At 44.6% G+C, this 288,358-nt stretch overlaps 2 protein-coding genes and 1 non-coding gene across 11 annotated transcripts; 1 reads left to right on the plus strand and 2 right to left on the minus strand.

Moving 5' to 3' along the window:
- Positions 1-61,641: 61,641 nt before the first annotated feature.
- On the plus strand, positions 61,642-61,848 carry LOC123456197. The gene has a single exon (XR_006634399.1). It is a non-coding gene; the product is annotated as a small nucleolar RNA U3 (small nucleolar RNA).
- Positions 61,849-74,348: 12,500 nt separating this feature from the next.
- Positions 74,349-137,397, minus strand: Mab21l3 (mab-21 like 3). 8 transcript variants are annotated; one of them, XM_045138517.1, is made up of 8 exons: positions 137,268-137,376; positions 135,763-135,947; positions 105,325-105,573; positions 88,086-88,226; positions 85,130-85,421; positions 80,387-80,565; positions 79,563-79,757; positions 74,349-76,276 (listed from the first exon to the last, which is right to left on the minus strand). In XM_045138517.1, the coding sequence occupies exons 3-8, from the start codon at positions 105,571-105,573 to the stop codon at positions 76,043-76,045; spliced, it is 1,290 nt and encodes a 429-aa protein (XP_044994452.1). In that variant the 5' UTR covers positions 135,763-135,947; positions 137,268-137,376; the 3' UTR covers positions 74,349-76,042. The 8 variants fall into 8 exon arrangements, with proteins under 8 accessions (XP_044994452.1, XP_044994451.1, XP_044994456.1 ...); XM_045138516.1 differs by having other exon boundaries at positions 135,763-135,967; XM_045138521.1 differs by lacking the exon at positions 135,763-135,947 and adding an exon at positions 122,018-122,077 and having other exon boundaries at positions 137,268-137,352.
- A 9,641-nt stretch (positions 137,398-147,038) lies between these two features.
- Slc22a15 (solute carrier family 22 member 15) lies at positions 147,039-228,398 on the minus strand. Of its 2 annotated transcripts, XM_004667525.2 has the most exons (12): positions 228,299-228,398; positions 213,692-213,907; positions 197,865-197,997; positions 197,051-197,215; positions 190,417-190,546; positions 182,718-182,933; positions 177,788-177,928; positions 174,988-175,073; positions 162,255-162,375; positions 151,917-151,989; positions 148,984-149,172; positions 147,039-148,677 (listed from the first exon to the last, which is right to left on the minus strand). In XM_004667525.2, the coding sequence occupies exons 1-12, from the start codon at positions 228,383-228,385 to the stop codon at positions 148,591-148,593; spliced, it is 1,644 nt and encodes a 547-aa protein (XP_004667582.1). In that variant the 5' UTR covers positions 228,386-228,398; the 3' UTR covers positions 147,039-148,590. The 2 variants fall into 2 exon arrangements, with proteins under 2 accessions (XP_004667582.1, XP_044994360.1); XM_045138425.1 differs by lacking the exons at positions 147,039-148,677; positions 151,917-151,989 and having other exon boundaries at positions 148,990-149,172.
- Between the last annotated feature and the right edge of the window lie 59,960 nt (positions 228,399-288,358).

The raw sequence follows: 288,358 nt of genomic DNA on the forward strand, positions 1-288,358 counted from the left end.
CTTTCAGCAAGGGAGAACATTCCAGAGGAACGAGGGTACTGCTGGCTCAGAAGGAGGGCCTGCATGTTTCCTAAGGCTTATGTTTTTGCTGCAGGGTCAGCCCTAAGCTTTGCTTTCTGAGGTGAGATCAGGGGAGGCAAGGAGAGATGGGTGCTGGTACCAGGCTACAGCAACATAGCAATTGGCTGTCTTTAGTAATAGGAGGGTGACACAGTCACCTTCTCATTGCTGAGACAAAACACCCAATCAGAAACAGTTTATGGGAAGAAAGGGTTTATTTCAGTTTTGAGTTTTGAGGAAGTTTATTATAACAGAGAAGGCATAGCAGAGCAGGCAGCAGCGTATCGCATTAACCGGAGGAAGAAACAAGAGTGAACTGGTTCTGAACACCCAGTGGTTGGACTAATAAACCCGAAGGTCCGCCCTCAGTGTCACACCTTCTCCAGCAAGGCTCCACTTCCCAACGGCTCCACCAGTTGGGATAAACTATGAGGCCTATTAACAAACATGAGACTATGGGAACATTTTACTTTCAAGCTACCACAGAGGGCTTTACAGACTGGGTCTGGAGTACCATTGGGAGAAAGTGGGAGTCATCTATTTCACAGTACCACATGACCTCCAGAAACAAGGTGCCCTGCTAGCTTTGGGGCTTCTCTATGGGCATATGGACATCTGTCCCTTAGTCTGATTAACTAGACTCCATTTTTCTTTTTCAGCCCTGGCTGGTATTTTCTTTCTTTTGCTATTTTTGTGGATTCTGTATATGTGGTGGAGTAAACATCTCCCCTCGTTGTCCTCAGGAGGAGACTGCAGAGGAAGTGCCCAGATGAATGTCACAGGTCTGAGGATGGTCCTTCTAACCTTAGTGCCAACACATTTATTCAGAAGTACTCTTGGTCTATGGCCGCCCTTCCCACATTCCTCCGTCATCATGTCTGAGCTCCACATTGATTTATGCGCTTTCTGCTGGATAGCTGTCTGGCCTGTCTTGGGCCTGCACTTAACTCTTCTGGGATCAAAATTCCAACCATGATCATTTTGTCCTGCCTGAGAGTCACTGTACAGGGGCTTGCAGCCCCCTCTACCCAGTCATTCACACCAGTCCCCAGGCATCTTCAACAAAGACCCAACTGGTTACCTTGGCTTGTTCTCTCCCTCCAGACTCCTCATCTTGCTCTCCCCTAAGTGACATCATTCAATTGCTTCTCTAAGCCCAGAGCGAAGTATGAATGACTGCACAACCACAGGCCTTTTGCTCATTGGGGCCTCTCTTCCCAGTCGTGTTTTCTTTCTAGTACACCTTCATTGGACCTGCATGATTCAGCCATACAGAGCCACCAGCCCCTCCCAGAACTGGCTACTCTCACTTATGATAACTTTGCACAGGTGTTTTCTGGGATGCCAGAAATACTTATGCTAAGAATATGCCAAGCACAGTGGCACATACCCTTAATCCCAGTACTTGGGAGGATTTCTGTGAGTTCGAGGCCACCCTGAGACTACACAGTAAATTCTAGGTCAGCCCAAGCTAGAGTAAGACCCTACCTACAAACAAAAGAAATAGTTACCTCTTACTGGTCACATGCCTTGGGTCAGTCTCTCCTGTGATGAATATTCACGGGCCTTCGTTACAGTCCTGCCAAAGGAGCTACTGCTGCCTCTGCTTTCCTGACTAAGAAGGTGGGGCTTGAAGTGGGTGTGAAGTCCACCCGTAGTCCCAGCTACTAAGGAGGCTGCAGCAGGAGGAGCTTGTGAACCCAGGCCATCATGGTCAGCAAACAGTGCCCTGTTGGAAAAAGGAAAAGCAACTGGGATATGAGGTTCACAACTTCCGTGAGCTGATAACTCACAGAGCTATGCTAGGAATCCAGGAGTCCAATGAGATGAATTTTACTATGTCCCCTTTTGTCTATCTAGTAAACTCAGCAGCCACATTCCTTCATCTTTCAACCTTGCCTAACCCTTTTTGTGTAAGCAGTTGGTTAATTAAACCTTTCTTGCTTGCTCCTGTAGCGTATATATCATTGTATTTTGTCAGCCACCTCTCAGCTATACTGGACAGGCAGGTGGTCCCATGGCCCATGGGATAACCTCCCGTAGCCTATGAGTGACTTCTGCCTGCCAGCACAGGCTGCGGCTGAGTGAATGTCAAAAGGACAGCTAACCCCAAAGGGCTAGTGCTCAGGAATGTAACTGATGCATGACTCTCTGTCTAAATTGAGACTGCCTGGAAGGAAGGCTATGTCAGCCTGGAAGTACTCAACTCAGATCTGCCCCATGCCCAGAGACCTGCTTCAGATGATGTGGTGAACTGACAGCCTCTAGCTGCTACCCTTTGGATCCACCATGATTTTGCAGCTCGCATCCACCCTCAGCCAATATATACAGTAGGCTTACTAAAACCGGGCCTGTTCCTGCCCCATGTGGGCTCCTCTAGAAGATGAACGTTGCTAGAGGAGCTGCTGGCTGAGCTGAGCCCCTCTGGACCCTACTGCCCTCTCCCACAGGGACCACACTGCGCTGTGGCTGAAAACTCTCTAGCCCCTCCTACCTCTTTCTCCTTTATCTTTTGTGAACCCCAACCTACCCCTTACATTCCAGAATCTGTTTAAGTGTTTGCATCTTGGAGGAGATAAATTTATGTAAAGCCAGAAAGCATCTGTGTATACCTGATTCTCAGCCCTGGGACTGAAACCACACTACTGCCAATAACTGCATGAAGTCTTTCAGTCCATGGCTGATTTCTCCCCATTCTATCTGTCTACCTCTTCCAGAACATTCCTCCTCAACAAGATCTGGTTCTCGAGTCAGACATAGTGGCACATGCTTTAATTCCAGCAGAGGTAGGAGGATCGCCAGGAGTTTGAGGCCACCCTGAGATTCCATAGTGAATTCCAGGTCAGCCTGGGCTACAGTGAGACCCTACCTTGAAAAAGAGAGAGAGAGAGAGAGAAATTTAAAAAATATCTGGTTCTCATGATCTCCCTTTCTGCAGACACAGTAATAGAAGATAGTGCTTTACTAATCAAATAATCAAAAGAGGGAGTTTGGTTGGCAGGGTGCTTGTCTAACACAGGGCCCTAGGTTTGATTGACCCCAGCACTGCATAAAATTGGGCATGGTGCATAACTGTAATCCCAAATCTCTGTAGGTAAGAGCAAGAGGATCAAAAGTTCAAGGTCATCTTTGGATACATAGTGAGTTTGAGGCTAGCCTGGGGTACATGAAACCCTGTCTCAACATATCTATATTAATGTGTACATGAAATGATCAAAAGAAGATATGGTGCCTCTTCAAAAACGTGGCAGTGGATCATGGTGGCAGTAATGATATGGGTGTGATCATTTCATATGTTATTAGAACTTTAAAGGAAAAATTCAAGATGGCCTGCTTATTTTTGACTGCTGAGTAGTAGAAATGGATCAGAAAATGGTTTTAGGAAATGGGGGCTTGCATAGATTGTTACTAGAAAATTTTCAGTGCCAGGACTGGGATACCTTCCAGTGAGTTGCTGGTCAGGGAGGCCCCTGACACCCCACAACATTATAGGCCATTGCTGAGGCTCTTGGTTTCCCACCAGGAATAGACAATAAAACTCTATTGCTGAAGACTCCACATGCTTGGGCTGCAAGGTCACTGAGAAATCTTGCTGGAGCTGAGCTGAAAACCTCCTCCATGTAGACCAGCTGACAGAAAGCTGGACAAAGCTTTGCTGCATGCAATCAATGGAAGAGAGAGAAATCACCAGTGGATATACTCAACAGTGGACACTGCAAGCCTTAAGTTTGGCCGGCCAGGATAAATGAGCCAATGTGTGTAGTAGTGGAATGTCTGTTATGGGGGAAACCAATCACTCTCTAATTGGATGGGAGGCCCACTCCACAGGAAGGAATACAGGCCTGATACTGAAATATCTATGACAGGGGAAGTCATGAGCCCTAGGGGTGTAATGCCTGCTAGTGTCTGACTAAATACATATGCTGTGCTCACCAAACTGCCTAGTAAGTACTTATTTAATATTTATACTCATATATTAATGTTATTCTCACTTTTGGTCAGAGAAGCTTCTATTTTCAGAGGGCAATGACCTCTGGGATGACTCAAAAGGCACCATAGTGCTGAGTAGAAGTGACAGAGGAGAGCTCATCACTGAAACATCTCTATTACACCTTCCAAGGCTCAGGGTCCATTGAGGGAAGAGGTGGCAGAAAGAATGTAAGAGTCAAAGGAAGGTAGAACTCCTTACAATGTGCTCCTCTAGACACAAAATGGCTTTGATATCCATGACCTCACAGTGCCTGACACTACCTACACAAGACCATCATAATAGGAGGAAAAGATGATGACATCACATAAAAGAGAGACTGATTGAGATGGGGACAGGATATGATGGAGAGTGGAGTTGTGAAGGGGAGCATGGGGGGAGGAAATGTCATGGTGTATTGCCTATAATTATGGAAGTTGTCAATATCAGAATAAATAAATAAGAAAATGAGGGCTTGGCTGTGGTGACAGTGCCACTGGTCCTCCCACCTGGCATGTCTCTCTTGGAGGTTGAAGGCTGGGCTTGCCCCTCTGCTGCATCTGCTAGTCCTCTCCCTGTTCTCCCCTCGAGAGGCCTGGGCCTTCCTACGGGCTCTGAAGCAACAGTGCCTCCAGTCCCTGCTCTTCCTTGCAGCACTTAACATCACCGTGGTTGTCCACTTCCAGCGGGTGCATCAGCATTGCCATGGTGCTTAACTCCAAGGAGAAGTGTGTTAGTCTCTTTTCTTGTTGCTGTCACAAAATACCTGACAAAAATAATTTAAGCAATGGTTTATTTCAGCTCCTGGTTTGAGGGTACAGTCCATCACAGTGGTGAAGGCATGGCAGCAGAAGTGTGAGGTGGCTGGAAACATTGACTCTGCAGCGAGGAGGCAGAGAAAGAGGAATGCTTATGCTCTTCTTGCTTTCCCCAGCTTTCAGCTCCATTGGATGGTGCAACCCACATTCAAGATGATCTTTCCCCACACAGTTAAATCTCTTTGGAGGCACAGACATGCCCAGAGGTTTGTCTCCTAGGCAATTATAATCTAGCCAAGTTGACAATGAAAATTAAGCACCACAAATATCATCACACAATCATCTCTGAGGCCAGTGGCCCCTATGCTGTACAGCACCGATTCCCAGATGGTCCTCTTCCCCAAAGCGCTCCTGGGAAAATCTTCCTTCTCTCATAGATGCTACAGCTTGACACCAACTCCAAACACTTCCAATGGGTTCAGATACATTCTGCCTTCCCTGGCAAATTTCCTTGTAAAAGACTCTTCATGTAGTGATTTTGGCACAAGCATCCAGGAAAGGGTTATAATAAGCGTCTTTCTGAAGCCTTAAATATAGTCTTTGGTTCTGAAAATACCATAATGACAGACTTGTATCCTCAGTACTAGGATATTTTGTGGGCACTGGAGCTCAGAAATGTCCTAGGCATGTAAGCAAGCTTTATTCTTATGTGTGTCTGGGATCCAGGAGGAAAATGAGGGGCTTGAGGGCCAAACCCCATAGCACTCTCCTGAAGAGAGAGAAGCATTTCCACAGAGGCATTTCGGGGATGAGAATACGCCTTTGTGGACCCCTTGGTGCACATGGGGTTACAGAGCCTCTCTGGGTGCAATGCCGGGATAGCACTGGAATAAGTTCATGACCTGTAGCAGAGGCAGAGGTGGGGCCAGAACAGATGGGAAGAAGCCTCCTGTATACACCATGGACTGTGGTTAGAAATGCTTATGGCTGTTTCTGAAAATGGACAGTACTGGGTTCAAATGATGTGAAGGGGCTGCCTCATTAAAGCCATGAAAGAGAAACCACTGAACTTCCAGTATACATCACCCTTCCACACCTCTCTCTTCTTCCTCTCCAGAAGGGTTTGGTGGTATGATTCAGGTGTCCCCCATAAACTTAGGTGTTCTGAATGCTAGGTTCCTAGATGATGGAGATTTGGGATTTAAAGTCTCCTGAAGGCAGTGTAATGTTGGGGGCATGCTTATTGGTATTATAGTCAGTTTCCCCTTGTCAGTATTTGGCACACTCCTGTTGCTATTGTCCACCTTATGTTGGCCAGGGGGTGATGTCCACCCTCTGCTCATGCCATCATTTTCCCCTGCCATCATGGAGCTTCCCCTTGAGCTTGTAAGCCAAAATAAACCTCTTTTTCCCACGAGCTACTCTTAGTTGGGTGATTTCTACCAGCAATGTGAACCTGACTGCAACGCTAAAGTGGTACCAGGAGTGGGATTGCTGCTAGCCATCTGACTGTGTGGCTTTGGCCTTTTGGAGCTGATTTTCAAGAAGAATGTGGAGGGATTTGAAACCTTGGCATAAGAGATGCCTAGTAGTGCTATAAGTACAGCTTGATGGATTTGATGGTCAGAGTTGAAAGACCTTAATGCAGTAAGAACTATGGACTGTGAGGTTTAGCTTTGGTCTGGTGAGAAAGAGCTTTGCTTGGACTGGGCTAGCAGTTTGTGTGAGAAGCTTGCTGTTATGTCCATGTCCTGAGAAGTTGTGCAGGGTTGCTTTGCATAGAAATGAACTGGTGTGAGTAGAGGGATACGGCACAGAGAAAATGAAATCTTTGGGTGAACTGCTGCTTGATCAGCTGCAATTTAGAGATTACAACCTTTGAGATTGGCCAGCTGACCTGCACTGGGGCAACAGGAATAATGTAGACTCTTTTGAAGGGTCTAAGTGCTCAAGGAATGTCCTGTTTTTCAAAGTTTGCTTTATTCCCACCCCCCTGGATTAACAAATTGGAACCTACCTGGTATTGTGGAGTATAAGAAATGGAGGAAATAAGCTGGATGTGGTGGCACCCACCTTTAATCCCAGCACTCAGCACTCGGGGAGCAGAATTAGGAGAATCACCGTGAGTTCGAGGCCACCCTGAGACTCCATAGTGAATCCCAGGTCAGCCTGGGCTAGAGTGAGATCTTACCTTGTAAAACAAAAAAATAAAGAAAGAAAGAAAGAAAGAAAAAATACAAGAAATAGAGGGTCATTGAGTTTTGCAACATGGTCTTGTGTTTTGGAAATGGCTATGGGCAGTGTGAAGCAGGTTTGCTGAATGACTGCATGGAGACCTGATGGAGCCATCAGGATGAACCATGGGCTTCTGTGGAGACCCAATGGAGATGCCAGGATCACGAGATGGCTGCTAGTGCTACCTCGTACCCCCGTAAAGCCAGGTGCACAAAGTGGCACGTGCATCTGGAGTTCATTTGCAGCAGCCGCAGGCTCTGGGATGCCCATTCTCTCTGTCTGTTTCTCTTCTCTGTCTCTCTACTTGCAAATAAATAAATTAATTAATCAAAAAATATTTTTTACAACTTCCTATTTTTGTTAAGCAACCAACCATCTGTTGAAAGAACTTCAGTTTTCAGTGTCTTGAAAAATTACATTTAGTCTGTAAAGCAGGTTTATTTACATTGAGTTCTTTAAGGCCTGCATGAGATTGTATTTTCCTAGGGCCTTCAGAACAATGCTGGACTGCTTGTGAGCTGTTTTTTCTTTTAGGGATTTTCAATGGGACTCTGTGAATCTGACTATCTGAGGGGATTGCTGTTATATTGATACTGCCCTCTACAGTGGGCTGAGGTGAGATGAATTCCAGTTTCCAGAGCACCCCCTTATCCCACAGGGCATCACTGCTTAGGCCTGAATTCTGGAAGATTGCTGCAGACTTCCCCAGAGGTGTGACCAGGAAGAGGCAAGCCTGAAAATCCCTGCCAGGAGTACTCTTCAGCAGTGGTCATTTAAAGTGCCCTAGGGCGGGGTGGCTGCTAGGACTTGGAAAATTCCTGACTAGAAGCAAAGAGAAGATGAGGGTAGGCTTGATCACTTAGCAACTGAATCTCAGCGGTTGTCCTAATCTTCCCAGGCTGCAACAAGGGAGAACCGGCCTCTTGTGTCTGTAGAGTATGGGTTCCAGGACCCTCCTTGGATACCACGATCCTCAGTTCTTTATGTCACACAGCAAGTTGCTTCCATGGCACCCATGGAGGTCCTGTATAAATTAATTCATTTTAAATTACTTGTGATGCCTAATGGAATAGAAGTGCTGTGTAACTAGCTATAAGGTATTGTTTATGGAGTCATAATAAAATATCTCTGTGTGTTCAGGACAGATGGGAATCTGTTCACAAATAATCTTGACCTGCAGTTAGTTGAACCCACTGACGTGGAAACTGTAGATATGGAGGGCTTGCTCTGCCAGAGACCGAGGAGCTTAAACACCAAGCATTTACTTCTAACCAGTATGGAATCTGGGAAGTTCAAGAAAAAGGTGGAGGCTAATTTACTTCCTGGTGAGGGCTCTTTTCCTGGCTTGCAGACAGCGGCCTTGTGTCTGCGACCTTGCTGGCAGAAAGGGAGGAAGCCAATTCTGTCTCCTGTGGTGAGGCATCCCATCCTGCTGCATCAGGGCTACATCATTTTGGCCCCATTCAGCTTTAGTTAACTCCTCCCAGGCCCTGTCACCAAGTATGTCGTGTTTGGATCAGGGATCAACACTGGATGTTTGGAGGGATACAGTGCGGTCCACAGTAGTAGTCCCATAGCAAGACACTAGAAGATGGCACCCTTCCAAGGGTTGGCTGCCATCCATTCAAAGCCCCAGAACTTGCCCACTGGCCTGCCCACACCCAGGTCCCCTTCCCTGTCTCAGAAATTGCTATACTCCTGTCACACAAAGTTGCTATAATCCTGTCACACCAGCCAAGGTTAGGACAGACACTCTTAATGCACAGTGCTAAAGCACATTCTGTCAGAGCTCTCTAGGTGGCATCTGTCTGGTCATCTCACCAGCAATTATCGGGGATGTCCAATCTGTCGACAGTGCAGCCTGATGTCATCTACAAATGTATTGGGCTGCATGCATAGCTGTATTGGGATGAATGTGAGACTGCAGGTTGGACATGTCTGATAGATGATGCTACTTGTTTCTGTCCCCTCTCTTGGCTATTAGTCATGTCCTCGGATGGGGAGAGCCTCAAGGAGAAGAAAGAGAAAGCAGAGAGTGACACACGTTCTCTGTTAGTTAGCAGAAGGCAGAACCACCTGGGAGAGAACGCAGCTGTCTCACAAAGCCCTGCTGGACTTGTTCACACCCGTCACAGGTTAACCGTGTCAGAGCTGGGTGAGGGCGCTGCGTCCCAGCCAGTGATGCAAAAATGCTTGTCATATGTAAAAGCTCAGTTCATCTACTCAATCAAGACATCTATTCAGGCAAAAGGCACAGGGTTTGCTTAACAGTGCAAATAGTTCTGGCAAAAGCTACTGTCAAGTCTCTAAGCCTCTTTGTTCCTCCTTTTGGCCTTGGAAGGTTCCAGGGTCTCACCCCCACACACCTTCCTCACCCTGCACCTCTGCACTGTGGTTATGCCTTTTGTCTTACAGAAGGGAACGGCAACAAACGCCCGGTGAAAGCTCAAGGACACTCTTCTATGTCACTGTCCAGCCACACCACTTAGGCAGCTCCCACTTAAGACTATTCTTCTAGCCATGAGTCACCATTGTCATCTTGCCTGGGTGCCTCCTGAAAGGAAACAAGGGAAGGGAGAGGAAAGGAAGGGCACCAGGCAGCTTGGGCGGTACCTTGTAAAGCAAGGGACACTGGGCACGGCAGTGAGAAGACAGCCCTACTGCTCTGGGCAGGGGCAGGAAGGATGCCTCCGTGGGTTGGAGGGAACTGGGAACTGGATGGCATCATTAGCACAAGTCCAACAGGTGTCGCTTTGAAATGTAGACTCTTGCTCTTAGCATCATGGACAGATTATCCAGCTCCTTGGGCCTTAGTTTCCTCATCTAGACACTGGCTGGGAAAATGGAGTGCTTCTCTCTTTCTCTCATCTCTTCCTTTTCTCCTTTCATCTTATCTTAGTCACTTTTCTTGTTGCTGTGATCAAATGCCTGAAGAGAAGCAACCTGTGGAAGTTTGAGGGTAGTACACCCTCCCTCATGGTGGGGAAGGAAGGCGTGGTGGCAGGAACAGGAGGCAACTATCCGTGTTACATCAACCGTCAGGAAGCAGAGACAGATGAGTGTTTAGCTTACTTTCTCCTTTTTATTTAATTCAGACCCAATCCAGGGAGTGGTGCCACCCACATTCTGGTATATTTTTTCCTCCTCAGTTAAACCTCTGTGGAAACATCTCCTACATACCATGGTGTCATTCCATGGTGATTCTAAACCCAGTCAGGTTGACAAGATTAACCATCGCCCTCCTGCTAAGGGGAGAGCAAAGGTCCCTATACAAGCATGAGTCCCAGACTAGACAGAGTGCCACCATCCCCCTGCCACGTACACAGAGGGCAACATCACCAGGCAGAAGGCCTGGCCACAAGAGAGCACACACACCTCTACTGAGGGACTAAGCATTCTCATCTGTTCCCTTCCATTACAGCACTGCACTTGTAATGAGTTATTAGTCAATTCTCACATCTCAGACTCATGGCCAGAATTTAAATCCCCATTTAAATGCAACGCTCCTCACGATTCAGATCCATAATCATCATTCACTATTCATTATATTCAGAAGCAGCTACCAGACACCATCTATGGACTTCAGCTGAAGGCCGAGAGGGGCTGCTAGGGGTGTCTCCAAAGTCTAAAGGGTACTTATAGTCAGGGTGGGGGGGCATGAGTCTTTTCCTCACATATCCCAGCACATTTGTTTTAGGAAGGTGACATTTGAGCAGCAGGACTTTTAGGTCCAGTGAAAGGAATTGGTATTTTGTCGCTAGCCAGTATGAAGCTCACAGAACCAATTAGTCAAAAGTGAATTGAATGTGACCATAGAAAACATGCATAAAAGTTCCAGGCAAATTCATGTTTGGCTGGCCTCTGTGTGGGGTGCACCATGACCCTCTGAGATTGCCACAAGGAAGGTCACTTCAGGGCCCCCCAAAGAGAAATTGATGCCCACAGGCTCTGGGTTCTGGCTATGGAGAATCATGTGGCAGGGGTGTGCCCTTGTTTGATTCACACCCCTGTGATTTTCCATTACTTGTAAGCAGAGCTGCCGGGGAGAGAAAGTGAGTGTTGCATTCCTAGAGTAAAGGACTTTTCAGCAAGGAGGTGACCTCCCAGGTAGCTGGGTTTTTCCTGCCTAAAACCCAAAAGTCTGCATCCTCTTAAGACAGCAGTACTCTCCCCTTACTTGCATGAGACCTTGCTCTCTCGCAAGACAGCAGCACTCTCCCAAGAAGCTCACCATGGAAGGCAGCCACTAGGCTCTGCACTAATGGCAGCTTCTGCCTTGAGTAGCTCCGTGGATTAGCAGCTAGATCAGGAAGCAATATAGCGACTGTGCTGGAAATGCAGTGCTGAGTGGTCTGTCGTGTGTGTGTGTGTGTGTGTGTGTGTGTGTGTGTGTGTGTGTGTGTGGCGGGGGGGAAGGAGGGGTTGCTGGGGATTGAACTCAGGGCCTTGGACATGCTAGGCAAGCACTCTGCCACTCAGTGACATGCCTAGCCACTGTGATGTATCTCTTTAAGGCAAAGAAGTTCATACATTCAAGGACTGAACATTTACTCTTTATGCAATCAAATGTTTGAGCATCAAATCTGAGTCATGGGCTTATAATATGAGAATGGATACGCCTTTTGGGAGTTTCATCCAATGGAGATAATAGATAAGCAACTCCAGCCCTGACATTGATATGAGAGTAGGGCAATGAGGTGAGCTACTCCAGAGAATGCCAGGGCCAGAGGCTCAGGAACTCACCAAGGTGGACCAGCAGAGATGGAGAGAGAGTCTTACCAGAACACAAAGCCAGGACAAGTTTGGAAGAAAGGGGTGGCTCCTGAGTTTCAGGGGGCAGAGGCCAGGGAACATGAGGCCCAAACAGAAGCGGTCGTAGGTAGCATCTGAGCACCTTCCGCTGACCAGCGGCGGACAGCATTGTGAGGAGGGGAGGGGGCGGCTCAAGAGAGTGGCGGCTCTGTCTAGGAGGGAAAGATGGAGGCCATCTGTGCACCACGGGGAAAACTTAATAGCAGAGACTTGATGCCACTCACCCAGGAAAAATAGCTTGTGGGGGAAGTTTTGGAAAACAAAATGACAAGTGGAATAAGCATGGCGAGGATGCCGAGCTCAGCTTAGGTGTGGTGTGCTCCATTTTCTCCTCCCTGCCCTCCTCCTTCTCCTCCTCAACCCAAAAGCATCCACGTGGACCACTCACCTCGCTCCCTCACATCGTCACACGCTATTTGCCAGAATCCTCATTGGAGTGGGTGTCTTGTCCCTTGCAATTTATCTGAGGTCTCCTCTAGAGAAGGAAGTCTGTCTTAAATGTTTCTGTGGTAACCCAAGATACTTCTCATCCATAATTCTCTCATTTTAATAGAACCAATCAAGTTCCATAGTGTTATTGTTATTCTTTGGGGTAAGGAATACAAGTATGCAGCTTAATGACTTTTTGCAATACGTACACACTCATCAAGCCACCACTCCAATGCATGGACTATTCCCAACACAATTCAAGGCTCTCCCATCGTCCTGCCCAGTCAATACTCCCCTCACACAATGACATTCTAGCCTCCACCACCGAATCGCCTTGCTCTTGGCCTTCTTACAAGGTGGGATCATAGGGTACATACCTATGTTTGTGTATTTGAATCTAATCTCTTTTTTCTCACAATAATGTTGTTGTATATAGTAGTTAGTTAAGTTCTTTTTCCAGTGCTGTGAAGTTTTCAATAAATAAACATGCTGGTATTCCTGCCTGTTGATAGATACTAGGATTTTCCCAGTCTGGGGCTATGACAGACAGTGCTCACAGGAATCCCTTGCCGGATACACTGGAGGGCACAGCACTCATATATATAATGTGTGTGTGTATACATATGAAAATGTTATTGTGGGGTCATGGGGTACATATTTGTTCAATTTTAGTAAGTCTGCCAAAAGTGTGCAAATGTACAAGCGTGCAGGGTATGAGAGTTCCAACTTTATGAGACCTTTCAATAAAATGCAATCTAGGAAAAATACTGAAAACACCAAAGAGAACAACTGCTTTCAAGAGCCCTCAGTATTTCAGAAGAGTCTATTAATCTGATATCAATTGCTCGGGGAAGAACACATCCCTCCTCTCTACTGGTTTATTTTGTATAACCCCTTTTGTTGAGCTAATTTTGGTTAAGCTTTTTTAATAGCAATTATTTAATTTATTTATTATTATTTGAGAGAGAGCATGCCAAGAGCTCCTGCAAACAAACTTCATGGGTCAAATTGTGTATCTGGCTTTTAAATGGATACTGAGGAATTGAACCCAGGCTATCAGGCTTTGTAAGCAAGCACCTTTAACCAAAGGGCCATCTCTCTAGCCCAAGATTAAGTTCTTGAACATTAAATATAAGCACACCTCTTTAAAAAAATAATTCTGAGCCAGGCATGGTGGCGCACGCCTTTAATCCCAACACTTTGGAGGAAGAGGTAGGAGGATCACCGTGAGTTCGAGGCCACCCTGAGACTCCATAGTGAATTCCAGGGCAGCCTGGGCTAGAATGAGACCCTACCTCAAAAAAAAAAAAAAAAATCTGAAACTGCATGTCTTTAATCCTAGTACTTGGGAGGCAGAGGTAGGTGGATAACCATGAGTTCAAGGCCACCCTAAGACTATATAGTGAGTTCCAGGTCAGCCTGAACTAGAATGAAGCCCTATCTTGAAAAAAAATAATAATAATTCTGAAAGTTAAAATTGCTATGTGTTTTCAAAGGCTCTGTCACTGGCACTCATATTCACAAGGTGTAAAGTCATGTGTGTGCCTTGTATGTCTTAGGAGATAACATCAGCCCCCGTGTTCACTCACCTGCTCCCTCCACAAGCAGACAGTAGACGGCCACTCTGAGTTAGGCACGTAGAAGGTAAGAGGATGTAAGAACTCATCAGATATGGCTTCTGCCCACAGTGAACTTAGTCTAGAAGACTTGATTGCACATAAGTGCACGGCTAAGAGAAAGTTTAAAATTCCCATTCTTCACTGAACTTTTACCAGGCATGGCAGAACCAAGTTAAACGACCATTAGCAAAAGGAGCTGTCCTGGGTTGGGAGATGGCTTGACAGACTTACAAAGCCTGCTGACCAAGGTTCAACTCCCAGTAACCATGTTAAGCCAAATGTACCAAGAGGCACATGTGTATGGAGAGTGTTTGCAGTGGCAAGGGGCCCTGGTGAGCCCTTACTTACTTTCTGTCTTTCTCTCTCTGTCTCAAATAAGTACATAAATAAAAATATTTGGGAAAAGGAGTTATCCCTTGAAAGGACCAGCTATTTTCTGTCTGGGCAGAGACAGCAGGTCATACAAGGGCAGATTTAAAAGGAAATATTATATTTATTTATTTGAGAGAAAAAGAGAGAGGGAGAAAGAGAGAGAATGGGTGTACCTGGGCCTCCAGCCACTGCTAGGTGCATAAGCTTATGTGGATATTGAATAATCAAACATGGGTCCTTAGACTTTGCAGGCAAGTGCCTTAACTGCTAAGCTGTCACTCCAGATCCACAATGGCAGATTTTTATTCTAAAAATCCTCATGTATTCCTTCTGTGTACCCTGACCATTACCTAGAGGGCAAGATAAGTGACAGAAATTTTCTGGGCTTGACAAATCTGTTCTTTCAAATATCTCCAGAGAGAAATTAGACCAAAATAGCTTAAAGTCAAAGAAGTTCTTGAAAACAAGAAGGCCTAGGTCAGGTCTTGTTTATAATGTTTCTGATGATATAATCTTAGCACATGGTCAAGGATGATATTGGCTACAAAGAAAACACCAAAGACTTCCCAGGGAACCCACTGAGCTGGTCAGGTGAATGTCACCCTTAGCTGAGCATAACTCAGGAGGGAGTAGCCATCTTACAAATTTTCCTATTGTCCAGTTTGCCCCACAAGTATGAAAAAGTTAGGCATGTGGCTGATGAGGCATGAGTAAGGCAAAGTAGATTTATTGAAAAAGATGAAAAGGACTCAAAGTGTGAGGGCGAGCATGCTTAGGATTTTGACTGGCATCCAAAGAAGGAAAAGACAGGGAAAAAAGGAAATATTACATATTTTTTGAGTTAGAAGTCAGAAAAGCAGGAAGGCTCAGTGAGGATCTGGGAGCCACTGCACTGTGGGAGAGCCTCTGAGGGCATAGTGCGCTGTCTCATTGAGACCATAACCATTCCCCCCACCCCTTGAGCATACTTAGCGAGGGGTGGTCCTTGTCCAGGTGAATGATTGACAGGCTCCACCCAGGGCCAGAGGACTTTCTTCCTCTGGTCAAGAGAAAGTAGCTCTTCTCTTTCTAATGTTACCCAGGAAACAGCAAGCCAGGTCTATCCCTCAATGAGCTTCAAGTCTAATGTCTGCCTATCTGCAACAGAGCAGGACATGGACATGCAAAAGCTGAGTTCCCAGTCACATGCTAAGCCGTGCATGGTCATACCTTAGCTGTAAGCAGATAGTGTTGATGATTACAGAAGTTTCCATCGCAGTTTCCTTCCAAATTCCCTTACTATTTAGGCCATGCGAGTGCCTATGGCATTCCTACATGAAAACCCTCGTGGGAAATGGACTGCCTTGTGTAATTTGCCTCTAGGTTCACCTGCTCTTACTTCCCTTCCTGGGAGTGGGTCACAGCACATTACTCTGCGGGAGTGAAACAAGCTGAGCTATGTGGAAAAGAATGGTCGAGAAGCACATGCTGACAACTGTGGGTCGTGCTTGCCTGGGCCTGGCACTCACGGGTTGGAAAGAGGAGTCAGTGGCTCTGGGCTTCGTAAAGTTGTGTCGTATCTCCTGACCGATGAAGATGGGGCTATTGCCCTCTGTGATGAGAGTACCATATCCTCCTGGGAGAACCATGTTCTCCCTTCTCTGGAACTTAGGTTCTCGTGATATCTTTCCCTCTCTTGAGAAAGGTGGCAAAGCAAATGAATGTTTGAGATGCTGTCTGCATTGAAATGTCTTTATCCTCATATATGCTTGATAGTTTGGATAGGTATAGAAGTCCAGGTTGGAGCATTTCCTTCAGCACTGGGACTATAGTGTCCTAGTTTTCTTTGTCTGTAGTGATGTTGTTGAGAAGCCCAAAGCTATTCTCACTTCCTGATCCTTTTTAGGTGACCCCTCATTCTCAGAAAGAATCCCATCCTTTTGGAAATTTCCAGTGAAGTGCTTTAATGCGGATCTATTTTCATTGGTTATTCTGAGCATTTGATGTATTACTCAAAGCTGGAAACATTTGTCTTTCACCTCTGGAAACATTTCCAGAATCATTTTGCTTATGGGTCTGTCTCTTTAAGTTTCTGTCTTCTCTCTATGAACTCCTATTATTTAGACATTTGCTTTCTTAGATTAATGTTCTAGTTTTTTTTTTAATTTTTTTTGTTCATTTTTTATTTATTTATTTGAGAGTGACAGACACAGAGAGAAAGACAGATAGAGGGAGAGAGAGAGAATGGGCGCGCCAGGGTTTCCAGCCTCTGCAAACGAACTCCAGACGCGTGCGCCCCCTTGTGCATCTGGCTAACCTGGGACCTGGGGAACCAAGCCTCGAACCGGGATCCTTAGGCTTCACAGGCAAGCGCTTAACCGCCAAGCCATCTCCCCAGCCCTAATGTTCTAGTTTTACTTTATTTTTCTGTTCAACTTTCTAGCTCTCTGACTTTTTACGATATTTTCTGGGAGGCTCCTTAATGAGTTTTCCTATTTCTGTTGTCATGCTGTTAATTTCCAAAAATTCCTTTTGGCCTGTGAAGATTCCTGTTTTGTTTGGTCATGTTTTCTTTCCTTGGATGCAGTACATTTTGTTACCTAGTATGGGTGTAATGTATGTATACCCTGTGTTTTCTCATCACCCCATGCTTTTGTTTAGTTGTTGTCTTGCTGTTGTAGTCATGTTTGTATTGCTGGCAGAAAACACCCAACCAAGAGCAGCTTGTGTAAAGAAAAAAAAAAAAGCATGCACAAGCGTGTGCACACGAGAAAGAGAGAGAGAGACAGAGAGTGAGAAAGAATGTGAATTTTGGCTTAAAGACTCAAAGGGAAGTTCCATGGTAGCAGGGGAAAATGATGGCATGAGCAGAGGATGGGCATCACCTCCCGGCCAACATCAGGTAGACAACAGCAACAGGAGATTATGCCAAACACTGGCAAGGGGAAGCTGACTATACACCAATAAGCCCACCCCCAGAAATACACTGCTCCAGGAGGGTCCAGTTCCAAAATTGCCATCAACTAGGGACCTAGAATTCAGAACACCCAAGTGTATGGGGGACACCTGAATTAAACTGCCACACTTGGGGTTTATCACCCATGATTATCAATTCTCCTCAGGTGTTGGGTGATATTGAGATTTCTGATCATATTTAAGGCTACAACAGTTTTTTTGGGTTTTGTCTTTTTTTTTTTTTTTTTTTTGCTTTGACTGGGAGGTCTAACATGGATTGAAAACTCTGGGCAAATGAGTCGAGCCGTGGACTTAGTATACAACATAAGCTTGTGAGATGACTTCCTGTGTCAGGGTGCTTAGGTCTGCTCCTCATAGGTTATTACCTCAGCAATCTGCCTACTTCACAGAGTGCCCATTGCAGAGCAAGTTCTCAGTGCGTGTTAGCTATTATTGTGTTAAAATGCATATAGACGGGGCTGGGGAGATGGCTCACAGGTAAAGGTGTTTGCTTGCAAAGCCTGCTGGCCCAGGTTTTAAAATTAATTTTTATTTTATAATAATTATAATGGGTTATTCTCTTTTATCCCCTTGCTCCTCCTCCTATTAACCTGGAGACCCTCCTCAGTGGGGTTATGATATTCACTGTGGGGTCATGAAGGCCTCAGTCGGGCCCTGTGGGGTAATAAGGCACTGTGCCTCAGTGTATTCGTACCCACTCTGTGGCCCTTACGATCTTCCTGCCCTCTCTTCTGCAATGTTCCCTGAGCCATAGCAGTCCTGTTGGCAGTCTGATCTAGTGTTGAGTTTGGCCCAGGTTTAATCCCCCAGCACACATATAAAGCCAGATGCACAAAGTGGTGAATACAACTGGAATTTCTTTGCAGTGGCAAGGGGACCTGGAGTATCCATCCACCTGTCTCTCTCTCTCGCGCGCACACACACACATTTAAATAATTCACATTTTTTAATGCACACAAAGGTATCATCATTCCCATGATGGTAGGTTTTATGCTTCAAGGTAGGTGAGCAAACAGGTTGAAGGATGATGGTGTCAGCACAGGGAAGGGTGGGAAGGCAGCTGCTTGAGAAAGCATCAGTGGGTAAGAGATGCCAAGACTCTTAACAGCTTCCAGAGCCTCCTCGCTAATCCGCTGTCAGAGGGCTCCATCTCTGCACTCCTAATGGAATGGGTTTTGGCACACTTGAGGGTAAATTTGTTAATTGGCAACATGACTCCTCTGGTTGCCTTCCACGTTCTGGGTGATGGCACCAGAGGATCAACTGTGCCAGGGAAGAGAAGGAATATTCCATTAATCTGGTTATGGGTTATTAAGCCACTTTCTCTTGCTGTCACATGCAGATGTGAATGACACTGCTGTCCTCCTACCCAGCCCCTCTGTCTCTTCTCTTTCTGTAAGCTAGGGACACAGTGAAATGAGCACAGTGTTGCTAATCCTAGTGGGTCCTGCCCTGTGCGGCTCTTGGTAATGGGCGGGGTGCCTTTTTTCTTCCTCCCCTGGTCCAGTCCACAGCCACCCAGAAGTCCCTTCAGAAACAGGTGACATGGTGCTTGGTGGAGCCTCCGAGGAGCTGCTGGAGCCTCTGTCAGGGGCTCAGCAATGCAGGCCACTGACTTCCGCTGCTCAGCATCTTTGTCTCTGCTCCCCTTGGGCATCTGCCTCTCTCAATTCAATTCTAATCACTTCATTGGCACAGAAATCTGGAGAAAGCAACGCCAAGGTCAATAATCAAGTTCCTGCCACTGAGGATGGTTTGTGTTTCAATGGTCTCAGCAGATGCAAACTAGATGGGACCACGCTGGGTTTTGCCTTCATATCATCTCTGATATGCCCAGTCATGCAGCCTCACTGTGCTCTGTGGCTTCTTGCTTTATTCCTGCTTGTTTGGGGGACTTTTCTCACCATTGTTTTAATTATGAAGAGTCAAGTAAACAAGTATGTATTGAGCATGTCCTATAATATAGGCATTGTGATGGAGGGTCTTGAAAACCCACATTCAAACAAACAAACATCTAGAGTATAAAAAAACTAGGGCAGACTAGTGAAGAAGTGTTCAGATGTGGTTAACCATCCATTCAAGGAACTAATCATGGAATTCCTGTAAATTGGAGGGAAAAGCCAATTGAGTGGCTAAGTATAAGGTTTCATGGCTTCCACCCTTTATGCCACTTTGGGCAAACTGCCTTGTGCCATGTCTCCTTACCTACAGGAAAGAGAGTGAGAGAACAGCACCTGCCCTCCAGGGTTACTGTGGGGATCACGTGGGATGAACAGAAAGAACTTGGGAAAGTCCTGGCATTGCGTAGGTGCCCAACCAACAGCAACGCAGTCGGCGCTGTGCGCTACGCGCCCTGACAGTTTTCTTGTCCAAGTTCCCATGGAGGAAACGAAGGTCAGAGTCTGACTCCCCACTGTCCTGTTGAGAGGTATTTGCTATGCTTAGTGAAGAGCATGAATTTTAATTCTGGAAACTCAAGTAAACTTTTGGCAAATGGCACTACCCCAGCCCACCACACCCGGGTCTCAGAACTGCAGGGCGTTGGTTCCAAGCCCTGGGTTTCCTGGGTTCTGGCTACCACATGTTGTCAGCTTCTGGTTGACCGAAGCTCCTTCGGTTTGGATGGTGTGTGGATGGTCAAAGAGTCCACATCTGGAACCAAACAGACGAGGGTCAAATCCTGGACCTTCAGCTTTTATGTGAGGTGCGACCTCAGACCAACCCCTCACCTCTCAGACTTCCGGCACCCGTGTGGACACAACGTGCAGAGGGCCACCGCCACTGACTGCGCCTTCATCACAGCACCCACGTCACACAGAGCCCGGCTGCTGTCCACCACGGGCTGCCATTTGAGCCTCAGAGAATTAATATTTTTGTGATAGTTTTTCTGTTCTTTTTAATCCATGAACTCATTTCATCTTCAAAACATACCTAAAAAAATAAATAGCCAGGTGTGGTGGCACATGCCTTTAGTCCCAACACTCGGGAGGCAGAGATAGCAGGATCGCCGTGAGTTCAAGACCACCCTGAGACTAATAGTAAATTCCAGGTCAGCCTTGGCTAGAGTGAGACATTACCTCAAAAATCAAAATAAACAAATCAAAAATAAAACGAAGAATGCTTCAACACTCACTGACTACCAGAAGGAAGAAGCTAGTGAGGGGCAGCCACAGGACCCAAGCCCAGATAGGCTTTGTAGCTCAGAAATCACATTTATATCCTCAGGAACTGAACCCAAAATGTCACAACTGAAAGGGGAAAAAAGAAAGATGGATAACTGGGAAACCAAGTAGAAGTGAGTAGAAGTGACATGTTTTTGAGTTGGACACATGAAATCCAAATTCCACCAGAGAAGCAGGGGTGAAAGCAAGGACGTTGTCTACAGCCCTCAAGAGCCAAACCGACAAATCCAAAAGCTCCATGCGCAGAATATAGCCAGCAGGTGGATGACTGGAAGTCCCTCCTAAGTGGAAGGCAGCGGGAACAGGTGGGGCATTGAACATGTTCCCCTTATCCCAGATGTAGGCCAGAAAAAGAAAAAAAAAATGTTGGGGAAGAGTTGAGCAGAGGGCCATTCTGTGAATTTCAGATCAGAAAAAGTAAGGACAGGAAAAAGCGTGAGGTGGAGGGTGAGAGACGGATCGTGGGTAGAAAGCTGGAGTTGCCAGTCCAGCCTAGAAAGGTGGGAGGGACTGAGGGTGGACGCATGGGAGGGACCAGGGGTAAAATGGCTGCCACCGGGCCAGCAGGAGGGCACTGAGGAGGGACAAGAGAGGGGACAGGTAGGGGAGGGAGCATCTAGAAGACTCTGTCTCAGCCCTGCTGGTTTGTCTTGACGTCGCTTACTAGGAGTAGTGTTGCTGGCAAGCTGAAGGCTGGATTCTCTTGTCAACCAAGTTTTAAATACTTACACAAGGCTCACTCAGTGAGACTCAGGAAGATTCTTTCTTGTGGAGAATAGAAACTTCTACTGTTTGAATCTTTTTAAATTTTTTTTTGTTTATTTTTATGTTTTTGAGAGCAACAGAAAGAGAAAGAGGGAGATAGAGAGAGAGAATGGGTGCTCCAGGGCCTCCAGCCCCTGCAAACTCCAGATGTGTGCACCCCCTTGTGCATCTGGCTAACATGGGTCCTGGGGAATCGAGCCTCGAACGGGGGTCCTTGGGCTTCACAAGCAAGTGCTTCACCACTAAGCCATCTTTCCAGCCCTACTGTTTAAATCTTTAAAACCCCTTTAAGCATGGTTTTATGGGATGGACTATCTTGAATTCAAGTAATTAAATTCAATTTGGAGGTAAGAACCATCACGCTGCTTGGATTTATTGGCAATTAGATTTCTGAGCCAACATTCATAAAGTACTATATAATTCATAGCTATCATATATCATCCATTTAGTTCTTGAAATAAATCTACTAGCTCCATTTTACAGAAGTAAATAAAATCCAGGCCTTCAAAAGATTCAAATAAGATCATATATTTAGCAAGTGGCCATCAGATTCCCTGGTTTTGCTATTTTGTTTTATGTACTTTTTCATATAAAATCTCATGTTTTTGTACCCTTTATGCTACTAATCACATGTATCATGAGGTTAAAACTAGTAGCCCACAAATGACTATCAGTTACCAGTAAAACTCCCAAAATTACATGTGGAATTTGAATGAAAGTATATGTGTGTGATCTTTTTGTGAGGATGAAACCCATAGTTTGAGGAGATTCATAAAAAGTTTTTCATGATAGTTCAGAAATTAAACACCGCTGATAAAAGGAAGAGCAGTCACCCACCTCCTGCACATACTGGCTCTTGTAGGGTGGGCTGTGTTGAATTCAAACAAGTAAATTCAACTGGGAGATAAGAACCATCATGCTGTTTGCATTTGTTGGCAATTAGACATACTAAAATTGAATTGTTCTCATAAGTATAACAAAGTCCCAACTAAGCCCTCTGAATTTTTTGATACTAAGCTTCATGAAGCACTCGGAGAAATGGAGTCTTCACTTTTATCAGAATGGATGGCTCTGTGTGGACAGACTTAGCTCTCTTGCCCTCACTCTTCTATATCTTTATAGAAAATGATCTTCCAGCCTTTTGGGCTTCCCACCGCAAGCTTCAGTGTTTTTCTCTGTGTTCATTCCTCAGTGAGCCCATGGACTCTTGAATTTGGCCCTGTTCCCAACTCTAGCACATCAATCTTCATAATCCAGCCAATCACGGTAATTTTACTCTCCTTGCTAGGCAGAGACTTAAGAAGAAACAGATAACTCAATTCTGAATAATGAAATTGAATGGTAACTCTTTTTTGGGGTGCTTCTGGAAAAGATGTTTTTTTAGCTCTTAAAAGCATTACATGGACCATAGAGGTCTCTTTTCTGGCTTTGAACATGTTTGCTCAAGATGTGATTATCAGAGGTCTGGCAGCCATCTTGTGGTTTTGAGAGAAAACGGCTGGCATGTTGAAGATGGTTGGGCAGAAGTACAGAAAAGCCCATGTCTCTTTCTGAGGCTTTCAGTAGTGAAAAGTTAACTCTGCAGTCTCACTCTTTCTAATCATGTTAGCTGGCATGCATTATGTTATGCTGAAGCTATTTGAATAGGGTTGACAGTTGGCAAGGATGTGCTAATTAGCATGAGCTCGAGTCATGGAAATGCCTTCTGTGCAGGTCTGGAAGCAAGATGGCGTGACCACCTGTGAGATGAGCCCGCCTTTAGAGAACAAGGACCACTGAGGCTGGGTGGATGACAGGAACGGAGGGATTCAGTCCATCTCTCAGCCTGTCGTTTTAGAGAGGACTTTCGGGATAATTAATTAGATGCTCATAAAGGGTAAAGCTCTGATCAATGAATGCATGTGGTTATGCAGACATGCTTTACTTTTTTTTTTTTGTTTTATAATCTAAATTCCTTCAAACAAAACAAAAAGCTAACAACAACAGAAACCTTGAACCAGAGCTGGGGCGTGGTGGTGCACGCCTTTAATCCCAGCACTGGGAGACAGAGGTAAGACGATTGCCATGAGTTCAAGACCACTGTGAGACTACATAGGGAATTCCAGATCATCCTGGGCCTACCTCAAAAAACAAAAACAAACAAACAAAAAACCTTGAACCAATATTAGGTTGCATGTCTATAAAGTCCCACTTTGAGAAATAGAGGCAGGAAGATTGTGAATTCAAAGCTAGCCTAGAATACATGAAACCATGTCTCAAAACAGCAACAGACTCACAATTTTAAAAAACCTACAGTCAAATGTTTCATCCACCCAGTGTTTCCGTAATAGAGATGGTATATTATGTCACACTGACAGTTTTACATGGTTGTGTGTCTGTAGCCCCTGCCTTAAGTATGCATGTGTTCTGAATGTTTGTTAATTCAGAATATTGTTACTCTGTACTAGTCTCTTCTCTATGATTATTATTGTCATTTTAAAATATTTTATGTTTATCTCTGCATGCATGTGTGAGTGAGTGTGTGTGTACATGCATGCATGCACCAGGGTATCTTGCCACTGCAAACTCCAGATATATGCACCACTTTTTGTATCCAGCTTTGCATGGGTGCTGGGGAATGAACCCAGGCCAACTTGCTTTGCAAGCAAACACCCTTAACCATTAAGCATCTCTCCAGCCTTCCATTATTTTAATACAGACCTTCCCACAGTTGTTGTTTATATAAAATTATACACATAAGTCAAATTTGACATGCACAGGCCCTGTGATATAAAAAGCCAGATAAAATATACTTTTTGCTCAGCATCATGTGTACAATCATTACCTTTTAGAAAACAACCGCACCAGTTTTGTAAAATGTCATATCATGCATACTTATGGACTTGTAAGACATGACTGCTTCTCCCTTCCTTTCAAAGGTTGAATAAATTCACTTTGGCTGGACAAAACTTCTGGGTTAATTCTAAATCAGAAAAAAAAATAATGAAAAGTAAAGTATACATTCAGTGTTCCAAGAAAATAGATTTATATATTTTAAATTTCTGAGTAAATACCTGACAGAGACCAGCACTGGGGGACCTAGGACATCATTTGTCATTGCATCACTGCCAATGGTTCCAACCATGGGCTGGCAGTGATCTGGACCTTTGCCTGTTCGTGACTGATCTAAACTTACCAGTAACCTTGAACATTTTATGGGAGAACACCAAAACAGAGATGTTCAGTGGGTAACCATCATCCCAGGATTTGAATTCACGAAGGGTCTGGACATTTACTATGCCATGCTGACCTCTGAACAATGGGGATTTCCTTGGTGGATGAACCTGTTTATTCCCTGGCTCCCTCCATGCCTGACACTCGCCAGTTACAGAGAAACAACAGAACTCATTTTTATTATTTAGCAGCAAGGCTTCACTGCGTACCCCAGGCCCAGAACCCACTATACAGCTTGAGCTAGCCTAAAACTCACAGCAGTCCTCCTGCCTCAGTCTCCCAAGTGATAGGATTACTGGCACCTCCACACAGAGAGAGAGAGAGATTGATTTTCCTTATTACTGCCCATCCACCAATATTGGAGCCATACGTGATTATTTATTATGTACCTAACACTGTGCTAGGTTTGGCAGGAGACATTTTCCTGACCTGAAGAAGGAAGAACTTGCTAGATGACCTTGCCAAGCAATTTTTCACAGAACTAAGGAATCATGGGAAATTCCCAGACTCTCTCGTGTGTGTGTGTGTGTGTGTGTGTGTGTGTGTGTGTGTACGTTCAAAAGGACTGGATCTCTGAGGATACTTCAAACTCCAGAGTTCTCTGGTTCCCTGTGAATAGTTATTAATTAAGATCTTTCTTTTTTTAATGTTTTTGTTAATTTTTATTTATTTATTTGAGAGCAACAGACATAGAGATAAAGAGGCAGAGAGAGAAAGAGAGAATGGGCGCACCAGGGCCTCCAGCCACTGCAAATGAACTCCAGACACATGAGCCCCCTTGTGCATATGGCTAACGTGGGTCCTGGGGCACCGAGCCTCGAACTGGGGTCCTTAGGCTTCACGGGCAAGCGCTTAACTGCTAAGCCATCTCTCCAGCCCAGTTGAGATCTTTCTGTCACTGTCAGTGTTCTTGGCAGCAGCTTGCGAAGATCCAAATTGTCCCAGAAGCTTAGCTGGTAAACACTCAATTTGAGGTGCAATCAAGAGTGTGGCATGTGAAATTTGACTCATGGTGAGGTAGTGTCACAAGCTTAAGAAACAAGGACAAGGGTTGTGGATGTCACCCCACTATTACAGCACTTGCCACCACACATAAGACCCTGGTATACTCAACTGCCAGCAGCAAAGAGGTTTTTCTTTGTAAGTGTTTATATATCTTACACACAAAAGGATTGGCCTAGAGAAACTCAAGCAAAATCCCATGAGGTGCTGGTACTCGGTGGTTCGTTCCTCCCTCCTTGCCCTTTATTACAGGGCCGGGGCTCCTTATCACACCTCCCTCACTTTCTGGGCTCTACCTTAACATTGGCCCATGAGGTGCACTGGCTTCCTCTGTGCAGAAGGAAGGCAAGAAGTGAGCCTCACCGTTCTCTCCGGGCGGTGGCCGGCGTTCTAAAGCATCCAGCATGCCACCACCACCTTCCCTCGGTGGCACCTGGGCTCACGGTGGCCCTCTCCGGAGCCGGGTCACAGCACGACTCTGCTGGAAGGACCCCGGTGGCTGCAGTGGGGAACCGAAAGTCAGCGCCGGGTCCTGGCCGCTCATGACTCTCTTCCAACCGTCTTGTCAGCGCCTGATGCCCTTTGCTCTGTCTCTGACTTTTTCCCTCCTACATGTTGCCTGATTGTGCACCGATAAAAGAAAACATTAAAACGAAACGCTCTGCTTCCTCCTCTCTGCTAAAGCCCCGCCTTGGATTTTGAGCAACTTCCTGACTGTGAAGCTTCATTCTGCATCAGACGACTGGAAACTCCACGAAAGCGGAGGGTGTGTACATATTGTATTTTTAGTGCTGGTTCCTGGTGAGTACTTATGAGATATGTAGGAATGACAAATCCCCTATTCTAGCCTTCCCTAAATGGTGGGTTGAATGATGATAGTTGGAGGAAAAAAGAAGGCCAAGAGAAAGACAGTCGGGGCTCTCTTTAGAGACCACTGCCCTGAGGAGGCATTGTAGAGGAGTCCAGCGACGCTCCTGGGCATCTCAGAAGTACCAACCCCAACACGTTCTTTCCAGTCTCACAGCAAAGAGCTCTTAGGCTGCCAGAGAGACGGAGCATGCTAGGACAGAGCCCTCCTGGGGATCAGGAACACTGGGGATGCCAGAATCCCTGAGTGATGAACGCTCGGCTTCCTTTTGCCTTTCTCCTGTGTGGTCAGGAAGTAAGTCATCATATCTGACCAGGGGCATGACTCTTAGAGAAGGTAAGTCACTTGCTCAAAGCCACAAACCTATAAGAGATCACAGGACTTTCCATCCAGTATTGTCTTTCCATATACTACACAAAACCTGGGGTTAAGACATTTTTGTGAGTAAAATATTTATGTTGTTGTTTTGAAACAGGATCTCACTCTAACCAAGACTGACTTGAAACTTACTCTGTAGCCCAGGCTAGCCTTGAACTCATGGCTATCCTCCTACTAGAGTGCTGGGATTAAAGGGATGGGCCACCACACCCGGCTGGGAGAAAGATTTCACAGTTTGCTGAGATTTCTTTCAATAAATGGGATCCAGACAGGAGAGATGGTCAGTGGTTCAGAGCACTCTCTGTGCGAGCCTGAGGGCCTGGAAGACTGTTCAGGGTCAGCCTCCGGGACTCACATAAACGGATGGCATAGCTATGCCCATCTGCAGCCCCAGTCTTGTAGGGGAGCAGAGACCCAGGAACTACCACAACTAGCAAAACAATGGCAAGCTCGAAGATCAGAAAACGACTCCAGTGCAAGTAAGACTGGACAGAAGAGCCATGGAGCTGGACACTTGACATTCTGCTGTGACCACAAGCAAGAGCACCCTGCCACAAGGGTGCCACACATGCAAATAGTGGCATATACACATGCATACACCACACACACACACACACACACACACACACACACTACATACATACCGACATCACATAATATCATTTACATAAACACAAACACACAAGCAAAAGTAAAAACATAATATTACATATTCTATTCAGCAAATACTTCTCCATGTGTTAGTATGTGTGTATGAGCGCATGCATGTGTGTTTGCTCACATATGGGTGCATTGTGTGTGCAAGTGCATGTGCACATATGTGAGCATGTGTGTGGAGGCCACAGGTTGATATCTGGTATCTTTCCTTTTTCTTCTTTTTTTTATTGTTTCTTTCATGGTAGGGTCTCACTCTAGCCCAGGCTGACCTGGCACTCACTCTGTAGTCCCAGGCTGGCCTTAAATTCATGGTGATCCCCTACCTCTGCCTCGTGAGTGCTGGGATCAAGTGTGTGCCATCACTCTCAGCCAGCGTCTTCCTTGATTACTCTGCACCTTCCAGATTTGCTGAAGCAAACCCTGCAGGTCTTCTTACCACTTCCAGCCTCACTGTCTCATCCTAGTCCTGAACACACTTTATTGTTCCTGCCTGTTAATCTTCATTCTGCAACAGACGACTGGAAACTCCATGAGTAAGACCCTACCTCGAAAGTATTTATTTCTTTATTTGAGAAAGAGGCAGACAGAGAGAATGGGCATGATGGGCTTCTAGCCACTGCAAAGGAACACCAGATGTTTGCATCTGGCTTTATATGGGCATTAGGGAACTGAACCTGGGTCCTTTGGCTTTGCAGGTCAATGCCTTCACCACTGAGCCATCTCTCCAATCCAAAAATATGTACTTTTATGATGGTTTTTTGTTTGTTTGTTTTGTTTTTTGAGGTAGGGGCTCATTGTAGCCCAGGCTGACCTGGAATTCACTGTGTAGTTTCAGGGTAGTCTCGAACTCATGGTGATCTTCCTATCTTTGCCTCCCAAGTGCTGAGATTAAAGGCATGAGCCACCATGCCTGGCTATGATGTATTTTTTGTTTGCTTTCAGCATATTTTTTGTTTTGTTTTGTTTTGATGTAGGATCTTGCTCTAGTCAGGATTGACCTGGAATTCACTATGTAGTCTCAGGCTGGCCTTGAACTCATGGCGATTCTCTTACCTCTGCCTCCCAAGTGCTGGGATTAAAGGCGTGCACCACCACACCTGGCTCAGCATATCTTTAACACTTTCCACTTCAGTATATATAGCTCTTCATTCTTTTTAACCATAGAATTTTATTTGCTAGGCAAGTTTCATTTTATGGCTTTGGGGGTTGGTATTTTATTTGGAAAAACATTCCTTCTAGAATTATTTATTCATTAATTTAACATACATTTCTAAAGTAATTTTATACACTATTTTTATACATTTTTATACATCTATATATGTTCCATACATTGGTGTAAACTAAACTTTCTTGTGTTTTGTTAATTCCATGTTGTGGTGTGTTTAATTTCTATTTTCAACTTCACTGGGTCAGGAAGGACTGATGGAGCTGGGAAGACCTTTGCCCAAAGTGGGGGGCCCTTTCGGTGTTGCCTGGCTGCCCTTTCTGCTCCCTGGTGCTGTGTCTGCCCTGCTGCTGCCATTCTTCCCAGACATTGCAACCCAGCTTCACCAGCCTTCCATGTGAACAGGAGTCCTCCCGGCTTTCAGCAGGAGTAGGGCAGCTGAGGCGCCCAGCCTTGTGGACTGAGCAGCTGCCCGGTTCTCTGACTCTCCAGCCATTATTGGATTGCACAGCCCATGTCCCGTAAGCCAATCTAATCAACCTCCTGCCAAATGCATATTCATTTTACCTGTTCTGTTTCTTCAGAGAACCTTAACCATCTAGGCCTTTAAGTCATTAGGTATTTATTTCAGAGTGTTACATAAAATAAGGAACTAATTTATTCTTCTTGCCAAAGGAGAGAAAATTTTCTCACTACTATACATTGACTGTTCATCCTTTTCTTATTGACTAAAGCTAAGTCCAGCATATATGAATTCCCATAGCTAACAGATGATTTCCATACATAAATGTTTCTGAGTCTCTTTTTAGCTACACTGTTGCTGGGCCCTCACTACTCTGTTTTAATTACCATAAATTTGTAATATATTTGATATCTGGCAGCATAAGGTTTTTTTGACTACCCATGTCCAATAGGTAAATTTTAAGATCAATCAAAATTGATCACACACTTCTGTTGTCATTTTGATTGGGATTATATGGGATATCGATTAAAGTAGGTGAAGCCTATTTTCTCTTTACAGTATTAAGCATTTCCATAAAAAAAGTCTTGGTCATTCATTTAGGGCAAGGTTTTTCTTCACTTTAGTCAAGGAAAGTATAGTTTTTACATAGACCTCTTACATGTATCCTGTTAAATATATGCTGGTATGGGGCTGGGAATATAGCTCAGTGGTAGATGAAAATGCCTTCTGTGTTTGCAATTGATCTTCACACTTGGTCCCCGATGGGGGGGCTTTGGGGGGTGGAGCCTTGCAGGAGGAAATGCGTCAGTGAGGTCACCTTGTGGTGAGGCCAGCCATGCTTGTCACACCCTCTACATCCTCCTGCTGATGCGACAATGTGACGTGAGCTGTCTGCTTCTGCCGTGCTTTTCCCACCATGGAGGAACTTTTACCTCAAAGCTTTAAGCTGAAGTAAACCTTTTCCTTCCAGAAACTGCTTCTGGTTGGGTGTTTTGCCCCAACAAGGAGAAGGTAAGTAGCTACAGTTTGATGGCCAGCACCACAACGGGTACTCAGGGTTATTAATACCACCTACTACATAAAAGCAGATTGTGTTATACTTACTAACTGGACATCGATGGTGGTATAGAAAAGCTGTTTTGTTTAGTGAAAATTTTTAAAACTTTGTGCCAGGGCCTAAGCTCAAGTCCTCATGCATGCTAGCTAGATAAGTGCTTTACCACTGAGCTATATACTTAACCTTTTAAAATTAATTAATTTTTGTTTTGTTTTGTTTTTAATTTTTTTTTCATTTTTATTTATTTGAGAGAGAGAGAAAGAGGGAGAGAGAGAGAGAGAATGGGCGCACCAGGGCTTCCAGCCACTGTAAACGAACTCCAGATGCGTGCACCCCCTTGTGCATCTGGCTAATGTGGGCCTTGAACCAGGGTCCTTAGGCTTCACAGGCAAGTGCTTAACCGCTACGCCATCTCTCCAGCCCAATTCTTGTTTTGTTTTTGATTTCAAGGTAGGGTCTCACTGTAGCCCAGGGTGACCTAAAATTCACTATGTAGTCTCTGGCTGGCCTCAATCTCACTGTGATCCTCCTACCTCTGCCTCCCAAGTGCTGGGATAAAAGGCACCTGGCAAAAATTATTATTGTTGTTAGTTTTACAGAGTCTTACTCTGTAGCCCATATTGAATTTGAACCCGTGGCAATCTTCCTGCCTCTTCCTCAGTGCTGAGCTTACAAGTGTGAGCCACCATGTCTGGCAGGTTCTATTACTTTTTGCAACTGTTTTTCTTGGAGTGTCCAGGAAGATGAGTGTAACATAAGACACTGTTTTATGCTAGCTCTTTGCCAGGCATCTGAGCATCTTATACACATAAACTTATTTCATGGTCACAGCCACTGTTGGAGGCAGTCACTTCTTGTCGTCCCTATTTTTCAGCAGAAATGTTAAGTGACTTGGCAAAAGTAGAGCTGTAAAAGTCTGCATCTGCAACTGCCTCTCCTCAGCCTGATCTAGAAAGAATAGATTTGCTTCTAAGTCTATAATATTCTTGCTTCATTATTTTCCTATCTTTTCTTTTCTTCATGTTACATTGGCCAAACTCTAAGAATATGGTTGACAAAAGCTGGGCGTGGTGGCACATGCCTTTAATCCCAGTACTTGGGAGGAGGAGGTAAGAGGATTGCCTGAGTTCAAGGCCACCCTGAGACTCCACAGTGAATTCCAGGCCAGCCTGGACTAGAGTGAGATCCTACCTCAAAAAAACAAAAAATAAATAAGAATATGGTTGACAAGAACTGCAGAGCTAGGAGTAGGTAAATTAGGCACATACCTTAGGTACAAAACTCAGGGAAGCATCTGAAAGTAGTCAGGACAAAGACTATTAAAGTCCAATCAGAGTTAGAGAACTCACTAGTGCTAAAATCTGCCTTTATTTGGAATTTGTGTTATTTTTGTTCTTTAAGCATTTTTTGCACTAAATTTGATGTTTAAAAATGCTTTGGTTGGGCTGGGAAGATGGCTTAACAGTTAAGGTGCTTGCCTGCAAAGCCAAAGGACCCAGGTTCAATTCCTCAGGACCCACGTGAAACAGATACACAAGGTGATGCATGCATCTGGAGTTTGCAGTGGCTAGAGGGCCTGGTGTGCCCATAGTCTTTCTCTCTCTCTCTCTCTTTCAAATAATAATTGAAAATAAACTATCAAAAATATTTTTAATGATTTGACATACTAATGATTTCAAGGGGATTGTTGGCTTTTAAATTTTTAATTGGCACAATTCATGTGCATGTAGTGGTACTCAAAATTTCCAGCATATTCTTAACTATGGGCATGTGCTGCCTCACATTCCTAGTCTACACTCTGAGAAAAATAGTGCTTTTCCCTACTCTGGTGGGAAGGCTTCTTCTATTGCCTTTATTGCTATAATATTTGTTGTATACATGAGTGTGTGTGTGTGTGTGTGTGTGTGTGTGTGTGTGACACATCTTCCATAATTTAAGGACCATCCTTTGATTGCTATATTACCAAGAACTTTGATTAGGAATGGATAGCCACTGAAACTGAACAAGTACTTCTTTTAGTGCCCAGTAAGATATGGTATTGAATTTCATAGGTAACAATAAGTTTTATTGTTTTATAAGTCTAAATAAATAATAAGTAGCTTTAGGATCTCATGCATAGGAATAGTGAGCTGCCACTTCAGGTATTCTCTGTGTGCCTCAGGTCAACCCACAGTCTTGTGCATGCCAGACATGGGTCTACCACTGTGCTGCATAGCCTTAGTTTTTAGAGACAGGGTCTCACTTTGTAGCCTAGGCTGCTCTGGAACCTGTGACCCTCCTGTCTTAGCTTCCCACGTGCTGGGATTCCAGGTGTTTACCACCATGCCTTGTTACTGTGGTTTTAGTTTCTCCTCCTTCATCTTACCTTACTCTAAAAGGAAGCACATTTTGAGCACCGCACTGCTAACGTCATAGCTAGCAGATTTCCTCCCCTGGCACACACCCACTTCCCAGCGGTTCTCACTGTTTCCTGCCGCCGTTGGAGAAGAAGGAGTGGCCAGGACTGGCCATCCAATAACTGGGACACCTCGTGAGATCTTTCCACATCCTTTGTGGGAAATCATAGAAGGCCCCACATATGACAGGATTCTATAAGGGCTACTTCCTTCTGCCCAGTCTCCTGGGATCTGAATGGCTGCTCAGGAAGACAGTGTCGATGCTGGGGAGCAGGGAAAAGCAGCCACTCCTTCTCTTTCTTCTCATTGCTCCCCTGCGAGCTCCACTGAGGAAAATGACGTCCTGACTGACTCAGCAGGGCTGTTCAGCTCTTCTCTTCCTTTCCAGGAGGACTTGCCCACTGTTGGCTGCTGGGTATGAGGTCTGCTGGGGAAAGAAAGCCCTGTGGGGGAGGGGGGAACAGAAGCTGAGGTGCACAGCGAGATCCCAGCAGATGCAGCCCAGGATACAGGAGCACTCAGTAAACACGTGGTGGTCAATAGAATACACTATTCTGTCCTACAGAGAGCTGTAGAGGACCAAGCAGAGGAAAAGGAATGTGAGAAGTGATCATGGGGCCAATGAAAGTGTCTTAAGTGCAGGGAAAGGACAGCATTGCATTACAATTGCCCAGAAGTCACAGCAGGTACAAAACGGTTAAGTGTAAATAAAGAGAGGAAAATGTCATAGCAATAACTAAAAAGTCCTTTGGAGCATTACAGGAAGTTCACAGAGGTGGTCTGGGGCTGGGGCAGCGCTCCCATCCGAGGCCCCTCTGTCCCGTTTATGGAGTGTTGGATGTTCTCTTTGAGTCACAAAAAGATCGCTGTGTCTACATCCACAACAGGGGCAACTTCTGGATCACTTCCAGACCAAAGTCTTGAGAGTTCATCACTGCTTCAGTCAGTTTCATCCTTTATGCCCTAGGAAGGGCCTCTCCTTTATATGAAGGTCCTAAGGGTGACTGAAAAGATTGGGGTTCTGATGAAGGAGTATGGATGGGCATTGGCCAAATGATGGATAGAGTCTGTTACTAAAATTACATGTTAAAATGACACCAATAGAACAAAGTGCACCATTTACAAGGTCCAGGGCAAATTAAGAATGCAGAACCCCTGGTTCAAAAATGTTTAAGATGGGCTGGAGAGATGGCTTAGCAGTTATGCGCTTGTCTGTGAAGCCTAAGGACCCTGGTTCGAGGCTCAATTCTCCAGGACCCACGTTAGCCAGATGCACAAGGGGGTGCATGCGTCTCGAGTTCGTTTACAGTGGCTGGAGGCCCTGGCACACCCATTCTCTCTCTCTGCCAATTCCTCTTCCTAGCTCTGTCTGTTGCTGTCAAATAAATAAATAAAAATAAAAACAACAAAAAAAATTTTAAAAATGTTTAAGATGCCAGGCATGGTGGTGCACGCCTCTAATCCCAGCACTCAGGAGGCAGAGATAGGAGGATCGTGGTAAGTTTGAAGCCACCCTGAGAATACAGAGTGAATTCCAGGTTAGCCTGGGTTCTAGTGCAAGACCCTACCTCAAAAAAAAAAAAAAAAAAAAAGCTTAAGAAGCCAAGTGTGGTGGTGCATGTCTTTAATTCCAGCACTTGGGAGACAGAGGAAGGAGAATCACTGTGAGTTCAAGGCCAGCCTGGGACTAAAGAGTGAGTTCCAAATCAGCCTGGGCAATAGCAGTAAGCCATTTAACCTCTGAATTCAGGGCCTAGTGTGACTAGAGGTGCCATGCCCCCAGAGTGGGTAGCTGGGGACCACTGGTTGATCCAGGTAAAATGGGAAGGACACAAAGAGAGGAAAACAGGGCTGGAGAGATGGTTTAGCAGTTAAGATGTTTGCCTGTGAAACCTAAGGACCCAGGTTTGATGCCCCAGTACCCATATAAGCCAGATGCACAAGGTGACACATGTGTCTGGAGTTCGTTTGCAGTGGCTGGATGCCCTGGAGTGCCTGTTCTCTCTCTCTCTCTCTCTCTCTCTGTCTGCCTCTTTCTCATAAATAAATAAATGAAAGGATGAGAAGTGAATGTGAACGAGGAAGAGAGAAGACACCGTCTGCCTCTGGAGAAATAGCCAGGAGAAAGCTGACAAGGGAGGAAAATAGAAGGAAGTGTGTGGATAGCATATACATCCAGCATTCTCAGCTCTGCCCTGGGCAGCTGGTGTTGGAGCTTAGGGTTGGGGTGACTTTCTGTGAGGCAGGAGAGAGAAGGGCTGGAGCCTAAGCCCCCTGTGGAAGCCCAGCCCCTTGCAGTGGACAGGGCTGGGAGTGGTGGTGGAGGAGTCAACTGGGCTCCATTCCCAGCTCTGCTCAGTACTTGCCAAGCTCAGCCTCTATGCCTCAGCTATCTCACCTGTCAACTCAGGCTCTCGGGGTTCATTTGAGGGTGACTTGGGGAAGACTCCATTGTTTCCTTTGGAGTGAACATCCCCTCCTAGCCATGCCTCCACCACCGTTGGCCCTAGCCCTTCAGTACTCAATTTGAGGGTGGCCCTACTGTCCTTATGAGTGGTGGAGTGGGTGATCGGGTGATTCAGGAAGATAAAGGAAGAGGCCTGCATCTGTTTATATAAACCTCCACTCCCTCCCCGCTCCCACCTTAGCCAACATCCAAGTGTGCTGTGCCCCGGGGCGATGTACACAGTGACATCATCCCGTTGGTGCCAGGAGACATAAATTCCACTTCCCAGAAGATGCAGCAGACAGTGGCTTCTGGGCAGACAGTGACTGCAGCAATAAATCCTGCAGACAGGCTCGAACAGAGAGTTACCCAGCTGCGGCTGTGCAGCCAGGGTGTGAATCCCCAGAGAGGACCTCATGCTGCAGATGAGAAGACAGATGCACCTGCGCAAAAAGGCTTTCCAACCCCGCTTAAAGGTACTGGCAGCAACAATCTAAATACTAAATAAAAGCCATATTTAGCCAAGGGAAAGAACTGTGGAAATGAGGCAAAAGCCACTATCCAGAAAAAAAATCCCATTCTGCCTCTCTGGAAGTCTCAGAGGGGCAAGGGACAGAAGGTACTTCAGAACAAGTGGGGAAAAGAGAGGAAATGGGGCGAGAGAGGAGGAGGAGGAGAAGATGGGTGGCATCTCTACCGTCAGGCAAACACACTTAGGGGACACAAGTTTACTCAAACTGAAGTAACTCATCCACAAATTCTGGAACTCTGAAGTTCGGCCAGCCAGGGTTCACCTGGGTGACAAGCTTAAAACTGTTCCCCAGTTATCACTGGTCAACACACTGCAGGAGAAAAGGAAATCTGGGACACTGGAAGCCAGTTCACACCCTCTCCCGCTGCAGGTGACTTCTCAGGGGCAGATGCTGCCTGCAGGGCAGAACCTACTCTTCTCCTTGCCTCGCAGGACCGTGGGCTCCCCAGCACTCTAGAGTCTGCTGTCTAGAGTTGAGGCCAGCATCCAGCGACAAACTCCTGGTTGGCTGTATCACTGCGAGCCACTGCAGAGGGCACACTTACCTAGAGAAGACAGTAGGCCTCCCAATGCCATGCCACCCAACTTCCTGTGCCCCCTCCCTCCTTCTTTTGCAATTTTTGCATAGGGTGGGATGTCAGGCTGGGCATGGCTGTCATTGTTTCCTTGTCCCCACATGCGAGGAAATAGCAGTTCAAGAGGTTGGTTGATGTCCCCGGGGTCGAGTAGCCTGGTGCGAAGCTCCAGCTCTCCTCACGTTTCTGTGCTGCAGGAGCAGTGCCCTCTTCCAGGTGGGTGAAGGACTTCACCTGGTCTGGTATGAAATGTTCTTACCTACTCACAGTGGGTTTGGAGACTTTCTTTTTTTAAAAAAAATTATATTTTATTTATTTATTTAGGAGAGAGAGAATGAGCACACCAGGCCTCCAGCCCAGGCAAACAAACTCCAGATACATGCACCACCTTGTGCATCTAGTTTTTGGGGTCCTGGGGAATTGAGCCTGGGTCCTTTGGCTTTGCAGGCCAGTGCCTTAAATGCTAATCCATCTCTCCAGCCAGGGGTTTGGAGACTTTGACACTAAATTCTATTCTAGACTTTTTTGGTTGAGGAGCTAGCTCCGTTGGTGGAGTGCTTGAAATGCTGGGTGCATGAAGTGTGGGGTTCAATCCCCAGCACTGCATAAGATTGTATATGGCAGCGCAGGCTTGTGATTCCACTCCTCAGAAGGTGGAGGCAGGAGGATCAGAAGTTGAAGGTCATCCTCGGCTACACAGTAGGTTCAAAGCCAGCCTTAGCTATATGAAACCCTGTCTCCAGAAAAAACAAAACAAAACAAAAAAAACGAATTGCTGCTGTTTCTGCCACCCACCTGGAATGAAGGAGCATCCTTTCTGGTGTGGTGTGGGGCCGGCCTCTCCCCAGCCCAGAGCTGGGTCAGAGCTGAAGATGAGAAGACAACTTGGTCTAAGGTGTTTTTTTGTTTTGTTTTGTTTTGTTTTGTTTTGTTTTGTTTTGTTTTGTTTTGTTTTGTTTTGTTTTTGGTAGGGTTTAATTCTAGCCCAGGCTGACCTGGAATTCACAATGGAGTCTCAGGGTGGTCTGGAACTCATGGCGATGCTGCTACCTCTGCCTCCCGAGTGCTGGGATTAAAGGTGTGCGCCACCACGCCCAGCTTGGTTTAAAGTCTTTTGCAGTGTTTTGCAGCTCCAACCAGAAATCCAGCTGTCACACACCAGACCGAGTGAGAGTCCTCTCTGAGAGTCCTCAGGGGTTCAAGGCCAAGCATCTTGGGAGCCACAGCATCAGAGGATCATCTTGAGGACACAGCCATCTTTTCTTTATCTTTACGACACTGAAAACTGTCTTACTGAATAAATAAACACTATTTTTGTTGGAGGGGGGTTCAAGGTTGGGTCTCACTCTAGCCTGGGCTGCCCTGGAATTCACTATGTAGTCTCAGGGTGGCAGCGAACTCGTGGTGATCCTCCTACCTCTGCCTCCCAAGTGTTGGGATTAAAGGCGTGCACCACCACGCCCAGCCAAACACATTTTTAATAAAAATCCCTGGATCTGATCCTGACTTTGTCACTTAAAGGCTATGTGAGCACAAGCAATCCCAGAAAGCTCTCCCAAATATAATTTCCTGTCCCTTATGTGGCTGTGGGGAATAATTGAACTCAGGGTAAAAGAACCCGATAAATTAAAATGCTCTAAAAACATAAGAGGAAGCGTTGCTGAAGGGAGGTAAGTTCTGGTCACTTGTCTGTCCTTACCGCGTCACAGTGTGTAGTCGTTTCCCACCCTGGTCTACAAGCATGGAGGACCTGGTAGGTAGAGGAGGCCGCAGAGAAATCAGCTTCAAGTTGCTGACCAGCTATCTGCTCCTCTCTCATACTGAGAAGCAGCAACATTCCTAAAAGAGCATCTGCAGTTACCATGGCAACCTGGCGACTGCTCACCTCACCTTCTAGTGTCCAGAATAATAACCCTGTTGGGCAGCGTGTGTGTGTGTGTGTGTGTGTGTGTGTGTGTGTGTGTGTACCCGCGCGTGTGCAAGTCCCATAGGGGAGGGGTGAGAGTGAGTCAGCGATTTAGGTACTGGGGTGTCACACACCCTGATGGTTATTAAGAGACCAGGAAGTTGCAGGAGGAAGACCTTTGTTTACTCCCCACCTCCAAGCCCCAGGAAATGGCCATCTTTGGAGCTTCAGACAGGGATCCTGAGCTACAGCCTGGACTCTTTGGACTGCTGCCTGTTTTTGTGCAGCCCATGAGCTAAGAATGATTTCATATGTTCAACTGGTTGAAAGTCAAAGGAAGAAAATCTATGACAACCAATTAAACATCTGTGCCCCTCACATGGTGTGTTATGAGCACAGCCCGCCCACTTCCCAGCAGCAACGTCCTGTGAATGGGGCTGTTTGCACCACCAAGCTACAAATATTTGCTCTTGGGCCCTTTGCAGGAGAGTTGGCCCACTTTAGGTCCCTGCCTTCCGGAAAGGCTCTGCCCAGCTTGGGTCGGGACACGAGGACTACGTGCCACCTATGTCTCAGTAGGCCCTGCAGGAGAAAGGCTCAGGGCTGAGCACTAGCCAGCATGCTCCTAGAGGGGACAAACCCTGCGCTCACTGCCAGCCCCGAGGGCCCTGGCCCCTGGTCTGCACCGAGATCACAGTAGGAGGTAGCGTGGGGCTCTGTCGGGGTGCGCGCCCCCCCCTTCCCCAGGAGGCCCAGTTCTACTGCAGAGTTCGCTCACCCACTGCGGCAGTTCTAGTGGACGACAGTGTCTGCAGTGAGTGGATGTGCTTGACTCTCACATCCAGGTCCCTCCCCCGCCAACTTGTTCCATCTGGCCCTTTGCGAACAGTTGTGGGGAGACCTAACTGTGCTGGGCCGAAGCCCCTCAGGCAGCATTTCCAATAGTCTGTGAGTCCCCTGCCCTCTGTTTCCCCTGTTCCTCGGGTGGATTGTGTTATTGTTTCTCTGTTACTCTTACTGCAGATAGTGCATGCCGTCTGGTCTCTCCTCGTACCACTCTCCTGCCTCCCCTGTACTTGAGTCTTCCTTCTCTGATGTCTTCATGAGGCCTTTCCCGATGCCACAGAGGCAGAGCTAGTGGTCAGCATCGCACACTCTTCAGCACCAGGGTCTGTGGGCCTGGTGCAGAACTGGAGGGTTTCTCAGCTAAATGGGACCTGGTCAGGCTGAAGATCATGGTTTTACAGGCTCAGGGGCCTGGCTTCCTTCGATGCCCAGTGCAAGCACAGCACTTAAGCAGTGGGCTCAGTGAGCTGTGTGAGATATTGGAGAGGGCTAATGGAGCTTTGAAATTCATAGCTACAGAAATAGACTTGATGCTGAATGGGCAGGGGCCTGCCATGGTCCAGGGAAAGGATGCAAAGGCGCCAATCTGCAAGAGGAAGGGTGCTCGCATGATGTCCCGCTGTGGGGAAATGAACTCTGGGGTGGGGGTGGGGGGCCCAGAAGGACTCCATAGAGAGAGTGAAAGGTGTATCCAGGCCTCCTGAAGCAAGATTATGAGAACTATGACAGATTGGGTCATAAAGGAGGTTCTGCTGGCTCTGGAGGGGACACTCGGGCAAGATGAATGTTATGTCCTTAGGGAGGCTTGAAATGAACTGTAGAATTTACACACAGGTGAAAGGCTTAGTGGGGTGGAGGAGCGTGGCTCTGGGTTGGATGGCCTGCCCTTCCTTTCTGTTCCCAGGTTTTGTGGGGTGGGGCTGGCCTGCTGTGGCTGCTGAACCAGTGAGCCACACTCACCAGTGCTGGCTCCAGCAGCCCCTCTGTCTAGATGGCCCAGGGTACAGCTGGGGACTTGAAGTATGTATACAGGGACAGCTGACTTGGCAAGAGAGCACCCTATAGGAGTCGTAATGCACTGTGGCCTGTGCCATCCGTATATGTCACTTCTGGTATAAACTGAAGTCCCCAGGAAAAAAAAAATACATCTTACCCCGGTGTTAAAGAGTTTACATGTGCCGAAGAGCTTGCTTACTGGTTAAGGCACTTTCCTGAAAAGGTAAAGGTCCCAAGTTCAATTCCCCAGGACCCATGTAACCAGATGCACAAAGTGGCACTTGCATCTGGAGTTCATTTGCAGCAGCTGAAGGCCCTGGCATGCCCATTCTCTCTTTCCCTCTTCTTCTTCTTCTCTCTCTCTCTCAAATAAATAATTTTTTTTTAAAAAAAAGAGTTTAGGGCTGGAGAGACGGCTTAGCGGTTAAGCGCTTGCCTGTGAAGCCTAAGGACCCCGGTTCGAGGCTCGGTTCCCCAGGTCCCACGTTAGCCAGATGCACAAGGGGGCGCACGCGTCTGGAGTTCGTTTGCAGAGGCTGGAAGCCCTGGCGCGCCCATTCTCTCTCTCTCCCTCTATCTGTCTTTCTCTCTGTGTCTGTCGCTCTCAAATAAATAAATAAAAAATTTAAAAAAAAAAAGAGTTTATATGGCCAAATGACTGAACTTTATGATTGTGGAGAGTTAAAATGTTGCAGACCCAAGTCAAATTATCTTGGGCTATTTTTTATTTCAGTCCCTTTGAAAGCCATCCATTGCCCACCCCTGGGTCTGACTGAACATCTTTGTCACTATGAAAACCTTTAAAATTGTTCTTAGGAGACTCTTTGTTTCCACCAATCCAAAAGCTAGGGATGTATCAGATAGCATTTGCATTTCCAAGTGTTGCTACATCCACCTGTCATTAATGTCTTGATTCCCTCACTTTCTTTTGTTGTATTACTAATAAAATCTCATGAATCCACTTCCACAGTAGAATATGTCTTTCAGGAAAACCAGAATTCATATTTTGTTCAAGAATAAGTGATGTTTGATTCTCTTCGAGGTTCTGTTTTTGCATTGACCCTGGGATGGTGTACCCAAGCCAAACATGTATAATTTGAGCCAAAATATAAGTGCACTATTGGAAATTATACCTGCAAGATGCTTTGTAATGTTAGAAGCTATTTTTAAGGCCATGATTTACACTTAGTTCTTATAACAGCCATGGGCCACAGCTGTCATTTTACAGACCAGGATGAAGAGCCAGAGGGAATGGTCCTGTAATGGGGTGCTTGGGGTCCAGAAATGGCCTTGAATACTAATTCTAATCAAAGAATTTAATAATAATAATAATAAAAGACTGACCAGCACTTGGGAAGCAGAGGTAGGAGGATTGCTGTGAATTTGAGGCTAGCCTGAGACTATAAAGTGAAGTCCAGGTCGAGTGAACCCCTACTTCGAAAAACCAAAAATAAAAATAAGTAAATAAATAAAAAGACTGAAAAGGCTAATTATTAAACTGTTATGCTTACTAAGGGAAAGACACCCATGGGGTTAGAGATCCCATGTGGGAGGCCTGGGAAAACTATGGAAAAAAGAGAGAGAGAAGAAAGTTCAAAGAGCTCCTGCCATGTGGGGAGCTGGAGTGGCTAAGGAGCCCATGTGGAGAGGAAGGGCTACAGGACCTTCCTCTCCGTTCAGTCCAGCCAAGGGAAAATCTCACCCACAGCTGGAAGCTTCCAAGTGGTCAGAAAGCCTGTGCTCCCCTTGCAAAGATATTTATGACTTTATAGTGGTGGGCTGTCTTCTGGCTCAGGTGGACCAGAGGGACGGCTGGTTGGTTAGGGCTAGGGGCTGTCTCAGGAAGATGCCAACCCTGACACCAAGTTCCAGGGGCTGAACTTGACCACAACCACAACGTTTAAATCCTCTGAAAGACCTCCCTCCCTGGGGGAGTCTTGATTGTGGATAAACTTAGATTAGGGAACTAGGCAAGAGATAAAAAGTCAGATTATCTTTGATTTCTACCAAGTGCAGACTTTTCTGCCTTTTCTAGTTTCAGCTATCCAGTCACCCTAACTGTACCCCTTCTCAGTCCAAGGCTATTTCCCTCCCTGGTAAGGTGGCTGTTTCAGTGTTTCTAAGTCTGCTGAAGTGGAGACTGGCTTTTCCTTGGGTTCTTTTTCTTGTTTCTTTTATTTTTTTTTAAGAGACAGGGCTTCACTCTATAGCCCAGGCTGGCCTCGAGCTTGGTCCTCCTGCCTCAGCCTCTTGAGTGCTAAGACAGTCATCTGCCACCACACTCAGCCTCTTGCGTTCACTTTGAAGAGAGCAGAACCCTTCACTAGCCCCTTCCCTGTGGACTTGACCCTGGCCGCATTAGGTAGGAAAGGGTTGATGTCCTTATTGGACCAATGGATGGACAGGGGAATGAAGCAACAGCTGGCTTAGGCTGGAGGCCTTGACTGGGCACTGTTCAAATTCATGGTTCTGATTCTAAGATGCTCTTAATGTTGCTTTGATATGCTTAAGTATATTATATTTTTAAAAATTTTTATTGACATGTTATATTTTCTTAGATTAGCAACTCTCGGACTTAACAGAGTCCCCTAGAAGACATTAAAGGACAAAGTTTACACTGTAAAAATCCTACCTGACATATTTCACTTCTCCTTGCCTCACACAGACGACATGCCCAATTAAAAGAGTGAGGTCATCTGGACTAGGGTCATTTTGAAGGTTGTGTCTAGTCACAGCACAACCACCTGTACTTTGACAAGGAAGCCTGTTATTCTACCCGGACGAGCCTCTCTTCTATTGGCACTTTTGTGACTTTCTTCTCTCATGACAGCCAAAATCTTTACTCATCCCCAGACAATGTTCTTGTGTTAAAAATAGAAAACACAGCAACCTGTGAAAATGGCCAGCCTTTCCGTGAGGAACTGTCTTGCTTGGAGCCTGGCCAGGGAGGCTTTGAATACATGCCTGCAATACTGAGAGGCCAGAAGGCCCCTGTGCAGATGAGGGTTTCCCTTCTGAGGAAAATGGAAGAGGGGAAGACTGGCAAAGGGTGGCAGAGGTGCCAAACTGGAAAGGAGCCCTCCTCTACCCTCTACCAGAGGGATTAAGTTGGGGTAACTGGATAAGGGGTTAAGGTAAGGAGTCTTGGGCGTTGAAGGAGTAGCAGGGAAGTGTTCTTCGACAGAGGACCCTTTGCTCTTATGGAAGGTTGGCTTTTTTTCCTAATTATTTTTGTGAGCTAAAGGTTCCTTTCTGACCTAAATGGTTAAGAAGTTCAGTACTAAATAATCTTTCTTTAGATTTCAGAACTCAGAGCTTCTGGGGACCTTTGTAATAGCCCACCTCAGACCATGGCCCTAAGCATCAAGGAATACTAAGTGTATAATCTCTGTGAGGTTTAACTTGCAGAAAAGGAATCTGCAGGGCGGGGGAGAGAATTATAAAAACTACCCCATGGTATTTAATGTTAATAAAAAATAAACATAAAAATAAAACACTTTACTTGACCAAAAAAAAAGAAAAAAAAAAGGAATCTGCATCTTTTAAGAAAATACAGGAAGTATTCAATGGGAGAAAGAGAAATCTCCAGTGAAGATACTCAGCAGTGGACACTGCAAGCCTTACATTTTGCCAGCCAGGCCAAATAAGCCAAAGGGTGCAATAGAGGCATGACTGTTATAGTGGAAACCAACTGCCCTCTAACGGGACAGGAGGCCCGCTCCATGGGAGGGAAAGCAGAGGTACTCATGAGCCTGAGGGGTGTAATGTCTGCTGCTATCTGGCTAAATGTATAAACTGTGCTTATCAAACTGCCCAGTAAGCACTTCTCTTAATGTTCATACCCATATATTAATGCTACTCTCACTTTTGGTAGAGAATCTTCTCTTTTCAGATGGCAATGACCTTGGGATGACTCAGAAGGCATCTTGGTGCTGGAAAGAAGTGACAGGAGTGCTCAGTACTGCAATATCTCTATCACACCTTCCAAGGCTCAGGGTCCATTGTGGAAGAGGTGGTGGAAAGAATATAAGAGCCAAAAGAAAGGATAGGACTCTTTTACAATGTGCTCCCCCCAGACACAAAATGGCCTGGATATCCATAACCTCACAGTGCCTGACACTACCTACACAAGACCATCATAATAGGAGGAAAAGATCATGACATCAAAATAAAAGAGAGACTGATTGAGATAGGGAGGGGATATCATGGAGAGTGGAGTTTCAAAGGGGAAAGTGGGGGAAGGAAGGGTATTAACATGGGATTTTTTTTATAATCATGGATGTTGTTAATAAAAAAAATTTGAAAAGAAAAAAAAAAGAAAAGAAAAAAATACAGGAAGTAGCCCCAAGAGGTCCAGGAAGGTCACAATGTTCTGGCCATGGAAGGAGGGAGATATGCCCTGTGATGAAGCCTTCTTCCTATTGCCTCACTGTACCTCTGTGGGCTTTTTTCCCCCTCTCTATTAAAGCCGTTTGAACGTCTGACTCCCCCTAGACTGATAATGTTCCCTCCATCGTCCACAATGCTGGCCTTTGACACAATCCTATTCCTTCCATCACCTCTCATCTCTTGAATACTGGTTTTCAAGCAGTGAGCAGCCCACACCAAAGTCCAGAAACAGAAGAGATTAGGAAGATGCCTTATCTTACCATGGCTGGTCATGGTGATATAACTGGTATAAGGAGCTTGGTCACTTTAAAGGAAACCACAGCAGAAATTGAATTCCACATCCACTAGATAACACCTTAGTGGACTTCACTGTTGTCAAGTGGAAGCAAACTCCCCATAGGTAAGGCATGAAGAGCTAGTTTGGGGCCATGTCCTTTGAGCAGCCGCAGAGCCGTGTGAAGAAGATAATCAACACCTGAGTCCAGGCAGTAGCTTCATCCTAGCTGGACAGAGCCAAGGCTGTGAAGACGGCCCAGAGCCACCAGGGAGGCATGAGATGAAGACATTTAAAGCAGCAGACTCTGCACACAGTGGAGCAGTCAGAGTTTATTTCCCTTTGCAGTGCTTTAGGCTAGGTATTTCAACATTTTCAATAGATATAGAGCTTGTTCATTATTGGCAAAAGGCTAAAAATCCCACAAATTTGCATTTTGTTATCTAGCTGCTATTAAGGCAAATTCACAATGTTGCTATTAAAGTGATTAAAGAGTCTGTGTGTTATGTATTCCTTAGTCACTGCCCCCAAACAACTCAATCTTCATGGCAGAAGCTGAGGATCTTAGTAAGTCTCTAGTGCTGGTGAGGAAGAACTAACCTCACCCAGGGCAGAGCTTCTCATACTGCTGTACCTGCACCATCTGGACCACCTATCGGGTATGCGTCTGGGAGTAGACTGCCACACTTCCTGGGTAACAAGCTCTCACTGGACGTCAGCCCTGTGGTACCTGATTTCAGTTACCAGCTTGAGTGGATTGATAAAGATCCAGGGCATCAGTGAGAAGCACCTTGGGTTGTTTCCAGAGAGGATTGCCAGAAGGGGTGAAGCCTTTCCTGACTGTGGGTGGTACCATCCCATCAGCTGGGGTCTTGGGCTGAATAAAAAGGGCAAAAGGAAAAAGCCAGCTGAGCCTAGCACCTCCATCTTTCTACTTCCTGATTCTCCCAGTTGTGAATGTTCACCACCACAGGTACAAGCCTCTCTTCTCGCCATGATGGTCACTATCCATACTGCACTGGGTGCCTCAGTAGACCTTTTCTCCCTTATGTTACTTTCTGTTGGGCATTTCATCATAGCAACAAGAAAAGAAATGACTATCACATCCAGGGACTTCACTGGGAATAGCAGGGCTTTGAACTATACTCTCTGCACCCCAGGATATGTATAGGGTGACAGATACAAACCTGAGCTTTGTTGTCTGGGAAAGGATGAGGGCTTATTTCTGTATCATTTACCCTCAGTGATTGAGTTCCCCAAGAGCCCCAGGGTGCAGGTTGTTTTGATTATCTTCCCAGCATCTGCACCCAACCCATGGTGGTCTACTGAGGTGCCTTGTAATTGACTTGCTCACTTGAATGGAATTAGCTTTCTGTTCTCTCCCAGCTGTTCTCAACATTGATTGCATGTTGGAATTTCCATGGATGCTTTTAAAATATCCCAATACCCTGGGTACTTAGAGTGACCAGTGGATTCTCTGATTAGGATTCAGTTCCTGGTCCTTTTGTTTGTAACTGATTTTAATGGGCTACAACAGTTGTTCTCAAATGGTAAAATGCATCAGAATCTGCCCCTGGAGGGCTTATCAAGCCATGGCTTACTGGAACCCACCCCTAGGTTCTTAAAACCCCAAATTCTGTTGTCATTGCCTTGAGGCAGTGACTCCTGATCATGAACTCCTGATCTTGCTGCCACTACCTCTCAAGTGCTGGGATTAAAGGTGTGAGCCACCACACCCAGCGGGGTTTTGTGACTTCCAATTCCTTAAGATGCTTGGGGGTGCCTCAAGATCATTCCCTAGCCAGGGCACATGTGGTACCCTGGCAGCCAAGAGTATTGCGGTAGATAGCATTTCCAAGCAAAGACTGCCTACACATATAGCATTTTCAATATTGTACTTGGAAGTCTGGGTTCTACAGATTTAAATTCTTGCCAGTTGGACTCTTAATAAATTTAGGGTCTAAGGATTTAGACTCTTCCTGATGGGACCCAAAATGGAGTCTATAGATTAAGAGCCATACCTGACCACAGAGAGCTCCTACCCATGAAAAGGCAGGAGGAGGTAAAAACCCTGGAATTCCAGAGGAAATTTTTTAGTGGAGACTGGCAATGCGGGCTTTATGTGTACTTGTCCTTGATCTTGGAGCCCTTAATTCCATGTTAGAACCATGTTGCTGGAGAGACTGTGGGGAGGTCCCAAATCTACGTGGAAAGAGAGGGGGCTCATAGCATCCAGTCTCATAGCTTTTTCTGTGAAGGTACCAGTATTGTGAGTAAAGTCATGATGGACCTGCCAGATGAGCCTCAGTGTCCAGTGACCCCAGACAAAGCCACCCTTGAACAAGAAAGTCACCCAGCTGATCCCTGCCCTAACTCCTGATTGTCAAAATCAGAATTCATATAAGATGAGCTGCTTAATCCACGAACTGTGGGGCACCTTGTGTGCAGTAGTAGATAACCAGATCCTTGTTAATATCACTACTCTTGTATGTGAATTTCATATAGTTTAACATGCAAATATTTGATTGATACTAGAGGAAGTGGATGCAAAGATAATATGGACTTGAGAAGATATGTGACATTTTGTGCTTTTGCTACTAACTTTGATTCCTCACATCAGTTAAATGTCGTGTGAATACATTTCCACAGCAAAATATACAATGACTAAAAACAAGAGTCTCCTTGTGAAATTGTGCTGAGGCCTATGATTTAGCATCAAATTCAAGGTTGGGACTTGTCAAGAAAATGCAGGAGGAGCCAGTCTGCTGGGAGGAAGGCTGGAGATGAGGCCTTTGTCTTCTCACCAGCACAGGGTGGCTGTTCCCTGAGGTGGATCTTCTAGTTTGGGAGAGATTTGCATTTTGAAAAAATGGATTTTATTTCCTCCTCTCTCCAACTAATTTAAATCTCCCTCAGCCCAAGGGACATTTTTAGTGTGGTATAATAGGGACACTTGCAGAATCACAGCCTCTTTTTCTGAATGTTTCTTATGTAAATGCTGCATCAGAGAAATTTCCCTCTGCATTATACTTTAATTCTGCTTTGAAAATGTGCAAAATAGAAACAGAAAAAGACACCTTGAAAATACATCGAGTTTCATCTATTTTCCATTTTTACCTTAGGCTCCCACTTTCAAAAAGACAACTTTATTCTTCAAGTTTAGCATATTTCTAATTCATCCTGTGTTGAACTGGAAAAGCAAAATAAAAATGATTCCTGTGCATTTAGGGGTTACCCAAACGTGTCATCAAGAAAGGCAGGGCACTTGATAACTGTATTACAATCCTAAGAAAGCAACTGTGACATGGCCTCCTGTGGGGGAGGGGTAGGTCATGGGACATTTTAAGGGGTCCCATCTGGAGCCTCTGTGTCTCTCCTCCACCCACAGTGCTTCTGGGGAAGGTGGTGGGGTGGATCCAGCGCTCTCTTTTAAGGCTATCTTCTTCCTTTTCTCCCTTGGCAAACGTGCTCAGTGTCTGTGCCCCTTGCGCCTCTGGGAAGGCAGCCACAGGGTTCCTCAGGCTGCTGGCCAGCTAGTCTAGCCCAATTGGTGAGCTCCAGGTTCAGTGAGAGACCTTGTCTCAAAAATAAATACTATATAAATAAAGTGGAGAATTATTGAGGAAGACAACCCAATGTCAACCTCTGGACTACACACATGCACACTCACACACACACACACACGGGGGGGGGGTGGGGGATAGAGTTAGGGTAACTGGGCCCCTGAAGGGAAAGCGCAAGAAAGGTTGCACTTGCAAAACCCAAAGATTATTTCCCTTATCTCTTACCTAGTTCCCTAGACCTGTTTCTCCACAGCCAGGACCCTTAACCACCCTCCTGGGAGGGAGGTCTTTCATAGGATTTAAACATTGTGGTTGCTCAAGTTCAGTCCCTGACCTCTTCCAGAGACAGTCCCTAACCCTAACCAACCAGCTGGCCCTCTGGTTCACCTGACAGCTCAACCCCATAAGGTCATAAATACCTTTGCAGGGGGAAGGTAGACAGAAGCTCTCTCTGATCATTTGGGAACTTTCAGCTGTGGGTAAGCTTTTTCCCTCTGCTGGGCCTGGGTTGGCTTGGCCCAGGCCCAGGCCCAGAGAGGAGGGTCCCCTAGCCCTTACTCTCCATGTGGGTCCTTTATCCCCTTCAGCTCCCCACATGGCAGGAACTCCTTGAACTTTCTTTTCTCTTTGTTTTCATGCTTCTTTCCAGGCCCTCCATGTGGGATCTGTAGCCACGTGGGTGCCTTTCCTTGGTTCTGTACTTCTCTCAATAAATATAATTTAATAATTATCCTTCTCAGTCTTCTTTTCTTTATTCAATTCCAGACACAAAATGGTCTGTGTCACAATGTCACAGTGCCTGACATTACCTACAGAAGACCATCATAATAAGAAAAGATCATGACATCAAAATAAAAGAGAGACTGATTGAGATGGGGAGGGAATATGATGGAGAGTGGTTTCACAGGGGAAAGTGGGGGTAGGGAGGGAATTACCGTGGGATATTGTTTATAATTACAGAAGTTGTCAATAAAAAAAAAATTAGAAGCAAACCTAGGGTTTGGGGTGCAAGGACTTTCCTGGACCCTTAGCATCCCATTACACACACACACACAAACATCCACTTTTCAAAGGCCAGGGTAGAGCACTTCAAGCTGTTATCAGTCACTGCAACCTGTTTCTGATCCTTCTTACCGAACATGTGAGGGAAAATGAATGTCCGAGGAAGGGTTAGGATGAGGTGAGGGTGGTGGGGGGACGAAGAGGGTAAAGAGAAAATTCAGAGTTAAGAATTCGCTGGGCTGGAGAGATGGCTTAGCGGTTAAGGCATTTGCCTAAAAAGCCAAAGGATCCTGGTTCGATTCTCCAGGTCCCATGTAAGCCAGATGCACAAGATGCATCTGGAGTTTGTTTACAGTGGCTGAAGGCCTTGGAGTGCCCATTCTCTCCCTCTCTCTTTCTCTCTGCCTCTTTCTCTGTATCAAATAAATGAAATATATTTTTTTAAAAAAAGAATTCTCCAAAGAACAGGATCCTGAGGGCTTGTATGTAGTAAGGAGGGGCGGCTTGGTCTACAGGATAATTCAAACTCAGTTCCAGGGTCAAACCCAGCTCTTGCTGCGGGCAGTGTAACACTCCACGGTCAGGAGCAGCCTGAGCGGGGTTTTATCTGTGGCCCGCCTAAGCTGTAGTTATTATATCCTTTGTCTAACCTCAGTTTCTCCGGCTGCACTCTGCCTTGGGGCAAGCTGTGGCCATAGTGACAGCCTCTTAAATTAATTATGAGAGAATGCATCTTTTCCCTCCTCAATTTCCAAACCAGGAGCAGAGGCGAGAATACAACAACGACTCACTGTAGCTGGGGATGGCTGGCCTCAACCACAGCTCCCGGAAGGAAGCAGTGAAAACATGTCACCCTTTCAATTGACAGCCGGGAGAAAATGCGCAGGCGCGGGCGTGGGCGCTGGTCTTCCAGGAGGCCGGCAGGGGGCGACGCCGAGCCAGCCCGCCGCCCTGCGCATGCGCACCTCTGCCTGCTCGCCGCCCGCGCGCCCCGCCCCGCGCAAGCTGTCAGATCTGACGCTGCCTCTACTGATGCCCCAGAGAGACGAAGGGGGAGTCACCTCCTGGGGTGGGCGTTATCCCCGCTTTTGTGGATGACTTGATCCTCCAGCCTCCGGCTCCCGCGCCCACAGTGTTCTCGACACTCTGGCCCCCCAGCACCCCTCCTCCGACAGCCACGTGCTGCGGCACGTCCGCCTGCTGCTGCGCCCGCTCCCCAGGGCTCCCGCGCCCACGCCCGCCCCCTGGCTCCGTGGTGCCCTGGCGAAGTGGGCTGCAGGGTGGGACAAGCCCGGGTGCCCAGGTGGACGTGGGGAGTCTTGCACGAGGCTGTAGGTCCTTCAGGCCAGGCAGACACAGGCCTCATCCCTGGGCAGGCGGGCCCTGCGATCCGAAGCCTTTGACATTTTCTTCTCCAAGCCTCTCTATAGGTCACACTGCTCCAGGAGAGAAAAGAATCGTGATCCGAATTGTTGTTGAGAAAATGTTTACTTAAAATCTTATTAAGATCTATTCTTAGAGCCTATGTCTGCTGGCCTTATCAACAGACAAATTCTAGAGGGGTCTCTGCTCTGCTGACCTTTACGGAAAAACTTCAGAGACAACAGGCAGGGCTAGTGAGGTTGTCCTGGAAAGTGGGTTGGCATCATGCTTGTGCCCTCAGTTGCCTTGACATAGAGGCAGCCCCAGGAGGAATCTTCCAGGCATTACTAAGACCAGGACTCTGAGTCCTTTCCAGCAAAGACATCCTTCGTACTCAACCGGTAGCTCAAGTGGTGAAGTGGCAGTTTTAATTCTTGCCTTCCCCCCCTCCCACTTTTTTTTTTTTTTTTTTTTTTTTTTTTTTTTTGGTTTTTGGAGGTAGGGTTTCACTCTAGTCCAGACTGACCTGGATTCACTATGGAGTCTCATGGTGGCCTCGAACTCACAACGATCCTCCTACCTCTGCCTCTCGAGTGCTGGGATTAAAGGCATGTGTCACCCTACCCGGCTGCCTTCCCGTTTATAGATTAACAAAGCAAGGGACATGGACTTCAGCAGTATGTCCATGTTCATAGAGTTTCTGATTGGTTTCCTCACCACAACAGAAGCCCCCCCTAGACACCCTGCTGAGCCCTCCTTGCCAAGAGTAGCCTGAAGGTAGCCACTGGCAAAGGAAGAGCTGGGCTTAGGGCGCTGAAGCCTAGTGCACTATGAGCAGCTAGCTCCATGCAGTGACATGGCTTCAGGCCTCAAAGGACGGTATGGAACATTCTCTCCCTGCCTTGCTGGAGAGCATCACCAGCATTGGCCTCTGGGAGTGCCTTCCTTTCTTCTCCTGATAGCCCAAGACAGTGTGTCCCTCTCCAGCGTACAGACAGTCACAGGGTCAGTGGCCCCACAGTGCACAATAGTGCAAGGCAGGGTGGGGTGAGACCCCCCCCCAACCACCCTCATGCCCCAGAGAAGCCACTGGAGGCATCCCATTGAACCAGTTTCCACCCCCCCCCCAGCATCCTGAGGAGGCTGCATGAGCAAAGGGAGAAGGTTGGGGAGGGAGGCTGGAGGCAGAAGATGTGAGGTGGGGTGAGGTAAGCCATAGCCTGCCAGGGCTCTGGGCACTGCCCTTTAATGTGCCCAAGAACTACCTCCCAGTGCGAACACACTCAGACTTATGCACCACACTGTGTATCTGATTTTATGTAGGTGCTGGTGTAACAGGGTGCTAAGGGTCCAGGAAAGTCCTTGAACCCCGAACCCTAGGTTCGTTTCTAAATTTTATTTTATTTATTTATTTTTGTTTCTAAATTTAATCAAATAATTGACTAAAAAAGAAAACTGAGAAGGATAATTATTAACTTGTTATATTTATTGAGGGAAGTAGAGCCAAAGAAGGGCACCCACAAGGCTAGAGATCCCACGTGGAGGGCCTGGGAAGAAAGTGTGGAAATAAAATAGAAAAGAAAGTTCAAGGAGCTCTTGTCATGTGGGGAGCTGGAGGGGACAAAGAACTAATGTGGAGACTCAGGGCTAGGGGTCCTCCACAGCTGGAAGTCCCCAAGTGATCAGAGAGTGAGAGCCTGTCTTCCCCTTGCAAAAGTATTTATAACCTTAGGGTGGTGGGCTGTCTTTTGGGCCAGTTGGTTGGTTGGTTAGGGCTAGGGGTTATTTCAGAAAGAGATTAGCTCTGGCACCAAGTTCTGGGGACTGAACTTGACCAACCACAATGTTTAAATCCTATGAAAGACTTTCCTCCCAGGAGGGGTTCTGACTGTTGAAAAAACAGTTCTATAGAACTAAGCAAAAGACCATCTTTGATTTCTAGCAAGTGCAAATTTTCCTGCTGTTTTTACCTTCAGGTGTCCCATCACCCTAACTCTACCCCCCCACACACACACCCAGGGGAATTAAACCTGGCAGCCAGGGTTTGCAAGCAAGTGCTTTTAACTGCTGAGCCATCTCCTCGGCCCCTTTCCCTCTTTTTTTTTTTTTTTTTTGGTGACAATACTTTAATATTTTGTTATATTGTTTTTAGAATAACAGTCATACAAAAGCAATACTAAGGAGCTAAAATGACAATACAAATGATTATTTAAGTACCTTTAAAATTCTATATCTTCTACACTTTTTTCTTTTCTCAGTAGTTATCATTTTCCAGTTACAGAACTCAAGTGTGCAGTTATTTCATTCTTGAAGTTACTCTAAAAGTAATATTTGCAGTGGGTTTGCCTCCACTAGGTCTGTTAATGGTTGTATACAAGAAGCTAGTAAAATTTCTCATAGGTCACTAAAATAGGGAGGGTAAAAAAAGGACTTCTTTAGATCTGCAAATGGTGGAAACAAGTGAGATCAAGCACGATAGTGTGCTGGTGGCGTGAACTGGACGTTCTGCAGCCCCTAACTGCTGCTTTTTCGGTGTGGTTCTAGGTGCAGAGCAAACTGTACTTGGGGTACTTGGCATGCCAAGCAGGACCGCTGTGGAGTCCATCTCAGTGCTCATGTGAGAGGAGGAGACCCTGCAGAGCTTCAGGTCACCGCCGGTCAGGGAACCAGATGGCCTGGGTTGCTGTGTGACCCTGATCCATTACTTAACCTTTCCTGGCCTCACTTTCCTTAGGTATGAATGAGAGCAATCTTCCACCCGCACCCTGGGGCCATCATAGGGACGGATTGGGGAACCCAAGCAAAGTGCTTACACATGTGCAGTGCCCCAAGGGAGAGGGAGGCTAGGGGGGAGGGCACCTGGCCCTCAGGAGCCTGGAGCCCAGGACACAGGAAAGTGGGGCGGGGAGCAGGAAGCTGACCCAGAAGGAACGCAGACCTGAGTTTGGCCTGTCAGCACTGATACTCTGGCGAGAAGACACGTACAAGCGCAATTCCTGTAACCACGTGTCCTCACAGGGCGCCGTGTTCTCTGCCAGAAAGCCACAGCCCGCAGGAACATTTTCTCATCACTATATAATAATACCAAAGCTAATGTCCTCCCTCTCAAAGAAGCCCAGGGCACTTAGAAATTGCATACTCAGTGCCCAGCTTGCACAGGCTCTGGGCTGGAGCTGAGGCTGCCAGCAGCCCATGCCAGGATGCTACTGCAGTGGGAAAGCAGACGCCAAGCCAAGGGTGGCACCGGGAGCTGCCACGCTTGGCCAAAGTTCTGCATCTTCGGAGCTCCTGGGACCTATCCATAGATTTGCCTTAAGGACACCATCAGCTTGCAGGGTCTCTAAGAAGGAGGGACCATCTCTGTCATTACACTAGTAAGGGGAGAGATGCAGAGGGGCTCTACAGGCCTGATCTCCAAATCAGCGCTTGCTCCCATCTTCTTTGCAGCTGCCCTGGGAGTCTGAGGGAGTTGTATGTGGTGGGGCAGAGTGAAGAGTAGGAAGGAACCCTTTTCCATCCAGCGTGAGTCTTTGCTGCATGGCGGATGCCTTCCTGTGCAGCATAGACCTATTGATGGATCTACAGGCCTCTACAGAGACCCACCGATGGATCTAGAGGCCTCTGCAGACACACACCAATGGATCTAGAGGCCTCCAGAAAATTTCATGGTTGGTCATCTCTGATGAGATCACTGAGGTAAAGAAAACCTATCCCTGACCAAGTGTGAATCTGATGAGAAGACTCAAAGCTTCACTCTACTGTTGAGTCATAGTTGGTATTTTCCTTTAAGGTAAAGAGGGAAGGCTCCCAAATGCTATTATTCCAGAGTCCTGCTAGGCTGAGCTCAAATGCCTGTATACCTTTACTGTCTCCATGGCCCAAGTGCTCTGGCCTCTGGGAAGCCCATGGTCATACTTTTCTTGTGGGTTTCCACAAGGTCCAGTCTCATCCAGATAGCACAAGGAAGACCCCTGAACTCCCAGTGCCGAGTGCAGAGGCAGGCACGTGATGAGTGCTCCCAGCTTCCCAATGCCATCCGGTCCTATTGCTTGGATGCCGACAGCAGCAGGGGCTGCCTGCTCTGAGGGAATTGCAGGCTGGCACAGTTCCCAGGCTTCCTGTATGTGATGGCATCCAATGTTGTCAACGACCCTGTGAGGCAGGGACTCTTAACCATGTGGTGTGAAAGGAAGTTGAGGCCAAGAGTCACACAGCAGCTAAGTGGTGGGCCAGTGTCTGACCTGGATGAAAGCCTAGCATGAGTCAGCCTTGGGCTGGGACCTCTTCTCCTCCCCAGCTTCCTTTCCTCATACTGTTTACAGCTCCCTCTTCCCTCCTCTACTTGTTCTGTCTCACTCCTCATCCCCTTCCCCCACCTTCACTTCAGGCTAAAACCTCCTCGGGAGTGATCTTCTGATCTATCTGCTCTGAGTCACTTAGGCTGAGCACCATCTTTGATGTTAGAGCGCTGTCTTTTCTCCCACATATGACTCTGGTCACTAGGCCAGCAGTTATAGTGGCACCATCAATGTGGTCTGAAAATCAGTTGGGACTTGGTCATTGTTTGCTGCATGTGAACTTTTCCTGAGATGAGCCAGGAAGGAAGTATCTTGGCTATGCAGAGCCCATGTTGACTTTCTCCTTCTTCTCTTCTGCCTCTTCTACCTGATCCTCCACAAAGTGACAATCACTCTTAGCTCAAGAATCATACAAATCCCAAGCTGGAGAGATGGCTTAGTGGTTAAGGCCTTTGCCTTCAAAGCCAGAGGATCCCAGTTCAATTATCCAGGACTCACACAGATCCATGCATCTGGAGTTCACTTGTAGTGGCTGGATAACCTGGTGCACCCATTCTCTCCTCTCTCTCTCTGCCTCTTTCTCTCTCTCAAATAAATGAACAAGTAAAATATATATTTTTTAAAAAGAATCGTACAAATCCCCATTTCTGTCTGCACTGTCCTTGGGTAAACAATAATAAAATATTGTTTTCTAATTTAACCAAACTACTTCAGTGTTGAGGGCCATACAGTCACCTCAAAAACTGAGGGGGGCAGAGGCAGTCAGACATCTTGCAGTTGTCATAATCACTAGGAGAGGGGTCTCACAGGACTTAGTGCTCACAAGGATGTGGGCTTTCTGTGAGATAGACATTAAGGATCCACTTCCTTCTCAGATCAAATTGTCCAAGCAGCAAGGATAAGGAGAAAGGAAGTATGGCTGTATGAACTAAGGATCCTCTTGGATTCCTTATGGGACCCTGGAGCAGAGCCACATGGACCTCTTCCTGACTCCTGTCTACAGTGTGGCTGACGTGAGACAGACGTGGCACCTCAAGAGCAGGGCTGGCTCTGAAGATCCAGGGAGGAAAACATGGATCATCTGAGGGTTTTGAACTGAGATAGAAATTCCTAAAAGCAAATCAATAATGGTCCTTGGCAGGCCAGAGCCATATGAAGGGCCTGTCCCGGTGAGTGCATACTTGACCTTGGATCAGGAACACACCCAAGCAAGAATGGTGTGATGGAAAGGCAAGTGTAGTGTGTCTCGGTTCACTTGAGCTGCTATAGCATAATACTTTAGACTGGGTAATAGTAAATTACAGGGAATTGTTGCTTACAACTCAGACTGGAAGTTGAAGGTCAAGGGACCTATAGAGTGGATCTCTTCTGAGGGTCCATCCCGCATCAATGGTGTCTGGTTTCTGTGCCCTCACATGGCAGGGGGGACACGACAGCTTTCCTCCCACACTTGACACTAATGTCATCTAGGAGGGTGGAGCCCTCATGATTTCACCACTTGGTCAAAGATCTCAGTGTGGGGAGGCGGTCAGCATTCAGATGACAGCAGTGTTCCAGCGAGTAACTGAGAGGGGCTCTGCAGGTAGCTCACTCTGTGCCCCTTCTCAGTTCAGTCCTGTCACGTATACCATTTATTCTCAAGGAGTCACATAAATAACCTGGTATTTTTACATACTCCCATCATAAAAACTAACTGGATAAGGTGGATAGATGATAAATAGATGATAGATGATAGGTCTCACTATGTAACACGAGCTGGTTTGGTTTCTATGATTTTGTGTATGCTCTATAGCTTTTCTTGCTGTTGATTTGTAGTTTAATCCCATTGTGATTAGATAGAGTGTAAGGAATTATTTCAATTTTTCTGTATTTTTTAAGATTTGATTTGTGTCCCAATATATGGTCAGTTTTAGAGAATGCTCCATGTGCTGCTGAAAAGAATGTGTATGCTGTACCATTTGAATGGAATGTTCTGTAGATATCTGTTAGGTCCATTTGTTGTATGGGCTCATTTAAGACAGATGAATCTATATTTATTTTTTTGCCAGAATGACCTGTCAATTGATAAGAATGGGGTATTGAAGTCATCCAATACAATTGTGTTTGGTGTTATCTGTGACCTTAAGTCTAATACTGTTTGATGAAATTTGACGTCTCCATGTTAGTTGCATATATGTTTAATATTGTAGTGTCCTCCCGTTGGAGCATTCCTTTAATCAATATAAAGTGACCTTCTTTGTCTTTCCTAACTTAATCTGGTTTGAAGTCTATGCTGTCAGATATTAGGATAGCAACACCTGCTTGTTCAAGCCTATTTGCTTGAAATTTTCCATCCTTTCACTATCTTTATCTTTTATGAAAAGGTGAGTTTCTGTTTTATGTTTATTTTTTTAATTTTTTGGATTTTTTTTTTTTCAAAGTAGGGTCTTGCTCTAGCCTAGGCTGACCTGGAAGTTATTATATAGTCTCAGGGTAGCCTTGAACTCATGGTGATCTTCCTACCTCTGCCTCCCAAGTGCTGGGATTAAAGGCATGCACTACCACGCTCTGCTTGGGTCCTGTTTTTTAACCCAGTCTGCAAGCCTGTGTCTTTTGGTTGGGGCATTGAAGCCTTTGATATTAAGCGTTATTATTAAAAGATGTGCATTTATTCTTGCCATTCTTTTGTTTTCATTCTTTGTTTTGGCGTTCTTCCTGTTTTTCCTTTATGCTCTTATATTAACTATTATTTGAGTATAGTTTATTTTTTTCCTGCATCCTGTGGGTATGCTTTTCTTTCACTTCAGCATGAAGGATTCCCTTCAAGTATTTTCTGCAGGGCTGGTTTGGTTGTCATGTATTCCTTTAGCCTGTTTTTGTTGTGGAATGTTCTTATTTCTCCATCAATTTGGGGTGGATGAGTTCTGTGGTGGTTCCTGGCACTTGCAGGTGGGGGATGGGAGGCTAAGCAAGATGTCTGGAGTTGTACAGAGCTATGCAGCTGGTCCCATTTGTGTTCTCCTTCAGCAGCTCTCAGCTGGTCCCTGCTGTCTTCCCTTTCAGGTTTCTTGACATTGTGGGGAGGCTGGTGAGTGGAATAACACCCCCTGGGCTTCTGCTCCTGCCACTGGGTGTCCGGGTTGGGGCCGCCAGCACCTCCGCAGGATTCTGGCTGGTTTTCTGTTTGCTGGAAGATCCAAGTCTCTCCTGCTTCTCTACTGTGGTTAATAGTTCTTTATACACCTTCACTTTTTGGTAGAAGAGTGTATTTTGCTATTTTTCTGCTTATTTCCCTCCGTAGGCTTTGATGTGGCTACTATGCCGCCACCTTACCTGGAAGTGCCCTCAGGCTGGTTTGGAACTCACCATGATGGCCCAGGCAGGCTACAAACTTAACAATGATACCCCTGCCTCAGCCTCCCAAGTACTGACACAGCGATCACGCACCACCACAGTCAGCTAAAACACAATCAAACATTAATTGAAACCCTTGCCCAAGTGTTTTCAGGAACTTTCCGTGTAGAAAAACAAAAGAATATGCCTGTAACTAACGCAGGGTTTGAGCACTCTTCTGTATGGCTTCGACTGCAGTTCCCTGAGCCAGAAAGGCTTTGGAATTAAGCAGGGAGACTGTGTCTGAAACAGTATCAACTCCTAACTGGCAGGTCAGTTCCTTACTCTCAGGGTTTATTTCCCCTTTGTAGTCCCAGAGTGATCACCTCCTTTCCTTTTCTGGGGATGATTTTGGTCATCTGAGAGAACAAAGCATGTTAGAGACCACTCTGGACTAAATCACACCATAAGACACAAAACAACTCAGAATATCTGTTTTTACATAAATCTGAATCTGGTTTGTCATAAACATTCCATCTGGTTTAGGATTATTCCTTTTTAGAACATGCTAGTTATTTTGCATGAGAAAACAGGTTATATTGATCTTTCGTTTGGGGCCTGACGCTAACTTAGTAGGGTGAATTTGGTTTCTCAGCATCATTTGGAAGTTGGATGCTTGGAATTCACAAAGCACTGAGGTGACGTACTTAGCAGTCCACAGCCACACTATCATCTCCATCATCACCCCAGGTTGTTGAAGGCCTTTTTCTGGGGAGATGTAAACACACATTCATCCCAGATAATGCACCAAAGGCAGAGTCTACCCAAGCCTAGCCTGGTGAACCGGTGCGCTGATTGGGATTATTTACAGGAGCACAGGAGAGGGGTTATTGGTATGAGCAGGACTGAAGAGTTGCTTATCCTGAAAATCCCACCCCAACATGGCAAGGGCACATGAAAGCTGCATCTCTGAAGCTCCTGACTTGTAGGCAACTCCAAGGTAGAGTCAGTCCCCTCAACCCTAGCAGTTATTTACTGCTTTTATGTGACCCAGGAAGAAAAACACCAGCCCAGAGAGAAGGCTTGTGAATCTGTAACTTTTCTGTGAGTCTAGCAGCCCTCCCCTCTTTCCCTCAAGGAAGAGGTGTTTCTATCCTGAAGAAACAATTACGCAACCTTGGTGCTGCTAGGATTGCTGCCATTGTCATGGGGTGGCAACCTGTGAGGTTATTAATCTTATTTTATTTTATTTATTTGAGAGAGAGGGAGAAAAAGGCAGTTAGAGGGAATGGGCGTGCCAGGACCTTTATCCACTGCAAACAAACTCCAGTCACATGTACAAACTTGTGCATCTGGCTTACCGGGATCCTGGGAAATTGAACCTGGGTCCTTTGACTTCGCAGGCACATGCCTTAACTGCTAAGCCATCCCTTCAGCTCTGAGGTAGGTATTATTACTTCTGTTTTCCAGGTGGAGAAACTGAGTCTAGAGCCCAACAAAATTCAAGGAGAAGCCATTTTTCCTTAAAATAAAAAGCAAACTTTCTAGTTAATTGTATGTAGTCATTCTATTTTTTGTTCATTTTTATTTATTTATTTGAGAGAGAGAGAGAGAGAGAGAGAGAGAGAGAGAGAATGGGCTTGCCAGGGCCTCCAGCCACTGCAAATGAACTCCAGACACGTGCGCCCCCTTGTTCATCTGGCTAACGTGGGTCCTGGGGAATCGAGCCAGTGTCCTTAGGCTTCACAGGCAAGCACTTAACTGCTAAGCCATCTCTCCAACCCATATGTAGTCATTTTAATCTTTGATAGGAGACTTTTTAAAAAGTGATTTAAATCACTTATTTATTTGGTTTTGAGACCAGGTTTTAGGTAGGCTAAGGTGACCTAAAGCTCATGGTGCTCCTGCCTTCACATCCCGAGTGCTGAGATGAAAGATGTGTGCCACTATGCCTGACTTAGCAGATTTAAATTTAAAAAAAAAAAAAAAAGATTTTGTTTGAGCAGCGGCATTGTCTGGGAACACCGCCCCAGAGACGATTGCCAATGTGTTCCTTTTCTCCATTTACTGTTGCAACAAAGAAAGGATGTTTTCACCTTAAAAAAAAAAAAAAAGATTTCCTTCATGTAATGAGGAGGTGGCTCAGTGGTTAATGGTGTTTGCGTACAAAGCCTACCATCATGGGTTTGATTCCCTAGTGTCTACATAAAGCCAGATGCACAATGTGATGCATGTGTCTGGAGTTCATTGGCTGTGGCAAGAGGCCCTGGCATGCCCATTCTCTCTCTTCCCTCCTTTTTCTCATAAACAACAACAAAAAACTTGTAAAGCATTTCCTTCTTATTAAATCATGGTCCTTTGGGGAAAAAATCAAAACAATTGCAAAAAAAAAAAAAAAAACAACTTTCAAAGGTGTTGTTTTTAAAACCTGTTCTTTGAAAGTGCCAAAAGCAGATTCTACACATCAGTTTTTGAAGAAAAGTGAGGAAAGAGGTAGAGTCTGCCTGAAAATTTTAAGAAGGACAAAAGGACTTGGTCATGACAGTTGGCTTGTTGAGTCTCATGGCCCAGAACTGGTCCAGGCTGGGTGGCCTCACCTGTCTTGAAGGGTCAGTTACTTTTACCTCCCACTTCCGCATGAGCCCCCAGAGCCCTCTAGCAAGCAGAGGTACATCCATCCTCTCCCACTGTCTGCCACTGCCCTTTCCTTGGCCTCAATGATGCCACTTCTCTGGCTCCTGTAGGCCACTAGGATTTGAAGTTCGTGTGTTGAAAGTCAGTCCCCAGTACAGAAATAGAAAGAAGTGGTGGAATCTTGAGAGCTGGGCCTAATGGAAGGCTATTAGTGTGTTACTGGTATCCCTCTTGGAAGTGATTAATGCAATTCCCTGGGCAACCTGGTTAGCTTTGTAGTGCTCATAGAAGCAAGAACAAGACTGGTCATGGAATCTCTGTGGCTTTCTGTTTTACCATGTGACTCCTCCTCTCAGGGATGCTCCCACTACCATTTCAAAGGGTCCTCAACAGAGGCCACCTGATCTTGGATGTTCACCTCCACAACTGCTTCTTTCTTAAATAAACTTCTTTTTAAAAGAACCCATTTTCAAGTAGTTACAGTAACAGAAAAATGCGCTAATACAAAGGCCAAAATTCTAAAGGTAATTTGATTTTCTCTCTTCACGTGGCTGTCTCCATGTCCTACAACCACTGTGTTAGAGCTATCCTGCACCACAGACTTCTCCATATTTTTCAGCTTTTAGGTGTAATGATTATAAAACAAACGTGGGAAGAATCTCAAAGCACTTGGAAATTAAACAAAACACTTTTTTTTTTCTTGGATTTTTTGAGGTAGGGTCTTGTTGGAGCCCAGGCTGACCTGGAATTCACTATGCAGTCTCAGGATGGCTTCAAACTCACAGTGATCCTCCTACCTCAGTCTCTCTGGGATTAGAGGTATGTGCCTCCATGCCCAGCAAAACACTTTTCAATTCCTTGTGAGAGAATAAGGTAGAAGGAAATGAAAAGATAGCTTGAACTGAATGTAAATAAGAATATAACATCAATTTCTATCGGGCATTCCAAAAGCAGTGCTTCTTGGGAAATTCATAAAAACAAATGCTTATCATAAAAGAAAAGTGTCAAGCTAAGCTCCCATCTTCTAAAGCTAGAGCAAGAAAAGAAAGGTCAACCGAGAGCAAGTAGCAGGAAAAAATAAAGCAGGAATCAGAGAAATGAAAAATAGGAAAGCAGTGGGGAAAATCAATGTGGCCAAAAAATGGTTGTCTGGAAGACTATTCCTCTTGGGGATCATTTCTACAGTTTGTCAGTAGATGAATTTTTCTGAACATGAAGAGTGCTGGGGACCAGGAAGAGACACAGGGTCCTCTGCCGAATGTGAAGCTGGACCTCACCCTGGAGTGGCGTTGGTGCAACCGCCACTGGGGATCATTCTTCTCTTCTGTGGGAGAGCAAGAAGGGCAGAATGGAGACTGGGTTGTTGCCATTAAATATAAATAGATGGGGCGGTTGGGAAGATGAGTCAGCAGTTAAAAGGTTCTTGCTTGCTTGCAAAGCCTGCCAGCCCAGATTCAATTCTCAAGCCACCCATGTAAACTAGATTCAAACAGTGGTGCAAGTGTCTGGTGTTCTTCTGCAGCTGCAACAGACCCTGGAATATCATACACGCATTCATTCACACACAAACAGATATATGCAAACAAACAATACCTTTTAAACTTTTTATTGATAATTTCCATAAATATAGACCATACAGAGATGTCTCACTTAGTGCCGAGCACTCCATTGTCCCTTCTTCTCAGCACTATGGTGAGTTTTGAGTCACCCCAGTGGACATTACCACCCAAAAGAGAAGCTTCTCTAACCAAAAATGAGAGTAGCATTAATATATGGGCAAAACATACATATATAGAGAGGGCAGTTTGGTGGGCATAATACATCCAGTTAGCCAAACAGTAGTAGTTTCCTCCTAGGGCTTATGACCTCCCCAGAGGCTTCTGATTAGGTTTTCAGACAAAGCAGGAATTCCTCCAATGGAGTAAGCCTCAAGTCCAATCAGAGAGCAGTTGGTTTCCCCCATAACAGACATGCCACCATTGCATGAGTTGGTACATTTGGCTTGACTGTCCAGCCTTAAAGCTTGCAAGATCCACTACTGATTAACACCATTGATGACTTTTCTGCTACAACAGGAAAATCAATATATTTTCTAAAGATGGCCATCCCGAGCAGGGCCTATACCCAGCTCCCGGCAGACACACGAGGGACTAGTGCACTCGTGAGAGGATGCGGGCCCTGGGGAAGTTGCACTGATCCGCGGGACTCGATTCTTCCCTCGTGGGCACTGCGTGGGAGAACATGATGGCAAAAGGATGGTACAAGTAGGTCAATGGAAGACCTTGAACCCAAGAGCTTTTGCAGTCTACCATGTTCCTGCCTGTTTAGGCTCTTGTCACTGAGCAACAACAAACAGAATCCATCTTTCTTGTTTGCCACTGAGTTCCCAGTGCCTGGAAGAGAGTCTGGACATCATCGCTGGTGCTCACTACATGCTTATGGCTGAGCACATAAATAAGAAATGGGTCCTTCATTGGGTGCCTCCAAGAAGAAGTGATTTCCTTTGTCTGTTTGTTTGTTTTTGAGGTGGCAACAGTTCAGTTCAGTTAGTACCGGGAAAACCATTTGAGCCTTTGTTAAAGGAGAAGCCCGAAAGAGCTGTGGACTACTGGCTGGACCTGATGTTCTCACTTCCTCTGCATCACGGTGGGGGAGAAAGGCAAGATAGGACTGGCGGCTGGGTGTGCTGCTGCGGGTGATGGTACAGGGAGCCTAGGTCAGAGAAGACAGGGGCTTCTGCTGGGCACAGGTAGGGAGGCCATGAATAAGAAGGCACTTCACAGACTATTTGGGTGTTAGGATCATGGAGGCTGAAGGATTGGGAGATCTCAAAGAAGCCACTGAACTCAGGCCAGGTGCCTGGGAAGAGGAAGTTACAGAGGCCTGGCTGCAAAAGGGAGGCAGAGGGAGGGTCCGTGTATTTGCTCTGTCATAGTTTGGGTGTCCCGTGAGATGTGTGGTGAAAATGTGGGCCAGTTGCCAGAATATCAAATATAGGGTGGTCCAGCTAGCCCTCCTGGGTCCCTGAGCCATGTAAGTGGTCCTGGGAGCCCAGTGGGAGCCATTTAAGGAGGCTTGAGGTACTCCCTGTCTCTGGCAGAAGAGGATCTGAGGTCGGGTGGCTCACTGACGTTCATGCAGCCAGTGTGTCCTCCCTGATCTGTACAGGTCACTGAACTTATTGCAATTTTACTGTTTTCACTACATTGCTGTTTTAACAGAAATGCTCCTGAGTGCCTCTCTCCATGTGCAAGGTTGTCTTAGGAATTGTATTAAGCAAATCCAGATCCTTTTCTGGGGTATGTGGATTTTGTCACTGTCTTGGGGGTATTTTGTGTGCTTGGTTCTCCTGGGTATAGACCTCCATGAGAGCCCCAGCTATACAAGATTAACTTTTCTAGTCTTTGGATCATATGCTCCTGTTCAAGAAATGGGAGAGGATGGGAAAAAAAAAAAAAAAAAAAACCCAAGCCTTGCCAGGCGTGGTGGCGCACCTTTAATCCCAGCACTTGGGAGGCAGAGGTAGGAGGATTGCCATGAGTTCAAGGCCATACTGAGACTACAGAGTGATTTCCAGGTCAGCCTGAGCTAGAGTGAGACCCTACCTCGAAAAAGAAAAAAAAAAAAAAAAAAAAAAGAAAGAAAGAAAAGAAAAAGAAAAAATCCAAGCCTTTTGACCAATTCCCTTCTTCCTGGCCTGAGGGACATAGTTCCAAATGCAAGCTATGGGACTTTTAAGAAAAGCAAACAAAACCCCAACCACACAGGGAAGGTCATGCGGCCTTCGGAGAAAGTGAATGAATGATTAACTTTTGTGAAAGTGAGTTTTGAGGATTTTTATAGAGTTCAAAGGTACCAACAGAAAAATTTAGCCCAGAGCAAATCCTAAGAGGTCTTTTCCCTTCCATCTGTTACCTCACCTCATGAGCTCAACACTCCTCCCCTGGAGGACACTGCTGGCCCAAGCTGGCCTGACCATATGTCAAGGGCCCCACCCGGCTGCCCCTGAGCTCTGGCCAGGCCCAGCGGGAAGGGTGGGGGCTTCCACCTGGACCTGGGCCTGGTCGGCTTTGGCTCCACGTGTTTCTCCTGCCACCTGCACTGTAATTGCCTGTGACAAATGTGTACATCCAGCTGGTGACACTGGGCGAGTTCTCTTTTTTGTGTGACCTTCAAATGCTCAAGGAAAAAAATGTATTGATGATGCCTACCTACCTATCTCGAAGGACTTTTGAAGTTTTAAATGAAACTTACAGGAAGCACTGCAGAAACAGGCCGGGCACATAACCAGTGTCTGCCAGTCTTGGTGTCCTGGTCTGTCCTCTCTAGGAATATTCTTTTTTTTAAATATTTTTGTTTATTTTTTATTTATTTGAGAGTGACAGACAGGCAGAGAAAGAAGGGGGGGGGAAGGAGGGAGAGAGAGAATGGGCGCGCCAGGGCTTCCAGCCACTGCAAACGAACTCCAGACACGTGCACCCCTTGTGCATCTGGCTAACGTGGGTCCTACAGAATCGAGCCTCGAACCGGGGTCCTTAGGCTTCATAGGCAAGCACTTAACCGCTGAGCCATCTCTCCAGGTCTCTAGGAATATTCTTGCCACCCACCCATTCTCGCCCACCTGCCTGAGGGGCTGGCACTCTCCTTGGGCTTTGATAGGGGCAGTGTGCATCTAAGAAAGAGATGTCCAAAAGACCATGCCGCTTCTTTTCCTCCCTGTAGCCGGCTGATGGCGCGGGCACGGGGCCCGAGCACCCCGCAGCAGCAGAACCCGCCTGGCCGTGGCCGAGGAGCCTGACCTGGGTGGAGGCTGTGCCTTCCCGCACGCCGTGGAGACCCGGGAGCGCGGGAACCGGTGGATCACGGTAGCTTTTTAGGGCTCTGGGTTGGCGGCAAGGTCAGCCCAGGGTGCAGAGCCGGGCGATGGGCGTTGCCCGCCTCCTCCCCCTCGCGAGAGCTGGCGTGGGCAAGGCGGCAGCGCCCCAAGAGGTCCGCTGGGCCGCAGCTTGCTCTCGGTAAGCGGAATTTCCCGGCGGGGTCGCAGTTCCTGGGCGGTCCGCGGCAGAGCAGCCGCGAGCGCCCCCTGCTGCCGCTGGGCAGCGGTGCAGGCGGTGACGCAGACACCAGAGTGGTCCTCAGCCAGCAGGGGTTTGCCAGGGCCCACCCAGAGCAGAACTTGGGCAGCGCCCATCTCCTCTCTCCTGCTGCTCCGTTCTGCTTCAGGAAGGAGCTCGTGTCCTAGTCACCAGGACAGGAGTCACAGAAGGTCGCGGACAGTCAGCTTTCCTGATGCCCTTGCATCTCGTGGGGGGGGGGGGGGGTGCACAGAAGATCTTGGAAAGAGACAGGAGAGAAAAAGAGCAAGATGGGAAGAGAAACATCTCCCCTTAGGGCTGGCATGAGGAAAATAGCATCCAAGAGGCTACCTAGTACCCCAAACTTCCCTTCCCAATCTGGGTGTCTCTCAGGCACCCCCAAGAGTTGGCTACCTCGCAGAGGATCCTCATGTCCCTCAGGTGGGAGGAAGCCTGCGCCCTGCACTGTAAGCAAGCCACAGCGTAGGTTGTGGAGGCGTTCAGTTCACTCACGGTGGTAGACTCTAACACACAGCCCTTGTTCTCCTGTTTCTTTGTATCCAAACACCCATGGGTGGGGTCCTGACAGGAGAGTTGTAAGTTACAGTCTGAGGACACAAGTTATAATCTCACAAAGGAAAGTCACTCCTCCAGCAACGCTGTTGAATGAGAGGAAATGAACGGTGTGGAAGCAGAGAGAGAGAGAGAAAGGACAAAGGGCTTCTGCCAAGACCACTACTGCTTGTGGCGCACATGGCAGGAAGGCAGGATAAAAGCGCAGGTCCTTTTGGCATGATAGTGTGAAGTGTGTGTTCACGATGCCCGCACAACACACCTTGGAGCCCCATGAGGCTAGTCGTACGCAGCACACACGCACGTGCACACGCGCACACACAGCTGGCAGGGCCGCGGAGAGGGGAGAGGCAGCGCTGCTCGCTGCAGCGTGATGCGCCTTCTCAGATCGGCTGTGCCGGGCTCTGCGCAGAGACACGAGCCAGGCTCTTCTGGGAAACAACGCTGCTGGAAGTAGAGGTCATCTCTCTGTGATTCTTCAAACCCTCAAAATGTTATTTGATAAATAGCCTGGCCTTACCATCACAGGATTTGAGGTCAAGTGAGTCCAGACCCGTCCATAAAGTAGATAATGTCCCGGAGCAAAAATCATTTCTTCATTCATCTCTCCATTTAATGTATATTAGCAAAATCATTCCTTCATCTGACTTCATTTAGCAAATGTCTGCTATGGCATGGTTCCAAGTGCAGGATACAGTAGTGAACAAAACAAAACAAGCTCCTCTTGCCTGTGTTTATATGCCAGTAGGAGAACAAGCCAACTGCTACGGGGAAATTAACAAGTGGGGAGCCTCCTGTGTTAGGGAGGAATGGGTCATTTCCACATAAGGGAGAAAAGATTTGTGAGCCCAGGGAAGGTAATACAGGCTGGTGCAGGAACGAGCTCGGTGCACAGGAAGCAGTGTTGTGGAATGGAGTAAGGGAGAGTACTCTGGCTGTGGGCAAGGAAGAGCACATGGCAGGAACAGACTATGTGGGCCTTATGGGCCATGGTTAAGAGTTTTGAATTAAGTGAAGGATCAGGGGAGAGGGGGAAGCCACCATGACTTTATGTATAAGTTACAATGAGAACACTTGTTCCCATGTCGGGAAGTCTGCAGTGAAAGTGGTAGGACTGGATCTGCGTAGCCCAGCAGGGAAGTCTGGGGTAAAGGTGAGAAAAACTATCCGTGGAAAACAACGGGACCTTTGGACTGGTTTGTGTCAGCCTACTGTAGACCCCCAAACTGACTGGTCCAACATATTGATTCCAAAATCTTTCAAACTGCATTCCTGAGGTGGAAGGAAATGAAGGCTTTTAAAATGAAGCCAAACCCATCACCTGCCCCGCTGGCTTTGGTCCCCAGGGTTTACCGAAACCAAGTGATGGGGGCCTGTCACCAGCAGAGCAGGTCTAGGAACATGGAGTGTCTATGGCCTTTGTGAGGGAGATCTAGGATTCTCCTGCAAGGATTTGGGTTCAAAAGGCCACACTTTCAGAGAACGGGAGAACAAAGTGGCTCTGAAGAAGGAGACCTACATACCTTCATCTTGGCACTGACTGGAGGAAATAATATATGCATCCACTCAGGATGTATACCACAAGATGGCCTCAAGTGATTTCTACCCATATTTGGCTACCTATTGGCCAGAAAAGCCACAAAAATCAAATGTAATTTAAGTGGTCTTGGGTTGGCAGTGCTCTTGCATAACAGGCAGAATTAAAAGTAAATCCTTTTACATAGCTCAACGTCAATTCAGACCTCAAAGAAATTCCCACAGATGAAATGTAAGGGGGAAATAAGCAGTTCACATTAAAAATTAAGCAAGCCCACTAAGAAAGAAGCGCCATTATTATTATCAAAAACAACAGGCAGGGGCTGGAGAGATGGCTTAGCAGTTAAGTGCTTGCCTGTGAAGCCTAAGGACCCTGGTTCGAAGCTGGATTCTCCAGGATCCATGTTAGCCAGATGCACAAGGGAGTGCACGTGTCTGGAATTTGTTTGCAGTGGCTGGAAGCCCTGGCATGCTCATTCTCTCTCTCTCCCTACCTGCCTCTTTCTATCTCTGTCACTCTCAAATAAATAAAAAATAAACAAAAAAATTAATTAAAATAAATAAATAAATAAACAACAGGCAATGGAAAGCATTCCTCAGTGATGTTCATACATGGAATAAAATTAGTTTTATTGTTTACATACATAAAAATAAAGCTTTATGAAAACATGAGCAAGACAAGTCAATTTAAAGAATAGGCATAGATACCCTAAAACGAGAACTGAAACATTAGACTTAATATTTAGTGGAACATCAAACATTGGATTAGATGAAGATGAAGAGAAAATTAGTGAATTGGAAAATAAATACAAAAATTATCAGAATGCAGTTCTATGAGATAAGAAGACATAAATGGGAAAACACACACACACAAAAAAAAAACCCAAAGATATGAATTTGAAAGAAAAGTTAAATGAGATAGAGGGTAGAATGACTGGGTCCTATGTAGTCATAATACAAATAGAACCAAGAAACCCAAAATTTGTAAACAATAATGCTTTTAAAACTTCAATGCACTTGATGGGTCAAAGAGGAAATCATTGTAGAAATGAGAAAATAAATAGAACTAAGTGAAGAAACATGGAAATACAATTTGTTCAAATCTATGGAATTTCACTAATTACAAAAGAAGAAAGGCTGAGAATTTGAGCTTAGCAACTAATTTATTACTTATGAATAATCCTGAACAAACCATATAAAAACCTACTTCTTTGGATAATGGCTTACCCAGAAGCCATAGTTTATTACTAGAAAATTTGCAGTGCCAGGGATGGGATATCCTCCAGTGAGTTGTTGCCCAGGGAGGTTCCTAGGCCCCCAAACATTACAGGCCATTGCCAAGGCTCTTGGTTTCTCACCAGAAATAGATGGTATGACCTATTGCTGAAGACCCCATATGTTTAGGTTGCAGGTCATTGAGAAATTAAGCTGAAAACTCCTCCCTTTGGATCAGCTGATAGAAAGCTGGAAAAAGCTATGCTGCATGCAGCCCTATGAGAAAGAGAAGTCATCAATGGTGATAAACAGCAGTGGACATTGCATGCCTTAAGATTGCATCCAGGCCAAATGTGCCAACTGGTGCAGTAGTGGTATGTCTGTTATTGGGGAAACCAGTCACTCTCTAATTGGACTGAAGGCCTGCTCCATGGGAGGGAATAAATATCTGGTACTGAAAACCTAATCAAAATCCTATGGAGGGAGAGGTTATTAGGCCTTAGAGGAGTAACACCTGCTATTGTCTGAATAAATGCATATATTATGCTCACCTAACTTCCCTGTAAGCACTGTTCTTAATGTTCATGCTGATATAATAATGCTACTCTCACTTTTGGTTAAAGAAGCTTCTCTTTTCAGATGGTGGTGACCACTGGAATGACTCAAAAGACACCCACCATAGTGCTGCAAAGAAGAGGCAGAGGAGTGCTTAGCACTGAAATATCTCTATCACACCTTCCAAGGCTCAGGGTCCATTGCAGAAGAAGTGGTGGAAAGAATATAAGAGCCAAAGGAAGGGTAGAACTGCTTACCATGCACTCTTCCAGATAGAAAATGCCCTGGATATCAATGACTTCACAGTGCCTGGTACGACCTACACAAGAACCTCATAATAGGAGAAAAAGATGACGACATCAAAATTAAAAGATTAATTGGGAGGGGCAGGGGATATGATGGAGGGTGGATATGTAAGGAGGAAAGTGGGAGATGGAAGGAATGATCATGGTTTATTGTCTATAATTATGTAAGTCATCAATAAAAAGAAGAAATTTAAAGAAAGCATAGAGTAAAAACAAAGGCATGAGCATAAATTAATGAAACAGAACATACAATACAGTTTAATATACCAACAATTATTCTTTGATAAATTTCTAGCAAACTGATAAAGATGAGGACAGATGCAATCAAACTGATATAACTAGTGTGGTGTTTTCCATGTAGAAGATCCCTCATAGGCTCAGGTATTTGTGGTTAGGCCTCATATCTAGTCCTCAGCTGGTGGACCCTTTAGGAGGTGGAGCCTTGCCAGAGGAGGTGTGTCATGGTAACAGGCCCTGGGTTTGTACTGTCTAATGCCCCTTGCTGGCGCTACCTGGCTCCTCTTGCTGCTTCCTCCAAGATGACGTGACGCCCTGTTGTCTATCCTTGCCATGCTCTCCCTGTCACAGTGAAATTATCCTCCAACTGTAAGTTGAGCAGGTGTGGTGGCACACGCCATTAATTCCAGCACTTGGGAGACAGAAGTAGGAGGATTGCTATGAGTGTGAGGCCAGCCTGAGACTACATAGTGAATTCCAAGTCAGCCTGGCCTAGAGCAAGACCCTACCTCAAAAACAAAACAAAAAGAAATAAAACCAACCCTGTAAATCAAAATAAACCCTTTTCTTCCATAAGCTTCTTCTAGTCAGATGTTTTGTCCCAGCAACAAAAACATAACTACTACAATTAGATACTAGAATAATTTTTACATTATTAAGTTTTAAAACACAGATCCTAGCACAATACAAATTAATGTATTCTCACAAAGAGTTAGAAAACTCAAATATCCTTTATTTCTAAAAATAAATAAATAAATTTCTTCAAACCTTCAGACAGAAAACACAAAGCTTAGCTAGTTTTTTAGGTGAATCAGTGAACTTTCCAATATGAGATTATTCCAATACTATTGGAACACAGCAGCAACAGTAATCATGGGCAGCACAATTGTGAGGAAGCAGTATGGCACCTTCAGCCAGGCGTGGTGGCATGCACATGTAATTTTAGTACACAGGAGGCTGGGATAGAAGGACTACCATGAGTTTGAAGTTAGCCTGGGCTACAAAAGTGAGATCCTGTCTCCAAAAAGGGGAGAAGAGGGCTAGAGAAATGGCTTAGCACTTAAGGTGCTTGCCTGCAAAGCCTAAGGACCTAGGTTCTATTCCCCAGGACCCACATAAGCCCGATGATCGATATGGTGCATACATCTGAAGTTCATTTGCAGTGGCTAGAGGCCCTGGTGCCCATTCTCTCCCTCTTTCAATCTCTCTCTCAAATAAATAAATAAAATATTTTAAAAAGGGGGAGAAGAGGTTTCTTTAAAAGAATGCTAAATGTGCTCCATTGTAGTGGGAAAAGAGTTTAAGAATTCACCTACACTGAAATTCATCATTTATATAGTACAGTCACTTTGGAAAATATATAAACATGCATATATTCTGTTAAACTGAGTTTTAGTCTATCTTAAAGGCTGTGTGAATTAAAAATTGGGCTGGAGAGATGGCATAGTGGTTAAGCGCTTGCCTGTGAAGCCTAAGGACCCCGGTTCGAGGCTCGGTTCCCCAGGTCCCACGTTAGCCAGATGCACAAGGGGGCGCACGCGTCTGGAGTTCGTTTGCAGAGGCTGGAAGCCCTGGTGCGCCCATTCTCTCTCTCTCCCTCTGTCTGTCTTTCTCTCTGTGTCTGTCGCTCTCAAATAAATAAATAAAATTTTTTTTTAAAAAAATTGTATATAAGAATGTTCATAGAGGGCTGGAGAAATGGCTTAGCAGTTAAAATGCTTGCCTGTGAACCTAAGGACCCAGGTTCAATTCCCCAGAACCCACATGAGCCAGATGCAGAAAGTGGCACAAGCATCTGGAGTTCGTCTACAGTGTTGATGTGCCCATTTTCTCCCCCACCCCATCTGCTTTTTTCTCTTCCTCTCTTTCAAATGAATAAATGAATGAATTTTTTTTAAAAGAATGTTCATAGAAACACGATTACAATAATGAGGTTAGAAACAATTCATGGACTCTCAAAACTTCAAAGACAATAGGCAAGAGGTGAGGGACTGAGACCCATGCAAAGGTCAGGAAGCTGATCAGCAGAAGGGAGAAGGGAGGCAGCTCACCACAGCAGGGAGTGGAGGGAAGGAAGATTGACTGGTTGGGAGCCTTCATGTCCCTAGCAGGGGAGAAACTGAACTTTCAGGAGAGCTATTTCTTCCCTTTGAACAACAGGGATAGGGAGGAAAATAGACTTGTAGAACTTTCCCCCTTGTCTGTCCTGAGGATTGAACCCAGGGCCTCGTGCATGCTAGGCAAACTCTTCTCACTGCTGCCTCGAGTTGTTTCTGTTTTCCTTATGAAAGGAATGCACGTATGGGATCATGTCATTATCAGGAATAGCAGAGTTGGGCAAGTGACCCTTAGGAGTGACTTCCTCAATGCTAAACGGTTTCACAACAGTTATCCCATCTAAGAACCTGAGAGCAGGGTACAGTTAGGGTGACTGGACCCCTGAAGATGAAAAGTGCAGGAAAGTTTGCACTTGCTAGAAATCAAAGATGATCTGACTTTTTATCTCTTGCCTAGTTCCCTAGACCTGTTCATGCACAATCAGGACCTCTCCTGGGAGGCAGGTCTTTCATAGGATTTAAACACTGTGGTTAGTCAAGTTCAGCCTCCAGAACTTGGTGTCAGGGCTAGCCTCTTCCTGAAACAGCTCTTAGCCCTAACCAACCAGCTGGCCCTCTGGTTCACCTGCACCAGAAGACAGCCCACCCCCATTGGGTCATAAATACCTTTGCAAGGGGAGGGCAGGCTCTCCCTCTCTGGTCACTTAGGAACTTCCAGCTGTGGGTGAGTTTTCCCTCAGCTGGCCCTGGGACTGCTCAGGCTAGGCCCTGGCCCAGGCCCAGCAGGGAGGGCCCCCAGGCCTTACTCTCCACATGGGCTCCTTCACCCTCTCCAGCTCCTCACAGAGCTCCTTGAACTTTCTTTTCTTTCTTTCCTTGCCTTTTTCTAGGCCCTACACGTGGGATCTCTAGCCACATGGGTGTCTTTCCTTGGTTCTGTACTTCCCTCAATAAATATAATCATTTAATAATTATCCTTCTCAGTCTTCTTTTTTATTCAGTTCTTTGATTAAAATTTTTAAAAACCTAGGGTTTGGCTTTCAGGGACTTTTCTGGGCCCTTAGCACCCCATTACAAACCATCCTAAGGTTCCCATATCCACTTGTTCCCTTTATGGCTTTTATCAAAGTGATGGACTAGGAATGTTTTCTTGAGGCTGTATTCATTTGCTAGGGCTGCCAAAACAAAACAGCACAGTCTAGGTGGCTTTAAAAAACATTTATTTTCTCAGTGATCTGGAGGTCACAAGTTCAAGGCCAAAGAGTAGACAAGGCAGGCTTTCACTGTGGTCTCTCCTTGGCTTGTCTGGTGCCTGTCACAGGGTAGAATACCCCTTTTAAGAGGATACCAGTCAGATTGGATTAGGGTCCCACCCCACAGATGCATTTTATCTTAATCACCTCTGAGACCATGGGGATCAAGGCCATCAACACATCACCTGGGGGAGGGCCACAGTTCCTAACACAGAAAGAGGGAAGTGGGGAGTCAGAGAGGCCCAGCAACCTGTTACTTGTGTGCTCAAGCAGCCCTTGCCGAAAACCCGCCAGTGTGAAGGGATAGAAAAGGTAATGTGGAGAGTTAAGAATGAAGCTGCCCAGGGCAAAGGCGTGCTGTGGTCAGGCTTTTCTGTGCTGTGCCATTCTCCCCGGGAAAGATGGAGCTGACCACTGGACTTTCCAGGCTCTGCTGTCCCTGGAAGGCTCCTTCTTCAGACCTCAGCTTTCAGCTGCAGGAATGAAATTTCTGAAAATGCCATAAAAGGCCAACAACGTAACAGCAGCTGAAATCCACCTATTTTGAAGAAGCCAGGTGTAACTTTTGAGAGGGGTGACACCCTCTGGGCTCCAGGACTGAGGGACTTGGTGCCTCTCATCTGTGGTCTCCCGCTGCTCTCTGCTGGTTAAACATGGGAATGCTCTGAAGAGAGTCTTTCCTCTATCAAGCACAGCTCTAACAGGGAATGAGGATCAGACTGGAGCATGTCAACCCCACCCCCTCTACACTCATCCACACATTTGTTTTTTTTTTCCCTGAGGTACGTTCTCACTCTAGCCCAGGCTGACCTGGAATTCACTATGGAGTCTCACGGTGGCCTCGAACTCACAGCGATCCTCCTACCTCTGCCTCCCAAGTGCTGTCGTCCACACATTTTTAAATAATGGCACAGGCATGTTTTTTCCATACAGGACTACAAAGCAGTTTGAATACCTCCTAGCACCTTACAAAGACAACAGAAGCACATGACCACTGTCATCTTCTCAAACATGATGATCCTTCCCATGACCCCTAAGTAAGACCGTCAGGACATACATCTGATGATTTAATGCTCATAGTTTTCTGTTCCCAACATCATAGAATTGGTCCACATTTAGTAAGACTGGTTTACAACCAGCTAAAACAGGGGTTTTCTATGTGATGACATGTGGTTCCCCACAGGTTACAGTACTTTTGAAAAAATAATATTTTTAATTTTCATCAAAACAAAATCAGAGTCACTGGCACATGCCTATAATCCTAGCTTCTTGGAGAGCTGAGGCAGGAGGATTGTGGGTTCAAAAAAGTCTGGACAACTTAGTGAGATCTGGTCTCAAATAAATAGTAAAGAGAAGTCTGGGGCTACAGCTCAGGGAAAGTACACTTGCCCCGGGTTCAAGCTTTACTACCACAAATTAAAAAAAAAAATCAGTGGATCATACTTTTTAGAAATTTTGCTTTATTGCACAGGTAATAGAGAAAATGTTCAAAAGTCATAAAGGATCCCGTGGAGTTGAGAATCAATCATTCAATAAACACCAGAAGCCAATAGTCTCACCCACAGCTTCTAGAATTCATGGTAATTTGTGTTGGTCATGGCAAGGGCCTCAGTGCCCAGCCAACTGTGTGACCACAAGGCCCTCCTGATGCTGTTACCAGCACAACAATTTGAAATGCAAGTGAGACCATGAAGCCCCTCTGCAGCGGCAGAGGACCCACACCAGACCTTGGTCCCAGGACATAATACCAATGCCTTCCCAGCTTTCACAGCCAAGGGATGAAACTCATGCCACCCCTCTGAGCCTGCCTGTGGTCACCTGCCCTCCCCTTCTGCCGCCTGTACATTTGGAGATCTTTCTGTGACTATTTCCACATGGTTTCCATCAGAGCAATTGCTCAATCTGTGATGAGTGTTCAGGGACCTGTTGCTTGTGTTTTGTCTTTCCCTGTCCGGTGAGCCCACCTTGCTCTTTGCTGGATTCTCCATGCCTAGGAGGTATTTAAAGGTAAGCAAGTAGGTGAACTAAAACAGAGTGAGCAAAAGAATGCAATGTGAGGCCGGTGACACCAAGGTCATGGCACAGAGTTTGTTCCTTTTGTAGAGGGTGGTGACTGGTGTCAGATGGAGTTTAAACTGTGCATTCCTCTTGGACATAATGTGCCACGGGGGAGTGCAGGATCATGGACCACGGACCCACCACTGGAGGCTGGAGGTCAGCAAGCTCTGCAGGCATGCCAGCTCTCCAGGCAAGGCTGCTGCATCCACCTGAGGTCTGGGGCAGGGTGCAGATACCAGCTCTACACCAACTCGAAGCACTCGATGGCATTGCAATGCCTTCCCCTTGCAAAGGCCCAGCACAGGGCCACAGACGGCAGCCTGGCTGGCTCTCAGGGCGGCACATTCACGCCCCACTCTGCAGATGGAGCCAGCCTAGTCCAGGCCACTCCTGGGCAGCAGGTTAATGTCGGGCCTGCCTGGGGCCGCCTCCACTCTTCTTTCAGCGGAGCAGAGCCCGGGCAGACGAGCAGGGACAGTGAGCTCAGAGCTGCGGGAAACCTTCCCAGGAGAGGTAAGAGGGCGAATGCGTGCGTGGCTCCCGGGCATCTCCGGGTGGTTCTGCTTCTCCTCGGTGAACCACTGTTTAATTATGTCCTCTGCCATTGGCCACCTCTCTCCTGGGTGGGCTCAGGGCACCTGCCTAGCACGGTGAGAATGAGATCGAGGCCAGGTGGGGCCAGCCTCACCCTCACGGCAGGCTGACCTGGGGGTTCTTGAGGAAGAAGGCCAGCCTCTGGGCCACCGAGTCCAGCTCGCCGGCGTTGGCCGCCTGGAAGAGGTTGCTCCTGGGGACGAAGTAGTGTTTGAGGAAGTGCTGGCTCACGCACTTGTGCAGCTTGCGCACCAGGCGCAGGAGCGCTCGGCGCAAGTCCTGCCAGTCCCTGAGGCCCGGGTACTTCTCGCAGGTCCAGAAGAGCACGGTCTGCGAAGAGAGGCACGGAGAGCCGGCTGACGCATGGCCTGCCAGGGAAGGATCAGGGTGCGCTGGGAGAGCAAGGTCCCCCAGGGACGCCGGACCCCAGCCTTGCCGGGCCAGCGAAGCTCGCGCCCTCTGTTGGATTTTCATTCACTGTCCTCTGACATCCTTAGGGGTCTCCACGTAAGACCCACCCTGCTCCACGCAGAGGTCTTGCCTAGTTCCTTACCCACCTGTTTGGCACTCTCTGTATGCACCACTCCTGCTGCGGCGACTCCTCAGGCCTGTTACCTGCCTCCCAGAAACCACACATACACGGACTACCCTCTCTCCCAGAAGCCTCTCAGCCTAGTCCATGCAATTCTGCACCCCCCCCCCCATTCTACCTCTGCAAATGCAGGCTCGCTTTGTCTCATCTGCTCTCCTCCCGTTCGTACCCTGTCTCAATCTACTCCAATATAAGCCATTCATCCTTAGCTGCTCCCTTCAGTGCAATAAGCCTGAAGCCCAGGCCTGCTTCAGCCCAGTCTCTCCTCCGCCTTCTGGTTGCCTTCCAGGACCAAGCGCTCCCAGCTTCCCTTGGCACTACAGCTTCTCCTCGGCACCTCCTCCCCCCCCCATGCCTCTGACTGGAGTTTTGGAGGTCCCCTGTCTGTCCTTCCCCTACTGGGCACTGCCCCCCAGCTCCCTGCGCCTCCTCTGCTGAGGCTTTTGCCTTTTTTTTTTTTTTTTCACTAAGATGGAGGACTTGCCAGGCATTTTCTGCAGCCGAGAGTTTTGCTCTGACCTGCTTACCTGTATGTCTTAGATATTGGGAAGTTACCTGTTTCAACATGTCCAGACTGAGCTCACTCACAGCCTTCCCTCACAAACAGCCTCTGCTTCCATAGTTGCTAATCCAGCCAGTTGCGAAAGCCGCTGTCCTGGGAGGCATCCTTCTCCAGCCCACAGCCCAGGTCTGCTGTGTCCTCAGCCTGCTCTTAGCTGCTTCTCCACTCCCACCATCCTCCTGCCGCTGGGCAGACCCCACCTGGTCCTCTGTGTCAACTGTCTAGCCAACCTGCGCCCATAACGGTCCCTATCCAACCGTCACCATCCTTGGTGCTGTCAGCATGACCCTGAAATTATAAGTCCTCCTTGTTTTCTTTCTTCTTCTAGATACTAGAGTTCTTCCCACTGGTTGAAAGCAAAAAGTACAACTCTTAACATTCTTAGTAAGGTTTGGTCACAGCCTTCATTTCTAGCCTTTCAACACCGATGCAAGCAGCCTAGATGTCCTCGACAGCAGAACGGATAGAGAATGAGGCACAAACACACAGTGGAATGTTACTTAGCTGTAAATAAGAATGAAATCTGCCTCTATTGCAAAATGGAGGGAACGGGGGGGGGGCATTGCTTTGACCTCACTAAGCCAGACAGAACACTAAGAGCGGCGTCGTCATTCTCCCATGCGGCCGAGGAGAGTGGACATGGATGGGGGTGGTGACGGCGACAGCGGGCAGGGCATGGGGAAGTCTGGGCAAGGGGAGGCTGACTGTGGTGAGTGCGTGCTGAGCACACCTGTGGAAAATCACCCTGAGCCCTATTAATATGTACAATGATACATGCTAACCAAAAGTGAAAACAATTGTTTTAAAAAGATTTTGAGAGTGGACAATATGTTTAATTAAGTGGACCTGGGAAAACTGGATATACATGTATGCATATATGTACATGTATGTATATGTACATATATTAAATAATACCTCTCACATGTACAAAGTCAACTCCAAATGGATCAATGACATAAGTGTAGCATCTGAAACTATAGAACTACTAAAAGGAAACAGGAGAAACACTTCACATCAGTGTAGGTGAAGATTTTTTTGTATGCCTCCAAACAGTATAGGCAACAACAGTAAACAGACAACTGGGATGACCTCCAGCCTGGAAGCTTCGACACAGCACAGGAATGAGCAATGTGGAGCGCACCCACTGAAGAGCTGATACTCAGAACATGTACAAAACTCAATAGCAAAAGAATAAATCAGACAATGAACAAAATGGAGAAATGATCAGAACAGGCATTTTTCAAAAGACAATGTACAAATGGCCAACAAGTACATAATAAACACAGGGTAGTCATCAGGGAAATGCTGGTCAAAACCAGCTGGGGAGATGGCTCAGTGGTGAGGATGCTTCCTTGCAAAGCTCGCCCACCTGGGTTCCATTCCGTAGTCCCCACATAATACCAAATGCACAAGGTAGTGCATGTGGCTGGAGTTTGTTTTCAGTAGTAACAGGGCCTGGTACATCCCTTCTCTCTCTTTCTCTCTTTAAAATTAATAAAAATATTTTTAAAACTATTTTTTAAAAATGAATGAAAATCTGCTGGGCATGGTGGCACATACCTTTAATTCCAGCACTCGGGAGGCAGAGGTAGGAGGATCACCATGAGTTTGAGGCCACCCTAAGAATACATAGCGAATTCCAGGTCAGTCTGGACTAGAGCAAAACCCTACCTCAAAAAACAAAAACAAACAAACAAAAAAAAAATGAATGAAAATCTGACACAGGAATGTAGAGGAAATTATGTTGAGTAAAATAATCCAGGAAGAGAAGGACAAATGCTACATAGCCTCACGTGAACATGATACTCATACAATGGACTCCAGACATGTAGAGAGGGAGAATAGTAAGTATGAGAGGATAGAGAGGAGTGAGGGAGAAGGGGCAGAGGAAGCTTGGATGCTGGGCATAAGAGTTGGACAGGAAGATAAATTCAAATGCTCCAGAGCACAGAAAATGGTTTACAATAATTTATGCTTTAAAATAACTACGAGAAGAGCTCAAAGAGTCCAACACATAGAGGGGACAAATGCTTAAGAAGAAATCACTCATCACCCTGGCTTAACATACCCATTCTAGATGTTCAAATCATCATATATCTCACTGATGTCATGTGTTGTAATGTGTATAAAATGTGTTATTATTTTTAAATCAATGATCACTGATATCAAAAAAGAAGAGGAAAGAGGGAAAGGTAGAGAAGAAAAGGAAATGAAGTAGAACAGGAAAGAGCCAGAGCCTCTGTGCCCCTGACAATCGAACCACACAACTCTAGGGCTTATATATATGTTCACAATGAGTGGAAATGCCCACAATGAGGAAATCTATGGAATGAATCCTCAGACTCCTCCTGAATCCACCACCCACGCTGCCCTCTTCTGAGGAGGTCTGAGCAGCTCCACAGAGGCCACACTGACTGTGTTCACAGCTGCCCCTCACTCCCCACCATGGTGCCCCCGCTCACCTGCAAATGGTGAGAGGTGATGACTGGCCTCCTTCCAGGACACCACACATCCTCCTTCAGCTGCCTCAGCACCTGGAAGCTCTGTCTGCGGCAGCCCCCGTCCTCATCCAGCTGCCGGAACAGCATCTGCTCAGCCTGGGAGAAGCTCAGCTGCCAGTGGTGGCTGGAGCGGGCCACCAAGCTGAACCCAAACGACTGGAGAAGAGAGCAATATTGGGGAAAATGAAAAAGACAAAGGAGGCTGAAGTAGAGAGCTGCTAATTAGAGTGGGGGAATCATGGCCTGCAGCATGCAGCAAGTCCATGAAATGGAATACTATTCAGCCCCAGGAGTCTGTGGCCTGTCATCCACAGGAACGTGAGGACAATGTGCTAAGTGATAAAAGCCAGGAGCAGAAAGACAGACTGAAGTGTCTCACTCGTCTGTGGATACCAAAAGCAAAGAAAGGAGACCCAAATAGCACTGGGGGGGCGGGGGGGGGGAGAGACACACAAAATATCGTGGGTGTGTTCAGTGCATTTTGCACTGGTGACTCAAGCTGCTTCCTCTACTGCAGCCCCACTGTGCTTTCGCCTGCACACAAGGGCCCTGGAAGCCTTCTGAACATTATTAGCCCAGGCTGAGTGGCCCCTGTGGGTCTCATTCAGCAGGCTCGGGGTGAGGCTCTGCACTTGTGACAGGCTTGCAGAAACGCTGGGCCAGGTTAGCACCCATGCACTGCACAGCTAGGGAACCCTCAGCTTTCAGCTTATTGGGGCAGTAATGTTGCTAGTGGAGACCCTGTTAGCATCCTGCAGGGTGAGCTAGGGCTGAGTTACCCATACCTTGATGCACTCCACTCTCTTGGGGGAAGGCCAGCGCTTCAGACACCGAGGCCACTGAGCTTTCTCAGACCAGGCAGTGGAGATCTCCACGGTGGGGGCCAGCTCTATCTCTACCTGGCCAGTGGATGTTTCCATGGCAACCCATACAGCAGAGCGGATTGGTAGTATGTTGACCTTGCCTGATGGAAAATGACCAGAGAGACAATTGAGAAGAGGAGGGAGGAAGCCTCGCTCTGTGCAAGCAGCACAGGAGGCTTCTGGGAGCAGTTGCTCTCGGCAGCTCCTTGCTTGCAGCTGGTGGGCAGCAGACCAAGTGCGGGAATTTCCAGCCAAGCCGGACAACTGTGGGCCAGTTGCTCACAGTTAGGGCATCTAGGAAAGCTCACTGTTAGTGAATCTCTCCTCTCTCTTCCCATTCCTCCAAAGCCTTAAAGGTCTATGTTATTTTATTGTCCATGTGTGTTGCTGGAGAACGAATCCAGGGCCACACACACGCTAAACTGGGCATTGCCTCTGAGCTAAGCCCCGGCCCAATAGCTTCCATTGAAGTTAACAGGTTCTTTTCAGATGTTCAACATAATAAAAGTCTTAGAATAAAATGAGACAGAAACATATTTGTTACTGCAAGCAGAAACCTAACCATTCTTTTATGTTCTTTCTTCCACCCAAACACCTACACATTGGTTTTCAAGTTTGTAAGGCAGGCGTGGAGAAGGGCAGTGCCATTTTTTCACTGTTTAATCAGATGTTCTGACATTGTTCAAAGATAGCTTTGGTCCCCTCTCTCATTCACATACTTCCAGTATCATTCTGCTAAGCTGTTTGTTTTCTAACTCAATCTCCTAAGTGGTATTTAGCTCTACCATCCATCCACAGAACAGCCCAACCTAAAGTGTGTTTATTATCATAAGCCTTTCAAAACATAACCCAGCCACTGTGGGAAAGGCTCACGGGAGCCAGAAGAAGCCTCCCCAACCCTCATGGTGGTGCTTTCTGCTCACAAGGCAGACTGCTCTCACTTCTAATTTGCTCCCCCTTCTTTCAAAACACCCAGTTGTTTTTGTTTGTTGGACTTGGTTACAGAGATGGAAAAGTGTCATGAATCTGGATCTATTACTGTAGTTTTCCTTGCTTAGGAGAAAATAGAAGCTCATCAATTGTGCAGGGCTGCCCATAGGAAAGCATCGCTCTCCCTGGCTGGATGTAATAATAAGTGGCTGACAGTTTGTGTGCACGTCATCGGATTTGCTCAGACAGGAGCAAGACACGGACTGGCACTTAGCATCGCTGACCTTGACTAAGAGCACCTCGATGACTTGACCCTGCCTGACTCTCTTATTCCTACTTTCACTAGTAATCATGTCCAACGAGAGAGAATTCGGAGCCAGCCTGTGTAGCCCATGCCCTGCTATTGCGGCTCGCTCAGTATCTATGGTGTGTGAACTTCAGCTGAACTATTCAATTTCTCCCTGTTTTTTTTCTTCTGAAACATAGGTATACAAAATAATTCTTACTCTACAGAATTGTTATGAGAATTAAATAATACATGCAAATATCTTCTGTCTTCTAATCCTCCATGAAGCATGAGTTGTAGCCAAGATGGGGACTTGTAGGGCCATTCTATCTAGACCACAAAATGCATTCATAAACATATCCTTTTCTAGGCTGAATCCTCATCAGAACCTTAGAGGGAACATGTGAGATGAAGGGCCCTGGAGAGGGTGAGATAAAGCCTAACCTTAACTTTCTCCTGTTTTCTTTCTTTTTTATATTTTCTTTCTCTTTCTTCTTTCTTTTCCCTTGGCACTGCCCTGTACCTCCCAGTACCAGGATGCAGTTAACACCCACAGTGAGGTGTTGATCAGAGAGATCCACAAGGTTTCACAAAAAAAGACAAACTTCTGTCAGAGCACTTGATTACCCACCAGAGGTTAATGGTGAGACCCTACTGCTGAAGACACCATCTGCTATCGGTATGGAACATGGAGAGAACTGGCTGGAATCTGAAAGACAGCCAGTCCCCAGACAACCCCTCTAGTGCTAGAAGGTGCTACCTGAGCTACTGGGGGAAAGTGGCCAACATCTGTCAGAGAAATTTGAGGTCTAAGCTACTCAGAAGCAAACAACCTGACTTCATGCTCACACAAGTGTAATAGTGGCACACAGCCATGGTGAGTAACAAACTGCTCTTGAATTGGCTAACATATCCACTCACTGGAAAGGAACCCATATCTGGAACTGGGAAACAAGTCAGAATCATATCCAGATAATGAGTTTGCTCTCCAATATCAAGATCCCACCAATCTTGGGCTACAAGAGAGCCTACACCCATTAACTTCTCTCTAAACTAACAGTGATTATTTATCTGGTGCTGACTGCATTCTCCCTTGGAGAGTCTGCTTCTCTTTTTCAGATGGGACCTGAGGAGAGAATAAGTCCATCACACTTCACCAGGGCCCCAGCTGCAACCATAGAGAAATTGGGGAAATGAGCAAGAGTGCTGCTTTCTCTGTGAACCTGATATCAGCACAAGGTTGAAGGAGATAGATACTGAGGGCACTCAACTCCTACCAAACCAGAGAGCCAGAGGCTCCTAAGAGCTAATCACTGAAGTAGACCTAAAACAAACCCAACATGGCTCAGGGAATTTTGCAGAAGAGGGGCGGAAAGATTGTTAGAGCCACAAGTTGGGACATGACACACTGCCTCTCCCCCATAACTGATAGCTACCCCCACAATGCACAACCCACAAACCCTTTGGGATAACCAGCATCCCCAACAAGGAGGCTTCCTTTGGGGGAGCAGGGATGAAGGTAAGGATGGTACCAACAAGTGCTGTTTACATACTGAGTATGTCCATAACTAATAAAAATATATATCCTTTTTTTCCTAAACAAGTGGGATCCTGAGTTTTTCAGCACTCCAAGGATTCTAGCCCATGCATTTTTCATAGCCTGTGTGAATGTTCCTCACTTTTGTAGAGGCCATGGCAGTCTACCAGTCAGAGGCAGCATAAGCCACTAGCCAATTTTCTTGGGCAACCATTTAGATTTTTTTCTACTTAGTTACTTTTTGTTTTGTTTTTTGAGGTAGGGTCTCACTCTAGCCCAGGCAGACCTGGTATTCACTATGAAATCTCAGGGGGCTCTCAAACTCCACGCAGATCCTCCTACCTCTGCCTCCTGAGTGCTGGGATTAAACGTGTGCACCACCACGTCTGGCTACTTAGTTACTATTATAAAGCACATGGCAAAGGCTCTCCTGGGGCATATTTCTTTGTGTATTTGCAAACATTTATTTATAGAACTATAATCATTGAATTGCCAAGTAAGCACACTATAAAAATAATGTGTAATTTGCCTTTACAATGCATTGATCTTCACTTCAAGAACAACATCTAATGGCGCCTGTGTCTCACCAAGCACACCTCAAACTGAGCAAGACCATACTTCTCCAGCCTTGATCTGCAAGGCATTTTGTTTGTGCAGCAGGATCTCACTATGTAGCTCAATGTAGCTTTGAACTCACTGTGTGGCCCAGATTGGTCTCAAAATCTCAACCACCTCAGCCTCCCCAGTACTGGGATTACAGGCATTCACCACCGTGTCTGGAAATCAGGTAGGTATTTTAACATGGATTTCCTGACAGCCACACAGTAGATGCAATGTTCTTTCTCTTATTTTTACTGAACACTAATACTCTTTATAGTCTTTTCTCATGATTCTGGTTGTTTTTGTTTGGAGGGAGGTCATTATTTCTATTGGTCAGCTCATATGGGCTCTTTTTCAAAAATATCTATTTAGAGTGAGCAAGTGAGAGAGAAAGTGTGTGTGTGTGTGTGTGTGTGTGTGTGTGTGTGTGTGAGTGTGAGTGATTATGGGTTTGACAGGACCTCTTCCTGCTGCAATGAACTCCAAATGCATGTATACACGTGCCACACTGCATGTCTGGCTTTACATGGGTACTGGGAATTAAACCTGGGCTCTCAGGCTCTTCAAGAAAGTACCTTAAACTATTGTAAACTATTGAGCCATCTCCCAGCCCTCATTTTGGGTTTCGTTTTTCTTTCTTTTTCTTTTTGAGGCAGAGTCTCACTCTAGCTCAGGCTGACCTGGAACTCACTATGTAGTCTCAGGGTGACCTTGAACTCACAGCGATCCTCCTACCTCTGCCACCCAAGTGCTGGGATTAAAGGCGAGCACCACCACGCCCAGCTCTCATTTTGGTTCTTACTGGTCTATAGATACTCTCTTACAATTAAGGAAGTTGGTTCTTCTTTCCTATGTGTGTATGTCACACTTGACAGCTGCAGTGGTCCAGCTTAGTTACTCCTTGGACTGTGGGATTTTATGTTCTATCACAGGTCTAACGTTTCCAAATGGGACATCTCCACATCCTGGGTCCCGTAGTCAAATGCAGTGTGCTGCTGCAGCAATGGGTCGGTGACAAAGACCTGGGGCTTAGGAATAACTTGATGTTTTAATCTGAGGTCAGGGGAGGGTGTAAAACCCACAGCCTGACATCAGCCTGCCAGGACAGTAATGTGCCTGCAGCACGAGGAGTGCTTTGTGAGTATGAATTCATGAATTCTAACCAGAAGGGAAGAGCTAGTTCCTACCATGGGGATTTCACTGGTAGAAAAGGCCCACAATAACAGTCTCTAGTCATATCCACCAGAGGTTTTTAGTGCAAAGGGGGAATGCAAAAAAAAGTGTCACTTGTACCTTTTCCTGCACAGCTCACCTGAGAGGTGACAAGTTCTGATGGCATTTTCCACCAACTTCCGGAATATCTCCAGGACCTTGGCAGGCACAATGTCCCCCTCGATGTTCACATCAGCCTCATGCCACTGCCACAGGGTCTTTAGGAACTGATCTGCCTCCAGCCACTGCTGCAGGCCCTCAGGGTCCCGCAAGGGGCAGGAGAGCCTGGTGCCCTTCAGAGAGTAGTATCGCCAGCGCTGCTCCCTGGCCTCTCTGTACCCCGCCAGGCCTTTCAGTGGGACTGTGACAAGGAACTGGCTGGGGGCCAAAACCTGTGGTGAGGGAAGGAGAGAAATGAGCATGAGTTCATAGAGTGGGGGCGGGGGAGGTAAGTCCACGAGCTAAGACATGTCCAGCCAGGCAGCTTAGGTAACCACACAACCTTCAGCAACGTGATGAGGTTGACCAGAAATGAGACCTGAGCATTACAAGAGAAGTACATTTTTGTTTGCCACTAATCCATCATGAGGCTATAGTGGGCAGATTAACTCACTGAGGTTTTAGGCTCATCACCTCACAAGTTAAAAGAGTGAAGAATCCTGGTGCTCTGGTGGGGACTTAGCATCTTGTAGAGAAGAGGCCGGAGGAGGAGCAAGCGCTCATAGGTCTCTACACTCAGAGCAGGGTGGTTTTCAAGCACCTGCTCATCTGATCTTCGCATCACCCAATGAAATGGCTTTCTTGTCCTTTTGCCAGTGAGGGAACAGAGGTTCAGAGGGGTCCAGAGACCTCTTCCAGTCTCTCAACCAGCAAGCAGAGTCAGAATTTAAGCTTCATTCTTTTGGCAGCTTGTTCAGTGATTATTTTCCAACCAAGAATGAATGATCTGGAGTGGGTGAGACTTCTTGATGAATAAAAGTTGGGAATGAATGAAAGGGGAGGTGACATAATTTTCTAAAATGCCACCTTTTTTTTTTTTTTTTTTTTTGCCTGTACTGGTGACCCATGCTCAGTATCAATGACTAACCCTTAGAAAATCCAAAGGAAAATGAAAGTCCAGCTGTTTAGACAATGTGAGCCTTTGAGGTGATTCTATGTTTAATGAGAAAAGGCCATCAGAGTTCCTCCTTCCAGGAACCAGCTAAACAGTGTCCAGGGAAAAAAAAAAAAAAAAGGCAGGACAACAACAATCCAAAGGACAGAATGAGCTGGTCATCAGTGCAAAGCAGGCGTGGGGGCCCCGTGCTCGTCTGTGCTGCGGGGCGCCCACTGTGCCTGGTTACCACGCACAGGCTGACAGGAAGAGCCCGAAATCTTGCCCCAGCTGGGTCCAGGCGTGAGCATTCACAGCAGCTCCCACTGATTCTGTCTCGCTTGCACAGCACAGCATTTGATGTTTTAAATGAAGGGTCCACATGAGTTCTGGTTTCTATAGAAAGGTGACTGATTTTAAAAGGGGGAGAAATCTAAACTACAGAACTCACAGGTTACACATTATTTGAATCTACTTGCATTATGAATGCAAAAAAGTACAACTATCACATTGCCAGTCATACAGATTGTGCTTAGTAAGTACCTGTTGGATTTACTCCAAGTAGCTTTAGAGTCATTTTGTGTGCTGCATGATTTTAAAGCTTAAAACACAGAGCACGACAACGCAAACTCTCTTTAGACGGATGAGTTCCAAATGGGACCACAGAAGGCGACTTCCTTCGTACGGGCAGGTGACAGTGATATAGAAGGCTTAAGCCCTGCTCACTGGGCTATGTTTGTTTAATTTAGGTTGGCTTGGGGAGGAAGAGGTGGCCCAGTAATATTTCAGCATGCCAGAGACCAGTCTAGTTTTACAATTTTCATCCTGGATTGAATTTCCTGAGCTCTGACTTTGTCTCAAAATCTAAAGGAAATGAATCTTGTGGTGGAACATGGGTCCACCAACCTTGAGACGGCCCGGGCCAGGCACGGCTCTCGGCTTGCGTGCTCATTCTTTTGCCCATCCATACACTCATTCACCACAGGCTGAGTTTACCATGCACTGTGCTAGGAACAAAGCAATCAAGAAACATGGTTGGTCCTGAAATCCATATAGACTGGTGTGAAAACCAGACCATGGGTACATACACGTATAAAACAAGATGAAAGAAGGAAGTTCTGACTTGGTACCAGAAAGTGTAAAATATAGAGAATGGTGAGGACTCAGAATGACAGAGAATCTAGCTTCCCCTATCCTTAGGTGGAGATAGGAATATAGTCCTAGCCAGGCGTAGTGGCTCATGCCTTTAATCTCAGCACTCGGGAGGCAGAGGTAAGAGAATCACTGTGAGTTTGAGACCACCCTGAAACTACATGGTGAATTCCAGGTCAACCTGGACTAGAGTGAAACCCTACCTTGAAAAACCAAAAAAAAAAAAAAAAAAAAAAGAATACAGTCCTTTTCACAGGGGTCATTAGCAGATCTGAGTGGGTCATTGCGGACAGGATGGTTCTGTTCTCATGACAGTGCTGTGCAAATGCCAATGTGGGGTGTCAGGTACTGGCCCTGGGAGCTTAGTCTCAATGGGATCCCTCTGTGGAGCGGGGGACTGTGGTGTCACTCCTGCAGTTCCTAAAGGCTACCTCTGCTACCTTCTTTCCCCCACTTGTAACCAGCGACATCACTTTCAACAAGTTTCCTGTCAACACCCTCATTTCTTTTTGGCCAGTCCTAGTGTATGAAGTTGGTGCTTAATGGCTGTGTGCTTAACTGAACTTTGGCCACTAGGTAGAACACACTTTGGAATTAGAACCCTTGGAATAAGTTCTGGTTTTTATGCCCAAAAGGAATTGATCAACACTTGGCTTCTCTAATCTCATGTCTATCACCTAGAAATGTTGGGGAGGGGTCACCAAAAAGCACCTATGTGAGTGCAGATGGTGAGTACGAAGCTTGCCACTCACACACTGAGTCCCACCTGGCCCAGTGTGTGGGGCTCTTAGAGACAGCAAGACCTGCTTACCTTAATGCTCCCATTGTATGTGTCAGAGGAAAGCACAGCTTGGAATCGACCGTCCTGGTGGCTGATTTCTGTTGTCAAACAATGGACAACTTCCTGCACCTCTTCCACAGCCTGGGAGATCTGTTGGTGCCTCAAGTCCACCTGAGTGTGCGGGATCAATAAGCGGTTATCTCTCGTGGGGGGCCTGAGCACTGGCACAAACAACAAGGCAAGGGAACAATGGGTCTGACTCGAGTACAGGAGAGAAAAAAAAATCTGTTTCCCAAGACTCCGGAGGAGTTGAGATTAGGTCTGACAGTGATGGTGACCAAGACAATATTCAGTGCCTTGTGGCCTCATGTTCCTCTTGAAACAGGTGCATCTGTTCAATATTTACCTGGTATCTATTAGGCAGCTGGTGCCAACATGAGTGCCAGGACACAACAGTGACCAAGATAACAGCAGAAGCTAGGCCTGGTGGCACATGCCTGTAATCTGAGCACTTGGGAAGTAGAGGTAGGAAGATCAGGCGTTTAAGACCAGATTCTGCTACATATTGACTTGAAGCCCAGTCTAGGCTACATGATGCCCTGTTTCAACCAAAAATAAAGAGCAAGCCAGGTGTGGTGGCACATGCCTTTAATTCCAGCACTCGGGAGGCAGAGGTAGGAGGATCTCCATGAGTTCTCCATGAACTCGAGGCTACCCTGAAACTACATAGTTAATTCCAGGTGAGCCTGGACCAGAGAGAGACCCTACCTCGAAAAACCAAAACAATAAAAATCAAGAGCAAGTGAGTCAAAGATACCGTCCTGTGGCTGAGAGCAGAGAGAGAATGCACGTGAGTGTGTGTGCATAATATAATATCTGTTTTGAAAAAGGGTTCTGCTATTTCAGATGGGGTGGCCAGGGAAGATGACATTTGAGTGAGCCATGAAGACAGCTCAAGAAAGGGACTCAGCTAGAGGACTTCCGGTTAAGATGGCGGCGTAGGTACCACGCCAAAACAGCCTGGGGGGGGAAGACCAAAAAAAACTCAGCAAAATACACACTTTTACTAAAAAGTGAGGTGTATAGGAAGTTGAGGCGGCAGCGGAGAAGTGGAAGAGTTATAGAGCATCCGGAGCCTGCACAGGCGGGAACAGCGGCCCGGGGCGGCTCAGCTACCCGCCGCAACCGCGGAGCGGCAGAAAACCACCGGACTCTCGGCTCGAGCCGCAGGACAAGCCAGGTGCGGGAATTTCCCCTCACACCGCGCTCTCCGCAACTCGGGAAACGCGAGGGGAGAGCGGCAGCGAGCAACGGAGGGAGGAGCAGACCGCGAGGTAAAAGCACACGATACAACCAGAACAGCCGCGGCTCCCTCCCCTCCCCTGCCGCCTGAACCCAGCTCCAGCGAACACAGCAGCGGCCCGGGACCCGGCCACGCCAACTTGGGCTGACGGCGGGACCCAAGCAGGAGCAGAATTTGGCAGCAACTTCAGCGGCTCCAGCACCGGTACCAGTGGCCCCAGCAGCAGCGGACCCAGGAGAGCAGCGGCTTCGGGGTGAGCAGCAGCGGTGGACACGACAACGGCAGCTTCAGCAGTGGAGGGGGCTCCAGCGGTGACACCTACAACAGCTGCAGAGGCGGCGGCAGCGACTCAGTTTGCCCCGTAGGAAAAGCAAGTGCCCAGCTCCAGAAATCAGAACAGCAGCCCGACGACCCAGGCAGCAACTTGACTGAGACCACAATCACCCAAGGTAACTGGGATTGCACCAGGGAAGGGTCTCACCTGGTCACAAGCTGACTTGGATACCTCAACAGACCAGAAATCTAAACCTCTTTGTTGATAGAGGATCTGGTCATTATAATAACTACTCTTGCATACATACTCGGGGCTGTTTTTGATGGAATGGGTACAGTGTTTAGCTAAATTTTAGAATCTACCAGTATATTATTCCACTCAGCCTGCTTGAATACTCCTATAGCAGGGAAACTCAACCCCTAAGAACATCTTTGTAGATACTCTGAGAGTCTTAAGAGCCACACCTAATACCTTAAGGTCCTACCCTGAAAATATTTTACACCAAATCAATTGATACAGCTAAGAATACACAGCTAGCTAGAAAATCCAAGCATTAACTTAATCCAAGATGCAAAAATATATACATTATAACACAAGAAACACTAAAAAGCAAGACAATATAAATCCACCTAAAAGTATTAATGCATCAGAAATGTCCTCCAGTGAGAAAGAGTTAGAGGAAATGCCTGAGAAAGAGTTCAAAAGAATAATTATAAATATGTTCAAAGAGGTCAAAGAACACATGAAAACAATCAAAGAAGAAATCAAAGAGGAAATCAAAGAGGAAATCAAAGGAATCAAAGAAGAGGCAGGACACCAATTTAATGAAATAAAGAAGGCAATACAAGACATAAATAGAGAAATAGAAATAATAAAGAAAAACCAGTCAGAATTACTAGCAATGAAGAACACAGTTAATGAAATAAAAAACTCTGTAGAAAATCTCACCAGTAGGATGGATGAGGGAGAGGACAGAATATCTAAGCTAGAAGATCAGGTGGCAGACCTAATGCAGTCCAACAAAGAGAAAAACAAACTTATAGAAAAGTATGAGTGGGAATTTCAAGATATTCGGGACACTATGAAAAGATCCAATATAAGAATTCAGGGCATAGTAGAAGGAGAAGAATTCCACTCCAGAGGCATAGTAGGCATCTTCAACAAAATCATAGAGGAAAATTTTCCCCAAATTGGGAAAGAGGTGCCAATACAGATACAGGAAGCCTTTAGAACCCCAGCCAGACAAAACCCAGAAAGAAACTCTCCTCGCCACATTATACTCAAACTTCCAAACACACAAACCAAAGAAAAAATATTGAAAGCAGTTAGAGAGAAAAATCAAGTTACCTACAAAAGCAAGCCCATCAGGATTACAGCAGATTATTCAACACAAACTTTTAAAGCCAGAAGGGCCTGGAGTGATATATTCCAAGTTCTGAAAGATAACAACTGTCAACCAAGGTTACTTTATCCTGCAAAGTTATCCATCCAAATAGATGGAGAAATAAAGACATTCCATGACAAAAGCAGGTTAAAGGAATATCTGAAGACAAAACCAGCTCTACAGAAAATACTTGATAGAATCCTCCATGCTGAACAAAAGGAAAAGCACACATATAAGGAACCTAGAAAAAACCAGCCATACTCAAATACCAGTTAACAGAAGAGAGCACAGGTAGAACCAGTAACACACACACACACACACAAAAATGGCAAACATAAATACACACCTTTCAATAATATCTCTTAATATCAACGGTCTCAATGCCCCAACGAAAAGACATAGATTTGCAGACTGGGTTAAAAAGCAGGATCCTACAATTTGTTGTCTTCAAGAAACTCACCTTTCTACAAAGGATAGACATTATCTTAGGGTGAAAGGTTGGAAGACGGTGTTTCAAGCAAATGGGCCTAGAAAACAAGCAGGGGTTGCTATCCTAATATCAGACAGGGTGGACTTTAGTCCGAAGTTAGTCAAAAAAGATAAGGAAGGTCACTTTATATTGATTAAGGGCACACTCCAACAGGAGGACATTACAATCCTAAACATATATGCACCTAACATGGGGGCTCCCAAATTCGTCAAACAAACACTATTAGAACTAAGGTCACAGATAACACCAAACACGGTGGTGGTGGGTGACTTTAACACCCCACTCTCATCAATTGACAGGTCATCCAGGGAAAGAATAAACAGAGAGGCATCTGGACTAAATGAGGTCATAGAAGATATGGACCTAACAGATATATACAGGACATTTCATCCAAAGGCTGCAGAATATACATTCTTTTCAGCAGCACATGGAACATTCTCTAAAATAGACCATATATTAGGACACAAAGCAAATCTTAACAAATTCAGGAAAATTGAAATAATTCCTTGCATTCTATCTGACCACAATGGAATTAAACTACAAATCAGTAGCAAGAAAGGCTATAGAGCATACACAAAATCATGGAAGCTAAACAATACACTACTAAATGATGAGTGGGTCAATGAAGAAATCAAAAAGGAAATCAAAAAATTTATAGAGTCAAATGATAATGAGAACACAACATGCCAAAATCTCTGGGACACAATGAAGGCAGTTCTAAGAGGTAAATTTATAGCCTTAAGTGCCTATATTAAGAAATTAGAAAGGTCGCAAGTAAACGACCTAATGCTTCGCCTTAAAGCCTTGGAAAAAGAAGAACAAGGCAAACCAAAAAGTAGTAGACGGGAAGAAATAATAAAGATTAGGGCAGAAATTAATGAAATAGAAACAAAAAGAACAATCCAAAGAATTAATGAAACAAAGAGTTGGTTCTTTGAAAGGATAAACAAGATTGATAAACCCTTAGCAAATCTGACCAAAAGAAAGAGAGAAGAGACACAAATTAATAAAATCAGAGATGAACAAGGTAACATCACAACAGATTCCAGAGAAATTCAAAAAATTATAGGGACATACTATAAAAGCATATACTCCACAAAGTATGAAAATCTGAAAGAAATGGATGATTTCCTTGATCTATATGACCTACCTAAATTAAATCAAAATGAGATTAATCACTTAAATAGACCTATAACAAACATGGAGATCCGAGCAGTTATCAATAATCTCCCAACTAAAAAAAGCCCAGGCCCGGATGGATTCACTGCTGAATTTTACCAGACTTTTAAGGAAGAGCTAACACCATTGCTTCTTAAGCTTTTCCAGGAAATAGAAAAAGAAGGAATCCTACCAAACTCCTTCTATGAGGCCAGCATCACCCTGATACCAAAACCAGGCAAAGATAGAACAAAAAAAGAAAATTACAGACCAATCTCCCTCATGAACATAGATGCAAAAATTCTCAACAAAATATTGGCAAACAGAATACAAGAGTATATCAAAAAGATCATTCACCCTGACCAAGTAGGCTTTATCCCAGAGATGCAGGGATGGTTCAACATACACAAATCTATAAATGTAATACATTACATAAATGGGTTGAAGGACAAAAATCACATGATCATCTCATTAGATGCAGAGAAAGCATTTGACAAAATCCAACATCCCTTCATGATAAAAGTCCTACAGAGACTGGGAATAGAAGGAACATATCTCAATATAATAAAGGCTATTTATGACAAGCCTACAGCCAACATATTACTAAATGGGGAAAAACTGGAAGCTTTTCCACTAAAATCAGGAACAAGACAAGGGTGTCCACTGTCTCCACTTCTATTTAATATAGTTTTGGAAGTCTTAGCCATAGCAATAAGGCAAGAGACACACATAAAAGGGATACAAATTGGAAAGGAAGAAATCAAGCTATCATTATTTGCAGATGACATGATTCTATACATAAAGGACCCTAAAGACTCTACTAGCAAGCTGTTAGAGCTAATCAAAACCTACAGCAATGTAGCAGGATACAAAATAAATACACAGAAATCAGTAGCCTTCATATATGCTAACAACAAACACACAGAGGATGAAATCAGAGAATCACTCCCATTCACAATTGCATCAAAAAAAATAAAATACCTTGGAATAAACCTAACTAAGGAAGTAAAGAATCTATACAATGAGAACTTTAAGACACTCAAGCGAGAAATTGCAGAAGACACTAGAAAGTGGAGAAACATCCCTTGTTCCTGGCTTGGAAGAATCAATATAGTGAAAATGGCAATCTTACCTAAAGCAATCTACACATTTAATGCAATCCCTATCAAAATTCCAAAGGCTTTCTTCATGGAAATAGAAAAAACAATCCAAAAATTCATTTGGAATCATAAAAAACCTCGAATATCTAAAATAATACTGAGCAACAAAAAAGAGGCTGGTGGTATCACCATACCTGATTTTAACCTATACTACAGAGCCATAGTAACAAAAACAGCATGGTACTGGCACAAAAACAGACATGTAGATCAGTGGAACAGAATAGAGGACCCAGATGTAAGCCCAAGTAGCTATAGCCACCTGATATTCGATAAAAATGCCAAAAATACTCATTGGAGAAGAGACAGCCTCTTCAGCAAATGGTGTTTTGAAAACTGGATAAATATCTGCAGAAGGATGAAAATAGATTCTTCTCTCTCGCCATGCACAAGAATTAAGTCCAAATGGATTAAAGACCTTAACATCAGACCGGAAACTTTGAAACTGCTAGAGGAAAAAGTTGGGGAAACCCTCCAACATATTGGTCTTGGCAAAGACTTTCTTAATACAACCCCAATTGCTCAGGCAATAAAACCACAGATTAACCACTGGGACCTAATGAAATTACAAAGATTTTGCACCGCAAAGGACACAGTGAAAAAAGCAAAGAGGCAACCTACAGAATGGGAAAAAATCTTCGCCAGCTATATATCTGATAAAGGATTAATATCTAGGATATACAAAGAACTCAAAAAGATAACTAATAAGGAATCAAACAGGCCAATCAAAAAATGGGCTAAGGAGCTAAATAGAGAGTTCTCAAAGGAAGAAATACGAATGGCATATAAGCACCTAAAAAAATGTTCTACGTCACTAGTCATCAGGGAAATGCAGATTAAAACTACATTGAGATTCCATCTCACTCCTGTCAGATTGGCCACCATCATGAAAACAAATGATCATAAATGTTGGCGGGGATGTGGAAAAAAAGGAACCCTTCTGCACTGCTGGTGGGAATGCAATCTGGTCCAGCCATTGTGGAAAACAGTGTGGAGGTTCCTAAAGCAGCTAGAGATTGATCTACCATATGACCCAGCTATAGCACTCCTAGGCATATATCCAAAGGATTCATCTCATTTCCTTAGAAGTACATGCTCAACCATGTTTATTGCTGCTCAATTTATAATAGCTGGGAAATGGAACCAGCCTAGATGTCCCTCAACAGATGAGTGGATAATGAAGATGTGGTACATTTATACAATGGAGTTCTACTCAGCGGTAAAGAAAAATGAAGTTATGAAATTTGCAGAAAAATGGATGGACCTGGAAAGTATTATACTAAGTCAGGTAACCCAGGCCCAGAAAGCCAAGCGCCACATGTTCTCCCTCATATGGGGATCCTAGCTACAGATGACTGGGCTTCTGTGTGAGAATGAAAATACTTAGTAGCAGAGGCCAGTAAGTTGAAAAGGAGACATAAAGGGTGGAGAAAGGAAGGGAGGAGGATACTTAATAGGTTGATATTGTATATATGTAATTACAATGATTGTAATGGGGAGGTAATATGATTGAGAATGGAATTTCAAACGGGAAAGTGTGGGGGTGGGGAGGGAGGGAATTACCATGGGATATATTTTATAATCATGGAAAATGTTAATAAAAATTAAAAAAAAAAAAAAAAAAAAAAAAAAGAAAGGGACTCAGAGGCCCTCTATCATGAACTTGCTTCACAGTGTTTGGTGGCCAGCAAGGATCTGTGTGCCTGGAGCTTGGGGAAAGTGATAGGAGATCACTGGGAAGGGGAGTGGGTCTTGTGCTCCATTGTGAGGCCAGAGTGCTGTGATGTCAGCGACTGCCAGGTCAGTAAATTAAGAGTTTACTGTGTGTGAACGCCAGCAGGTCGCTTCTCACTTCAGCCGTCATGGACGACGGTCCATTACCTCCTTACTCACCCCACACTTTGTTTCTCGACTTGGAGAAAAGCTGTGCTCTTATGTTCCTCGGACTACTTTCTGAGTCACTAAGACCTGGAAATTCCATAGGAAACCAGCCACCAATTTGATAACCAAGGTTTAGGAAACTGGATATTTGTGGGAAACACAAAAGAACTTTCAGTGAATTCCAGGAGAGACCCAACAATACAAACAAAAGAAGAGATGAGAGTGTGAAATTTTCTTCTGTAATGGAGGGGACTTGGGAGGGCCCACCGGACTGACAACTCTCCTTCAGTAATTTTGAGTAATGTTTGTTCCATCAGAATATAAATTGACTCACCAGTGAATCTTTATCTTCTGTATGGTTTGGTATAACATCTATTTCTATAGAGCAGCAAGCAAATGAAAGCCCAAATCGAAAACCTTTCTGTTTCCTAAGCTAAGTCATCTGGTCAGCTGAGAGCTCATACTTTCCAACAACTAACAAGCCATTCCAAACAGACTAGAATACAGAAGGGAGTATATGCTGAGCGTGGTGGCACATGCCTTTAATCCCAGTACTCAGGAGGCAGAGGTAGGTGTATCATCATGAGTTCGAGGCCACCCTGTGACTCCATAGTGAATTCCAGGTCAGACTGAGCTAGAGTGAGACCCTACCTCAGAAAATCAGAACACCAAAACCAAAAAAACAGGAGCACCTACCTATTTGCACACGTGTTATATAACAGAATGAGCCCAGCAACAAACATTTAGCAGCTGCTCTGTGCTGGGCACTGCTACATGCTGTGTGACAGAAATGGGGAAATTAAAAGAAACAGAATACTGGTGTGGGGATGCAGTCATGGGGAAGTGCAGGGTGCTGATGAGTGTAACAGGGATAGGAGCCCTGATCTGAATCTGAGACCGACTTTATGTGCACAGATCCCTGTACCATTTTCATACCTTTGAAAAACAAGCTTATACCCTGTAGACACCTACACGGTACAAATATAGGAGATATGATTTCCCTACCCCTCCAGCATCTCATCAGAAACATATCACATATGTGAAATGGCCATTTCAAAGTCCATGTGTACTGGGCTGTAGAGATGGCTTAGTGGTTAAACACTTGCCTGTGAAGTCTTAGGACCCAAGTTCGAGGCTCTATTTCTCAGAACCCATATAAGGCAGATGTACAAGGGGGCGTATGTATCTGGAGTTCATTTGCAGTGGCTAGAGGCCCTGGTGCACCCATTCTCTCCCTCTCTCTGCCTCTTTCTGTCTATCCTCTCAAACAGGTAATCAAATAAAAACAAAGATTTTTTAAAAGTTCATGTGTACTGCCTGACCTTGAATATGGTAACCACATCCATACCAGCTCTGTGTGTGTGTGAGTGTGTGCTGTGCTTGCATGTGTGTGTTCACATGCACATGGTGCAGATGCATATGGGTGCATGCGTACATGTGTGTGCACGTGGAGGATAGAAGCTGATGTGAGGCATCTTCCTTGACTGCTGTCCACCTTATTTATTTATTTATTTATTTGAGAGCGACAGACACAGGGAGAAAGACAGATAGAGGGAGAGAGAGAGAATGGGCGCGCCAGGGCTTCCAGCCTCTGCAAACGAACTCCAGACGCGTGCGCCCCCTTGTGCATCTGGCTAACGTGGGACCTGGGGAACCGAGCCTGAACCGGGGTCCTTAGGCTTCACAGGCGAGCGCTTAACCGCTAAGCCATCTCTCCAGCCCTGTCCACCTTATTTTTGACAGGGTCTCTCATTTGAACCTGCTCACTGATATGGCTAATATAGCTAACTGACTTTCTTCAGGGATTCCCTGCTGCTGTCTCCTTAGCACTGGGGCTCCCACAACTGTCAGGAATTTACGTGGATTTTGAAGCTCTAAGCTCTGGTCCTCATGTTTGTGCAGCAAACACTTCACCCCAGCCCCTATGCCGACTTTTGATGTCTTTTTGCTATCAGCAGCCACTCTTCCTCTCTGTACCTGTAATGCCCACCCCTCTACATTCCTCATGAGGGAGGGACCAAGGGTACTGTCCTTGAGCATTTTTGTAAAGACTTTGCATCTTCCACACTGTATGAGTGAAGGAGAAAAGGTGGTCACAGAGGAGCAGGTGCACGCTATGCCAAAACGGAATGAAGGAACTTTGGATTATAGGGTCCTATGCAGGGTAAGACTTCTCCTGCATGTGCTGAGTCAACTTTATTTAACCACTATTCCCTAAACACCCATTTCAGCCACAGCTGAGCTTGCAACGAGACAGATTAAAATTGTCATAATCTGCCGGGTTTGGTGGCTCGTGCCTTTAATCCCAGCACTCAGGAGACAGAGATTGCTGTGAGTTCAAGGCCACCCTGAGACTTCATAGTGAGTTCCAGATCAGTCTGAGCTAGAGTAAGAGCCTACCTCAAAAAAAAAAAAAAAAATACTGTAATCTGGTGCCAGGGAAGGGTGTGCATAGGTTGTTGTGGATGCCAAGAAAAGGGACACTGTCCACTCTGTAGGCCATGTGCTCTCCGGGGTGTGGGAATGTGATCTTGAAAGATCAGAAGGAGCTAGCTAGGAAGAGTAAAGCACAACACTGCTTCAGAGAGTCCAGTTTGTGTACAGGCAGGAGGATCACGGGAGAGGACTGAAATGGTTCTCATGGTTGTTGGAGCACAGTAGGGCGGTGAGATGAGAGATCCTGAAAAGAAAGGAAAACGAAGTCTATAGGCTTCCACAGCAGAACAGGATGAAGAGTTACCAGGAAAGAGCTGGGGGCGGGGGGGGGGGCACACTCCTGGAAGTCTGACTGTGGAAGCAAATGGAAAAAAATAAAACGGCAGGAGCAGCAACAGGGCTTCTCGGAATGACACTTGGGCAGGCTTGGGCCTGTGTGGATGACAAAGCATGTGAGGAGAAGGAAGCGACCACAATGAGTAAAGCACAAAGGAGGGAGTCATGCGAGCCCCAAAGGCCATGTGAGGAATCCACCCCCACCACTCCCGGGTGTCAGAAAAGGAAAGAAAATGGCATGGAGCTGGGGGAAGGGAGGGCATGGCAGGAACTGGAGAGCCCTGACTAGTCTTTTCTACAATTTGTTGAGGGGCAGCTGGAGAGGCGGCAGGCAGGACTGTCAAGGAGGTCAACTGTTCAGCTTCCCAAGGATGAGGACATAGAGACAGTCATCGTGCTGGGCGAGTTCCTGCGGCTGTACGGGACAGTGGGCTCACTTACACCCTAGTGTCCATCACTGCCCAGTCCTCCAGGAGCAGGGGAGGAATTGAGACTGGGGTTTGCTGGGCAGGGGCTGGAGAGAAGGGAAGCAACGTAGTGGCTGCCTTTTCCAACCTGAAGAGGGTGTGGATACAGCTGGTTTGGAAGATGACAGAGCAATCCACAAGTTCAGGGACTAGTGTCCACTACTCAGGTCCAGTGGGAAATAGTAATACAAGATAATAATAAGCGACACAAGATAAAAGTACTACAAGGTGTTAATAAAAATATTTGACTGAAGGCAGAGATAGGAGGATCACCGTGAGTTCGAGGCCACCCTGAGACTTCATAGTGAATTCCAGGTCAGCCTGGGCTAGAGCGAGACCCTACCTTGAAAAGCCACCAAAAAAATAAATAAATAAATAAATAAAAATTGAAAAGAAAAAAATTAGTACTGCAAGATGTTCTAACCACATAGTGCATCACGGCCAGAGGTTAGGTTAGGAGGTAGTATTACTGAGTAATGACCTTCTCAGAAGCCAACTTCCCAAGTCCCAAGTCCCAAGTCCATTCTTGTGGTTCCATAGGACTTGAATGTGAATAACACAATGGTGACACACATACATTTGCATTTTGTTTCCTGAGTTAATAAAACTAAGGAAAGATTCATTGCTGTATTGACACTACCAAGCTAGCAAGACTGTGTGAATGACGGAGAAAGCAAGTGAGAGAGCAAGCAAGAGAGAGAGAGAGAGAGACAGAAGAGCCTGCACACAGCACACCTGCCAAGCAGCTCAGTAGCAAGAAGCTCACTGTGAAGTTCTTCTAACCATGTGCCCTCACTGGGCAGTGGACTTCGTACCAGGCAGAACAAGACCACACGCATCCTGGAGGGTGCTATGACCACGTCCTCATTATCCAAGAGCTTAGCTCATCTGTAAGATCTGTTTTGATTCACAGATGTGAAAGTCAGATTACAGAAGCATCTGGAAACAAAAACAGGATTCTTCTCCATCCTTCTGCTAGGGTCTCAGGATTGGAAGGGGTTTCTGAAATCCTTTCAGTGCAGAGAGGGCCAGAGGACCGGGTGGCTATCCTGATATCCTAATGCCACACTGGAAGCTAGAAGTAGAACTAGGCCAAATATCCAGGTTCCCCAAGATTTTTCCCTCCTCTCTGCCACACCCTCAAGTTCAGAAGCACTGTGCATAATCATACCCTTTATCTCCTTCCTGAACTTAAAAAGGCCCTCAATTTGGACCCAGGACTCATGAAATAATGAGTTCAAAGCCTCTATTTATGTGGGTATGAACAACTGCGCTGGCATCCCGTGAGCAGGGCCCAAATGGTGGTGTGGGCATAGACCAGAGCTGAGGGAAGACAGAGCCCCGCTTCAGATAAGCCTGTCCTCAAAGCACCTGAGCTTCAGGAGCTGGGCGGCAGCTCTCACTAGGTGACAGTCACACATACTATGACAGGTTCTTACTGTCCAGGGTGCTGAGCAATTAGCAGCCCCAGAAATGCTATGTACTGGGGGTTGCCAGGCACAGACCACGACCTTCCTGTCACTCCCTGCTACAACCCCAAGTTAGAATCTCCTGGCTGTCACTCTCCATGTACTCTGATGGAACACAGAGAAACAGAGCAAAAAGACACCCCAAAGAGTAAGGAAAAGCAGACAGTGGAGCCTAAGGAGGATTCCAGAAAGTGGTTCTGGTCAAAGACACTGCAGCATAAGTAGAGACTCCTCCAAGCCCAATCCCAGGATCCCTTTATTGCCCTCAAATGTAAGGAAGCCAGAAGACCACAGTCATGACCATGACACAGTCTTATCACAATTATTTCAGGAAAAGAAAAGCTCTAAGATAAATAAGGGGGAAATAGAATAATTTAAGAAAATGAACTTGAAGCATAATTCAATCCAAATTTGATCTCAGAAACCTGCCCAAGTTTCACTCCCCTCCTGTGTGGATTAAGACAGAGGATCAAAGTTCATTCTTCAAAGACTGCATTTGTAGCTGAAGCAGAGCAAAGGCAAAAACCAACTGCACTTAACGAGGCTGGCCTTTCCGAGAGCATCTGGTCCAGTCCTCCTGTTGGATGAACCCAGCAGAGTCGGGCCATGGGAACATCACTGTGCATGGGCCTCCCTCTCCCTAGGCGTACATATGTGCCTGCACACACGTACACACCCCTTCCTAGGCTCCTTTCCCTCCTTCCTGACCACAGTCTCTTACCTTTTGTTATCCCACAAGTCACTGGCTACTATTAATAGCCCGAGTTTGTGAATAATTTACTGTTTCAAATATAAATTATTGAGAATTCAAGATTGTTCCCTGTAATAACACCACTGTGGCTCATTCCCGGGGTACATGCTTCCTTGAGACTGGTGGAGAGGCATGCCAGGAATGTCATGTGGGCCTGGCCACACCCAGGGCAGGTGGTCTGTGTGAGCATCACCCAGGATGAAGGCGCAGAGGAAAAATGTCTGAGAACTTTCTATGAGACAATGGGAAGTCAGGAGTTCTATTATTCTAGAATTGCTTTAAATCCAGAAATTGGTTAAAACAGAACAAACAGACACCGTCCATTTTCCAGGAGCTACTCTAAAGAGAATACAGACTGAATTCAGTGTAGACGTGGAGGAGACAGCGGACCTTTCTCCATCACACTGCCGTCTGTTCAGACTAATTCCGGGAGTGGAACTCCTGGGCCAGTACCGGCAGCTCCCAAATGCGCCGTGAGATTGAGGTTGCTGAGTGCTTCCTGGGTACCAGGCTCTCGTAAGAGCACCTCATGGAGCTTCCTGTACTATTTTTAAAATATTTTGCCAGGCAGGGTGGCACACACCTTTAATCCCAGCACTTGGGAGGTAAAGGTAGAAGGATCACTGAGAATTCTAGGCAACCCTGAGACTACAGAGTGAATTCCAGGTCAGCCTGAGCTAAAGTGAGACCCTACCTCGAAAAACCAAAAAAAATTATACATATATACTTTATTATTTTATTATTTTATTTATTTGAGTGAGAAAGACAGAAAGAGGCAGAGAGAGAGAGAATAGTGCATGGGGCCTCTAGCCACTGAAAAACAACTCTAGACTCGTACTACATTGTACATCTGGCTTAGGTGGGTACTGGGGGATTGAACCTGGGTCCTTAGGCTTCCCAGGCAAGTGCGTTAACCACTAAGCAATCTCTCCAGCCCCCTCCTATACTATTTTAAAGATGGAGAAATGGAGGCTCCAGAAATTAAAGTAGATACTACTTAGTTATAGGTGGGCAGGATCTCATTCTGTGAAGACCATGTTTGCCACTTCTGGCCCTGTCCCACCTCCCAGAAGAAAGGGTAACTAAGAATGAATCGGGCTTCCTTCACCAAGACCTTTCTTCTGCTTCCTCATTTAGTGTAACGGCACACATCCCCTATCCTTCATCCCCATTCCTCTTTTGGGAACACTTCTCCCATCAGAACTAATGGCCATGCTTTCTCCACACCACATTGGGGACCTGCACTGCAGCCTGGGTCTGCCATGGGTTAACTTGAGCACCCGCCCATCTGCACGCAGAGCTCCTCCTCCTTCCTCTGCAGTCAGGGGCAAAATCTGCCACTGGGGCCAGGTCATCCTTGAGACTCACATGGAACTTTTTCTGCACTTGGCAGGTCATATCACAGGCCTGCAGCTCCCCACAAACCACCATGTAGAGCTTGATACAAAGGGTTTGAGTCCATGTACATTTGCAGAGATACAGAAAGCTTTTGCAGAGCAAACAGTGGGGTCTCTAGAGGGGAGTCTCAGCACCCTCACCCTCTAGCTATGGGGCGGGCAAAGGAGTTCATCCCAAGGCTTCTTTCTCCCTCCTTCTGTAAAAATGGAGGCAATATGCATATCACATGGTTGATAATTAGATTCAAAGAGGTACTATTGTACCCCACCTGCCAGCACCTTCTGGAGGAGTCTTGCCTTGTCTTCCGTGAACCCTGCGGACATATCTGACACTATATATGCAACAATCTCTGTGCATGTCAAAGAAAAGAAAGATATCCCAGATACTATTCTTCCCTCACCCCAAAAGCTTGTGAAGAATAAAATCATACACGGGGTTTGAGGACCTGAGTTCTGATCTGCAGCACCCATATAAATGCTGGACATGTAGGTGTGTGTCTGTAATCCTGGTGCTGGGAGCCTGGGGCTAGTCTAACAAACTGGTGAGCTCTAGGTTCAGTGAAAGAACCTGCCTCAAAGGATAAGGTAGAGGATGATGGAGTAAGAGAGCTGGCATCAAACTCTGGCCTCCACACACATATATGTGCACCTGCGCCTGCATGCACACATACAAAAAGAGGGAAAATGATTCAAGACTTAAATCACCAGCCAAAGTAATAATAGGGAAAGCATTAGGAACTGATACACAATGGATTGCCTGAAAATGGCGGCAGTTATAATTATAATTATAATGTCATCCCTAAAAGGGTAAAAATGTCTCTAGCTGGGGTGTCAGGGGAATATTGAGACAGGAGGCTCTGGGCTGAGTGTGAAGGATAAATGTGAGAGGAGGAACCGGGGCTGAGAGCTGCTCAGAACAGTTCCTCGTGGGGCAGAAGTAGAGACTTGGCCACCTCCAAGGGACAAGTCACACAAGAGGGCAGTGCCGAGGGGACAGGCATCAGACTCCTGAGCTGCAGCCTCCTGAGGACTGGCTGGCACACGCCCTAGCAGTGAGAACCCGTCCCTTCCAGGTCAGAAATGGGGACTTGAGCTTGCTAGCTGTCCCGATTCTTGTCATCTCCAGAGAAGAGAGGAATCTAAACTTCGATAGAAAATTCCACTGTTTTGAAATGTTTGTAAGAGTTTTTGAAAATTTTAGGAAATGTTCTGCAGACCAAACACAGCAGGAGCACAGGCTGGGTCGCCAGGGCGGCGGTGGGAAGCTCTCCTGCTGGGGATGAAGGACCAGCTAAACCATTCAAAGGTTTCTTTGTTTGCACCACCACACCCAGCTCAGAGATTTTTCTTACAGAAAAGACAGGACCCTGGGAAGAGGCCATCCAGCACCCTTTCTGTTTAGTCCTCCAAAAGGAAATTACTTTAACTATAATTTTAACAATATAGACTTTCCTACTTGTGTCCCCCAAATGCTTTGGCCTAAGAAGTACAGTTACTTATCTCTGTGATAGTGATCTTTGCATCCTGCACTGTAAACGTATAAAGAATGGTGATTGGTCCCTTCCTCTTAGCTAAAAGCCAGTGCTTTAAATGTTAACAATAGCCAGGCATGGTGGTGCATGCCTATAATCCCAGGTAGAAGGATCACAGTGTGCTCCAGGCTACCCCAAGACTACATGGTGAATTCCAGGTCAGCCTGGACTAGAGTGAAATCCTACCTTGAAAAACCAAAAAAAAAAAAAAAAAAAAAAAAAAAGTGGGGCTGGAGAGATGGCTTAGTGGTTAAGCGCTTGCCTGTGAAGCCTAAGGACCCCAGTTTGAGGCTCGATTCCCCAGGACCCACGTTAACCAGATGTACAAAGGGCGCATGCATCTGGAGTTCGTTTGCAGTGGCTGGAGGCCCTGGCGCACCCATTCTCTCTCTCTCTCCCTCTCTCTGCCTCTTTCTGTCACTGTCTTTCTCAAATAAATAAATAAAAATACCAAAAAAAATTTTTTTTAAAAGTTAACAATATGCAAGTGAAAAATATTAGATTAGATAATTCTTAAATTTCCTTCAAAGTCTAAAACTGTAAACAACTAGGATTATATAGAGAGGAAGTTAAGTTGCTTCTTTTGTTTTTGATTTCCAAGGTAGGGTCTCACTCTAGCTCAGGCTGACCAGTAGTTCACTATGAAGTCTCAGGGCGGCCTCAAACTCGTGGTGATGCTCCTACCGCTGCCTCCTGAGTGCTGGGATTAAAGTCATGCGACACCACATTGGGGAGGCTGCTTCTTAATATATGCTAAAAATGAAATATTGTTTTTGAAATTTAGCAGCTCCACAGTTCTAAAGAAGTTTTGACTCAAGTTCATGTGATCTTTTCCTGCTTTCTCACTTTCTAAAGCAGTCTGGCCTTGAACTTGATATATGGCAGGTACTTCCATCTCCACCTCCTCAGTGCCAGGAGCACAGGCGTATGCCACTGCACCCATGCCTGGCTGGTTCTTTCCCAATGACCCCATTCAGACATAATATCACCACCCTCATTTAATGGGGAGGAAATATGAGGCTCCAGCACAAGGACACTGATGTTCTATCCTGTAGCCAGCATACTTCTGGACCCTGCCCTTGGAGACAGGACTGAGCTACGGGACTCAGTGCATTGTGGGATCAGTCCTTGGCTCCCGGAGCAGCTGATGTATCTTTAGAAGCCAGGGAACCCATCCAAGCAGTGCAAGTGGTCTGGTGAGGAGACAGTGTGTGGCAGAGGCACGTGCCCTTACCTTACTTAGCAGGCAGTCATCTAAGTCTCCTTCAGTAAGGGACTTCATGGTCTCCTTGCCAATCCCCAGGAGAGTGGCGACTTTGGGGCTTTTTTCACGATGGAAGACGAGACTTGTAGGCAGCTTCCCCACCAACATCACTCTCTGCATGAAGCTTTGCTGGAACTGAGGACATGGACCAGACACTGGGCCTCTTGCCAACGCTGCGCTGAAGTTCTCCTTGCCAACCTGTGAGCTCTGGTCAGTCATCTTTGAAGGAATCCCAGAAAGATTTAGAAGGAGAACTGATAAAGATGAATGAGTCCACCCAGAAATTATCTCTTAGTTCTGCTGACTGGCACTTTTACCAGAAGGCAGTTCTCCAAGTTTTATTTCCCACCAAACTCTTAGCATTTCTCTCTCGGAAATTGACTTCTCCCTCTTTCTTATGTTGTTGTCCTGACACTAGATGCATTTTGGAGTCTCATTTCCTTTATATCTCCTTGTCCTTTTTCTGTTGATAGTAAATATAACCTGCCCTCCAATCCAGAAAATCCCACACTCGATTTACCTTCTTTACAATAAACACAAAGAAAGTTGAACAACAAGCTCAAGACTCAGAGTTTGGCCCCCACAAATGGTCAGGTCTTGTCAGTCAAATCTGGGGCCGGGGTGGGCATGTGAAAAAGCATGTACACAAACCCACGTTCACACAGAGCCAGGCTTACTCACATGTGTACAGAGAAGCCGGCTCACTCACAGACACATGTGCATATGGAAGTAGGCACATGCATAGGTGAATATATAGACCCATGTGGATACACAGGCAGGCTCACTTCCAGGCACACGCAGGCACATGTGTACACAGAGGCAGATTCACACACAGATGTGCACACAGAGCAGGTCTACCCACAGAGCACACACACTGAGACGGGAGGGCATACTCCTGCAGCTCACCTGGGACCTCAGACTGTGATCTCCCTCTTCCCACTTGAAGGCTGGCATTAAAAAATAAAGTCAATGTAAACAGGCCCTTTAAGAGCCGAGGGCATGTCTGGTTTTGCCAGTAAAATGTACGTTGGAAAACAGCTCAGGCAGTAAGCTCCCAGTCTGACTGGCTGGGGCTAGTTTTACTACCAAAAAAAAAAAAAAAAATCACAATGAGCTATCGTCCAAAGCTGGTAAGTAGTGCGTCGGCTATGAGATATGAGCTGAAGCAGGGCTGGAGCGCAGCACCTATCAAAGCGTCCAGGCCAGCTCTTCCCAGTCCAAGCTCCAAGTGCTCCTCCAAAGACAGCAGCCCTCAGCTTACCGCTCTCCCTCTGTCCCCGCATTTGCATATCCTCCCTGATAGGCTGCCAGGTGAAAGCACACTGGAGCCCCACCCACCGCCTCTGTCTACCTTTTCCAGACAGCATCTACCCATCCGCAGTCTGTTACCAATACTGAAAAGCTACAGTCTTTCCAGTGACGAGCCAGTAAGCCTCCCTCCAAACTGCCTGGTTTTTCCACTTTCTTCTCTCTATAATCAGAATTCTTTTTTTTTTTTTTTTTTTTTTTTTTTTGGTTTTCTGAGGCAGGGTCTCACTTTAGCTCAAGCTGTCCTGGAATTCACTATGTAGCCCCAGGCTGGCCTCGAACTCATGGCAATCCTCCTGCCTCTGCCTCCTGAGTGCTGGGATTAAAAGTGTACACTGCTACACCTGGCTTTTTAAAAAAGTATATTGTATTCTTATTTATTTATTTATTAGAGACAGAGAGAGGAAAAGAGAGAAAGAGGGAATGGGTATGCCAGAACATCTAGCCTCTGCAAAAAACTCCAGACACATGTGCCACCATTGTGCATCTGGCATACGTGGACCTGAAGAATCAAACCTGGGTACTTGGGCTTCACAGACATGTGCCTTAAACACTAAGCAATCTCTCCAGCCCCCGAATTCCCTTCTTTTCTGTCATAGGCTCTCAAAGTTCCCAGCATCTTCTTCCCCTGGTTTCTGGTATCTCTAGTCATCATGCCCAGGTACCATATCAGTTTTTCACAAATGAAACAAGAACTTCTCCCTCTGAACCTGTCTTTCAGAATTCTCTCTACATGTCATTTTCAACTTTGCAAAAATTCCAGTTTCCCTGTATGCTCTTATTTATGCCCTTACTTCTGCTTTCACGGGAACCATGAGCTCAGAGTCCACGCCCTTTGTTGGGGGCTTTCCTGATAAATCAAGGTCTCCCTGGGCTTCTGGCATCAGACACACAGGCCTTCACCATTCTTGCACTGGTGTCTGCCCTAGATCATTTATTGCACCTGGTTAAAGATGCTATATGTAGAATATTCTCTTGCCATAAGGCCCAAAGACACTAGTCAGATGTGAGCAAGAAAAGCAAAGGATTGAGCCACTGAGGAGCCTGGGAGATGAGAAAAAGTTCCATGTGCTCAGGCAGCTAGCCACTCTCTGGTTTCACCTGGGTGAGTATCCAGAAAATAGGTCTCCTGTGTTACCACAGCTTAGTTCCTTAAGAGCAAAGGTTCCACAACCTAGGGCAGTTCCAAGATACACTCTGAGCTCCACTAGACAGGTTGGTGAAGGCAAGCTTTCCGGGAGTAACAAGGATTTGTGAGTAAGCTTGGGCCTGAGGCACTATGCTGGCCTGGCAGAGAGACCCAGAGTTACCTCAGGTTCTCCTCTCTCCTCAGGAAACAAATGTCCTCATTTCTCATGACTTACATTCAATGCAAATATAAAACTGGAACCTGCTTCAGCTCAATTTCAATGGTGAGGATGAAAGACTTGCTTTTTAAATTCAGATTAACAAGGTATTCGGTATTTGCAATCCTATGGAAGCTAACCACCACCAAGAGTTGATGGGAGGTCATGCTGGCCCAGGCTCACTAGTGAAATGCATTTACCGATTTCCTTAGTGGCCGAAATTTTCATGTCAAGGAGGAGAAAGATTGGCTTGGTCCAAATACATCCTGAATAGGCAAATTTGTTAATGTCAGAATTCCTTAATCTAAGAGTGACTCAGCTCAGAACACCCGAAAACAGGTGACTAAGCCAACGATTGTGAACAAGGCGAGGCAGAGGCCATGTCTGCTGTCTACCTCCAGTACAGCCTGGGATCTAACACAGATGACCCTCAGTAAATGTCAATTTGATTTCATTAAAATTAGTGACATTCTCAGGGCTGGAGAAATGGCTTTGCAGTTAAGGTACTTGTCTATGACGCCAAAGGACCCAGGTTTGATTCCCCAGGAGCCATGTAAGCCAGATGCACAAGGGGCACATGCATCTGAAGTTCATTTGCAGTGGCTGGAGGCCCTGGTGTGCCCATTCTCTCTATATATCTGCCTTGTTCTCTCTATACCAAATAAATAAATAAAATGTATTTTAAAAATTAGTGACATTCTACTACAAAATAGTATAGAACACAGGGTAGTGATGTAGCTCAGTTGGTAGAGAGCTTGTCTAACATGTGCAGGGCCCTGGATTTGATCGCCAGCACTTCACAAAATTGGGCATGGTAGCATGAGTTTGTAATCTCAGAATTTAGGAGGGAAAAGCAAGAAGATTATAAAGTATAAATCATCCTGGGTTACATAGTTCAAGGCTAGCCTGGGCCAGAACAAGCTCTGTCTCAAGAATAAAACAACTGCTGGGCATGGTGGCGCTTGCCTTGAATCCCAGCACTCAAGAGGCAGAGGTAGGAGGATTGCTGTGAATTCGAGGCCAGCCTGAGACTCCATAGTGAATTATGGGTCAGCCTGAGCTGGAGTGAGACCCTACCTCGAAAAACTAAAATAAATAAATAAATAAACAAAACAAAACAATGAGATTAAAGATCCCAGGCCTGCCATGGTGGCCCCATCTGTAACCCTAGCACTTAAGAAGCTGAGGCAGAAGGATTGCTGTGAGTTCCAGGCTAGCCCAGGCTGCATGTGAAATCCTGTCCCCAAAAGTAGCCCGGCGTGGTGGCACACACCTTTAATCCCAGCACTGGGAGGCAGAAGAAGGAGGGTCACTGCGAGTTTGAGGTCACCCTGAGACTCCATAGTGAATTCCAGGTCAGCCTGGGCTAGAGTGAGACCCTACCTCAAAAAAACAAACAAAAAAAATTAGAAAATTAAAAAGCTAAAACAAACAAGTGATCCCAGTTTGTTGGAAACTGTTTGATGGAAGGGATATTATGTTTCTATCTGTCCATGTGTCCACTCCTCTATAAAAAATAAAATATTAATAAATTACGAATTAGGGGCTGGCAATATTTCTCAGTGGTTAAGGCACTTGCCTACAAGCTGAAGGAGCCAGATTCAATTCCCCAGGACCTTCATAAAGCCAGATGCACAAGGTGGTGCATGCATCTGGAGTTTGTTTGCAGTGGCTAGAGGCCCTCTTGCACCTATTCTCTCTCTCCGTTATTCTCTGTCTCCCTCTCTACCTCTATCTCAAGTAAATAATCAATAAAAAAAATTTTTAAAAATTACAAATTGTGGGGCTGGAGAGATGGCTCCAGTTAAGGTGTTTGCCTGTAAAGCCTAAGGATTGGGTTTGATTCCTCAGTACCCATGTAAAGGCAGATGCACAAAGGGGCTCATGTATCTGGAGTTTGTTTGCAGCAGCTGGAGGCCCTGGCTCACCCATTCTCTCTGTCTCTATCTCTCTGCTTGCAGATAAATAAATAAAAATATTTTTCAAAATTACAAATTGTTGCATACATATGCCAATGATCACTTAAGTTACCATCTTCTTTGAAGAAAGGTCTTATGTAAAAGAGCTTAGCATAGGACATGGCACAAAATAGGATCTCGAGCTGGGCATGGTGGCACACGCCTTTAATCCCAGTACTTGGGAGGCAGAGGTAGGAGGATGACAGTGAGTTTGAGGCCACCCTGACATTACATAGTAAATTCCAGATCAGCCTGAGCTAGAGTGAGACCCTACCTCGAAAAACAAAACAAAACAAAAAAATTAAAGAAAAAGGGATCTCTGTTGCATAATCTGAAGAAAAGACCCATTTTGTAAAGTGTACCATGTTCCTGTCTTACCTGGTGGTCAGATACTGAGGCAATTTAAACTTGATCTTTCATCTAGGTTCAGATCCAGGGGACCCCAAATTCACAGGCTTACATGGACAAGGCAGATCATAAAATTAATCAGGACAGTGTAGAAATGGAAAAAGGTAGAGCTCAGGTGGCTTCACGAGCATGGACACGACTACCTAGGACACTCTCTTGCTGGGGTGCTTTGCTTTTTGTCGTCTTTCCCAGCAGCTCCGCATTCTTCACACTGCGCTCCGGGCCCCTGGAGGACTGGAACAGCTGTGCTTCAGCCAAGGAGCCTGTGGTGCCCCCCATAAACCTAGGTGTTCTGAATGCCAGGTTCCCAGCTGACGGAGATTTGGGAATTAATGCCTCCTGGAGGCCGTGTATTGTTGGGGGTGGGTTTATGGGTGTTATAGCCAGCTCCCCCTTGCCAGTGTTTGGCACACTCTCCTGTTGCTATTGTCCACTTTATGTTGGCCAGGGGGTGATGTCCACCTTCTGCTCATGCCATCGTTTCCCCTGTCATCATGGAGCTTCCTCTCGAGTCTGTAAGCCAAGATAAACCCCTTTTTCTCAAAAGTTGCTCTTGGTTGGGTGATTTCTGCCAGCAATGCGAAGCTGACTGCAACAGAGCCAGAAATCATCTCCGTGCCCTCCAAGGTGGTGCTCTGTGCTTGGATACCCCCTTGCTCTCTCCCCTCTTCTGGGCCACACTTCCAAGGCTGTCCTTGGAGACTCTGCTCAGTAGGGAGGCGGCCACATAATGGTGTGAGGCCCCAATCCTAAAAGCCTTTGAGTTTTTTGTTTGTTTGGTTTGGTTTTTGCTTTTGTTTTTGAGGTAGGGTCTCATTCTAACCCAGGCTGACCTAGAATTCACTATGTAGTCTTAGGGTGGCCTTGCACTCACAGGGATCCTCCTACCTCTGCCTCCCGAGTGCTGGGATTAAAGGCGTGTGCCACCATGGCCTGGCTAGTTTATTTTATTTTGTTTTATTTATTTATCTATTTGAGAGAGACAGAGAGGGGAAGAGAGAGAAGGCAGGGCCTCCAGCCACTGCAAACGAACTCCAGACACACCTTGTGCATCTGGCTTACGTAGGTCCTAGGGAATCGAACCTGAGTGCCTTAACTGCCTCCCCACCCCCTTTTAAATCACAGTACATTTTTCTGGTTTATTTGTAGCTTACTGAAGTTTTCTTGAGAGACAAGATTTACCTTGTTGGAAAAGGAATTTGACACAATAGGTGCTCATTAAATCAATGAAGCAACGAACATGCATGAAATGTGGAAGTCAGGGTGGCCTCTTTTCTCATTCCAGTCTAATCTCCTCCTACCAGCATATTGTAGAGCAAAGTAAATGGTGACTATTGAGTCAGCTCCCCTTGGGTCATTTGGGAGCATAGGTGACAAGAGCAGAAAGGGAATGGGGACGTTTCCCTTGGGGAAGCTAACTTTGGCTCAGAAAGAGCAAAGCAAAGGGATAAGCTGTGTTTGCACCTGAAGGAAGCCACTATTCATAGCCTAATGCTGTCAGGAATGCTGAGAAACCACCCAATAATTAGACTACTCATGTGAGCCCTGGAAGCTCAAAACCCACATGTCTTTAAAAAAGTCATGGCTGCATCTGGCCATTTCAATAAAATGACTCTATTTTCTGATTGCAGTGATTATCCCCACGTGTCCAGAAAGAGCAGTACCCTTCCGAAAGAAACAAATAGAAGTTTACTTCACACCGAGGGCTCTCCTACACGTCAAACTTGAGATGGGTGGGGAAGAAGGGAAGACCAGGCTGCCAGCCCCAGCTTTCCACCTGCCAATGTCTTAGGTACCAACGGGCATGCATATCAAACCATCCCAGTGTGGGCAGGGGGAAGAGAGAACTCCCAGAATTCAGTCTTCTGTCCATGTACCCATTCACCCTACCCTGTGAACTAAAATGTTCCTTCCCCATCTTCGTCATTCAGTGTACTCAGGCCCAAGGCAACCTAGAAACTTCTTTTCAACAGAAAACACTTGGCATTGTAATCAAGATCTTGTTAGGGTTTGGAGGACACTTTATTTTCAAATCAAATAGTTAAAGGTATTGGCATGTTCCTGTCTCCCTGCCCTGTTAAAAAAATATAATGTATTTTTATCTAAAACTTTCCCTGAAGTCAGGGTGCAATGCCGTCCCCTTTCCCTGAGTCATGTAAGGCCAGCTGTTTTTCGGTGGAGGCCTCTAGCTAGAAAAGTTGCTTGGATATGAATGGTGTTTCAGGAAGTGGACCTCTAGCTTGATTCATCCATTAAATATACCATGAAACTAACTGGTAACTTTATTGACCTATTCACCTCCATTTCGGAGACGTCTGAGTCAGAAGGTGACAAGGAAACAGGTGGCTGGAGGAACTCATATTTGCTAGCTCCTGGGCACACACAGAAAGCCCCTTTCCCCACCCTGCCCACTATTGCTGCAATGCATGACAAATTTGTCTGATTGCTTACTCAAAAGAGAACCAGAGTCAACATACAGACAGAGATAAGTAGAAAGTCCGGTAAAAGATTTATGCAAATGCAGCCATTTGACCTCTGACAAATAATAAAACATATTGAAACCATTCTTCTAAACTAACAGCATGAAACAACTCACCATCTGTAGGAAAAGAGATAAATTTTTTTAAAAATATTTTTTGTTCATTTTTAACTTATTTATTTGAGAGCAATAGACAGAGAGAGGCAAATAGAGAGAGACAGAGAATGGGCATGCCAGGGCCTCCAGCCACTGAAGACAAACTCCAGACGTGTGCGCCCCCTTGTGCATCTGGCTAACATGGCTCCTGGGGAATCAAGCCTTGAACCAGGGTCCTTAGGCTTCACAGGCAAGCACTTAACTGCTAAGCCATCTCTCCAGCCCTTTTATTTTCTTGTTTGAGGTAGAGTTTCACTGTAGCTCAGGATGACCTGGAATTCACTATGTAGTCTCAAGGTGGCCTCGAACTCATGGAGATCCTCCTACCTCTGCCTTCTGAGTGCGCCATCACACCCAGCTGTAGGTAAACCTTTTCATACAAATCAAACCTTATATAAAAATAAACTTGGGGGGCTGGAGAGATGGCTTAGCAGTTAAGTGCTTGCCTGTGAAGCCTAAGGACTTTGGTTTGAGGCTTGATTCCTCAAGACCCACATAAGCCAGATGTACAAGGTGGCACATCCATCTGGAGTTCGTTTCTCTGTCTGTTGCTCTCAAATAAATAAATAAATATTTTTTTAAAAAACTTGGAGACTAGGGAAATGGCTTAGCAGTTATGGCATTTGCCTGCAAAGCCTAAGGACCCAGGTTCAATTCCTCAGGACCCATGTAAGCCAGATGTACAAGGGGGCACATGTGTCTGGAGTTTGTATGCAATGGCTAGAGGGCCTGGCGTGCCCATTCTCTTTTTCTCTCTGTCTCTTCCTCTCTCATAAATAAATAAATAAAATATTGAAAAAAAAAACCAAATGGATCATGGCTCTCAAGGAAAAAATGTAAACTAATAGGGGTTTTAGAAAAAAATATAGTGTAAATGTGACTATGGGTTAAGCAGAGTTACACTTAGAAATAAACTTATACATGGCTGGGTGTAATAATGCACACCTGTAATCCCAGCATTCAGAAGCCCAAGGAAGGTGAATAGACTAGAGTTTGAAGCCAGCCTGGGCTACAAAGCAAGAGAGGAAATAAAGAAGGGGGAAAAAAAACCCATAAAATTCACTTAAAATAAAAGTGACAAATGGGGCTGGAGAGATGGCTTAGCGGTTATAGCACATGCCTCTGAAGCCTAAGGACCCAAGTTCAATTCTCCAGGTCCCACGTAAGTCAGATGCACATGGTGGCACATGCATTTGGAGTTCGTTTACAGTGGCCTTGAGGCCCTGGCATGCCCATTCTCACTCTCCCTCCCCCTACTCTCTCTCGAGTAAATAAACAAAATAAAAATTAAAATAAATCTTTTTTTTTTTTAAGTGACAAATGGACCAAGAACACACACCTGCTCTTCCAAAGACACTGATGTGAGGCTGAAGGGGAAAGACCCAGGCTGGATTATATATATACTTGGAAACTGCATACCCCACAGGGGACTTGTCTGCAAAATATAAGAAGTCTAGAATTCAACAATAAGGAAAAAAATCAAAACTACCTCAGCAAAGAAGATGGGAGGATTGCAAAGAGACACATGGAGCGGCAGTCAGCATCATTAGGCATTGGGGAAATTTAAGTTACGGATCCCAAAGGTTGCTGGGTTTTCCCTTGAGCCCTGACCCTGGTGATCCTGGGATTTCTGCTCCACATCACCATGGCCACGCCCAGCTGGTTACATGGTCCACCTCATGCCCTCGTGCTTGCACAGGAACTCTCTTAACTGCTGAACCAGCTCCCCAGGCCAGGGAAATGCAAATTAAAAACCCAAGTTACCGTTACTTACATACTTATTTGAATGGCTAAAACAATACGATACCAAATACTGACCAGAGCATCTGGAACTCCCATGTATTTCTAATGGGAATGTAAAAGGCTATAACCTCTCTAGATAATGATTCGGTGATTTCTCACAAAATAAATGTACACACTATATGACCCCCAGCCACCTCACTCTTAAGTATGTACCCCAAGGAGATAGAACCTTGGTTTATACAAAGCCCTGTACATCAATATGCATGCAAGTGTCATCTGTAAGAGCCATGAGCTAGGCACACTGGCTGCTCTTCAAAAGGCAAGTGAATAATCAAATACAGCTTACCCACCGCACAGAGCACAACACAGAAAACAAAACTAGTGATACATGTGATTTAGAAGAAGTTTACAGACTCGTGAGGAACAACAGAACCAATCTCACTGGTATTAGTTTCATTTCTTTGGCTTTCTTAAAGAGACTACAGTAGCAGATGGGTGGTTTGAGGTGCAGGTGGGGGCATGTGCCTGTTAAGGGCTGGTGGGAGTTCTGTTTTGCATCCTGACTTAAGTGGTGATTTTATGAATCTAGACATTCATTAAAACTCATAGGACCTTGCACCAAATAAAAGAGTATTTTTACCCTAATACAATTTTTAAATGAAGTTGCCTAATGCAAATAATCAGATAACCAATTCCTCAGACAATGTTTACTGTGTAATTTGATTGGGAAATACAGGTACTGTGTGAATGAAACAGTCCATTATTAAATCTGAAACACTATTGATTATTAAAGTGCTAAGAGTGATTCTAATGTTTTAAAGTAGACATTGAGCACGTTAAGATAAATGAGTAAATCTGGCCAGGCGTGGTGGCACAGACCTTTAATCCCAACACTTGGGAGGCAGAGGTAGGAGGATCACAAGAGTTCAAAGCCACCCTGAGACTACATGGATGGGCACCTGCCACCTTGTGTTGATGGCACATCCCAACTGTACTTGCTGCAGGGAAGCATGGCAGAGGAGGTCTAATGCACACAGAGGTGGTTACCAAGGAAGTAGCCATGAAGTGTACTAATGCAGCAATACCTGATGTATGCATTCCAGTAATTCCCTCTTGGGAATCTAATCCAAATAAATAAATGACCAGATATAAGTAGCATGTGTATTAAACTAGCATAGACATAGGGTACATTTGATATGCTAGAGAATATTTTAAATATCGTACTATACTAATTTACTTTGAATTTCAATTCTGTGAGATAAGTACAGTTATTTTTTCCACTTTACCAATCAGCGACAAACTATATTACAAAGATGTACATATATAATAGTCATTATAACATCTGGATCATGGAGACATAGGAGTTGCCTAATAAAGGTGGAATAGTTTAATAAAAAGTGACCATCATATTATGCAACTACTGAAAGCAAAGTTTGGGGCTGAAGAGATGGCTTAGCGATTAAGGTGCTTGCCTGTGAGACCAAAGGACCCAAGTTCAATTCCCTAGGAGCCATGTAGGCCAGATGTTCAAGGTGGCGCATGCATCCGGAGTTTGTTTAAACATAGTGGCTGAAGGCCCTGGTGCGCCCATTCTCTCTCTCTCTCTCTCTCTCTCTCTCTGTATCTGTCTCTTTCTTTCTCTCTGTCAAATAAATAATGAAAATTTAAAAAAAAAAAGTAAAGTTTTGGATAAGTATTTATACATACAGAATCTGGGAAGTTTTTGAAATTATAGTAATTAGCATCCAGTCTGAAGCAATCAAATTAATATTTGGGGGTAGGTTTAGAATAATGGTCATTAAGTTAGATATTTGGTCATTAATGTGAAAGGATGTCCATAATAATTTGTTAAATATGACAAAAAAAAGGGTTATAATATAATCAAATGCTTTAAAAAAAAAGCCAGGCATGGTGGTGCACACATTTAATCCCAACACTCAGGGGGTAGGGGTAGGAGGATCGCCATGAGTTCAAGGCCACCCTGAGACTACATAGTGAATTCCAGGTCAGCCTGTGCTAGAGACCCTACCTCAAAACCTCCCCCCACCAAAAAATAGTCATGTCAGAAGGCTTCCTTATGCAGGGAACAGTGATGGGTCCCTTCTGACTTATGCCAGAACATCATTATCCTCCAGCCATCAGAATGTTTGCTACTGAGTAAGTCCTGAGGCCAGGAGGACACTGGGAAGCCCCTAATGGGACCCGCTGGGTCACTAGCCTTTGGTCCTAGCTACTCCAAGGATGGACTGGAAGGTGCACTCTGGGATTTCCTTGGATCCAGGACCAAGTAAAAACTTCAAAGTGCGCAGCCAATGTTCTTGTATTAAAATATCTATTGAAGCCAGGTGTGGTGGTGCACGCCTTTAATCCCAGCACTTGGGAGGCAGAGGTAGGAAGATCACTATGAGTTCGAGGCCACCCTGAGATTCCATAGTAAATTCCAGGTCAGCCTGAGCTAGAGTGAAACCTTGAAAAAAAATAACAACAAAAACACACAAAAAAACCCAAAACCAAAACAAACAAATAAAAAAAAACTACTGACTAAGAGTGTTTTTCACTGGCATGATTATCTAGCCTAATTTTATTCCATCTATTTGCATAGCAAATGTTATTTGGCACATAGAAATTCACTAAATATACCTAAAAGGCTTTAAATGACGTAGCTAAGGGAATCTCCCATCTCAATTCTGAGGTTTAAATGATGGAAAAGGCAATCACAGGGCTTTAATCCAGGGTAATATGTGCCATTATGAGGATTAAATGTGTATATATATATATATATATATATATATATATATATATATATATGCTTCTGCTAATGTCTTATCTGCTTTTGTATATATGTAAGTAGAATGATTGAGATGGGGGAAGGGGATATGATAGAGAATGGAATTTCAAAGGAGAAAGAGTGGGGGGGGGGAGGGGGTATTACCATGGGATATTTTTTATAATCATGGAAAATGTTAATAAAAATTGAGAAAAAATATAAACAAATAAAACCTACAGGAACAGATTCAGATCATGTCAGACAACACTGTGCATTCAGTGAACAGTTCTAGGAGTGGATAACAGGTCTTCATGGTGAAAAAAGATTATACCTATTATAACCCTAATAGGTGTTCTGTTAATTTTTGGACCCTGTCTACTCAATTGCTGTTTTAACCTTATCTCTGCTCATTTAGTCAGTCCACACTCACGTGGTCCTGAGACAATCTCACTCCATCTACCTGGGTTCTTTCAATCACTCTGCGAGGCCTAAAAGTCTACAGAATGGAAACCCTAAAAGCCCCCAGTTTGTTGTGTGCCCACTCTGCCTTCACTCCTTGCTTTTATTCTTTCTCCAAGGATTGTCTTCCTGCACTTCACCAATACACCTTCAGGTCCCTTAGAAAGTCCCACTGGAGAAGGTCCTCCACCACCACACCCGACAATCCCATTCAGCTTGAAGAAGCCAGATCCATCCCCTTACTGATTCCCTAATGGCAGTTACTTCCTCAGAGGGAGACTAAGGCAGTTAGGGTGACTGGGCCCCAAAAGTAAAAAGCAGAAATGTCTTTGGGTCTGCCCTTGCAGTCTCCACTTTGCTAGTGATCACAGAAGAATTTGGCCTTTTCTTATCTCTTATGTAAAGGAGTTACACAGCTCAGTTTTTCCATAAGCAACCTGAGTTCCTCTCTGAGTTCCGCCTTTAATCCCAGCACTCAGGAGGCAGAGGCAGGAGGATTGCCTAGAGTTTGAGGTCACCCTGAGACTACATAGTAAATTCCACATCAGCCTGAGCTAGCATGAGACCCTACCTCAAAGAGTTCCCCTTTCCTAAAATTAAGGTTTGAATCTGATCCTGGAATTTTGGTTGGTTAAGCTCAGGCTTAAACTTGGCATCATGGCTGGCCTCTCCAGGAATCCACCCATCAGCGCTCTCTCAGACTCACCTGAGTCTGAGGGTAAAGCCTGCCACAGTAGGATTATCAATAGATGCTTACCAGGTGGGCATAGTCTCTTGTTGGCTTTCACCTCTCCTGAACTTCCAGGTCCTTGCTCTGGTAAGCCCCCTTCATCTTGGCTCTGCTGAGATGGGGGACCCCTATCCCTAGTGGGCTCTCTACCCCTTCCTGCCTTCCACATGGCAGAAGCTCTTTATACTCTCTTCTCTTAATCTAATAAAGTTTCTAAACTTTTAAAAAAATGACATGTTAAAATCTCAGTATCTGAGTATATTTATATCTAAATATATACTATAAAGTATATGCTATGATACGCAATTTATATGCATAGTTCTTTAGATATTAATTTTTGTAGTACTAGCTGTCAAACACCGGGAGTCAAAAACCCCTAAATCATTTTTATATATTTATAAATTGTTACCTATAAGCCATGTTTAGGGCTGGAGAGATGGTTTAGCAGTTAAGGTGCTTGCCTGCAAAGCTTAAGGACCCAGGTTTGATTCTCCAGTATCCATGTAAGCCAGGTGCACAAGATGGCAAATGCATCTGGAGTTTGCAGTGGCTAGAGACCCTGGTGTGCCCATTTTCTCTCTATATAGATCTGCTTCTTTCTCTTTCTCATAAATCAATAAATAAAAGACATGTATATAAAAATAATTTATATATGTATAAATATGCAATATATTATATATAATATGGGAAAGTATTAAAATATGCATACCTGGTTGTTTATATTTATTGAGAAATGATGCATATATGGGTCATTAGTAGGGACCACAGAGAGAGGAGACAAGGAGGATTGGAAGAAATCAAAACAGAAAAACACTTAAGCTATTCATTATAAAACAGCCTGTGTTCTCATGGTAGCTATCTCAAGAAAAATCCAATTTCAGATAATATCAAAAAATACTTTCCTGAGCTGGCATGGTGGTGTACGCCTTTAATCCCAGCACTCAGGAGGCAGAGGCAGGAGGATTGCCTAGAGTTTGAGGTCACCCTGAGACTACATAGTAAATTCCACATCAGCCTGAGCTAGCATGAGACCCTACCTCAAAAAACAAAAAGAAAAACAAAAACAAAACTTTTCTACATGGAACCATCTTCCATATACATGCATCATCTATATATCAGAAAAGCTTTCTTATAATTCACTTTTTAAAAGCCAGCTTTTTTTAGTTAAGGCATTAGCACACACAATACCCTCTGCTGGCACAATATGCCTTTGATTCTTCACCCAGCGACTCCTCAAAATTCCTTTGGGATGAATCAGAATTCATTATTTCAGTCAGTCAGGCAGTCTCGTCATATTGTCCTTTGTTCCCAAAGCACATCTCATAGTTGGAAATGATGTCACTATAGATCAAAAACTTTCCCATCCAAAAGAGGAAGCAGTGGTCAGGGACTGCTTTGTCTGGCTCACTAGTAAATTCCCACTGTCTTGCCCACAGAGCACAGGGACATCGTGCTGAAAGCCCAGCGGTTGGGTGTGGTGATGTATGAGGGTATTCCTAGCACTTGGAAGGCTGAAACAGGAAGGTCTTACATTTTTAAGTTGGAGGTTAGCTGGGGCTACATAAGTACCAGGCTCTTTGCCACAGGGAGGGGGCAGGAGAAAAAAAAAACTTTGGTAATTACTTAGCTCATTTTTCTGTACTAAACTGATCACACATTCTTCCTTTGTGCCTCAATGAGATGGGTACATTCTGATGGCTGGGTTGTCTCTCACCTCCCAGAACACTCTGATGGCTGGGTTATGTCCCTCACCTCCCAGGACACTCTGATGGCTGGGTTATGTCCCTCACCTCCCAGGACACTCTGATGGCTGGGTTATGTCCCTCACCTCCCAGGACACTGATGGCTGGGTTATGTCCCTCACCTCCCAGGACACTCTGATGGCTGGGTTATGTCCCTCACCTCCCAGGACACTGATGGCTGGGTTATGTCTCTCACCTCCCAGTACACTTTGATGCCTGGGTTATGTCCTCACCTCCCAGTACACTTTGATGCCTGGGTTATGTCCTCACCTCCCAGGACACTCTGATGGCTGGGTTGTCTCTCACCTACCAGGACCTCCAGTATGAACTCTGGTTGACTAGATGGCTGAGGACCTAGTTTGTTTTATCTCTTGCCCTTCTGTCATGCACCCACTGCTGTGGTTGCTGTCTCCCATTGCACCGAGAGAAAGCTAAATTGGGTTAAAGATTATGACCCAACCTGCATCCGGGTTTCACTTTCTTTGATGATTCTGCCCTTGTGACTACATTAAAGGGTCATTCGTTCTGAGTAAATAACAATGCCCCTTTCTCCCTTCTCCTGCCAATGGTACTTTGATTTGTTTGTTTGTTTGAAGTAAAGTTTCAAACTCCAGGACTCCAGAAGAGAACTGGATTTGGTGACAGTCCCACGAAAGAAGTGATGAAAGTTAAATGAAGGTGTGAGGGGAGAGCCCAGGCCAGTCGGCTGGCGTCATGCCAGCAGATGAAGGGAAACACGCAGGTGTGCCGGCCCTGAGCCGCGGCCTCAGAGAAACCAGCTCACGGCACCTTGGTCGAGGAGTTCTAGCCTCCAGATCAGAGGGAAAATGGCCTTGGTTTCCCTCACCAGGCGTGTGGTGTTTCTTGTCTGCCCGACAGGACGACAGACAACGCTGTCCTGGGGAAGAGCTCCCGAGGCAGAGCCAGCTTAGTGGCTCCACCCTTGACCGCGCAGTCAATCGTACAGTTCAGGGACTGCAGCCTTTCAGCCAGTGTCTTCTAAGGACCTGCGGCTTTCTTCACTTCTGTGAGTGGGCGGCACTGACGGTCAAACCCAGGGCCCTGCACACGCTAGGCAAGCATTATACCACCGAGCCCTGTGGATCCTACTTTTCGGGGACAGGTTTCTGCTACTCTTTCAACATCCAGCAACGGTTGAGGACAGCTCTCCACTCAGGCGTTCTAATCCTGTGCTCACACGAAGCTGGTTACGCCCGCCGCCACCCCACTTCACCCTTGTCCCTTTATCATTTTTTTTCTCTTCCGAAGGCTTATCAAATACTCTGTAAATAAGTGTCCTGATACTCGTGATAGGCAGAGCTCCTGATTTAGGCATGCGCTATGGTACAGGAAAGAGGAGGGGGTCCTCCTTCCAGGTTCATGTGAAGTGATGCTGAGAGGAGGCGTGGGACTTTGAAGAGGTGGAGCCTACTGGAAGGTTACTCGGTCACTGGGAACCCTGCCTCAGATGTGCTGATGTCACTCTCCTGGCATCCTGGGTTCTCATGAGAGGGTTGTTGTAGAAGAACGAGCCTGGTCCTCCCCATCATGTAGCTCTGGGGCTCACCTTGTCATCTCTCCCTCTCACTGGACTCTCGTCATGATGCCATTTGCCCCGGATCCCTCCCTAGAGAATAAGGCACAGAGGAGACCAACATTATGTTTTTGGATCTCCAGACTATAAACGAAATATAACTCTTTTATGTATGAGTTATCTAGTTTCAAATATTTTGTTACATTGATTACCAGATTACCAGAAGTAAGCTTGCTTTCAAGCTCCCTCCAGGGCTTCAAGAAACTAAAATAATGAACAAAGGCTACTTTGGAAATAATGCTATGTCCTTCCCAAGAAAGATAAAATCTCCCCAAATGAACATCAGAGGCATCCCAGAAAAAAAAAAAACACAAAAAACACTCAGGCCCCACTTCTTGGTTTCATCACTGAAAAACCACAATGTTTGTTGTTGAAGCATGAATGAGGAAATTGAGTGCCAAGGAAAGTGGACTTTTTAGCACAGGTTTGTGAGACTTTATCACCAACACTCAATGCAAGGAAAACAAAATTGGGCCTCTGAGCCGTACTTTTTCAATGAAAGCGATCAAGCTTGGCCCATCTGACAGAAGACAACAGAGGAAAGGACAGAAAGATGAAGGAAGCCTGGTGCCTAAGCATCATGTAATCTTTACTATGAAACTGCACATAAAAATAACCCACAGGGGCTGGAGAGATGGCTTAGCGGTTAAGCGCTTGCCTGTGAAGCCTAAGGACCCCGGTTCGAGGCTCAATTCCCCAGGACCCATGTTAGCCAGATGCACAAGGGGGTGCATGTGTCTGGAGTTCGTTTGCAGCAGCTGGAGGCCCTGGCGCGCCCATTCTCTCTCTCTCTCTCTCTCTCTCTCTCTCTCTCTCTCTGCCTCTTTCTCTGTCTGACTGTCACTTTAAAATAAATAAATAAGCAAAAATAAATAAATAACTAGTGGGACACATGGCTAATCACTGGCACCAATTGAAATAGCTGTTTTACAACTGGCTTTGGGTCCTAAATTTATTATCAAAAGTCTAAAATATTTTTTGTTACCAAGTCTCTGTCTCAGTATCTAACCGTTTTTTGGAGGGGGTGTCAAAGAGTAGAGTAGCTATACACAGGCCTGATTTGCCGAACTGTTGATACTTTTACTGACTCCACATTGTCCTCTAGCATTGGGAAGGGCAACATGACATTTTAAGCCCTAGTTGATGAAAGGCTATTAATAAAGTCCTACTAACAAATGATGTACAGGTTAAGATTCCTTCCTCCGTAATGCATTGCTTCTCACAGCCGCTTCTCAATTTTTCCCTATCACTATGACAGCCTCATTACTTATAAGCAGCCAGCACAGTATCAGTCAGAAGCAGCAAGTCTGTATCCTCAGCTCATGTGACTTTATTTCAAATACTGACTGATCTGTCTCATCGTGAGTTCTTGCCACACTGGAGAGCACTGGAGGGCCCAAGGGCTCCAGGGCTCTTGGTACCAAGGACTGCTCAGATCCCATTTTTCTCTTTAATGTCCAATTAAGAGCACAATTACACAAATCCTTGGCTTCTTAGCTCAGTCTGTACCTCAGTCATTAATGAGACTAAAATGACCTAAGATAAAAGGTGATACTGGATGACATGGGGCAGCACATATATCATCCAAGGCCCTATCCAAAAGGAAAGGAAGGGTGCAGCAAACAGGCCAACCACATGTACAGTTCACATAACTCCTTTTTTTAAAAAAAAAATTTTGGCACTTTTATTTATTTGAGAGCGACAGAGCGAGAAAGAGGCAGATAGAGAGAGAGAATGGGCGCGCCAGGGCCTCCAGCCTCTGCAAACGAACTCCAGATGCGTGCGTCCCCTTGTGCATCTGGTTAACGTGGACCTTGGGGAATCAAGCCTTGAACCAGGTCCTTAGGCTTCACAGGCGAGCAATTAACCGCTAAGCTATCTCTCCAGCCCACATAACTCCTTTTGATTAACCACTTCCAGAAACTTCCATGGCCAAAACATATATTACAATTATTTCAGGGTAACGGAGATGACACAGCTAAAGTAACATCCAGGCATGGCTGAAATTACTAAGGAATTGCATAGCTTTTCTTCCACAAGCTGTGAACACAGTAATTCTTGATATAATTTATAACCCAAAGCTGGGTAAGAGCCCAGTGCTCCCAGAAAGACCATAGGTCAGACAGACAGACGCATATATAAACAGTGTATCTGATGTCTCCAATACCTCGTTTTTATTTTCTTAGCAAATAGAGTTTACATTTTCCCCTTTGAAGCCGTTAGTCAAGTCTCTCAGGGTAGCTGTGGGTATTTAAGCTAAGCCGTGGGACACCAATAGCCCTTCACATTGAACTTAGCACCTCACTGAAGAATTGCAAATGCATGGTGCAGAAAGAGTTCTTTAATGGCAAGCAGGACACAGAGACTGAATTGTAAGACAGGGTGATAATAAGTATGAGGAAAATAAATATTGGCTGACATATTAGCTAAAACGTCACTGAGAAAGTATTTAGCTTGAGTCAGAAAGGTGGAAAGATTAATGAGATAGCTTGGGAAGGGAAAGATGTTCCAGGAAGATGGAACAGGCTCAAAACATGGAGACCACTGATGTCAGTGGGAATGGCAAAGACCTTTGCAAATCCCTAGACTCAGAAAGACAAAGCTCATGTTCGCTCTCACTTGCTTTTCCAAGATTTTATATAGATGCATATAATCATAGAGGATCACATGGCATGAAAGTAGAAGTGGAACTGTCTAGGGGAAGAAAATGGACTCATAGGGGTTGTGAGGAAGAAGGGAAAGCAGTGTGGGTGGGTGTGTTTAAAGTAGCCAGTGTGGTGGCACATGTCTTTAATCCCAGCACTCGGGAGGCAAAGGTAGGAGGATCATTGTGAGTTTGAGGCCACCCTGAGACTACAGAGAGAATTCCAGGTCAGCCTGGGTCTAGAGTGAGACCCCTACCTCAGAAAAAAAAAAAAAAAAGAGAGAGAGAGAGAATGAAAAAGAAAGAAAGTACATTGTATCCTTATAGGAAAATGTCCTTACATACACCAATAAGAAAAACAACTTAATCACACTGTGAAAAATAAAAATAAATAAATAAATGAGAAAATTGGCAAAATTGACAGAATCTATTTATTTAATCAGGAATTAAGGACGTTCCACTCTCTGAGGGGCATTTAGTCAGGAAAAATAGCTGACTTTGGGTTAGAAGGATGAGCTCTGTGGTGTTTATACGTGTCCCATATTTCATTCTGCAGCGCTGCAGCAGCCTTGTGCAATGCTCGTGGTGAAAAGCCAGTATCCTAGCAGGCATGGGGATGCAAAAAGGCCAGAGCGCTTTCAGAGCGTCATCCCAGACACTCTTGAGTACTTCACCTGGAGGGTCAGTCTTCCCTGTGAGACCTGGACTTCAGCTGGCTCACTGAACCCAGCTACACACAACCCTTTTGCTAAACAATGATAAGTAACTACTTCAGTTCATGGCTGCCTGAACAAATGAACACTATGACATTAATATGTGAACCAGAATGTTGAAAGGAAAAGCATGGAGAGAGACGTCTACGGGGACTTTGACAAGCTACCTATTTCTGGAAATGTGGAAGACCGTGTCTGGTATGGGCTGTGCCCATGCACAGGGCTGCATCGCACTCAAAAAGACCTAGGGAGGTTCTAGCTCTCAGTTCTGCTGACTTGTGGCTCTGCACAAGCAGGAGGTGAAGCTGAGGCAGAACCGTCCACTGCCTGACTGTGGTTAAAGATGGGCCCCAATATGCAAGTCTCTTGGCAGTAGCTGGAGAACTTATTGCTCCTGGTAATGAAGAAAATCTTCTTGGGGTGGGATACCTTCCAGTGAGTTGTTAGTCAGGGAGATCCCTGAGGCTGCCAAAACAATGCAGGCTATTGCCAAGGCTCTTGCTGGTCCACCGGAAGTAGATGGTAAGACCCTATTGCTGAAGACACTCCACAGTCTTTAGGCTGCAGGACACTGAGAAATCAAGCTTTAGCTGAACGGCAAGCTTCCTCCCTGCTGCCTACTTATTCTAAAAACTTTTTATTGACAACTTCTATGATCGTAACCTCCTCCAAGCACCCTCCCTTCCCTCCATCCCAAACCCCCTCCATTGAATCCCTTCCTCTTTCCAACTAGTCTCGCTTCTGTCGTGATGCCTCATCTTTCCCTCTTATTATGCAGACCTCACGTAGGCCGTGTCAGCCTCTGTGAGGTCATGAATACCATGGCCGTTTTGTCTGGAAGACAATTTTTGTTTTTGTTTTTGTTTTTCAAGGTAGGGTCTCACTGTAGTCCAGGCCGTCCTGGAATTCACTGTGTACACTCAGGATGGCCTCAAACTCATGGCAATCCTCCTACCTGTGCCTCCTGAGTGCTAGGATTAAAGGTGTGTGTCACCACACCCGGCTTGGAAGACAATATTTTAAGCAATCTCCCCTTCCTTTTGCTCTGACATTCTCTCTGCCAACCCTTCCACAATGGCCCCTGAGCCTTGGAGGCTGTGGTAGAGATGTCTCAGTGCTGAACACTCCACTTCTCAGCACTTTGGTGAATGTTGAGTCACTTTAGTGGTCACCGCCATCTGAAAAGAGAAGCTTCCCTTACCAAAAGTAAGAGCAGTAGTAATATATGAGCATAAACAAGTATTTAGAGGGCAGTTTGGTGGGTATAATATATCTATTTAGCTAAACAACAATAGTAGTTTCCTCCTGGAGCTTATGACCTTCCCAGATTTTAATTAAGTTTTCAGTACCAGACAAGAATTCCCTCCCGTAGAGCAAGCCTTAAGTCCAACCAGAGAACAGTTGTTTTTCCCCATAACGGACATGTCACTATTGCACTAGTTGGCCTGGCTGACCAGCTGTAAAACTTGCAGGGCCTACTGCTGGTTATGACCATTAATAACTTTTCTCTTCCAACAGGCTGCACAGGTCTTTCTAGCATCCTGAGATCTGGTTAACATATGACACCTAAGTCATGAGAAAGATAAGTTAGGCTTCAGAAAAATAAAATCGTATTGTGGTTTGGAAAGCATAAATATGAAAAAGAACACACACGGAGCTGGAAAGATGGCTCAGTGGTTACATGCACTTTCTGTATAAGCATGAGGGCCTAAGGGGGCCTGAGAGTGCCTGAGTTCAAATCCCCAGAGTCCACATGAAACAGCTGAGCATGGCCACATGTGCCTGTAACCCCACAAGTCCCACAGGCAAGTAGAGACCCAAGAGTCTATAGAGTCCTGAAAACTGTGGAATTAGTAAATAAATAAATAAATAAATAAATAAATAAATAAATAAAAGGAGACTCAGCTCAAAACAAGACCAGGAGAAAAGCAATGGAGCTAGATGCCCTAGGTTCCACTTCAGGTAAGGAAGCCCCACCCAGCATATATACATGCATCTCTCTCTCTCTCTCTCATACACATACATGTGCACATAAAAAAAAGTACAAAAAAGTCCCATACAATAAGAAAAATACTTACAAACCACATTTCTGGTAGAATTTTGAAGACACGGTTTATAAGGAACTCAGAAGAGTCAACACAAGCTGGGGAGACGGCTCAATGGGTTAAATGTTTGCTCACAAGTGTGAGGACCTCAGTCCAGATGCCCAGTGTCCATGTAAAAACTGGGGGTGGCGATGCACGCCCCTAACCCCAGTGCTGCGAGGCAGAGACAGACATATCCCCGGTGCTCACTGGCGAGCTAGTCCGTCCAGATTGGTAGACTCTAGGCTCAGTGAGAGACCCTGTCTCAAGCAATCAGATGGACAGTCACTAAAGAACCAAGTATTAAAGTCCTCTGGCCTCTACACAAATGTACACACACATACACACGCACAACCCAGTAATTTAAAAGATGAATAGTATCAAAGATGAGCAAGATTATCTGAATGCACATTTGAACCAAGAAGACACACAGATATGCCAAGATGCTCCGTAACCATTAGGGCAATGCATATCAAACACTATGAGCTGTCGCTTCTACCCACCGGGATGTCAGTCATATCAGAGAGAGAGAAGACAGTAACGGAGCATTGCAGAAATGAGAACTCTCCTACAGTGCTGACGGAACTGTAAGAATGGTGCAGCCACGTTGCAAAACAGTTTTCAAATGTTAAATAGCAACTACCCTCCTGTGTGTTCAAGGGAGAGGAAAGTATATTGTCTCAGTTAGTTTGGGATGCTGTAATAACATCATAGACAAGGTGGCTTTTAAACAATGGGATCTTGTCTTTCACAGTTCTGAAGGTGAGAAAGTCAAAACTGAAAAGATTGGGTGGATTGGTGTCTATTGAGAGCCTGCCTCCTGGTTCATACATGGATGTTGTCTGGCCACTATGACTCACATGGTGAGAGAGGCAAGAGTATGCTACTGGATCTTTTTCTGAAAAATAAGCGCAATAATTCTTTGCATGAAGGTTCTGCCCTCAGGACCTAACCGTCCCCCGGTGGCCCACCATCTTAGTGACTAACCTTTTAAAATGTGAATTTGGCAGGGGCAGCTCAGAGAACATCTGTCCTTACAGAAACATGTTCATGATGGTTCCAGCAACAACATTCATAATAGCCAAGGTAGAAACAACTACACATTCTCCAACTGATAAGTACAGAAATTGTAATATGTCTACACAGTGGACTTATCAATGGGAGGGAGTGAAGTAATGATACATGCTGCGGCAGGAATGACACAAAAGGCCACATATGTGATACCATTTAAAATGTATATAATAAGCAAATAGCAAACAGATTAATGGGCTGGAGCGATGGCTGCAGTTAAGTCATTTGCCTGCAAAGCCAAAGGATCCTGGTTCTACTCTCTAGGACCCACGTAAGCCAGATGCACAAGCGGGGGGCATGTGTCTGGAGTTCATCTGCAGTGACTGGAGGCCCTGGTGTGCCCATTCTCTCTCTCTCTCTCTCTCTGCCTCTTTCTTTCTCTCAAATCAATCAATCAATCAATAAATAAATAAATACATAAAATATGTATTTTAAAAAAGAAAACAGATTAATATTTGCCTTGGCCTGGGGGATGCAAAATATTTTGGGAGGGTGATGATAAAAACATTCTGGAATTAGTAAGTGGTGAAACCTGCTTAAACACGTGAATATGAGCCTAGAGTGATGGTGTACACTTTTAATCCTAGCACCTGGGGGGCTGAGGTAGGTGGATTGTCATGAGTTCAAGGCTAGCCTGGAACTACAGAGTTCCAGGTCAGCCTGGGCTAGAATGAGACCCTACCTAAAAGAGAGAGAGAGAGGGAGAGAGACAGAGGGCACTATAAACTGCTGAATATGCTAAAAAAGGAAAAAATTCAAATCATATATTTTCAAAGACTGGATTTTTTGGTATATGAATTACATGTGACTCATTCAAATGGAGGACAACTTTCTTAAAATAGTCTCTATATGCTTGCTACTAAACTAGGTGATGGCAGTCACCAAAACAGCCTTGCAAAAGTTGGTACACTTGGGCTGGAGAGATGGCTCAGCAGTTAAAGACACTTACTTGCAAAACCTGATGATCTTGATTCGATTACCTATGTAACCAGATGCACAAAGTGGCACATGTGTCTGGATTTCATTTGCAGTGGCAGAAGACTGACTCACCCATACACACGCATATTTTCTCACTCTCCCTGTTTCTCTCTCTCTTGCTCTCTTTCTCTCTCCCTCCCTCCCTCCAATAAGTAAATAGACATATTCTTTTAAAAAATCTTGGTACATTTGTCTGTCTCAAATAGTCTTAGAAGACCCTTGAAAGTAGATTATACCAGAAAGAGTTTTGTTTTCCTAGAGTCCAGCACAATGTCTAGTACAAAGTGGTGTCAATAAATATTCTGGAAAAGAAAAAAATGAATAAAGCATGAGGCAGGCAAGAAGCTGGAAGTTAGCACTTGCTGGTGGACAGTGGATATGGGAAGATTTCAGATCCTGGGGTCAGAGGCCTCTGGGAAATGACTGGGAGGAACATCCAGAGCTCGGGAACTTTATGCTGTAGGTAAGAAGAGTGACTGGAGGGTTTTTGGCTGGGATGTAAAAATATAATATCTACATCTAGAAACAAATCTGGAGGATGGCAGAAAAATGTCAAGGTAGTAGTATTACAGCAATCCATTGAATGGTCATAGATTAAGATCAAATGAAAACATCCATTTAGATATCAAACTCTTCCCTTTGCCCTACCCCCAATCCACTTGAAATGACCAACGTGTGCTTTGGTTTTCATTGACATTAAAACTAAGGGTGGATGCCACCAAAATGTCACAAACTGCAAATGGATACAAACTGGAAGACTGAGAGCCAATTCCCTTAATGAAGCGAGGCTGGGCTGTTACAGTGGGTTAGTATGACGTGAGCTCTGCCCAGTGCCGTCAGTAATCACTCATGGAAAGACAGGCTGGGACCCAGCCAGAGGCCAGGTGCTTCTCTCTCCACTGCTGACTGTGGGCACCTGTCTCCAAAGCTGCCCAGTTGGAAATGCCTGGATGACAGAAAGCCCCACCAGACAGCAATCCTACAGTTGACAAGAAAAAGAATTAATAAGAACCTGGTGTAGTCACATCACTTGGGAAGCAGAGGATTGTCGTGACTTCAAGATCAGCCTGAGACTACATAATGAATTCCAGGTCAGCCTGGGCTAGAGTGAAACCTTACCTCAAAGAGAGAGAGAGAGAGAGAGAGAGGGAGGGAGAGGGAGGGAGAGAGAGAGGGAAATAGAAATGCAACATGTAAAAAGTTACAGTAATTACTAGAACAGAATCAGTAAGTAGATAAATAAGAAAAGGAAGCTTTCCTCAGAAGCTGCAAATGGTATCTCAACACAAATGGAGTTATCATCAGATTATCTGATTTATCTTTAAATGACAAGCAAATAATTCTATAAGCATGCAGAACCGAGAAAAAAGAGGTAAAGGGGGTCAAAACTGAGCTGGCCTCAGACTGCTCTATGTTAACACACCATGATGACGATCAGGCGCATTGACAAACTGGGGAGGGCAGCATGGTTTTAGACACACGTGGAGGTTTTAGAAAGCATACAATTACCTAGACATCCGAAAATTCTCCTCAAACTCATGCTGGGGAAAGCTGAATGTTCACTTGCAAAAGAACGCAGTTGGATCCTTACTTTATACCATGTACAAAATTTGAAGTGTGCAGAAGAACTAAATGTCAACATTTCGACCATTAAAAATTATAGCAGAAAACAGTAGAAAAGTTTCATGGCTTTGGATATGATGACAAAACTACAGACAAAATAAATAAAGTTGAATATCAAACTTTACATCTTGTGCATCAAAGGATACTGTCAAGAAAGTGAAATCAGGGGCCTGGAGAGATGGCTTAGTGGCTAAGGCACTTGCCGATGAAGCCTAAGGACTCAAATTCAATTCCCCAGGACTGATAAGCCTGATGCACAAGGTGGCACATTTTTGGAGTTTGTTTGCAGTGGCTGGAGGCCTTGGTGCACCCATTCTTCCTCTCTTTCCCTCTTTATATCTGCCTTTCTCTCTCTGTCAAATAAATAAATAATAAAAAAAAAGAAAGTGAAATGAGGGCGGGAGAGATATTTTAGAGGTTAAGGTGCTTGCCTGCAAAGCCTAAGGACCCAGGTTTGATTCCCCAGGACCCACAAAAGCCAGATGCATAAAGTAGCACATATGTCTGAAGTTTGTTTGCAGTGGCTAGAGGCCCTGGCTCTCTCAAATAAATAAATAAATAAAATATTTTTATAAAAGAAAGTGAAAAGATAAGTGAACAAATGGGAGATAATGTGCAAATCATAAATCTGATAGGGGATTAGCATTCAGAATATAAAAAGAATAACAATAACAACAAAACCTAACTTAAATATGGGCAAAGTACTTGAAAAGATATTTCGCCAAAGAAGACAGACAAGTGGCCGGTAAGCATGTGAGAACAGCATCACTGTTCACTGGGGAAAGACACATCAAACCACAGTCAGTCCTACCTCCCATCCATCAGGAGCTGGTCATTAGAAACCAACAATGACAGCTGCTGGCGAGGCTTGGAACAGCTGGAGCACTTGTGCGCTGCTGCTGGGAGGCAGAGCGGTACAGCCTCCGCGGAAACGAGCACGGCGCCTCCCGCTCCCCGACCGAACATCCTAACCATCTCATCCAGCCGGGCCCCTTCCGGGCATGTACTCAAAAGAAACCAAAGGAGGGGCGCAAACAGATACCTGTACAACCATATGCATGTATGGTAGCATTACTGACAATAGCCAAACGGTGGAAGCAACCATGTCTATCAATAGTTGAACAAATTTAAAAAAAGCGATATAGGGCTGGAGAGATAGCTTAGAGGTTAAGGCACTTGCCTGCAGAGCTAAAGGACCCAGGTTCAATTCCCCAGGACCTCTCTCTCTTCCTTACTCTCTCCCTCTCTCAAATGAATAAATAAAAATAAAATATAAAATATGTTGTAAGGGCTGGAGAGATGGCCTAGCAGTTAAAGGAATTGCCTTTGAAGCCTAAAGACCCAGGTTCAGTTCTCCAGGTCCCACATAAGGCCAGATGCACATGGTAGGCACATGTCTGGAGTTCATTTGCAGTGGCTAGAGGCCCTGGCATGCCCATTCTCTCTCTGTGTTTCTCTCTATATATCTATAATAAATAAAATAAAATAAACTTAAAAATGTTAAAAATGTAATATAAATGTAAAGCAGAATATTATGGAGTTTAAAAAAGAGGGAAAGCAGGCTGGAGGGATAGCCCAGTAGTTAAAGGTGCTTGCTGGCCAAGTTTGATGGCCTGAGTTTGATTTCCCATTATCCACATAAAGCCAGATGCACAAAGTGGCACATGCATCTTTTATTTGTTTGAAGTTGCTAGAGGCCCTACCATGCTCATTCGTCCTCTTTCTCTCTCTCTGTTTGCAAGTAAATAATAAAAATATATTTTTTAAGTTTTTTAAAAAAATTTTTTTGTTTATTTATTTGAGAGCAACAGACAGATAAAGAGGCAGAGAGAGAGAGAGAGAATGGTGCACCAGGGCCTCCAGCCACTGCAAATGAACTGCAGATGCATGTACCATCTTGTGCATCTGCCTTACGTGTGTGGGTCCTGGAGAACGGAGCCTTAAACAGGGTTCCTTAGGCTTCGTAAGCAAGCACTTAACTGCTAAGCCATCTCTCCAGCCCTTTATTTATTGATTTTTGTTTTGTTTTGTTTTGTTTTTCGAGGTAGGGTCTCACTCTAGCCCAGGCTGACCTGGAATTCACTATGGAGTCTCAGGGTGGCCTCGAACTCATGGCAATCCTCCTACCTCTGCCTCCCAAATGCTGTCCAGCCCTTTTTTTATTTTTTATTTTTTTGAGGTAGGGTCTTGCTCTAGCATAGGCTGACTTGGAATTCACTCTGTATTCTCAGGCTGGCCTCCTACCTTCGTCTCCCAAGTGCTGGGATTAAAGGTATGTTCCACCACACCTGGCTTTTAAAGTTTTTTTTTTTTTTTTTAATTATTTAAGAGAGCGTGTGTGTGTGAGAGAGAAGAAAGACAGAGGATGGGTGCAACCAGGGCCTCCAGCCACTGCAAAGGAACTCCAGACACATGAGCCACTTTGTGCATCTAGCTTATGTGGGTCCTGAGGAATCGAATCAGGGTCTGGCAGAAATGGTAAAATTTTTTTTTTTTTTTTTTTTGAGGTAGGGTCTCACTCTAGCCCAGGCCGACCTGAAATTCACTACATAGTCTCAGGGCAGCCTTGAATGCACAGAGATCCTCCTACCGTGGCCTCCTGAGTGTTGGAATTAAAGGTGTGCACCACCACACCCGGCAGAAATGGTAAATTTTATGCTATACATATTTTAACTCAGTATTTTAAGACCACCATTAAGAGAAGGTAGAAAACACAGACTACACCAAGGTTGCAAAGCACCATGTCAGGAACCAGAGGAGCAACCTGGCACAGCAGCTCATGCTCGTGATCCCCACACGTGGAAGGCTGAGGCAGAGGACTGCCATGAGTTTAAGACCAGCCTGAACTGTATGGTGAGTTCCAGGTTAGCCTAGGCTGCACAGTGAGATTCTATCTCAGAAAGCTAAAAGCCAAAGCCAGACAAAAAGAAGAAGCAAGCAAGGAAATGAGAGCAGAAGACTGAGCCCGGAATGCCAACCATGACACAGGATCTCCAGGAGCGAAGCGGTCCCAAAGCCCCTCAAATGCAACAAACTAATTTCAGTTTTCTACTGCTTTTAAGAGATCACAAAGATGTAACAGTCTCACATAAACATTTGCATACCATTACTAACATTGTGAGCAAACATGAGGTATATATTGCTAGAAGGAAGTTGGCAGGAACAAAGATGTCCCAAGAGCTTTCAGTCCTCGGCAGAATAAATAAGCAGAAAAGTATTAAAATAGAGACGCATGAGTCCCAGCACTTGATATGCTAAAGCTGGAGGAATACTGTGAGTTCCAGGTCAGACTAAGCTAGAGTGAGACCCCGCTTCACAACAAGCAAACAAAAAATAGATACGGGCATTCTTCTCAAGTGCTCATAAAAACTGGGAAACAAAATCACGACAAGTATAGCCTTAAATATTCCAAAACGAAATTGTACTTCCCATGTCAAAAACAGCAAAATAAAAACAGAGCAAAACAGAAAGAATGATGGTGTCCCAAATAATTCCAACTACTTGGAAATTCAAACAATTAAAAACAACAGAGACCCAAAAGACAGTTACACTGCCCTGATCAAATACAAATAAGAAAACAACAATACACAAATAGGGATCAGAAAGACAGAGACACAATTATGGAGAGGTTACTCTGTAAAACCCTATGAAAATCAGTTTAAAATCTGAATGAAATAGATGTCTTAGAAGAAAATTAATGAAGCAAATAAAACTTATGTCCGTTGACCTAGTAAGCATGCATTTTAAAAGCTAACTGAGGGGAAAATGGGAGGTCTGCTCTCTGTGGCCCATGCACACTGTAGAAAAGTGGACTGAGGCTCAGTGTGTAACCGCTGAACACTGGCTAAACCTCAACACTGCCCTGTCATAAACTCCTGCCTTGAAAACTACTAGAGAAAGGTATTTAATTCCAGAAAATGTTCTGACCCATTTTTTCACGCAAGTGAAAAATGTCACAGGCACCATCACAGATGGAGAAGAGTTAGGAGTGACTGCCTGCCTCTGGGTGGAAGGACTGCATTTAGTCACCCTAGGCAGCATGTGATGGCCTAAACTAAGTACCCCAGGGCCAGGCATCATCCTCCTGCCTCAGCCTCTCCAGCAGTGGGATTACAGGTGTGTCCTGCCATGTCTGGCTGATTTTTATTTTCCATGTTAGCTTTTTGTCTATAGTCCAATATTTTTTTTCTTTTTGCAATCAACAATTACCTGTGTAAGAAAGAAAAGAAATAATATACAAAGTACAAAACTCTGTATTCTAAGCTGATGGTGTTGAGCTTGCTCAGGGAGAGTACACAGCTGGTCATGGTAGCCTGGTAATGTGCTTTTGTCCCTAATCCAATGACACCTGTCCATCAGCCTTAACAGTGGTTTATTATGACACGTAAAAGAATTTGCTTCCTGTTCATTTGCCTAGGGCACCACTGGGTTACCATAATTTAAACACAGACATCATTTTCCCCTGAACACACATGTAGCCAGGAAGAATCCTCAAGGATGTTTCCCTCTGGGGAGCAGGACACGGAGAGGACTTGCTGAGGCCTGGGTGAGTGCATATGCACTAGAACATGCGCAGAGTCCCCAGTGCCCGCCGACCACACTTACCCTTCAACCTGCTTCCAAAGGCAAAAGAGAAGGCCTGCTGTCCAGGGGCAGTGGAAGTGGTTTTTGTATAAACCTTCCACTCCTCCCTCCAGGAGGCTCGAGTCTCCTGCGCACACCCTGGATTCTTCAGAAAGTGGGAGGAGAAGTCAGATTCCCCTCAGGGGCAAGGCAGCACACAGACATTCCTTTAGAGAAGATGACAGGTCTTGAAGGACAATAAAGAAGGGGGAATGATCTCATAAACAGTTACACTATTAGTAAAAGAAGTGGACCATGCAAAAATACCGGTATGTGAAACACTTCACAATTTCAGTTTGGAATTTATTTGGCAGTATAGTCCTATAAGAGGTAACTTTAAAAAATTCTTAAAACTGGTGGGTTTCTTGGTGCTGAAGATTAAACCCGGGGCTTCCAAATACAGGCTCTGTCACCCACTTACACCCCTAACCCCTTCATTTTTGTTTAGATGGAGTCGCACTACGGCTTCCAGCTGCTGAACTTAACTGATCATCCTGCCTCAGCCTCTCAAGTAGCTGGGACTGCAAGTGTGGACCACTGGCTTAGCCAAAACCAAAATCAACCAAAAAACAAAAACAAAAAAAACTCCCACTACTTAAAAAAAAACATATGCATTAAAACCATTTTTAAAGTGTGACAGATCCTAATGTAATAATTATAATTTATTGAAACCCTATTACATGGTCATTGAGATTTTTATAAACAACAATAGTTAGTATTCCTCAAAACAGGTTATTAATGGTTGATGCCACCGATGAGGAAAATGAGAATATCTCCTTGATTCTAAAATCAAAAGTTATACCTTATCCGTTGTGAAGATATCAGAAAGTAATTAAAATGCCTTTTGGGAATATTTCATACTACTCCAACGCTAAAGATTATTGAGTATCAAATCAATGAGGAATGTAAAAGAAACATTGATGGCATTGGGCACACCTGCTTGTCTGCCCTAGGCTGTGATATGTGGCTCACTGATAAGGAGAGAGATGTTTTGGAGGAAATGTTCTTAATCTTCTCCCATAGCAGGCGCTTTACTCACCACCATAAAGTATAGGACAGAGGAGAGCTTAGGAGTTATGTGACACAAACTTTGAAGCTACAGGAGAAATCTTTGTCTGGGATCTCATTTCTCAAGAAATTCTTCCTTGAAACCAAACACATTTGTGATTAACCAGTTGCCCAAACTTGGATATCTGAGGCTCTTCATTGTCACCTTTGAGGTATTTCAAATTCTTTGGTAATCTTCCCCACTCCCTAGCCCACATATCCTATTAAGGTCAACCTCTGGGAAGGCTTACAGCTTGAGACGGCCATGTCACTAATCTTTAACTGTCCTGGGGCCACCACAATGCCTGACACTCAGGGAAGATTTCTTGAATTCCTGGATTTCTTGAATGTACTTAATCATTTCCCCAAAGCAAATATAAGCAACCTCTAAGCACCCCAGAGATATGAAGAAGGCCACCATGGTCTCCATGAGGTCCTACCTGGACACAGTCGGTTAACGAGGGAGTGAATCCTGACCAGCTTCTCAGTTAATCCAGATTGAATGGCAAATGTCTTCTACTGATTTAATTCTGAAGAAACAAATATCACCATGTTTCTTTTAAAAAAAAAAAAAATGGGGGTGGGGTTGGGGCGTGGGAGTCCTTAACCAGTCATAATTCTGAGATGTTCTGCTTCTAGAAGGAGCCTGGTGCGAAGGTCAGAGCCTGGCTCGGTAAGGCTTCCACCAGGGTCTGGTCTGCTCGGTCGCCTCTCCTCCTGCAAGCCCGGGAGGAGGAGGGGAGCCATGGTGGGTCCTCTGCTTGCACAGGAGCCAGCCACCCAGACAGCGCTGCGACTTCCCAGCGGTGAGCTGAGAAAGTTAATGTTTCCCAGGCTCACTGTTTCACCAACAGAGCTATGAGCATGCTCTGACAGGCCCTGGCCGCTCTTCCTTTTTCCCTTTTTACTGACAACTTTCATAAAGACAGGCAACAAACCATCACAATTCCCTCCACTACCCCGACTTCCCCCCTCCCAAATTCACCTTCCATCAAATCCCTTCTTTCCAACCAGCCTCTCTTCGATTTTGCTGTCATCATTTTCCCCTCCTATTAGGAAGGTCTTGTGTAGGTCAAGTTGGCACTGTGAGGTCCATGGCACCTCTTTAACAAGGTGCAGGGTGTTTGGCACCTTTTGCATGGTAGTGATGACATCTCTGTCCTCCTCCTCATCAAACAAAGTTTAAACTTCAGCTCTGTGAGATGGGTTGAAATGCTTTAAAAGGAAGCAAAATAGACAAGTCCTGGGCTGTCCTTTATTTCTCATGTGGGTATCATCTTGCGACATATTTGGTTGCTAAACTTACCAATGATTCCATCCCTCTGCTTGCTGGCTCTTAATACCTTATTCCACGTGACCAAAGATATTTAATGACATCTTCCCTCCAGCTTTCCTAGTAGCCCCCAGCCCTCACCTTTTACCTCACCATCTCCTTATCAGCTCCCTCCTTATCAGGCTGCTCCCCACCCAGAAGACTGCTGGGGATCAGACCGCATTCCGCGGCTGTCCAAGTGTGTCTGCCGGGCTGGACTCTGCTGTGATGTTGCCGGGTTAATAGCTCTGGAATTCAACAACACCTAAGTGGCACTTGGGAGCATTTTCTGATATCAGACATGGTTTGGAGCTTACTTACTAATGAATAAATGCAGTTTTATCTTCTGGGGTGCCGCCAGATGGAGAAATAAATTCAAGTAACCAGCTTGTCCCATATCCACTTAGGCTTTATTTCCAGTTATTTTCAGGTGTGTACTCATTTCTCTAACAAATCAGAAATGACCTGTCTTAGTTAACCTATGAGAGGCAGCTTTCAAAACCAAACAAATGGAAAATCTTTTCTTTTTTAATTTTTATTTATTTTAGGCAGGGTCTCACTCTAGCCCAGGATGAACCTGGAGCTCACTATATAATTCAGGCTGGCCTTGAACTCACGGAGAGCCTCCTACCTCAGCCTCCTGAGTGCTGAGACTATAGGTGTGTACCATTATACCCAGTGCAAATAGGGGATCTAAGCACTGATTTAACACCAGTGATTTTTTTTTTCCCCTTGTATTAATCCTCAAATGCCTGGAACCAAACTGATAGCATCTCCAAGCTTATGTTATTTTATGCTTGCCTTTGAGTTCAATGCAGCAATAGAGCTCATTGGAAAGGATAGTGAGAGACTCACACAGTCCTTCAAAAATACCTGAAAATCTGTCCGACTCGGGCTGGTGCTCTAGAACATGGCAGGAATAAAAGAAAGATGCATGCTATCTTCACTGGGCATATGGCCTAGCAAGGAAGACATCATCATGGTAGCTACACAGTAAGTTCTATTATGGAAAAGAACAGGCTGGTTGTGGAGAATAGAACAAAACTATAAGTCATAACAAAACTGATCTTGACCAGGCAACTGCTAGAAATTGAGGTGCAAACACAGGGGTTGGGTGGTGTGACCCGGCGGCAGAGTGCTTGCTTAACCTGGTTGGGGGTTCAATCCCAGCACCAACAAAAGTAAGCAAAAAAAAAAAAAAAAAAAAGTACAGTAACAAATAAAACTCAGACTTCAAGACACATTAGATACCAACAACTTATTCTTTAAAAAAAAAAATGATCTTGGGCTGGAGAGATGGCGTAGCTGTTGAGTGCTTGCCTGTGAAGCCTAAGGACCCTGGTTTGAGGCTCGATTCCCCAGGACCCACGTTAGCCAGATGCACAAAGGGGTGCACGCATCTGGAGTTCATTTGCAGTGGCTGGAGACCCTGGCGCGCCCATTCTCTCTTTTGCTCTCTATCTGCCTTTCTCTGTCTGTCTTTCTCTCTCAAATAAATAAATGAAAATCTTTTTTAAAAAATGATTTTATTTATTTATTTTCAAGGTGGGGCAGGGAATGGGCAGGCCAGAGCTTGTAGCAGCTGCAAATGAACTCCAGACTCACGTGCCCCTTTGTGCATCTGGCTTTATGTGGGTACTGGGGAATCGAACCTGGGTTGTTAGGCTTTGCAGACAAGTGCCTTAACTGCTTAACCATCTTCCTAGCCCAAGCAGCTTATTCTTTCAAACAATAAGCTACAATAGTGCTCAGTGAAGGGGGCGTCTCGGGCTTAGTCACATGGTAGAGAGGATCGATAATATATTATCTGCCTCTGGGCAGACTCAGGGCTCTGACTCCTAGTCTGTTCTGGCTTCTCCAGACGACTAATCATTCCATTGGATTTATAGTATACATTGGTGACCCAACAAGACCCTGTCTACCTGGTGCCTCAGTAACACACCTTAAGACGTGACTCACCACATTCCACTCCCCAGAACCTCAGAAGGTTCTCTCTTATTGCAAAAAGTACTTAGGGTAAGGACCTTCAGATGGGCAGATTAGCCTAAATTATCTCGATGGGCTGATAGAATCCCAAGGGTGTATCTATGAGGGAGGCAGGAGATGAAAGCAAGTAAAAGGTCATGTGATTAACCTAGCAGAGAGGAGTGATGTCACTGGGACTAAGGAATGGTATAGTCTCGGGAAGCTGAAAGAGACGAGGAATGAACTTTTCTCTGGAAAATGTAGAAAGCAGCCCTGCTCACACCTTCATTTTGTATTCCGATCTCCAAAACGATCATAGAATAAATCTGTGCCATCCAAAGTCAATGTGATAGCCTTCTTACAGCAGTAATGGGAAACTAACACACCACCTGGTTACTTACAAGAACTAGCAGGACCCTTGGGAATAGTCTTTGTGGAAAAGTTGGTTTGACTGGCATTTCCTAACCACTGGTCATTCCTGCAGTTGTTTTTCTGTGAAGGCACGTGTCCCAGGATAGCCCAGCACATCATGTTTCAGTGTCCAAAGGTCGGACACCCCTGGCATCCTCCCTCTTGTTTTACACTTACTTTGACCCAGCTGCACAAGGGCGGCATGCCATCTGCAGTAGCAAATAGGAAAGCAAATGTCCTATAGGTGTGGTAAGAAATATCTATAATCGGGGCTTGAGGGATGGCTTAGTATTTAAGGCGTTTGCCTGCAAAACTAAAGGACCCAGGTTCGATTCCCTAGGACCCACATTAGCCAGATGCACAAGGGGGCGCATGCATCTAGAGTTCCTTTGCAGTGGCTGGGAGCCCTGGTGTGCCCTTTCTCTCACCCTCCCTCTTTCTCTGTCAAATAAATAAAAATAAAATAAATAAAAGTATCTATAATAGTAAAACAGGTTCTGGCATATTGTCACCAGGATGCATAACTTCTGAAATTCTAAAACCCTAGTCTTCTGAGGTGACAGATACTCACTAGCTTTTAAGTAGCCTGCAGTGCTGTCTTTCCCTTCCTCAGGCTGGGTACTGCTCCAGGAAACTGAACCTCAGACTTCCTAGGTGGGCTTCCTCTTACCTGCTTGCTCCTCTGCCTACACACTGGTAGATGGAGAAGTTGACTTTATATACGCATACATGTATGTGCGTGTTGTGTGTCACTGTGAGAAACACTTTTATAATGGATTAAAGTATAACATTTCAAAACTGCTCAAAGATGTCTACATAAGCATGGATTTTCTGAATTACAGGATACGTACATTTTCAACCTGACTTGTTCGTAACTAGTTGATGAATACATTTATACTTTTATCAAGATGTCAGTAAATTCCTTTTTCAGAGTTTCAACATTTGATAGTCTGATTCATTTTTCCCAAACTAATGGGTTTTAAATAAAATCTTAACATTTTTGAATTTGCATTTCCCTGATCCTCTCACAAAGTACAGCATCTTTTCATTTATGAATTATCTAATCATATTAAAAATGTTTCCATTGCTTTTTTTCTGATTTGCAGGAATTCCTTATATGCTTTATTAATTTTCTCTTGTAGATGTCAAAATTTGTTTTCCTAATGTATTTCTTTTTTCTTTATTAAATAATTAAATATCATATAAAAATATGATAGAGAGAAAGAATAGGCACACCACAGCCTCTAGCCTCTGGAAACGAACTCCAGAGGCATGCGCCACTTGGCGCATCTGGCTTATGTGGGTCCTGGGGAATTGAACCTGGGTCCTTTGGCTTTGCTGGCAGGCACCCTAACTGCTAAGCCATCTCTCCAACCCCTGTATATCATTTTTTAAACTATGCAGTACCTTTAGTTATAAAGTTGCTTTAAATTCAGACATAGTCACATATTTGCCATGATTTGTGATTCTTCATTTCTTATCTGAGAAAGCAATGCAGTCCCAGCAATAGTCTATATTATGTTCTAATGATTTGAAGAGTTCATTTAGGTTTTCAACTGGTTTGTAAGTTTTTGTCATGGTGAGGACCCAATTTTTTTTTTTTTTTTTGATTTGGAAATACCAATAACTCCCATGTCAATAACTAACTTTTCCCACTGGTTTGCCATCTTCTAAAAGCTGTCCCCTGGACTTGCTCTTCTCCGGGGTCTCCCTCAGGTTCCACTCCTCTCTTGCTGATCATAGCCACAGCTTTGGGAGTCTTCATACCCTGGAAGTCTAGCTCCTTGTGGTTGCTCTTCTTTTTCAGGATGGTTAACTATTTTTGTATTATTGCTTTCCTGTGTGAATACTGGAATCATGTCAGGTTTTGTGTTTAAATTATATCTTGTTAAGATATTAAGGGCTGGGGAGATGGCTCAGTGCTTAAGGAGTTTGCCTTCAAAACCTAAGGACTGGGTTTGATTCCGCAGTACCCAAGTAAAGCCAGATGCACAAGATGGCACATGTATCTGGAGGTTTTTTTTTTTTTTTTTTTTTCAAGGTAGGGTCTCACTCTGGTCCTGGCTGGCCTGGAATTAACTATGTAGTCTCAGGGTGGCCTTGAACTCTCAGCAATCCTCCTACTTCTGCCTCCTGAGTGCTGGGATTAAAGGCGTGCACCAGCATGCCCGGCATGGAGTTTGGTTTCATTGGCTAGACTCTGGTGAGCCCATTCTCTTGTCTCCCTCAAATAAATTAAATATATATATATGTATATTTTAAAAAGGTTTTAAGGGCTGGTGAGGTAACTCAGCAGTTAAGTCAATTGCCTGCAAAGCCTAACAACCTGGCTTTGATTCCCCAGTACCCACGCATAGAGGTACATGCATCTGGAGTTCATTTGCAGTGGCTAGTGGCCCTGGTGTACTCATTCTTTTGCTCTCTCTCTCTCTTTCTGCTTGCAAATAAATAAATAAAATACATTAAAAATATTACTATTGCCCAACACTATCAATATCTCTGCTAGTACTGCCCCAGAGAAACTAAATGGCTCTACTGTGAACCTCAGCAGTAAGAGGCAGATCTCTACCTCCTTCCACTATCTACATGTTGTCTGTCTCACTGGTGGAAGCTAAGTTGCTCCTAGAAACCTTGGGCAGGCTGTAGCTTCAGCCTTCAAGCTTCTGCAACTCAAGACACAGTGGATTTCAAACTATGGGGTGCAACCTACTAATGAAACATGAGACTGAGGTAGTGAGCCACAAATGACATTTTAAAATGAAACAGAGGTGAGGAAGAGCTCAGTGGTTAAAGGTGCTTGCTTGCAAAACGTGCTGGACTGGGTTCAATTCCCAATCACTCATGTACAGCCAGACACAAAGAGGCACAAGCATCTAGCATTCAGTTGCAGCAGAAGTGATTCTGGCACACCTGCACAACACACACACACACACACACACACACACACACACACACGTGAAAAAAACTTTTTAAAATAAAAAAAAATGTACCCAGCAAAAGGTATACCTTCATGAAAGTTCTATACACCTTATGTTTTTTTTTTAATTATTTATTTTGCAAGTGGAGAGAGACAAGAGACAAAGAATGGGCACACCAGGAACTCCAGCCACTGTAAATGAACTCCAGATGTGTGTGCCACTTTGAGCATCTGGCTTTACATGGGTACTGGTGGAATCGAACCCAGGTCATTAGGCTTTGCAGGCAAGTGCCTTAACCCCTGAGCAATCTCTCCAGCCCACATTATGTTTTATAGTTTATCCATATCTGTACATTTCAAGTGGGGAAAAATTAATATAGAAAACCATGTATGAAGATTTTGGATCAGAATCAAGAACATCTCAAGGGTGGTACCAGGAGGTACAAGAACTGCATACCAATCATTGCATCCATTGTGTAATATCCTTTATTGATTCTTAATGTGTTCCTAACTTATTTTGAATGAGGACTGAATTTTCTCAGTCTTTTTGTAGCTACATAAATGGTCATAAGGTCTTTCTCCTCTGGTGTACTACACTACATTTTCTTCTGTGCCAATGTTTTCCTATTTATTTATGGCCACATCTCCCTAATTTTGTTCTAGCCACTGTCCCACAAATACTCATGATTCCGAGCAGGCTCTGGATTTGTCAGATGCACATCCTGACACACTCCTCAAGAACAAAGGCAGAGGCTGGGTTGTGAGCCTTTGCTGGATTCACGAGAAGGATCACAAAATGCCTACATGGTTTGAAATGGCAAGCAAGGAAGGGGTTACTGAGAAGCAAAAGTGATGTAACAGCTCCCTGCAACAGGGAGGGGTCCTGAGAGGGGTGGCCCATGTCTACATCTTGTTTAGTTTGAAAACAATTAGTCTTTTCTAGCTGCCTTGGCAATTTATAGGCCAGTGATCAAATATTTGTATTAAGAGTTAAGTCCTACTGAAAAGTTGCATTTTAATTCTGGTGTCACAACTACTTTAGTATATATGTGTTGATATTTACTAACTGTCTTCATTAATGACTGACATAAAGTCACCAGCTCAGGTCATGGGCAATTAAGTACTATTCTAAAAAATTTAGGTTTTGTCATATGTGTTTTTGTTAATTGGATCATCTTTAAATATGTATATATATTATTTATTTATTTGTTTGTTTTGGTTTTGCGAGGTAGGGTTTCACTCTAGTCCAGGCTGACCTGGAATTCACTATGTAGTCTCAAGATGGCCTTGAACTCATGGCGGTCCTCCCACCTCTGCCTCCTGAGTGCTGGAATTAAAGGCGTGTGCCACCACATCCATATCGGCTCATCTTTAAATGTTAAAGAAAGCCTATCTTGTTTAAAAGCAGTCAAAAGACAAGTATTGGCTTTTTGAAGGGCCATGTGTTTTGTTTTCGTTTGCTGTGTGTGTTTGTGTGTGTGCACCCACGGTGCCCTGGCATATGTGGGGAGGTCAGAGCACAATTTCTGGTGCCAGTCCTTACCTTCTACCTTGTTCTAGCCAGGGACTCTCTCTTTCACTGCTGTGTCTGAGCCTGGGACTCCTGGGCAATTCTGAAGTCTCCCTTCTTGTCCTAGATGCCCTGGAATCACAGAGGACAGCACTACAGTGTCCAGCTTTACATGGGTTCTGGGATCCACACTCAGGGATTCACGCTTGTGCAGTGAGCACGTCATCCACGGAGCCATGTTCGTAGCCCAGGGCCATGCTTTTAACTCACAGATTCAAGAAACTCCAAGATGATTTTGTCCAACATACCATGCAGTGTGAAGATTCTGGACAAGCCATTAATAAGACCTGTGGACCTAAAGACCAAAAACCTTGGTATCTCTATTATGTGTTACATTTTTCTTATCACTTTCTAAAAAATATTCATTAGAGAGAGAAAGGCAAACTGAGAGAATGGGCATACCAGGGCCTCTAGCCACTGTAAACAAACTCCAGATGCATGTGCCACCTTGCACACCTGGCATACTTGGGTACTGAGGAATCTAATCTGGGTCCTTAGGCTTCACAGGCAAACTGCTAAGCCATCTCTCCAGCTGTTGTCACTTAGATTTTTTTAAAATTTATTTGTAAGCAGAGAGAAAGAGAGATAGAGAGAGAGAATATGGATGTTACAGGACCTCTAGATACTGCCAATGAACTCCAGGTTCATGTGCTACTTTGTATATTTGGCTTGACGTGGGTACCAGAGAATCAAACTTAAGTTGTTACATTTTTCAGGCAAGTGACTTACTGGCTGAGCCTTCTTTCCAGCCCTCTTGGCATTTGGTTTGTTTGTTTTCAAGGTAGGGTTTCTCTCTAGCCCAGGCTGACCAGAAACTCACTCTGTACTCCCAGACTGGCCTTGAACTCATAGTGATCCTCCTACCTCTGCCTCCTAAGTGCTGATTAAAGGAGTGTACCACCATGCCCAGCTTCTTGTCACTTTTAAAGAAAAAAAAATACCAAAACAAGCACTGAATAAAGTTTAAAAATTAAGACAGGATGCTTTTTTTAAATCAGTCACACAAAAAATATATTACCAATTATTTAAGAGTTTTCTCAGCCAGGTATGGTGACACATGCCTTTAATAGGCTGAGACTGGAGGTTTACCATGAGTTTAAGACCAGCCTGGGCTACAGAGTCAGTTCCATTTCATCCTGGGATAGAGTGAGACCCTGCTTCAAAGCCCCTCAAAAGAGTTTTCTAGTAATTTAATGGATGCACATACATATAATTTTACCATCAGTTTTTGTTAACAATTATCATGGGAAATAAAACCTGGGTTTTTTTGTTTTGTTTTGTTTTTGTTTTTTTGAGGCAGGGTCTCACTCTAGCCCAGGCCGACCTGGAATTCACTATGTAGTCTCTGGGTGGCCTCGAACTCACATCAATCCTCCTACCGCTGCCTCCCGAGTTCTGGGATTAAAGGGGTACACCACCATGCCCGGCTACCAACTGTTTTTGTGGAAAAAAGTCTGTTTTCTGAAGGCAGCAGAAATAATTATTAAACTTTTCTAAAGGACTACCCAGAAAGAAGCAAAAATTACAAATAAATCTGAAAAGAGCATCTGACAGCCACCTCAGCCTTAGTCAACACACGTAGCGGGCCTGGAGGTGACTGAGAGTGCAGACATGAAGATCGCGGCTCAGGCACGAACATAAAGCTGGTGGGGGCACTCGCGCCTGTCACCCCAGCGCCGAGGGCAGCAGAGGCAGGAGCGCCGCTGGTCCCTTACTCAGCTAGTCTAAGTGGAAAACAGCAACCTCTAGGCTCAGCGAGAAACTGTCTGGGTGAAATGAGGCAGAAGAGGGGTGGAGGAGGACGGCCGACATCCTCCTCTAGCACACCAACACACCACATACTACACACAAAATCATTTTACAAATCAGTTCAATGAAAACGTGTAACTCAATCTGGGCGTCTCTCTCCCCTTTCTTTCTGGCGGTCCCTTACTCACTTAGCCCCAAGCAGCAAGAGCTGCTGTGCTAACAGGGAAGAGGCCCCCAGCTGTCTTCATAGGAAGCAGAGATAACTTCAACCAACCAGAAACTATCCAGACATTATTTCATTGCTTTATTTTAAATACTTGACCATTTTACACGAGCTAGGAGTCTCCGTAAGTCCTTTTATTCTTCCTTTTCCAATGGTGGGCAGACAATTTTCTAAGAAAGCAAAGCAGGACTCCATATTTGGGGGTGTGGGTCAAACCTGCCTGGCAATGATGATCCTGGGGAGAGCTCCACAGTTTCCCTGAAGGCTAGAAACACGCGCTCACCGTGTTGGGGCCGGTGTCCTGGGCACAGCAGGGAACACAGTGGAGGTGGCTCCTGTTTACAAGAACCCAACACATAATCACAAGCATAAAGAAAAAAATGCTTAACAAATACAAAGACAGATGTGAATACTGTGAGCCAAGAAGCAAGCATGAGGGGTACCAGGGGCCTGTCTGGAGCCAACTGGGAGGCATGCCCCTAAGATTGCTAGAAGCAGCCACGGCCACACGCTCCCTTTGTCTCTGTGCTCTCCCTACTGCTGAGAGATTATCAGACATGGAAATTCTGAACACAGACACTTCCTTGGTTAGGGACATGAACTAGAGCCATCCCAGCACGTGGACTTCTGGTTCACACTCTTGACAGAGTTCAAATTTCATGAAAAATGGGTATTTTGCAACACAGGGTTTTAGGAAATTATATATGATTTTTGATTCATTTGAAAACCACTGAAAGCACTTAATAAAAGGTACATTTTCTTGAAATTACTGTACCTCCTGACTAAATAAGTAACCATGGGTAAAAAGAGTTTGAGTTCTTAAATGTCCAAATCTCTCATTGCACGTTGAAAACAAAAATTATGAAAGACAATCTTCTTCATTCCCTTATTTAAAACTGCATTTTTTCAAAGCTTCCAAGGCAGAACATGTCACTTGAGAACTGCCCTCCATATTACAGAGCTTTGCTGTTTGCTGTGCATGATTTTGAAGCTACTGCTGCTAGTAAAATCCCACAGGGGCATTTTCCTGGAAGAACTTTCTAGTGGTAACAAAAGAAATCACACCATGCGCGTGTGAAAGGGAGCGACCAGGCCACTCACTCCTCATCCCAGTTAATTGCTTTGGCGCATTTGGCTTTTACTGGTCAATCATCTCCGGGCCAAAGGCACAAGCTGAGAGCGAGCTGAGGCCAAGTTGCAGGGCATCTGGACACATCACCCTGCACCAGAAGATTCCTGGTGAGGAGAAGCAGGTGACGGGGGCAGATGAAAGATTTCTACATGAAATCTGAAGCAGGGCTGAGCTAATCATGGTAAAGTGGTGAGATGTGTCACATATCCACTCGGAGACGGCGAGGAAGGCAGGCCACATGATGACACTGAGACACCAGTCAGCCCTCCGGAATGTGACCAGAGGTCATGGCAGTGAGGTGAACTTCAATTCTGGACCAAGGAACAACCACTCCCTTGATGCAGAGATGGTCCCTCTGTTGGACACTCTTCTCCAACTTTCTCTGGTCCTGGAAAGTGTAGGTCCATGCTGAGTCCCACCTGTGCGGGTTCCAGCTTAAGGCATGAGCCACACTCCTTGGCTACTGAATGGGAGCAAGGGCTCTTCACTTGATCATGTGAGTCTCTTCGTTGGCATCATAAAACTCCTCTTCCTCACTCTCACTCCCTAAAGTGCTCATCTGGTCCTCAGGCTGCAATGGCAAAGGGACAGAGGTAGTAAAATGATGTCATGTTATTCCTAAAACGAGAATTACCACCCAGGTTTTCACCTGACAAATACATTTTTCTGGCATTTTTTCCCCCCTAAGGAATAGTCCCTAAAATGTTCTAGGGCTAGTGAATCATTAACCATCTTTATTTTCCTACAAATCAGCTGCTCTTAGATTCCAACCTTGTTTTCTATTTCTATTTTTAACCCAGATATTATTTTTTAAAAACCTCAAAACTATCCTCATCCAAACAGAAGATGGGAATAATTAAAACAGGCATCTCCATACCTGTGGCGGATCCAAGGTTTGCAGAGACAAGGCTTCCTCCCCCAGCCTTCGGTACGAGTAGACCTGAAGGTCAGAAAACGTCTCCAGCAAAGGGCTGTTCAGAGTTTCTGGCAATAACAAACTCAGAAGGCCAGAAGTCAGGCCAGTGGCTCCAAACACAATGAAGGGCAGAGACCATTGCACATACTTCTGTGGGGTCAGGGAGGAGAATGAAAACAAGCCTGTGTCAGTTTCCAAAGAAGATGACATCTGTAGTCTTATGACTAAAAACTGACACGTTTACTTTCAGTTAGTGCTGTCCTACTAGAATTTTCCATAGACCATGTCTGCTTCACTCAAAGAGAATGACCCTGAGCAATCACAGGGTTCCTTGGGCATGCAAGCACGGGCTGGGGTAAATCAGGTGGACCATCCAAGGGGAGATTGGCTAGTGTATAGCCAGGCAGGCCCACAGGGCCAGAGTTCACTGGAGCTCTCACCCACTGGGCTCCATTCCAAGGAAGAACCTTGTAACATTGCCATCTCCACATTCTCTTCACATAAGAGGCACCCCAAATTATTAACTGACAATGAACTTTGCAGTTCTCAGTTGTTCTCAGTCCAACAAGCCCACTGTCTCAACACCACAGCTGAGAGGCCCTAGACTAAAGAGGTAAGCTCTCTAAGAAGAAAAGCCATTTACATATGTCTGATAAAGCACTTAAGAGTGAGATGGCTATCCAAGCAAATGCTTTACAGACTCAGCAGCTATTCTTAGGGAAAGTTAATGTTTTCTTTCAATACAAACCAGTTTAGAGATGATCCAAGAAATGGTTGGGGCCCATCAGAGCAGATGACATTCTGATCTTTTTGTACAAAAGGTGTGAGGTTTTATGATCTTTCAGTCTGTGTTTCCAAATTAGACTAATTAGGATTTCCCCTGTAAAAGGGTTTTTTCTTTTTCCGATTTTTCAAGGCAGGGCCATGCTGTAGCCTAGGCTGACTTGGAATTCACTTTGTAGTCTCAGGCTGGCCTCAAACTCACAGCGATCCTCCTACCTCCACATCCCGAGTGCTGGGATTAAAGGCGTGTGCCTTTTAAAATGAAACCATGACCAAGAAGGGAAGCCTGTGGGAGGGTAAAAGAGAGCGCGCAGGACAGCAGGCAAGGCAGCAGTGGGGAGCTGTCATCTTAGCCCTGTGTGCAAACACTGGCCCTGCCCTGGGGCACTGCTGAAGTAAAGCAAACACAGCACTGGTCTTCCTCCCAGGACAGCATGGTGTTGGATATCATGTTCCAAGTCAGCCATCCAATGTCTGTTTAGAAATATACACTTAAGGTCACACAGTGCTGAATAACACATGGAGCAAACCAGAACAAAATTACTGTGACGCGAAGCTGAGGAGACAACATGGAGAGAAGCTCAGAAAATGGAATTGATACAACTCCAAAAAATCAAAAGGCCACAGCAGCACTCCAGAGACATCCATGCTACGAAGTGGTTGAGTTGAGCAGCTGGAGTAATGAACAAACTGTCTACCAGAACAGTCTACAAGCCCCACACCAAATCTCGTCACCTTTCAACAAGTCTTGGCTAGAAAGTCACAAGTCATGCTGTATGGGTAGGGAGGGTCTTGTGGTTATTTTCTTAAAGGGGAAATTCAGCAGACACAGACAGTTTAAGCAGAAGTTTACGTAGCAAAGCAAGTACTCCCAAAAAGAGCCTGGGGCTGCCCTAGCTGGGAAAGCAGCACTGTGGGTTCTGTGTTGTGGATTTTACAGTTTTTAAATTAATATTTATGAGGTGTGTGACCTCATAATACTATAATATACGATATTAATATAATAATATTCGTGGGGTGGTGTGACCTTTTATTCTCAAATTCTGGTGGATCAGATATCCTTTCTTAAGGTATTTCTTCTCACAATTCCACAACAGGTCATGGATGTGAGTACAAAAACCACTATGTAAATGATACTGTAATGTAGCCAAAGACTTCTGAGAATATAGACACTTTGTCAGTGTGCCCGTGTGGGGAATACCCTGGCACCTTCTTTTCTGGTCTAGAGGGAACAATCTACCTGTAGCTTTAAGGACATTTAACCACAAAGGACCAACCTAACTGCCCCCTGCCCAACAGGGGAAACACTAAACTTTCTTGGTTATCTCATATCTGATTCCTTTTTACAACTGCCCAAGGTCCCATGATCTCATGACAGACTGTTGGTTAAGACATTCTGTTATTTTTTTAAATTGAAGCTTTATCAGGAAAGCTGGGGTCAGGGTTTTAGGAAGAGTGCAGGCTGTGTGAACAGGCAAGGCTTGGGCCGCCTTCTCGGAGCCGTTTATCAAGCAATTCATCTTCTACCTAACAAGACCAAGGAGAGACCTGCATAGGTTCCTGGGATCTTTCAAAGAACTTTAACATCTGGAGGATTTTAGAGTGTCATTTGGTCCCCCACCACCCCTTGTTTGGATGACAAAACTTAGAACATGCCAAAAAAAAAAAAAAAAAAAAAGTGAACAAACACACTGCCAGGCAATGTTTCTCCTTCAATTTCCTTCTTCAAGTGTGCCTTTGGGGAAACACTTCCTGTCTCTTTAGCACTTTTCATCTTTATAACACGGATGACAAGGCCCACTTTATACAGCTATTACAAGAGTTGCTTGCAGTTAAACACATGAAGTGCTTAGCATACAGCCATGACACACTAGAAGCTTATGAATGGAAACAGCTGACCCTCCAGTGAGTAAAAACAAATCAACAATCAGATTCATCAGGGTAAACGTGCCCATCTATCCACCCTGACAGTACCCGGTTCTTTATGTCAAAGGCACAAGATTCACACTCTTGTATGCTACTCTTAGTTGATGCCTGTTTATTACCCCTTTCTACGTAAAAGCACAAGAAACTTCCAAACCAAGGAACAAAACAAGGAGGTACAAACTAACCAGTGAGGGGACAAAGGGGGCAATGATCCCCCCGACTCGAGAGAACATGGAACAAGCTCCAAGCCCAACATTCCTGAAAAGCAGAAGAAAAAGCAAATAAGTAAGTCAATAAAACAAAATCAGTAAATTCTAAGGGGACAATTTAAAGATCCTGGAGAGGGGTGGTGAGGCACAAAATGAGTCCCGAATAGTCTACTCCACAGTGGAAGCATGGGATCCTACAGACCAGTGCTGCCTAGTAGAAACTTCTATGAGGCTGGACATGTTCTGCACTGACACCATCCTGTATGGAGGATACCAGACACATGAAGCTACCAAGTACTTGAATTGTATATGTGAGGATAAATACATGCTTGAAGCAATGTCTTGCTATGTAACCTGGCTGGGTTGGAACTTGCCATATAGACCAGGCTGGCTTCAATGTGTGGCAATGTCCCTGCTTCTATCTCCCAAATTCTGGGGTTCTAGATGTGAGCCTCTACGTCCAGTAGGAACTGATTTGTAGATTCAATTTTTTTTAATTATTTATTTATTTATTTGAGAGCGACAGACACAGAGAGAAAGGCAGATAGAGGGAGAGAGAGAGAATGGGTGCGCCAGGGCTTCCAGCCTCTGCAAACGAACTCCAGACGCGTGCGCCCCCTTGTGCATCTGGCTAACGTGGGACCTGGGGAATCGAGCCTCGAACCGGGGTCCTTAGGCTTCACAGGCAAGCGCTTAACCGCTAAGCCATCTCTCCAGCCCTGTAGATTCAATTTTAATTAACTGAAATAGCTACATGAAGATGGTAACTATTATGGTAGACAGGGTGTCTAGTTAGGATGATGCAGAAACAGGCATTTTAATATATCGCCTAATCTGCATTTTAGTTCTCTTATCAGTTAACACTGCCACAGACAGCAGCGCCTTAAGAATCGAATAGTCTACATTTAGGTAAAGGCAACTAATTATTAAAAACACGCATGTGTAAATAGGAAATGGCTGTGTATACATTATCGTTAGCCAGAGCATGACCTCTGTGGGAGGAGTAGACATAAAAGAGGTGGAGAGAGTGAGCGAGGGAATGATAATGTTTCTAGACAGGATGGCCATGCCGCACTCTATCTCAGCCCAGGGGTAGGTGTCCACACTGACTCTCAAAAGTGTCTGCATTTGGCTGACATGCCCCGACTCTGACCACCACCAGGCAGACAAAGGAGGCTCTAGGGACAATCAGGTAATGCGGAGACAATGGCAATCTGGTCTGTTACTTGGAAAAGAGATTTTAGATCAACAGGTAGAAAGCACCCTTAAGTTTCTTACGTGGCTAAGGGGAAAAAGATCTCTTGAGGAAAGCTCACCCACAAGCTCAGGGAAGGGCAGGCAGAGAGCGTGTGCCCAGTCCATGTGATGGAGGAGCAAAGCTTACACTGCAGCCCCACCCTCAAAGCTCGGGTTTGTTTGTTTTTGTTTTCAGACTTATTTTATGAGAGGAAATTTAGGGTCAAATGTATATTTTTGTGATATAAGCATGTCCAAAATCACTTTACCAACTAATTAAATTTGATATTCACTTATGACCATATGAAATAATTTTTTAAAATTTTTATTAACATTTTCCATGATTATAAAATATATCCCATGGTGAAATAATTTTTTAAATCTACTTTATTTATTTTGCTTTTTTGAGGTAGGGTTTCATTCTAGCCCAAACTGACCTGGAATTTACTCTGTAGTCTCAGGGTAGCCTCAAACTCACAGTGATCCGCCTACCTCTGCCTCCCAAGTTCTGGGATTAAAGGTGTGTACTACCATGCCTGGCTTATTTATTTGAGAGAGAGAGAGAGAATGGGCACACCAGAGCCTCCAGCTACTGCAAACAAACTCCAGAAGCATGTGCCACCATGTGCTTCTGGCTTACATGGGTATTGAGGAATCAAACCTGGGTCCTTAGGCTTTGCAGACAAGCATTTTAACTACTAAGTCATTTCTCCAGCCCTGAAATGATGGTTTTGTTTGGTATGATTTATTTATTTATTTATTTATTTTTGATCAGGGTGTATTGCAGCCTAGGCTGGCCTTGAACTTGATATATGGCTGAGGATGACTTCCTGCCTCCACCTCCCAAAGTGCTATGATTATAGGCATGCACCGCAATATCAGACATGAAATGATCTTTAAAAATCTATATATTTTGGGGACTTCCAGTTAAGATGGTGGTGTAGGTACCATGCGAAAGCAGCCTGGGGGTGGGGGAGCCAAAAAAAAAAAAACACCAAGCAAAATACACACTTTTACTAAAAAGTGAGGAGTATAGGAAATTGAAATGGCAGCAGAGAAGTAGGAGAGGTCCAGAGCATCCAGAGCATCCAGAGCCCGCACAGGCCGGCAGAAGCAGCTCCAGTGAGTCCACACGCAGGACAGCAGCGGCCACACCAGCCAGCTGCCAGGCTTGGCCTGAGCCGCAGGAAAAGCCAGGTGAGGGGATTTTCCACTCACACCGGAGCTCTCCACAAACTCAAGAAACATGAAGGGAGAGCGGCAGTGAACAACGGAGGAACAGATCACAAGGAAGAAGAACACGTGGAACAGAGAACTAGAACAGCATTGGCAGCCTCCCCTCCTCCACCGCCAGTGCCCAGCTCCAGCGAACAGAGCAGCGGTCCTGGGACCTGGCCAGGCCAACTTGAATCGACAGTGGGACCCAAGCAGAAGCAGCATAACTGGAACCCAAATCAAAAGGTAACTGGGATTACAACAGGTCAGTACCCACCTAATAAACCTGGTATATAGGCCTGAACCAGAAGTGCTAATTACACCTTCCATATCAGGATAAATTATATGTTAAATCTGATAGATGTTCAGATTTGCCATTCTTAAATAAGCTGTATTTTGGGTTTGTTATTTGTTGCTTCTTGATTTATAGTGGCTTTGTTTCCTCTTCTTTTAGACATTAGGGAAGGGTCTCACCTGGTCACAAGCTGACTTGGACCCTTCTAGAGACCAGAAATCTCAACCTCCTTGTCAGGATTAAGGGAGTGGGTGAGGCACCACACAGCCCAAGGGACAGACAGAGGATCTGGTTGTCATAATACTTACTCTTGCATAAATACTCTGGGCTTTTTTTTTTTTTTTTTTTTTTTTTTTTGAGGTAGGGTCTCACTCTAGCCCAAGCTGACCTGGAATTCACTATGGAGTCTCAGGGTAGCCTCAGACTCATGGCGATCCTCCTACCTCTGCCTCCCGAGTGCTGCTGGGATTAAAGGCGTGCGCCATCATGCCTGGCTTTCTGTGCTGTTTTTCATTAAAAGTGTACATTGTTTAGTTGAATTTTAGAAACTATCTGTATTTGGTTCCACTCAGCCTACTTGGATACTCTCATAACAGGCAAACCCAACACCTAGGGTCACTTTTGTAGATACTCTGAGAGTCTTGAGAGCCACACCTAGTGCCTTAAGCTCCTGCTGTGAAGATATATAACATCAGATGGATTGATACTTCTAATAAAACTGAGCTAACTATGGGCTGGAGAGATGGCTTAGTGGTTAAGAGCTTGCCTGTGAAGCCTAAGGACCCCGGTTCGAGGCTCGGTTCCCCAGGACCTACATTAGCCAGATACACAAGGGGTCGCATGTGTCTGGAGTTCGTTTGCAGTGGCTGGAAACCCTGGCATGCCCATTCTCTCTCTTTCTCTCTCTTACTCTCTGCCTCTTTCTCTCTCTGTCTGTCACTCTCAAATAAATAAATAAAAATTTAAAAAAATTTTAAAAAACTGAGCTAACTAGAAAATCCAATCATCAACTAATCCAGGATGCAAAAGTAAATACATTATAACACAAGAAACACCAAAAATGAAGACAACATAAATCCACAAAAAAGTATTAAGGCATCAGAAATGACCTCCAGTGAGAATGAGTTAAAGGAAATGCCTGAGAAAGATTTCAAAAGAATGATTATAACTTTGTTCAAAGAAGTCAAAGAAGAAATCAAAGGAATTAAAGGGGAAATCAAAGAAAACATAGGACACCAATTTAATGAAATAAAGAGGTCAATACTAGGCATAAATAAGGAAATAGATATAATGAAGAAAAACCAGTCAGAATTACTTGCAATGAAGAACACAGTTAATGAAATAAAAAACTTTGTAGAAAATCTCACCAGTAGAATGGATGAAAGAGAGGACAGAATATCTAAGCTAGAAGACCAGGTGGCAGATCTAATACAGGCCAACAAAAAGAAAGACAAACTTATAGAAAAGTATAAGTGGGAATTTCAAGATATTTGGGACACTATGAAAAGATGTTTGAACATAAGAATTCAGGACATAGTAGAAGGAAAAAAATTTCACCCCAAAGTCATAGTAGGCATCTTCAACAAAATCATAGAAAACTTCCCCCAAATTGGGAACGAGGTGCCAATGTTCCTTTAGAACACCAGCCAGACAAAACCTAGAAAGAACTTCTCCTTGCCATATTATAATCAAACTACCAAACACACAAACCAAAGAAAAAATATTGAAAGCATTCAGAGAGAAAAATCAAGCTACCTACAAAGGCAAGCCTATCAGGATTACAGCAGATTACTCAACACAAACTTTAAAAGCCAGAAGGGCTTGGAGTGATGTATTCCAAGTTCTGAAAGATAACAACTGTCAACCAAGGTTACTTTATCCTGCAAAGCTATCCATTCAAATAGATGGAGAAATAAAGACATTCCATGACAAAAGCAGGTTAAAGGAGTATTTGAAGACAAAACCAGCTCTACAGAAAATACTTGAAAGAACACTCCATGCTTAAGAAAAAGAAAAGCACACATATAAGGAACTGGGAAAAAACAAACAATACTCAAATACTAGTTAACACAAGACAGCAAAGGTAAAACCAGAAGAACTACAAAAGAGTGGCAAAAATAAATACACACCTTTCAATAATATCTCTTAATATCAACGGCCTCAATGCCCCAACCAAAAGACATAAGTTTGCAGACTGGGTTAAAAAGCAGGATCCTTTAATTTGTTGCTCCAAGAAACCCACCTTTCTACAAAGGATGGACGCTATCTTAGGGTGAAAGGTGGGAAAACGGTGTTTCAAGCAAATGGACCTAGAAAACAAGCAAGGATTGCTATCCTAATATCTGACAATGTAGACTTCAGTCCAACATTAGTCAAGAAAGATAAGGAAGGTCACTTTATATTGATTAAGGGCACACTCCAACAGGAGGACATTACAATCCTAAACATATATGCACCTAACATAGGTGCTCCCAAATTCATCAAACAAACACGATTAGAACTAAGGTCACAGATAACACCAAACACAGTGGTGGTGGGTGACTTCAACACCCCACTCTCATCAATTGACAGGTCATCCAGGGAAAGAATAAACAGAGAGGCATTTGGACTATATGAGATCATAGCAGGAATGGACCTAACAGATATATACAGGAAAATTTCATCCAAATGCTGCAGAATATACATTCTTTTCAGCAGCACATGGAACATTCTCTAAAATAGACCATATATTAGGACACAAAACAAATCTTAACAAATATAGGAAAACTGAAATAATTCCTTGCACACAATTCCTGACCACAATGGAATCAAACTACAAATCAATAGCAAGAAAGGCTATAGAGCATACACAAAATGATGGAAATTCAACAAAACACTACTAAATGATGAATGGGTCAATGAAGAAATCAAGAAGGAAATAAAAAAAATTAGAGTCAAATGATAATGAGAACACAACATACCAAAATCGCTGGGACAAAAAGGCAGTCCTAAGAGGTAAATTTATAGCTTTAAGTGCCTATATTAAGAAATTAGAAAGGTCGCAAGTAAACGACCTAATGCTTCACCTTAAAGCCTTGGAAAAAGAACAAGGCAAACCAAAAATCAGTAGATGGGAAGAAATAATAAAGATTAGGGCAGAAATTAATGAAATAGAAACAACAACAAAAAAAAACAATCCAAAGAATTAATGAAACAAAGAGTTGGTTCTTTGAAAGGATAAAAAAGATTGATAAACCCTTAGCAAATCTGACCAAAAGAAAGGGAGAAGAGACGCAAATTAATAAGATTAGAGATGAAAAAGGTAACATTACAACAGATGCCAGAGAAATTCAAAATATCATAGGGACATACTATAAAAGCACATACTCCACAAGTATGAAAATATGAAAGAAATGGATGATTTCCTTGATTTATATGACCTACCTAATTTAAATCAAGGTGAGATTAATCACATAGATAGACCTATAACAAGCATGAAGATCCAAGCAGTTATCAAAAATGTCCCAACTAAAGAAAGCCCAGGCCCAGATGGATTCACTGCTGAATTTTACCAGACCTTCAGGGAAGAACTAACACCAATGCTTCTTAAACTTTTCCAGGAAATAGAAAAAGAAGGAATCTTACCAAACTCCTTCTATGAAGCAAGCATCACCCTGATACCAAAACCAGGCAAAGATAGAACTAAAAAAGAAAATTACAGACCAATCTCCCTCATGAACATAGATGCAAAAATTCTCAATAAAATATTGGCAAACAGAATACAAGAATATATTAGAAAGATCATTCACCCTGACCAAGTAGGCTTTATCCCAGAGATGTAGGAATGGTTCCACATATGCAAATCGATAAATGTAATACCTTATATAAATGGACTGAAGGACAAAAATCACATGATCATCTCATTAGATGCAGAGAAAGTGTTTGACGAAATCCAACATCCCTTCATGATAAAAGTCCTACAGAGACTGCGAATAGAAGGAACACATCTCAATATATAAAGGCTATTTATGACAAGCCTACAGCCAACATATTACTAAACGGGGAAAAACTGGAAGCTTTTCTACTAAAATCAGAAACAAGACAAGGGTGTCCACTGTCCCCACTTTCATTTAATATAGTACTGGAAGTCTTGGCTATAGCAATAAGGTAAGATACGCACTTAAAAGGGATGCAAATTGGAAAGGAAGAGATCAAGTTATTTGCAGATGACATGATTCTATATACAAAGGACCCTAAAGACTCTACCAGCAAACTGTTAGAGCTGATAAAAACCTATAGCCATGTAGCAGGATACAAAATAAATACACAGAAATCAGTAGCCTTTATATATGCTAATAACAAACACACAGAGGATGAAATCAGAGAATCACTCCCATTCACAATTGCATCAAAGAAAATAAAGTATCTTGGAATAAACCTAACCAAGGAAGTAAAGGATCTTTACAATGAAAACTATAAAACACTCAAGCAAGAAATTGCAGAAGACACTAGGAAATGGAAAAATATCCCTTGTTCCTGGATTGGAAGAATCAATATTGTGAAATGGCAATCTTACCAAAAGCAATGTACGTATTTAATGCAATCCCCATCAAAATTCCAATGGCATTCTTCACAGAAATACAAAAAACAATACAAAACTTCATTTGGAATCACAAAAAAACTTCGAATATCTGAAATAATACTGAGTAACAAAAATAAGGCTGGTGTTATCACCATACCTGATTTTAACCTATACTACAGAGCCACAGTAACAAAAACAGCATAGTACTGGCACCAAAGCAGACATGTAGATCAATGGAACAGAATAGAGGACACAGATGTAAGTCCAGGTAGCTATAGCCACCTGATATTCGATAAAAATGCCAAAAATACTCATTGGAGAAAAGATAGTCTCTTCAGCAAATGATGCTGGGAAAACTGGTTATGTATCTGTAGAAGGATGTAAATAGATTCTTCTCTCTCTCTGTGCACAAGAATTAAGTCCAAATGGATTAAAGACCTTAACATCAGACCTGAAACTCTGAAACTGCTAGAGGAAAAAGTAGGGGAAACCCTTCAACATATTGGTCTTGGCAAAGACTTTCTGAATATAACCCCAATTGCTCAGGCAATAAAACCACAGATTAACCACTGGGACCTCATGAAATTAAAAGATTTTGTACTACAAAGAGCAGTACAAAAATAAAGCAAAGAGGCAACCTGCAGAATGGGAAGAAATCTTTGCCAGCTATATATTTGATAGAGGATTAATATCTAGGGTATACAAATAAATCAAAAAGCTAAATAATAAGAAATCAGTCAAACAAGCCAATTAAGAAATGGGCTATGGAGCTAAATAGAGAGTTCTCAAAAGAAGAAATATGGATGGCCTATAAGCATCTAAAAAAATGTTCTACATCCCTAGTCATCAGGGAAATGCAGATTAAAACTATATTGAGATTCCATCTCACTCCTGCCAGATTTGCTACCATCATGAAAACAAATGATCATAAATGTTGGCGGGGATGTGGAAAAAAAGGAACCATTCTGCACTGCTGGTGGGAATGCAATCTGGTCCAGCCATTGTGGAAAACAGTGTGGAGGTTCCTAAAACAGATTGATCTACCATATGACCCAGCTATAGCACTCCTAGGCATATATCCAAAGGACTCATCTCATTTCCTTAGAAGTATGTGCTCAACCATGTTTATTGCCACTCAATTCATAATAGCTGGAAAATGGAATCAGCCTAGATGTCCCTCAACGGATGAGTGGATAATGAAGATATGGCACATTTATACAATGGAGTCCTACTCAGTGGTAAAGAAACATGAAGTTAGGAAATTTGCACGAAATGGATGGATCTGGAAAGAATTATACTAGGTGAGGTAACCCAGGCCCAGAAAGCCAAGCATCGCATGTTCTCTCTCACATGTGGATCCTAGCTACAGATGATTGTACTTCTGTGTGAGTAGGAAAAGACTCAGTAGCAGAGGACAGTAAGCTAAAAAAGAGATATAAAGGGAAGAGAAAGGAAGGAGGAGGGTACTTAATAGGTCGGATTGTATATATGTAAGTAGAAGAATAGATTAACATGGGTGAAAAGGCCCAAAGTGAGGTCAGGGGAAGAGATTGAATAAAGGAAATGTGGAGGGAGGGCTAATCGAAATCTAAGAGGACATAAATAAATCATATGGAATCCTCCGGTTTTGGACAATGGAACACTCAGGAGCCATAGATCGTTGCTAGAAGATTTTCAGTGGCAGAGATGGGATACCTTCCAGTGACTGTTGGCCAGGGAGGCCCCTGATGCCCCCAAAACATTATAGGCCATTGCTGAGACACTTGGTTTCCCACCAGGAATAGATAGTAAGACCCTATTGCTGAGGACTCCACAAACTTGGGCTGCAAAGCCACTGAGAAATCCTGTTGGAACTGAGCTGATAACCTCCTCCATGTAGACCAGCTGACAGAAAGCTGGAAGAAGCCATTCTACATGTAGTCCAATGGGAGAAAGAGATACCACCAGTGAAGATACTCAACAGTGGACACTGAAAGCCTTATAATTGGCCAGCCACGCCAAATGAGCCAACGGGTGAAATAGTGGCACATCTATCATGGTGCAAAACCAACTGCCCTCCAATTGGACTGGAAGCCCGCTCCATGGGAAGGAATATATCCCTGATACTGAAAACTTCAAACAGGGGTAGTCATGAGCCCTAGGAGTGGAACATCTGCGGATGTCTGGGTAAATGTATACACTATGCTTATCAATCTGCCCAGTAAGCATTTCTTTTAATATTCATACCCTTATATTAATGCTACTCTCACTTTGGGTAGAGAATCTTCTCTTTTCAGATGGCAGTGACCTTGGGACGACTCAGAAGGTATCATAGTGCTGGAAAGAAGTGACTGGAGTACTGAGTAACATCTCGATTATACCTTCCAAGGCTCAGGGTCTAATGCAGAGGAGGTGGTGGAAAGAATGTAAGAGCCAAAGGAAGGGTAGGACTCCTTACAATGTGCTCCCTTCAGACATAAAATGGCCTGGATATCCATGACCTCACAGTGCCTGACACTACCTCCACAAGACCATCATAAGAGGAGGAAAAGATAATGACATCAAAATAAAAGAGAGACCGAGATGGGGAGGGGATATGATGGAGAATGGAGTTTCAAAGGGGAACATGGGGGCAGGGAGGGTATTACCATGGCATATTTTTTATAATCATGGAAAATATTAATAAAAATAGAGAAAAAATAAAAATAAATCTGTATATTTTGTGAGGAAAGGACCTTGTGTGTTATGTACCTAATCCTGAATGGGTGACTGAATAAGTGAAATCTACTCCTGGCCCTGTTTGGGTGATGGGCTACCTCCAGGTACAGCACTCTATATTTGGCACAAGGGTACTCAGCCACGCAGACAGCTGGCTGGCTCCAGACAGGCTCTGCTCAGCCACTGCCTGCTGCGACTGCTGGCTTGTGCTGATTGCCGATGCAGAGGCCGGGGAGGCCACCTCGGCTCGTGCAAGCGCAGTCAACAAAGCCCAGGAGGCATGAGGGACTCACCAGCATGAGATCCATACCTGATGATGGTGGGGTAGAGCTCTGAGGTGTAGATATAAACAATATTAAAGGCAGCACTGATTGTCAGCTTCCCCAGCAGGGACAAGGAATGGCTGTTCACCACGGCAAACACACCTGTGTCTGAGGAAGACAGGGCAACACTTGTGAGCACCAGTCCTGTGAGTGATACATGTCACCGCGAAGAGCAAGAGACATTCATGCTGATCTCAAACAGCAATGAGGTAGGATGCCGTTCAAAGAGGGTTTAGCCACCCCTCCTTCTCCACACAGTATCTTCTCTGTCGTGACTCTCTCTCCCTGTGATTGGACACACTGACAGTCCTTGAGTGAGCTGCTCATTCCTGAGAGGCCCCTGAAACTGCATGGCAGAGCATGCACATCACCCCTTCTTCCTGAGCTCTCCCTCGGTGGGTAAGATTGGTGGGTTGGGCCTTCCCTGATGGACCCAGGCAGGAGAGAGTCCCAGGTCTGTCTATCTGCAGTTCTCTCTTGTACCACGATGGTGGCGTTTGCAGGCTTTCCTTCACTGTGAAGAGTACCTCAGGTCATCTGCAAAGGAGAAGGCTTATTTTGGCTCAGAGGTGTGAAGGTCTCACCGTGACTGGCTGGCCCTGTTGCTTTGGGCCTGTGGCGAAGGTGGCCAGGAAGCAAGAGAGGAAGAGGAGGGCCAGGACCCCAATATTCCCTTCAATGACAAGCCCCCAGACACATGACTTCCTTCCATTAGACCTTACCCCCTAAGAGTTACACCACCTCCCAATAGTATCCTGGGTTTGGAGACCAAGCTTTTAGCACACAGGTGTTTTGGGAGACATTTAACATCCAAAAACTGGCAGTATTCCATTGAGAAGGTAAATAATCATCTTGTTAAAATATTGACAAAAGATAAGACATTAATGTTTTTTGTTTGTTTGTTTTTTGAGGCAGGCTGACCTGGAGTTCATTATGTAGTTTCAGGGTGGCCTTGAACTCATATAATCCTCTTACCTCTGCCTCCCAAGTGCTGAGATTAAAGGTGAGGGGCCACCATGCCTGGTGACATTAATGTTCTTTAGTAAACAAAAGATGACAGATTGGAAACTTATAATCCTTCATCCTTCCAACTTCTTGTTTATTACTACTTACTTAAGAGTATTAATCGGTAATTATATTTCATATATATTTTTAAAATTTTTATTTATTAGAGGGGAGAGAGAGAAAAAGACAGAGAAAGAGCATGCCACAGCCTCTAGCAACTGCAAATGAACTCTAGATGCATATGCCACCATTTACATCTGGCTTACGTGAATTCTGGAGAATCAAACCTGGGTCTTTAGGCTTCTCAGGCAAGTGCCTTAACCGCTAAGCTGTCTCTCCAGCCCATATTTCATGATTTTTTTTTTTTTTCTTTTTTGCTAGGGTCTCACTCTAGCCCAGGCTGACCTGGAATTTACTATTATGGAATCTCAGGCTGGCCTCGAACTCCAGGCAATTCAACTACCTCTGCCTCCTGAGTGCTGGGATTAAAGGCGTATGCCACCATGCCCGGCCATATTTCATATTCTTAATCTGATGAAAAAATATAATCGATGCCAATTTATTTACTTACCAAAATGCTATCAATGGCTCTGTGGTTCTGTCCTTTATGAACATTACGCTCTGTGAGCTTATGCAGCTTGTTACCTGTTGAACAGACTGAGCCGCTGAACCTGTTGTCTTTGCCGTCCATATGCCTCTACCTTCTAACCAGCAAATTTCTCCTCCTGAGAAGACGTTTCTCAGGCCAGGCTGTGCTTGCTCCCTTCCCAGAACACTACCGTTTCTATTTCCTCAGTACCTCCCTATGTGCTGAAGCTGCTCCTCCTGAAGGCCACAGCGGTGTCCTTTCCTTGTCCTCGGCGTTTATTCCACACAGAAAGCTGCTGTCTCCTTCCTTGGGACTATGGCTCATACAAACTCTTCCCCTTATACTGCGAGTGAGATGGCCTACCCCAGTTTACCATTGACTTGACTGGCCCACCTCCGATGTTCTCTGTGATTATTCACTTTTCATCTTTTTTGAACAGAATATATTTCAAAGCACTCCAGGCTAAGTGTGGTGTCTTGTTTTCCTCACAGCATCTCTCATAGGACAGGACACACTATTGTTCACTAAATATTTGTGGAACTAAGAAGTGGAGGAACTCACTCGGGATCAATGTGATGAAAAGAATTTGTGTTCATGTTTTCTCAACTTCTAGGAAGGAAGGCATATCATATGCTTCATTCAAAAATAAGATAGGTGGCTGGGCATGATGGCACACATCTTTTATCCCAGTACTTGGGAGGCATTGGTAAGAGGATCGCTGTGAGTTCGAGACCACCCTGAGACTATATAGTGAATTCCAGGTCAGTCTGGGCTACCTACCTTGAAAAATCAAGAAATTAAAAAAAACTAAAAATTAAATAAAATAGGTTTCCCCTTTCCTGCATGACTAAGCATGAATCCTCATCTACATGTACATGGTGGTGTCAAACAGTGGCCAGGCATCTCACCCACATGGGGCTGCATTCTCCTCTCCTTCTGGGATATTTGGGGAAAGATGTTAGCTCTTGTAAGTATTATAAACATTTTGTCTTATTGTTTAGCTCATGTGTGGATGGGTGCTGCGTGTACAACAGTGTGTGATGTATGCTCGGGAATGTGCCCTTACAACGTCCGAACACACCTGCCTCACTGGGGGGGGGGGGGAGGGTCGCTTGCCTGTGGTGCCCGCATGGGATGTCAGTGGCATGCTCCACTACTCTTCCACCTGCTCTCATTTTAAGCTGAAGTCGCTATTTTCACTGTTTCCAGAGCTTCTACGGCTGCATCAGTTAGTTTTGGGGTCTCTCCTTCCTAGCAGGTTTGGGGGTTACAGGCATGCATGGCTGTGCTTACTTGTTTACATAGGATCTGGAGTATACGGTTTTACTTCTGTCTCAACTTGGTTCTCTTTAATTTCTTCTCCTTGCCTTACTGCTTTTCTTGCTATTTTCTTTACAGTGTTCTGCAGAATGGGAGGATAGATACCTTGATCTTAAGGAAAAGCTATTCTTTCACTAGTAAAGGTATTGATTACAGGGCTTCCCTTGAATCTCTGTCAGGTAAGAAAATTCCCTCACCTCCTACTGCAAACCGTTTGATAATGAATGAGAGCTGATTTCTGCCAAGTGCCTTTTCTACTTGTATGGAATGACCGTGTGACTTTTCTGCTGTGTGGGGTTCTATATCAAATATGGTAAATGGCACCGACTGGCCTCTGCTGTGGGACAAGTCTTCCTCAGTTACAGGACCTTTTCCCCTCTTACGCCGTGCTGGATCCAACTTGCTAAGATCCCATCTGTGGCTCTTCCATCTATGTCACCACAGAATGATGCTGGTCAGTATTCTCCTGGTCTTGTAATGCTTTGCTTAGCTTAGGCCTCAGGGGAATGGCTGGTCTCATAAACTCAGCTGACAGAGTAGTTCTTCCTCTGTGATGTTCTGGCAAGTCTGTAGAATTGGTATCAGAGGATTTACCAGGAAAGCCAGAAAGACATGACCTTCTCTTTGTGGGAATTTTAGCTGCAAATTCAAGTTCTCTAGCAGACATGGAACTATTAAAGTTATCTACCTTTGCATAAGCATTCCTAATTTTTCTAAAGGATTACCTATTTTGCCTGTTCTAAATTTACTAGCATAAAAATATCCCCAATATTCTCATATTAATGTCTACAGGCTCTTTAGTGATGTTCCTACTTTGATTTCTGCCACAATAATCAGTGTTTTCTCTCTTTCTTATTAGCTTAGAAGGAGGTTAATTAATTTTATTGTTCTTAACAGGCATTTATTTCTTGTATTTATATCTTTTTCTGCTTTCGTTCCACTATATTTTGTTTCTCTCTTACATTTCATATTTTCATTTACTTCTTGCCTTGTGTTACAGTCAGGTTCACATTGTTGGCAGAAAACACCTGACCAAGAACATCTTGTGTGAAAAAAGGTTGATTCTGGCTTACAGACTTAAGGGGAGGCTCCACGATGGCAGGGGAAAATGATGGCATGAACAGAGGGTGGACATCACCTCCTGGCCAACATCAAGCAGACAATAGCAACAGGAGAGTATGCCCAACACTGGCAAGAGGAAGCTGGTTGTAACACCCATAAAACCCGCCCCCAACAATACACCATCTCCAGGAAGCTTTAATTCCCAAATTGCCATCAGCTGGGGACCTAGCATTCAGAACACCTAAGTTTATAGGGGACACCTGAAATCAAATCACCACATTCATAAACTGATAACCATCCATGATATAAAATAGAGTGCATTCAGTCCAACTTTAAAAGTCCCCATAGATTTTAATCAATCCCAATGACATTCAAATATTCCCATAGTCTAAGATTTTTTAACTGGGCCATAATACCAAAACACAACCAAAAAAAATCATAATGGCACAGAATAAACATTCACACTGAAAAAGATGGTATTGGGTATAGCAAAGAAATATTCAATAAATACAAGATTTAAACAGTGTAAACATAAACTCTGTACCTACAAGTCCAGCAATTCTAGTCAGTGACAAGTCTCTAAGTCTGATAATTCTAACCAGCAACAAGTCTCTGGAGTTCCAGTTCCACCCCTCCAGCTATGCTACTCACAGTCCTGGAAAACTTCATCGGGGCTGGCAGCTTTCCTTAGCAGCCATGTCGTGGTCCCTGCATCTCCACTGGGTCTCCACTGCAACCCACGGTTCATCCTCATGGCACCATTGGGGTCTCCATGAGGTAATCTAACAAGCCTGCTTCACATTGCCCATGGTCCATTTCCAAAATACAAGCCTATGTTGGAAATTCAATGACCCCCTCTTTCTTGCATTTCTTATGCTCCATAGTACCAGGAGGACTTCCAACTTGTTAATCCAGGAGGGGGGATGAAGCAGACTTTGAATGGGACATACCTTCAGTATGCAGACCCCTACCAAAGAGTCTACATTCTTCCTGTTGCCCCAATGTAGGCTAGCATGCACAATCTCAATGGGTGTAATCTCTCAAACAATTGTAGCTGAATGGGCAGCAGTTTCAGCCCAAAGGCCTCATTTTTTTTTCTGTGCCATATCCCATTGATCACATCAGTCCATTTCTATACAATGCAACCCTGAACAGGTTCTCAGGACATTGGCATAACAGCAAACCTCTCACACAAACTGCTTCTAGCCCAGTCCAGGAAAAGTTCTTTCTCACTCTCATAAGCCCAACCTCACAGTCCATGGTTCTTACTGCATTCATGTCTTTCAACTCTGACCAGAATAGTCCATCAAGCTGTACTTATAACACTGCAAGGCGTCTCTTAGGACAAGATTTCAAATTCTTCTACATTCTTTCCTCAAAAATCAGCTCCAAGGAAAAGATGATGACATCAAAATAAAAGAAAGACTGATTGAGAGGGGGAGGGGATATGATGGAGAGTGGAGTTTCAAAGGGCAAAGTCGAGGGAAATTACCATGGGATATTGTTAACAATCATGGAAGTTGTTCATTATATAAATATAAAAAATCAGCTCTAAAAGGCCCAAAACTACACTCACAGGTCTAGCAGTAATGATCCCACTTCTTAGTGCCAACTTTGCTGCTATAGTCAGGTGTGCATTGCTGGCAGAAAACACCTGACCAAGAGCAACTTGTGGGAATAAAAAAAGTTTTATTTTGGCTTAAAGACTTGAGGGTAAGTTCCATGATGGCAATGGAAAATGATGGCATTAGCAGAGGGTGGACATCGCCTTCTGGCCAATATCAGGTGGACAACAGCAACAGGAGAATATGCCCAACACTGGCAAGAGGAAGCTGGTTAATAATACTCATAAGCCTGCCTTCAACAATACATTACCTCCAGGAGGCTTTAATTCCCAAATTGCCATCAACTGGGAACCTAGCATTCAGAACACCTAAGTTTATGGGGGAACCTGAATCAAATCACCACATCTTGTGTTTGATGTGGCCTTCCTTTAAAAACTTGCCTTCTATTATCTTAAAATTCTGTGATTTTTAAAAATTATATAAATTTTCATCTAAGTCTTACCTTATCTGCTCTCCATAATTTTTTTTTTTTCCTGAGGTTGGGTCTCACTCTATCTAGTTCAGGCTGACCTAGAATTCACTATGTAGTCTCAGGATAGCTTCAAACTCACAGTGATCCTCTTATGTCTACCTCCTAAGTGCTAGGATTAAAGGCATGTGCCACCACACCCGGCTCAAAACTCTTCATGCTATATATTTTAATTACTGTTCAACTAAGATCTTTTATAAGTTTTTTGGGGGAGTTTTGTGTCCTGTGTATTTTTAGAAGATTATTGTTTCATATTCAAATGTCTAAGGATTTTCCAGGTTTTTCTGTTACTGATTTCTAGATTAATTCCACTCTAGTCAAACAACTTACTTTATAAGTTTTCAATCTTTTAAAATTTCTTATTTACAGTTGCTAGCCCAGAATCTGTGGTAGAGCAAGTGGGAGTCACTGCAGCATTGGTAATCTGTAGATCAACTGGGCTGTGCTGCCTGAGCAGGGTTCCATTATCTGTCTTGTCAATCATCACTGAGTGGGGTAACAAACCAGTAGTCAATCACTGAGAGGGGTAACAAATCAGTCAGTCACTGAGTGGGGTTACAAATCAGTCATTCCCTGAAGGGGGTAACAAGTAAGTCAGTCACTGAGAGGGGTAACAAATCAGTCAGTCCTTGAGTGAGGTAACAATCAGTCAGGCCCTGAGTGGGGTAACAAATCGGTCAGTCCTTGAGTGGTGTACCAGATCAGTCAGTCCCTGAGTGGGGTAATAAATCAGTCAGTTCCTGAGTGAGGTAACAATCATTCAGTCCCTGAGTGAGGTAACAAATCCGTCAGTCACTGAGTGGGGTAGCAAATCAGTCAGTCACTAAGTGAGGTAACAAATCAGTCATTGAGTGAGATAACAAATCAGTCAGTCCCTGAGTGAGGTAACAATCAGTCAGTCACTGAGTGGGGTAACAAACCAGTCAGTCACTGAGATAACAAAGGGGCAAATGAGTTTGGCCTTGTTCTGTTTGCAGCACTGTAGAGGTTTGTTGCACGTTCTCTGAGTTTTATTGTAAGAGGCATACATATTTGGGACTATGATAGCCTTTATTTTTTGGTTTGGGCAAATGTTTTATTTGTTACAGCAAAAGGTAGAAGAAACATATATAGAAAACTTACCTCTCTTTTCCTTCAAGGTAACCTCTGTTACTAATTCAATGTGAAATGTAATGGATCTTTTCTCTAAATACATACTTTTGATCGGGAAATAACTTTTTAAAGTTAGCATACAGATATTTAGGTATGGGAGAATGTTGGGGGAATAGGAAGATTTGGGATGACAAGAGTGATGGGCATCAACAAAAATAAATTACATTTGAGAATGCCAGAATTTATCACTTATAGCTTTTTAAACTGGCCACTTAATTTTTTTTTAATTTTATTTATTTGAGAGAGAGGCAGAGAGAGAGAAAGAGAGGGAGGGAGAGGGAGAGAGAGAAAGGATGTACCAGGGTCTCTAGCCACTACAAACAAATTTCAGATGGATGTTCCACCTTGTACACTGACTTAGATGGATCCTGGGGAAACTGAACCTAGGTCCTCTGGCTTTGCAGGCAAGCACCTTAACCACTAAGCCATTTCTCCAGTCCAAACTGGCCACTTTTAATCATGCACTTAGAGCCAAATCCTTAACGTTCTGGTCATGGTTTTTACAGATATTTTTCTTTACCCCTCTTCCTAAGACCCCAGTTACACATCAGGCCACTAGATATTGTTCCATCACTCACTGTGTTTTGTTAGACTTTATTCAATTATTTAAACGACCTTCTGGATGGTTTCTTTGGTTGGGTCTATGAGCGCGCTGGGCTCCGTCTTCAGTGTCTGCTCTACTGTAACTTTCACCCACCTGCGTCTCATCTCCAGACTCCACGCAGGTTGTCTTAGCTCTTCTGCCTTCTTTGCCGCATGGACGAGGTCTGTAACTACTGTCTAATGCTCTCCTCTCGCTCCATCATCTGTGCCATTTCTGGTGGGGTTTCTCTCCTTGTGCGGGGAGAAGTGGTTTCCCGATTGTCTGCCTATGTGGTGATTCTGACTGAAGGCCACCTGTGAAGGGCACGTGGCAGGTGCTGGAACTTATTGCCTTCTTTCATAAGCAGGGGTCTTTAACTTCTGATCCATCTCTCCTGTCCCTGTCTTCTTTTAAATATTGTTTGGACTTTGTTCTGTGGGGTCGTTAAATTATGCAGAATCACTCAATCCTGTGTTTTGTTTTTAAGCACTTTTAGGGCAAGTAGAGAATGGCTTCTTGTCTAGGACCAGTTTGGCTCAGGAGGTCTCTATCTCACGTTTAGTGCTTGACTAAAGAGCTCAGGAAACATTCTTGGCCCTAGGTTCCTAGGATGGCTCTGCCTGCTCTTGTCTGGTGATCTTCTCTTTTTGTCTAATGGTCTTCCCCACTCCCATCTGGTATTCTCTCCACTCCTCTGTGGCAATCCTTCCATTCCCACCTGGTGATCTTCCCCTCTTCTTTCTGGTAGTTCTCCCTGCTCCCATCTGGTGATCCTTCCCTCTCCTCTCTGGTGATCTTCCCATCTCTTCTCTGGTGGTCCTCCCTGCTCCCATTTAGTGATCCTTCCTTCTCCTCTCTGGTGATCCTCTCCTCTCCTCTAGTGGTACTCCCCAATCCTGTCTGGTGATCCTCCTCACTCCTGTCCTGTGTGATGATATTCCCCTCTCCTCTAGTGCTCCTCCCCTTGAGCTTGGTAGCTTCCTCTCCTGTACACACAGGTTAAGAAGCTGCAGTCACAGTGGATTCCTCAGCAGACCCCTGGAGGCCTTCCTCAGTACAACTTACTCCTCTCCAGTATTTTTCTCCAGCAAATTCCAGCCACCTGGGGCTCCCCAAATTTAATATCTACTCCTCAATTCAGTAAAGATGCCAGGAATTGCACTTCCCTCTCGGCCCTGTAGCTTGGAGACCCTGACTGAGGACCCTCCTAGAATTCACTGTGGCTAGCTGCCTTCTCTCAGGGGTCACTGTCTATGCAGCCTGTCGACCAATATCCGGATATATTATGCGGTTTTATAGTTGCTTAAAAAGATAGCTGGTCTCCACTTGAACATGGCCTAAAATTCAAGTTCCCACAGCACTAGTCAGCTCTCACACAGCACTGTCCTTTATTTTAAGTTTTGGCTCAATAATTTCCCTCATTAGATTGCATGACCTCCTGCACATAAAGAGCTTCCAACACACAGTCAACCAATATTGCAAGCTTAGGGTCCTCCAAGCAGCATAGATATCAAGTAGATGTCTAGAGACCGGTCTGTCTAATAAATATAGATGCAACACCAACTGCTACCACCACTCCTAGAGGAGAACACGGGGTCCTCTAGCAAGAGTAGAGATCAAGCACATACCTAAAGACCAGCCGCATGATAAACATAGATGCAATACCACCTGCTCACATCACTGTCAGAGGAGAACATTTACTAGGAGGCCAACCCATAAGCAAGATAGAGTGGCTAGAAAACTCCCACCTAGCTCAGATGAATGTCCTTTATCTGAAATGCTTGGAATTTTTTTTATTCTGGAATATTTCCACATGATAATAAATATGTGGGGGATGGAGCTCAAGTCTAAGGAGAAAATTCATTTATGAGCTACATCTGTCTCATACACATGATCTGAAGGTACTTTGTAAAGTACACTTAGTGTCTTTAAGTTGTGACTGCAGTCTATCACATGAGGTCAAGTCTGGAATTTTTCATCAGGGGCATCAAGTCAGTTTAATATCAGTGCTCAAAATGTTCAGGTTTTGGAGAATTTCAGAATTTTGGATTTTTTCCGAATTTTGGATCACGGATGGTTAACTTATAAATTACAGGCTTCAAGATACCAATCTATGTTTTAGTTTACTGTCTGTGTCTCCTAGAGATATATCCACAATATCCACAAATGCCCCATATACAAAAAAGCCAGAATCATATGTAGATGCTACAAAGAAGTCAGTGGGTACATGGGCACCCGAGTTGGCAGAAAGGAGAGAATGCAAGCGTATTTGGTGGGGAAAACTGAGGGAAGCAGTAGTGGAGAAATGAGTGATTTCTAAGTGCAATGGAGACAAGAAGAGTTTTTCAAATGGCTAGGTCTTTTCTTAATATGTATTTATCAGAACTTTCATGGTATGTATCTTAAAACTGACAAAGACAAATTTAATAAGAAAACAAACAAAATGTTTTAAATAGTGAGTACACATAGTTTAAAGAGTATTTTTTTTTTTTTTACTCTAAAGAAGATAAGATTCAGGAATGGCTGAAAGACTGCAAGTATAGAAGGGATTATGCAGAAAAAAAAAATGAGACCATCTGTTCTCCTTCTCCAGTGATGAATCAAATTAAAGGGAATGGGCTCAACGATAATAGAAAAGGATCATTCTAGCAGTAATGGTCATTAGAAATAGACAGCATTTAACAAAGGTACATTGCCAACTTCTTTCCTAGGAAATCTTTGAGGATAGACAGGCTATCCCCTTTCCATAAGTATAACAGGGGTACATTCCCGAGGCGCCTCCGCAGTGTGTGGAAAACGCTGTGCTTGGTGTGTCTCACTCAGTGTCCACCAAGGGGCACAATCAACAAAGGTTCCAGCTGCTCTTGGAACAGATGGAAATGAAGAGGGAGGGTCTGGCTGATCTGGGTAGAAGGCCAGACATCTGCATTCACCTTGGATTTTTGTTCTGTTACTTATAATGAGAAGATTGTAAGAAAGGGCCATGTGCGTGTCCCAGTGTTTAGCGTGGGGGTGGCAGGTACCTGGTGTGTTTAGAACTAGGAGGAAGGAAGGCCATCAAATGCCTTGGCTTCCAGAGACGTGGTGAGATACTGGTCTGTAAGTTTCTTTCTAGGAGGTGATACAATATAATACACAAAATGCTGGTCTTTGGTGAGCAAAGAACATCTGAATCCCCGATGTGCCTATACACAGCAAACCCTGCTAGGCATAAAGCTACAACTGGAAGCCTATTATCTCACACAAGAAATGAGCAAACTTACTGATTCTTCATTTGACATGATTCAGGGCAAATCTCCATGGGCTTACTATAATCTGGGCTAAATCTCCAGTGAAGTTAGAGAATAGTGTTCACTGTTTCAAGACACTGAACTTCAGCTGGTGACCGACTGCAAACTAAGTACACTGGAGGGTCACAAGGCAAGAAGATGAGCCTTGTCAGCATCGTGGAGCAGACACTTAACCCAAGGGGCACTTTACACACAGCATGCCTGAGTGAGACATGAGTCCTTCACATGTTCAAGAAATTGTCAAAACTATGTCAAACTGTCTCCTCACAACGCCCACTTGGAATACAAACTCCCAAAGCCCCCCACCCCCTCCCGCCAGCTCTCCAGAAGAGAGTTTTTGTTAGACCACATGCCCCTGCAACATACGCTTGTTAAGACCCACTCCTCCTTGTTCAAAACCACGACTCAAGCCTCGGCTCCCAATGTAGTAACTGGCATGCCTTTGGTGTGCAAGTACAAACAACAGCCAAAGTTGAAACCCTGCAGTATCTGTGTACCAACATGTAGATTTCCTCTTCTTTCCTCCCTCCTCTCCTGTCCTCTCTTCCCTCTCCCCTTCCTCCCCCTCCCCTCCACTCCCCTCTTCTTTTCTTTTCTTTTCTTTTCTTTTCTTTTCTTTTCTTTTCTTTTCTTTTCTTTTCTTTTCTTTCCTTTCTTTTCTTTTTGGTTTGCTGACACAGTGTCTCACTCTAGCCGGGGCTGGCCTCCAACTTGCTAGTAGGTTGGCCTCAAGCTTAGGATGCCACTGCCTCAGTGGTATGGGATGCATACACACACCACATCTGGTTCTACAGAATTCCATGTAGGGGTTATAAGCAGATGAGGTGAGGATGTCTAAGGGACACCTTTTTTTTTAGTATTTTATTTTAATTTATTTATTTTGAGAGAAGGAAAGAGGATGAGAGAGAGAGAGAGAATGGGCAAACCAGGGCTTTCAGCCACTGCTGACGAACTCCAGACACGTGCGCCCCCTTGTGTATCTGGCTTATATGGATACTGGGGAATCCAACAGAGGTTCTTTGGCTTTGCAGGCAAGAGCTTTATCCACTAAGCCACTTTCCAGCCCAAGAGACACCTTTTGAAGCTGTTTGCATAGCAAAGCAAAGATCCCAATGCTTCCTAAAAATGCTTCATCTACTTTACAATGACTGTTCATTGTGATCAACAGGAAGATTATATTAATGTTGCTGTTATTATTACCAGGGTCTCCTGGAAGCACAGATGGAGGTACTGAGGGGTGCCAAAGCCCCCTCTGAGAACCTGTGTCTCCAGTTTGGGGATTGGCTGGAATGTGGAGTGCCATTTGCAGCCTGGGATGGAGCTTCTTTCTGTGCAGAACTAACCAGCCTTGGCTTTCCCCATCATCAAATAAACTAACATCACCAGTGCTGCATCCCAGCCACCCCAGATGGTAGCTTAATAGGCTGAAAGAATTAATAGTGCACCTCCAAGCACATTATTCACCCAGAGAATGGGAGGAATCTGGCCTATTGTCCCCCATACAATTGCTAAATAATATGCAATCACAGAAATGAAGCATGGCATATGGTAATCTCTCTAGTACATTGACAGTCATTGTAATAAAAGTGCTATTCAAAACCCGCAGAGAAATTTGAAAAGCATACCTTTCTTTTCAGGAAGAAACATCACAATAAGACAAGACAGTCCTCCTAGGCACAGAAATGCTGCTAATGTCCGCTTCCGGCCAAACCTAAATAGAAATAAATTATAGACGTCTGTTAAGAATCTTATAAATTCATCTGCGCCTTCCTCCCAACTTTGCTATTTAAAATGGCCTCAGTTTCATTTTTCTTAAGGTGTGAGTAGCAAATGTGCTGGTTAGGAGAGGGATCAGATATAAAATAACCACCATAAAAAGAGAAGCGCACCGGGTGGCAGGGCTCCATTGTGTGCCCTGGAAAGCACATGGAGTCATTGTGGTTCTAGGAGTGTGTACTCTGTTCCAGGCACTGTTTGAAATGTGTCCTAGCAATGAACTTAACCCCGAACAACAAGCCCAGAACCCCGCATTGGTGCATCTTCAGTCTTCCAGAGAAGGAAAATGACACAGAGAATGCAGCTTCTAACTGGTCCATTCCCTGGTTTCCTGAATCTTATGGAGTTGAAAGTTTTCAACATGGTTTTTAAAAAGTCTTTCTCTTAGAAATATAAATAGGAAAAAAAATTCTTGTTAGTGGTTTTGAATTAAGTAAAATGTAGTGTACACTTCAAGATGACTTTCTTTTTTGTTGTTTTGTTTTGTTTTTAACAAATGTTTTTTATTTTATTTTATTTGCAAGCAGAGAGATGAAAGAGAGAATGGGCATGCCAGGGTCTTCTGCCATTGCCAACAAATTCCACATGCACGTGCCACTTTGTATTCCAACTTTATGTGGGGATAGGGGAATTGAACCCACAATGTCAGGCTTTGCTAGTGAGCAACTGTAATGGCTGATCCTTCTCCCCAGCCCCAGACTGACTTTCAAATAAGAGCTCTAGATGGGGAAAGCTATTAACATTGATAATCAATCTCAGTTTGCCAGGGGCCAGCAACATGCCAGGTAGGTGGCTAGCAGCTAAAGGAGCACTTGTACTTCTGATAACAACTGGTCAGGGGAACTCTGATCCCTGCTTTGAGGATGAGGATGAATGGAAGCTCAATGAGGAACTTAGCGAGGTCATAAAACTAACACAAGGCTAGACAGGCACTAAAGTCAGCTTGATCCTTTCCTCTACTCCAGACTCCAGCCCTGCCTCTAGGCAATGGTTGCTGGGAGACAAGAAAGGTCTAGAATCTTCTCTTCCAGATCTAAGAGCCAGTATGGAATGCCTTTCAAGTGATATGTACCCTGGTAGGGCTGGCCCTAGAGATGGAAACAGAGGCTGCCCTCACAGCTCTGGTGAGACTGTAAGCGGCCACCAAGGGAAGTGGCAGCAGCAAAGGAACAGCACGCGGCACAGGGGGCTGCTGGGTGAGACCTGAGGCTGAAGGCTGACCTGGGCCTCAGACCATGACGAACGTGATCCACAGGGCACTCGCCCAGGAGTCAACCCGGGCTCAACCACCGCCAAGTCCTGATAGTGAAGGGCTCGGCTGAAGCAGGCTGGCAGCAGCGTGAGCCACCATGCTAAAGAGAGCCTAGTCTGGGAGAGAGTGACAACCGCACAAGGCAACCGAAAACAAGCGATTTTTAAACCTAGTACACTGCTGCTCTATGGAAACGAAATCAAATGACGATGGAATCATGAAAGTGTGGTGATATACACAATGGAGTTTTACTCAACTATAAGGAAAATGAAGTTACAAAATTTTCTGGAAAGATGGATAAAACTGGAAAATATTATGCTGAGTGAGGTAATCCAAGCCCAGGAAGACAAAAGTCATATGTTCTCTCTTATATGTGGGTCCTAATTCTGTGTTGTGTGTGTGTGTGTGTGTGTAAATACAGTAGGTATGTGTGTAAATAAGGGAGCGCAAAGCAGAGTACGGGCTGTGATTGCAGATAGGAGACCATGGGAGAGCAGAATAATGATAAGAAGTGTAATACGAAAGGAAAAAAGAGGTTAAGTTATGGGGAAGGCACAAGAGGAAATGGGGAAAGGAAGCCAAAAAAAACCTTGACAGCACCATAATTAAGCCCAGTTCTTTAAATTTTTGAAAATGAGAAGATGGGGCTGGAGAGATGGCTTAGCAGTTAAGGCACTTGCCTGCAAAGCCTAAGGACCCATGCTCGACTCTCCAGATCCCAAGTAAGCCAGACCCTCCAGGTGACACAAACAAGCAAGGTCACATGTGCGGACAAGATGGTGCATGTATCTGGAGTTCAACTGCAGTGGCTGAAGGCCCTGGCATGCCCATTCTCTCTACTCTCCCTCCACTTACCTCTTTCTCTTTCACTTCCAGATTAAAAAAAAAAAATGAGGGGAGGGTGTTCCGTGAACAACTGTGAATATACATTTCAGGACTGTGCTTTCTGCTCATGAGTAGCAAAAGCAGGATGTCCTCTTCCCCTCCACAGAGCAGGCCTTAGGAGGTAAAAAAAAGTCCTTCTTGTCCTGTTCAGCAGTTTGATTTTACTTTTGTCTTTCTGCTTTTAAAAACTTCTAAATACTAATTGTCAAGTTGGTAGAATTTTATCTACATGAAGCTAGCAACCCAATCAGTGAGATCAAACAGTTTATATATGAGAGTATTCAACAAGCCTCAGATGGCAATGCCTTTAACGCTGGGTTAAAGTCTATGTAAATACTCTTCCTCATGAAACTCAGGAACTACTACAGTAAAAACTGAAATTAGCTGCCTATGGCCTGAAAGAAACTCTAATCACCATGGCAATTAGTAACCACTGCCTACTGCCCAAGAACAGACTCTTTAGGCATGTCCACACATCCTCGGAGACGTGCCTCGTTCTGATCCATACTCACCACGTTTGGTTGATGAGGTAGATGCAGAGAGGGTAAGATGGAATCTCTATAAGGCCGGACAGGGCCAGGTTGGCATAAATACTTCCCCCTAGGTCCCCCGCACTCAGGGTGAGGCCATAATACACCAGACTGCACACAAACCTACAGTTGGGGAATGGGAGGGTCAAAGGACAAGGAGGTAAGAGATAGGATCACAGAAAAAATGCAAAATCATTTTCAGGAGAGATTAAAATAGCACCAGTTCAGTGTAATACAATCTGCTGTAAGCCATGCAACTCCCACTATGCTTCTATCCTGTTAAAAAACAAAACATAATGGGGTGTGGAAGTGATTTATGTATACATATTAGACAAAGCAAATGGATGGCCAGTCCCTGAAGGAGGAAGGACATTGTTCCTGCCTCCTTAAGCATTTGTGCACTGAAGAGAAAACAATGGCTCTGTTCTTGCTCTATTTAATCCAACAATTTACAAAGCAAGGGCTCCAGCCCTGTGATAGTATCTGAAAGACTGGAGAGTCTCCCATGGAGAATGTCCAGGAAGAAACTGCCAATGGGCTGGCTAGCAAGTGTGGGCTGGGATGTGACTGGATCCTCTGAAGAGTCAGCTGCAGGCCCCAAATCCATTCCCTACCATCCAAGCACTTCCCAGCCAAGGCCGGCACCACACCCCACACTGGGTAGGAACACTTGCTACAGAGCAGAGAACAACGGGCCAGGGGCACAGCAGAGCCCTTAAGAAGAAATGAATGTATTTCTGCACACCCTTTCTGAAATCCACATGAGCGAGAACCTCCCAGCCTGGGCACCGTGTGAGATACACACCATGACCTGCTGTGGAAAACCAAACGCCAAGGAGCTTGGATCACCAGAGTGCCAACCTGAAGCTCCAGGCCAGAGTGAAGGACGTAACCGGAGCTTCCGGGACCAGTCAACTGCAGTATTAGAAACCAGAACGAGTAGCTATACAAACTCCAAGCTGGACCTACTGCAAGGTGTCTGGTAAACCAGAAATTCCTACTCAAGACATATTGATGTTTTCTGCAATTCAGTGTGACCAGTGCCTGTTAAAGAGGTACTCATTGGGCTGCAGAGATGGCTTAGTGGTTAAGCGCTTGCCTGTGAAGCCTAAGGACCCCAGTTTGAGACTTGATTCCCCAGGACCCACGTTAGCCAGATGCACAAGGAGGCACACGCATCTGGAGTTCGTTTGCAGTGGCTGGAGGCCCTGACGCACCCAACCTCTCTCTCTTTCCTCCTCTCTGTCACTCTCATATAAATAAATAAAAATTTAAAAAATTAAAAAAAGAGGTACTCATTTGTGTCCCTTCCATTTTCCTTAGACAAAGCTTGGGGAGCAGTGTCTGTGTTGGAATCAAATGGGGAAGAGAAAGCTTGATTCCTCTCTCCATTAAGACACAGCAGTGGCCAGGTGTTTGGGCTGTTAAGAACAGGCTATCGTGGGCAGAGGGTGTAGCTCAGTGGCAGGGCAGTGGAGCCCTTGGCCTGCATGTGGGAGGCCCTGGGTTCAATGCCCTGTACCACGAAGAAGTAGGCTATGGTGATGCGGGGGGAAGGGGGGTGCAGGACTCCCAGAAATAGCAGCGAGGTGACTGCTGCCCTTTGCTCCTCGGTAGGGTAGAGCTGCCCCTGGACGCTGAAGTGCAGGAGCAGTGCTGCAGCTGGATCACCACAGGAAGGATGCAAGGTGACAGTTCCTGCTTCCCCTGTCCCCTAGGTACCTTGCATACACACATAAGGCTAAACCAATGCAAATCATGCAGTTTTTAAAAGTAGTTTTAAAAATGCTTTCCACCTGCAGAACAGACCTTGCTCTTACCTAATGCTTTTGTGCATACGTGCTTGCATGCGTGCGTGTGTGTGTGGGCGCATGTGCACGTACAAGTGTGTGGATCTAGTCCACATTTAACATAAAAATTCTGGCCATGCAAACACACCTATGTAGACCAAGTTGGGATAGCTGTGAGTCAGGGCAAGAATAGTGAAAGCCTCTCTTTTCAGATGGTGATGACCACTGGGATGACCTAAAAGGCACCATAGTGCTAAGATGTGACAGAGGAGTGCTCAGCACTGAAACATCTCTATCACACCTTCCAAGGCTCAGGGACCACTGCAGAAGAGGTGATGAAAGGAATGTAGGAGCCAAAGGAAGGGCAGGACTCATTACAATACAATCATTCGGATACAAATTGGCCTTGATATTCATGACCTCACAGTGCCTAGCACTGCCTTCACAAGACCCTCATAATAGGAGGAAAAGATGATATCAAAATAAGAGAGACTAGCCGGGCATGGTGGTGCATGCCTTTAATCTCAGCACTTGGGAGGCTGGGGTAAGAGGATCGTTATGAGTTCGAGGCCAGCCTGGGCTAGAGTGAGACCCTATCTTGAAATAAATAAATAGAGACTAATGGAGAGAGGGAGAGGAAAGCAGGGGAGAGGAGGGAATTGTCATGGTTTATCATCTGCAAGTAAGGAAACTGTCAAAAAGGAAATAGACAAAGCCCATTCAGGTCAACAGGGGCATTTAGTTAGCGGTGATGGCGAGAGAACAGGACAGCAGGAGGATGGGAAGCCACACTGTCCCCTAGTCTCTGCTGTGCAAGGGGCCTTCATGCCAGAATTTGTCACTGGCATGCACTCTTAAAGCTATTAAAATCATTTCAATATTCTTTAAATATCTGAAACAAAGTTTAAAAGGCTTGCATAATATTTAACAGTATATTTAGGGTATGAACAAAATATTTGAAGAGGCACTTCTGTGGGAAATAACAAAAGGAACAGATGTTAAACAACGTGATATAACTTTACTCCCAAGTTAGTTTTCTTCCATGGCATAGCCATAGAAAAGGTTTTAGAATTTTATAGCATTGACAAAAGAATGAAACAGGTGGACAATTAGGACATGTTGTAACATTCTGAGCCTCGGGGAAGAGGTTCTTTGGAGATGAGCTCCTTTGCTGTATACGAAATAAAACAAACAGGGCTAAGCTCTCTCATTTTGTACCTTGTAAAAATCAGACCCTGGAGGTTAATATACCTGGAAGAAAACTGAAAATTTAAGCAAAAATAAAAACAGCAAGCAATTCTCCACAAGTAGATGCCTCCTCCAAGCCAAGGGGTTTAACTGACTGCCTGCTACATGACAAGCATCTCCAAGTCTGACAGAGTATTTTGTTCCTGAACATAGTCCCAAGCGATCACTTTTACTTGTGAGACCCTCAAATCATAGCTGTATGATGTGCTACTGGGTTGGGTTTGTAGAGGATCTCTTAATCTCCATGTCCCAAGCTTGTCGACTCTGCTCGACATTCCCATGCTCCTGTGCACATATGCAGTGCTGGCTCTGTGGGAGAAGGCAGTCGCCGGCGAGCAGCGGCCTGTGACCGTGCAGGTGGCAGTCAGTACATGGGAAGGAAAACAGCATCGCGACACAGAAAGTTTTCTCCTTAGCTCTTATTCTCAAGCTACAGTTGTTTTCAGCTTTACATGTTAAGACTGCTCTCTTATAGGGCAAAAAATGACGACATTAAAGTAGAAGAGGGGGAAAAAAATAAAATAGAAGAGGGACCAGTTGGAAAAAAGAAGGCGCTCCGTAGAGAGCTGAACCAGGAGGAAGGACGAAGGAGGGTGGTGGTGGGTGTTATGATAAAGGGTACATGGTGCCCTTGTAACATAGGTATGGAGGTTGTCAATAAATTTTTTTTAAATACTTAAGCAGACATTGTTCCAGTATTAGCATAAGAATTAAAGAACATTAGGCTGTGTGTATTCTACAAATTATGCCTGTTTTTAGGTATCTAAATAATCCCATAAAATAAAAAAAAAATTCCCATAGTTACTTTCTTTTTCCCTCCTATGAAAATCTATATAAACAGCACAATCACCCTTAGGCCAGCATTATGATGATTGTGCACAGTACTGGGCAGGTGACAGCCATGGCATTTTCATGAAATGGACAGTATTAAAACTAAAATGCATACAAACTGCATGTGCACATCACTTCCTCCTTCCCACAGCTTCACTAAAGGGTGCTATCTGGGGACACCAGATGCACCTTACACGAACCCTGGAGGACAGGGAGACATGGAAGAATATGCCAAGCAATAGGAAACCAGGCTGAGACTGCTAACATTTCATGCACTGATCTGGTCTGTGGCCAGGGTCCATCACCTCAAACTCCTAGGATTCCATCAGCACAAGGGAAAAGCTTTCGCTCACCTCAGTGAGTTTGTGAGCTGAGTGAGTGCCACGGCCAGCGTGGCCCAGATGATGCAACTGAACTGTGCTAAGAAACTGCTTGATTTCAAAACCACAGGCAGCTAGTTTTTTATTATTATTTATTTATTTTAGAGTGACTGAGAGAGAGAAAGAGGCAGATAGAGAGAGAGAGACAATGGGTGTGCCAGGGCCTCCAGCCACTGCAAACGAACTCCAGACATGTGCGCCCCCTTGTGCATCTGGCTAACGTGGGACCTGGGGAACCGAGCCTCAAACCAGGGTCCTTAGGCTTCACAGGCAAGCGCTTAACCACTAAGCCATCTCTCCGGCCCACAGGCAACTCTTTTTAAAGTCTTGTTTAGGAACTCTTTAGATTCTGGTAGACTTGTTTGCTCACTTGCCATCTGTTTTTGCAAACGAGGTCTTAAATGTTTCTATTAAATACTTCATGAATAAAGATGTGTTTCTAATGTCTACTTACTCAAATTCTGAAATCCTGCCAAGGAGGCACCATCACCTTCTGCCTGAGAGAGCAGAGGAGTGTGCGCAGCAGGTGGAGGGCCAGGGACCGTGTTTTTGTGAAAACAGCTTCATGCTAACAGGAGGTAAATATTCCTACAACCCTGAAGAAGGAAGAGATTACTGAGACCTTTCGCACCCTGAATTTAAGGTCACAAAATACCGAATTACCAGATGAACATCAGGATCAGGGTGTGTCCCAAGAGAACTCGGTACCGGAAGAGATCCAGGAAACTTCCTGTCTCCTTGGCGCTCCGGTTGGCCGGATGTGATAGTGAGAACGTGCACCTGAGCTTGCGGTTCCTCCTGGCGATGAGGTACAGTGCCTCCTCGGCCTCACTCAGTCGACCCTGGGAGTATAACCAACGAGGTGATTCAGGAATGTATCTGAAAGAGATGTCATTAAAGGCTGTATATTCAAACAGGTGCATGTGCAGCGGGGAGACCAGCACCCCTCAGGAACGGATTCCCTCGCCACAGCTAGTTCTGCTTAGGCCGAAAGTTTGACTTTCCCAGTGCCATACATATGAGAGAGGAAGAGAGAAAGGCCTTTTGTTTCTGTTTTTGAGATAGAGTCTCACTCTGGCCCAGGCTGACCTGGAATTAACTATGTACTCTCAGGGTGACCTCGAAGTCACAGCAATCCTCCTGCCTCTGCATCCCTAGTGCTGGGATTAAAGACATGTGCCACCATGTGTGGCCCAGGAACATATTCTTTTAAATTTGTTTTGTTTTGTTTTTATTTGAGAGTGACAGACAGAGAAAGAGGCAGAGAGAGAGAGAGAGAGAGAGAGAGAGAGAGAGAATGGGCGCACCAGGGCCTTCAGCCACTGCAAACGAACTCCAGATGCATGTGCCACCTTGTGCATCTGGCTTACATGGGTCCTGGGGAATCAAGGCTCGAACTGGGGTCCTTAGACTTCAAACCTAAGTACTTAACTGCTAAGTCATCTCTCTAGCCCCCCAATAACCTGTTTTTAAAACTGGTTAAAAAGGTATAGTTTACATTTATTTATGTAAATGGCATTTCATGAATGATGTATATTCTCTCAAAGCATAGGTCAGACACAGTTTAAATCTTGGCCAGATGTCATTAGAATAATATAGTAGTGGCAATATTTTATAATTTTTTTTGAGACAAAGTTTTGCTGTGTAGCTCAGGCTGGCCTAAAACTCAAGACCACCTTGCCTCAAAAATGCTGAGATTACAGGCATATACCACCATGCTTGGCCAGTGGGGGTTTTAAGTTCTGAAAAACTCTGACATTAGGACAGAAATATTTACTAGCTAATTAAACAAAGAATTGTTAAGAGTGTTTGTAACATGAGACATGTTCCTGAGGAGGGAGAGATTATTTTAAGACTATACAGATGAGACAGTCATCCCCTTCCCCACATCGGAATTTTCACTGCTTCAAGTCATCAAGTCAGCCAACATTTTTAGTATGCCCTGAAGACATTTCCTGGTCCACCAGGGTCTTAAGGAATAAAAGTCATTTATAGGAGAACTCTCTCTATAAAACAATCATTGTTTTCTACAGTCATAGAGTGTTGAATAATTACATCACACAATTTCAAAGTGTGTATATTATGTAGCTTTTATTTATTTTTGCATCTTCACTGTTCTGCATATATTTTTTTCATGAACTTTTCAAAGATAAAACTGTATCACAATGATACACTTTCTTCAAAAGAAATCTAATCTTACACTATCTGCCTAAAAAGAAATTTTGATGGATAAAATTAGCTGGTCAAGGAATTCCCCATGTCTTTCAGTAAGGACAGTGAAAACACTACAGGATTTGGAGGCCCAGTGGTCGACAATAACCATTTATTGAGCATTTCCACTTACACAGAGCAGTGTAACAGGTGTCTAGAGGAAAGATGCTGGAAACACAACACGGGAATTTTCACAGGAGTTTGACTACTGAGAAAGAGAATACTCATGCACATTAGAATGTCAACAAAAGCCAGAACAAAGTCTTCATCATCTTGGGAAATCCACTACTCATTTCCTCGCTGTCATTGTTACTGACAGACAAGGAAATAATGGCACAAACAGTGTTCTGTTGGAAGCAATCTGCCAATTAACTGGATTGATTGGCCCAATGCACATAGAACTACTGTGTATAGCCACCTGGTCCAGTTTCACTGTCACTGAAAAGAACTAAAAGACACTTGCCCTGATTACATAGATAATGTATATGAAAGTAAGTTAAAGCTGAGCAGGATTAGAAGGAGTGAAAAAGAATCCACAGGATTATGAAAAAGTGCTCTTGTCTTGGATATCCAATATACTAAAACTCTCATCAAAGGTACCCAAAAATAAGTTTTTATACAGATTGATACCTTATACATTCTGGTTTACTTTATTACTTGTTAATATCACTATGCTATGTTCTAAATGAATCACAAATAACAAAAATGGGTCATTGGAGAATTAATTAAAACTGTCTTTTATAAGAAAAAGAAGAAACTATAAGCTAATCTAATTGCCAAGATGGAACTCATTATTTAATTTACCTCCCATGCAATGCTAATGCTGCAAAAATGTATGGTTAAGTCATAGTATATTCACAAAAGAAAGATATTTTCATGGTTTGAGAGGTAGCCAGTTGCATTCTTTTGGAAATTTACTGTACTGTTTCAATGTGTTAAATGCCTTGTTGTAAAGTCAAATTTTAGGTCTAGAATTTATTATTTTCCTGACATATATTTTTCACTATGATTATCTATTATGTGGTATTGAAGTTATTTTATTAAATGCTTATACTTTAATCAAATATGTAAATTTCATAAAATATTCTGTATACTAGTACTTTAATCATGGAGCTGTGTAGGATTTGAGTTGAGGTCTTGTTTAATGTGTTTTCTTTTCTTTTCTTTTTTGTTTTTTCAAGGTAGGGTTTCACTCTAGCCCAGGCTAGCCTGGAATTCACTACAGAGTCTCAGGGTGGTCGCGAACTCACAGCAATCCTCCTACCTCTACCTCCTGAGTGCTGGGATTAAAGGCGCGCACTTTTAAAGGATATTATCTGTTTATAAGTGTGATTTCTGTGCTTTTAATTTTGTGTTTACAAAAACATTTCAGGAGGGATTTTGAAGTATAACTGTATAGTTATATTTCTAAAATGCCATCTTGCATTTATATTTAAAGTGCCTGATTGTTAGTTAAAACTAATTATGTTTCTATTTAAAAGAAGATATATGTACTTGGTTTATAATTTCTTTGGTTTTGCTTCAAAAAGAAAACTGCAAAAGCCTAAACTTTGTATTTGCCCAATAAATCACAATACATCAAAAAAAAAAAAAAATCCCCAGGAAACATAACAAACTACTACCAGTGATTGAGTTGTTAATGTCAGTCACCTGCTTCGCTTCAGCCTCTTCACAGTCTCAGAATTGCTTACAAGAAACAAAAAAATCGCTTTACAACAATTTTAAGGATGATATTTCAGAGACACTTAAGTTTGGGAAATTTAACTCTAAGTTCATTAAACTGTTTCTAGCTGGAAAAAGGTTTCTCTTGATTATTCAAACTTAGGCAGTTGTATGTCTCTGCATGCTGAGGGGCCACCAGCTCACTTCTGCAAGGATCACTTACTTGCAGTGGGCAGCCTTTGGCATGTGAGCTCCAACACATGCAGACTGTATGTACAAGACAGGAAGGTTTTTGTTGTTGTTTTGTTTTAAAGCAAAAGCAGATCTTTTTGTTGTTTTGAGGTATTATCTCATTCTAGTCCAGGCTGGCTTTATCTCTTAGTGGTCTTTCTACCTCAGCCTCCCAAGTGCTGGGATTAAAAGCAGGAGCCACTATCCCCTGCTATCAAAGCAGGTCTTTGAACATGATGGTGCCCTCTATTAGGCAGCATGATTACCTGCACCTATGGTAACCTTTGGAAGCAAAAATGCTCATTTAACAATGCTCCTTCCGCTCAAAAACATTTAAATAAGGTCTCACTGTTTAATATATAATTAGTATAGAGAAGCTGGCCTTGAACTTGTAATCCTCCTACTTCAGTGTGGTGGCTTGAATGTAGTATGTCCCCATAGCCTCATCTGTTTATAATTAAGCTTCATAAGCAAGTGGTGGGGCAGTTGGGAGGTGGATCCTTGCTGGAGGAGGAATGTTGCTGGGGACGGACCTTGAGATGTTGTAGCCAGCTCTGCTTGATCCTCTACTTCCTCCCTGCTGATGACAAGGTGAGACACTGTCTTGAGATGTTGATTCAGCTCTGCTTGATCTCCTACTTCTGCCCTGCTGATGTGACAAGGTGTGACAGTCTTGAGATGTTGTACTCAGCTCTGCTTTATCTTCTACTTCTATCCTGCTGATGACAAGGTGTGAAACTGTCTTGAGATGTTGTATTCAGCTCTGCTTGATCTCCTACTTCTGCCCTGCTGATGTGACAGTCTTGAGATGTTGTAGCTCAGTTCTGCTTGATCTTCTGCTTCCACCCTGCTGATGACAAGGTGTGACAGTCTTGAGATGTTATATTCAGCTCTGTTTGATCTTCTACTTCCTCCCTGCTGATGACAAGGTGTGACATGTCTTGAGATGTTGTATTCAGCTCTGCTTGATCTGCTTCCACCCTGCTGATGACAAGGTATGACACTGTCTTGAGATGTTATATTCAGCTCTGTTTGATCTTCTACTTCCTCCCTGCTGATGACAAGGTGTGACATATCTTGAGATGTTGTATTCAGCTCTGCTTGATCTGCTTCCACCCTGCTGATGACAAGGTGTGACACTGTCTTGAGATGTTATATTCAGCTCTGCTTGATCTTCTACTTCCTCCCTGCTGATGACAAGGTGTGACATGTCTTGAGATATTGTATTCAGCTCTGCTTGACCATCTACTTCCTCCCTGCTGATGACAAGGTGTGACACTGTCTTGAGATATTGTATTCAGCTCTGCTTGATCTTCTGCTTCCTCCCTGCTGATGACAAGGTGTGACACTGTCTTGAGATGTTGTATTCAGCTCTGCTTGATCTTCTGCTTCCTCCCTGCTGGTGACAAGGTGTGACATGTCTTGAGATGTTGTATTCAGCTCTGCTTGATCTTCTACTTCCACCCTGCTGATGACAAGGTGTGACAGTCTTGAGATGTTGTATTCAGTTCTGCTTGATCTTCTGCTTCCGCCTTGCTGATGTGCCAGTGTGTGACACTGTCTTGCTCCTGCATGCATTCCTTACCATATAGGAACTTCCCCTCAAAACTGCAAGCTGGAAAGAAAGTCTTTCATTCCATAAGCTGCTTCTAGTGAGGGCTTTTGTTCAGCAGTGTGAATACAACTGGTACATTCAGCCTCCCAAGAAGGGAATCACAAGCATGTGCCACAATGCTCAGCTGAAAAGAAGGCATTTTTATTTAATCTAGTTGAAATGTTTCAGATAAATAAACAGGGTAACCTCTAAGATAATGTTGATGGTAGTTAATCCTGAAAGTGATTACAAATGTTGTTGTTGTTATTTTGTGGTAGAATCTTACTCTAGCCCAGGCTGACCTGGTACTCACTTTGTAGTCCCAGCCTGGCCTCAAACTCACAGCAATCCTTCTAATTCTGTTTCTCCAGTGTTGGGATGAATGTGCCACCACACCCAGCTATTACAAATGTTTTTATTTCAACCTCTGTCCATGATGTGAAAGATCTACTATGTGGAAGTCCCTGAGTTTCACTGTGGCAGAAAAATATTATGAACCAAAACAAGCCGGTGTCTGAGGCTCCCAATTTAGAAAGAGAGATGGACCCAGCTATTCAAAGGGTCCAGATGATATGCTATGTGATTCAGAAAAGCATGGCTTGTAGCGGAAGTGTGGTCAGGAAGAGCTGGGGTGGATGACACTTGAGCAACCTGGGCAGCTGATGAGCAGTTGGGAGTTGAAGGAAGCAGAAAAGCACACAGTGCATACTGGGAATGACACACAGCTTCATGGGTCTGAACAAAGGACTTGGGACACAGGGCTGAAGACAGGCTTTGGAAAGCCATGCGCTTAAGGCTTAATAGCGTAAGTGTACACTTAAATTGCATGTGTCTTGTTCCTTTGCATCTGATTGTGTGTGATCTGAACTCACTTCCCGGTGGGGAAGCATCCTCACTAGCACTAAGCCGTGACTAACTCAGGCTACACCCAGAGAAAGAAGAGGCTTGGGTCATCCTCTGAGTTCACGCTGCTACTAAGGAGAGATGAGAACCAGGCTCGATGGAGAAGGGCTATCTTACTATATATTTGAAAAGTGAACTCATTTGTTCATTAGTAGCAGTGTACAAAACACTTATTTATTACTGTCAGGCGTTCACAGCACAGGAGCAAGAATAGCACTATTCACCTCTCTTTTTCTTTCTTTTCTTTTCTTTTTTTTTCTTGGTTTTTGTTTTTGAGGTAGGGTCTCACTGTAGCCCAGGCTGACCTGGCATTCACTATGTAGTCTCAGGGTGGCCTCAAACTCGTGGTGATCCTCCTACCTCTGCTTCCTGGTTGCTGGAATTAAAGGTATGTGTCACCATGCTGGCTTTGTTGGCCTCTCTTCTAATACTGTTACCGCACTTCACATAGTCCGATACTTTTAATGAAGTTTTAAATGAAGCTTCACTGTAATGATTCTACTATATTTGATTCTGCACCTAACAATTCTCTTGCTTTCAAAGATACCATAGAAACAAATTTCAGGTCAGCTTCCATCAAATCTTGGTTTGGATCTAGAATAAGAAGTTATTAAATCACAAAGAGATCTGAATAGACATATTGTGGCAGGTCTGTCTCACTGTGTGACAGAAAAAAGCTGGTATTATGGGCTAAAATTTGTTTATGCCAAAGATTTTAGGTACTATCACCAGAAGCCTGCTATCTTAGAAAGGAAAAGCCTTCCGTTGGACACATGGAAGCTGATGTAGGAATGAGCTGAGGTTGGCTGCTCACCGCCATGTGGTGACACTTTGGCAGTTATCTACAGAGCCCACCCTGGTTAGGGCATCAGCCTCGGACTGCTCTGAGTCCTGTACTCTAAGGCTGTCTCCTGGACCTGACACTCTTCCAGATTCCACATTACAGGCTTTGAAATGAGACTCAAGAATGCTAGACAGTTTTCACTACCTGGTCATCATGTATGCTTATCTCCACCGCATTCTTCCTCACTCAACACCTTGTCCATGGCCTCACTCAGCCTAGAGACACTTATGCCTGAAGCAATATCTTAAAAAGAAAAGAAATGGCCAGCCAGACATGATGGCACACATCTTTAATCCTAGCATTCAGGAGGTAGAGGTAGGAGGATTGCCATGAGTTCAAGGTCACCCTGAGACTACAGAGTGAACTCCAGGTCAGCCCAGGATAGAGTAAGAACCTACCTTGAAAAACCAGAAAAAAAGAAAATAAAAAGAAATGGCCAATGATTGGAAGGTTAAAATGTAGTCAACTGACAAGTTACTTAAGCAAGGGATACCTGCGTTCTGAATTAATTAACCAGCATCTCTCTTGCTAGCAGCTGCCAAGCACTTACAGAGCATATCTCTTCTTGGAAGTCACTGCAGGCATGCTCCTGAGAAGGAATGATGCCACTCATTAACTCACATCCTCTCAAGATATCCCTTCTGTTTACTGACTTAAAATTTCAAGGAGTCTGGAGAGATGGCTTAGTTGTTAAGACATTTGGCTGCAAAGCCAAAGGACCCTGGTTTGATTCCCCAGGACCCATATAAGCCAGATACACATGGAGGCGCATGCATCTGGAGTTTGTTTGCAGTAACTGAAGGCCCTAGCATGCCCATTCTTTTCCACTCTCTATCTGCCTCTTTTTCTCTGTCTCTTATGAATCAATCAATCAATTAATAAATAATTTTAAAAATTCAAGGGAAAAGCCTACTTACAAAGATAAGAGAAAGACCACTGTTCCCTGCAGGTTAACCAGAAGAGCAAGGCTTCTCCAGGAGCGGATGAAATACCCCAGCAGGGCGTACTGGGCGATGCCGACAGCAAAGAAGAGGCCGCCAATCGATCCTAATGCAGGAAGGAGAAAATGGTCAGTGAAGATATGCACCGGAAGCACCATTTCCAACCTCAAATCATGGGAGCTGATTTTAGACATCAGCCTCATCCTGGAGTGTGAGAGAAAGAACACAGAAGAGAAAAGTCCAACAGTGGGGTGAAAACAGCTGGAAAACACATATCACATGCAGACAAAAAAGCCAGATGCCTTCTGCACTGTGTGTTTGTGGTGGTTTGAATGTGAAATATCCCATGCAGCCTCACACTTAATTCCAAGCTGGTGGAAATTTGGGAAGTAGAGTCTTGCAGGAGGAGATACGTCTCTTTAGGTAAGTCTTGGGTTGTGATACCCAAGCCTCCCATGTCAGAGCTAGCTCACTTTCTCACTGCTTCCTGCCAGTGGATGTGGCAAGATGGGATTTGCCACCTCTGCTTTGCTTTTCTCTCCATGATGTAGCTTCTCCTTGAAACAAGAAACCTGAAATCAGCCCTTCCTTCCTATAGTCTGCTTCTGCTTGGGTGTTTTCTCCCAAAAGCGAGAATGTAACTGCTACTGTGTTGTGCTGATAGCTGCTTGAACCTGGGGTGCAGGCTAGGAAATAATCTGCCATATGGGGACATGGTTTTTAGGCCATGCAGTTAACTGTAGTGCTGGGTCTTACTCCTTAACAGAAGCTGTCCTTGAAATCCTTACCTTAAATCATAACCCATTCCCAATTCTCCCCATCACCCTTCCCTACTTAACAGATCACATCCGAGGTCCAACATTTACCATTTATGTATTTCTTGTCTGCCTCAGATGAGTAGAACCTAAGTTCTGTTAGCACACTGATGGAGCAATGTTAACCATGGAATTTTAAGGAATCCTATGATTTTTTTTTAATTTTTTATTTATTTATTTGAGAGTGACAGACACAGAGAGAAAGACAGGTAGAGGGAGAGAGAGAGAATGGGCGCGCCAGGGCTTCCAGCCACTGCAAACGAACTCCAGACGCGTGCGCCCCCTTGTGCATCTGGCTAACGTGGGACCTGGGGAACCGAGCCTCGAACTGGGGTCCTTAGGCTTCACAGGCAAGCGCTTAACCGCTAAGCCATCTCTCCAGCCCCTATGATTTTTAAAATAAGTATTAAGGGCTGGAGAGATGGCTTAGAGGTCAAGCGCTTGCCTGTGAGGCAGAAGGCCCCATGTTCTACTCTCCAGATCCCATGCAAGCCAGATGCACAAAGATGAAGCAAGTGCAAGATCACACATGCCCACTAGATGGTGCAAGTGTCTGGAGTTCAATTTCAGTGGCTGAGGCCCTGGCATGCCAATTTTCTCCCTCTTTCCTCTCTCTCTCTAAAAAAAAAAAGCATTAATATGGAGACTAAATGCATTGGTTGCCAAATATTCGAACATATTCTATACTTCTATAACTGCTGCTGTCACTGTTCGTAGGTTATTGAGCTATTTACTGAGCATGCTGGTTTAGCATGCAGTGTTCTATGAAGCAGGTACCATTATTAACCACATGCTAAAGTGATGAAATGGCTCAGAGGTTAGGAACAGGAAGGACAGAGCCCTGGATGTGGCAAGGCCAGGACCTGTAGCAGGTCTGTCTGAAAGGAGGGCCTGCATTTTGTCCCTTCCCTACCTCCTGTCTCCTTTCAACAGAAAAGCAGTTATTGTGGAAGATCTTTGTTGGTTTTATTGTAAAAATTTATTTTCTTAAATTTTTTTGCTTATTTATTTATTTGAGAGCAACAGACACACAGAGAGAGAATGGGTGCGCCAGAGCCTCCAGCCACTGCAAATGAACTCCAGATGTGAGAGACCCCTTGTGCATCTGGCTAACATGGGTCCTGGGGAATCAAGCCTCGAACTGAGGTCCTTAGGCTTCACAGGCAAGCGCTTAACCGCTAAGCCATCTCTCCAGCCCTTATTGTAAAAACTTTCTACAATGGTCTCTTGAGACTTGTTTTCCTTGATCACTGTCTATAGCGTACACTTGTGTGATGGTTTGATTCAGGTGTCCCCAAGCCATCGTTTCCCCTGTCATAATGGAGCTTCCCCTTGAGTCTGTAAGGAAATAGGGACAGTGTGATTTCCCAGCAACTTTAAAGACAATCTATAGCTAGTATGCATTCATTACAGTGCATCAAACAGCATCTGATTTCGAAAAGCAATGCTTTCCTGGCACTGCTCAGAAACACTGGGCTCTGTGCACTCAGCATCCGCCTATCATAATGCAGACAAGACAGCCCAGAGGACGGGGTGCCACCCACCACAACGAAGACAGCCCAGAGGATAGAGTGCCACCCACCACAATGAAGACAGCGCAGAGGATAGAGTGCCACCCACCACAACGAAGACAGCCCAGAGGATGGGGTGCCACCCACCACAACGAAGACGGCCCAGAGGATGGGTTGGTTTCAGAGGCATCATGTTCAAACCTAGTTCTACCATATACTACTGTGTGAACTTGGGCAAATCAATAACTATCTCTCAACTCCAGTCTTCTCATTGGTGAAGCAGAAATAATTAACACCTGCCTGAAAACACTGTTTTCATTAGTTTCTGATGAAACAGTACATGTTACACAATTGTGAGTTGTGTCTAATAGTCACTTTTCTCCTTGCTGGGATGGAATAAATACCTGGCAGGAAGCAACTTTGGTAGAGAAGGATTTCTTTTGGCTTGTGGGTGGAGAGGGCTACAGCCCATCACGGCAGGAAGGACTCGGCAGTGTGAGTGTGAGTGTGAGTGTGAGTGTGAGTGTGAGTGTGAGCAGATGTGCTCCATCTGGGCAGATCAGGAAGCAGGGAGCAAGCAACACTGGCACACACCTGGTTTTCTGCTTCCCTTCATCCACCTGGTCCTTAGCACACGATGGTTTTCGCTCTTGAGTAAATCCTCGTTGGAATCACCCTCACAGACATGCCAAAGTGATCATCACTAATGTCCTGGCTTTTTATTAAGCCAATCAAATGTCCTATTGTGATTTGGGTGATCTGGGTTCATACCCTTATCTATTAACTAAAAGAAAGACAGCAAGGGTGGGAGGGAGATAAAGAGAGAGAAAAAGAGGCAAAGAGAGAGTGAAGGAAGACTGACTAGGGAAAGAATGAAGGAAGTGTGGGACAGAGGTGTAGGCAGGGAAGGGAGGAGGGAGGCCACTTGGAAACCTCTGGTTGTGTGTGTCCATTTTAGACTATTTTCTACCTTACTCTCTAATCCCAAGAATCCCTCAACCTTTGCTGTCCAAGAGCTAAGCCCATCTTTCCTCATCTTAGTAATTAGGATAGGGCTGCCAACCAGTTTCCCTCGCTGGAACAGAGCTCTTTTCACTTATTATTATGGGTTTTTTTTAATGTGTGGTATGTTTCCATGTGTGTATGCATGGGCTTTTAAATTATTTTATTTATTTATTTAGAGAGGGCATGAGTGCACCAGGGTCTCCTGCCACTGCAAATGAACTCCAGACGCATGTGACACTTTGTGTCTGGCTCTACGAGGGTACTGGGAAATCAAATCTGTGCTGTCAGGCTTCACAAGCAAGCACCTTTAGCCACTGAGCAACCCCTTCCAAGTCTGCATGGGCTTTTTAATCATATGTGTATGGCACATGTATGTGTGCATGTGGAGGACAGAGGTCAACATCAGTTATCTTCCTCAGTCTCTTTCCACGTTGTTTTTTTAGATAAGGTCTCTTTTTGAAGCTGGAACTTATTTTATTTTATTTTGGCTTTTTGTTTTGTTGTTGTTGTTTTTTCGAGGTAGGGTCTCACTCTAGCCCAGGCTCTGTATTCTCAGAGTGCCTCAAACTCAGGGCAATTCTCCTACCTCTGCCTCCTGAGGGCTGGGTTAAAGGCATGTGCCATCACGCCCAGCTTGAAGCTAGAGCTTAGTGGTTCAGCTAAACAAGCTACCAACATGTCCGAGGAATCCCCTGTCTCTGCTTCTCTCAACTCAGAACTCTTACTCATAATTGTAAATATATACTTGGAGCTGCTGGGACTCCTGCCTAGCTAAGCAGGGGAAGTCTGACTTCTTGGTGTCAGGCATCTCCTGGGCCTGGCTCTGTGATCATGTGATGTTAAGCAGCTGATTTCCCTCTCTATATAGGCCCTTAAAGCTGAGCCTGTCCCAAGCAGTGAGAACTGGTGCCAACTGAATTTGGTGGACAAGGATCTCCTTAGTGATTTAGTACTGTAATGACTTTCCGTAGACATAGGTCCAGCAGAGGAGGACAGCATGGAGACATGGCGGTGAGGAGGATCTAAGCTACCTGGCTCAAACATTTTAAGCATGTCACATCACCATTTTTATATGTAATAAACCTAAAGTACCACACACACTTTTGTTACTGGTTATACTTCAGGGCATTTATGCTTATTTTTATTTATTTGAGAAAGAAAGGGAGAGAGGGAGAGGGTAAGAGGCAGATAGAGAATGGGTGTGCCAGGGCCTTCAGCCACCACAAATGAACTCCAGACGCATGCACCACCTTGAGTACCTGGCTTATGTGAATCCTGGGGAATCAAACCTGGGTCCTTTGGCTTTGCAGGCAAATGCCTTAACTGTTAAGTCATCTTCCCAGCTGTTTATCCTTATTTTTAAGATTTATTTTCTACTTTTTTTTGAGGTAAGGTCTTACTAGTCTGGGCTAACCTGGAACTCTATAGTCCCCGGCTGGCCTCAAACTCACAGTGATTCTCCTACCTCTGTCTCCCAAGGACTAGGATTATAGGCATGTGCTACCATGCCTGGCTTCTACTTATTTTTTTATTAAACTTCAAGCATCCTATTCCTCTCCATTAGCTCTTAGCTAGATGGCAACAGGTCAGAAAGTGGTATAGTTCTGACTTCACTGTGTAAAGGTCATCAATTATCCACTCAATTTTCTGACACAAATGTCTCCCTTAGTCCTTTTCCTCTCTCTGTCTCTCCTAATCCTTTTGTGTGTCAATGCCCCCCAAAGTCCATATTAAATATATCTTCTTTCTCTTCCACATCTGTTCCTTGTTCCTTGTCTGGGTTCCCATAACCAACTGCACAGCCTCCTACAGTAACCCTCAGCCTCTATTGCTCCTCTGTTTAATCCACCTTACTGGCTTCTTCTCGGTGCATTAGTCCTAAAGAGGCAGTAGTCAGCTGGGCGTGGTGGCACACGCCTTTAATCCCAGCATTCGGGAGGCAGAGGTAGGAGGATTGCCGTGAGTTCAAGGCCACCCTGAGACTCCATAGTGAATTCCAGGTCAGCCTGGGCTAGAGTGAGACCCTACCTTGAAAAACCAAAAAAAAAAAAAAAAAAGAGAGAGAGAGAGAGACAGTAGTCCTCTCTTATATACAGCATCAGCATCACTCAGACACATTTACATTTTTATGTGCATGTGCACACTTGCACGTGTGTATATGGGTAAGTTGCCTCTGTAAATAAATGCCTGTCTGGCTTTCCATAAGTCGCTGAGGAATTGAACCTGGGGTGGAAGGCTTTGCAAGTATGTACCTTTAACTAGCCCCTGCATACATTTTTATCATTCACAAGGCCATCTTGCTACCTATATCAGTACAAGAATACCAACTGAATTATAAAAAACTGTTATTATACATCAGTAATCTAAAAGGTAGAATTTTAGACACGGATACTTTTCCAAGACAATATTTTCAGTCAAATAACCTTTTAAAATAATTCTTTTTACTATATGTGTGGGTCTGGGGAGGATGATGGAATTGTTGAAAATAATACAGAATATGGCCTCAAAGTAGAAATGTAGCACCAGTAAAGAAACACTACATGATGCCATCTACTGATTGAAGAAGACAGTAGAGATGAGAAAAGACATGAGATAAGGACTTAACAGAATTCAGTAAGAAGGCTAAGGAAAGCATTTCCTATCTCTGCACTGCTTCCCAATTTGAGGTAAAAAAGTGATTAATGCCATCCTGAGGAAACGGACAGTCCCCACAATCTGCAGACAGGCCATCAGGTGGGTGGCAAGCTCAGCCACTGTGAGGTGGCCCCGAGGAGACTTTCTACTAAGGACTATGAACGAAATGATTCACTTGATGTCACACAAAACAAACTCAGAAAAGCCAATCTAAGACAGCATCTCTAAGGTGAAAACCCCAAACCCAAATGCTCCAAACTCTGATGAGTTCTGAGAGCTGACCGGATCCGACAAGCGGGCAACACGGGATCTGGGATGTGATGGTTCACACCTACATACACGCACGCTAGTTACACTGCAGAGCTTCATCTTCAGGCTTTGTGTATAAGACGTACGAAATTTAAGGTGTATGTATATCAAATGTTTTGTTTAGAGTTGGGTCACGTTTCTAAGATATTACTTTATGCAGAAAAATCAAAAATCCTTCCAGCCTTTAGCATTTGATAAGTGATCTATATTCAACTTGTAGATGGGTGAAATGCCTCAAGTCAAACCATGTTTTTGGACGTTAGGGTTAAGGGGGTCCCCAACAAAGCTTTCTGGAACCATTCACCACATCCAAAGTTGCCTAGATTTAAGCAGTACCTGCAAGTGCCCAGTAGGCGGTGCCCACACATTCATTTAGCAAGACAAAGGCCACCAGGGACATCCCTCCATTCATCATGCCCACCAAAAAGCGAGTTATTGCAAAGAACTCATATGTGGGAGAAAATCCATTTGCAATAGCAAATAAGATGTCAAGAGCAAAACCTAGAAAGAGAGGAACAATATTCAATATTTAGAAGCAAATAGCATTTGAGAAAAATAATAAACTACATTCATTAGTTTGTAAAATAAACCTTGGTGAGCTTCTATTTTCTGAGCTATGTTTTCCCCTTCATAGTTTGTTTTGAAAACTATGAAGGAGAAAACTAAGGCTTACTTTCTTTGTTTTACAATTCCTGTCAATCACACATGCTTTTCAGTTATTCATAATAATGCCAGAAATTGAAAATCCTGGTTCATATTGGTTTGCCAAGAGAGCTCTGCCAAGTCTTATAGAGCTCGTTTGAAATGAATCAACACAGAGAGATACAAGGAAATGGATCGGAAGACTGTCTCAATCTTCCACTGCTCTCCTTAGAAACAGGGCATAAATTGTAATTTGAGGGTTATAAAAAAACACTGTCACACACACGTGCACACACATACACACATACAAATAACATGAATATCTAGTTACTGAAAACCACTGGATCAGAATCAATGCTAGCTGCAGCATGGTCTCTTCCCAGTGTAACAAAAATGACTCCTGTGTCTAGCTGCTAATTCTTTCAGAACATTCAGGAAATAACCTCCTCGTTATCACAGTCTTAAGGAAGTAAATCCTCTTATTCAGTGCACAGACACTCTAGGTTACCTGTAAGGTAGACTCTTTTCCTCCCAAAGCGATCTGAAAGCTGACCAAAAGAGATCACGCCGACAAACACACCACTGAAGAAGAAGGAGCTGGCCAGGCTGACTTTGTATGATCTGCTGGCAATTAAAAACCACTGGGGAGAAAAAGTGGGACATTTAGGTCACAGGAAACAATGCACACATACAATTATTTAAAAACCTAATGTAGGGCTAGGGAGATAGCTTAGCAGTTAAGGTACTTGCCGGCAAAGCCAAAGGACCCAGGTTCGATTCCCCAGAACCCATGTAAAGCCAGATGCACAAGGTATAACATGCATTTGGTGTTGCCCTGGTGTGCCCACTCTCTCCTTCTCTCTCTCTACCTTATCTCTATCTTTTTCTTTCTCTCAAAGAAATAAAATATTTTCCTAATATTTTTTGTTTATTTTATTTATTTAATTGAGAGCAACAGAGAAAGAGGAAGAGAGGGAGAAGGGAGGGAGGGAGAGAGAGAGAGCGAATGGGCATGCCAGGGCCTCCAGCCACTGCATACGAACTCCAGATGAGTGCGCCCCCTTGTGCATCTGGCTAACGTGGGTCCTGAGGAGTTGAGCCTCGAACCAGGGTCCTTAGGCTTCACAGGCAAATGCTTAACCACTAAGCCATCTCTCCAGCCCAAATAAACTGTTTTTTAAAAAATTTAAAAACCTAATGCACAACAAAACATTATATGCTGGTATTTCTCCACAGCATGCCCGCTAGTGATGAGAATTTGGTAGAATATTGATCTCAGAGAACATCCAGAAAGACCGTGTCTGCAGAAACACCAAACCATGGTCGTTATGGCGAAGACATACATTTGCTATCATGGAACTGAATGCAGTGTGCAAGTGTTGATTATGTATATGACTGTTGAGCATGTCATTATCCTAAGCCTATCTACACATATTGTTTTGTAAAACAGGGTTCCATGTCGTTCAGGCTGGCCTTGACTTTGAACTGCTCTTCCTGCCTCTAGCACCTGCCTGGTGGTAGGATTACAAGGTGTGTGTCACACAGGACTAACGCAAGGTGCCAGGAATCACACCCAGAGCGTCTCATCACTCTACCACCTGAGCGATATTTCCCAAGCCCAAATGGCCTTGGCTATACTGGGAATTGAACTTAGGCCCTCATGTGTGCTAGGCAAGGCTTCTACCACTAGGCTTCGCCCCCGTCTCCCTGGCATTTATTTATTTATTGAGGTAGAGTTTCACTGTAGTCCAGGCTGACCTGGAATTCACTCTGTATTCTTAGGGTGGCCTCGAACTCATGGTGATCCTCCTACCTCTGCCTCCTGAGTGCTGGGATTAAAGGTGTGTGCCACCATGCCAGGTTCTGTGGCATTTGAAAGGAGGAAGCTGTTTCATTTCTTTCCATTCCTCTGATCACATATCACAGGGCATATATGGAACCATCCATGAATCATGGTGTTTCAAATTCCTGAGTGCTTCCCTCCAAATATTAAAACAGAACATCGTATGTTCCTGCAATTCCACTTCTACATATAGATCCACAAGAACTGACTGCATGGACATGCACACCCATGTTAATAGCCACGTTAGTTATAACGGTGGAGGAGAATGGAACCTGCCAACCTGTTAGGTGAATGGCTAAATAAAATGTGCTGTCCAGACACAATGCACTGGAGTAGTATTCACCTTCAAAAGGGAAAGAAGTTCTCAGTCATGCTACAGCTTAGAGGTACAAGACACCATGTATAAAGGACACATACACCTGACTCCACTGCCATGGGGTACCGTGCAAGAGCGAGCGACAGAGGCACACAGAGCACAGTGGTTATGGGGCTGGAGGAGGAGGAGGAACAGGGAGTCATTGTTTAATCGGAACAGTTTCCATTTAGAAAGCTGATCATTTTCTGGCTATGGACAATGGCGACAGCTGCAGAATAATCTGAATGTACTTCATGCCACTGAACTACACACTAAACTATGAAAATGTGTGCTTTATATCACCTATATTTACCACAATACAAAGTTTAGGACAATGTGAAACTTAAAGTCGTCACCTACACTTGCTATCACCTGCCGTCCTGCCTAGTGACGAGCTAGTGATCATGGGTTGTGATGTCATAGAGGTACCCTCAAAGAACAAGATGTCACCCCACTTTCCAGGCCCCTTCCCCAGAGCCAGGGACGCAGGTATATGGTAACCCTTCCACTGAGAGCTAGCTAGCTAGATGGTTCCTTTACTGGTTCCTCTCTCCACTTGTAGGGCATTCCTTCCCCTCGCTTTGACAATCAGTCATTATGGCCCAAAAAGTGCACCTAACTTTTCTCTCTTCTGCTATTTCCAATTTGAATTGATAAATATCTTTTTTTTTTTTTTTTTTCGAGGTAGAGTCTCACTCTAGCTCAGTTTGACTTGGAATTCACTCTGTATTCTCAGGATGGCCTTGAACTCATGGCGATCCTCCTACCTCTGGGATTAAAGGTGTGTGCCACCATGCCCAGCTCTGAATTGATAAATATCTTGATAAACAGCTTTATGAATCTGTGAAAGAAAGGTCATAATATATTTTAGAATTTCATATAAAGGAGATATAACAAGCTCTGGCATTTGAAGGAAAAAATTTGCATTGTGAAAGATTAATTTATTTTAAATAGATTGATAGTTCTGTGGAAATTATTCCTCACAAGGAATGCCTTCAGTGACATCTTCTTAGAGCAAAAAGTGAATCAACAATAGCTACCAGGTTATCCTAGAGAGGAAAGGTTACTGTCATCAGAGATAGCAATCCCTTCTCTTGCAATGGCTAGTAAACAAGACCAAATTGAAGTGTCCTTATTTACAACTGACCTTGAAATTCAAGCACTTGTTTTTATGCTTTTCAGGTTCATGTGTATGTTTTTGTGCTTTGCCTTGATTATTATGCACTTCAGTATTTGCTAGTCTATTTTTTGAGACAAAATATTTAGGCTTACACTGACCTCTATTGTGCTTCACCAGGAAAAAATGACTGATTTGGTCACTCTACAATCAGCTATTCTGTTGATGATATTTTCAGAATATCTCATGTCAATCAAAAAGGCTACAATAGCATCCTTCCAGCCACTGGATAGCTGTCAACTTGGATAGTCACTTTAGGAAGAAATGTGCAAAGGATGTTTAACCAGCAAATTCCAAATTCTCATTCCCAGGCTGCCAGTTCCAAGTGTCAAAGTCATTTCTAGTAATTCTTCAAGTCAATGCTGGTGAGGCTAATACATCTCCCTATTCTTCCTACAGTAAGAACTAACAGAAAAACTGAAAACTGGATTCTAAAGAGTAAATTAGAGGAGTTTAGCTGGAATCCAGCATCTCCTGATGGATCTCGATGGACTGCGGTGGGCTGCTGGTGCAGGGATGGTCAACCAGTGACTTAGGACGATGTGCTGACAACCGGATTTCCACAGCCCACCCTTCAACATGTGAGATTCCAATTTGAATGTCTTGCTTTGTTTTCAATTGTAAATGTTCAAATATCACTCACATGTGATCTAAAGGGTCTTACTTTGTCAAGACTCACTCAAGATGCAACAAGACAGTGGTCCTGTGGCAAGAAGGACAATGCATCAGCGTCTCCTGTCTCACGGGAAGAACTAGTTCCGGAAGGACTGGACTCAGTTGATAGCTCAATTCTTGCCTCTTTGGTTGATATTAAGAATCAGGATAAAATCCAAATCAAGATACCACCAGAATGTGAGAAGTTAAGCTAATATATCTAAATATGTTGTCTCTGACATTCCTATGAAGCATTTTCATGAGTCCTGATTTTAAAAAAAATCAAATTTTTTTATTCATTCAGATCTTCATTGGCTAGACAGTACTAAACTCTTATTATTTTTTGTTAATGGTGGACTAAATTATAAAGTTATAGAATGACTATTCTTTTCATACTAATTCATTCTCAACTGAAAAATCACTTGCAGATTAAAAAAGCACAATGTCCATGTTTCTTCCCATCTACATTAATATAAAATCTATTTTCATTTTATAACCGATTTTTATTCATATGCTTACCACATCAAATTGAGTTCATGAGGTATTTATTATATCTTATTTTCAAAATGGACTGGAGGGTCCTACCATTCAAAACACAAATGTTGAGGCTGGGGAGATGGTTTAACAGTTAAGGTGCTTGCCTATGCAGCCTAGGTCCCTAGGTTTGATTCCCCAGGACCCACATAAGCCAAATGCACAAGGTGGTGCATGCGTTTGGAGTTTGTTAGCAATGGCCAGAGGCCCTGACATACCCATTTTCCATCCCCCCCCCCCGCCTCTCTCTCTCTCTGCTCTAATAAGTAGAATAAACATGAAAAAACACAGGTATTACTAAACATTCATTCATCTCCAGAAAGCTTCTGGAGACTAAGTCAGGCACAAGGTGGGCAAAACCCGGAGCAGCTGCTCTGCGATGAAGATGAAAAGAACATAAATATGGCCAGGGCAGGTGTGAGCCAAGCACCAGGTGGCTGGCAGAGCGCCCCAAGCCAGAGAGGAGAGGAGGGGGAGGGGAAGGGAGAGGGAGAGGAGAGAAGGCAGGGGAGCGTGAGGGGCGGTGGACAGTGGAGACAGCACTGTTCTCACCTGGGTGTCACTGAAGCACTGGGAGGTCTCCTGTGAAGTCTCTGGAGTCTTTAGAGGCTGAGAATAAACAGTGTGTCTTAAGGGATGAAGCACGGCCATGTGACAGGAAGAGCCACCCTGGCTGCAGAGCAGGGGCTAGAGGTGAAGGCATTAGTGACCCAGATCGGCCTGATCAGAATGGCAGCTCTGAGAAGAGGGTGAGTCAAGCTGGGCACAGAGACTGTGTTCAGAAGGGAGGTCTGTCGTCCATAAATAAATTACAGATTACATTCACCACAGCTGAAGTGAAGTTTGGAGGCACGTTTTAAAGGAAGTCCCAGAATGTGTCTTCAGTGTCTTGGGAACTTGTCAATCGTTAAGCTTTATGAAAACATCAGGTTGAATCAATCATATCTCTGAGATGGCAGAAATATGAGCATCTGAAAATCTGAACTATTTCTTTAAGATGGACTGCATACTTGGATGTAATCCTAAAAGCAAAATTTGCAGCTAAGTAATGAAAGATCTAGGTATCAAAGATACGTCAATAGGTAGGCCGCCCCACCTCAGTCACATAATTAGCCAACCAACTTCTTCACGCTCCTCTCCTCCTGTTCCCTCAGCGACCCTTTGCACAGAAGAGCTATGTACTAGAGAAAGACATTACTTTTAACCCTTGCCATGTGCTCCATTCAGGAAACTTTGAGAAAAGGCAACTGAGAACTAGAAGGGACTTTAGGAACAAGTGGCCTGGGCCTAAAGGGACAGGTCGGTGTTGCTAGAAAGGAAGGAAGAGGGAGGCAGGTGGCATGCATGTCCAACACTACGGGGAGCTCTGTGGCCTTGTGTTTGGGAATCAGAGGGCTGAGACAAACGTGTGTGAGAAGAGATGCTGTGTTTTCTTTTTAAAAAAAAAAAGATTTTGTTTTTATTTATTTATTTATTACAGACAGAGAAAGGGAAAGAGAGAATGGGCATGCCAGCGTCTCTAGCCACTGCAAATGAACTACAGATGCATGCGCCACCTTGTGCATCTGCCTTATGTGGGACCTGGACAATCGAGCCTGGGTCCTTAGGCTGCACAGGAAAGCGCCTTAACCACTAAGCCATCTCTCCGGCCCAGTTTTTTTTTTAAATGAGCAAGTGAGAGAAAGGGAGAAAAAACTGCCTTCCAGAGCCTCCAGCCATTGCAGTTGAACTCCAGACATGTGCACCTCCACACGTGCACTGGCGTGCTAGCGTCACCTTGTGCATCTGGCTTACGTGGGACCTGAAGAGTTGAACATGGGTCCTTAGGCTTTGCAGGCAAGTGGCTTAACCACTAAGCCATCTCTCCAGCCCAAGAATGCTGTGTTTAAAGTCAATATCCACAGGAGTTTTCATGGTAGTTTTTCCTATTTGGCTGGTCTTGTCTCTCAGGATGTGTCTCGTTCCACACTGTGTATGTGTGTGTGCATGTTTTAAATACAAAGACCTAATGAAGTTTCTTATTTTTAATTGTACTTGTGTTTAGGTGTGGCAGCTCACACCTATAATCCTAGCACTCAGAAGGCTGAGGTAGAAGGATTGCCATTAGTTTGAGGCCAACCTTAGCTACAGAACGAGTTCCAGGTCAGCTGGGCTAGAGACCCTAAATCAAACAAAAATAACTGTACTATGTCATTGAACTATGGCCTGTGCAACATCCTGGTATCCCCACAAGGCATCAGCCCTGAGGTGTCTTTCTCCTTCTATACTGCATATCGCTGGGTCACCTTACTCTGCCCGATGGTACCAGCAGGCACATCATGACACATGTGCCTCAGGTGATCGTGGCCACTAGAGGGCAGGAGCCTGAGTGACCTCTCACGCCAGCTCTGAGAAGGATGACACACGTAACCTCACCTCTCACTGCCACAGGCTTCCGCTTTCTCCGTGACCTCAACTGCCTTTTCTTTTGTGCTTTATTCTCCTAGTGGGTGGTGACATTTCATAGAACAACAACTGAGAGATACTCTAGACTCAGACTCACGGAAGGAGCAACACCAGTTAGTCACTTCCTTCCCCTCGGAGACTTGTCCCTTTCTTTCCCACCTTGCTTTGGCCAAGAACAGGTGTTGGATCTGTACCATCCATGTTCGGATAATGCAGGGGTGCTGTAAGGGCAAGGTTATTCAAAAGAAAACAAGCACTTCAGCTCTGTTTTAGCAGGAAGCCTGTCACTTGTAGAGAACTGACTTTGCTTTGGGCATGCAGAGCCCTTGTCTCCCTCCCCCCACCGCATACCCTCCTGAACCCCTGACCATCCCCTACGACACACGTCCGCAGTGCTGGTCTGGCCTGACTGGCCTCAGCAGAGCTGTCTGTCTCACCTAGCTGTGCCATGCCCGTAGTTTGGTTTCCAGCATGATGCACACTGAACTATGTGCTCTCTTGTGTCTCCCCTGTAATGCTGTGTGCCTCCTGAGGGCTCATCTGTATCACACTTGCGAATCTTACAGTGCACGCCAACACTAATTAAACACTCCCTCACTGAATCATTTACGTAGCAGCCAATGTTAGTCTTATAGGCATCTTCACAACCAACAGTAGATTTTTTTTTTTTTTTTTTGAGACAGGATCTTACTACATTCCCTGGTAGACCTTGAACTTAAAGAAATCCTCCTGCCTCGGCCCTCTGGTTGTTGGAATTATAGAGCGTGCTCTACTATGTCTGTCACAAATGCCATCTTGACGTCACTACTTCAGGCACTACCTTGGGGCTTACAAATCTGCGGGGCCATAGCTAACTGGTCCTCTTTGTTTCAGAACCAGTGCATGCCATTCTCATGAAAGGAAGTGCGAGGAAGATTCAGAAGCAGAGGGGTTTCCATTCCTCCTGTAGCCAATCTGACATCTACAATAGTTTGATTTTGTCATTAGCCTCTGAAAGCATTTTAAATGGTTCGCAAATATCTCCACCAAGAGATGCAGGGATGAGAAAGGTGCCATGGATGGTACACAGTGTATCAACAAACCTGTAAGCCAGGCAGGGGCTCCACAAGTCAGAGCACCACCTAAGCCTTCACCTGACTATAGAGTCTCTCCTGTAAGGTGGACTTGTTCTGGAGTAATCCACTAGTGCTTCCTCAACATTCCCAGAAATAGGGGCAGACACTGTGGCTATTCAGGACACAGCCAACCTGGTCAAAGGGCAGAGGAAGACAAAAGCAGCTTCCCTGGCTGCCCTGGCGCAACCCCCAAAATGGGCCAGCAGACGGGCCTATGCCCACTGATCAAACTCCTTGTGTCTTCAAGTCACACTTTGGGGCAATCAAGTCATGTGACCACTGCTATAGCGCGGTGTCCCCGCTTGTGGCAGTTCAAGGCTGCAGCTTCCTCAACAGCCCAGGGCACGACCCTGAAGGCTCTACACAGCCACACAATGGGCAGGGTGACAATTCCAACTGAAGAGCAGTCCTCCCCCGCCGTCCCATGAAAATTATTTACAGCTGTGTGCAGAAAAATCTCACTTCAGGAGAAAATCAGGCGATCAGAGGCCTCGCGTGATTAGGGAGTACTTGGACAGGGTATTTTGGGAACAGTTTCATGGTGATTAACTAACTTGCTTCATTTCAATGTAGTTGTCACTCTGAATTACCACTTAATGGGTGAAGTGCGCAGGCGGTAACAATCAGTGGCACAGGCGTAAGGAAGCAAGACATTAAAAAAAAATTAGCCCCTACAGCAATTAATTGCAGTGAATTTTTCAAATAGTTTTAATGTTCTGTCTTTTGACCCCAGGGTCTGGCTTGAGGAAAAATATATTAATCTCAAGATAATAGTCAGTCAATTTTAGCTCTTCAATATCCACAATGATATTAAACATTCCAACCTTACACTTTTTGGTTGCAAACATTAATTAAGCATGATAATTGTGTGTCTCCGTGATATTTGGTGCTTTTTGTATGAGTCAGAGCTCAGGGAATAATTTGAATACAGCAGACATCAATTTGCTACATAAATTCACCCCAATGGCTATTAGTTCATTGTAGAATCGTCAAAGACTCCTAGATTAGAGGACGATTTTTTGCATTAAATACCATGTTAACCACATAACCTTTTATTCAGCTTTCTCAAAACCCTCCATTTAAAAAGTTCAGCAAGGCTGGCCAAAATTAAGAAGATGCGGGGGGAATGATAAAGTGTGGGTTTTAACATGGTATTCCGGACTACAGAGCTCAGTGAACGTTGTCATGCTGACTGCAGGAATTTCATGTGACAGATAAAATAATGTGTCTTAACTTCAGTTTCTATAGTTTTACATTGTCCACATACCACAGATTGCTTCAATATCACCACTGTGAAAATCAGAACTGAAAAATTATTGCGGTGGCTGAAATGGAATTAATGCTTAGAAGTGATGGATAATCCTACCACGGGGTGCAGCAGGGCAGGGGCTGAGGCAGGGGGATTGGGAGTTTGAAGACAGCCTTGGGCTACATAATAAGACACATCTACTCCCACACATGTACATCAAGATGACATTCACAAGTGCCCCACTCCAACATTCTCTGTTCCTGGAGCACAGCGGCTCTCTCACCCAGCAGCAATGCCAATGCCACACCTCATCTTTGGGGGGTAGATTCCGGAAGACCTAGCAGGACCTCTCTGCTTTCCATTTTTAATATGGAACAACTTGGTTTCCCTGAGGTCCTCTTTTATTTGGCGTATGCATGCACTGTGCCTGTGCATCCTCATGCCCATGCTCAGTGTACGTCTGCCCCGTGGTGGAGTACCCATCACTCGTTTTATCCATCACTCCGTAGACTAGTATCAGGAAACAGGCAACATTTTCCTGGCCTTGATAGTTGAGGCTGAGCAGAACAATCAGACCTCCACTGTCCTCAAGAAGGTTTACATGCACAGGACATGTAGCCAGCCGGCCTCGTGTCTGGAACAAAGACCTCCCTTACAGAAGGCAAGAGTGTGACACCATTCACAGGTAGGCTGCCTCCCTGCCTGCTTGTCCTGCACCAAAGGACCAGGGCCTTGGGAGTCAGCTGGACTGGCTCCTCCCTCTACTATCTGGGGACACTGAGTCACTCTGAGCTCCGCTCTTGTTTTAATGGGCAAGCCACAACACCCACACGATTCCTGTGTTTCCCTCTTCCCTCGATTCACTCTGCCATGGGCACTCTCAAGCACGTGGCTGGCAGCTGGGAAGGAATTTACTTCACTCAGCCGTTAGCCTAATGTGTGTGCCCCATATGCTGTCTCCCTGTGGTCACCTTGATTCCCACCGTGCTGCTCTTCCACACTTCCACTCACCACTTTCTGTCACTGTACCTGCTTAGGAGGAAGAGGAAGGGCTACTGGTGACACCTGTGGAATGCCTCTGACAGGCAGCCTCTGTGACCCACCACCACCACAAGGCGGCCATAGCGGTCTGCCTCTTGACTCTCTTCTCCACACGCAAAAGCCCGCGGAAACTTATTTTCCCATCCACCAGATTGGGGAAAGTATAGAAAGTCTTGCAACAATTGAGGAGCCTATGGGGTTGAGGAGTTTTGACCCAGTGGTGGCCAGTGATGCCATCTGTACTATTTCATGAACCAGGCAGACAGGCCACAGCCACTTGTGCAAAGATCGTGAACCCACTTGGCATGAAGCAGCTGGTTCAAAAATTTGGCTGGACTCATGGGCACGGCATTCCCTGGAGGTCTTTGGGAGGGGCTGACGTCGTCCAGCTGTAGGCAGGGGTGGCCCTCCTCCCACAGTCCTGAGTACACCTGCGGGACAGCAGGGCTCACTATGTGCATAAGTGATTCGCACCTTGTTTTATCCATCTCTCCTTGACTGGCATGAGGAAACAGGCACATTTACCTGGGCTTGACAGGTGAAGCTGAACAGAATAATCAGGCCTCTACTGTCCTCAAGTAGGTTTGCATGTGTAGGACATGTAGCCAACGTCCTCTGAAGGTGGACCTCTGACACCCTGCTAAAATGGGATCATAACATGTGCCTCTATGTCATGGGAAGCAAGCATTTATACAGCTGTAGTCAAGATGGAGAGCACGCATTGGGTTGAGTATCTCAGCAGAGACGTAGGGGTGACAATGAGCAAAGGAGAGCTGCGGAGAGCAGAGGTGGGAGGGAGAGGGAGAGACAGCCACAGGCACAGGACGCGAAGACAGGCGGAAATGTCAGCAAGGGGCAGACAGACACAGGCAAGTCAGAGTTGGTGACAGACACGTGAAGATAGGAAAAGAAATGGAGAGAGGCTATGATGGGGAGATGTGAGGACAGAGAGACAAAGACAAAATGACAGAGGAGCCAACACAGATACACACTAAGAGACAGATGGTGAGAAAGACCGTGACTCACACACACTCCCCAGGGGGACAATATGCAGGTAGCAGGAAGGAAAACATCCAGCCGTATGCCATGCACAGAGCCGAGGCCTGCCCGAGCCCTTTATTTCCTTTCTGAATATGGTCAGTACTTGCTGGAAAGCTCTTAATTCCACATATCCTGCACCTACTAATTCTATCTTGGTGGAGGCAGCTCTCTGGGCTCCCGCTGTATAACTAACTCCCTTCTCTCCAGCCTCAGTCTCCCATTGGGCAATGTTTACTGTTTCTCCAGGACATCAACACAGGAACCAGATGGGACAGGCGCCTCAGTCCTGCTGTCTCCGAGTGGGCTTGAGCGGCTTCCTTTCCGTCTATGGAGCCCATTCTGAAATGGGGCCAGCAGTAGTTGCTCCATGATCCCTGGTCAATCATGGTACCCCTTCCAGTGATACCTAAAAGGGGTTCCACATTCCTGATTTCTTTAATGTTCATTTCATTCAATTCCATCCATTTCAATCAGCGGCACGCCTGCTGCACTGAGGCAATATTGCCATGTTAACTAATTGGAAGTACCAAGCACCAGGCTACACAAATGTCACTGCCTCGTAGCTGTCACCTGAGCCCTCTAAGCAAGACTGCGCTGCTCAGCAGGGGTCGGCTGCCTTCTCTTCAGAAATTCCATGTCCAGGGGGGTTTCTGTACCCCTCTCCATCGACAATGGACACGTGGCTAAGACTTTATGAGAACGGTGGCCTGTTGACAAGCAATGATGAATGTAACAAACGGGCAACTGGGCCTGTTGGCACAGGCCGGTCATCTCAGCCACGCAGAAGGCTGAGGCCACAGGGTGACAAGTTCAAGACCCGACTGGACTACTGAGTGAGTTCAATGACAGCCTGGGCCACTTAGTTCTGTCTCAAAATAAAAAGTAAAAAGGGGCTGGGATATAGCGCCTAAGTTCAATCCCCAATGCCACAGAAAAAGTGGGGAGCAACTACTGGTGCCACGCAAAGCGCCTGTGATACATGGACAAGCTCAGTGGCATTCCTGACCCTTACATGCACTTCCAGGGCCAGCGTGCTCTATCTTCTGTCTACCCACTTTGTTCTCGTCCTATTTGAAGTCTGAAAGCTTCCATATGCCCAACACTAGGAGGGGTGGGGACATAGTATGGATGGTATCAGCACCCTCCCTGCCTATGGACGCTTGGCATTTCTTTCTTGTGACTATCATGGAAGCAGTATTCATAACACCCAGGGACCAAAGCTAGGATTCTCAAGCCTGCAGAAGGTGAGCTTCTTTGATGGTAATAAGTTCATAAGTGATTACATGTGTAGCAGACTTTGGCCTGAGACTCACTCGCCTTAATGTAATGGATTTGTTAGAGAAGAGACCTATAGATCTCACCCACACTAAATGAAACCAGATTCCCAAAGAAGTGACTGATGACACAGTCAAGGCAGAAAGCACAAGCTAACTGGGGGTATTTTGTTACGTCAAAAGTCTTGGGTGGGGGATAACTAGAAGTGAACCCAGGCCCTTGTGCATGTTATCTAAGTGTTCTATCATTAAGCACCCCTAGCCTACAATAAAAAGTCAATGAAGGGCTGGAGAAATGGCTTAGTAGTTAAGGCACTTGGCTGTAAAGCCAAAGGACCCAGGTTCAACTCCCCAGGACCTACGTAAGCCAGATGCACAAGGGGCACACACATCTGGAGTTCATCTGCAGTGGCTGGAGGCCCTGGTGCCTCCATTCTCATTCTCTCTCTCTCTTTATCTCTGTCTACCTGCCTATTTCTATATCTTTCTCTCTCTCAAATACACAGCAAGTCATTGAAGTACTCAAAGGAAAAAAATAAAACAAGATGTAGAAGATGACTACTTTTGGGAGGACAGAGTAAACATAGTTTTCTTTTTTCTCCCACTAAGTACTCTTAAACATTACTCATAAAGCAAACATAAGACATCTCTGGAAGGTGGAGAGAGGCCAGACTGGGGACCACAGCACCCACAGAGTGACGCGGTGGCAAGTTCCCTGGTTTCTTGTAACCTCATCTATCCAAGATGCAGATCAGACCCACAAAAGGACCAGCCCTCCATAAACAATATCTGTCAGAGTTAAGTACTATTGGGAATGTTAGAATCATGGCAGGCTTTACTGTAAGCACTCTTTAATGTTTGTTTTTCTTCCAAATAAGCTAAGCTATTTAGAGACTGTGCTACCAGTCCTTACCCTTAAGCAGGGTACTGTCAATGAAACAGCCACTTTGCCACCTGGCCTGACATGCAGCCCAGCTGCTTAGAACACCCCACTGTTGTTCCAAGGAAATTCCACCGCGGCTGTAAAAGATACTGCAACCAAGTCTGATGCTGAAGTCACACCTTCTGCTTCAGGAGGCTTTGTTCAAGTCATGACCACACCAGACAACTTGAATGAGCTCCAGGGGACCTCATGTCTACAGGAACAAGCCCCTGTGAACTTTAGATGACCCTGTCCACCTGCAGCTATTGTCACTCAGGATCTGTGGTAGATGGAATGGATGTCCCACAATAGATTCAGGAGTTTATTAAAGCTTGTAATTTAGATCTCCAGCTGTCTAGCTAAAGGAGACGTCACTGTGGGCAGATTCTAGCATCCAGCCCTAAGGTGTATTTGGGGGTAGATCTGAATTCCTGCCTAAGATACGCAAAGTGCTTGAGTTCTGCCTAGGGTTCCTGGAGAGTGCTTGCTTCTGTTGGTGGTGGCTGCTTTTCTCTCCCTGTGGATCTGTTTAAAGGGGGCAGCATCTTCCACTGTTATGAAACTTCCCCTGGAGCTGTAAGCTTCAAATAAATTCCCTTCCTTCTAAACTGTGTTTGGTCTGGAGGTTCATCCCAGTTATGTGAAGCTGGCTACAACATAGGGTGACCAATAGAAAAGAGCACGTTAATACTTAGAAGGGTTAGGGTTAGGGTGAATGATGGGAGATAGCACGTTAATAGTTGGAAAGATTAAGAACTGGGTAAGGGATGAAAGGGAAGTGACACAGCCCTGCAAGGCCCATAAGAGTCTTTGGGGGGGGGGACAGACCTATTTTGTGTTGTAGCCATAACAATGTCAGAGTCTTAGCGCAGATATTTTCATAAGGTTTTGGAACATGTTACTATTACGGATGCTTGGTAAAAGGCACATAGAATTCCTTTGCATTATTTCTGGCAACTGTGTTTAAATCTATAGTCATTTCAAAGTAAAACCTTTCACTAAAAATTTAAAAGGTGGCTGGGGAGATGGCTCAGTGTCTAAAGACATTTGCTTGCAAAACCTTCTGGCCCAAGTTCAATTCCTCAGAACCCTCATGAAGATTTCCTTTTGGGGAGTTGGCTGGGGAGATTTCCAGGGGTGGTAATGCTAAAAGTGTGCCTTTGCAGGGGATGAGCATACCATAGGTAGAGGCTAGGGTGACTGGGGATGGCTCCCCTGCCTCAGGTCACAGGGATAGCTTGAGAGCTCAGAGCACCTGTGGGGCACTGAATGCTTCTGGGAAGAGGTAGCAGGGCTAAAAAAGGACGCCCCGACTAATTGTGAGGTGTGAGGGGCCCTCAGCTCTCCACTGTGCCCTGATTGCAGCAGGAGAATGACTGGAGGTTTCTGAGTGGACAATGACATGACTGGGCTCTCGCTGGAAATGGCTTTGTGCTTGGGAAGTCATCTAGCAATTATCCCTAATGATGGGGAACTTCTAAGGAAAAGCCAAGCAAAGCAGCGCTCAGCATGTCTCCTCTGTCTTTAGTATGAATCATGCAAAAGGCAATGATCAAAAAATAGATCTAGTGATAAGTAAGGCTGGGTGGCCTCAGGGTGCTGACAGGTACACACACACACGCATGCACGCACACACACGTGGGCACAAAGGAGGGTGGCTTCCAGGCCTGCGCGGGGGTGACAGCAGGGCAGCTGGCGGGTACTCTGGCTTCCCTGCAGGGCAGTGGCCACAGGATGGGAGGGTGCTGATCAGCTGATCAACATGGCCATCAAAATGGGCCACTGGCAAGGGTCCCAAGGCCCCTACTGCTCTGGACATTAATTGGATCACGCAGTCCAAAGGCAGCCAGGGTGGTAACTGGCACATGGCAGCTATGACAAGCAGGCAAACGAAGCAGGAGTATTTCAGCATCTGCAATGGTCAGCACCTGCTTTCTTGCCTCTCCTCAGGAGACGTGTACTCTCTTTATCTCTGGTTCCCTTCTCCTTGGCCTGAAATCCCGTCAGAGTCGGACTCCCTGTCCACACCAATGGTACTGTTTGCGCTTAAGCCCATGCAGACGAGGTGCCCCGTGACTGCACATGGGAGGGTTCGAAACTGAGCAATGGGGCTGGAAAGATGGCTCAGTGGTTAGCGGTGCTTGTCTACAAAGCCTGATGGCCTGGGTTCAGTTCCCCAGTTCCCACATAAAGCCAGATACACAAAGTGGTGCATGCACCTGGAATTTGTCTGCAGTGGCAAGAGGCCCTGGCTTGTCCATATTTATTCCCCCCTCCTCCCTCTTTCTCTCTGTGTTTACCTCTTTCTATCTCTGTTTCTTTTTCCAATAAACAATTTTTTCTTAAAGAATAATGGTAGTTATAGCCAGGCCACTTCACTTCCTTTGCTGCACTTGGCAAGCATTTGCGGTGATGACAGCGATGAGGTTTGCATTCCCTCTTTAAAGGACACTATATCAAGATGAGCTGTCTTTGGAGTTTGTACCTCATTCCATGTAGCTAGTTGGGTAAGATTCATACTTCTCCCACATACACTACAAAGGAAAACTAGTGTGTTTTCATCGGGTACTGTGCTTTGGCACCTTAATGCCTTGAAGATGTGGCAGAACTCAACATCGTCAAGACCAGCAGGGTTTCCACCTGAATGAAGAGGACGGTGCCCGGGCGGCGCGGCCCACTCACTACCTCAGAGGCGATGGAGGTGAGGCTGCCGCTGAAGTGCACGTGCTTGCGGGCCTCGCTGCTGTTGGCGGTCAGGAGCCAGTCCCCCAGGGCCTGTTCTCTGCCAGCGGACTGGTTGCTGTGGCTCTGGTTGGGCAGGAGCTGTTCAGCCAGGTCCCAGTGATAAGACGGTGTGGCTCCAACCAGTGCAATGAGGATGGCCTCTGTGGCCACATAGAGCTGAAAGAACAAACACACCAAGTCAGATGCTGCAGACACCTCCATGTATGTAGAAAACACAGGTGTGTGGCAAACCGCGAAAGATCTGATCCTTGGGCTGGAGATGCGGCTCAACTGGTGGGGTGCTCACCTGGCATGGAGAGAGTCCTGGGTTCAAGCCCAGAACCGCATAGATGGGATGTGGTGGCTCATGCCTGTAATCCCAGCATGTGGCATATAGAGGCAATAAAAATTCAAGATCATGCTCAGCTAGCTATACAGAGAGTTCAAGTCAACCTGGACTGCATAAGACCCGGCCTCAAGCAAAACAAAAAGGAGAAGGGAAGGAAGGAGAGAGAAAGTGAGGGATGATAGGCAAATGATAGGTAGGCAGGTAGATAGACGAAAGACAGTAAAGAGATCTGTTTGTTTTCTTGTGGAACAGGCCACATCAGAAGCCAGGGGAAACGAGCAGAGGCCCCCGCCAGGCGACGAGGCCGCGCAGAGCCCTCTGTGCTTCTTTGGAGGTTTTCCTTCTCACCTGATGCGTGTGATGCCAAGAGCTCGACTTAAATGGTTCAATACCGAGGGCAGGAGCCACACTGCTGTTGGCTCTAATTTAAAAGCCTAACATTCCAGTTATTTCCTCCTTAGCGTTGGGTTTTTTTTTTTTTTTTTTTTTTTTTTTTGCTCAGTAATAAGCAGCCAGAAGTATCTTGGCTGAGAACTCATGATCTAAGAAAGACACTTGTGTCATGGCTGAGTGTGTGAGTACAAACTATATATATATATACTTGCTTTGTTAAATCAGGTAAGCATAATATATACATGCGTAGATATTTTCTTTTTTTATTTTTTATTTTTATTTATTTATTTGAGAGTGACAGACAGAGAGAGAAAGAGAGAGAGGCAGAAAGAGAGAGAGAGAGCATGGGCACGCCAGGGCCTCCAGCCACTGCAAACGAACTCCAGACACGTGCGCCCCCTTGTGCATCTGGCTAATGTGGGTCCTGGGGTATCAAGCCTCAAACCGGGGTCCTTAGGCTTCACAGGCAAGCACTTAACCACTAAGCCATCTCTCCAGCCCATGCGTAGATATTTTCAAACATGGCATCTGACTCATAAGATTTAAACAGTTCAAAACCCCATGGCATTTTTTTTTACCACCTTTAGCTATATTTAATCTTGGTTTAATTGAACTATAATTGTCCTCAACAAAAAAAAATATAGCACCCATTCATTCAAGAAACATGTATTGATTACATATGTCATTTGTCACTGATGGCACTAGATTCACTAGCTACTCACAATTGGGTTAATAAGCTGTTGAGCCCCAGGCAGCCTTTGTATGCTATGGATTTTTCAGTTATATTAGGTCTCATCGTTGGATGATATTCCAACATTCATTTAAAAAACACACAGTCTGTTCCAGGGTAAGATAATTGTACTTAAAAATGATTCCTATTAACTCTGAACCTGATGTCCTAAAATAACTTGTTTTGGTTTCATTTCTTTGATGTAGGGTCTTGTGCTAATCCAGGCTGACCTAGAATTCACTATGTAGTCTCAGGGTGTTCTCAAATTCACAGCAATACTCCTACCTCTGCCTCCCAAGTGCTGGGATTAAAGGCGTGCACCACCACACCGGCCTTGATGTCTTAAAATATCTTTAAACAGATTCAGCATCTAAAAAGCATAAAACAAGTGATCTCTCTGCAGCGTACGGTCACAAGACCACTAACAGGACAAGCTGACTGAGGAACATGAAGGTGCAGAGGCCTGCAAAAGAGTCCTCTCCAGCCCCACACAGCCTCAGCCGCCTCCTTCTGTAGGTTAGTATCCAGCCTGGTGGATACATTAAAGGCAAAGGGTGGAGTCATTTGTTGTAGTAGATGAGGAAAGAGAAGACGAGTCATGGCATTGTGTGCATCCTAAGAGAACGCTAATGTAAATCCATGATGTGGGTTCCACCTCTAAGGTGGAGAGAACACAGGGGAGCCCCAATCTATTTTGAGTCAATTGGCTGAGGGTCTCCCTGGAGATGGGCAAAGCTGCCACAGGTTAGCGTATGGGGCTATTTATTACGAGATGTGAGAAGGAAAGAGTGCTCCTAGATGTAGGTGCCCCCAGGCCTCTATCTGCATGCGTGTTAGAAGAGGAGGCAGTTAGCTTGTAAATGTAAAAACCTTAATAATTACCAGAACAAACAGATTACACATCTAGCAGTAGCTATAATTACAAAGCCACTTTCATCCATTTAGGAACTGCCCCCTCTGATTACAATCTGCTGAAATTTAATTGATGGGTATAAAGAAATGAAAAATATGGGCCAAAGAAACACAGGAGATGACTCACAGCACTGTCTTCCATCAGGCGAGATAAGCTCACCAGGTTTTCTCTACTTGGGTACATTCCATTCATTCCCTGGGAAGACACCCTCTCCTCCCAGGGACATCTGAGATTTTTCCTTCTCTAAGATGTGACTTGAGGTGCTGTCTTCTTTCCATCCCCTGACAAATTCTCTCCTATTTCTGGCCCCTCCAACACCAACTAGACTTTCCTTCACTGTATATTGTTATATCTGATTCATCTTTGGGCTTTGAAAGTAAGTAAGCCAGGGCCTGCATACTCAATAAGGGAATGACTAACTGACATGAATACCTTTATAACGCTAACTGTGTGCCAGCCCTCATCTACGTTCCTTTTGAATATATTAACACTTTGTACCCTTATCTCAACTGCTGTAGGACAAGCAACAATCTAGGTAAACGGGGACATGTTCTAAACTGAAACTTCTTCATGAATGCAACTTTCTCCACAAAACAACATGCCGTAAAGAGTGTGCGACATGAAGGAATCTCAGGTGTGAACGAAGGCCGACATTGAGGGTACCCCTTTCACTTGGCACTGTTCAACTCCTTTAGGCAGAGGAAGCATGCTCCACCTTGCTTATCTCCCTGCCCTCCTCCCACTACTCACAATGTCTCCTGGGCCCACTTGGTAAACAAGTGCAAGTGTATGGTATTTGTGTGCATGTGTGTACGCACACATGCATGCACACGTACACATACACAGACATCCAAGCTCCTCACCAGAACACACAGGGCCATTGTTTTGTAGTAACACTCGGCCTGAATGAAACCTCAAAACCCATTTTTATGCTCAGTGTTGCAATTCGTAAGGCAGCAACGACGCTGTGCCACGCATGTTATGCTGGGCACTATGAAAGAGGCAGTGCTTCAAGTCCAGAGTCGCACTACGGTTAGGTCTTTCACTGAAGAGGCGCATACACAGGTTACTCCACCAGGTGAGCAGCCATGGGGACGCGCCAGCAGCAGTACACAGAGCACGGAATAGGTTTCCTGCTGGCCATTCCTGGCTATTATAATTCACAGAGCTCACACATCCTGTTCTGTGTCCCAGAGAATGAAAACATTCTTTCATTCTTTTCTTTACTGTCATTGCACTATTACCATGTACATATTCACCCACACAGTTCTGTCTAATGACCCTGCACCTATCAGCAGATGGGCCTTAAAGCCACAACAAGAAACCACCACCCCTTCTCCCTACAAGTGGGACTAACAGCATCTCAAATGAATCATTATCTCCTCTGGTGCTACCTCTAGGGAAGAAAAACAGTGCCACAGATGGCTAGATCCCCCTCCCTTTTAAAGTAATTATAATTGGAAAAATGGCACCAAGGCACATGGGGGTTGAAATTTTAAGTCTCAAAAAGTGAAGGTTTTTATATTAACACCATTATGAACTTTCATAACGCTTCTCAGGAAACGAGAAGAGTTACCATGCATTATCTCATCACAGAACCTCACACTGTGAAGTCATGGTTATGTACGATGGTTATTTTCTAAGTAGGAAAAACAAGATGCGGAGCAATTAAAACCATTCATGTCTTTCTATAATGCATCAGTGTTACATTTATACTTTTACTGAGAAAACTAGGCTGAGAATGGAAGCCACCTAACTTTGAGGGCAGAGCTATTTTCAGGGGAAATAAAAAGGACAAAAATCAAGAACAATTTTATCACTGTCATTATATTAGTCTTTGATGGAATTAGGACTCAGTTATCTAAATGATTGAACCAAAAACATGGTGTGACAAGACCCTAATCATAAAGGCAAGAACATGTGCCCAGGGGGTGACTGACTGATAGGACCTAGGTGGGGAGGGGTATTAATATTTGGAATTCACACAATGAATGGCTGGTGCGTTTTTTCCAATGCCAATCCACCCATAATACACCCCCAAATCAGTCTCAAGGAAACTTTTTGTTCACAACTTATTAGTGGATAAAGGATGGTTCTCCTACAGTCCAGTTAATGATTCCACACTTGAGCCTTCTGCACTGACAACTCAATTCCCCAACTATGGCTTACAATGTTCTGACAGCATATGAGCCTGGGTCTGGACTCCAGCTCTAGTCATACCTCGAGAAACCCCAGGTTTTCTTCCAGTAAGCATGGGTGTTAATGGCACATCTATAACTCATCTTTTCCTAACTCATACACATCTGACTTGTCTTTTTGAGGGTCAATGGGCTGCTTCTCCAGTCAACAGTGAACTGTACAGCGCTGTGCCTACAGCACGCTCCGATGCGTCGTAAGCTAACAGGCAGAGTCTGCTTGCCTGGGCCGGGGCGGAGACTGCGCCCCACTAGCTCTGGCAATGCTACGGTCTGGGCCCTACTCTCTGCAGCAAAAAAGGGGTTAGTCTTTCTTCTATAGTCTTCAATGTCGCTTTCCATCTGAAATGGCCTTCCCATTTCTGCTTAAACCCAAGCTTCAAAGATTAGCTTGAGCTCAGTTCTCTCTCTAAATGCTGCAGAAAGTTATTTTGTTGTTGTTGCTGTGAGTGGTGTGCGTGTGTGTGCGTGTATATGTGTGTGTGTGTTGAGGCAGGAATCTCACTCTAGCTCAGAATGACCTAGAATTCACTACGTAGCTCAGGTTGGCCTTGAACTCAGAGATGAAATCCTAATGACCTGTCATGTGTTATAAGTAAGAAACCATATTTCTATATCCCTCCAAAAACTTTATCATACCAGTATGTACATAATGACACATCATATGTGTTTTTAAATGACTACTTTAAAGAATGGTGGGACAAAAGTATGAATTCAAAACTAGTAAGTCCGGCACATAACTTCTGCTACCATTACTCATTTCGACACTGGACAAATTATTTTCCCTGTATTAATTTCTCTCTTTCAAATAAAATGGTTACACAATCATCTGACAAGCCCTCTTTGTCATCATTTCATTTATTCATTTATTTTTAATTTTAGCAAGCACTAACACTTTGCCACACGTTGTTTTCTGCAACATGGGTGATAACAAACACAGGCAGTCCTTTCCTTCTTTAGGGCACAAGCTCTCAAAAGAGAACAACAGATACATCTAAAGCTATACAGAAGGCAGACAGTGAGCCACCTGAGCTATAGTAGAGGTTAGGTTTACCAGAGCACAAAGAAAGATGGGAATCCCACCTACACCCCTCAGGGAAACGTTGTGAATTTGATCCTTGAATAAAATTCTGAAAGTCTGCTGGGAAGTTAGTCAAAACAAAACTTGGGGAACAGAAATCTTGGCAAAAGCAATAGTCCAATCAGGGTTCAGGAGAGTATACATCATATATTTTTCAGTTTTGAGTAGCAGTATGGTACTAGCTCAGCTCATCTGAGTATTTCTGGAGGAGTTTTGGATGTCCGTGCTCTGATATTATTTACTAGACTTCTTTCAAACCAACTCAAACATTTTAACTGAAATAAATAGCATAATAGTATGATTTTATATCAATACAACTATCACCTGCCAGATGAACTATTAAAGATAAGCACGTTGTCACGAAGCCAAGCTTATTGGGGGGAGGAGGTTAGGCAGGGTCTCACTCTTGCCCAGGCTGACCTGGAACTTACTCAGCAGCCCTGGATGGCCCTCAACTCACAGCAATGCTCTGGGATTGCAGGCATGAGCAGCCACGCCCGGCTAACAGGCTGTTCTCACCTAAGGTAGGTTCCAGGAGATACTTGCAGGGAAGATCTGGGGAGGGAGTGAAAGTGCAGGAGTGTCTTCTGCTGGATGCAGGCTCAGAGGGCTGGAGTGGGGGTCTGCTCATCAACCTTGTCCTGTAGGGACTGGCCCTCAGCATGGACAGCTGCTGGGCCTGCAACGGCTCCTCCTTCATCTGCACCCACTCTCAGCTGCCGTGACTCTGGCCAGATAAATGTTTAAGTCTTCACAAAGCACATCGGGTTCAAAGGTGAAGGCAGCAAGACTGACACGGACTTAAGGTAGTTCTGATGGGCTTCCGATCATATTTTCCCTTCCCAACAGCCCGCACGGCGGAATCTGACACTCACCACCATACACGAGAAAACAGCCCCGTAGGGGCTGCTGTACTAACTCCCACAACAGTGTGCGGTCAAGTCTGCACAGCACACCTGTGATCCATCACTTACATGCATAGTCACACACAAACATGAGCACATGCTCATGCACATACATACAAGTGCACACTCACATCTCCATCTGAGGGGTTTGGCTTCCTACTTCTCCCCACTGAACTACAACTGATATGCCCTTAAGCAACTCTAGAAAAATGTTGGCTTTTATTAAATCTGAAAGTGAGTACATGTATATTCGTGCCATTACTCTCTGTATTTTTCCATTTGAAAGTGTTTAGTAATTTAATTAATTGTAACTACAAAGAAAAAATAATGTTATTAGGCTATGTTCACTTTGAATGCCCTCTGATAAAGTAGAAATAATTGCAAATTTTTTGACAAGTGCTAATACCCAATGAGACCTTCTCCTTAAATACAAGAATTAAAGGGTGAAAAAAGGACTAACCTCTCACTTTGTGAATTAATGCTATTTAATACAATTTCCATACACCACCTACTCTTTTGGGGTGTCAGAGAATGAATCAAGAAGTAGAATTAGAAACAAGTGGTAGAGGATGTGGAACCAAGGATGAGAGGAATTCCTGGAAAGAGGTAGACGCATGATTTCTTTTTGAACATAGGCTTTGACAGATGAGTTCTCTATGGAGAAATGTTCTACGTGAGAATCAAGAAAAATTCTGAGATAAAAGGAAAGGATTTAGAAAGATTATAACAAACAACCTTTACCTACGAATGAGAACAACAAGCATCAGGGAGCCTGAGAAAAGGGTCATGAGTTTGGGCTTGAGAAAGGTAGAATCAATCAGCAGGGAGCAGTGAATCCAGATCAAAGGGCAGCTGGCCCCAGGATCTGACCACGAAAAAGAGGAAGCAAATATGTACAACAAAATAGAAATAAATATTGAAAGAGTCACAGCCCTATAGTGGAGTGCTGTATTACAGTCATTAAAATTATGATACAGGGGCTGGAGAGATAGCTTAACGGTCAAGGCGCTTGCCTGCAAAGCCAAAGGACCCTGCTTCGATTCCCCAGGACCCATATACACCAGATGCACAAAGTAGGGCATGCATCTGGAGTTTGCAGTGGCTGGAGGCCCTGGCATGCCCATTTTCTTTCTCTCTATCTGGATCTTTCTCTCTCTCTCAAATAAATATAATAAATGTAAAATATTATGATACAGCTGTGAGGTGGAGTACTCTGCTATAGTTATTAAAAGATACAAGGGTGTTTACCTGTGAACAAAGCAAAGCACTAAAAACATTGTCATATGGGCTGGAGAGCTGGCTCCGCAGTTAAGGTGCTTACCTGTGAAGCTAACAACACAGGTTCAATTCCCCAGTACCCACGTAAGTCAGATGCACAAGGTGGCTCATGAGTCTGGAGTTCTTTGCAGTGGCCACAAGCCCTGGCGTACCCATTTTCTCTTTCTCTTTTTCTCTCTCTCTCCCTCTCTCAAAGAAATAAATAATAAAATATTTTAAAACATTGGTCATAGATAAAAGCAGGTGATAACATACATTTTCTCAAAAGGGCATTTTCATATTTATATAATAAAATGTTTCTAAGGCTACACACCAAAATATGACATGTTTTACTTCGGGTCATAGAAGCCCTGGGATTTGCTTCCTATTTTCTTTCCTATACTTTCCCTCTTTTATCTATAATCACTAAGTTCTTTCTGTAGCACATTCTATGAGTACCATAAACACACACACACTGGTTTGTTTGAGCCTTAGGTGAAGGAAGCCAGAGAGATTACCAAGCCGTGGGCTTGACAACCTCTTTGTTCTAACACAGCATGTAGTACTGTGGAACCAATCTAACATTTTAAAACCTCAAGGTGTACTAATTATGCCTATCTTTATTGCGCACTGGGCATGTAAGAAATCTCTCAATCAGGATTCATCAAAGGGATAATCACTTGACTCACTGATTCTTTCAGTCTGTGCTAAACTCATATATTCCCTTGAATCAAATAGAGGACTGAATGCCAAAGAATTTCTTTTTAAAGTTTGTATTTGCAAACCAAGCTTTCATGATCCAGTCATTTCCGGTGCAGAGGATAGACAGAAGGCTCATTTGCCCGTCTGCTCAGCCACCTTGCAACAGAGTGACACCTCATCAAGCCCAGTGCTCCTTCTGCCCTGGTCACACTGCTGCTTCATGGTCTTAATAGCTTCTTTTGTGCTTTCTTGGAAGGTAGTACCATCTGTCAAGGGACATGTCACACAACTGTGGGTGGCCATGCAAGGCAGGTTGTGGAAGCATCAGGTTTGCAGCTTTCCAAACCACACCACACTTCTTGAGAGTCCCAGGCTCACAGGGGATCTCTCTTACCTTCTGGAAGCCCCTTGTGCTCCACAGCCTCCCAGGGAGCCCGAGGCCTAGGGGATTTGTAGTTTTATTTGTGTTACACCAGGGGGCAGTACCTGCCCAAAGACAGCCACTGTTGCTGAGGCTGTACTGGGGCAAGAGTGGCTTTTGTTTCTCCCACTTGCAGGGCCCCACCCTAAACTGAGTTAAAGGAACACTAGGCAGAGTTCCCAATTCATGGCAACTCTCCAGAGGCCCAACACTGCTCCAGGCCCCTGTCTGACAGCAGGAACTGCCTGTGAGGGCAGGAGCAGCAGAAAACTTGTTTAAACCACTAGAGAAAGAACCTGGGTGGATGGTCAAATGCTTTGGCGTCATCATAGGGAAGCTCTTGCTGGAAGTCACAGGTTTTCATCATGGCTTAAACCCCAGTGGTGCTGGTCCTAGACTGCAATATATCAGGGTCTTCACTGATGTTTCTGCTGTGATGCTGGCCTCTTGCTTATGCTAGAAAGCTTAGAAAACTGAGCTATCCTCTCAGCACATCTCATCAAGAGTCTTCCTACGAATGCCTGTCGAGGGAAGGACATGGTGACAGACATGGCAGGGACAGCAGGCAAGTTGGGAAGTTTAATTAACTTTGCATAAAACTCATCCTACCTGTATTAGATGACCACAACTCACACACAGCTCATTAAACCAATAACCAAAAATAATGAGTCAATATTTTAAAATATTTTATTTTTATTTATTTGACAGAGAAAGGGGGGAGAGAGAGAGAATGGGGATGCCAGGGCCTCCGGCCACTTCAGACGAACTTCAGACACATGTGTCCCCTTGTGCATCTAGCTAACGTGGAATCTGGGGAATTGAACCTGGGCCCTTTGGCTTTGCAGGCAAATGCCTTAACCGCTAAGCCATCCCTCCAGCCCATGAGTCAATATTTTCATAAAGCAAAGTACAGAATCCTCCCCAAGATATTCATATCTTCTTGTCTTCATCAGTTTTTAGTTAGAAAAACAAAATGAATACACTCCTAAACCAACTGTCACAGTAAGCAAATGATCAAAGTTTGCCATATTCTCTTCAGGCTTTAAAATACAGTATTGCATATGCATACTTTTAAATTGATCACATACATTCATAAGCAAAATATAGTACTGTTTGGACCTTTAAAATTTATATTAAGGGGTTGGAGAGATGGCTTAGTGGTTAAGACATTTACCTGTGAATCCTAAGTACTCAGGTTCAATTCCCCAGTACCCACATAATCCAGATGCACAAGGTGGCCCATGCATCTAGAGTTCATTTGCAAGGACAAGAGGCCCTGGAGTGCCCTCCCTCCCTCCCTTCTTTTCTACCTTCTTTCCTTCTGCCTTTCTCTCTCTCTCTGTGTCTCTGCCTCTTTCTTTCACTCACTCTCATATAAGTAAATTTTTATAATTTGTATTAAGATATAATATTTTATTAATACCAACATTTATGCTTTATCACTCTGCTTTTTTTTCACTTGTGTTTAGAAATTCATTCCATAGATTTTTATACAGATCTAGTTCATTCACTTTAATTGTTTTATTCTATTATACTTATCTCATATTTTATCTAGTTCCACTCTAGAAGTCATTTAGGTGGTTTCTAATATTTGTTAATAAAAGCAGTGTGGTAATAAATACAGAAGCTCAAAGCTGGGGTTTTGTTTTTTTGTTGTTGTTGTTTTTGTTATTCGAGGTAGGGTTTCACTCTGGTCCAGGCTGACCTGGAATTCACTATGTAGTCTCAGGGTGGCTTCCAACTCACAGTGATCCTCCTACCTCTGCCTCCCAAGTGCTAGGATTAAAGGTGTGTGCCACCATGCCCAGCAAAGATGGGTTTTATTTTTTTTTTACTTAAGAACATCCAGTTTTCCTCTATCTCATTATTTCCCACTTCTCCTCATTTTCAACAGTGTTAAGCTTTTTAATACTGGCTAATATAATAATTGTGAAATAGTATTTCACCGTTATTTCAATATGCCTGTCCTGAATGGCCACTGAAGACACATTTTTTTCCATGTGTTGACTATGGCAATCTCTTCTGTAAAATGCCTATTTCCTCATTCCAGTTTATAAAATGCTACAAAAAGATATTTGTTGCATGGATTACATTAATACATTGGTAGTTCTAGGATCTGAGGAGGAAGGTTGAGGTTTTTAAAGGTTTACATAAACATGATGGATCCCTGAAGAGCAGAACACACCTCACAATGAGGCTCACAGTACGGCATCACACCTCTGCTGGTGAAACTAAGGCTTGTTACAAGTTACCATTGCTCCTTTTGGCTACTGGAGGTTTAAATTCTGTGCAAATTAGGCTACAACCTAGCATTCATGATGTCATGGAAGATGAAAGGACTCGAGCCTCTAGCTTAGAATAAAGAAGTAGGGGCCATTCTTATCTTATAGCACAGAGAAGAAGAAAGAATCTTATTCCAAGCTGCCTCCTCCAGATAGCCTGACAAACAGCACAAACATGCACAGATGCAAATTAGTGGCCATGACATCAATGCTAGAGCACCGCAAGGAAAGAAACAGAAATGAACTAAGTAGTCAGTTACTCATATATAAATACCACAAACAACCCTGACCCCAGGGAAGGCAAGTGTAATTTGGAGGTAAGAGCTTTTCTAACTCTAAATTATATTGCTAACTCATGTCTACTATTTTTACATGGGCAATCTTTTTTTCTGTAACTTTTTATTTATGTACTTTAAAACAACCTATCTCACCAGAGCATTCACATCTTGTTTTTTATGTATATGAAAGCCGACCACTATGGAGATTCAAAATGGTGTTTGCTGGGAGCTCAGGACAAGTCTCCTAGCAAGGAAACTGGACAGGAAGGCAACTTTTGGTGATCTACACCAAGCTCTCACTAATTCTCCTAAGCAGCTAACGTAAAACCTTCAGAGCTAGCTTTGGGATGTGTTTTTGTCCACTTACTTTGAACTTGGATATATTTAAATGGCAGCCATAGTCATGAAAGGAACATGTAAAAGTGGCTCTGTAAGGTTCCCGTCTCTGTCCCCTACTGTTGTACCCCTAGCTGGGGTTGGCCACTATGCAACCACTGATGCAGAAAGGCTGAAGCAACATCTCCTCCCAGCAAGGTTCCTGCGCAATCGATCTGCACCTTCCTTGGGCCCTGGTAAGAAGAGCTTTCTGATGGTAAGAGTTCACAAATATCAACTTCCTTCTACTTAAGCAGATTTTGTGAAAAGCGTCTGATTTTCCTTTATTGGGGAAAGACTCCTCTCCCATGAAAGAGCTCATCTGGGAGGGAGAGGTCTCCCCAGCATTCCCACTTCACCCCTAAGTGCTCTTTGTCCAAGTCATCTCTAACCACAGGGCTCAGTAAGAGTCTCGCAGGCAGGAGAGCTCTGGGTGGCTCTACCTCGTGCAGCAGACATGCCAGTGTGCTGGTTAGCTAGAAGTGACTCATTCCTGCCTGGATCCCTCCACTGGTAAAGCTGTAGCTCCAAGGCACCTCCCCAGCCAACACCTACAAGATAAACAGTCACTCTTTGCCAGTAACACTCCAAGATCTGGTTTTGCATGGTGTTGACCTATATCAACCAAGATTTAGTGAGCAATCAAGGTCACAGCCTTGGAACTCTCTGGTAGCAAAGGCAATGAACCAGGTCAACCATAAATAAGAGACAGACAGAGGTGTAATGCTCTGTGCAGTGCGTGCATGCGCACGCACACTCACAAATAAAAATAAGAAAAGAAAAAGAAGCAACAGATCTTGACCTAGAACTTTTAGTATCATACTCTACTCAGTACAGATTTAATCCAAGTTGACTGGCACCTGGCTAGTCAAGTAAGACAATGACATGAAAGTGGAGGGTAGCAATGGAGACATAGGCAGGGCAGGAGGGATGGCTCAGAGAGGGAGTGTGTTCCCTGTTCCCGGAATTCTTGATTAGAATAAGAATATTCTCAAAGAGCCAGGAGTAGTGGTGAACTTCTTTAATCCCAGCCCTCAGGAGGCTGAGGTAGGAGGACTGCTGTGAGGTGAGGCCAGCCTGACACTAATTCCAGATCAATCTGGGCTAAAGTGAGGTCTTACCTCAAAAAAAAAAAAAAAAAGAAAGAAAGAAAAAAAGTATTCTCAAAGAAAATCCATTATAAATGAAGAACAGATATCATAGTTGTAATTCTATTTTCTTGATATTAAAGATTTCCACATCCTTCTACATAACATTTTCTTCTACAGAACAAGTGCACTTAACCCTAAAAGACAAGCTTAAAAGAGGAGAAGACTGCATAGTGAGAGGAGTACACCTGTTCTGCTAAGAGAAACAACGGCTTTTCCCATGTCAGCACTAGAACCATTTTTCTGGCTGGTGATAAAATCAGCTGAACTTTCTAAGGTTTTAGTAGAAAAGAAATCAAGAAGTCATCTCCCTCCTCACTTCAACAGAGGAGTCACCTCTACCTTCCCCCCACCTCCACGTCCTGTGGAGGCATCACATTAAGGCTTAAGTGTGGGTTGGTGGTTGTACCTGCACCATCTCCCTGAACTTCCATCATCACACCTTTAACTACTGGCTGACTGCCTCCCTCTCCCCACTTCTAGAACACAAGCCTCCAGAGAGCAGGGAACTTGGAACACATCCTCTGCCCCCTACTGGAAATCAAACTTAAGACCTAGCACATGCTATTCAAGTATTCATTCTATTGCTAACCTACATCCCATTCTCTGGGATTGTTGGTGGTGGTGGTGGTTGACAGGATCTCTCTAAGGAGCTCAAATTGGCCTGAAATGTAGCCCAGGCTGGTCTGATCACTCTTGCTTCCTCCTCCAGAGGTTATAACCGTGTAAAGCCAAGAACCAAGATTTTAAAAATTATTTTTTTATTTTTATTTATTTATTTGAGAAAGAGACAGAAATAGGCAGGGAGAGAGAGCAAGAGAATGGGCGTGCCAGGGCCTCCAGTCATTGCAAACAAACTCCAGACGTATGAGTCCCCTTGTGCATGTGGCTTATGTGGGTCCTGGAGAGTGGAACCTGGGTCCTTTGGCTTTGCAGGCAAGCGCCTTAACTGCTAAGCCATCTCTCCAGCCCCAGAACCAACATTTTTAAGATGGAGTGTAATAGTATGTCCTGAGAATTCTATGCAATGAAGGGATTCCACTTGGTAACACACATTGTAGATTAATGGGCTTTTTAAATCAACGTAAAGGTGACCTAGGGTCTCATCCAGCAAAACTTACAGCAGAAACAAATATATCCCTTTGCAGTGAAAGCCACTGGAGTAGGAAGCCCCTTCCCACCCAGACAGGGATGGTGAGCAGATGCTCAGGAGCCGTCCATAGATCTGACCTTTGGTGTGTCCCTGGGTGCTGGGGGAAAGGGTATCTGAGCTCTGTCACAGATAGCAAGGTGACAATCGCCACAAGTTAGAGTAGCGAACGATTCCTTTTCATTTTTGCAGCGGATCCCAGGCAATGCAATTTTGCATCTCTTACTGGCCAGCTCTCCCGGCCCACACTCCCTCCAGCACCCCAGGCGGCAGGGCGGGAGATCGGGTGGCCCTGGACAAGCTCCCGGCCCCGGACCACCGCGCAGCGCCCGCCACACCTAGACTCGAGCGGAGCCCGGCCTGCGCCCGCGGGGGCGGCGGGGACTCACCTGCAGCAGCACGGCCAGCAGGAGGCACAGGTACATCTGGTAGATGCCCATCTCGCCCACCGCCTGGAACGCCTCCTCCACGTCCATGGCGGGCGCGGGCCCGGCCGCGGCCCGGGCGGAGGCCGGCGCAGGCGGGGCGGCCTGTGGTCCGCCCGCGCTCCGGGTCCTGGCTGCGCCCGCGCTGCGCCCCGGCCCCGGCCCCCCGCTTCCCGTCGCAGAGCACGAGAAGTTTCGGGAAGCGGTTGCGCGGCGATCTGCGGGCGGGCGGCGGGGAGAGGAAGTGGGCGCGGCGCGGCTGCAGGAGGCTCGCGGGAGGGGCTGGCACGCGCCCGGCCGCGACCCGCAGGCCCGGCCTCCGTCCCTCGCCTCCCCGTGCCCCGGGGCCGAGCGCACACACTCGGTGTGCCCAGGATCGCCCGGCCGGGAGATGCCCCGATCACCGGCGTGGGCACGAGGGCTGCAGTCAGTAGGGCGCCGAGGGCACGGCTGCCCGGGCGCTCCAAGTGGTCTGCTGGGCGGGGGCGCCGGCTGAGGAACCTGGAGGCCTGGCCTGCCTTACTCCCTCGGCTTCCATCCTCTTAAGACTGGTTTTGTTCACTGTTTTTAACAGCATCAAAACGACTTTTGAGAGCAATCATGGGGGGGGGGGGGCTTTTTCAGCCCAGATGGACTGGACTTGAGTGACTAAAGATCCCGAATTTGTGTTGCCTTTGCAAAGAGATATTAAGAAATCTGGGCAAGAAGGTGAGGAGGAGTTAAGAAAAACAGAAAGAGAGAAAAACAGAGAGAGTCGAAGGGTTCCCCAAAGAGAGGGAGAGAAGAGGTTGCCAGATCAGGTACTCGAGGCTGGGAATATAAAGGTGGAAAAACCCCACAGTATCAGGGCAAGCATGCTTCGTGCTTCCCTTGGAATCCCAAGAGAAGGAAACAGGAAAGTAAGTTATGCCTTTTGAGTTTACAAACAAGAGAGTCTGAGCACCAGCTCCAAGGAGGGGCTTCCTGGGGGCATGGTGCATTACCTCAAGGGGAGAATCACTCCTCCCACCTCTTTAGCTTGTCTGAAGGTGAGGAGTGGCCTCTTGACCAGATGAGTGATTAACAGGCCCTACCAAGGACCAGAGGACTTGATTCCTCCCTTCAGGAAGAAGTAGCTCTTCCCTTTGACCTTGCCTCCCAATATAATAATGACTAGAAATGGTGACTACACAAAGTACTGAGAGTGACTGTTGAGTGCACAGCCTTAATGGGACATCTACGTCACCCCTCCAAGACTCAGGATTTTGTGGAAGAGTGGGCAGAAGGAATGTAAGAAGACCCAGAGGATGGGGAGGAGTGCCGTGGAACTTGATATCAGAAGGCCATTGTGCTCATGAGCGCACAGCGGGTGCACAAGACCAGCTCAAGATTGGGCCAGTCAGCCCTCGATTATGGATGGGGCTGGGGCTCATGAGGCTCCATCCATCTCTGAGGAGCTACTGGATGTTAATGGGAATGGGGAAACATTTTTAGTCCAGTATATAATCCCTCACCCATGCTCATGCAAGCAACCCTGATTATATTCAGTGAGTCCAGCAAGAGTGGGAGAGGAACAAGAGAAGATGTGTGTGTCTGTGCAAATATGACCAAAATACATGATGCATAAACTGCCAAAAAACACAATAAATGGTGACCAGAGAGTATCCTTGCCCTTATTACGCTTCTAAAGTTTCTGTTAATTATGATGTCTATTGTAGATTATATTGGTTGTTATTCTTTACTGGTCACTTACCTAATTATTTTAGCAATTAAAGGAATGTTCAAGTTAGTGGAATGTTGGTGGATTGGAAACGATAAGAGTATAGTGATCACATGGGTTGGAAGTGTTTACTAAACCTCTCCTTTAGCCATCTGGATTTAGTTTTCTTTTGTTCTGTTTTGTAGATTCTTATTTATTTGCAAGTGGGGAGAGGGCTCATCAGGGTCTCTTGCTACTTACTGCAAAGAATGTCCATCTGGCTTCACAGGGGAAACTAGGGAATTGAACCTGCGCTGGCAGACCTCGCAAGTAAGAGTCAGCTCCCCAGCCCCTGGATTTAGCTCTCTTTGAGGGGAAGTGCTCTACAAGCAAGAGGTGGGAGGAGGAAGGAGGAGGAGTTGTATAGCTTTACTTTTTATGGAATCACATCTTTTTCTAAAAATATTCAAATTTTATTTACTATTAGTTGGGGAGGAAGCTTGTCCATTTTGCTTTCTTATGGTTTAAAACAAAAGACTGCGCTCTGGCTGTATTTACATCCTAGTTTTTATTCTTAATATTGTTCACTTTTTATTCTGCACAGGTTTGTCTGCATTATTAATTTTTAGTATTTTTTTATTTACTCATTAGAGAGAGAGAGACAGAGAGAATGGATGTGCCAGGTCCTCTATCCACTACAAATGAACTCCAGATACATATGCCATCATGTGCACCTGGCTTACATGGGTTCTGGAAAATCAAACCTAGATTCTTTGGCTTTCCAGGCAAGTGCCTTAACCACTAAGCCATCTCTCAAGGTCAGCAAATTATTTTTTAAATAACATTTTGTTTTGCGATTTTTTCTATTATTTTCTTCCTATAAAGAAATGTAAAATATATTATGCATAATAAAATATAATATATAGTTCATGGATTACAAAAATTATTTCCTTATTTTACTTAGTTTTGTAACCAAGGCTGGCCTTAAACTCCTGGTCCTCCTGCCTCAGCCTTACAGAGTGCTGGGATTACAAGCCTGTGATACCTGGCTTCAGTTTTCCTTTTTGAACAGTAATTATATTGAAGATTGTGCAGTTTTATCTTAGTACTTTCTCTGTCTCATAAGTTTTGTTATTCAGAACTTTTCAAAACTACTTTATCATGGGCTGGAGGGATGGCTTAGTGGTTAAGCACTTGCCTGTGAAGCCAAAGGAGCCCGGTTCAAGGCTCGACTCCCCAGGGCTCACGTGAGCCAGATGTACAAGGGGGTGAACACGTCTGGAGTTTGTTTTCAGTGGCTGGAGGCCCTGGCACACCCATTCTGTCTTTCTATTTCTGTCTGTTGCCCTCAAATAAATAATTTTTTTAAAAAAGTACTTTATCACATTCAAGTTAATCTTTTTTAAAATTTTATTTATTTATTTGAGAGATATAGAGGAAGGCAGATAAACTTATGGGGGGGGGTGGGAGGAGAATGAGTGCACCAGGGCCTCCAGCCACTGCAAATGAACTCCTTGTGTGTGGGTCCTGGGGAATTGAACCAGGGTCCTTTGGCTTTGAGCACCATCTTGAAAATAATACATAGCTTCCATTTGTTGAGTACAATATTCTCTATATTCTATTAGGCCATGCTTGTTAATTTATTAAAGTTATCTATAATTTAACTGAAAATTTCCCAGGAGTATATGTCAGGTCTTTTTTGTTTGTTTGTTTTTAGTTTTTCGAGGTAAGGACTCAGTCTACCTCAGGCTGACTTGAATCTTACTTTGTAGTCCCGAGCTGGCCTCCAACTCAGCAATCCTCCTACCTCTGCCTCCCAAGTGCTGGAATTAAAGATGTCTGCCGTCATGTATGACTTCATCTGTTAGTTTTTAATGAATGTATCAAGAGCTTCCAAAATTATCATTTTTGTTTTTAAGTTCTTTTTTATATCTGTAAGTTCATAAAAGTACTAATTGAGTTACCAGTTTTCTAATGATAAAATTAATCTTTTCTAATACTTTTGTCCTCATTTTTATTTTATCTAGTATTTACTTGACTACATCACCTTATTGCTATTAGTATTTCTGTGTAGTCTTGATTCCTATGGCATCTTTTTGCAAGCAAGCATCTTTAACCCCTGAGCTATCTCCCTAGCCCTCACATGGCATCTTTTTATTTTCACCTGTTCAGATATATCCTATGCATGCTTATAAAAGTAAAGACTTTTTCCAGTGTTATAGCCTCTGTCTTTTAATAGATAAGTAAATCCCTTCATATTTCTTGTGAATAATATAACTGAAATTATTTCCATCATCTTATGTTGTGTTTCTTTTTACTTTCTGGTCATCTGTTGAATAATTTAAACTAGGGTATTCCAGGCTGGAGAGATGGTTTAGTGGTTAAGGTGCTTGCCTGTGAAGCCTAAGGACCCAGGTTCGACTCCCCAGAACCCACATAAGCCAGAAATACAAGGTCACACATGCACCCAAGGTGGCACACACATCTGGAGTTCGGTTGCAGTGGAGAGAGGTCCTGGACACCAATTCTTTCTCTCCACCCCCCCTTCCTCACTCACTGTGTCATAAAAAAAATGAGAAAAAAAAAACTCAGGGTATTTCTTGAGAGATTTTAATGAGGTGTGTCTTCCCAATTCCCTGAATGGGCACCATCCCATTGGCTGAGGTCCCGGACCAGATAAAAAGGAGAAGTGAGCTGAGCATCAGCTTGCTGACTGTGGAGATGATGTGAGCAGCTGCCACATGCTCCTGCTGACATGCCTTCCTGGCCATGATGGACTGACTCAAACTGTGAGCCAAAATAAGCTTTCTTTTCCTTAAGTTGCTCTTGTCACAGCAACAAGAAAATTTACCAATATGGTGATTCAGGAAGAGACTGTCTGCTCCCACAGTGCTGGTGTGAAAGATTTATGTGAGATTGTGATTAAGAAAATTAGAAAGTGTTTACATTGTCAAGAATAATTATTTTTAATTTGGAAATGATAAGAAAACATGAAGTCATGAAGTATTGTCTAACACGCTAGTCTAAGATTTCTTGTCTTTGACTTTGATGTATATTATTAAAAAGAGCCCAGATACTGTGAAGTTATAGGTCCAATTAGAAATTGTGGAGGGCTGGGGATGTAAATGAAGCATTCAATAGGAAAGATAATGTATGACTTCATTACCCTCTAGACTACGAACTCGTTTTGTATCTACTCTAACAATATCATCTAACATTCTTTTTTTCTTTGCACAACCGTTTCTCCAAATGTTCTTAGAAGCATTTTTACTCCTATTAGTTCTTTCTTCAGATCTTGAGTTGAGTAAAACTTTTGACAAGGATTCATTCAGCTTTGAAAAGAGTCACATTTTTAGCTGAAGTTATTTTCTTTGACATTATGTGCTTAAGTGAAAAAATAATTAAAATTAATATTTTATGTGACTAAGTAGAAGTTGGACTATGCCATCCTACTCCTTAAGTTGGCCCAAACCTATTCTACATATCTTCCATATTTAATCACATTTTTTGGACATGTATGTCAGAACCAGTGGTCATTGTGAGGACAGACAATGTCACATGGGTAGTGTGTCTGCAGTGTGATCTCTGGGGCCCATGGAGGGTAGACAGACCAAGCTCAGGAGCTGGGCCCTGGCCTACAAGTGATGGGGACCACTGTGGGCGTGCTCTAGCTTGACGTGATTCACGTGAGGTGCTTTGGCAGCAGTGAAAATGGAAAATGCACTCCACACCAGTTGAGACCAAACAAGACCCTGTGAGAGCTTTTGCAGAAGAATGGCGAGAGATATGGCGAAATAAAGTCTAATTTAAAGTGAAAACAATAAAAATTGATAGTAATTGCATTTGCAAATGCATTTAGGGAAAAATCAGAAATAATGTCATGTTTAGTCATGACAGCCAGACTAAGCTAAAGAACTAAACAATGGAGTAGGTCTGTAGAGAAGGTTTTGGGGACCTTTGCCAGGAATGGTTGGGCTGAAAGGCATTGCTCTTTTAAATGACCATTGCCCCTTTAAGATTCCTGCCCTTCCCCCTTAACCCAGCCAGGCCCCTGCTGGGTTTCCTTGCCCTAATTTACTGTAAGCACCAGAGCTTCTGAGCATGCGCTCAAGAAAGAGCCAGACTAATTAAAGCTCTCCTGAGATTCAAGGTATTGCATCTGTGGTTTTCAGCTAACAGTTCCATTTTGATAGCATATTTTCTCCAACTGACCTTCTTTTTTTTCTCATTTTTTTTTCTTCTCTTTAAGCCCTTACTACAATTTTGTAGTACCTATGTCTTTTATAACACAGGCATAATACGTATCTGTTTCTTTAATATAATAAAATGTCAAATAATATTTGGATAGAGTGTCTATCAAATACACGGTCTTTGGTAGATGAGAGAAAAGAAAAAGATTAACTTTGGTAAATTACATGAAGCTTGGGAACAAATGTAATCAATCATGTTCTTTTTTTTAAATTGTAAAACCTGTACATCGAGCCACTGTCACGTCTTTTGTTTCACTGGTAATTTGGTGTCCCAGATGGCCACTGAAATCCGGTGTGTGAGATAATAGATTTCATGTATGTTAAGTATTCCTTCAGACCCTTAGAAACCAGTGTTCTTACACCAGCCTACATGTGCCCAGAGGTAGCACATTTTTTTTTTAATCTGAAGAACATTTCTCTTCAGCAAAAAGCCTTCATTCATGCAGAGATAACACTTTATTGTGACTATGTCATAGTAAAATACTTTGATAAAGATAGCAAAAGAACAAACACTTGTGTTGATATTAAATGACACGCAGGGAAAATATGATAGGAATAAAGAGGCCAGAAGAGATCCAGGAGTCTTTTCAGGTAGGGAGGAAGGAGCAACAAAACAAAGGGAAACATGCCAAAGGAAAATGAGATTAGCAGTGAGATAGATATTTCTCTGTCTTCTGGCATCTTGAAGCAAAAATTTCCATTGAAAAATTTTTGCTAAGTAGGTGAAAAACAGATTAGAATGAGGTCAAATTTGCTATGACAAATTGACCATTTCCATGTTTCAAGTCTTATCAATAAAGCCACAGTATAAGCAGAGCTGGGTCTAAAATCCAGGAGGTAAAGGAAGAGAGATGAAATATGGGGGAAATTAGCCATTAATTATGCTGGAACTTAGTAAGAGTGTTTTGCTTGCTAAGAATCTAATTTTACATATTGTCCAGAGCACTGAGCTTGGATAATAGGGCATTCATTCAATTCAGCAAATCCATCCCTGAGTGCCCATCTTTAATGAAAATGTCAGTGGGGTTATTGCTGGTTTTGTTATTGTTGCTGCTACTGCTGTTTCTTACACACGAGGATTCTATAACTAGGGGAAAGAGACTGAAATGATGAATTTGTTGTGTTCATGGAGTCAATAAATTGAAGCTATGATTCAGTAGCATGGATGAAATTTGCCCTAAGAACAAATGCCTCACAGTTTCCCAGTATTAAAATTTGGATGCTTACTGGACTTGCATGAACCAGTTCAGTAGGTGGAATATTGCACAAGGATGATAATAACCCAAATTTGGACAACCTGAACCCTGCTGGGCTTTCTAAATCAAGAACAGTCGTTTATCTTGCTTTCAGAAAATAGGAAGCTCAGTAGATTTTGGAGAATAACATTTGGTACACTTGATCTACTCAAGGCTCACACAGGAAGCCTTGCAATTCCTCAAGTATTGTGAAATTCTTAAGTATTAGGATTTATTCCACAAAGGGTTACTGAGCACCTACTCTGTATGGCGTACAGTTCTTGTGTTAAGAAGAGTTAAACCAGATAAAGTGCTTTCCTTGTGGCACTCATCCTCTCAGAGGACCCTTCCTACTTGGTTGGTAGGATGGGTGGGTGAGAGCAAGAAGAAGGTAAAATTCCACACATTATCATGACATCAACCCCAAATCAAGACAGCTATGTGAACCAAGTAGATCATAAAGGTGGTGTCCATTAAGCCTGTTTTGAGTGGCACTCTTTTCCCCAGAGCTATCTGCCTTAGAAGAATGCAGCCAAAGTTTTTCTCCCTGTGGTGAAAGTCACTTAGTGGAAAGTTACATTAATGCACAAATTCACAGAGAATTTGCACGATTCTCAGAACCAAATTAATCAATTTACTGCCATACAGCTGTTGGAGCCAAAGATCATGTTACATTTAAAACAATACCAGCTCATCATCTTTATCCATCTTCATTTACATAAGAAGTGTGTCTTACTCTCATCCAAACAGAGCAAATCAAATCCTCCTATGACCAGTCTGTTCTGGCGGAAGACTGGATCGTCTCCATGTCATTTTCCAGTCTACGGATTAGCTGTCATGGCCAAGAATCTTCTCCACCTTTGTCTTAATCCTTGAACCTTTTCATAAATCTAATGAAAGACATAAGTTGAAATAAAACCCACAGGGTATAGGACAGACACACCAACACTTTGTAAATATGATAATTTTTAGAAATCATAGTCTAATCTCACTCACATTATGTAAAAATGGTAAGGATAAAGGAGGTTAACTAAGATGCTTAATGGCTAGGGGACATATCAAGAGTCACACAGTATGTGAAAGTACTTCTCAAAAATTTGTGTCTTTTAGGCCAGGTGTGGTGGCACATGCCTTTAATCCCAGCACTGGGTGGCAGAGGTAGGAGGATTGCCATAAGTTCAAGGCCACCCTGAGACTACATAGGAATTCCAGGTCAGCCTGGGCTAGAGCAAGAGCCTACCTCGAAAAACCAAAATAAAAAAGAAGAAGAAAGAAAAAAAAGAGTCTAGGGAGATGGCTCAGTGGTTAAAGGTACTTACTTACAAAGCCTGCCAACCTGGGTTCAGTTCCCCAGCTACCCACATAAAGCTGGATGGGCATTCATTTGCAGCCGCAAGAGACCCTAGCACATGCTACACACACACACACACACACACACACACACACACACACACAAATATTTTTGTTAAAGTTTTTATCTCTCCACGTTACCAAAAGACCACTTTCAGATATAGGTTCTTCTCTGTGAGCCACTTTTTCTTATGTGGAATAGTTAATATACAACGTTATCTTTGTAGCGCACGTGTACACTGACTCCACTTGTTAAGAGGATCATTGTTGCCCCAGATCCACAATGATTTGAATGGTTTGGACTTGGGCTGAATGAAGCCGCCTCCATGTTTCCCTCGCCAGCAACCCCCGTGGAACATCACACTGCCAACAGTGTGAGTGCAGTCACCGACCCACGCGCAGTTCTCACCTGTTGTCTTTGAGGCCAAAGAACTGAGTTGTGTTTGTTGCTTTGTTTGGTGATGTCTGCTTTGCTTTATTCTCACAACACATTTCGCAGACAAAGCAGTAAACAGTTCCTTTGGAGATAATCCCTAAATTGCACATTGGTGATAGACAATGTCTTTTGGCTGGGCTGTTAATGTATTCTCAACATCTCTGTTCAATGTACTCTTAATTTTTGTAAAGTGCTGACCTCCAGACACAAAACTGAGGCCGGCTTCATCCTAACCAAACCATCCGCAATGGTTTATATTGATTGTCAACTTGTAGGACCTGGGCATGCCCCTGAGTGATTGCCTTGATAGGTTGAGATAGACCCTCAGCTGTGAGGGTCATCATTCCATGATGAGCTGGGGTCCTGGACTATAAAGAAAGGAAGGCTGAAGCTGTGCATGGTGGTCTTTGATCCCAGCACTCAGGAGGCAGAGGTAGGAGGATCTCTGTGAGTTCAAGGCCACCCTGAGACTACATAGTGAATTCCAGATCAGCCTGGGCCAGAGTGAGACCCTACCTTGGAAAAAGAAAGAAAGGAAGGAAGAAAGAAAGAAAGAAAGAAAGAAAGAAAGAAAGAAAGAAAGAAAGAAAGAAGGAAAGAAAGGAAAGAGGGCTGAAGAGAGGGTTTAATGGTTAAGGTACTTGCCCATGAAGCCTAAGGAGCCAGGTTTGATTCCCCAAAACTCTTATAAGCCAGATGCCCAAAGTGGTACATGCATCTGGAGTTTGTTTGCAGTGGCTGGAGGCCCTGGCATGGCCATTCTCTCTCTCTATCTGCCTCTTACTCTCTCCCTTCCTCTCTCTCAAATAAATGAATAATTTTTTGTTTTGTTTTGTTTTTTTGTTTGACAAGTTAGGGTTTCACTCTAGCACAGGTTGACCTGGAATTCACCATGTAGTCTCAGGGTGGCCTCGAACTCTCAGGCCTCCTACCTCTGCCTCCCAAGTGCTGGAATTAAAGGCATGTTCCACCACGCCCAGCTACAATCAATTTTTTTTTTAATTAAAAAAAAAAAGAAAGGAGAAGCTGGTTGAATACCAGCATTCATCACTCCAGCTTTCTCACTGGGAGGAACATGGCCAGCTTCTTCAAGTCCCTGTCACCATGTCTTCCTTGCCATTATGGACTGCAACCTCAAATTGCAAGCTGAAATAAACCCTCCTTCAAACTGATTTTTGTCTAGTATTTTGTGGCAGTATTGAGAAGGTAACTGATGCATGCTGTCCCTACTAGCAAGAGGACCTTGAGATTAGGCCTGGTGGTGCTTTGTTATAACAGGAGGGGTCACCTGAGATCCTGGCAACTCCCTCTTGCACCTCCCAACCAGCTGTATGGAATTCTCCCCTAGCTGTGCCATGGTCTCATGATCTTGAGAGGTGCTGGGTATGTATGGAAGATTAACTGAAGGGGGCTCTGGGAGGTCATCATCCATGCTGGTGGCACCTACTCTCCGTAAGTAAGCCACACTTTGTCCTGCTGTTGGTGCCTATCTGGGGGGAGCAGATGTTTGCTTATTTCTCCCCAGGGTAAAGCTTCACACAGCATTAGTGACGTAGTATTTGCCACTACAGTGTCCTGGTGATCAGCTCTCCTCTTTCTCCCGTGGAGGAGACAATTTGGAAGCCAGGTGTGGTGGTGCACATCTTTAATCCCAACACTTGTGAGGCAGAGGTAAGAGGATTGCCATGAGTTCAAGGTCACCCTGAGTCTACACAGTGAATTACAAGTCAAACTGAGCTAGAATGAGACCCCTACCTCGAAAACCAAACAAACAAACAAAAAAAAAAAAAAAAGAATTACGGTAGGTGAAGGAAAATCAGGAAGATAAGCTTTTTAAGAAAAAAAAATGTGTGGCATAGAATAAATGAGTAGAGATATTTGAAATACATCATGTTTTAAAATTTTTTTTTTAATATATTTGAGAGAGAGGGAGGGAGGCAGATAGAGGGAATGAGTGTTCCAGGGCCTCTACCCACTGCAAATGAACTCCAGACACATGTGCCAGCTTGTGCATCTGGTTTATGAGGGTACTGGGGAATCAAACCTAGTTCCTTAGGCTTCACAGGCAAACACCTTAACCACTAAGCCATCTCTCCAGCCCCTGAAGTAAATCATTTGCATTTTTTTTCCTCTTTTGGTTCTTTTCAGCTGTACATGTTTGTGAGGCCAAGCCAAAGGCAGAAAAAGCATGGTTTGTTACAAGGAGATGCGTGTCTCTTAAAACATATAATGGAAATATATTGGCTCAGTGTTAATTTAGTTTTTAATTAGCTAGATATTAAGATGCAAGCTGATAACTAAACATCACTTAAGCAGAGAGGTTTTCTGTGTAATGAAGTGGCTTGCACAGGGAGAAGACGTTCTGACAGAGGCTGTCTGTTTGATGATGGGAGTAGAAGGGCAGCATGGATTTATTCCCGGGGCTCGCGGCTGGCCCTGCCAACAGGTGACCAGCTGGCACCAGATATGAGCATGACAGCTTGATGCATTCAACTGAGACCCACGTTTCTATTTTCCTTCAACTAGGGAAAAGCTATAACCATGATCTCTAATTCCCGTACTGGCATGAGGAAGTGTAGAAATAAATGAGCTTTCAGTTAGAGATTCTATGTAGAAATATCTCTAGTCACTTCAAATTTATAAGTTTATGCTTAGTACAGATATTCTATATCTGAAATACTTAGGACTAAAAGCATTTCAGATTTTTTTCAGATTCTGGGATATTTGCATGTACATGCAGAGCTGTCTTAGGGATGAGACCCAAAACTAGACATGAAATTCATTTGTGTTTCATAGATCTTATACACAAAAACTATTGATAATTTTATTTTTACTCTATCCTCTTTTTGACCAACCTATCACTTGGAGGTCAGGTATAGAGTTTTCCACTAGTAGTCTTATGCCAATGCTCAAAATGTTTTGGATTTTGGAGCACCTCTGATTTTGAACTGGGGATTAGGAATGCTCAACCCATAGTCACATTTTAGGAAGTAAAATGACATGGATCCTATGAGTTGTCAACCATGTGAACAAACTCAGACAAAGGGACATTATAGAAGATTTCAAATGTAGAAATTTAGCTTTACCATTAAGATCTGTAATATAATATCTGGAACATAGTGTTTATAAAGGAGACTGTGGTGTTTGATTCAGGTGTCCCCCATAAACTTAGGTATTCCGGAATGCCATATCCCCAACTGTTAGCAATTTGTGAATTAAACCCTCTAGGAGACAGTGTATTGCTGAGGGCAGGCCAATGGGTGTTAAAACCAGCTTCCTCTTGCCACTGTTCAGCATACTCTCCTGTTTCTGTTGTCCACATGATATTGGCCAGGAGGTGATGTCCACCCCTCTGCTCCTGCCATCATTTCCCCTGCCATCACGGAGCTTCCCCTCGAGTCTGTAATCCCAAATAAAGCCTTTTGCCCACAAGCTGCTCTTGGTCAGGTGTTTTCTGCAGCAACGTGAGCCTGACTGCACTTGAGACCTACACAAAACTAAATAAGAAGATCCAGCCTGTATCTGTCAACCTGCATTACTGACTTTGACCAAAACCTGGCATAGCTGCCATAGATTCACAGATAATTCCAATGAGTTGTTGAAGTTTAATATTTCCTTCTAACTGATATTTCTCTTTTTTCATTTTAATGATCTCATGTCCCATTAAAGTTCCCAAGGGATAGTTTAAACTAGGAAAAAATAAGATAGTAGGCCCTGAAATTAGGAATTTCTACTGCCATCCTCCCCTTCCATTGTCTCTTGCCTGGATTTTACTGTCCTCAAGGATGCCTCACTCCACTCCTGTTTACCTTCAATCCAAATCTCATCATCAGAACATAAATGATATTTTTGAAATTCAGACTTGATCCTATCATTCTTCTACTTGTAACTTCTTCACAGCTTCTCTTAGAGTTCAAAGCCACTTAACAGGCCCCAAAACAAAGCCCATGCACTATCCAGCTAAGTCACCCCGCAGGCCTCTGCCCTCCATCCCCACCGTGCCTCTGTCTGCCCCAGGCGCAGTGCTCTGCACGTCCTTCTGCTCAAGCGTGCGGTCTCCACGGACGTCCCCGAACACCCTTCTCCATCTAGTCAGCTTGTTCACCAACCTGCCAACTCCTGTTCATTCTCCCATCCCCTGCTTAAGGGCCACCTCTTTTGCTAGGTCAGTCTGGCACATACTGTGATGTGCTGTCCTTTGTTCCCCGTCATTTTACCTCAGCACTTTGCTATAACTGCGCTCCGTGAGAGAAGATCCTGGGCTCACCTCCTCTCCACAGTCAGCGCTTCTGACACGTCTGTCTGCTACAAAGAAGGCAGGTGGGATGAAGGAGTCCAGAGAATGGTTCCAGCGAAGCTTTGAACTTTTTGTTTGTTTTTATTTATTTATTTGAGAGCGACAGACAGGGGAAAAGATGGAGAGAGACAGAGAGAGAGAGAGAAAGAATGGGTGTGCCAGGGCCTCCTACACTGCAGATGAACTCCAGACGTGTGCGCCTCCTTGTACATCTGGCTAACGTGGGTCCTGGGGAATCGAGCCTCGAACCGGGATCCTTCGGCTTCACGGGCAAGTGCTTAACTGCTAAGCCATCTCCCCAGCCCCCAGCGAAGCTTTAACTCATCATGGGGTCAGGTCCTTCCTAGAGGCAGAAGGTAGCCAGGTAAAGCTTTCATCAAAGATGTTTTTATCGAAGACGTTCATCTCTGCTGGGAAGCCTCATCACGAGCACGTTTCTCAGCTCCTTACTGGCTCTCCAGGGCCTTCAGGCCGCTCATTAGGAGAAAGGGGACAGAGCTGTCTGCCCTTGCGTCTAGTCTCCGAACCGCCTGTCCCTGGCCTCTCTCTCTTCATCACATGCCCATGCCCCACTCTTCTCACCGTGCTCCCCCAGATAGTTTTGTTTCTGCTCCTTGAACCCCTTGAGTTCTCACCCCATCTATCCCTCAGGGTGGGATATTTCCTCCACCCACCTTTACAACACGAATGCCACTGTTTTAAATTTTTACACACATTACTTGTGCAAATTAGTGGGTTTCACGGTGACATATCCATATTTGCATATTTTGTACTTGGTCGTATCCACTTCTCTTTCACTCTCTCTTACCCTTCCCCTTTTCCCCCCTTCTAATCTTAACATTCCCTACTGATTCCTCTTCCACTTCAGAGTTTTCTTTTTTGTGTTGTTTCTACAAATGAGAGAAAGCATTTCTTTCTATGACTAGTTTTACGACACTTAACCTGATGTCCTTAGATCCATCCTTTTTCCCACAAATGACAATTTCATTATTGTGTGTGTATGTATGTAATATGGTGTGTTTTGTGGTGTATGCATGTGTATGCGCTTCTGAGGAATCACATGTACTTGTCTTTGGTGGATGCACTTGCCTGTGGTTTTCAGAGCAGAAAGTCAGATGTCCCACTCTTTGTTTCTTCTGCCCATTCCTATATATATATATTATTAAATTTATTTATTTATTTATTTGTGGAGGGGGAGGGAATTTGGTGCCAGGACCTCAGCCACTGCAATTGAACTCCAGATGCTTGCGCCACCTAGTGGGTATATGTAACCTTGCGCTTGTCTCACCATATAAATGCTCTCCACTATAGCTTTCAGTAGAACACGTTGCTCTCCATCAGTCAGTGCTCACATGGAGTCCTTTCCCAGGGAGCCTTGAGCCCGGTACCTTTCTCAGAAGGGTGAAGAATTAAACTGAGGTGCCTTTGTGCCAAGGTATGTTTCTCCTACACAAAGTGTCTGTAATATCTTCACAGTCCTGAAAGTACCTTAGTGTAATGACTCCACAGTCCCAGAAAAGGTTCTTCAGGGTAATGACTCCATGGTCCTGGGAAAGGTACCTCAGGGTACTGACTCCACAGTCCTGGGAAAGGTACCTCAAGGTAATAACTCCATGATCTTGGGAAAGGTACCTCAGGGTAATGACTCCACAGTCCTGGGAAAGGTCCCTCAGGCTAATGACTCCACAGCCCTGGGAAAGGTACCTCAGGGTAATGCCTCCATAGTCCTGGGAAAGGTACCTCAGTGTAGTGAGTCCACAGTCCTGGGAAAGGTCCCTCAGGCTAATGACTCCACAGCCCTGGGAAAGGTACCTCAGTGTAGTGAGTCCACAGTCCTGGGAAAGGTCCCTCAGGGTAATGACTCCACAGTCCTGGAAAAGGTCCCTCAGGTACTGACTCCACAGTCCCAATTCTGCTGATTGGGGCACGATAGAACAGAACTGGCTAATGTTCAGTCTTCCATTTCCTTCCCAAACCTTTCCTTATGCCCCAAATAATTCCTATCTTAAAGCTGGAATAACTAAAGTGTTTGCTGAAGGTGTTAAAACTGTAAGTAAATAAATGAAGGGAAGTTTGGGCCATGCAAAACTTACAGTAGAGCCAAGTTTAGTGTGATGGTTATCCTTGACTGTGAACTTGGCTGGATTTGGAAGCACTTAAGATACACTTCTGGGCATGTCTACGAGGGTGTTTTCAAAGAGTTTGACAGGGAAAAGGAGAGCCATTCTTACTTGGGCGGCACCACACAATGGTATGGAACCCCAGAATAAATAAAAAGAAAAATGGGGATGCTAGCTAAGTACCAGGCTTCATCTTTGCTTCCTGACTCTGGGCACAATGTGTCTGCTCACTTGTGCTCCTGCTGCCTGACCCCACTATCACGACCTGTACCCCTTCGACATTGAACCCAAGTAAATTCTTCCTTCCCTAAGTTTATTTATTTATTTTGCCACAGGCATTTTTTCACAGCAATGGCAAAAGTCACTTTTAAATACTAAGTTCTCTGATGTAAACTTGAGTATTCCAGGACATGTTGTTATTGGCATAAATAATATTTGACAGTGATACTATTGTTACCAAGCTGTGGGTGCTGTGTAGTCAAGAAGCTCTTCCAGCGCTGGCATTTGGTGGCTTTTGTAGCCCCTGGCCTTCAACAACAGTGAGCAGTTGCAGCTTCTCTGTGGGTCTAGGTATGGAGATTCCGCAGCCCATGCCAGCAATCAGTGTTGCAGCTTTGTGGGCCAGTAATGTCTCTTAACCCTTAAGGCTTGGTGGCTGTTTGGAGTTCTTCTGGGGCAGATGCCTGAAATTCCTCTTCTCTGACTCACTCCAGCTGTTTGAACTTCCGCCTCAGCTCCCTCTACTTCCTCCATCCCCGGTGTTCCTGCCCTGCTTGCTCCCTACAACTGCTCAGCTGCCTCCTGTGGTCAGTGACCTCTTCTTTGCTGCTCCCAGTCTTGCAGTCCTATACTGAGCAGCCTGACCCCCCTGCAGCCTGGCAGCCAGCTACTCTGCTGTGGCAGCTGCTGCGCTGCCTTTGCCACCCCACCGCCCCACTGACCCCACCTCTTTTTTCTTCCAGTCACCAGCTCAGACCACACCCCTGAGGTAGGCAAGAAAAGACTATCTGGGCTTCTTAAGGGAAGGCCTCACAAGAGGATGTCTCCCATGTGGCTCACCAAGTGAGCCAAACAGCCGGCTTATACAACTCGGGCAGGGTGCTCTCACCAACCACAGCTGAAGTCCTGACAAGGGAGGTTTGTGTTTGCATCAGTCACAGCCTTGTCCCTTTACCACCAGTTGCAGATCCTGCTAGGCCAGCATGTGAAGTGCTCTACCTCTGACCTAATGGAAATGGTTGTAGGGTCCTTTCGTGTTTTCTAAGGCTGTGATAAAAACCTCTCAAGCAAATGGAGCCTGTGGGGTCAGAAGCTGGAGCAAGCAGCTGTGACCTTCGTGCAGTTTCCTCGTGCCTGGGTGAGTGTCCCAGCGGCTGGTTGGCGTGAGAGCGACCTGGTGTGTGACTCGTGGTCCTCCTGCTCTAGGCACCCACGACAGCAAGGCAGACTCCAACAGCTACCAGTCAGGGAGAGATGTTGTCCCAAACTCCAAAACCTTTGCTTATTTAGAGGAAAATGAACATCAGGAGGAGGGCTTACAATAAGAACTTAAGGAAGTTATCATTAATACTAATAGTGATTTTACTAGATTTTTATAGTACTTAACACTTACCCAGCACCCCAGGTCTCCAGAGGTGGACCTCCTCTCGTCTATTTCAATGCTGTTAAGAAAACATGTCTCAGACTGGAGAGATGGCTTAGTGGTTAAGGTGTTTGCCTGCAAGGCCAAAAGATCCAGGTTTGATTCCCCAGGACCCACATAAGCGAGATGCCCAGGTGACACATGCATCTGGAGTTTGTTTGCAGTGGCTGGAGGCCATGGTGTACCCATTCTCTCTGCCTCTCTCTCTCTCTCTCCTTTTCTCAAGTAAATAAATCTTTTTAAAGTTAAAAAAATAAAACACGTGTCTTCCTAAATGTAGAAAAATCACTGGATGGTGAACTTCTCTTGTTTTATAATTTGCCAAGGATAATATTAGTGAAAATTTAGGAAGTATTTTATTTTGTGGCACTAGAGGAAAAACTATTTCTATTTAGACAAAAATTGTTAAATTTTTTTTCATAAAACTGGGTAGATTTCTCCATTTGACTAAGGCTATGATGATTTCTTGGCATGGGCACTAAAGGCCACTTCCATCCAGCCATTTACTACTTGAAGAGCATAGGTAAGGCATGGGAGACAAGATTTCCTATCCCTGACAAGGTGATCATACTTAAGGCATGGAAGAGAAGATCTCTTATCCTTGACAAGAGGGTCAACTTCACTCATCGTCAGGCTCAGCCTTGGCAATGACAAAGGAGTGAGAGGTGGATGGACTGGCCAAATTGTCGTGCACTCACACAGAAAGGCCATCATACCAAATTAACAATAAGGAAAATTTTAATGATTTAGGGACACAACTAGAAGATTGCCCAAAGTCAAAATGTCTGATAATGCTGAATGTGGACAAAGACATGGGCATGCAAGCATGGCACAGGTGTGATTTCCTGAACAGGGAGCCAATCTTTGTTGAAATTATTCCATATGTCTCCAGGAAACTCTTGCCCAGGATTGGAAACAAACATTGCCTAGCACATATTATGGACTCAGTGGATGTATAGTAAGTAAAAGTGTAAAGATTGGGGCTGACAAGCTTGCTCAGTGGTTAAAGAGCTTACCTTCAAAGTCAAACAACCTGGGTCCGATTCCCCAGTACCCACGGAAAGCCAGATGCAAAAAATGGCACATGCATCTGGAGTTCATTCACAGTGGCTGGAGGCCCTGGTGTACCCATTCTCTTTCTCTCCTTGCAAATAAGTAAAAATAAAATATTTTTTAAAGTGTAAAGATATCCATCACATCAATGTTTGTAGTAAGTAGAATTTGGGCAACTCTATCCACCAGTTTGAGAAATGCAGGAAGGAAGGAAGAAGGTAGATGTGAGGATGTGCTTGAACTTGCCCACTATTGGTCAAGTATAACAGTATGCTGGACAGACTTTTAAGTTCCTCCTGTGTATATACATTGAATCTGACAACAACGCAATCTACTTTACACAGAAGTATAAGTGCTGCCATGTATTACCAATGAATCTGACAACACCATCTACTCCTCGTAGAAGATGCTACCACTTACACTGAAGATCCTTCAAGTAGGAACTGTCACAGCTGGATTTGAACACAGATATGTGTAATACCCATGGTAACCACTGAACTCCCTATGATCTGAGGCCTGCACCCTTGCCATGCTTCCTGTCATTGGAGGCCTGCCTTCTGTGCTGCGCTCTCTGCAGTAAACCCATTCTCATGGTCCACCTGTTCCCACCTTTCCTGACTGCCCCTCCTCCAACTTTGCAGACCTTTTCTTCTTCAAAGGGAAATATTTCAACTCAGCCTCCTATAACAGGAACTTTTCTGGAATGATTACTCCAACACCCATGAGAACAGAAGAGAGGATTTTATTTACTCAGGAACCAAAGTTGGTATCACTCCCGAAGATATTCCAGCCTGAAGCTCAACCTGCACTAGCAGCCAGGTGAATTCCATAGCAGTAGGGAGGGCATCATGCCAGCAAGGTGGGGAGAGCAAGCACATGGGGTTATACAAATGTATACGTGGCGATTAGCTATGCAGTTCCATGGCAGTCTGCTACTTGGTAAGGTTGCCATGGGCAATCTCTACTTTTTTTGTTTGTTTTTTCGAGGCAGGCTGTCACTGCAGCTCAGGCTGACCTGGAATTCACTGTGTAGTCTCATGGTGGCCTTGAATTCATGGCGATCCTCCTGCTTCTGCCTCCCAAGTGCTGGGATTAAAGGCATGTGCCACCATGTCCAGCCCACAATCTCTATTTTGTCTTAACCAATTTCTCTCTGACCGCTTGTGGGCCAGGTGGCAGGATGCCGGGCTTCTCTGGGACTTTTTGCTCCATTGAGAAAGAAGTGGTTGGGTTTGGCAACAATCAGCACGTACAGTAACTCAGCACTTAGCAAGCGCCTTTTCTCCATCATTCCCTCCTCCTCACCTTCATAATAGCTTACTCTCTTATCTCGAAGAGATTGTTTGGTACTCCTGATGTATCACCCGTAGCTTTATTGCTTCCATTCTAGTTCAGATGAACCTAGATAGGGCATTTAGGATGCATGGTCCGAATAGGAGTCCCAACACTATCGTTATAAGGGGCCCCAATAAAGGAGCCAACCAGGGTTCCCATGTAGTTTACATTGTACTTCATTGGCCTTCACTCATACTTCTTGCCTTAATTATTTCTAGTAACCTTTTAGCATTTTCTCACACCACCCCTGATTGGTTAGAGCAAAAGCAGCATTCCTCATTTAGAAACATACATATATCCCCCTTTTCAGCAGTAATCAAGCCTAGCCCCCTACGGTTTTGGAGGAGCATGGTCACCAGTGAGTCCATTTGATTCTGAAGAGTGACTACGTTCATGAACAATAGCTAAGTCCTTCTTGGTCTGGGCAGAGAGCTGGCTATGTTGAACTTGTTGGATGCCTATTGCAGCAGCACTGGTGGCTATGGCTCCTGTCAGGGCTACTCCTAGCAGGATGGTAACAGCAGAGGATCCTCTTTCTCCTTGACCTGAAGGGGTGCAAGTATTGTTGGCCCTTGTTTTCCAGGAGCACATCCAAATCTGGGGCCAGGGACACTAGTCTGCAATTTTCTCCTGGGGAGCAGGTTTAAATACCTCTGGGAAAGGTAAAGTATGTGCCATTGGGGGCCACAGAACCTTTAATTACCCTAGTACCTTTTCATTTCCCACACATTGGGCTCCTCCTGTGATCTGAACAGGTGGTCCAGTTACACAAATCCTTTTGGGGTTGTTAGTTAGACTTTGGTTATTCATTCCTATTCCAGTATCTGTTGGGCCTTCAGCAAAAGTCAGGGCGGGTAATTTGTCTGATCTTGGAGCCAGACCATCCCCCAACCAGGAACTTAGGTAAGTATAACTCTTAGGGGTAAGCTCGAGTCAGTTGTCACTGGGGGTACTGTGACCATTAAGCCCAACATTGTGGTGGTCATCAGGGGCTGGAGTCTGCTCTGCATCTTGGTTTTCCCCCCTGGAAATCTTAGCACAAAGCATTCTCCGGGTATGCTATCTATATCCAGTTCTGGTCTAGACAGGAGCCAGACTTCCTGTGGGAATCATGAATCCATGGCTTGACACCTGCAACTTTAAGAGCTGAGGAAGTGGTGAGGATAACATAATGAGGCCCTTCCCATTTGGGGTCTAGGCTCCCTCTTAATGGGACTTTACCCAAACCCAGTCTCCTGGGTGCCAGGGTTGTATGAGGTCCTGGAACATCAGAGGGGAGGGTTGGGAAATTCTCACTTGCTGGCCCCCCTTTCCTTGACCAATGAGGTTTTTAGCAAAGGACAATCTTGTTAGGGCCTCTAGAGATGTAGCAGGAACTTCTCTGGAATTACTTCAACACCAATGAGAATGGAAGAGAGGAGTTTATTTACCTAGGGACCGAAGCTGGGATCACTCCCAAAGATATTCCAGCCCATGCTCAACGTGCATTTCCATTTTATACTCTACCAGTAAGGTGAATTCCATAGCAGCAGGGCAGATACCATAGCAGCAAGGTGGGACAAGCAAGCAAGCAGGGCTTTGTAGAAGCATACGTGGCAGAGGCTATGGTTCCCTGGCAGTCAGTATGTGATAAGGCTGAGTATTTTGTCTTAACCATTTCCTCCTTCTCACTGCTCTTGGTGGGGGGTGGAGGGTGTGATTATGTGAAACTTTTCGCTCCATTGAGCAAGAAGAGGTTCGGTTCCGCAAAAATTAGCTGTAACTCAGCACCTGTTTTTCTACCTCACTCCAGTGGGTAGGAGCACACTTCCACTGGGTTCCCAATGAGCCTTTCTCTGTGTGTTCTTTTTTTTTTTTTTTTTTTCAAAGTAGGATTTCACTCTAGCCCAGGCTAGCTGACCTAGAATTCTTTTTTTTTTCTTTTTTCTTTTGTTTTTTTGTTTTATTTTTTTTTTGTTCATTTTTATTTATTTATTTGAGAGTGACAGAGAGAGAAAGAGGCAGGGAGAGAGAGAGAGAGAATGGGTGCATCAGAGCTTCCAGCCACTGCAAATGAACTCCAGACACGTGCGCCCCCTTGTGCATCTGGCTAACGTGGATCCTGGGGAACTGAGCCTGAGCCTTGAACCGGGGTCCTTAGGCTTCATAGGCAAGCGCTTAACGGCTAAGCCATCTCTCCAGCCCTTTTTTTTTTTTTTTTTTTTTTTTTTGAGGTAGGGTCTCACTCTAGCCCAGGCTGACCTGGAATTTACTATGGAGTCTCAGGGTGGCCTCAAACTCATGGCAATCCTCTGCTTCCCCGATTGCTGGGATTAAAGGCGTGTGCCACCATACCCGGCTCTCTGTGTGTTCTTTCTTAGTGCCTCTCCTCCCAGGCCCTTCATACCCTGCTGGTGCCACCACAGAGAGGAGCTGGGCCTCTCTCTGCATCTGCATCAGGCTCCTTCTCAGATGGCCTGGGGTGGAGCAGTATGGCGAGTCCCTCCTTCAGGTCCCTTTCCTCGGGTGCAGGCACGTTCTGCCCATCCTGCATCTTTCAGAGATACAACTCTTCATGCCTCACAGGCTCAGGGCTGCATGAATGTCAGTCATTGCACTGGGCTGGGATATAGTTCAGCAGAGGTTACTTGGATCTATAGATAATTTTCATGATACTGAAAGACCCCAAACTACTAAACTTTGGAGCTGTTTTGCCTTAGCTCATGAATGTTTACATTTGCTCTGTACGTAATCTGAGTCTTTTGCAGTGCTCTTGGACTTTTGGCCGCCTGGGCAACTTTTGGCTAAGAAATCAGATGACCCACCTAGGTAGATCATCTTGAACCCCCCCCCACAAAAAAAAAAGAGAAAAGAAAGGAAAATTCACCAGCTCCTAGACCAGATACTGAAGGACTGTGGACAGGGGCTTGGTGGGAGCTGTTTACAAATTTTAAGTTACTTTTTCACTGCTAGGACTTGGCCAGAAGCAACTTAAGGAAGAAGGGTTTATTTCAGTTCACAGTCTGAGCTTATAGCCCACCATGGTGAAGAAGGCAGGGCAGCGGGAGTGTGAAGCAGCTGGTCACATTTGGTCTACAGTGAGGAAGAGGAGTGAGGAGCACGGGTGCTCAGATAATTCTCCCACTTGCCACAAAGTCGAGGACCCCAGCCCGTGGAATGGAGCCGATCATAATTAGCGGGTCTTCCCACCTCAGTCAGCCTAATCAAAATAATCTTTCAGAGGCATGCCCAGAGGCTAACCTAATCTATATAATCCCCACAGACTTGCCCAAAAGCCAGCCTCATCTAGGTAATTCCTTACAAGCATGTATGGAGGCCAGTTTTCTAGGTGATTGTAGCAGTTACTTTTTAAAAAATTATTTATTTATTTATTTATTTATTTATTTGAGAGTGACAGAGAGGAGGACAGAGAGAGAGAGAGAGAGAGAGAGAGAGAGAGAGAGAGAATGGGCGCGCCAGGCCTTCCAGGCACTGCAGACGAACTCCAGACACGTGCGCCCCCTTGTGCATCTGGCTAACGTGGGACCTGGGGAACCGAGCCTCAAACCGGGGTCCTTAGGCTGCACAGGCAAGCGCTTAACCGCTAAGCCATCTCTCCAGCCCAGCAGTTACTTTCTTATTGCTGGGTAAAACATCTGACCAGAAGCAGTTTATGGATAGAAAGGATTTATTTCCAGTTTACAGTTTTGAGGGAAAATCTCGTCATGGTGGGGAAAGCATGGCAAGGGCAAATAGTAGGGCACCACATCTTCTTACCAGCCAACAGTGGGTGTCAGATCTCCACACAAGCAAGGGGGAAGCAGTGAAAGTGGACTGGTTATGAACACCCAGTAGGACTGGACTAAATAAACCTTAGTGCCCTAGTGACACACCTTCAGCGAAGCTCCACCTCCCAGAGCTCAACCGGCTGGGAGCTGGGAATGAGGTTTAATCACAAACACCGCAAGGCTGCGGGAATCATCTTACATTCACATCACCACAGTGACTCTCGGCCCTTTCAAGTTCACAGTCAATATAAACCATCGCAAAATTTAAACATTTATGGAGTTCTTAAGTGCATGCTCTATGGCTCCCATAGATTCCAAGTTATCCTAGCTCATCCTTAGGGCCTCCCTGGGAAGCAGGCACAGGCAACCACATTTTGCAGACACTGAAGTTCTTGCCGGGGGGGAACCTTCTCGATGTGAAATAGTTACAAGTTTCAGACCTGGGATTCAGCGCTCTGTGTGTGTGTGTGTGTGTGTGTGTGTGTGTGTGTGTGTGTGTGTGTGTTTAGCCTGACTACCTCAAAATCTTCTATTCTTTTAGTTTCTGCTGATTTTCATGCTCTAACTTTCTAGTTAAAGAACCTCTACTAAACGGTACACTTAGTTTCCTTATTCCTAAAAGCAAGTTACCTCTAACTTGAAGTACTCTCTTACTTTAGAATATTTGGTGGCCTGGTAGAGGCTAGTTAGAAAAGGAAATTTCCTGTAAGGAAAACTTCCTCCCTCCACAAAAAGCATGGGTCACCTCTTTTCAGCTTTTTTATCAGCAACCAGGCTGTCCTTTCATGGAGACAGTATTTCCTTGGAAGAATCTGGATTACTGACTTAGCAAACACTTATAATAGGACACTATGAACGAAGCACTATCCCGGATTCTTTGCAAATAGTAACTCAGTGAACTCATTCACTTTGTCCTACAGGTAGACACTAGTAATGTCATGTACCTGTGATGGATGAGGAAACTGACATTCAGAGAAATCAATCTGCTTGTAAGTGGCACAAACAAGGTTCGAGCCTGGGAAGCCCATCTTCCTAGTCTGGGGACAGACACTGTACCACAGTTCTTTTTCTCCTACCCCGTGATCTGTGTTATGCCAGGCAAGATAAAGTGGTAGCTCAGAGGAGATGAACAGGGGTAGGAGCCCGGGGTCTGTCTCTGTAGCTTCAGGTCAAACCATCCCCAGAACCTCCATCAGCTCTTCTGCTGTCCCAGGGTCATTGTCCTGGAGCAGCAAAGGAGAGCCACCCTCCCTGTCTGCGTCAGGCAGCTAGCTAGCACTGCTTTCGTCTATCGGGGATTCCTGGAGGAGAACTGTGGGAAACTTTAGCCAAACAACAGCCAGACAGCCGCCCACTCTGTTTTTCCCACTCAAACCTCCTGCCTGGCATTTTAGTTGTAGGATCCCTTGTATATATTTGGAATACTTTCGACTTAGGAGAGACAGCTTTTGAATGAGAACCATGCGTGCATATGTGCACATGCATGTACGTACTAGTGTGTATGTGTGTTTATAAGGAAGTGCACTGTTATTTTTAGTGGGTGGTCATGAAATTGTGAAAAAATTGCACTTCTGTTCTTCAGCTTATAGAATGAAAAATGCTCTCAGTTCTGTATTTATCACAGAGCAGAACAGAAAGGTTATAAAAGCCTGAGTCTGAGCTGGAAATAATCAAGTTCTGCCCTTAGTATCTGGTTCTTCTGTTGACCTTGGCCTGTCCAGCGAGCTCCTGTGCCCCGCCTTCTATTTCACAAAGCATGCACGACCTGTACACATCATACAAGCTTTCGTGGGACTAGACCCAGTTTGACATCTGAGCATTCATCTCTTCACGCTCAGCTTCATGGGTAACCTCCACTAGTTCTCATTTCTGGATCCCTAATTAGGATGCAAGCTATATCTATAGCTCGGCTTTCCAAGACAGGCTACCTAAACCACAGGTCAGTCTAAATTGATGGCCTTCAAGCAAGATGTCCACTGTCCGTTCAGTTATGGCAACTAGTGTAAACATGTCTGCCTTAGATGCAGGGCCTGGAGGGAAGTGGGCACTTTCTCTCAGGGAGACCTGTGGGTGGACAAGTATGGTAAATGAGCCCAGGGCAGGGCAGGTGCAGCTTGGTTAAACTGAGTTCACTGCCTTGAGCCAGACTTTAAAGGTAATCTCAGTGCTTGGGCAGTTGACCTGCCTCTACATTAAGAAATGATTGATGTCTTCATGGCCTTCCAGAGGAAAACCCTCTGGATGGACTCCAAGATCAATGCCTTTGATACCAACCTCCATGGTCACTGAGTGGCGCCGCACAGGTGCTGTGGAGTGCCACCATGGCCTCGTTTCTGATAGCTAAGTAAGTGAAGATATTAAGCTGGAAAGGCCTTTGCACTGGGGTATCCTGGGCCATTTGCTGCTTGTGCTATAGGTGACTGTTCTCTGCACAGGGGCACTTATCCTTAAAACACAGATAACAGTGAGAACTTAATCCACACTGGAGGACTGGTGTTAGTGCCTGGCTCACATTAAGAACTCAGAAAATGCTCCTTGTGAGACACTGTGCTTCTTTCTCTGAGCAAAATGCAGGACTTATAAGGCCTGAATGTTACTGAGAGATAGACATTAAAATAGACTGAGTAGAGACTTGGTAAAGATAAAGATTTTACATACTAGCAAAAATTTATTCTACACTGTCCTTTGAACATCATTATAAACACCAAAAATAATAAAGAGAGAGAGAGAGGGAGAAATAGACAGAGAATTTTTAATAAACCAATTAAATCATCATATTAGAGTCAGATTTCCTTATACAAACAGAAATCAATTCTTGTTGATATAATCAGAGGGAAGAGGAAAGAAATACCCTAGAGTTAACAACAGCTTGTTGGGGAAGGCTGGAGCAGGAGAGTCAGAAACTGACCGGGAACAGATGGAGGAGGGGAAATGATGACCACCACTCAGATCCCGCAGGGTGAGGACACGGGCTGCACGGCTGAACGGGCACATGCTGGCCAGCACTGGCACCAGCACAGGGCCTGATACTTGATGCTGCCACAAGGAACTCCAGGCCGGAAACTGCTGGAGCTCAAATAGGTTCTCCTCTGACCTGGGTCTTTGCCTTTGGCAGCCATCTTGGCACCAAGAGGCAACACAATGCCAAGCAGCAGTGGTGGCTCAAAATTGCCTAAGGATTGCCTTCCTCAAACTTCCCACGGTTTACACTACGGAGGTTTAGGTCACCTCTAGGTCACCTCTTAATATTCTTGCAATGCTCGGGACTGAATTCTAGACTTTGCCTGTGCAATGTAACTGCTAAACTAAGCTGCAGCCCCTGTCTCCATTTTCAATATCTCGCTACACTTCTACTTAAAACAAACGCACCTTTAGCTGGTATGTCCTCTTTTAGTAGTTGGGCCTAAGGAGTCTGTTTTAGTTTGGAGATTTTTTATGTCCTATAGAGGCTCAGGATTTCAGAGCGTGCTCCTCAGCCTGTGACTCTATTAGGAGGGGTGGCACCATTAGTGTGTATGGCCTGTTGGGAATAACTTAGGTCACTGTGGATATGCCCTTGGAGGGATACTGGTACCCCCATCCCTCCATCTATCCTCAGGTAGCTACGCTGGGTGCCTGCTGTGTGCCAGGCCCAGGCTTCATCCATCCAGTTACAGCGGGCTGCTTGGTGTGTACACTCGGAGCTCCCACTACCCATGTTAAATATCCCCCCATCTTTCTCCTTTCTCACTGGGGCCCATCATCACCTATCTTTTTTCCTGCTTGGCTTTTGAAGAGATTTCCTAAGGATTTAAAATTCTTCTCTCCTTAGATCCACACCTGTCCTTTCACCGAGGCCCGTCAAGCAGAAAGCCTTGGCCCTCTGTGCGCTCCACGCTCCTCAGTGTGAATGCTCAGCATTCCGCCTTCTCCTGGGAGCCTCCTCTGCACCTACAGGTGCTATATTTGGCTATTGGGTGCTTAATAATTAATTGCTCAGATCCACAGTTTTTCTTCTTAATTCTAGCTAGCATATAGTTCACATGTAAGGCTGATTCAGGCTTTTAAAGGACTATATGCTTTTCCCTCAAACAAAACTATATATTTTAAAATCATGTCTATACAGCTTTAAGTTTTGTTTAAAACAGAAATAAAATGTAGTTTCCCATCAACTACCAACCTGAGGAAATCAGAATGCAAAACTATATCCCTGGGAGGAAAATACCCAACGGTTGTTTTGTCCCCAGTGAGACATGTAAAGCAGATGGATACTCGAGGAGCTGCTGGCCTTGCTGGCTCCTGGGTCCATTGTGTACTCATTCATTTGCCTTCAGTATGGCTCCTTTAAGGTTTAGACACGTGGTTCATGACACTCAGGGTCTCCCTGCGAGAGTCATGTCCTGTGCCATCTACTACCACCTTGATCCTGGGCTTGGCCATGTAGTTTGCCTTGGCTTGCACATTGGAGCACTGCTACCACCATTTAGGAAGTCCCAGGAGCTGACTTGAGGACAAAAGACGTAATGGAGAGAAAGGATTAGCCAAGGTCTCAACCCTGCTCACCCCCTGAGAGGCCTTAAGTGAACATAGCACCTTGAATGAGCCCCAGTGAGACAACAGAGCTCTTCAGACAACGCACAGCACCATGGAAAGTAGTTAATTATTGGTGTTGGACTATAGGTTTGGGGGCCTCATGGAGTAATAGGTAATTGAAATGCATGGTTTACTTGTTTATCATGGATTGACTGAACTGCTTATTTATTCAGCTGTCACTTAAATTAGCTAGCACTACAATGCCCCACGCACTGTGCTAAGTGCTGAGGGATATGACGGCAAACAGGAGGAGATGCATGCAATCGGGATGGACAAGAGGAGCTACGGTGAGCGTGCGTCAGGACCTAACTCAGCCCAGGAGGGATGTCACAGCACAGTTTTTCATGCATGGACACAGGACAGGTACTGGTGAGTGACGAATGAATTCACCTCTTACTGGAGGAGGAACACTAATTTATTGAGCACATGGCAAGGGGCTGGGCAATAACTAGAGTACTGCCTAAAGCACGTGAGAGTCTCCACCTTGGAGAAGTTAGCAGTTACCTGGCACTCACTCATGCCACATGAACGAGGGTGGTCCCGATTGGCCACTGTGTGATTTGGAGTGGTCAGCATGAGTGACTAAGCACGTAATTTCCAGTTGTGCAGTCTCAGACATGTGAGCAAGGGATTCCTTTGGTTGTTGATTTGGTCTTTCACGGCAGAGTGTCCAACCTGGAACTCTACTTCCAGGCTGGCCTCAAACTCAGTGATGGTCCTCCTACCTCCAGTCTACCTCAGCTGTCAAAGGCGCCAGCCACCAGGCAGGCACGCAAATTAAGAGCACCCCGAAAGACCCAAGTTCAGTCCTGGGAAGAGGCACCAGTCATAGGGGCGGGACTATTACTCTGTGGCATCAGGTTACAAGATTTATACCAAGTTTCTGAGATTCCCTACTGGGGACCCATTCCTTCTTCTGTTCTCTTATTAGTCACCTCCCCTGTACACCTCATGCGCACATTTATTCCTGGTTCTGTGGCTCTGTGTTCAGCAGTTTAGCTAATGTTGCTCAGTCACTGGCACTAATGTAATTTCTCCTGATCTTAGCTGAGAACTCTATGTTCAAAGGTTGGTTATGTCTATAAGTACTTATGGATTGCTTACTTGTGCTTGTTTAGCCTATAGTGGAAATACATTGTCACTAGCAAGAGTTGGATGCTAGTTTGGTACTGGGACTTGAACCCAGGGTCTTGAGCATGCTGGACAAGCATTCTACCAGCTTCTAAGAGTTTCTTCTTAAAGAATGAACAACTCGGCTTTCTGAAGGCATAATTTTCTGAAAGATTACTTTATTCTCAAATCACTAGTTCTTTACTAAAAATGGAAAAGTAAGATAAGCAATTAGTAGCTAAGTATAATAGTTGATATTGGCTGTTACTTGACAGGACCTAGAATCACCTGAGGGATTATGTGGTTTAGGTTAATGTCTGTGAGAGATTATCTTGATTAGCTTAATAAAGGCGAGAAGACCCACCTTAATGGCGGGCAGCACCATTGCTTGGAGCGAGGTCCTGCACTGGGTAAAGTGAAGAGAGCTGGCTGAGAAGCTGTATTCATAGCTGTGTTCTGCTTCCACATTGTGGACCTAGTGTGAGCAGCTGCCTCAAGCGCTTGCAGCCATGCCTCCCCTGCTATGATGGACAGTGACCTAGAACAATAAACTGAAAGAAGCCCTCTCTTAAACTGAGCTTTGTCAGGCATTTTGTGTTGTGAGGCCCTGGGTTTATTCCCCAGAGCCTACCCACATAGGGATTTGTATGCATATATTGGAGTGGTACATTTCTAAAGCAAACTTAAAGGAAGTAAACATTAACTCCAGCTTCATGCCTTTATTATGTGCATCTTTAATGAAATCAGCCACTGCCTCACCCAACTTCTTTTTCTCTCCCCCACACCCGGATGAGCGCACACATAACTGGAACTAGTGACTCAGGGCAGCAGGATGGCTGTTGAGAGACCCCGGGGCATCACCCTAAGCATCACAGATAGAAAATGAGTACAGTTAGCACAGAAACCTCCACCCAACCTGTCGTTAGTTAGAATAAGTGCTTATAAGTAGAAATGAAGGGAGCACTTTAGAAAAGAAATCTGCCAGCAGACAGGACTGTTTTAATTAGCTGAGTAAGGAGACTAATTAATATGCAAATGAGGAGCTTACCAATATTAATCATCTGTTTTACTAGGCTGCTTTTTACTAAAGAGTTTCTAACGAGTTTGCAAATTAAGTTTCTTTGACATTAAAAATCAACTAAATGCTTGTCTGAGAATAATCTCTTCTAACTCAAGGGCCAGGAAGGGGGGATTTTTCTTTTTTTTTTCTTTTTTTTGGATGAAAAGCAGCAGTGTTGAAAACCAATTCCCATGTTGGCAAGCATGGTGCAAGAGCTCTGTACCAACCCATTCCCAGCTCTAATTGAAACCATTTCGGCAGGAGAAATACCAGAAAACAATTGGAACCGGAACAAAAGTGAATGGCTGAGATTTAAAGACACACACCTAGCAAGTCACATCACAAGGTGTGCGTGCTAAATAGGTCGCCAACATCCTTCAAACCACCAAGAGGTCACAAAAGTACTTTTGCAACATTTAACATATCCCTAAATTTCAGTTTTCTTGGCAGCACTGAAACCTGGCTGGATTCAGATTCAAGGAGAGGGCGGATCAGCACATTTTCCTGTGGCCACTTTACTTTAAGGACTTGTTTGCATTATTTGTAAAAGATGCACAGACTAGAGCTCAGCTGTGTAGATCATGTTTAGTGTGAGCTCTGTCACCATCCCATTTGGCTGATGGTCCAAAACAATACAGAACAAATAATTCGACAGGGCTTGAAGAGATGGCTTAGTAGTTACGGCACTGCAAAGCCTAAGGACCCAGGCTTAATTCCCAGCACCCACCTAAGCCACATGCACAAGGTTGCATGTATCTGGAATTAGTTTACAGTGGCAAGAGGCCTTGGTGTTCCCATTTTCAATCTTTCTCTCTCTCTCTTGTAAATAAATAAGTAAAATATTTTTAAAAATAATACAATACTTGGAATTCCTTATATCTTAGAAGGGCATCAGGAAGGTGCTGAAAGGAGACAAGAGACTAGAGGCACACCTTCTGGGAACTTTGGTTCCAGCAAATGAAACACATAGTTCTTCCAAACACCATATCCCAGAGAGATTCAAAGAAGATTTGAATGAAACCTTTCCGTTGGCTCATAGTCGTTTTTTTTTCCACAGATTTTGCATCCCCCCCCCCTTTTCTAAGATATAAGTTGAAAGTTTTCATATTTTGGTATGGACACATTTGTTAGTGGGGTTCTTATTTATTCCTTAATGTGTTTGATGAGTATTTATTAATGAGCTTGAATCAAAGCGCTCAGCACTTCCTACTGTACCAGGTGATGATAGGATGTAAGTATGTGTATAAATCAGTTTCAAGAGATTTACAGTCTATTGAGAAAATAAAATGGTCCAATAAGCCAACCCTGAAGAATAAAAGTGATAAAAGTAAGAGAACTGCTTATCTTATGGGCTCAGCCACAAGTGACTTTGCACCATCTTGTAAAATTATTCTGGCTCATTCTTCACATACATACGAGTAACCTGGATATGTGACACACTGGAGAATGGGCTAGGATTGCTGACTTCACTACTTATGTTTTTATAAGTTTAGAGTAGCAAATGACTGGAGAAAATTCCCACCTTTTCCTCTTTGGAAGAGACCTTTCTGTAGTCTTCATGACATTTTCCCTGGATGAATGTCAGTGATAGTGACCCCAAGACATTCACCTGGTAATACCCAGTCTAGAAGCCCTGCACCAAATCTCCCAGTCTCTGGTACAATCCTGGATTATCTCAAGCTGTATTTCTTTCCATCTATGCTGATGCTAAATATCATGGCTGGTAGAAAACATTGTTAGGTTCAGAATTATTGAAATTCATGGCAAGAAGAAAGAAATCCTTCACCAGAGGCACAAGATAGGTTTTGCAAAGAAATAATGGCCAGAAAATGAATCCAAAATGTGCCTCATGTTGGGCTTCTGTACAAGCATGTCTTGGCGGCAGGTCTGGATGGGACTGGAAGTTGCAGGACTGGAAAATGGAAATGGCTCATCTGCACCTGCCCTTTCTCCAGAGACTTGGCTCTGCGTTTGCTATGATGCACAGAACCAGTTCACACTCTGAACTCTGCTTTTGCTGACACCCAGACCAGTTCACACTCTGAAGAAAAAGGCTTCAGACAGCCCTCCATCCCTTCATGCCAGGCTCCATCAGGGTGGCCCCACAGTCACTGAAACTCTATGTGTTGCTTTACAAATAGCTCTAAGGTTGGATGTGGGGTACACTTCTGTGGCATGGGTGAGTTCCAGTCTAGAGTAGCTCTATCCATGGCAACGAAGATGTTCTAGAAATCTGTACTGCCCAAAACAGTAGGTACTAGTTAGTTACATGTGGCTGTGGGGCACTTAAAATGTTCAAGTGGATCTTTAGTTCAAGTTAATTTTAATTTAAATAGTCAAGAATGGCTGGTTCTTACCTAAGAAGAACACAATACTTTGTGTTCCAGATATCCTAGAAGAAGGTCCTAGAGGAGACAAGAGAACAGAAGTACACTAGCTTCCTAAGAAGGGAAAAGCATCAACGGTCACTCTGTGACAATGACACAGTTGTGATTGAGGAACTCTCCCAAGTTTAACATAAATAGAATGAATAAAAGCCTGAAGCTTTTTTGTCCCCAGTATTCAGTAGCATCTCAGGCTGTGTCTCTTCAATATCCAAACATCAAGCTGAAAACACATTCACTTGAGAGCTGTCGATATTCTAGGAGGTGGTGACACTGCTGTTCTGAACAGCAGTGGACAATGACAGTGGGATTCCTCCAGGTCCTCAGTCATCAGGCAGAGGGCCGAGATGAGTGATGTCCAGATGGGTCACAGGGAAACATCAAGCCCTTCTGCTGCCCATGGAGATGTGAGGCTTTAAAGTCAGTCATTTGAATTTATAAGTAGGTAACCGACTGCCCACCTTTTCCAGTTATTCTGCATCTTTGCATACCACATCTAAAATTAAGTCTTTAACGTTGCCAGTTTTTAACCTCAGAAGCAACACAAAGGACCTAATCAAGACATAAAATATAGAGCCAAGCATGGTGGCCCATGAGCCTGGATCCCAACACTCAGGAGGCAGAGGCAGGAGGATCAAAAGTTCAAAATCATCCTTTTCTACATAGTCAGTTCTAGGCCAGCCAGTGCTACAAGAAACACTGTCTCCAAAAAACAAAGACAAGCCGGGCGTGGTGGCACACCTTTAATCCCAGCACTTGAGAGGCAGAGGTAGGAGGATCACTATGAGTTCGAGGCCATACTGGGACTACAAAGTGAATTCCAGGTCAGCCTGGGCTACAGTGAGACCCCACCTCAAAAACAAAAACAAAACAATAACAAAAGAGACACAAAATTATTAAAATACAAAATGGTTTCAAATATTAATAATCTCTAAATTTCTTAAAAATAGTATTTGTAAACACAGCTGAACAAGTTAGTAACATGCCTACACCAATGTAAAAATTGAAAATGACATAATCAAGTATATGACTTCTATGTTCTAAGGAGAAACGAAGACAATCTGCTCTTGAAAGCATGACTTCATATGTATGTAAATATATGGCATATATGTAGTGGAGTACAATAATACAAAACAGATCTGGTTCAGAAAGCTTTATTTTAGGCTTTATAGTATCCCCCTGTCTAGCATATTAGAGGCTGAGAGAAAATGTCCCCAGTGTCAGTAGCAGAGTCAGCAGCCACCAGAGACCCTATCTGTCTATTCTGAAGGCTGAGAGAACTCTCCCGACCCCCAGTCTCTATTCCCTTCCCTCACGGCCTGATCTGTACTCATGAACCCGGGCTCATCCAACCCACCGGAATTCTGTTGTTTTAAAATTTCTCACATCTGGCTGGTGCCACATCCACGAAAAGGATAGACTTAGAAAAGCTTGCAAACCATGGCGGCTTAGGTGACCTTGCTGGCCAACAAGATTCTATGGTGGGGCAAGAGAGCACCAGCTCCCCTGGGCTCATTAGCAAGGCTCCAGGAAATCTGACCTGCTTGTTATACAACCTGTCTTCCTTCACAGGATTCTTGTAAGGATCAAATGGGATCCTGGGAGAACTGCACTACAGTGTGGTAGCAGGAGCAGGGAGACCGTCGGGATACCTGCATCCTAACCCCAGCCTTTCCTTCATGGCTTGGAGTGTCTGCTTTCTCGGCTGCAGAACAAGGGTAGGAATCTCTGCTCTGTGGATCTTAGATCTCTGTGCGAATCACACACCACCACTCTTGTGAGCACAGCTCGTACTGAGCTCCCAGTGTGTCACAGGTGGACATTCCAGTCACCGACTGAGCCCAGAGAGTTCTGGTCCCCTGGTCACCAGTTGCATACAGACACAGAGTGGTGGCTGACATTAGAGGTACGGTCTTGAAAGTGAAACTGAATTCAACAAGAAGACTCAACAGAGGCCCCAAATCCATGCCTCGACTTCATCAAGCAGCACAATGTTCACCTCGTGGTGCATCTTTCGCCCACACGCCTTTCTGACCTTTTCCCAGCTTAGTCTTGCTGTCGGCAGCTGTGGACTTTGACAAGGACAGGGGAAAGTGTCCCAGGTCACCCCCATCACAGATTATCTCAAGAAGATTCAAGAGGGACTGTAAAATGGGCCCCAGGTCTTGTCATTTTGCATCAAAAATAAATGAAATCTCCCAAAGTAGGAAGTATAGGATTGATTAGGTTCAAAGCCTTAACAGACAGCCTTACAGTTAATGAAGCAGTGTCGAAAAGGCCTGGTGGTTCTTTGGAAACTTAAATCATACAAAAGCAAGATGAGAACTGGAGGTGAGATGGATTAAAATGACTGCTGGTTAGTACACTCAAGATGAAGGATTTGAAATGTTCTTTTGAGAAGTTAGTGTTTATTGGGAGTTTTCTCTGCAGTGGGCAGGCAATAAGCTTCCATGATTATCCATAAAGCACTCTTTGGGTAACATTGTCCTACGAATTCTGAGTGGGGGACGGACGCTTCTGCCATTTTAATTCCTTTGTTAATGTCTTTATGAATGCAATTAACACTTCATTCACGCTTCTTTGTTTCTGGATCCCATTAGGATGTGGTTTATGCCAGTTTCTCTCTCCCAGGAGACAGCCTGCATCACACAACATTTCACTCAGCTGTGTGGCTGAGTACTGACAAACTCAATTTGCAGAAGGCAAGCGTGAGTTGACACCATGCTGTGGCAGTTGTCCTGATGGGAGCAAACGACTCATTTCATTCCAAGGTGGAACCCACCTTCTCAGAAAGCATGCTTGTGCACAAAAGTACAGACAAGTAGGGAAGGAAAGCTCCTGGTGACAGAACCAAAGCCTGGCTGCTGAAGAAATCCTGACAGCAGAACGTGGTCCTGGGTCTTAGAAAGGAAAGCCACTCTGGAAGCTGAGGCCGAAGCTTGTGACTCTGAGGCCAGCAGGGCTGCTTAGGGAGAGCCTGTCTCGGCCAAACTAAAGCAAGACAAAACAGAACAAAACAGGAAGCTAGCTGCCCTGCCCATTCAGGCACCATAGTCTAGTACTTTAGCAAACAGTTAGTGAGTGTCATCTGGGAGCACAGTAAGGGAAGGTCCCAGAAATAGAGGGTAGTCCCCACCCTATGGAGCTTACAGTGTAAATGAGCGACATGCATGTGCCTCACTTACACATGGCAACACTGGCTATGTCCTGAGTGAGAAGGATATGGAGAAAGAACTTTGGAAGGTCAGCTCTCTGGGATGGGCAGTCGGGGGAATGCTGTTCCAGAGAGGTAAGACTCTCCCTGGTCATCCCACCATGAAAACCAGCAAGGAGTGAGGTGGAGGTTGGGTTGGGGTTTGGAAGAACGATAGAGAGGCGGGTGTTGGCAAGGATCAGAGGTGGGAAATGAGTAAGAGGGTCCATGTCCATGATAAATTATTTTCCCTTTATATTAAAGTCTCTCCTCCAATTGATGGCATCATTTCTATTTCAAATATCACTGTGATATTTGCTCAACAGCCAGAGGCACTGCAGATGAGTCTATCTGACTCTTGCTAAGATACTGTCCAGAAGCTGAAGCCAGAGGCCAGAAGGGAAATCAGAGTATGAGGGAAGGAGGAAGCACTCCCATCCCGAGGCCTTACCTTCTTTCTTTAAAGGACAAATGTTACTCATAAGTATATCCACTCCTGGGCCAGAGTTTCAAGTTTGGCTTTCTCCAGGAAGTCGGAAGAAGAGCAGAATTTCCAATAGGTGTTATAAACCTAACAAAGGCACCATATCCTCCAAAATCTGTGCCTGCTACCAAATGCCTGGAAAGAAGCCAAGGACAGTATCCTGTTGCAGTTTTAACTTTATTTAATAGTATGAGGATTAATGTTTTCCTGTGTTGAGGGTTACTCCAGCTATCAAACCTTTGTTCTGCTGGCTGTCTATCTTCAATACCACTCATGTCTGGTTTCTCACTCATGTCTGGTTCAGCTAGACTTGGGCTAATTATGATATTACAACCATAATGACAAGGCCTGGGTATATTTCTGCCAAACTCGCAAGGCCCTAGGTGTTAAAACCATAACCGAGCCCAGAAACGTTCTGCATTAAGAACAGAGGTCATTTTGAGCTGGGCGTGGAGGTTCATGCCTGCCATCACAGAACTTAGGAAGAACAGGCAGGAGGATCAGGAGTTCAAGGTCATCCTCAGCTACACAGTGAGTATGAGACCAGCCTGAGCTACATATCTGTCTCCTACAAAAAAAAAAAGGTAGGGTTCATTTTGATTACATTTCATCATAGGTAGGTATTCTTCATGAGAAAAATGACTTCCTGAATTATAAATAATTCTTACCCAAAGAACAACTACTTCAGCATTAACCTTTGGTCGTAATCAAAGGTTAAAGTATTGCTCATTTTTTTTTGAGTAGATTTTTTTCCCTGAAGCAAATAGTTGTCAATTGTCAGTTTTAGAATTACACTGTGATTTATTGGAAAAATGACAACTCATTAGAAAGAGCACATTAATTCGCAAACAAACATTAAACAAGGCCAGAAAAAAGGGAATGATCTGTGGGGGGGGGGATGAATGGGGGGAGAGGGTGGATTCTGCGATTTAAAATAAAAAAAAATCCTCTGTCCTTGTGTGTTTTCTTAATAGAAAAAAAAAAAAAAACAAGACAAAACAAAACATTCAGCCTTCCATGGCCTCGCGCCCCTGGGCAGCTATGTAAAGCATCGGCAGGATCTGTTATGTGGCAAGGGAAAGATGTAAATGTGTAAATATGATGGAAGAGGCTTTCTTTTCTTTCCCCTCTCAGGAATGGCCTGACAGCCCCAGGCTGGAGAATGTGTCTCTCCCAAGTACTCTGTCACCCTGGTAACCATGGAGACCACGACGATCGATTAGATGCCATCTGATCTCAACCTCATAAAAAAAAGGCAGCAGATGGCAACCAGGCCACTAGACCTGTCTCAAGAGGCAGAGAAAGGGAAGGAAGGAGGGAGCAGGGAGAGCAGGCGGGGGTGGCTGGCTCAGGGAGAAGGGCAGAGAGCGGCTCTGGAAAGGGAAACCTTAGGAGAGTGGAGACGCCCAGGAATGGAGGAGCACGGGCAGCGGGACACCAGGAGAGAAGCGGACACACCCATGCGATGGGCTGTCGTGAATGGCAGGAAGCAAGTCAGATAAAGGATCGGCCACCTCCTAACTTTCTGATGCTGTGACAAAACAACAACAACAACAAAAAGCAAATAAAGGCACAAACCCCGGGCCTTTTGCTTTCTCTGAAGGACACACTCAGAACTTGACCTTGTGGCTCTCCGTGACAGCTGGAACCCGGTGCCTCCCCGGCCCTGGCTCTCAGAATGAGCGTCCCCAATCCGAGCAGAGGGGACACAGGGATGTGCCGCCCAGTCCCTAGTGTTCAGGTCACTCCTTAAAGGAAGAAGCGGTAGCCAGGTCCACAGAGACCAAGGCGAGAAGAGAGTAGAGAGTGCCCGCATCCTGCAGGACCGTAGTGTTAGCAGTTATGACAGCTTTGTGATGTGAGTCACTGTCTGAAATGAGAGAGGAAAGACAAGCTGCCTGACTCCCCATCAGGCAGGTAGAGCATGGCACGGCAAGCAGACGGACGGCCTGCCCAGCGCTCCAGGCTGCTTGTACACACATCTGTGCTCCCTTAACCAAACTCAGCACTGCTTCTCAAATATTATTGGCTAACCTGCTCTTTTCAACATTGTGGCATGAACATTTTTTTATTTTTAATCATTGTATTTCATCTTATTTAATGAAGATACAGTATTCAACTTTTTGTTTTTGCCTTGTTTTGTTGTTTCGTTTTTGGCTTTTGAGGTAGGATCCCACGCTAGCCCAGGCTGACCTGGAATTCACTATGCAGTCTCAGGCTGGCCTTGAGCCCCTCCTCCCTCTGCCTCTCAAGTGTTGGGATTAAAGGCGTGAGCCATCACGCCCGGCTTCTTCAACTTTCTCAATGTATCATAATTTATTTAATGACTTCCTTACTATTGGTCTTTATTTCCAGATTGCTGCTGCATTATAAATAATGCTATGGTAATCATGCATGTAAAGTTTCTCACACTCTAACGTTTCCCTAGGATGAAAGCATCATTATTAAATCAAAGAGTGTGTTTTCTTAAAAGTTTTAAGTTGAGATATAACAACCATGTAATATTTTTAGAATATAGCATAAGCTGTTGATTAATTTTTTTATGGGTACAAAATATTTATTAGGCTGTTTAATAAATAATGTGCACAGCTTTTAGAAGAGGGGTCCTCTTATAATGAACACATAGATTTAGGTACTTTAAAATGTTCTATGCCCTTTTAAATTGTCATCTTTCTCTCCAAAACTAAGGTTTAGAACTCTTGTGTAGTAAAGCAGATAAGATTTATTTATTTTTTTAATTTGAGAGACAGAGAGAATTGGTGTGCCAGGGTCTCAGCCACTGCAATTAAACTCCAGGCACTTATGCCACCTAGTGGGCATGTGCAACCTTGTGCTTGCCTCACCTTTGTGTGTCTGGCTAATATGCAATCTGGAGAGTAAAACCTGGGTTCTTAGGTTTCACAGACAAGCACTTTAACTGCTAAGCCATCTCTCCAGCCCAATTAATTTTATTTGGACAGACATTTAAGCTATTATGAATAAAGTTGACAAGAAAGTTATTGTACATGTTTTTGGAGCTCATTTTTAAAAATTTGAGATGGGGGGAGATTGAATGGGCACACCAAGACCTCTAGCCACTGCAAATAAACTCCAGATACATGCACCACCTTGTGCATCTGGCTTATGTGGGATCTGGAGAATCAAACCTGGGTCCTTGTAGGCAAGTACCTTAATTGCTAAGCCATCTCTCCAGCCCTGGAGTTCATTTTTTTAAGGTAATAGGAGTTTTATTACTAGGTCATAGAGTAAGCCTACAGGGATTGAGGAGAGGGCATGTATTGTTTAAACTGGCCTCAAAATAGTGTGCCAACTTGAGCTCCAACTTTCCAATGTTGTGAGTGTGCTCTCCCTAGTGGCCAATGTTAAGTGGACATTCTCATCATCTTCTTCTTATTATTATTATTTTGACATTCTCATTTTAAATTGTTGCCACCCTGAGAGAGGACATGGCACTCGGTTCTTCACATTGTGCTTGATGATCAAGAGTGGTCATTCTTGGGCTGGAGAGATGGCTTAGTGGTTAAGCACTTGCCTGTGAAGCCTAAGGATCCTGGTTTGAGGCTCCTTTCCCCAGGACCCACATTAGCCAGATGCACAAGGGGGCGCATGCATATGGAGTTCGTTTGCAGTGGCTGGAGGCCCTGGCACGCCCATTCTCTCTCTCTATCTGCCTCTTTCTCTCTCTGTCCATCACTCTAAAATAAATAAATTAAAATAAACAAAACAATAAAAAATAAAGAGTGGTCATTCTCATTTCTCCAGTTGTAAATTGCACATCTATGCCATTGCCATATTTAGTGTTACCTAGAATAAAACAAAACGATGAAACATAACCCACAGCATGTGCAGACTCACTGTCATTGCAAGAAGAAATGCACTGGTGTTTAGGATTAGAACAAAGTTACCTTCTTTGTATAAGCTGAAGCCTTGCCTCACACATATCTCAGAAGAAAGTAATAACATTTTATTGATCATGCTTCCTCTTGAAAATAGCCCTAGTCACTTGTTACAGTTTCATGCCATTTCAGAAGTAGCATTTCAGTTTACAAACACTAAAAAAGCCTATGTTTACAAATTTAGAAGGCAAGATTAACATGCTCATGGACACAAAATAATTTAGGTGTTGTGACTGAGTTTTAAAATCAAGAACTGCAAGTTCAAAGTTAATAATTTCTCTGTTACTTAGAGACCAGTGCTACGGTTAAATTTATGTCTCCCCACATTTCTTATAGGAAAGACCTCACACCCAAGGAGATGGTTTGGGGATGCGTGTGGGGTAATATGACTCTTCACTCATGAAATATGGCGAACGCTCTTCTCCCTTTCTCCATGTGAAGACACAGAGAAGGCAGAACCCGCCTGTGAACAAGGTTGGCCCTCGGTAGTGCAGAGGCTGCTGCTCACCTGACCCTGGACTTCTGTAAACAACACACTTATGTTGTTTATCATCCAAAGAGCTTGTGGTATTTTGTTAGTTCAGCCCAGACCAAGACAGGTGAGAGCCCCCTGGCTCTGAGCACACCTGTCTTCCATTCCCAACGTGCACATACACACAGGTTAGTGTCAAAACCCTGGCTGGTGTCAGCATCCCTGCTACAGAAGGAAAGATTGAGAACATGACAAAAACCCTATCATCACTCATTCTATCTACTGTGGAAAGTTTAGTTTTGTGTTTCAGTGTGTGTGGCATGGGCTCTGAAATCTAAGCAGTGACTTAATCGATCCAGCTTGAAATGAGAAAAGGCAGAGCTGGATCCAGGTTCTTTTTCTCTTAATAAGTTATTGTTTTTGGCATCTAATGCTTATCATTTTAGAGACTTTTTCCAAAGAAAAAGGCAAGTCTGGCATAGTGGCACATGCCTGTAATAATGGCACCTGAGAAACTGTCTAGCATGTGCAAGACCCTGGGCTTGGGTTCTAACACCACATAAATAAATAGCATACTTAATTAAATCTTTTGTTATAGTTGCTTGGAAAAAAAAATTCCACCTGCTAACTTCCAGTCTCATCCTTTTCAAACCTTGCTTTTCTTCCATCAAGGTCTTAGAAATACTTTCATTCTGATAAATCGGTAGACCTGCCACTTCGTGTTATAGCACCAGGTGAGTTTCCACTGTGAGCTTTGGAATCTTCCTGAAAGCCATTCCTATGACTGGAGGGATAGAAATACTTATATGTACAAATGACTGGAAAGCTCATAAATATATCCTATGGCTCCAGACTGATGTGTCTGCAGCTCCGCTTGCTTGGCCGGCACATGAAATGCCTGCAGCCATTCTGATGCCGCTGCTGTGGGGAGAAGGGAGCGGCCTGACCTATTGCCATCAAAGCAACCAACCTTAGCAAGGGAGTAAATGCCTCTGTAGTGCTTCTCCCGTAAAACTGAGGGGCACCAAAGCTTTGGTTGCAGGGTAAGCTCACCTCCAGAGACGTAGTGTCACGTGCCTATAATTCTGGCACTTGAGAAACTGTCTAGCATGTACAAGACCTTGGGTTTGGGCTCTAACACCACATAAATAAATGGAATAATTAATTAAATCTCCTGTTGATCGGAAAAACATCCATTCAACTGGGGGGTGATGGTTACAGAGCTTGGTAGAGGTGGACAGGTAGACAGCAAAGGCTCACAGTGTGAGGCCGCAGCCCCTCGTGGGGGGAGGGAACGGTGGCAGGCGGTGAGGAGAGTGGCGCATTCAATCCCTTCTCAAGAAGCAGAGACATGGGGCTGGCGAGCTGGCTTAGTGGCCAAACACTTGCCTGTGAAGCCTAAGGACCCCAGTTCAAGGCTCGATTCCCCAGGACCCATGTTAGCCAGATGCACAAGGGGGCGCATGCATCTGGGGTTCATGTGCAGTGGCCAGAGGCCCTGGCGTACCCATTCTCTCTCTGTCTGTCTGCCTCTTTCTCTCTCTCTCTGTCACTCTCAAATAAATAAATTAAAATAAAAACAAGTTTTTAAAAAAGTAAGCGGAGACATGGATGTTGCTCCTTTTTATTCCATCTGGGACCCCAGCCCATTGGCTAGTGTGGCCACATCCACAGTGGGCCTTCTCTGGTCAGTTAAAGCCAGTGTGCCCATATTCAGAATGGGTCTTCTCTGCTCAATTAAGCCTCTCTGGAAAGCCTTCACAGACACACTCAGAAGGGGGTTGCCAAGGTTGCTCTAAATCCCATCAAGTTGACAAGCCTGAGTATGGCCACCTGGACAGTTGTTTCTGACACTTCATGTTACTTGACTGTTTTCAAAGTATCCTGAGAGATGGTGGTGTCTTGATGCAGTGCACAGTCCTGTCACACCTTCGTCACCTACAGGGCAGAGGTGCCCCTAGCTATATTGAAATCCAGAATCTCACTTTACCCACAAGTCGGTGTTACATTCTTCATTTAGGCAGCTTTTTCATCAAATCTGACTTGCAAGTTTGTAGTTATTAACAACATGTAGTCAAGGTTATTTTGTGTGCAAGCAACAGAAAGCTCAGATGGGTTTACGAGATAACAGGACCAATGGCTCCCTAAACCCAAGTCCAGATATAGTCAAGAGGTGAGCAGAGGCTGGTGGGAGCTACCTCCGTTCCTGGCGGATCTCTGGGCCTCACTCTCTTCCCGCCACAGCTTCATCCTAGGCTAAGGGGCAGCTAGAACAGTGGACCTCACATCCAGGAATAGTAGTGGGCCAGAGGGACTTTCTCTGTGGTAGACTGAAGAACAAGAAACATTTCCCCAGAGACTCTAGAAAACCCACCACACTGTCTGCTCACTGGCCTGAGATATCACATGACCATTTCTGAACCAATCCCTTGCAAAAGACTGAGGTGATTAAAGCAGGCCCAACCCTTGGTAGTCTTGTGGGAAGCAAGTCTGCGAAGATTCTGGGGGGACTATGAGCTTGCCTGGGGAGGAGGGGTGCCCGCTCTTCAGAGTCCTGATGGGAAGAAATGGAAAGGAGCACTGGGTATGAAGTGGGACATAATTGCCTTCCACTCCAGAGGCAATTCCAGTTGCCTCATGATGCTTTCTTCATTTCTGAGCCTATTTCTCCAGTTCTCATGTCTTAAGACCTTATCCCTGCCAATCAATGACCATATAAAAGAACTTTATAGCATGTTCAGAATCTTCTGCCTCAGGAAACAAGGTTTGAATGCAATACTTGCAGTAATTAAGTACATAGTTTTTAAACCAAAAGAGTTTCTATCATAATTGAAAATAGTCCCCAGGCCTTAGCTGCCAAAGTGTCCATGAAAAGGCAGGAGAGCCGGGCAGGGTGGTGCACACCTTTAATCCCAGCACCAGGGAGGCAGAGGTAGGAGGATTGCTGTGAGTTCAAGGACACCCTGAGACTACAGAGTGAATTCCAGTTCAGCCTGGGCTAAAGTGAGACCTTGCCTCAAAAAAAAAAAAGAAAGAAAGAAAGAAAGAAAGAAAAGGAAGAAGGAAAGGAAGGAAGGATTTCCTGAGTCTACTTTCATTACCTTTCCCAGACCCACGAGAGAACTGTGTGGTGGGCCAACACAGGGTGTTGAGGTTTTGCTGCTATTTTTACTGAGGATGGACCCGAGTCTCAGCTCTGCACTGATCTACAGGCCCACCTAAGTTTGATTTAACTTCCCCTTGGGTGCCCTGCATCACCTGCCTGCTTCTTCCTCAGGTGGCTCCTAAGAGCTCAAGAAAATTGGACATTTTCATCTATTTTGAGAGGTGGGGCAGACATGGGGTATGGGACTTTAGATAAAATGACCTTCCCTCTTGTAGCAGGTAAGCTTCTCATTGCTGGGACAAAACACCCAACCAAAAGCAGCGTATGAGAGGGAAGGGGTTGTTTCAGGCATTCGGTCTTGAGGGAAAGCTTCCCCGTGGCCTTCAAGCGGGCCCATTTCATCACACATCCACCGCAGAGACCATTCTGGCTGTCAGTACACAGTAGGGTTGGACTCCTGAGCCCCAAGGTTCGCCGCAGCTAGGGACTAAGTAGGAAGCTTGCTCAAAAATGCCACCACATTGCCCTCCCTTCTTCCCTCAGCACCTCCTTTTCTGTCACTGAAGTGTTATGCAAATTAGCATATTCTTAAAACCTTTCTTTTTTTAGCAATGGGAAACTGAACTCATGACCTCGTACTTGCAAGTGCTGTACCAGCTGAGCTACGTCCTCAGCCATGAAGCCGGTTTTCAGAGTGCACCCTTGAGGTGCCAAGCAAAGTACAGTCAGTCTGACAGGTTTCCCGCAGTTTTTGTTTGTTTGTTGCATGTGTTTGTGTACATGGCATGTGCTTGTGTGGGTGAGCTCGTGCATGCGGAGGTTAGAAGTCAGTGTTGGGGGTCTTCCTCATTGCTCTCCACCTCGTGTTTTGAGACTGGGTCTCTCACTGAACCAAGAGCTCACCTAGTCACTTGGACTAAGTGGCTGCTCAACCCAGGAGATGTCTGTCTGCCTCCCCAGTGCTGGGATCACAGCGGTGCCTCCTCAGTTAACTTAAAAAAAATTTTTTTTTGTTTATTTTTACTTATTTATTTGAGAGCAACAGACAGAGAAAGAGGCAGAGAGAGAGGGGGGGGGAGGGGAGAGTGGGCGCGCCAGGGCCTCCAGCCACTGCAAACGAACTCCAGATGCGTGCGCCTCCTTGTGCATCTGGCTAACATGGGTCCTGGGGAATCGAGCCTCAAACCAGGGTCCTTAGGCTTCACAGGCAAGCGCTTAACTGCTAAGCCATCTCTCCAGCCCCATAGCTAGCTTTTTTTTTGTTTTTGTTTTTTTGAGGTAGGGTCTCACTCTAGCCCAGACTGACCTGGAATTCACTATATAGTCTCAGGGTGGCCTTGAATTCACGGTGATCCTCCTGCCTCTGCCTCCCAAGTGCTGGGATTAAAGGCGTGTGCCACCATGCCTGGCCCGCAGCTAGCTTTTATGTCGGTGCTGGGTCTCTGAACTCAGGTCCTCATGCTTGTCAGGGTGACCACTGAGCCATCTCCCAAGTTGCCTCCCTTCAACAACAGGTTTTAAATGGGAGGGGAAGGGAGAAAAGGTGGGCACAGGTTTCTAGCACGTTCTTCAGATATTTTTGAGTAAGAAGCATTCAATCCTAGGAATTATTTTGGCTTTTCAACATCACTAGTTTACAGACTGGACTTGCCTTAACTTCCCCCATGTTGCTTGCTGTGGATTTACCAAGGGCCTCACCGGGAAAGGCTCCCACATCAGAGTGGTGTGTGTTAAAGCTGACAGAAGTGATAAACTAGGTTTGTATTTAGTCTGCTTCACAGAGGATACTCTGAAGATCCTTTTGAAGTGCTAATGGTCCTTCCTGAGGAAAATTATGCAAACAAACAAACTATTAATTAAATCAAGAGCATCAGTCCCTGCAGAGCTGCCATATGCAAACGCGCTGATCTGGGTGGACTTGAGGCAGGCAGTGGCCTTAGGCAGCGAGGGTCACTCCGAGGGCTCCTGTTCATTCCCTTTGGATTTCTCCCTGCTTCGGGCTACATTGTTCCTTCTTTCCTTGGAAAATGGACAAACGAAGACTTTTCCAACACCCTAGGATTCCTTACTTGTCCTTACAGTTTTGGGATGATGTCTGATGAGCAGCTTTTATGAGAAGGAGCGCATTTTACTGCAGTAAAGAACCGCTGCCCACAGTGATCGCCTGTCACCCGTGGACTCCCTGTGGCCCCGTGGGCTACGCTGTGTAAGTGTGGCGCGACCACCAACATTAATGAATGCTAGTTCTAGACCAAGGTGGGCCCTTGCCTGCGGACGCTTGGTCGTGTGAGGGACTGTTCTGTTCTGGGTCCCAGGTGTGCTCCAGTTTTATCTTGAGCCCAGATCAGCCCTGGCTCTCTCCTGGATCTCTGGCAGCTCCATCTCGCCGGCTGTGCGCTCTTCCCCTTGGGTGACTTTCAGCGGCACAGCTGCTGACAGACATGGCGATGCACGCTTTTCCCCCTCTTTAGCTCTAGGAGTTTTTTTTTTTTTTTTTTCTTTCTCTCCCAAGGGTAATCACTGCTTGCTTATTTTTTTTTTTCCTAACTTGATTTTCATTCTGAAGTTAATTTCTTAGATCAGTCTGTTTTTTCCCTTTTCTCCTGAAAACTTTAGAGTGCTATATATGAACTTTGCAAAGCACTCCCATGAAAATATTCCTGAGTCTTAAGGCACAAGTATGACCCCTGGGAAAATATCTCTGTCTTTGTCTCTACACAGCTCCATCATTCAGTGTGTAAGTAGATGCCAGTAGACTTCTCCCTCTTCCCATGAAGGGTGGTAATTACAATGCCATGGACACTGCTCCAGGGTGGATCTTGAAAGCATGTAGAACTAATGTGCGGGAGGAACCTTTGGGAGGGGGGGCCTAATGAAAGTAAGTTAGCTCTTTGGGGCTTTGCTCTTCAAGAAGATATTGAAGCCGGGATTGGAACTCAGGAGGCAGAGGTAGGAGGATTGCTGTGAGTTTGAGGCCACCCCATGACTACATAGTGAATTCCAGGTTAGCTTGGGCTAGAGAGAGACCCTACCTCAGAAAAAAAAGAAGATATTGAGACCCCAATTTCTCCTTCTCTCTCTGTTTCTTGGCTCCAGTGAGGTGAACAGGGCCCATTTCCACATGTTCCTGCCTTGATATACTGGGCTTACTGGCTAGCTAGGCTAGCTGACCCTATCCCAAAGAACAAGGCGAAGAGCAGTTGAGAATGACACCCAACATTGACCTCTGTCCTCCACACATTCATGCACCCCCAACACATAGGCGTGTGCCTATACACATGCAAACTGCATACATACACACACGCATGCATACCACATTCACATACACACTGAACAGAGAGAGAGAGAGAGAGAGAGAGAGAGAGGGAGGGAGATCCTAAAGAGAAGTCAGGGATGTTGAAAGAGCCCTGTATCTTATGCTCTGAGGAGAGGCTAAGGCAGGAATCAGGGTGGGTGAGGTGGAGAGGCAGGCGGGAAGAATTCTCTATGCTGAGCCTCATCCCCCTCCCACCTTCACTGAGGCCAGGCCACTCGCCATATGTTGGCCTCCAGGATTGAGACTCCAGCAGGGCCACAACTTGCCATGAGCCTTGACTGACCTCAAGACACATGCCTCAGTAGAAGTCCTAGTTTCTGTAAAATAATCTCTTAGCCCAATGGGAAAGACTGGGCTCTGGTTTGGTGGTTGTAGGCTTGCTTTGTTTCTGTTCTCTCCATTGAATTGACCAGTTGTTTCCTGGAAAATGTAAATATGTCACTGAGCACCCATACTGTTTGCTGAAGAACCACCGAGGAAGGACAGGGCCAGTTCTTTTGTTCTTATCTAGCCACAGCCTGGAGAAAGCAGGCTGTCATAACATACCAGCAGGGCCCCCGGGAATATGCCCAGTTTAAAATTTTTCATCTGCAAGTGTGAATAATAGAAATCCCTATATTGTAGAGTTCTTAAATGTGCACGAAAGAGTTACACAGTCCCTGCCCAACAGTAAGCATTCAATTGACGCTAGCTGCTATTTTTATTGACAGTTCCCATACATGTACATGGTGTATTTTGATCATAATCCCCTCCTGTTGCCTTCTTTTACCCCTCCCCACCACATCCCTTCCACCGAACCCCTTCTTCTTCTTCTGTTTTATATCTTCTTCCCCCCTCTTCCATTCATGATAGATTGGTGATGGCCAATACCATGCAGGTTTCTTGTAGATAATGACAGCTGCCGTGTGGTCAGGAATCCAACAGCTACTTCGTGTCCCAGAGAGTTTCAAAACATTCCTCCTCTTGTTCTAGCTCTTAGATTCTTTCTGCCTTCTCTTCTACAATGTTCTCTGAGCCCTGGAGAGCATGACAACATGTTTAAATTAGTGCTAAGCACTCAATAGTCACTTATTCTCAGCACTTTGTTGAGTTTTGAATCTCCCAAGTAGTGACTTCCATCTGTGAAAAGAAGTTTCTCTGGCCAAAGGTGAGAGTAGCACCAATCTCTGGGTACAAACATTAATATGTAGAGGGCGAGCTGATGGACATAACATTTAGCCAAACAACAGTAGTAGCTTCACACCTAACACTTATGGCCTTGCCAGACATAGGCTTTTGACTGGATTTTCAGTACCAGCCATGAATTCACTCCTCTGGAGCAGACCTCAAATTCAAATCATAGAGCAGTTGGTTACCCTCCTAACAGTCATGCAACTATTGGACTAGTGAGCATATCTTTCTTGGCTGGTTGTTTGCATAGCTCACAGGGTTCACCTCTGGTTAAGACTGTTGTTGACTTTTCTCTCCCAATAGCCTGCATAGCCCACTATGACAGCTAGCCAGTAGGGAGGAAGGTTCCAGCTCAACTGGTTGCTGGTTTTAATATTGGTACAAGATCATTAGACTAGTTATTTAAGAACTAAGATCTTGACGATGAGGAAGACATCTTTCCAACAGGCATAATCTATCCCCAGAAAGTAGTATTCAGGAAAGAAAACACCTCTGCAGTCTTCCTACACAGGTAGGGAGTGGAGGAGAAAGGAGCCCTCTCCCCAGGTCCTGAAGACCACCACCACCATGTGTGCGGTTTCACATGCAGCACCCAAACTGAGGATGGCCTTCATGAGGGAAGGAGCAAATATTGGGAATCTGGAAAATTCTGAGCTTGATTAATACTTGGTCTATTGCTCTCAGGAAAATGGTATGCCCACAGTGCACTCCCAAGGGTAGGACCTCAGTGCCTATGCCTGCACATAGCTCTCATTCTTTCTCCCCTTCAGGATGGAGCTGTGTTTTCTCTTGTCTTCCCTTTTAGCTTCTGCATCCTTTTCAGTCCATTTGGGCATAATTATGATTGCTCTGCTGGCTTGGTTCTGCAGCTCTCCGGAGTGGAGCAGATGTCGACAGCTCTGAAAGCTCTCGTGCTATTACACAGCAGAACAAATGAGGATGTCAAAAAAGGCTCTTCAGTCTAACAAGAAAACAGGGGAAAGAGACAAAAAGAATAAAGCCTTGGGAGACCTGCAGACGCACTCTGATTAGATCTTATGCTAACACGATGCCCACTCTGCGTACCAACAGTGATTTAATATGTTTAAATGATATGAGGAAATGTGTCTCAGGGAAACACAGAGAAAAGAGGATTTCTTCCCTGGCAGGCATGATTAAGATGGTGTGGGCTTCCTTGCAAAATGTGACAGCAGCCTGAGACCTTGCATGCTGTCCCGGGCACATTTACTTACAATGCCGGTGAGGTCTCCATACTGCAGGCAGTGCCTCCTTCCTCCACCCTGGGGTAAGGGATGGGAGCTGTGCGGACAGGTTTGCCAGCTGGGTATGTAACAGAATGTCCACCTTGCTGCCAGCTGTGGTTCTTTCCCTAGTATGGGAGACTATAACTTAATAATATTTTATACATGGGGCAACACATCCACAAATCTTAATTATCTAAGGCAAAGATTAAAAAATATATAAACTTCAGAATTTTGGAAGAGAAAAGAAGAGGTGTCTAACCAAACAAAATGGATCAACCAAAGCCCATGAATTGTAGAACATGGAACTCACTGGCTCACTATGTGCTCAGCTTCTGGAGCTGAAATTGCTTGCCCAATTTCTACTTACAATTCTCAAACTTCCTACATTATTCTCACACCAGACCACCACACATAGCAGAAACAACTTAGCAAAGCCAGCTCGGGGATGAGGAAGATGGGGTGACATGTTGTCACCTGCATATAAAACCCTGACAGGTGGCAGAGCCCACAGACACGAGCATGGGGGGGGGCGTGCTGGCTCAAACGCCGCACTGGAGAGGGGTGCTGCTATGTTTCTGTACTGGCCACTCTAATCCATCCACAGTGGGTCTGAGACAGCCGTTTAGAGCTTTTGTGTGAGTAGAGAACGGCACATACTTCAAAAATCCTTGAGCAGGAGCTGGGTGTGGTGGCGCACGCCTTTAATCCCAGCACTTGGGAAGGAGGCAGAGGTAAGAGGATCGCCATGAGTTCAAGGCCACCCTGAGACTGCATAGTGAATCACAGGTCGGCCTGAGCCAGAGTGAGACCCTACCTCAAAACAACAACAAATGCCTGAGCAAAACAAGAAAAACATAATACTTTAGCTTAGCACTTAAGGTTTCCTTGCAAATCCAAAGGACCCAGGTTTGATTCCCCAGGACCCACATTAGCCAGATGCACAAGGGGTGCATGCATCTGGAGTTCGTTTGCAGTGGCTGGAGGCCCTGGTGCACCCATTCTCTTTCTCTCTCTCTCTCTCTCTCTCTCTCTTCCTCTTTCTCTGTCAAATAAATAAATAATAAATTAAAATAATACTAAAAAAAAACACTTCTCTTGTAACTGCACAATATTGAGCCTGTCAACAGATGGTCATAGATGAGGGCCTCATGAGATCCTCTCTGAGGAACTGCCAGTGGGAAGTTAATGGTTGCAGGGAAAGAAGGAGACATTATCTTCTGTGATGTAGCCATCGGTAAGTTGCTCATATTCTGGTAAATAACCCTCCACCCATACTCAAGGAAGCAACCCTAGTTTAACTCAGAGGTCCATACACACAAACCACACACAACCTGCACCTCCACACACTCACACGAATGGAAAGTGGAAGTAATCATTGGGAAGGACTTGGGGGATACGTAAGGATAATGGTGGGGGAATATAACAGCATTTAACACATGTGTAAAAATGTCAATAAATAAACTAATTTGTAAAAGAATAATTTCCCTTGTGCCTAAAAATTCCCAGACTCTACAATCCAGATCTGTCTCGAAGCCTCAAAGCACAGTGTGTGGGAACCCCAAACTCACCTGGTCCAGTGTTTGCTCCTGACAAGTTTTCAGTCTGCCTGTGCTGGAGACCTCGTCCAGCGCCTCACTGCCAGGGGACGTCCCAGTCCACTGTCAGAGCGCGCGAGGCTTTACTCCAGGCTTGTGGGAGCCTAAATATACCTCAGTGACATTCACCCCACTGGGCGACTCTTCCCTTCCAGTCCACAGAGAGGAAGGATCCAAAGCTTGTTATGTAGAGGAGGACAGGGGTGATAGCACCCCTTCTAGCTGTTCCCTTGGACCTTGTCTTGGAGAATGAAAGGGTCATGGGCATCCTTGTATTCTGCCCTCCACTTCCTTGGCATTTCAAGCTCACCATGCACGAGTGACTTGTTTTGAACTTGTAATCAGTGAAACATCTCTATTGTTTTCACACAAGCCACTATCAAGCTGCATCTGTCCTGTCTGCTACTTATTCCTTCTTATTTGCTTATTTATTTTAACCACATGCAATCTTGTTAGATCTGGTCCACTGTCTCGCTCTGTCAAATCTTTTCTTGCCTGGCTATTCTGCTGTCCAATATATTAGCTGTTCTTTCCAGCTCTGTGTCATCAACAGATTTTATCACTAGGCTATCAATGTCTTCATCCAAGACATTAATAAAAATGCTTAACAAGGCAAGATGGATACCAGAAGGCTGCCATGAGAGAGACCTTTTCCAGAGGTGGACATCAATGCATTAGTGAGTACTCTGCAGCCAATCAAGTGCTCGCTGACCTGGCTTGGCTGCCTCTAGCCCTTGTCCATGGGTGGCGCTCATCTCCAGGTACAAGATGTTATCTGTCCAAGTCAATACTGCAATCAGACCCACCTTGTCTACATACTACCTGGAAAACCAGTCCAGCAAGTCTGAGAAGGAAGTGTGAACCAGACAGCACGCTGACTCCTTGCCTCACACCTGGGAACAATGTCCAGGTCATCAGGCAAAAGATATCCAACTGCCTGACCTTTATTTAAAGATCTGAATGTTCCCTTTTCTGTGGCTAGACTTCCGACATCTGTCCCCAAAGCCTCAGCCCCTCAAAGAAGACAGCAGAGTACTGGAATGTCCTGGGGTTCAAGCACCTGAACCTAGAGCCTCTTTGCCTGAGACTTCCACTTTCTTTCACCCATGTCCATTAAAACCTTACCTTTTACTTTTTGAACCGTTTTCCTTGAAATGGAAGGAAAATAAATGTTGAAAGAATGTTTTCTTTCTGATATTGGTTACTGTCCCAATAATCATCCTGATGTCAAGAAATGGAATTATTTTTGGTTTTGTGCCAAGTATCACTAAAAATGCTCTCTCTCTCTCTCTCTTTTGTGCCTTAAATGTTTGAGAGCATTTTATTGGCCCTGAGAGCAGCATCAGCTGTCTTAATACACTAATTTGGGTCTTACCACCTTCAATCTCTTCAGTCACTGGGTGCTTGACCTCCCATTAACCCCATTTCCTATCCTCAGAGCCTGGCCTGTAGCCTGATCCAGCCACCACTGGAGAGAAACAACATCTAAGATCTCAGAATTCTACGTCCATGCATGCCATTATATACCATGCTGTAAGGGGGCAATAGTAACTACCTCATGGAGTGATTGTCAATGCCTCATGATATAATGGCTTCAAACATACCACATATACAGTCCTGGCACATGGTTAAGGTTGCATACAGGTGCTCAATTATTGCCATCTGGTTTCTGCTTTGGTCTTGTCCCCACATGGTTCTGCTTGTCACTGTCCTTTCCTACCCCTCTGTCGTCTCCATGAACCCTTCCCACACTTCAGCTTCCTGCTTGTCCTTCTAAGCAGCTGCTCCCTCCCTTGTCGGATTTTGACAATATTCTGTGTACAGGGATAGGAAGCCATCTCCGTCTGACTCTGCTGCTGGAAGCATAGCAAAGTCTTTGAACAAGACCCCTCCCTGCCTGTCCGGCCCAGGTGTACAATGTGACAAATCCCAGTGAATAAGGGTAACACTCCTCAGAATTTTCTCATAAATATCAAACCGTATACTATTTGGGTTCAAATCCTTGCTTACTTAGATTTAACTATATGATCTTGAACAAATCAATTAACCTTTCTAAGACTTAATTTTCTCAGTTGTAAGGTGAGTATAATAGTTGAGGCAGTCTTTAGCACCATGCTTAGTAAGTGGCATATGCCAAAAGGTGTTAGCTGACATTAATGTCTCTCTCTCCCTTCCCTTCTCTGATAATACCCATTGTCTCATCAGAATCTTCTGGTTATGCATTCCTCTTCCTATTTGTTAGCTCATTAAACTTCTTAAGTGGGGCTGGAGATATGGCTCAGAAGTTACGATGCTTGCCTGCAAAGCCCAACAACCAGGGTTTGATTCCCCAGTATACACGCAAAACCACACAAAGCATATGGAGTTCGTTTGCAGCAACTGGAGGTCCTGTCATGCTCATTCTCTTTCTCTTTGTTTGAAAATAAATAAATAAATAATTTTTTAAAAAGACTTCTAACTGGGGCTAGAGAGATGGTTTAGTGGTTAAGGCACTTGCCTGCAAAGCCTAAGGACCCAGATTCAATTCTCCAGGTCTCACATAAGCCAGATGCACGTGGTAGCACATGCGTCTGGAGTTTGTTCGCAGTGGTTAGAGGCCCTGGTGTGCCCATTCTTACTCTCTCTCTCTCTCTCTTTCACTCACTCTCATTGTCTCTAATAAACAAATAAAAATAATTCCTTTTAAAAAATAAAATCATTCCTCAGCATGTATCAAATTATATTTGGGTTGTATTGTGTTTAAAAAAGCACATTCATCTCATTGTGTTTTGATTTGCCTTTAATAATTGGTAAAATTATGTACATATCAAACAATTGTTTAAAATTTTTTTGATTTATTATTAGTAATTGCATAACCCAGTATATATTCCTAAATCACAGAAAAATTTCTCAAGAAAAAGTGGTCACAAGTTGAAAAAATTCAAGAAGCTCTTGTCTAGAAGATGTTATTAAAATATTTGTAAATTAAGCTATATGCTTCCAAAAAAGAAATCGCAGAGAAAAGTACATATTTTTTTAATGAATGATAATGCAACTAAAGTGTCACTAAGATTAAGATCTAGAAATATAGGTGCTCATATTAGGAAATGAGAAAGGACTGAGTTAAGACCTAAGCTCCCATGTTAAAAAGCTAGAAATAAAAAATATAAAGTGCTGGGCGTGGTGGCGCACGCCTTTAATTCCAGCACTCCGGGAGGCAGAGGTAGGAGGATCACCGAGAGTTCGAGGCCACCCTGAGACTACAGAGTGAATTTCAGGTCAGCCTGAGCCAGAGTGAGACCCTACCTTGAAAATCCACAAAAAAAATAAAAAATAAAAAAAAAAATAAAGTAAGCCTGGAGTAAATGGAGGAAACAATGAAGACAAGAGTGAAAAATGAATGAAATGGAAAACTGGCAGATGACAGAGGAAGCCAACATGGCAAAAGAATGATTTTTTTTTAAAAATCACTAAAATTGATAATCTCTTAGTTAGATGGAGAAAAAGAGAATAATGTGATGGGAACACCATCAAATTATACCATGTTCATATATTAAAGTTTCCAATATTGTTTATAAATTAAGATCAATTAATGAAAACACTGGACATTGACCTCTGGCCTTTACATTCTGGCACACACACCCACCTGTATGTGCACTAGCATGTATGCACACACACAAGCACATGTACACACATACAATCCAACACACCCAAACCAAAGCAAACTCCAACCAAATTAAACAATGAATACAAACAACCTGACAAAAGACTCAATACATAACTGAACCTACAGGATGTGGAAATCACAGCTCAATTCTCTTGGTGAGAACTCTTTTGCTGAGGTTAGATGGCTTTAATGGTTAAGTCTACCAAACACTTAGAGAAGAAATAGCACCATCCTTCATCTCCTACACAAGGGGAAGGGAACCCTTCTCCACCTTTTCTAGAAAGTGGCTAGCACCTGAGAAATACACCTCGAGAAAAGCATGGACCAACGCTCTTCATGAGCAGAATGCAGAAATCCTTTGATTTGAATCCTATCAAACAAATCCACCAATATATAAACAGTACAACATACCATGTCCAAGTGGAGCCTTTCACCGAAAGTGCAGCACTGGTTAAAAGACGAGAAAAACACTCAGTGTAACTCATCCCAGAAAGGAGAAAGTATGCACATTTCAGTAGATCCAGGAAAACACTCTGATCAACTCCCATGCAATCCCACACAGAAGCTCTTGGCAACATATGAACAGGATGTGTGCTGGTATGAATGCATTACCTCACAGAATCAGGAATTTCTGATTATTTGTTGGATATTTGGTGATGTCACTCCACTTTGAATCTCTGGAAGTGAGCCAGCTTCTTCCCTGGATTCTATAAGCTGGAAATAAACCCTTTCTTTCCATAAGCTGTTTCTGGTTGGGTGTTTGTCCCAGCAACACAAAGGTAACTGCAACAAGACGGAACATTCTCAGTCTGATGAGAGACATCTATAAGCAACAAATGCTACCATCATAGTTAACAGTACACTGGGGAGCACTACCCCTGCAAGATCAGAAACAATGTCAGGGTGTCCATGCCCTTTTTGCCTTTGAACTTGACATCTTGACACCAGATCAAAAAAAGACATAAAATCATAAGGACTGGGAAAGTAGAAGCAGTCATCTTCACTTACAATGACATAATTTCATATGTAGAAAATTCAAAGGAATTTACTCCTCAAATCTTATCAACTCTAATAAATAAATCTAGCAAAGTTTGATATAAAGTTAACAAAGAAAAATTGTTTTATTTATATATAACAAACCAAAAAAAATTAAAACTCAATTTCCTAAAAGCATATAGAATTTCTACAGTTAAAACTATAAAATAAACTGGGTGTGATGATGCACGCCTCTAATTCCAGCACTTGGGAAACAGAGGTAGCAGGATTTCTGTGAGTTCTAGGCTACCCTGAGACTACATGGTAAATTTCAGGTCAGCCTGGGCTACAGTGAATCCCTATCTCCAAATGTATATATATATAATTTATTTATTTATTTATTATTTATAATATATTTTATATATACATATTAGGGGCTGGAGAGATGGCTCATCAGTTAAAGGCATTTGCTTACAAAGCTTTATGGCTCAAGTTCAATTTCCCACTATTCACATAAAGCCGTTCACAAAGTGGCACATGCATCTAGCGTTTGTTTGCAGTGACTAGAGGTGCTGGCATGCCCATTTCCCCCCACCCCATTGTTTTTCTCTCTATTTGCAAATAAAAATATTTTTTAACTACAAAATATTGCTGAGAGAAATTAAGAACTCATAAATGGAGACAGCTGCCATTCATATGGGTGGTAGAACCAGCATTTTGTTTTCACAAAATTGGCCTTTACGTAAAATATAATTTTAATTAAACTCCTGGCAGTTTCTTTCTTTCTCTCTTTCTTTTTTCCCTTCTTTCTTTCTGTCTTTCAGTTGTTTTTTGAGGTAAGGTCTCACACTAGCCCAAGCTGACCTAGACTTCACTATGTAGTCTCCAGGTAGCCTTGAACTCACAGAGATCCTCCTACCTCTGCCTCCCAAGTGCTAGGATTAAAGGCATGCACCATCACACCCAGAACTAAGTGATTTTGTTCGTTTCTTTGTTTTTAAATTATTTATTTATTTATGAGAGATAAAGAAGCAGAAAGAGAAAGAGAATGTGCATACCAGGGCCTTGAGCCACGGCAAACAAACTCCAGACACATTTGTCTCCTTGTGCATCTGGCTTTCATGGGTCCTGGAGAATATGACAGGGATCCTTTGGCTTTGCAGGCAAGCACTCTAACTGCTAAGCTATCTCTCCAGTCCTAGCAGTTTATTTTTTAAAGAAATTGATGAGTTGAGAAATAAATAGTAATTGAAGAACTTACATGACTTGATTTTAAGTATTACCTTAATTTAAAAAAAAAATTAAGATTGTTTTGGTCTTGTATCTTGCCTTTTATATGTTAGCAATAATTATTTCCAAGATATAATTTTGTTAGTGTAAAGATAGGTAGGATGGCTAATCTCGTCAGGATTTGGAATCACCGTTGAAGCAAACTTCTGGTCATGGCTATGAGGTTTTACTCTGGATTAGACAGTTGAGGTGGGAAGATCCACTCTAATTTTGTGCTGGGTTCTGAACTCCATGAGAAGGAAGGAAGGTAGTTGAGCATTCAGGATTCACCTCTTATCACTTCCTCCCTGCTGATGGGACAATGTTAAGCCAATTTTCTACTTCTTCCATGTGTTCCCCACCATGACTTCCCCTCAAAACTGTAGCCTGAGAATAAAGCCTTCCTTTTCTTTTTTTTTTTTTTAATTTTTTATTTATTTATTTGAGAGCGGCAGACACAGAGAGAAAGACAGATAGAGGGAGAGAGAGAGAATGGGCACGCCAGGGCTTCCAGCCTCTGCAAACGAACTCCAGACGCGTGCGCCCCCTTGTGCATCTGGCTAACGTGGGACCTGGGGAACCGAGCCTCGAACCGGGGTCCTTAGGCTTCACAGGCAAGCGCTTAACCGCTAAGCCATCTCTCCAGCCCCAGCCTTCCTTTTCTTAAGAGGCATTTGGTGGAGTTTTTTCCCTAGCAATGAAAAGTTGACTAGCACAATAGGTAAGACAAATGGGTCAAATGAATGTGGAAGTGACCACCTACCCAACAAAGGTGCTGGAATCCACTCAGCAGCAATGACAAGGCACAAACATGAATGAATCGCCTCATATTTCATAGCAGATTGAAAGTAGCCGGAAACAAAGGAATATGCACTTGAACATTCAACTACGAAATTCAAGGCAGATAAGACTGCTCAGTGAGTAACAAAATGAGAACTGTTTTTCCAGAGCATGAGAAGATTTTTATGTTTTGTTTGAAGTATTAGTTCAACCAAAACTCAATTATATTGTTAAGGTTCACTGAACTTATTATGCCTCCATCAACGTTTTCTTTTTGAACCAAGGATTGAAATAAAGGGGAAAACTAAAGACACATAGGAGGGTTTTTTGTTGTTTTGTTTTGTTTTGTTTTGTTTTTAGTCAGAGCCTTGTATAGCCCTGGCTGGTCTGGCACTTTCTACATAGCCCAGGCTGGCCCCAAAGTCATGGCAAACCTTCTCCCTCAGTCTCCCAAGTGCAACATCTCAAGGTCATCCTCTGACCTCCATATGCACACCACAGCACACATGTATCCCCCCACACACATACACTAAAAAGAAGAAAGCTAAGTTAATTAAAAACAATCAGTACAGGGCTGGAGAGATGGCTCAGCGGTTACAGCACTTGCCTATAATGCTTAACGACCTAAGTTCAATTTACATGGGTAAAGCCAGATGTACAAAGTGGTACATGCATCTGGAGTTCATTTGCCATGGCTGGAGGCCCTGGCATGCCCATTCTCTGTGTGTGTGTGTGTGTGTGTGTGTGTGTGTGTGTGTGTGCGTGTGAGTGTTTGCAAATAAATAAATAAAAGCCTAGCCTAATTGGTGAGTTCCAAGCCAATAAGAAACCATGACTCAAAAAATGTTTTTTAAGAGAGCTGGATGGCATTTCTGAGAGTTATACTTGAAGTTGTCCTTTGGCCTTAACAAATACATGCACATGCAACCACTTAGCCACATATATATCACACATACAAAAAGTAAATTTAAAGTAATAATAGGTATAAAGTGTCAGAGGGGAGGTGAGAGAAACTGGTGCCCATGCTAGGAGAACAAGCAAACACAAAAAAAGAGAAGAATTTTTTTTTCTTTTTCTTTTTCTTTCTTTCTTTTTTTTTTTTTTTTTTTTTTTTTGGTTTTCTGAGGTAGGATCTCACTGTAGTCCAGGCTGACCTGGAATTCACTTTGTAGTCTCAGGGTGGCCTCGAACTCTTGGCAATCCTCCTACCTCTGCCTCCCGAGTGCTGGGATTAAAGGCAGGCGCCACCATGCCTGGCTGAAAAAATTTTTTTTTAAATCAGTACCGTATTACTTTTAAAAATCAGATAGAAAGCGTTTGCTGTACCTATTTTAGAAAAGGATTTATATAAAGTTGGCAAATGCAGTCTAAATAACTAGCAAACTGGAAACAATGTTAATAATGTTCAAATATTCAAGCAAAATATCCTTGAGATATCACTTAAAAAATTGATTGAAATAGCCAGGCATGGTGACACATACCTTTAATCCTAGCATGGTTAGCCTGGGCTAGAGCAAGACCCTAACTCAAAAAGTCAAAAACACACACAAAAAAAAATCTATTGAAATAATAAACAGCTTGAAAAAACAAATAATAGCACTGGAAATCTAGTAAGATAAGTATTTTCCTCTTCCCTATGGATTGAGTTGTTAAGTGATACAGTCTTCTTAGAATGAAGTTACAGAGTTTTTTTAAAATTATTTATTTATTTGCAAGCAAAGAGAGATAGAAGACAGAAAGAATAGTCATGCCAAGCCTCCAGCTGCTACAAACAGACTCCAGGGTGCATTCATGACTTTGTGCATCTGGCTTTATGTGGGTACTGGGGAATCAAACTGGGTCCTTAGGCTTTGTAGACAAGCGCCTTAACAGCTGAGCCATCTCTCCAGGCCAATTTTTTTTTTTTTGAGTTATGGAATATTTTAATTAAATGCCTTAAAAATGTTCTTTTCTGTGGTGTGTGAATCTATCCTAAAAGAATGAGAAATGTGAAGTTTATTTGATACACAAAAATATTTTTAAAAGGAAAAACTTCCTAAATGACAATTATATGCAGTTTATTGAATAAACTATCAGCTATTGAAATGATGGAATAATTTTTAGCCTTTAAAATACAGGATCCAGGTGTGGTGGCACATGCCTTTAATCCCAGCACTTGGGAGGCAGAGGTACATGGATCGCCGTGAGTTCAAGGCCACCCTGAGACTACATAGCAAATTCCAGGTCAGCCAGCACTAGAGCAAGACACTACCTCAAAACAAACAAACAAAAAATACAGGGTTTTTTTTTCTTTCTGCTTTTGCTTCTGTTTTTTGACATAGAGTCTTTGATTTTCCTGCCTTTACTATCCAAGTGTTGGGATTACAGGCTTACCCCACTGGGATGATTTATATTGATAGTTAAATTAATGGGACCTAAAATTGTCCAGGAAAATAGCCACTGAGTGGGTCTGTGAGTGGGAAGACCCATTTTAACTGTGGGAGGCACTGTTTCCTGGGCTGGGTCCTGGTCTGGATTCTAGAAAGGAGAGAGCTGGCTGAGCAGCCATGTGGTCTGACTGTGACCAGTTGCCTGGGGCTCCTGCCACCA

This window comes from Jaculus jaculus, chromosome 19, assembly GCF_020740685.1.
Source record: "Jaculus jaculus isolate mJacJac1 chromosome 19, mJacJac1.mat.Y.cur, whole genome shotgun sequence".
Classification (NCBI taxonomy): Eukaryota; Metazoa; Chordata; class Mammalia; order Rodentia; family Dipodidae; genus Jaculus; species Jaculus jaculus.

Excerpts from the sequence above, each read along its gene's own strand:
- Mab21l3 (XM_045138519.1), bottom strand. The coding sequence starts at position 105,573 with ATGACTGACCAGAGCTCACAGGTTGGCAAGGAGAACTTCAGCGCAGCG. Across the intron at positions 88,227-105,324 it reads ATGACTGCCTGCTAAGTAAG|GTGGACTTGAGGCACCAACA; the intron begins GTAAGGGCACGT and ends CCGCACACTCAG. Across the intron at positions 76,277-79,562 it reads TCACCTCTCACCATTTGCAG|ACCGTGCTCTTCTGGACCTG; the intron begins GTGAGCGGGGGC and ends CTCTCTTCGCAG.
- Slc22a15 (XM_004667525.2), bottom strand. The coding sequence starts at position 228,385 with ATGGACGTGGAGGAGGCGTTCCAGGCGGTGGGCGAGATGGGCATCTAC. Across the intron at positions 213,908-228,298 it reads TGCTGGCCGTGCTGCTGCAG|CTCTATGTGGCCACAGAGGC; the intron begins GTGAGTCCCCGC and ends TTGTTCTTTCAG. Across the intron at positions 182,934-190,416 it reads GTGGTCTTTCTCTTATCTTT|ATACATTCCTGAATCACCTC; the intron begins GTAAGTAGGCTT and ends CATCTCTTTCAG.